Source organism: Lacerta agilis, chromosome 15 (assembly GCF_009819535.1).
Source record: "Lacerta agilis isolate rLacAgi1 chromosome 15, rLacAgi1.pri, whole genome shotgun sequence".
Classification (NCBI taxonomy): domain Eukaryota; kingdom Metazoa; phylum Chordata; class Lepidosauria; order Squamata; family Lacertidae; genus Lacerta; species Lacerta agilis.
Window position 1 is genome coordinate 42,119,054 of NC_046326.1, and position 253,632 is coordinate 42,372,685.

General features: G+C 49.3%; 4 protein-coding genes across 4 annotated transcripts in view; 2 read left to right on the forward strand and 2 right to left on the reverse strand.

Annotated features, from left to right (window-relative positions):
* Window positions 1-43,332: 43,332 nt before the first annotated feature.
* NUFIP2 (nuclear FMR1 interacting protein 2) lies at window positions 43,333-62,079 on the forward strand. The gene is made up of 4 exons (XM_033172164.1): window positions 43,333-44,093; window positions 54,130-55,848; window positions 60,422-60,454; window positions 61,926-62,079. Exons 1-4 carry the CDS (start codon window positions 43,832-43,834, stop codon window positions 61,976-61,978), a joined length of 2,067 nt encoding a protein of 688 aa, XP_033028055.1. The 5' UTR covers window positions 43,333-43,831; the 3' UTR covers window positions 61,979-62,079.
* Window positions 62,080-70,462: 8,383 nt separating this feature from the next.
* Window positions 70,463-78,517, reverse strand: CRYBA1 (crystallin beta A1). The gene is made up of 6 exons (XM_033171486.1): window positions 78,404-78,517; window positions 77,236-77,300; window positions 75,754-75,872; window positions 72,582-72,723; window positions 71,377-71,519; window positions 70,463-70,674 (listed from the first exon to the last, which is right to left on the reverse strand). The coding sequence occupies exons 1-6, from the start codon at window positions 78,432-78,434 to the stop codon at window positions 70,527-70,529; spliced, it is 648 nt and encodes a 215-aa protein (XP_033027377.1). The 5' UTR covers window positions 78,435-78,517; the 3' UTR covers window positions 70,463-70,526.
* A 5,728-nt stretch (window positions 78,518-84,245) lies between these two features.
* Window positions 84,246-225,390, forward strand: MYO18A (myosin XVIIIA). Its single transcript, XM_033171487.1, is given in 46 exon segments — window positions 84,246-84,330; window positions 94,599-95,692; window positions 139,243-139,330; window positions 140,664-140,773; window positions 140,877-141,053; window positions 142,807-143,017; window positions 145,068-145,210; window positions 145,751-145,851; window positions 146,890-146,953; window positions 148,002-148,146; window positions 150,117-150,128; window positions 152,065-152,238; window positions 153,875-153,965; window positions 156,091-156,283; window positions 157,806-157,892; window positions 163,120-163,261; window positions 164,570-164,729; window positions 166,068-166,254; window positions 167,035-167,272; window positions 174,397-174,506; window positions 175,222-175,287; window positions 177,177-177,305; window positions 179,375-179,518; window positions 181,073-181,162; window positions 181,704-181,823; window positions 183,249-183,360; window positions 184,059-184,186; window positions 185,476-185,630; window positions 190,404-190,527; window positions 191,340-191,540; window positions 194,120-194,230; window positions 197,525-197,629; window positions 197,744-197,776; window positions 197,778-197,846; window positions 197,848-197,892; window positions 198,951-199,064; window positions 200,098-200,214; window positions 201,000-201,083; window positions 201,206-201,343; window positions 204,698-204,776; window positions 204,779-204,882; window positions 207,691-207,830; window positions 209,118-209,162; window positions 214,190-214,312; window positions 223,868-223,952; window positions 223,955-225,390. Coding segments are annotated over 45 exon segments (6,156 nt in total). The 5' UTR covers window positions 84,246-84,330; window positions 94,599-94,690; the 3' UTR covers window positions 224,015-225,390.
* Window positions 225,391-236,463: 11,073 nt separating this feature from the next.
* Window positions 236,464-253,632, reverse strand: part of PIPOX (pipecolic acid and sarcosine oxidase) — a 43,522-nt gene continuing 26,353 nt past the window's right edge. The window contains 17 exon segments of the mRNA XM_033172601.1: window positions 236,464-237,190; window positions 238,051-238,107; window positions 238,110-238,125; window positions 239,916-240,007; window positions 240,010-240,067; window positions 241,018-241,034; window positions 241,037-241,169; window positions 241,273-241,448; window positions 242,246-242,274; window positions 242,276-242,316; window positions 242,318-242,389; window positions 242,391-242,454; window positions 245,014-245,050; window positions 245,053-245,093; window positions 245,095-245,159; window positions 246,074-246,120; window positions 246,123-246,300. Coding sequence (XP_033028492.1) covers window positions 237,048-237,190; window positions 238,051-238,107; window positions 238,110-238,125; window positions 239,916-240,007; window positions 240,010-240,067; window positions 241,018-241,034; window positions 241,037-241,169; window positions 241,273-241,448; window positions 242,246-242,274; window positions 242,276-242,316; window positions 242,318-242,389; window positions 242,391-242,454; window positions 245,014-245,050; window positions 245,053-245,093; window positions 245,095-245,159; window positions 246,074-246,120; window positions 246,123-246,300 — 1,266 coding nt within the window. The 3' untranslated portion in view covers window positions 236,464-237,047.

Below are 253,632 nucleotides of genomic sequence, written 5' to 3' on the forward strand. Positions count from 1 at the left end.
CTTTAAGGGTCACACATGGAAGTCCAAGGTGCATTTGCTAGCATCTCTATGAAGGATCTGCAGCAGTAGGGCTGGAAAGCCAGAGGGGGAATTGATGAGTTGCTGTCAGTCAAAGCAGACAATCTTGGGCTAGGGATCAATGGTTTGACTCTGCCCAAGTGGCACACATCCACTTTTCAATGCATGCTGCTTCTCCCAAAATAACAGCAAATTAGAACAGTACTTGCATAGATCAGCCATGCCTAGATCTACCCAGATGGATTACACAATTAAAACTTATACGCAACTAGATCTTCAACACTGTAACTATATTCCCAGTACCACATCGGATCAGCAAACCTTGTTTCTATAGCAATGGAGGCAGAAATGTAGAAACTGTGCAGTCAAATCTGACAGATCTTTAAGACCTTCGTCTCTACCCACCCCTTCATATGCATATTCACATTCTTGTTAGCCAAACATAAAAAAGATAATGTCAGAACCCATTTCAAGAGGAATTAACCCCATGATTTCATATATAATTGGGGAGGGGAGATTCCAAACAGAAAATAATTGCTAATTCTTCAAGGGCAGCAACCGAACTCCTACAATGGTCTTTACAGCAATTTCCAAACCCAGCCAATATTGTAAGTGTCTAGAAACCACCACACCACCCTATTAGTCTATCCCTACCTAAAGCCTTCTCCCTGGCTTTTTAAGTTATTGGGCCGGGGTGGAGAAATTCAGGTCCCTGAGGGCCAAAAGCAGCCCTCCATACCTCCCCCCTGCCTCAGGACTCTCTGCAGGCCCTGCTTCACACCCTGCTTGAGTGTTTCTTGCTGGAGATGTGTTACTGAACTCTGACAGCACCCTCTTGCTTGCCTGGATGGAAGACAGAGATGGGTGTGCAATTTGTGTGTGTAGAAACTAGCCTGCTGTTCCAAGGCTGAAAATTTATATTTGTTGCTCCGCCCACTCGTCTTTGGCCCCGCCCACCACTGGCATGCGGTCCTGGGAAGGCTCCCCAGGAGGGACTGCGGCCCTCAGACTGAAAAGGGGCCCCACCTCTGAACAAGGCCTTTAAGGGAAGGTAGCGACTGATTGAGCTGGGTACAAGCTCCCCTCTGATGTTTCCCTTTCAAGCTCAGTTTTGTACACGATCCAGATCAGGTCTCCGGAGCAGGTGGGGTGAGGGCTACTGGAACTGTGCCTCCCCTTCCACCTGTGGCCGAATAACAAGGCTGATTGTGGAAAGGAACACACTGCACACAGCCAAAAGAATTAGGTGCAAGCTAGCCAGGCCCCATGGAAAGCATGCTATCTGTCGCATTCCTCACATAGGAGGGAAAAGCCCAACAATGCTACAACTTAATCCTCACTCTGAAGAAGGAATTTAAGATTATAGAACACTTTTTTTTTTGCATTTACAGTCCATTTCTAAAACAAACAATAAACAAAAGCATCAAGCAGAAGAAAGGGTGGGGTGAGGAGCTGATAAGTGACAGCACACTCCGTATTACTGGGAGAAATTCTTCCTGGCTCAAAAAGTAATGAGGTCATATTCCATCTTTAAGCAGCACTGGGTCCTGACAAAAAAGACATTGTTCAGGATGCAAATGCTGCAATCCCACAAATGCCCTTCTGCTGCCCCCTACCCTGCTCGTATCTCTTCATGTTAACCAGAGAGAAGAGGGCTTCACACACCTGCCTCTGGGCAAGGCTATGCACTCTCAGGGTAAGGAGACCTACGGATGAGAGGTGGCATCCACGGCCTGCTCCCATCCACAACCACCACCGCGATGTGGATGAGCTCTGAGCCACCAAGAGACAGTGCAGCAACAAGCTTCCAATGCTAGCCAACACTAGCTGCAGCTGCTGTTCAAGCAGAGTCCTCCCAAGACACAGTCCATTCACCTATGGAGGAAACAACCACTTTGTGGCCTTACAAAAGGTCCCCTAAAATGTACGGTATGCACGTTTGACTCAGCTGCAGGAGGGTAATCTACTATTCTGGTCACTCAGTTTATGACTGATCCAGTGCCTTTGTGTAAAGCTTAAAAACGGATCCGCCAACTCTCCATCTCTCATTTGAAATTCCCAGTTCCAAAGGGAAATGCTCCAGGCAGCTGACATCACCAAAGCCAATTTCACAATAAAAACGTGTGGGGGGACGGGGGGGGACGACACATTCAGAAAGGAAACAACAAAACGGAAGCAAACACACAGAAAATTAAACTGACAAATACAACAAAAAGTATTCACTAAGCAGCAGGTAAAAAAGTTTTTTTTTTTTTAAAAAAAAAAAAAAAGGTCGTGGAACTGAATGGAGCTCAAAAATTTTTCCAGCAAAAGGAATTCCACATCCTGAGTAACACCAGCCACACCCTCAAGGGCAGTGGAGGCTGGTCCATTAGGTTGACAAGGACCCCCCCCACCTGCCTTCTTACTCAGAGGGTCCAGAAGGTGGCACTGCCCACCAGCCGCCTCCTCAGCCTCAGTGTTGCCCTTATGCATCTGGGGGGGGGGGGAGAGAAAGCTGGAAGGGGGAGGGGGGACAGGACTCTGCTTGTCATTGGCTTTGGCAACACCTACTATTGGTCTCCCTGCCCAATCATACCAGCCACTGCGACCCAATGGTGCCTCAGAAGTTGGCAGAATGCGCAACAAAAGGGCCTCAACAGGTTATCAAAATTGACAGGCAGTTTCAAATGGAAGAAATGGTCCTTGACATATCATGTCCCTAGCAGGGGCAGAGAAGTAAGTTTCCTTTGTTGCCATGGCTGCGTTTTAGCCAGGGGTCGGCTGGTCCACTGTCCCTCAGACCTTGTGGGGGGCCGGACTATTTTTGGGGGTGGGGGGGTGGGGGAATGAACGAATTCCTATGCCCCACAAATAACCCAGAGATGCATTTTAAATAAAGCACACATTCTACTCATGTAAAAACACGCTGATTCCCGGAACTTCCATGGGCTGGATTTAGAAGGCGATTGGGCCGGATCCAGCCCCCAGGTCTTAGTTTGCCTACTCATGTTTTAGCTCATCTTGGGTCAAGGTCACCACAAGGTTTTCTTCTGTGATTCCAGACACCTTCATCTGAATCTCTGCCATCAGCTGCCCAGAAACCAGGAAGCAAATATGACTTTAACCAGGGGCGTCAAGGATCATATCCCCAATCCCAACCCAATAAAACCCAGTACTTAATACTTCGTAATTTAATTATTACATTTCACTCCATTTACCATGAAACAGCAAGCACCTGTTTCATATTGGACCAAGAAATATTTTTGAGGGCAGGTGAGTGGGTGGGTTCACAGAATAAAGCCATATTAAACTTTTCATGACAAAGAAAGAGGGAGTAACTGCTAAGAGTCTGTGGCTTTAGCCATTATGCTATTTTATGACCAATGGTTTTTTGATTAATGTGCAAGCTCTTTTTCTAGCTGCTGTTAGAAATATCCCTGCCGACTCCTGAAGGGTTGCTTAAGAGTTTGGCCTAGCAAGGCCATCACCTTTCATGTCCTCCCCGTGGCACCGCTGCCTTTAATAGGGCATCTGGCGTACCATGAGAACGCTAAACAATGAAGCTTTTGCTGTAAATTGTGGGAGAATTTAGGGATCCCACCAAACGATTGAATGAACTGGATCCCCTTGTGCACAGTAAGAAAAGAAGAATATTTCCTTTAGGTTGGGGAGGGTGTCATGCTGCAGATCCCCAAACATTAAATTGATATTCTGCACAAACATTTTAGGACTGGTTGTCATTTTGAGTAACACAAGTTTTCACAGTTCTGTCGTACGCTAGTTTCATTTCTTTGACAGTTAAATCTAATAACACCAAAATCTCCTGACCTCTTTGAGGCATCAGTGCAGCTTACCAGTTTTGATTTTTATTTAACTTATTAAGAAAGCTCTTGCTGTCTGGTCTACTTTCTGCTAAAGGAAGCTGGTATGTCATAAGATTACGTTGTTAAAAAGTAATATACAGCTTGGATGATATAACTAACTGTGGTCATATAATTCTTTTCAAAATGGGATACTTTTAGTCCACATGCTCTGGAGCTACCCTAAGATATCAATGCCCTTACTACATCTCCAACATTTATTATGAGGATGAAGCCCCAGTTTTAGATGCTTGGAGACTAGTGGGTCCTGAGCATCATTTTCTGTTGAATTAGCCTACTTTCCTCCCTCCCTTCCTCCCTTTGATTAAAAAGGGAAAGATTGGTGGGATGAGGGATTTTGGGGGGCTTTCCATGGGGGGAGGATGGAGGGGAGAAGATTTAGCTAGCTACCTTATGCTAAAATGGGAAGTTGGGTACTGTGTGATAATGGTGCGAAGGGTGTTTATCAGTAAGCGGTGCAAGCAAATGCATGCCTACTCATAAACAATCCCTACTGAATTTAATCAGACACAATGCAACACTTAAATCCAATCAAAGAAGGCAGCCGGACTCAAAATGGAGAGTAAGCATAAAACTGGCCACCATCATTTAACTTAATTCTACAGAAAGCTCAAACAGACTACTCTCAGGCTTTGGCAAAACACACACACAGAACACACACCCTAATTGGAGAGATTACATCAAGGAATCCTATGTGTCCTTCCTGTAGCTTCCCAGAGAACGTTATTCCAAAGTAAAATAAATATTCTGAAGGAAAAGACAAAAGTTATTGTAGAGAGCCTGACGTCTCTCAATAGACTCCATTGCCTTACCAGACCTTGGGCTGCTTCCTTCAGCGCCAATTGCGCGGCGGGCCGGAGGGTGGGGGAGCACGCGCCCACACGCTATTTCCGGCGCACTTTTGGGTTGACGGAGCACCGGAAATAGCTTGTGCATGTGTGCACGGGCCTCCACAGACCCGGAAGTGTGCTGGAAATGATGCTTGCGCATGCGCACAAGCTATTTCGGTCACTCCGCTGACCCGAAAGTGGGCAGCCGCGCTGCGCTGGTAAGAACTGAATAGATTGAGGTTTCCACAATGGACTCCTAAATGAAGTTGTCATCTTTTAATCCCCCAAAGTGCTCTGCCCAGGAAGGACTATGGCCTGTGCTAGAAGAGGAGAAGCCTTGGGGGCCTTATAGGCTTGCACAACACAAACTTTTACCCACCTTGATAAAGATGCTGTCTCAACCTTTCTGCCTGCATTTATTGTGTTCTGACAGGTTACAAATAATGACACATCTGTCCTAAAAGGCACCAGCTTGGAGCTGAAAGTCCCAACTGTCCAAACATCTCACCTGCTTCCCCTTCTTCAGAATAAGGAGAGTGACCATGAAACATGGAAATCCAGGTTTGGCAAATGGACAATCTTAAGCCCCCCCCCCCTCCACAAATTCCAATACTCTGCCTGTTACAGTGAAAGTGAGAAAGGCAACAGAGAATTGACCAAGCAAATTGGCTTAAAAGCTGGATTAGTTACAGTGTGAAGGGGCACATTTAAATACCAGAAGGAAATCTGTGGCCTGGGGTGGGGAGGAGCATCCCATCTCCCCTAAGCACAATGCACATGGATGCATGCATGAGTGTAGTCACCCTGGCGTAGCAGAGTATTGGGTTTAAAACAACTCAGGCTTTCTCACTAAATAACAAACCAATCCAGATTGTGCCACTGGGAGGACAAGTTGGATCTGCAACAAAACACTGCAGTGTGTCAAGAGCAGCAAGGACAGTTCTTGCCCCCCTCAACCCCCATCTCTCCTCCAGGGTACTTCTCTTAAGCTGTCAGGGACTTCAGCAGGCTAATTCCCTTAACTTCCCTGCCCCCATCTCTAACCTCCCGCAAGTTGCCACCTCGCCATTCAGAGAAGCCTATTTCATATTTTGAGGTTTGGGGAAAGCACAGAAAGAGAGGCCTGCTGAACAATTTCTTGATACGTCTGCTGTGTCCGAAGACAAAGAGCCCATTATTAGAGTGCCAAAGTAACAGACCAAAGGTCAAAGATGTGCTTGTTGAGTGCCTTGTTATTTCCTGGCTTCATGGAGGAGCCTCAGATTGGCATCCATAATCAATATATCCTGCTGCTCTGCCACTGAGGTCCCCCCACTTTTGGCTAAAGATTTGCCCACCCACTAGGTCAAGGAAGCAACAAGGTAAGACGATTCTCATGGCAATAACCAGATGCAGGAAACCTTTGGCTCTGCAGGTGTTACTGAATTACAACTCCCATCATCCCTGCCCACTGTTTTCTGCTATCAAATGACAGAAGGAAGAAAGCCCATGGGCAGGGCCCTGATATCTGAAATAATGGATCCCTAAAGAAGGGTGACTTATGATCTTGGTTGACCTCTTGTGTTGAATTCTGTTGATCAAGGTCATCAGTCTAAATTCACTGTCTGGAGGCAGAATTATCTGGTGCACCATTGAGTACAGAATCACCCCCAGGTGTTATATTAATTGGATTGGTTGGGAAAGGTGGGGGGGGGGAGACTGTTCCATTTGACCAGGAGACAGCTTCTAGTGCTGGACTTTAATTTCCCACTGAGCTATGAAACTCATTGGGTCACCTTCAGCCAGTCACCATCTCTCAGTCTAACCTACCTCATAGGGTTGTTTTTAACATAAAATGGGAAGAGGAAGAATCATGTATGCCACCTTGAGCTCCTTGGAGGAAAGAAGTGATACAGATGTAACAAATACCATATATACTTGAGTATAAGCCTAGTTTTTCAGCACACTTTTTGTGCTTTAAAAGCTGCCCTCGGCTTATACTCAAGTCAACCATTCCTTAAGAAGTGTACAAGAACGGTGGTTCTTTACTCTCCCCAGGCAGCTTGTTGCATTCCTGAACTGCTCACATAAATGCAAACTTTAGAACCCAGAAGGCAGAAAGCCTATCAGTTAAGGAAGTATTAAAACCCCACAGGTGCTCACTTTCCCTGGCTCCTGCTTAAACAGGACAGGATCCCAGCCTTCTCTGTATAACACAAGGGAACATTGCGCTGTGAGTTAAACCACAGAGCCCTAGGGCTTGCTGATCAGAAGAATGGCGGTTTGAAACCCTGCGACGGGGTGAGCTCCACAGCAGCAAAGGAGGAAGAGGAAGGAGCAGCCCAAATGGCTGCTTTGGGTTGCTCGTTCCTCCTCTACCACAGTGGCAAAGGTGAACCGGCTTATACTTGAGTCAATAAGCTTTCCCACATTTTTGTAGGGAAATTAGGTGCCTCGGCTTATATTTGGGTCGACTTATACTCGAGTATATACGGTAATAATAATAATAATAATAATAATAGTGAGGTGATTTACTTATAGACATGCTAGATACGGCACTTTCACACCAAGCAATTTCAAGTGGCATGTGGTAAAGACAGGAAGCAAATATCATCTGTAGGGCACTTGATCTGCATGCAGATTGTGCCATGTTCCATCTCTAGGTAGGGCTGGGAAGAGCCCTGTCTGATTTTCTCCATCAGTCAACATTTGTAAGTCACCATGGGTGAAGTGGAGAGCTCTAAAAGGTAAAACCTGATAGCAAGAATGCACTGAGACAAAGCAAGGAAACCTCTAATGCAATATTCTCATGGGCATAGTGAAATAAGCATCTCTTCATGCCATGAAAACCACCCAATAGTACCATTGTGGAGGAGGGCAGACCTCTATGTCACAGGAAGGTACCTGCACATTCTCCTTGAGGACTAAAGCTTTGCTGTACACCACAACTCTCTCATCTAGTGGGACTGTCTATACAATCCAAGACTAAAATAATCCTAAAATGTTCCGGAAGGTAAGAAAGTTGATTTTCCTATGTGATTTTTATTATTATATGGCAATCTGTATGTAACAAATTGTATCCAGCTATCATTTCACACGCTAGCAAGGTTATGCTTAAAATTCTACAAGGCAGGCTTAAGCAGTATGTGGACTGAGAACTCCCAGAAGTGCAAGCTGGATTTCGAAGGGGCAGAGGAACCATAGACCAAATTGCGAACATGCACTGGATTATGGAGAAAGCTAGAGAGTTCCAGAAAAACATCTACTTCTGTTTCATTGACTACGCAAAAGCATTTGACTGTGTCGACCACAGCAAACTATGGCAAGTTCTTAAAGAAATGGGAGTGCCAGATCACCTCATTTGTCTCCTGAGAAATCTCTATGTGGGACAAGAAGCTACAGTTAGAACTGGATATGGAAAAACTGATTGGTTGGTTCAAAATTGGGAAAGGTGTATGACAAGGTTGTATATTGTCTCCCTGCTTATTTAACTTATATGCAGAATTCATCATGCGAAAGGCTGGACTGGATGAATCCCAAATCGGAATTAAGATTGCCGGAAGAAATATCAACAACCTCAGATATGCTGATGACCCATCATTGATGGCAGAAAGTGAGGAGGAATTAAAGAACCTTTTAATAAGGGTGAAAGAGGAGAGTGCAAAATATGGTCTGAAGCTCAACATAAAAAAAAACCTAAGATCATGGCCACTGGTCCCATCACCTACTGGCAAATAGAAGGGGAAGAAATGGAGGCAGTGAGAGATTTTACTTTCTTGGGTTCCATGATCACTGCAGATAGTGACAGCAGTCACGAAATTAGAAGGCGCCTGCTTCTTGGGAGAAAAGCAATGACAAACCTAGACAGCATCTTAAAAAGCAGACACATCACCTTGCCGATAAAGGTCCGTATAGTTAAAGCTATGGTTTTCACAGTAGTAATGTATGGAAGTGGAGCTGGACCATCAAGAAGGCTGATCGCCGAAGAATTGATGCTTTTGAATTATGGTGCTGGAGGAGACTCCTGAGAGTCCCATGGACTGCAAGAAGATCAAACCCATCCATTCTCAAAGAAATCAGCCCTGAGTGCTCACTAGAAGGACAGATCCTGAAGTTGAGGCTCCAGTACTTTGGCCACCTCATGAGAAGAGAAGACTCCCTAGAAAAGACCCTGATGTTGGGAAAGATGGAGGGCACAAGGAGAAGGGGACGACAGAGGATGAGATGGTTGGACAGTGTTCTCGAAGCGACTAGCATGAGTTTGGCCAAACTGTGGGAGGCAGTGAAAGATAGGCGTGCCTGGCGTGCTCTGGTCCTTGGTCACGAAGAGTCGGACACGACTGAACGACTGAACAACAATCCAGCTAAATTCTATTTAGAGAAAATCCCATGAAATTAAGGGGGCTATGGTTGAAATTATTCTACATGACTTGCACAGGCCCTCTGATTTCAACAGGTCTACTCTGAATATAAGTATTGATAAAATCCAGTATGTTTAGGGTTATGACTATACAATTCTATGTCAAGATTCCTGCATTGCAGGGTATTGGACTACAATTGTATGATTCTACCTCAATAAATCTGTGGATTTCTTAAATGCAATTCAAATGTATTATTGTCTTTAGAGTCAATCCACTTATAAAAAGCAGAAAGACATCATACCTGCAAAGTAGAAACACGCCTATATAATTGTTGTCACCATGTAACAATATTGCCAATAATTAGTGTGTCAAATGAATAAATCTTCTCTTCAAATTCTCTCATACATAAAAATAAGCCACTTCCAGGCCCATGAAAGATCCCCATTGCAAAACACTTAATTTGCTGGTATAACTTCTCGTTAAATGAGTCCTAACTGCTGTTAGGAGAAGAATATATGTTGGGCGGTTCTGATTTGCATTGCATTTGTTGAAAGCCTCCATTGGTGGGACGCTGGTGTGTAAGAAGGAGAAGCCAATGTACATGGTGACTATACATTCTGCATCTGAAGTGGGTACAAGGAAGACCCCAAGCTATTGCATACAAACTTGTCTTTTGCGGTGCACAGTTGTCTGCTTCCAAAATTACAAAACAGAAGTCCTCACTACAACGGCCATGTCTGGAGACAAAACTCCACTACTGTATGTGTTTTATTAGGAGATGCAGTTTCTCACCAGCCAACTGCTGTGTTATTTTAATTTGAAGGTAAGCTACTTGTGTGTCCCTTACAAATGTTTAAGGTTTATTTCATGGTTTGTAGTACACGAGGGTTCCTTAAGGATCTGGTGAAGGTGAGCATACGTTCTGAGATCTTTTGATAAAGGGCAGTATATAAATTGAATAAATAATAATAATAATAATCACTGAGAAGAAACACTGGAACTTATCAGGAATTACACATGTATAACATTGGCACCTTATAGTCTTTTGAATAATTCTTGCAGGGGAAGATACCACACAACACTTCCTGCTGAGACATCTGACAAAGGCAGACAGGATCGAGTGTGATGTTCCTGGAGGCCAACTTTGTTAACAGGCTGCCTTCTATGGGCCTGAGAGGCATATAATCCACCCCTGGAATGGTACCTGAGGCAATCTGGAGAAAATACAATTAAAGGTTTAGCACATGTGCCAATGCTATCACAATAAAGGGAGTGTTTGCACATAACTGCAATCTCCTCTTGTGTGCATGGACTCCTATCACATGACTTTTACACCTAATTTCTGGTTGGCAGGAGCAAGAACTTCTGAAAATAAAATATCCACTAAGCCTTAAAGATATAAAAGGAAAAATTACAACGTTAAAATCTCATGTGAAGTTGCTGAATAATAGAGCATAAATTATTTGAAGATTTTTGTGCTGGTTTCTAACTTTGTTTAAACCTTCTTTGGGGTTATTGGAGGGTCATTCAGATCCCCAAACTTCCCTTCTCACAACTTTCTAGTCAGAAGCACTGCTAGCTGGGTTTTTGAAACAATTTCACTCAGGACAAAACTGAGGACATCATGTTAAATGAAACTACAATGCTTTTTTTTTAATGCTTGTCCAAAGTTAAGGACACTGTTTGGGATTTTGCAGCATTCCCCCACAAACACACACCTACCCCCTCAAAAGGGCCTGGGAGGAAAGGGATTTTCTGTTATGCTGCATGAGGTTACTTACAATTCCACAGAGTGCATGAGACAGAGATTAAAATTATCCTCTAAACACACCATTAAATTCTTCCTGAATGGCTTTCAGCTGACAGTGAGAATTATTATCTCTTTTATGAATAGAGAGGCAAACTGAGAGTTTCACCAAGTTTTTTCCTTTCACTGTTACCTATTATAATGATGCCTGAAAGCAGAATTAAATTGAAAATATGCTTGAAGGCACGCCATAGCCTCTATCCATGTCAAATGACGAAGCGAGGCCATGAATCAGCAAATTAAGGTTTGAGTGCAAAAGCCACAATGAACTTTGCTGGCTCAGGGAGGACTTCCCTGTGTGAATTTGCACTGCAACAAACAACAACTTCTTCAGTTCTTTGACTCTGAAGACAGTCCACATTGAGGATGCAAATCAAGGGCATTTGGAAGAGAGAAATCCATCTACAAGGTGCAGAATTAAAAGTTGTCCCTATTACTCAGCCACAAAGCAGTGAGCATTTCACACCTCTCTGAAGACATTTATGCATCCTCCATTTGATTTCATGGGCCAACAGTCACCTCATAGCACCATCCTGCAATACTGTGTTTTCTTGAAAGCTAGTTCCTCTGCATTCAAAAGGCACTTATTACCTATGAAGTTCACTGACAATTGCAAGCGAAATATTGTTAAGTGTTGCAATTTGTGCCAAAAAGGTCTATGCAGCTTTTCACCTCTATTAGACTTCTGCTATTCCTCACTCATGGAATTCAGTATCACAGGTGGTGTTTGGATTTCAGTCCTGTCCCTCTACATTTCAGGAGAAAATAAAAATACAATCCATCCTCATAGCAATGCCAATGGCAAAACATGCATGTTTTTCAACAGAGCTGGACTGGACCTCTCAGGTTTCTCTCTCACAGATATACAGACTCATGACTGAAGTGTTTAGGAAGTGTCTGTAAAAGGCAGCAGCATTCAGAAGGTAGAATCTTTGTGGCTTGTAAGCTTGGTTGGCAAATAGCCCCTCCTTTGAACTTACCTCACACTAACACAACACTGCACATTAGTCTTCAAAAGCTGCTGGCCTGCAAAAAAAAATGTTATTAGCCCAGCTGGAGGCTGGCAGAAAAGGGACAGGGAATTTTACTGCATTTCAATGCTGAGTGTCTAGGAAAGGGCTCGTCTCTTCTGGCAGGAGGGGGAGGACACTTTCTTCCACAACATCTTTCAGCAGCTAAAAAGGAGCAAATCTATGGAAGGCGTTCTGTGAGCAGCTGTATGAGACAGAGTGTCAGCTACCTCCCCCTGAGGTCATGCCACTTAAGCTTCAGAACCTCCAAGAGAACTTTAAAGGGCAGTAAATGTGAACTTCACTGGAGCAATTGGTGAAGCATTAGAAGTGGTGTCATCTTAAACCTGAGGCACCAAAATAGCAATGAACAAGTAAGGGCTCTTTGCAGGGCCTCTAATGCTAAGGATGGCCATTCATCGTGCCTGTCTCATTCAGGGTGACACACAAGAGATGCTGGTTCCTCTGGGTATCCAGGGCCTGTTCAGCAGAGCAACAAAGTAAGAGTCAGCTCCTGTGTAAGAGTTATTTTGGCTAATGAAAAGGCTGCAGAGCACACTGAAAAGATTTCTGCATCCAGACAGACATCTTCTAAAGCTATCAGAAGAAAATAACTGATGTGTCACGCAGCTAGCTCTGTTTAACAAACACTTAAACTTTGCAAAGTCTCCTTTAGAAAACCTCTTTTTAAAAACCTCTTCAAGGAGGTTATTGTTGTAATTTATTAAATTTATATAACGCCCTATAACTGCAGGTCTCAGAGCGATTCACTGGATAAAGATATAAAACCACAAAACACATAATCAAAATAAAAACAACCCAATAACCCCTCAACACATTTTGAAAGGGCGTAAGATGTCAATCAGCCAAAGGCCTGGTTAAAGAGGAACATTTTTGCCTAGTGCCTAAAGGTGTATAATGAAGGTGCCAGGTGAACCTCCCTGGAAGAGTATCCCAGAGTCAGGGAGCCACTGCAGAGAAGGCCTGTTCTCGTGTTGCCACCCTCCAGACCTCTTGAGGAGGAGGCACACAAAGAAGGGCCTCAGAGGATGGTATCAGGGTTCGGGTAGGTTCATATGGAAAGAGGTGGTTCTTTTGAGCACTTTGAATTGGTTATGGAAACTAATTGGTAGTGAAGTCAGATGAGGATCGATGTAATATACTCAAACCATCTTGTTCCAGTGAGCAACCTAGCCACTGAATTCTGCTCTAGCTGAAGTTTCCAAACCGTCTTCAGAGGCAGCCCTACGTATAATGCACTACAGTAATCTAACCTTGAGGTTACCAGAGCATGGTTTACTTGTGCATCATAATGATCAAATGTGAGAGGAGACATGGGGCAACAATGGATTTGCACTTTTAACTTTGAGGGGTGGGGGTAGATGGGAGACCCAATCTAAGCAACAACCACCACACACTGAGAAGTCAGGATGCAGAGACAAATTGTGTCCTATGTATCTGGTGCAGCCTGTTTTTGGCATATCAGCCTTCAAGTCACTTGAGTGGCAGCACACAACTGCAGTCATATTTACTCAAAAGTAAACACTATTGATTCTCCTCCTTTGTTGCCTGTTTGTTCCTGACCTGCTCTCTTGGGCTGACTCCCCTGGTTCTTGATGCTGACTTGCTGCTCCAGTCCTTCCCGTCAGCCCTGAATATCCTGCTTGCATCTGACCATGCTTCAGTACCTATCCTGCTGGACGGGCTCCAACTAAGGCTTCCTAGTACAAATCTAACCATGGCAGGCCTGCCTACCCCTTGGTATCTGGAAGTTGAAATCTATGGAATGCTGTCAGGGTATGGCACTGAACAAGACGGCCCAGATCACACAGCCCTCAAAGGCTAGGGTGTCCAGAGAGCAGCCAATCTAATAAAACACCTACAACATCTATCACCTACAACAAATGTGAATGACACACACAACAGATTTAGGGGGGCAGCTTCATGTGCAAGCACCTCTCAGATTAGCTAAAACTAAAGTGTACCAGAAAACAAGCTATTATTGATTTGGAACAAAGTGGAACACTGCTTGAGCACCAAAGTAATGGGATAATTAAAACGAATGAACCTTGGGAAGGTAACACCAAAAGCTGCTTGAATTCTGACATCTCAGAGAGATAGCAGAAGAAGAAGAAGAAGAAGAAGAGTTTGGATTTGATATCCCGCTTTTCACTACCCGAAGGAGTCTCAAAGCGGCTAACATTCTCCTTTCCCTTCCTCCCCCACAACAAACACTCTGTGAGGTGAGTGGGGCTGAGAGACTTCAAAGAAGTGTGACTAGCCCAAGGTCACCCAGCAGCTGCATGTGGAGGAGTGCAGACACGAACCCGGTTCCCCAGATTACGAGTCTGCCGCTCTTAACCACTACACCAAACTGGCTCTCTCAAGGGTGAGGAAATTCATTCTGCACCTCAAATCTTTCATAGCAGCATAGTCTTAAACTGAGTCAGACTACTGGTCCATCTAGCCCAGCATTGTCTACACTGACTGGCAGTGCGTCTCCAGGGTAACTAGCAGGAGTCTCTCCCAACCCTACCTAGAGATGCCAGGAATTGAACCTGGGGGGCTTTGCATGCAAAGCAAATATCCCAAAGCCTATTTGATTTGCCATGCTAAGTCACATACAAGATATAAATCCCTCAAACAGGAGAGAAAAGATGAACTAATGAGATTTTCATTCATGGCAGTGTTCAAAAGGTAATTCATGGCAAATTCCCTTGAGAAAACAGATCAAGCCAGTCAAAAAAAGCAGAAAGGAAAAACAACTAGAACTTGAAGATCAAGCACATTTAAAAATCAAGCGACATTGTAAAATCAGTATTTTTGACAATTGGTGGTGGGAAAGCTCAAGAAAGAAAAGTTATAAACATGTCCATGTTTTCTTTAAGCATCTAGGATGTGGAAAGATGTTTGGAAACTGGTTTACACAAAAAAATTTGATTTTTTTAAAAGCAGAATTGTGTGATCAGAAATACTAAATTCTGCCAAACATACTTAGCAAACCAAGGAAATCATGCTGTTACTTTTCATAATTCTGGATGCGGAGTTTGCCTTACGTTGCCATGGCATTTTCTTTGCTTCCTAATCCCAGATTCTAAGCCTCTGTGGACTGAACGAGCCAAACTACTACAGCTTTACATGTTTCTGAAATGTACCACTCTGTTCAGACTACAACTCCCACAAGAGAGAAAAAGCAACTGGTCCTGCTTCACCGGGCCAGTATGACTCCAACATTTATCCCTCCAACCCTCACATGATTGAAGAGAACAACTTGTTAACCAACATGTGGAGAAAAGATGAGTAAAAACAAACACACATAGCCATTGTTCTTCCAGCCTAATGGAAGGCATGCATCCCTAGCAAGGTCCAGGAATCAACGTCCTCCTCTCTCCCTGCATTTCAATAAATTTCAAGAGGGCAAAAACACAATCTATCAGATAGATATTTCAACTAATGCTATTTGGCTAAATTTCAAAGAAACAGATTTTTCTTATAATGTATCAGCTGCAGGTTCACACAGAACTACTTTTGTACACTCCAATAGAGGCTTTGGGCTTATTTTTCTTGAATGCACACACAGCAAGTTCTTTGTGACCTAATGTTAAATTGGAGCAGAGGGTTAACACCTCAGCCCAAATTAACTGGGAAGGATCACAAAGGAAGGTGGTTTTAAGGTACCAGTACTTCTCACTTCCAAGCGCTCCAGTCCTTGTTTTGCAAATACTGTGGTACCTCGGTTTTCAAACGTCTCCGTTGACGAACATTTCGGTTTTCGAACACCGTAAACCCAGAAGTAAATGCTTCGGTTTTCGAACACGCCTTGGAAGTCAAACATGCTATGCGGCTTCTGTAGTTTTCCATATTGAGTTTCCGGTTTTCAGGTGTTTTGGAACTCGAACAGTCTTCCGGAATGGATTACATTTGAAAACCAAGGTACCACTGTATGCTTCTCTTCTCAGTCAAGAGGCACAAACTGAAAAATGGGAGGAGTCAACTGCAGGTATAGGGAATGCTTTTATTCCCTACCCATCTCCACCTTGACCCAAGATCCCTTTACAATGGATCTTGGGGACAGACAAAAGTGGTTTGCACTACTTATTTCCAAGAAAGAGCCAGTAGAACATAGGAAGAAAACAAAAATGTTTCATTGGGTGTAAAGATTAAAAATTAGCCACCCTGGAAGTGTTTTGTTAAACCAAGACTTCAGTATTTAGCTGTGCTCATTAGAACTAAACAGCTATTATGCAAGTTGATTACTCAGCACCACAAGCAGCTTAGCATCTCATCTGAGCCCAACAGAGTAAGACAAGTGAGAAGTGGATGGAGAATAGTTCTGACTACAGAAATGCTACCATTTCTCTGCAAATGTACCTAAATTTGCTTTTTCAACTAAGTCTAACTGAGTGGTAACGGTAAAGGGACCCCTGACCATTAACAGGTGGGTAGCCGTGCTGGTCTGCCATAGTCGAAACAAAATAGAAAATTCTTTCCAGTAGCACCTTAGAGACCAACTGAGTTTGTTCTTGGTATGAGCTTTCGTGTGCATGCACACTTCTTCAGATACACACGAAAGCTCATACCAAGAACAAACTCAGTTGGTCTCTAAGGTGCTACTGGAAAGAATTTTCTATTTTGTTTCGACCCTGACCATTAGGTCCAGTCGCAGGTGACTCTGGGGTTGCAGCGCTCATCTCGCTTTACTGATAGCTGGTACTTATTGGGACAGGAAAGACAATGACAGCCAGAGCCAACTAATTCTAACTCTCCACCCTCCTCCCTGCTGAATTCTAAGAGGATGACAAAGTGGAGGAAGCTCACAGCCAGTGCCATCAGTAAGAAGGAAAGCAGGTGAGGGCAGGCTGGGTGAGGTTGGTGGATCAGAGCCCAATTTGCCCTGACAGACCAGCCTCCACTGGTCTTGCTTTCCCAAGGAAATTGCCAAGGGCTTCATTTTCCTCTAGTACATCTTTTCAGTGCTTCTCATAGATTCTGAATCAGTACTGGAGAATTCCAGTCCCAAAAAGTCATGATAGCAGCAGTGACCTTGGAACACAGCCCTCTCTCTGCAAATTTACACTCACTCTTAGAAGCATCTTTCCTTGTATCTGGCCCCCTCAAACTTGCACACAATGACTCACACATTTTGTTTATTTGCAATGATACATGCATGCAAAGAGAAAAAAGACTCTCAGTAAAATTTCAGTTAAAGCATTTGCCTGTCTAGAATGTAGCTGGGTGGCAGGCTTATAAGCAGCCACTTACATCATCAAGAGACCAAACTAGAAGGATTTTAGAAATCTGAACAGTTTCTTATCCTCCTTTCAAGCAGATGATGTGATTAGCAGAGATGTCTGTTTGTTTGTTTGTTTGTTTGTTTGTTTGTTTGTTTGTTTTAAAAAAGCATGTCCCACTGAAGGTTCTCAAGCTTTCTACCTTCAGAGACACCTATGTACATGTGTCTGGTCTGCCATGACATTCTTGTGCATTGCAACAGATTCTGGAAGAGCAAACAGTTTCCACAGGTCCACCAGCTAGTTTTGTTGGGCCTCATCATTACCCTGAACCAACTTGAGCATGTATCTCAGTGCCTACCCAATACAATGTGCCCTGCAGCTAAAACGCTGGAGGGGAATAGAAGTAGGGCTGGAGAAACCGTCTTGATAACAGTAGACTGCCTTCTCACAGTTCTGTGAAACAGTTTGGCTGCCACTGCACTAACGTATTATCCAAAGCAATCAGGCAACACCTTATACATCCAGCAGTGTAATGCATCTTGAAGCGAAACAGGTGTGGCCCCTAGGCGCTCTAGTCCTACAACAAAAAACCACAAATATGTATGAAATGATCAGATGCTTCTCTGCCCAATATCAGGAAATAGCTGACCTGAAAACCAAATGCCAAGTGAACTCAAAGCTTCTTATCAATTAAACACAGTAAGTAAATAGGCATGCCAGGTGTACAGTCTAGCACCTCTAACAAGGAAACAGTCCGCAAGCCCAGAGCTCCCTAGCACTGGTATAGAAAGAGAGATTCTTAAGGCAATTTACCCCATGCCAGACAATAAATTAGATATCATCATATAAACAATCAGGATGGGACCAACAGTTCAGAAGTCTTCAAGCCCCAGCCAGCTGATACAATCATTCCATCAGGAATGAAAGCAGTGGCTCAAGTGTGGGGAGACTGGCCCGATTATTATCTCCCCCACCCTTTGTAGGCAAAGTTCCAAAGAAGGGTGGAACTGCCCACCTGTCAATCACAATCACAACGTCACAATCATGATAGATGGCCTCATTTGCCCACAAGGGTCTTCAGATGCTATCTTGCCCTGCACTTTGAAAGGGGCATCACAGGCACCACTGATGACTGGTGCCTGCAAACTCCCTTTCAACCAAGCCTTGCCTTTACCTGCCCCACACCTGATATCAGAAAGTAATCCAGAATGAAGCAGGCCACTAGAAGGGGAGGCAAAGGCCATCAGTAGCAGACAGATGAAGCAGAGAAGTCATGACACATGAGAGAGGCACTCTGATACAGACAACTTATTGTCCATGGCTAACCTTTTAGGCCTGAGGGCCATATTCACATGTGGCCTACTCTCTGGGAACTGAATGCTTACTGGTACACTCTTGCATGCCAGCACACACACACAAGCAGGCAGCTACGCTGCATGCAGATCATCTGAGAAAAGACAGGGAAGGGGCACTTAGCTTCCCTGTTGGGGTGCTAAGCTACACCCATCCAAGCACTATGTCTTCTTTTTTCATTTTGCCACTGTTGCTAAAATTGGTTGGTTCTTGAAGGAGGGAGCACTGGATTATAGATGCAGGAAGCTTTTTTCCAAGTTGTCACGTGTATGCCTTTGTATATATACTCATATGGGTTCAGAGAATTCTTTTTGTAAACAGCAGAACCAAAAGGCCACAAAATAAAAGGTGTGCCATACACCTGGCTAGACAAACTGGTAGAGCAGCAGGATGGCAGCAAACGTCTGCCCACTTTGAAGGGTCCAAAACAAAGAGGCAGGCTGAGGCTTTGATGGAACAAGATTCATTAAGTTCAGTGAAGGTAAGATAGAAGTTGTAGGTTACACCAAGACATACACAATCCTGAGGCTGAAGGTTCCGGCCTAATTAACACACAAAATCCACATGAGCAGTTAAAATATTAGAGGAAATTTGAACATTTATAATGTGCTGAACAAGCAAACAGCCAAGCTCAAAGTCATTCAGCCAGAATACTAGCCTTGCAATATCTTCAGGTAATACGCTCTCACAGCATTGTGACGAAACAAGACTACCTCATTCTGCACATCATGTGCTACTGTAACAAATATATCTCTGGGAGTTATAAAGGCGGGGTCAGTTGAAAAACCACAAGACAGAAAAAATAGCAAATCCCAAAACTTCAGAACTTAATGGGGTTTCCCCATTTGACTCTTAAGCATTTTTTTAAAGGAGACTATTTCCTGCACTTTCAACAACGTTTAACTCTTCACACAAGATTCTACAAGGTATGTTTCTTGAGAATGGCTGTCATGTGATTGAGGTGAAATGCCTTGTAATATTTATATACACCATGTACACAGGTATGCAATGAGTACAATGATCTGTAAGAAGAGTAACATATACTGTATTGTCTTGCACACCCTCATCTCTTATCTTCATAATTTTTCCCTCACATACCTGCATCACAGGAAGAAGTATGTAAGGAGATATATGAGTGGCTTAAAGGTAAAGGGACCCCTGACTGTTAGGCCCAGTCGTGGACAACTCGGGGGTTGCAGCGCCCGTCTCGCTTTACTGGCCGAGGGAGCCGGCGTACAGCTTCCGGGTCATGTGGCCAGCATGACTAAGCCACTTCTGGCGAACCAGAGCAGCGCGTGGAAATGCCATTTACCTTCCCGCTGGAGTGGTACCTATTTATCTACTTGCACTTTGAAATGCTTTTGAACTGCTAGGTTGGCAGGAGCTGGGACCGAGCAATGAGAGCTCATCTGGTCGCGGGGATTTGAACCGCTGACCTTCCGATCGGCAAGCCCTAGGCTCAGTGGTTTAGACCACAGCGCCACCCATGTTATGTTAGCATTATGTAAACGAGCCTGGATGGATTCTCTCCTCACTGTTTTCCTGGCAGATCATAGTTTGCAACTTCACTCAAACTGGCAAACTATGGTTTGGATTTGGAAGAAGGAGAGAATTGCCATGAAAGTGAAGAGGGAGAGCACAAGTCCAAGGATTAGGCACAGTGCACTGACTCCTATGCATTTAACATTATTTTGGTTTAAAAGTAACAGCTTCTAAAATGCCAACGCAGAAAATGTCTGGATCATTATTTTAAAGGGAAAGGGGATGATTATGATGTTTTGTAAGAACGAAAAGACATAAATGTTCCCATTTTATTTTTTTTAAGTCTACCTTAGATGTTACAAAGTTCAGAAAACACCTGTTTGCTACATGCAAAAAAATAATTTTGATGGTCCATGTTTTTTAAAAAAGCACCCACTAACCTCTGCACTTAGACCCGTTTATTGTTTCTAAAGAAACAGTGCCCTTAAACCCATGATTCAGAATGAGTATTTCTTTGACTTGATGTCTCAGTATGACACAATAAGATGGTGATGATAATAATTAAAAATAATAAAAGTCTCTAAAGTGTAGAACAGAAAAATATACAAGAAAATGCAATAAAACCAATATAAATCACAACGCAAGAGGCCTAGAAAAACACCTTCACAAGCTAGAGGATTAAGAGGTGCTCTCAGCAATCCCACATACCAGAAACCTAAGCACAGAATGATAAATACTAAAAATAAGAAAGCTTATTTCACCGCCACCCCATTCTATCTATTCAGGGGTTCAGAAGCGAACAAATAATCCATGTAAACTGTCAAAATCGTCTCTAAACCAAGAAAGATAGAAGTAGGAACACTTACAATACCCATTCCTTCCACGAAGAGTCCAGCACTGCACCCCATGCTTTCTAGGCAGGTGCAATCCATCAAAAGCTTGGCATAAAAAGGAAGTGGCCCCCGGCATACCAACAACATATGAACGTATTTTGAGAAAATATATGGATGTAACACAGAGGCACATCAGCTTGAATTAGTACTGTACAAATGTTGCAAAGAATTTGACCTGGAAGGTCAAACCCATTGTCAGCCATGCTTGTCCTTGGGCACAAGCAGCTGGGAAATAGTAAAAAGATGCATTGTATTTAAATGGGGTGATGTCTGAAGTTATAAGCATCCATTTCTTCTGTGAAAAAAACAAGCGTATAGCAGCCTACAGTACTGTAGAAATATCAATGGTAAGAAATCTACCGGTACATCTCTATGGATTACATCCTAGTTTCCTACTGCGTGGATTCAAGTTCCATATGCAATGATGAGCTACATTCTAGAGCAGTCTTGTTGACATGTTACTACATTAATGGTCTAAACAAAACACCTATTCACCTTGAGACAATTCTTACTAGCCACAAATGGCCGGCCAGGCAAGTTGCCACTTGCAAGTCTGAAATGCAGCACACAACAAGACTGAAAATATTTTTGCCCACTTTTAACCCAAATAAGCATCTGAGGACCCATTTCTTAATCTTTTGCCATATATTTGCATGGTGGTAATGCTGCTATGGATCAGGCTGTGACCCGCTAGTGGGTCCCAACCCACCAGCTGAAGACCAATGTTTTAAAGTATTGCATTTAGTCAGAAGAAAGGAAGCATACATAATATAGACAGCATTAATGCCAGAAAGTATGTGGCACATTTACAAGTAACATTAGCCAAGAATGAAAGGAACAGTTCTGCTCAATTTTCTCAACTGAAACCTCAGCCGCTGCCCCCCAAATAAACCACATATAAGGTACGCTCTGTCATGATAAACAGAAAATACCTTCCTCTTGGCTACAGAAATAACCTCATGAAGACCCAAGGCTTCAAAAATGACCTCATGAAGATCTGAGGCTTAAGTTATGGTATTTATCAACATAGTGAAGTGATGAATATATTACTCACATGACAAAACAATTTTAATTTCACTCAGTTCCTTGTACCACACCCCTCACTAAGATGCCAGAGTACTTATATGTATTGGTATCCACCAAAGAATATTTTCAACCATCTTGCCAAATAGCAATGAGTAAGATAGTCAAACAAGGTATCACAAAGGAACGAAAACTCATAAGTCCTGACACTTAGATCCCAAAAGATAACTGGATGCACTGAAATGATTGTTTTGCTGCTGGGCACAGCAATTACTAAAGAGAATCAACACAAGGCCTTTTTAATATAGGTCACAGCCATCAATTAGCAGCCTGGGCAGCATGAAAAAAAGCCTTTTCCACACTACACACTCATTTCTCTTACAGGTGGGTAGCCGTGTTGGTCAGCCATAGTCGAAACAAAATAGAAAATTCTTTCCAGTAGCACCTTAGAGACCAACTGAGTTTGTTCTTGGTATGAGCTTTCGTGTGCATGCACACTTCTTCAGATACACTGAAACAGAAGTCACCAGATCCTTAAATATAGTGAGGGAGTGGGGAGGGGTATTACTCAGAAGGGTGGTGGGTATGGGTGATCAGCTGATAGGTGTGGAAAACCATTTCTCTTGTCACTCTGAAAGAAGCATGTTTCCAGCAAAAATGAGCAGGCCAGTTAAAAGGAAGACATGAAATAAATATTGCATTCATTTCCACATTTTTTTAAAGCTTCCATCCAGGGTCTTCACTAGGATGTGATCAGGCCAAATCAATGACAAGTGGCCCCACTGACTGCCATCCCCACCACAGGTCACTGGGGGAAAGGGTGTCAGGCTGGCCCTGTTATTGGTTAAGAGAAGAGGAAGCAAGCCTTCCAAAGGAGGTGCCATCATGCCTCCTGATGCTCCACCTCTAAGGGTACAACACAATTTCCAGGGCTGTGTATGTGGAAAGAGAAATACTTCTGCAGCACCACAGGCATCCAAAAAGGGGAGGATATTTCTGGCTCCCCCAGAAGGGTACTGGAACAGGCCTCCAATGGTATATGGACACAACTGGGAAATGCGGGCTACAAGCTGCTTCTCTTTCCTTTTGTGGGGTGGGTGCAGCTTTCCACTCCCCTATCCTGTCCAGGCCATCATATCAACCAGGAAATGCTGGTGTACTTGTGCACCCAGTCTTGGGACAAAAAAAGTGGGCTGAGGGAATACAGTCACATACCACCCAGAAGAACATAGCTAAAAATAGGCAGGTGGTTCTGCTGTCTTCTGCTTGGCTCCCAGGGCACAAAGAAAGGCCCCTGAGCCATAACTGAAGGGGCAACACTTTGCAAATCCTGGCACAGCCTCCCAGGAGCTAAGAACCCCCCCCCCCAAAGCAGACCCATTCTATGAGTTACACTACAAAAGGAGACATGTCCCTCTTTAACCCCCTCTGAGCCAGGCCTGTGATTTGTCTTCTACACTCTCAGAGCTGGGAAGTGGTCCCACACTTGGAAAGGTCACAAAACTGGTAACTATCCACTACATATCTAACACTGAAAACAAACAAACCCTGCAATAACAAATCTCACTTTTAATCACAGCCACTTTTTAATCACAATAAATTAAATATTACATTCCTGGAGAAAGAATATCACAATTTATCCACTAGCAGCCCTTCCTCTTCACCCCCCCCCTCCTTGAAGCACAAGCAATTCCATTCTGCCTTCCTGTCACCTGTTCCAACCATGCAGAGAATACATCTCTAAGCAATTAACCCACAATATTGTTCCTTTGACCTCTATAAGGAATATAGCAATCTTGGGTGCTGCCCTCCCTTCTTGCAGAACTGCACCCCACCCCCCGGAACACCAATCAACCACAGTGGACTTCCTGTGATATCTCCCCCTGCTATTCAACTCTATTGCTTTTGTAACATTTTCTATAATAGGAAGATGGGATATTGTTTTATCGGCCTTTATTAGCATAAGGGGAAGGTGGGATATCATATTTTAAATAAATAACAAAGGAAACATTGATGTGCAGCCCCAATACACCCAATACTGCTCACACCCACCCATACCCCCCAAAAGTATCATGTGAATGACTAAATGATGTCCTAATCATCTCCTGTTCCCCAATAAAGATGCCCTCCTCTTCCGCCCCATATCACATTCAGATCCTTTTCCTTAGTAGGCACAACACTTTCCAAAGCCCCGACTGCCCACCCGCAATATAAAGACACCACAACCCTGTGTTATGTTGTGGGGGTGGGAGAGAATTCCCCTCTATAGAAAACAATCCCTTCACATTATATTCAGATTTTCCCCGTTGAGAAAAGGCAACTCCTCATCCCCCATTGACACCCCCCCACCAAAGACAAAAGAAAGATACACCTTTATGTTAGTTATTTTATAAAGGAAGAGAGAGGTCCAACCCCCAACAGAGGTATTACACCTGTTCTGATCCCCTCCCCACTCTTGAGGACAGTTATCTCCTATTCCTGACTCTCCCATTTAAAAGCATCCACGCCTCCTTGCCTCCTTGTTATTCTGCAAGGGAGATGACAAACCCCTTCCCCCTTGTATATATCCTGATTCTTCCCCAGTAGAGAAAGACACCTCCTAAGCCGCTGGTGTCCCCCAGGTGCCATCGAGTTGTATCTATATATTCATATCAATTTCTACACACACACATGAGTATTTGCCTATTATATGTAATATATACACACACACACAATATCCATACATACATTGTCTCCAGTGCCCCCAAAACGTATCTCTGAAGAAGACTATGTATGTGTACGGAGAGAAAGAGTATACAGTATAACTATACACGACACACACACACACACACACACATATATATATATATATATACACACACACAGAGAGAGAGAGTGTATATGTATACATATACAGTACACATAAACACACAGGCTTGCACAGAGATACAAACCTATACACAGACACACATTCGGAAGCCATACTCCCATGTACATTTGAAAGGGGGAGGGGGAGAAGACCGCCCCCCCGAAGATGTCGACCCCTCCCCCCAGGTGTGTGTCCCCTCCCCCCAAAAAGGCCACTGCTTTTTGGGAGGAGGGGAGAGTTGTCTTCTCTTAACCCTTTCCACACCCCCTCCACGACCCGAGGAGGCCCCGCCCCAAGCAGGATTCTGATTCTGCCGCCGCCGCCGCCCTCGTCCTCCTCCCGCTGCTGGAACCGGCCCTTCTCCGCGGAGCGCAGCCGCTCACCCTTCAGGTCCTCCGTGGCCGATGTAGCCGCCGCCGCCGCCGCCAAGGCCCCTCGCCCGGCCTGCGCCCGCCCAGTCCGCTCCGGTGCGGGGAGGGCCGAAGGGAGGCGGGGAGGGCGGGCCGGGCCGGGCCAGAGGCCGCCGGCGCTCCTCGCTGCCCTCCGCGGGCGGGGCCGCGCGCGCCTCCCTCACGGGCGACGGGGAGGAGGATGGTGACGACGAAGGCGACACCCCTCGCACCCCACCCCCGAGGACAACCGCCACCAGCACCGGCCTCCCCTGTTCGGACTCCCCAGTCTCAGTCGCCTCAGCCGCCGCCGCCGCTTTCTCCTCCTCCGCCGCCGCCGCCCGCCCTTCCTCGTCCGCCTCAGCCACTGCCTCAGCAGCCCACCGGGCTCCCTCTCGCGAGACTTGGGCCCGGGCTCGAGCTCGGCGGCGAGAACCAGAACGGGACCATTCTCGTCATCGGCGCTCGCGGACTGACTGGGAGACGCGGTGATTGGCAGGAGGGAGGGAGGGAGGAGCCAGAGGAGGAGGCGGAGACGGCGAATGGGCGGGCCGGGGAAAGAGATGGAATGCGCGTGCGCATAAGGACGGAAAAAGCGAGAGGGTGGGACTATTAAAAAGCGAGAGGGTGGGACTAATAGAAAAAAAAAAAGACGTCAACTGCTTTTTATCTTCCTCACAACCCCCCCCCCCCCCCACGGCTTGGTAAAGGAGGGCGGTAGGGAAAGAGAAGGGTACGAGCGCGCATGCGCACAAGGGGACAATAAAGCGAAGGCGTACCAGACGGGGAATCGCGTTAGAAGAAGAGGGGGAAAGGAGCGTACCAAACTCTGGGAAACGGAGGGGGGTTAGGAAAGAGAGAAAAGGAAAGTGGACCGTACCAAGGGGAATGGAGGGAAAGGAAAGGGAGTGTTTCAATAGCAAAATAAAGATGGGGAGCGGGGGGAGTGTCAAAAGTGCGTTCTTGGGGGGGGGAAGTGGAGCGTACTATGTGGGAGCAGGACAATGTAGGAGAAGGGTTCATGGGGGGGGGGAGGTTGGAGAGGGAACTTGGGGTGTACCAAGGAGACCGAATAATTGGGGGGGAGTTGGGTGTGTACCAAAGGGAAAATAGAGGAAAGTGTCCCAAATAGCGGGAGGGAGTGTACCATGGGGGGGAATCGCGGGGGAAGCGAAAAGGAAAACGGAGTGTACCAAGGAGATCAATTCATGGGGGTGTTTGAAGAAAAACAAAAACCACATGGGGTTTCTCTTTCCAATGAGCCCCCCCAAAAAAGAAAGGACTGTGGGTGTTATACTCTGGTAGGGATGAGGAGAGGCCTTGGGATTTGTGGGGGGCTGGGCAGGGGAGGTGGACTCCTCGCGGGGGTGACCCCACTTTATCCTGACAACAACCCTGCGAGGTAGGTTGGGCTGATAAGTAGCAACTGACCTCAGGTCACCCTGTCAGCTTCCAAGCCTGGCAGAAAGAGCCTGGGCCCAATCCACCGGCTGGCTAGCAAAAGAGCAGCTGCTCCAATGCTCCCAAGTCAGACCACGGGCCCACCTAGCCTGGTACTGCCTGCTCTGGCTGGTAGCAGCAGCTCCCCAGAGCGCCTGGCAGTTTGCCTTTCCCAGGCCTGCCTGGAGATGCTGTCTGCGATTGAAGCAGCTGCTCTAACCACTGAGCAGAGACCCCCCCCCCTTCTCTGTCCTGTCTATGAGATTGTGGGCCTTCAGGCAGGGCCTGTCTTACATTTCAATACATGTACAGCATTTCATAAAATCTAGTGCTTTATAAACATTGCATTATATTACCAGTTGTTGCTAGTGTTACTATTCATAACAATATGTTTTTTTTTTAATAAGAATTTATTGATTTTACAACAACAAATAAAACACCAACATTAACCCATCCCCTAACTGAAAATAGACAAATACATATACACCAATAATTCTTCTTCTTGTGTCATAACAAAAAAAATCTTGGTCGAATCTTGGCACAGACTTCCCCTGCCTTTCACCCTCGGTTCTAATACCAAATATTACTTTAATAACTTCATATACTAAAAATAAATCTAATTCCAACAAAAATCAATCATTTTATAACTTCCTGTTAATTCCACACAAAATTCTAATTCTTAACACATTATTCTCAAATATAAATCATCACAAATATCTTCTTTCACTATAACTGCTGTTAATAACAAAATTTAAATATCTCTTCTCTTAATCAAAAGCTTAAAGTCTTAACACACCGGTTTCAGGTTACCACAATATACCATTTTTCCTCTTTTCCCTTAATACAGTTCAGCCTATCCCCCTTCTGTCCATTTTCTTTGATCGTATTGCTCCAGAACCGCTCCTCGAGGTGTCTTCTTTTCTTGCATATCCACAGATCCAAACAAAATCCAAAACAATCCTTGCATAGAGCATCAGGGTATACATATCTTCTTCTTCCAGCTTCTCCGGTTCTTCATAACATTCTTCTTTAATTCCCGTCCTGGGTCTGCCACCCCCAAAGGACGTTTCATTTTTCCGGAGCCGCCAGATCATTCCACTCTGGTCTTCGGTCATCCCCTTCAGTTCCATGCCAAGGCTTTCTTCCAATGCTGCCATTTCCTGAATAGTTTCCTCTGTGGGGTACATCTTTTCTGACATATCCCGGTTCAAAATCTGCAGTTTTCGGTTGAGCAGTTCCAGTCCCAAAATAGTAATCCTTTGTTCATCACTCATCTCACAGTTCATAGCCAACTCAAAGACAAAACCCAACATGTCAGAAGCGGGCACAGGTGTCAAATTACAGTTTCGATTTCCAGGGTTCTCCGTCTTAATACCAGTAACTTTCCACTCAGTCAAAGTCTTTCACGGCCATTTTCCCTGTGTCCAGGGTGTAAGACTCACAAATTTTAAAAAGAGATATTCTCCACAAGCTTATTCCCCAGAGGGAGATCAAAAAAGCCTCACTTGTCAAAATCCAAATACTTTGTAATCATCGCTGTAACAGCAGTCTCTCAAACTAGTTACTTTCTAACCCCCGAAGGGAGGGAGGCAGACTTCCTTTGCGAGTATCTCCCGGGTCATTAAAAAAGTACAAAAGCAAAGTCCAATCGAGTACTCACGACCACCGGATTTCTTTTTAGTTCCAGACTTGACAGGTAGAACATTGACGCTCGTCGCAGGGGTGACCGCCGCTCCGCGTCTCGGTTGGGGCATTTCCCCTATAGCCCGGCTCCGTGGTCCCTTCACCCCCACTCCCCCTTTACAGGAGGAGCGAGGGAAGGGTTCAGAGCCATAATGGGCACAGCCGGGGAGCCCGGGGTGCAGGACGCTCTTCCCGCACCCCACCGGAGCCCCGCTTTGCGGTGGCGGGGCTCCAACCCCCGAGACGGACTGGGTCGCCTCGCAGCCGAGGCAACCCACGACCGCTCCACGATGGTGTCGCCGCCGGAAGTCCCCTATTCATAACAATATGTTTATTTAGAAAAAATATATATAATCTAGGGCGATAAAAGCTTTACCTCAAATGGTATAAAATATTCAGCTGAAATAGGCAGTAATATAGGAAGCTGCCTTATACAGAGTATTGCCAACAGTGACTGGCAGGAATTTTCCAGAGTTTCAGGGAAGGTATTCCTGGAGATGCTGTTGGGAACTGAACCCGGGACCTCCTGCCCTGCCATTGAGCTACGGCCCCTTCCCAAATAGAAGATGAAAGCAGTAGAAGAAGAGAAGAAGAGTTTGGATTTGATATCCCGCTTTTCACTACCCGAAGGAGTCTCAAAGCGGCTAACATTCTCCTTTCCCTTCCTCCCCCACAACAAACACTCTGTGAGGTGAGTGGGGCTGAGAGACTTCAAAGAGTTGTTTTTATTATAATGCATATCTCTGCCAACTTTCTCTTAGCGGCTAAAAACCAAGAAGTTCTTCTACAGGATCAGCTCTGCGTAGGCACCAGGTGCTTGTGGGAGGCAGTTCCTTGCTCCTGCAATCTGCAAAGGACCAGTAAATGCATCAGAAGCTGGCTGGCTGACTCCCCAGGCCGTGTTGATGTGGCTCGGTGGCTTATCAGGGAAGGCACACGTGTTCACATCAAGCCACGTTGCCGGGTGTTTTGTAGAGACAAGCACACACAGGGCCCTCCTTGTGCCTCCAGTAGAGGCTTGGGCCTCGCTCTTAAAATGCACAGATGCACCGCAGACGTCAGAGGGAGGCTTGTGCGCCGAGAGATTTCCTTGCAAATCAGGCAGGGTTTGGTTGTCTCCAAAGGGTTCAGCTAGGACATGGTAAAAAATAGCCCCGTGAGCTTAACCGTGATTATTGGCTAGTAAATCCCATTTATTTCTGGGAGATTGACTTTCAGGTAACGGGTGACCAAATATGTCAGTTTCAGCTTTTCTCATTATTCCACGCATAAGCTCAGTTATTTGCATTTCCACATCTGTTGGAAAATTTAAGAAAATGTGGCCCTCCAGACCTCTCTCTCTGGCCCTTGGAACTCTCCCTAGGTCACTCCCTTTTCTGAGCCACCCTCTCCTCCCCAGCCTAGCTTCATACCCCTCACGTGAGAGTTGGAAACAGGTCTGATTCTGCCTCTTTGCCTGTCTGGATAGAGGACAGGGAAGGGGAGCCTGTACAATGTCCAACTAGGACCTGGAAGTGGCCAAGGTTCAAATCCTCCCACTCAGCCATGAAACTCAATGGGTGCAACCTTGGGGGCCAGTTACTGCCTCTCAGTGTAGCCTACAGGGTTGTTGTTGTGAGGATTAAATGGGGGGTGGGAGGAGCAGAACCAGGGACACCAACGGATTGATATATATATGGGTGGGTGTGGCTATCTGCTGTCTGCTGTACATATGAAGCATATGTACATGACGCATATGTACAAAGTCAACATTTGCATTTCTCTGCCCACTTTGCCTCTAGCCCCTCCCACTGCTGGCATGCTGCCCCTGGGTGATTGCCCAGAAGGGGATGCTGCCGGTCAGTGCAGGTGCTGCTGAGCCAGCTGGACCCAATGGTCTGGCTCGTGAGGCAGCACCCGAAGATCTTGGCAGAGCCCAGACTCCATTCCCCCTTTTCTCTTTTTCTGTCTGGCTCAGACTGCTCTCTCTCCCCTTCATTTGCCTCCTAGCAAGCTACCTGGGTGACATCATCCCCATCCTGGCGTGGTGGGAAGGGAGGAGGAGAAAGAGAAAGGCAGGCAGGCTCTCCTGCAAAAAGCAGCTATGGCATTTCCAGACAAAGGCCTGGCCATTTACCTGTGATTTCTGCAACAAAGGATGCTCTCTGTCCAACCTGGCCAAGGGCATTACATCAGCTCTAAGAGAAGGGGAGATGTGGAGCTGCAGGGCGGAGCTGAGAAACCTGCAACCTTTGGCTCCTCTTCCCGTTTGAAATCTTTTCCATTCCAACTTTGGAGCAGAGAAGGAATGCCTGAGCTTGCTTTTTTCCTCTTCCCTCCCAATCCTTTTTCCTTTTTCGTTGTGTCTTTTATATCATGGGGGAGGAATACTTGTCCTTCCGGCCTGGAATACTTGTCCAACAGGAGATGCTTAGAATGGAAGCATTTTACAACAGATTACAAACACGCACAAGAATAGATAAACAGACACACACACACACACACACACACACACACACACACATATTGTGCTGTTGGATGAGTTAGGAAAATTGAAACATGGATTCTTTATTCTTTCTTTAGAATATGGTGTGCTTCGCAGAAATGAAACCTGAATCCTGAAATATTGCTCAGGAGGGGAAGTTAATGTATATATGAATGTATGTTTGCAATTATACTTTAATCAATAAAAACACGCATGTACAGTGAGAGCCAGGGAACCTATTGCCCCTGCCCCTGTTTTATTAGCAATATTTATTTGTTTGTTTGTTTGTTTGTTTTGTAGTCAATCAAATTGTGGCAGCCGTGCCCAGGCCGGCTGTCAGTCTTACCACGTGGGGAGAGATTCCAACCCCGGAAAGGGCAGCTGAAACCCTGCTGTGTCTCCTAGTCTCTGTTTCTAGATGATTTTTTTCCCCTTCCACTGATACTGCAGGAAAATGAGTCACCGGTTCTCGATGCCTGAGCTGCGCTGATCTTAGGTAGCTGCAGCGAGTAAAGCCTTGAGAGCTGTGGGGCCGACTGACACAGCGCCCAGAGTGGAGGACCCCTCCACGTGCCTCTGATCCTGTCCACCCATGACACATTGAGAAAATCACCTCTGCCTTCCTCCTTTGTAACCTCTTTTTAGCAACCTGGACCCGGAGTCCATGCAGCTCAGTATTGCCTACACTGACTGGCAGCTGCTCTCCCGAGTTTCAGGCAGGGGATTCTCCCAGCCCTACCTGTGGACTCAGCCTGGCAACTTCCGAAGGCAACACTGGGGCTCTGTTGCCAAGCTCTAGCCCTTCTCCCCCAAAAAGATGGCAAGGTTCTAGTCCTCATGCTGACGAGTAAAGGGTTGCTTTAAACAGGAAAATAGGAAACTGCTTCATGTTGACTCAGATGATTGGTCCATCTAGTTCAGTACACCAACTGGCAGCTGTGGCTCTCCAGGGCTTCAGGCAGGGTTCTCTCCTAGACCCCATCTGGAAATGAAGGTGATTGAACCTGGGACCTTCTGCATGCAGAACGTATGCTCTTCCCCCTTCACTGAAAAGCAAGTAAGACTCTAGTCCGCATGACTCCCATATTCCTCTCGCAGAACTACCATTCCTTGTTGTTGTTGTTTAGTCGTGTCCGACTCTTCGTGACCCCATGGACCAGAGCACGCCAGGTACTCCTGTCTTCCACTGCCTCCCGCAGTTTGGCCAACTCATGCCAGTCGCTTCGAGAACACTGTCCAACCATCTTGTCCTCTGTCGTCCCCTTCTCCTTGTGCCCTCCATCTTTCCCAACATTAGGGTCTTTTCCAGGGAGTCTTCTCTTCTCATGAGGTGGCCAAAGTACTGGAGCCTCAACTTCAGGATCTGTCCTTCTAGTGAGCACTCAGGGCTGATTTCTTTGAGAATGGATAGGTTTGATCTTCTTGCAGTCCATGGGACTCTCAAGAGTGTCCTCCAGCACCAGAATTCAAAAGCATCAATTCTTCGGCGATCAACCTTCTTTATGGTCCAGCTCCACTTCCATACATTACTACTGGGAAAACCATAGCTTTAACTATACGGACCTTTGTCGGCAAGGTGATGTCTTTGCTTTTTAAGCTGCTGTCTAGGTTTGTCATTGCTTTTCTCCTAAGAAGCAGGCGTCTTTTAATTTCGTGACTGCTGTCACCATCTGCAGTGATCATGAAACCCAAGAAAGTGAAATCTCTCACTGCCTCCATTTCTTCCCCTTCTATTTGCCAGGAGGTGATGGGACCAGTGGCCATGATCTTAGTTTTTTTTTTTTATGTTGAGCTTCAGACCATATTTTGCGCTCTCCTCTTTCACCCTCATTAAAAGGTTCTTTAATTCCTCCTCACTTTCTGCCATCAAGGTTGGCTCATCAGCATATCTGAGGTTGTTGATATTTCTTCCGGCAATCTTAATTCCGATTTGGGATTCATCCAGTCCAGCCTTTCGCATGATGAATTCTGCATATAAGTTAAATAAGCAGGGAGACAATATACAGCCTTGTCGTACTCCTTTCCCAATTTTGAACCAATCAGTTGTTCCATATCCAGTTCTAGCTGTAGCTTCTTGTCCCACATAGAGATTTCTCAGGAGACGGATGAGGTGATCCGGCACTCCCATTTCTTTAAGAACTTGCCATTCCTAGAGTGGCTTAGCTATCAGTCCTGCTTCCCAAGGGACTCTGGGAACTGTAGCTCTGCAAAGAGCAGCTCTCAGCACCCTGAATAAACTATACTTCCTAGGATTCTCTGGGGGGAGGAGCCACAGCCGCTTACAGCAGAATGATGCTCCTTTAAATGCACAGTGCAGATGGGGCTTTAGATTATTTGGCCTGATCCCCTTTCTCTGTGGTCTCCATTTGTTCTGCTTCCCCAGTCTCTTTCTGTCTCCTCCTCCTCCTCCAGAGAGACACACATTTTTCCTGCTGGCACTCAGCCGGATGTAGCACCAAAGAACAGCCTGGTGCCTTGTTTCCAAGAGAACAAGGAACCTCATCTGAAGAGACCTGAGGGGGATTGGCAGGCAGAGGCGAGAGCAGCCAATGCTCTTGAGGGATTCTAGCAAAGCTAGCAAGCAACCTTAGCTTCCTGAGGATATTGGGAGGCTGGAGCATCCTTCTCAAAAGGCTGGCGAAATCTGGTTTGTGAGAGGCTTCCTTCCCTGGGTGTAGCTCCCATTCAACCTGTAAAGGTAACTGGACCGTTGGGTCCAGTTGCAGATGACTCGGGTTGCGGCGCTCATCTCGCTTTACTGGCCGAGGGAGCCGGCGTACAGCTTCCAGGTCACGTGGCCAGCATGACTAAGCCTGGCGAACCAGAGCAGCGCACGGAAATGCCATTTACCTTCCCGCTGGGGCGGTACCTATTTATCTACTTGCACGTTTGACGTGCTTTCACACTGCTAGGTTGGCAGGAGCTAGGACCAGGCAACAGGAGCTCACCCCATCGTGGGGATTCGAACCGACGACCTTCTGATTAGCTAGCCCTAGGTTCTGTGATTTAACCCACAGCGCCACCCACGTCCCTGTACATCTGTGCAAATGTGAAACAGCAGGAACAGTCTCCATTGCCAGCTGACAAACAGATTTGATTGAATGCTTTATTTCCCTGAGATTGATGGTTTCAGACTGGGTCATCTAGAAATCCCCCCCACCCTTCTTCCAATGAATGAATTATTTTTTTCATCACAGATATAAATGACTTTCCAAAAGTTTGATTCTACCTCTTGACAACAATCTGCACTCTCTTGACCTGACACTGGGTTAGATTTAATATATATTTGTATGTATCTCATCATATCTGGTGTTTATTTTTGGTTATTTGCTCTGGTTTTATGTGGTTTTGCTTGCATTCCTTTTAGTGAGGCAACTATCTTACACTTTGGAACTCCCTGCCTATTGACTCCACCTGCACTGGACTCATTTCAGTGCTTGCTATAAACACTGTGGTTTAGGCAAGCCTGCCCAGATATTTAGAAAGTTGATGCAAGTTTTAATCTATTTTTAAACCCATTGTTGTTGTTGTTTTAATTTTTTGAAAGTCTTAAATTATAATTGTGAAGGGGGGAAAAGGAGATGGAATGATGATTTATGCAATATAAATATAAAGAGGTTTAAGAGGATAAGGAAAACAGAAGAATGAAATGAGAAACAAATAGTGTGTTGGGAGGCTGGTGGAAGTCTTTATTTCATTTAACATGATAATGTAGAGAAGATTAGGGCATTGAGAAGAAATATATGGTAGTCTAGTCAAGTCTTCTTGTGCTGTATCGGTTGTTGTTGTTTTTTCTCCTTTCTTTCTTTTTTCTATTTTTCTTCTTTTTGTGTTTTCTTTTTTTTTTCTTTTTGACTATTGCATTAATGTGTTATATTGTGTTATGTTGATAGTTTATGAAGTGATTATCAATAAAGTTTCTATTTTAAAATATATATATAATTGTTAATTCTTCTTATTTGTAATTTTGCTGTTTAGATTCAAAAGCAGCTTAAATTAAGAAAACAAAAACCCATCCAATTCACAATGTATTGACAATGCATCTATGCATTGCAGAGAAGCGGACACGGGGCAATGGATTCAAACTACAAGAAAGAAGATTCCACCTAAACATTAGGAAGAACTTCCTGACAGTAAGAGCTGTTTGACAGTGGAATTTGCTGCCAAGGAGTGTGGTGGAGTCTCCTTCTTTGGAGGTCTTTATGCGGAGGCTTGACAGCCATCTGTCAGGAATGCTTTGATGGTGTTTCCTGCTTGGCAGGGGGTTGGACTGGGTGGCCCTTGGGGTCTCTTCCAACTCTATCATTCTATGATTCTATGGATGCTCTTGGGCCGACAGCCTGAGCCACTGTGGCTTCCTGGACATCACAAATCCGGTCCCTGAAACTACCAGTTTTGTTGTGTGGTTGTGCCCTCTGGAGGTGACAAGAAGAACTGCTGAATATGAGAACTGAACACTAATTATTCTGCCAAAGCGAACCCAAGTGAAGTAGGAGAAGGTGGGGAGGGGAGATGCCACAACGAACCATGATCCTTCAAATAAAAAATTGTTGGTTTTTTTCCAAGAGGAACATGAGAACCCGACTCCCCCTTAACAAACATTTCCCCTCCTCCCCCAGATCACAGAATCCCACGGGAAAAGGTTATTCCAAAGTAGGAGTCCTGCATTTGATGTTCTGTTGTGCATGTGATGAAAGGATACGGTGTCTCTCTAAAACTGTCCTGGTCTCTCGAGCTAAAGCTGTACACGAACCACACTCTGGTAGCCTCACATTTAGACTAGTGGAGACAGAGCAAAGCCATTGTGGCTTGCAGCTGTTGATAGGCTTAAAGATAAAGGGACCCCTGACCGTTAGGTCCAGTCGTGTCCGACTCTGGGGTTGCGGTGCTCATCTTGCGTTACTGGCCGAGGGAGCCGGCGTACAGCTTCCGGGTCTTGTGGCCAGCATGACAAAGCCGCTTCTGGCGAACCAGAGCAGCACCCGGAAATGCCCTTTACCTTCCCGCTGGAGTGGTACCTATTTATCTACTTGCACTTTGATGTGCTTTCGAACTGCTAGGTGGGCAGGAGCAGGGACCGAGCAACGGGAGCTCACCTCGTCGCAGGGATTCGAACCGCCGACCTTCTGATGAGCAAGCCCTAGGCTCAGTGGTTTAGAACACAGCGCCACCCGTGTCCCTGTGGGTAGGCTTACCTTCCATCAATTTGCCCAGTCCTCTTTGAAAGCCAGCACTGCCTCCTGCAGCAGTGAGTTCCAAAGTTGTGCTGCGTGAACAAGTCCTCTTTAAAAAATAAATAAAAAATCTCTACCGAATCTTCCCCATTCAGCTTCCTTGGATGCCCGAGAGTTCTAGAGCAGTGTTTTTCAACCTTTTTTGGGCAAAGGCACACTTGTTTCATGAAAAAAATCACGAGGCACACCACCATTAGAAAATGTTAAAAAATTTAACTCTGTGCCTATATTGACTATATATAAAGTAATTTTTCAATTTTTCCCACGGCACACCAGGCAGCATCTCGTGGCACACTAGTGTGCCACGGAACAGTGGTTGAAAAACACTGTTCTAGAGTTATGAGAAAGAAAGAAAACGTCTCTCTACCTGCTTTCTCACGCCATGCATCCTTTTCTACACTTGTCATCTCTTACTCGCATTTCCTCTAAACTCAAGACCTGCAAACATGTGGACAGTGGCCTAATGTTTATGCATCCTCAGCTTCTGAGGTGTGTAAACCCTTTGCAGGAGTGCTTCATACAGCGATAAGTTTGGAGAGCACATCCTCATTAAGAGGGGGAAAACAAAACACAAGGCCTGTGTGGTGGTGTGGTCAAGAGCAGTAGACTTGTAATCTGGTGAACCGGGTTCGTGTCTCCGCTCCTCCACATGCAGCTGCTGGGTGACCTTGGGCTAGTCACACTTCTCTGAAGTCTCTCAGCCCCACTCACCTCACAGAGTGTTTGTTGTGGGGGAGGAAGAAGGGAAAGGAGAATGTGAGCCGCTTTGAGACTCCTCCGGGTAGTGATAAAGCGGGATATCAAATCCAAACTCTTCTTCTTCTTGCAACGCAAAGGAAGAAGCCTCTTTTGAACATCACACACACACACACAAACCTAGATCATCTCATGCCTTCGCTAGCCTTCACTGGTTCCTGTCTTCTGTGGGAATGTTCTTCAGCAAGAAAGAGGGACCTGAGCTGCCGTACCAATCGCCTGCCATAACAGGATTTAGTGGTTTCCAGAGAGATTGCTCCGTGACGCTGGAGGAATGCAGCTGACCCAATTGGAGTTCCTGCCTGGCCAGGCTCCGGTGAACATGACCCCCCCACCCCAACTCTGCCCTACACACACACACACACAAATTTATTATTTTACTGAAGAATCTCAGAATCCCCCAAGGGCCATCTGGTCCAACATCCCGCACTGCAGGAGTCACAGCTAAAGAAACCCCAACGGCCGCCTGTCCAAGCTCTGTTGAAAAATGTGCAATGAAGGAGAGTCCACCACACAGAAGATGAAGATGCAATAGGGAGCAAGCTTGTTTCCTCCTGCCCCAGAGGGTAGGACCCGATCCAGTGGATTCAAGTTGCAAGGAAGGAGATTCCGACTCAACATCAGGAAGAACTTTCTGGCGGCAAGAGGTGTTCCACAGTGGAACGGAGTCCCTCAGTGTGGTGTAGTGGTTAAGAGTGGTAGACTTGTAATCTGGTGAACCGGGTTCGCGTCTCCACTCCTCCACATGCAGCTGCTGGGTGACCTTGGGGCTAGTCACACTTCTCTGAAGTCTCTCAGCCCCACTCACCCCACAGAGTGTTGGTTGTGGGGGAGGAAGGTAAAGGAGAATCTTAGCCGCTTTGAGACTCCTTTTGGGTAGTGATAAAGCGGGATATCAAATCCAAACTCCTCCTCTTCTTCTTCTTCTTCCTCTTCTTCGGAGATTGTGGAGTCACCTTCCTTGGAGGTTTCTAAGCAGAGGTTGGATGGCCATGGAAGCCCCTCTGTGAGAAGGAACTGATATTAAATAAACATTTATATACACCGTACTTTTCCATGTATAAGACTAGGTTATTTTCTTATGCTAAAAAGTGGGGGTCGTCTTATACAGTGCATGGATAGTGCAGAGGGTGGACGTTTGATTGGTTGCTGCTGCGGCCGTTAGTGGCTATTGGGCGTGTTTATTGGACGGTGCGTCAAGGGCTGGTGTTGATAGGCTGACGCTGCGGCAATTGGGCGGGCGATTGGCAGCATCTGCCAGCAAGGCGACAGACGAGAGGCTGATTTTCCGCTGCGTGCGGGTGAGCGACTTTTGGCAACCCCCCCTAAAAAAGCTCAACAAATCCCCCCATTTTCTTAAATTTGAGTCCCCAGAAATAGGGGGTGTCTTATGCATGGGAGAGTCTTATACACAGAAAAATATGGTATATTTTCTGTGGTTTCCAGCAACTGCTATTCAAAAGCATCGCTGCCTCTGACTGTGGATGCAGAGCAGAGCCATCCTGGCTAGGAGCCATCCATAGCCTATCCCTCCTCCATTAATTTGTCAATGTGCTGTGTGAAGAAGCATTTTCTTTGTCTGTCCTGATAAGATCTTTAAAAGGAGCCCCTTTTACCGCAGCAGATTGGTCATCCTTGACTCAGCAGGGCTGAGATGGTTGTATTAAGAACAGATAGCAGAGATATTTTCGCTTTCGTATGCGAATTAACACGTACAGCGATTTTAAACCAGTCGTTTTAAGCCACAAGTCCATGACACCGAACTTCCTTGGCCTGGATTGCAATTCCGTTGACTCATCTTGTATTTACAAAGTGAGCCCTAAAAGTCTAGCACTCCAAGAGATAAAAAGTATACATCTATGACTCTGCAGACTGCAAAATGGATAAAGAATCCAGTTCAATGAATCAGCAATTTGGGGCAGCCTGAAAAGTGTTTTTTTATAGTTTGAAATATCTGCCTCAATAAAATACGAGAGAGATGACAAAGATAAACATTTGTTGTTGTTCAGTCGTGTCCGCCTCTTCGTGACCCCCTGGACCAGAGCACGCCAGGCACGCCTATCCTTCACTGCCTCTCGCAGTTTGGCCAAACTCATGTTAGTAGCTTCGAGAACACTGTCCAACCATCTCATCCTCTGCCATCCCCTTCTCCTTGTGCCCTCCATCTTTCCCAACATCAGGGTCTTTTCTAGGGAGTCTTCTCTTCTCATGAGGTGGCCAAAATACTGGAGCCTCAATTTCAGGATCTGTCCTTCTAGTGAGCACTCAGGGCTGATTTCTTTAAGAATGGATAGGTTTGATCTTCTTGCAGTCCATGGTAAACATAATGTTATGTAAAAAGGTAAAGGTACCCCTGACCGTTAGGTCCAATCGCGGATGACTCTGGGGTTGTGGCGCTCATCTCACTTCTTGATTATAAAAAATTTGCGAAGAGAAAACAAATAATGGAAAATATTCAGTGCAGACCGAAGGAAGCACTCACCCAGTTCAAAAGAGAAAAATGAAATGGGACAGATGAATGGTAATGAGATGCAAAAAGTACAATCAGCAATCAATCCCTGGGAACTTTAAATGTTTGTGAAATATCGGTAGGCCCAACAAGTCTTCAAAGCAGCAGATGGGTGAAAAATGGGCCAGCATTGCTTAAGTGATTTCTTCAAAACACTTTTAGTGGGACAGTAAGCCATCGTATCTATTCGGACCCGACAAGTAATGCCAAATACCTCAACTTCTACATGTAATATCTAAAAGGGGAGTTCCTTAAATAATGCTATTTTGCTGATCTGCAAAGATATGCAAGTTTAATGAGTTAAATAACTGATGGAAACTCGCAACCTGGCAAGCAATTGTGTACATGTCGGCTGAGGGGTAAGAGCAGGACTTATTCCTGGGCATGTCTTCTTCTTTGGCGATCCCTCGTAGCCGAGTAAGATTGTCTTCCATAAACACGGTTATGTATATGATTGTAGCCCTAAATAAATACAATTGCTGTCCTAAGTGTAGATCATTGTAGTCCTAAATAGGTTTGGAAGAAATTAAATATGGAGAAGGGCTTTTAAATATATAGACAAACTCCTTCAACAGCAGAATGTCGTCTAGAAATTGTTAAGAACTCCCATCAGCACCAGTCAATACAGTCATGTTTAATTTTGTCTTAATAGCAGACTGGTAATTCCACATTTTACTTATTCAATACTCAGTGGAGGGTGTTGTACAAAATACATGTTTAACAAAATGTATATATAGCGCTTACTAAAACAGAAGACCTCGGAGCTATTTACAAGACAGTGCTGCATATTCATTTAAAATACCAATAAAAAAACAAAGGTTTAGAAAATTAAAATATAAATCCAGCAATTCTGTTGAACTTTTAAAATATTAATGTAAAATCAGAACTGCAAACAAGAAAAAAATGTAATCAAAGTTCCAAAGCAGAGGTTGTATTTTCCAAATGAATAGCAAGCATATTGGTATTTTGAAGAAAAATGAAAGCGGCAAAACACAAAGTGAACAGCCAAATCTTGCAATTCCATGGTGGAAGAGAGTTTTGTATATATTTGAATCTGACACGTAAGGAATGAAATCCTACCCAGTGGTGTAGGCATGTTCTGGATCTTAGGCCTACTAAAATCACATGCCTTGGCAGGCTTGCTGGGAAAAAATGTTTATAGCAGGTGCAGCAAAGAATTTATTGAAGGTGCCTTACGAATATCAATGGGCAGGGAGTTCCAAAGGTGAGGTTTGGTTCTCTCTCTCCCCCCCCCCCAGCAAAAGAGTATTTTGTGTTATTACATGTTGTGTTCTTATATATTTATTATTGCTTGCCACCTTGTGTGAAATGTTTCACAAGGCTGGATAGAAACTGATGAAATAAACATGAAAACAAATGGATAAATTGCATATTTCCTCAATCGATTGAGATCAACATGTGGCCTTCCCCCGGGGACCCCATCCCGTTCCCTCGTTTTATATGTTTGCCAAAGTTTATTAGGCTTGCCATACTCTAGGAAAATTCCTGACACGTCCTGGTTTTTGGGTGTGAAAATGGCATCAGGGTCAGGGGGGAATTCTGCCCAATCGCAAACAGCTCCCAAAGTTTAAAATCACTATTTTTTTGGGAGGGGGGGAGGTTTCTCCCCCCCCAAAAAAAGCTTAACAAATTTGGGGTGAAACAACTTTGCAGGTGTCAGGAATTTTACTTTTAGAAAAATGGCAACCCTAACTTTATATTACTGGTCGAAACAACAACATAGCTCAGTTGGTTAGAGCATGGTGCTGCTGATAACACCAAGGTTTCAGGTTCAATCCTCGTATGGGACAGCTGCGTATTCCTGCATTGCAGGGGGTTGGACTAGATGATCCTCGGGTCCCTTCCAGCTCTACAATTCTACGGTTCCATGATCAATGCTAAGTCTGCCTCGGTGACCATTCCTTCTCCATATCCATTCCAGGCTTTCTTTGCAGCTGGTATTAACTTCAGTTGGAAATCTACCCCGTCTTACGTCAAAGGGCATAAACTGTTTTTAATATAATGTTGCAACTCGCCCTGGGACATTAAGACGGAGGGCGGGCAATTAATCAATTAATAATTCGCAGCTCCCATTATTGTTTCCTGGGGGCCTTCCTGCACCTCCTCTTCTGCTTTTCCCAAAGCAGCATTTCTTGTGTGGTTAAGCGTGCCTGCGCGCGCGCGCGTGTGAATCTATAAAGAACGCCGGGGGGGGGGGGAGCGGCGGCTTGGATGATCCACGTGTCTTCCCGGGAAGTGTCGCTCCTTCCTGATCCCAGCTCCGGTAGTGAGGTCATCGCCCGGATTTAGGGCATGAGACCATCCATTGCCAAGACTGGCAAAAGGTTGGTGGCTTGGGGGGAGGGGGGGGCTCAGAACAAGTCACTCCTAGGATGGCAAGAGGGAGGGAAGCGCCCCCTGCCGCCCAAATCTGCGCTTGCGAAGTTTGGCGCGTCCCTGTTGGAAACGTGCAAACACTGCATCTCTATATATTTCCGCTTTTCCTCGCGCGTAAACGACGCGCATTTTAAACCCGCCTGCGCCTCTTTGCGCAGCGATCGCAAGAAAATAGAGAGGGAATAAAATAGGAAGGCAAGGGCTGTGCCCAACTGAGTAGACCCATTGAAATCAATGGCGCATAACAGGCACGTGCATTCATTCCGATGGGTCTACTCCGAGCAGGGCTCGCATTAGCTACAACTAGCACAAGGAAAGGACGCACGGCGCTTTCTAAGCTCACCCTGGCAGCAAAAAAGGGAAGAGAGTATTCAGCTGATTTTTTTTTCTTGGAAAGGGGGAGGGGTAAAAACAAGTCCAGTAAACCTGGGCACCCATTTTCATGGTGCAACGGTCCTTTACCCACGCTTCCCTGGGATTCAAGCCCCCCGGAACTCAATAGGGGCTGATTTCGAAGTCGGCTCACCTAAACTTTGGGCTCTTAGGCCTGCCTGACCCGAGATCAGTGGGGTTTACTCCCGGGTAAGGAGACACACAATGCACACGTGACGGGGCCTGAATGCGTGCTGAATTCTGCCTAGTCTGCAGGCATACACACAGTCGAAGAGCCAGCGGTCAGTGTCGGACGAGGCCCGGGAGAGACCAGGGTTCAAATCCCTCTCTGCCATGAAGCTCCCAGGATGACCTTGGGGGGCAGTCACTGCCCGGCCCTCAGCCTGACCTACTCACAGGGTTGTTGTGGGGAGTAATTGGGGGGAAAACCCAAGTGACCTCCAAAGGGATAGAAGTGCAATAGATAAATACAAATAATTAAATTATACATCACGTACACACACACACGTATGTATATACCTAAGTTATTTAAACTGTTTTAATTATTTGGGTTTTACTTGTAACCCGCCCTGGGACCTTAGGGTGTAGGTTGGGTAATTAATAATGATAATGATGATAATAATAATAATAATAATAATAATAATAATAATAATAATGTAAGTCGCTTGGAGACGTTATTAGATAACAAGTGACCGGTAAAGACCATGTAATAATAAAATTAATAACAACAACAGCAGCAGCAGCAGCAGCAGCATACATACATACATGTACACACACAGCCACATCAGGATAATGTCCTTTTCCCATTCTGGAATAAATATGTGTGGGTGCCTGGATATATATATATAGAGAGAGAGAGAGGAAGGAAATGGACAAAACCCTGATCATGACCACAGAGGATTGCAAAACAGACCCGGATCCCTTTTCCTCTCAGGATCGTCTTGGGTTTCCTTGTTTTGGTCAACTTTATAATATTCTTTCCTGCTCCTCCTTGCAGACCCAAGCCGCGCCGCGTCCATCCCGGCAGCCAGCAAAGCCCCGAAAGCTCCAGAAAGGGGCGGCCGGCAGGAGCGCGCGCGCGCGCGGGTGGCGCCCCGTCCGCTCCCAGCTTTCCACGTCTCCCTTCCTGGGGCTGGGAGGAGGCGGGCGGAGGGGGTGGGGAAGTCGGAGGGGGCGGAGAAAACCCAGGCCGGGTCCGGGAGCGCGCGCAGCGGCGGCGGCGGGGCTGCGTGCGAAAGCGCCTTTTGCTAAGCGAGAGCCGGATCGAGGGGAGCCGCCGCCGACGGCTTGCCGGGGAAGAAAGAGGCGAGACTCGAAATTGCTGACGTTGGATTTGGCCGGCCTTCCAGAGAAAGCAGCCCGGGAAGCCCAGGGGAGAAAAAAACCTCGGGAAGGAGGAGGACCCCCCAGCCTGTGCCAAGAATGATGGTGCTGGAAGGAGGAGGGAGTTTTGCACTTGGGAAGTAATACCGGAGGAGAAGAAGGGGGCGCAAAAAACCAAAGGGGGGGGTCTGGCTAGGGCGGGGCCAGCGAGGCCCGGAAGCTTTTTGATTGCTGGAGATCGGTTGTCAGTCTGCTCGGATCCCCCCCACCCCCCCCCAGCTCTCTTTCCAGGCCGGGAGCGGAGCGGTAGACGGGCTGGGTGGCTTGGCTGTTGCGCGCCGCGCTCCCCCCGCCGGGCTGTGGGCAGGGGCGTCCGGGAAGCGAGCGAGCGAGCCAGCCGAGAGAGACTCCCCTTTTCCCGGACGGTGCAGCCAACGAAGGGAGGATCCGGAGAGAGGGGGCCCCCAGAAGGATCGGGGGTGGGGGGAGAGCCAGCCGCCACCGCCGCCGCCATCATCATCCGGAGGCCCCGTGGCTTTTCAATGGAGGAGCAGCCCGGCCACCAGCCACCGCAGCAGCAGCAGCAGCAGCAGCCGCCTCACCACCACCACCAGCACCACCACCACCATTACTACTACTACAACCACAACCACCACCAGCACCACCACCAGCACCTGGCCGAGGGCAGCTCGCCCGCCAAGGCCCCGCCGAAGGCGCCTTTGCAAGCCCCCAAGCATGAGCCCAAGCACGGCGCCGGAGGAGGAGCAGGAGGCCAACAGCCCGACGCGCCCAGGAAGAAAGCAGGTCGGCGGCCCAGGGCGCGCGCAAAAAGCCGGCGAGGGGTGGAGAGGGCGGCGCCGCCGGTCGGGGCGCTCTAGCGGGCGGGGGCGCACATATTGGGGCTGGGGAGGGTCAAAGCATGCGGGGGGGGGCTTTGAGGGGGGCAAACGGCTTGACCTCAGAGTTATTTTTTGGGGGGGGGAGGAGATCCCTGCTGCAGGTCTCCGGGTGTCTTGCGCGCTTTGGAGAGGCCGACGGGGACCCCCTTGCTAGGAGGGAGGAAAGCGCTTTCTGGATATAGGATTTTAGCTGGCTGGTTTTTTCGGGGGCAGAAGTAGATGGGGGTCTGGGTCTGGGCATTTTTTTGGGGGGGGGAGCCAGACCCCGGTGTTTCCATGCTGCCTCGCCACCCCAGACCTTGAGCGGGGTCGGTTTCCCCACAGCTTGTTCTTTGGGGACAAGAATAAAAATAGGCTATCAGGAAGGTTTTGGAAGGGGAGATTCCCACTGGATCCCGGCCAGAACCAGGATGGTGGTGGGATTCGTGGCTTCTCGTTTTTTGGGAGGAAAAAAAATCAGATCCCGGATCAGAATCGGGAAGGCAGTCGAGAGGGCCTTTATTTGCTTTCACTTTTTAACCGGGTACACTCGGACCTTCACAACCTGAAATGTGGGAGCTGTTTTGGAGATGGAGAGAGAGAGAAAAAATCAGATTATTTCTGGTGGCGGGCGCATTTCGTGCCGCAGTCACAAAATTACACCCTTTGGGGGGAGATGAGGGAAATAAATACCTGGGACCCCCAGTCAGAGCCAGGAGCGACCCTTAGTTAATGTATGGGAAGGGGTTTGGGGCGACTAAGAAGGGCTGGGGTCCCTCTGCTGGTTCCCAAATACCTCTTACTTTGCCTGGGGACGGGGATGGAGGTGGGGGGCTGGGGATATGTGAACCATGAGTTGGGGGGCTGGCAATGATGGCGTGTGTATTGGGGGGGGGGGCTTAAATGTGTACTTTGGGGGGGGAGGCCGAGGCTGGCCTCGCTTAGGCCCGAGCGCGGTGCTTTTCCTCTCCTGGGGGAGAAGAGGGGTCTGGCTTTGGAGCGGGGGTCCTGGGCCGGGCAAGAGGCGGCGGCGGCAGCGGAAGGCAGAGACCCGGCTCGGCCGCCCAGGCCTCCTCCCTCCTGCCGGCCTTTTCGGAGGGCCGGGAGGGACCCCCTGCTCTCGAGGCCTGGCAGCCGGCGAGGCCGCCTCCTTCCCGGGCCTTCTCCTCCTCCTCCGCCGGGGCCTTCGCCGCCATGTTGGGCGGGAGGCGAGCCGCCGAGACCGCCACCGCCCTGGCCTGGCTCGGGCCTAGACGGGCCCCGGCCGGCTCCGCGCCATTGTCCGCCCCGGACGGATGCTGGGGGTTTGGGGGGGATGTCTGGGGGCAACAAGGGGGCTTGGGGTGGGGGCGCGGGATGGAGGAAGGGGGCTCCCTTTTGGGGAGACGGGGGTGGGTTGTGTTTTTGGGGGCGCAAGCAGACCGGGAAACCTGCGAAGGACAGGCAGGGTTTTTTTTTGGGGGGGGGGGCTTTGTTAAGATGATGGTTGGAATTCTTGCCTCCGCCTCCCCTGCAAGGGATTTGGGGTCGTGTGTTCGGTTCACCCGGATTTGCCCTCCTAACAGCCCTGCCAGGTAGGCTAGCTAGAGGAAGAAGAGGTGATTGCTCCCAAGGTCACCGGCTTAGCGTGGGGGTGGTGGGTGTTTTTTGAACCCCCTGCGCTTTTAACCGGCAACAGCTCGCTTTCTTCTAATTAGCAACAACTTCTCCCTAATAATGATCTCGGTCATGCAAGCGGAAGGGAGCTCCAAAGGTCATCTGGTTCAGCCTTGGCTAACGTGGTTGGGGCTGATGGGAGTTGTAGTCCAGAACACCGGGGGGGGGGGCACCAGGGTGGCAAAGCCTAAGCAAAGGGGAGCCCACCACCTCCCAAGATGGATTTGGTCCATTGTTGTTACTGCCCTACTCATAGGAGCTTAGGGGTTCTTACTCGCTGTATTTGCAAGGGTGTGTGTGTGTGAGAGAGAGAGATTGGCTTCTTGGCTGATTCGAACCCAGGTCTCCTAGACCTAGTGTGCCGCTTGAGCCACAGTGCCACAAGGGCTTCTGTTGTGGAAGTGTCTGGGAAGATTTGTGTGGGTACAGACCCCCCAAATGTATAGCAAGGACTTGAACTGAGGGTGCCATGGGGAGAGAGGCAGATCTTGGACAGAGATGGCCCTCCCCATTCCACCCACCTCCCCAAATGCTGGGAACTGTGGTCTGTTAATAATGTTGGGGGTTGTAATTCTGGGAAGGATCTCTTAGCGCAGTGTTTTTCAATCACTGTTCCGCGGCACACTAGTGTGCCGTGGGAAAAATTGAAAAATTACTTTATATATAGTCAATATAGGCACAGAGTTAAATTTTTTAACATTTTCTAATGGTGGTGTGCCTCGTGATTTTTTTCATGAAACAAGTGTGCCTTTGCCCAAAAAAGGTTGAAAAACACTGTCTTAGCGGTCCTCGGCACCCTTAACAAACTACAGTTCCCAGGATTCTTTGGGTGGAATCTATGGCTGTCAAACTGTACTTTAAGTATAAGGTCTGGATGTGACCCTTAAGCAGGTCCAAGGGATGCCTCTTCCTGAAATGTTTTGAGCACTAACGGGTGCCTTGAAGAGTGGACAGTTCTGGGCCAGATCAGAGGAGTTTGTGGCCCCCTGGAAGTCGCTGGGCTTCCTATAGCCAGTGTGCAAATGGTTCGGGGATGGTGGAGTCGTGATCTAGCAACATCTGGAAGTCTCCAGGTCCCCCTTAGATCAGGCATGTCCAACAGGTAGACCGCGATCTACTGGTAGATCATGGGGGTGTACCCGGTAGATCACCACCTCCCAGGTCGATCCCCCCCCCCAAAAAAAAGCTCAAGAAGTTTGGCTTCCTGAAAAAGCTCAACAACTCTGGTCCATCCTTCGGTGACAATGGGCAGATCACTGCCAGTTTTTTTAAATACAGTGAGTAGATCGCAGTCTCTTGGAAGTTGGACGTCCCTGCCCTAGATGAACTTCCTTGTAGGGCAGCTTTCTTCAGCACTTCCCATAGTATTTTTGTATAAAAACATGAATGCTTAAGAAACAAACCCAACCCTCAGTTATGTCCCTCAAGCCAATACAATGTGGGGCTTTTCCTATTAAAATCATTTTGGGGAGGATGTTGGCCAGATTTTGCGTGGTCCAGATCGTTACCCTGCAATTGGCAAAAAAACCTGAATGAAACCTCCCTGCGTTCTCTTCATGCGCATTATAAGTGACCAATTCTGAAATAGTGAGCCCCCAGACATGTGCATGGTGGTCCAGGAACCATCAACTCTCCCTCCGCCCCCCTTAATGATCCATTAAAACCTTCCTTTCATGGATAGGAAGGTGTGAGGACACTGATGTGCCTGTTCTGTAGAAAACTCTCCCCATCCTGTCTCTCCAAATAAATCTTCAGTAAGTGGACAGAAGAGGTCTTGTGGGGGAAATCTTTTGATTCGATTCCTCTCTTTCAGGTTGTTTTAGTCAGGAACCAGCGGGTACTCGAACACACAGATGGGTATTTGTATGAAATAGTAATAATACAAATAGTAACAGAAATTTATATATTGTTTATAGGTGAGTAACTCTTCACATGGTTCACGGTAACAGTATTTAAAGGCGGCAGGTCAGGCAGAAGCAAAATTTTGTGCCCCAAATTTTTGCAGCAGTGAAGCTAATTTGACCTGAAGGTTTGCTTAAAAAGCCAGGCCTGCTAGCCTGTTTTCCACAGTAAAATGTTAACAGCAGGATGATGCTCCAAAGACTCGGTGCTGCAGTTGAAAAGGCCCTGTCTCACCTTAGTACAGGTGTGGGGAACCTTTGGCCTTTCTGATGTTTCTGGGCCATGGCTCCCCTTATCCCTGACCGTTGGCACTGCTGGCTGTGGGGGATGATGGGAGTTGTAGTCCAGCATCAAGTGGAAGGCCGCAGGTTTGTCATCCCAAGGCCTTCACAGGTTGAAGGCAATGTAGGTTAAAAACAGGGGTCAGCAACCTTTTTCAGCCGTGGGCCGGTCCACCGTCCCTCAGTCCATGTGGTGGGCCGGACTAGATTTTTTTGGGGGGGAAATGAACGAATTCCTATGCCCCACAAATAACCCAGAGATGCATTTTAAATAAAAGGACACCTTCTACTCATGTAAAAACACACTGATTCCCAGACCGTCCGCGGGCCGGATTGAGAAGGCGATTGGGCCGCATCTGGCCCCCGGGCCTTAGGTTGCCTACCCCTGGTTAAAAAGATGCAATAACATATTATTTCATCCTGGAAAGTTCTGGGAAGCTCAAAAGCTTGTGCATCCCAACAGAGGGTCCACCAGAGATCATGGATCTTATTCATGGCATTCGTAACGTTAGTATTTATTTACTGGGTGCGGTTCTGGTCGCCTCACCTCAAAAAGGATATTGTAGAGTTGGAAGCGGTTCAGAAAAGGGCAGCCAAAGTGATCCCGGAGATAAGAGCGAGAGACTCCTAGGAGGAAAGGTTGCAGCGTTTGGGGCTTTTCAGTTTAGGAGTGACATGATAGAAGTTTATATGATTATTATGCCCAGCATGGAGAAAGTGGATAGGGAAAGGTTTGTCTCCGCCCCTCGTGACACTGAAATCCGTGGACATCCAATGAAGCTGATTTAGATTTAGGACGGATAAAAGAAAGTTCTTCTTCACGCAGCGCAGCGTCAAAGCTATGGAACAGGAGGCAGGGATGGCCACCGACCTAGAGGACTTCAAAAGACCATTAGACAAATTCACGGAGGAGGAGAGGGCTGTCGAAGGCTGCCGGCCATGGTTGCTTGGCGCTGTCTCCACGGTCAGAGGCAGCAATGCTTCTGGATGCCGGTCGCTGGAGACCACAGGAGGGGAAAGAAGTGCCCTTGTTCTCCGGCCCTGTTTGTGGGTTTCCCACAATGGGCATCTGGTTGGCCCCAGTGAGAACAGGATGCTGGTTGAGATGGGCCATTGGCCTGATCCAGCAGGCTCTTTCTTCTTCTGTTCTTACTCAATTTATATCACACCATTCCTCCCAAAGGAGTCCAAGGTGGCTGGCTATTATTAATATTATTATTATTATTTAAATACTATTTTCCTTTGAGAATAGCTACCTGTGAGGCACCCCTAAGCCATTTACAGTACTTTCATCTTTTCTAAATGCAAAAGACACCCTCCCCAGGCCTCTTGACCTTTGTAATGTTGCATCAGTATTGGAGCTGGTCTTCTCCAGTACAAACACCTGCCGTTCGCCCTGCACACACCACAGATTCCCCCTCCATTGCGTTGGCATGGCCTGATCTCCCACACTGCCGTTGTGGCCACGCAACTGCTGCATTTGGGGCTTGAAGTCTCTCCCCCCCCCTCCACTGGACTCTCAACATCCGTGAATGCAGAGTCACGCCTGGTACCCTTCGCTTTGCATGAAAGGAGAGGGTGCTGCCATGGCTCCAAGTCATGGATGCACCCCTGGCTTTCAATCTGGGTTCTGGGGCTCACCAGAGGTGGCCAGTATCCCCCGCAGCAGAAATGGCTCATGAGCAGTCCTGAAAGCCAGTGTGTGTCCTCTCCAGACAGCTGGGCCGCACCCTCGGTTTAGTGGGGAAACTCCCCATTGTTTGGATTGCACCCCGCAGGATGCGCCCTAGAATCATTTGCAGCGCGCCAAGATTCGTAGCAGGTCTTTGGTTTCCGAAATGCAGAAGTGGTTCCCGTTCTCTAAAGTTTGAAAACCACCTCAACGATGTGGTGAAAAGATTGGTGTATTTTTCCCTGTGAGATCCTTGGAATGTTTGAGGGCTCGCAGCAGCCAGCAGGGCCAGTGGTCACGGACGGAGGTAGTTATGAGTCCAGTGGCATTTGGAAAAAGGCCATAGCTCAGGGCTGGAGCATTTCTTTTGCATGTAGGAGGTCCCAGATGCAGTCCTTGGTATCTTCAGGTCAGACTGGGTGGGAATGAATCCTTTCTGAAGCTGGAGAGCTGCTGCCAGCCAGTGTAGACAGTACCAAGCTAGATGGACTCTGCATAAGGCAGTTTCCTTTTTGAATCCTTGATCCAGAACCATCAGGTCTGGAAACTTGCAACGATGCTATGCCCATGTGCCTTCTCTTTCTCTCTAAACGTTTCTAAAGAACAGCAGTGGCAGAATAAATATTCACGGAAAGAAAAGACCCAATGCCAGCCGAGTCTCTGCTCTGTGGAAACTGCTGGTGCCCTGGCCTAATCCACTTAAAGCTGGAGTTGGGAGCAGCCTCTGCTGCTAGGAGGTGTTTTGTCCCCTCTCTTAGTCTATAGTTCACTTGGGACGGTGGTGAACTGGGGCCAGTTTGCATCATCAACTTGTCTCTCTGTCTCCTATATTAACAGTGGCACCCCAGGTTACAGATGCTTCAGGTTACAGACGCTTCAGGTTACAGACTCCGCTAACCCGGAAATAACACTTCAGGTTAAGAACTTTGCTTCAGGATGAGAACAGAAATCGTGCTCCGGCGGCACAGCAGCAGCGGGTGGCCCCATTAGCTAAAGTGGTACCTCGGGTTAAGAACAGTTTCAGGTTAAGAACGGACCTCCAGAACAAATTAAGTTCTTAACCCGAGGTACGACTGTATAAGGCAATAGCTACATGCAGAAAATTAAATGTCAGCTGCTTGACGGTGGAACGGACTCCCTTGGAAGTTGGCGGGTTCTCCTTCCTGGGATTTGTTCAAGTAGAGGTTTGGTGGCTTTAGTTGAGATATCTGCATGGCAGGGGATTGGACTAGATCAGGGGCCAGCAACCTTTTCCAGCCGTGGGCCGGTCCAACGTCCCTCAGACCTTGTGGGGGGCCGGACTATATTTTGGGGAAAAAATAATGAACGAATTCCTATGCCCCACAAATAACCCAGAGATGCATTTTAAATAAAAGCACACATTCTACTCATGTAAAAACACGCTGAGTCCTGAGAAGGCGATTGGGCCACATCCGGCTCCCAGGCCTCAGGTTGCCTACCCCTGGACTAGATGGACGTTGGGATCCTTTCAAACTACAATTACCACAGAGATCATGGAATCGTAGAGTTGGAAGGGATCCCGAGGGTCATCTAGTCCAACCCCCTGCAATGCAGGAATCCCTTGCGCAACATGGGGCTCAAACCCACAACCCTGAGATTAAGAGTCTCCTGCTCTTACCAGCTGAACTGAAATAAGGGCTTGTCGGGTGGTTCCAGTTTCCCTTGTGCCTTCGCGTGGTAGTTTTATGTGCGAAGGAATTGGAGGGCATAGGGCAAGGCCCAGGGGCCAGATCCGGACCAATCACCTTCTGAATCCGGCCTGCGGACGGTCCGGGAATCGGCGTGTTTTTACATGAGTAGAATGTGTCCTTTTATTTAAAATGCATCTCTGGGATATTTGTGGGGCATAGGAATTCGTTCATTTTTTTTCTTCAAAATATAGTCCGGCCCCCCACAAGGTCTGAGGGACGGTGGACCGGCCCCCTGCTGAAAAAGGTTGCATAGGGGCATAGCTCAGGGGTAGAGACCACCCGTCTGGCAACCGGAAGGCTCTAGGTTCCATCCCTCAGTGCTGAGCCACCTCCACCCAGGGACTGACTCTGCGTAAGAAAGCTCCCTGCATAAGCCTGAGGTCTCCTGGGCCTGGGCTGTGGCTCAGCTGTGGAGCGTCTGTTTTGAATTCACGAGGTCCTAGGTGCACGCAGGAACACAGGAAGCTGCCTTGATCTGAGTACACAGCTCAGCGCCCCCAGCTCAGCGCTCCGACTGGCCATGGCTTTCAGGGTTTCAGGCAGAGAGTCTCCCCCCCCCAGCCCTGCCTGGGATGGAGAATTTTTTGTCTGGGAGCATCAGGGCCACGTCTCAGCACCAAAAGTTCCCCATTTCCATCAGGTGGTTTGCGGAAGGGTTGGGAGGTTTTTGGCATTGTGCTTGGCGCAGCAGAGTTGTGCTCCCACCTTGTGGGGGGGGAATAGGTGGGGGGAATTTCTTGAGTCATAGTGACTTTCGGAGCAGGCAGACGTTTCCCACTCACTCCGGAACTCAGCATAACACGGAAGTTCTGCCCCCGAGTTCTCTGCAGTCCACGGGGAATCTGTGGGTCCCATTGCCAGAAGGCTGGAGATGCAACACCCCCCCCCAAAAAAAAACCCACTTAAAAACAAGCATTTAAAACCATTAATAAAATTAACAATAAGCTAAAATACACGAAGGCGTTCCACGTTTCTGGGTACGCTTGCCTGAATGAGCATGTTTGGGGCAGTTGCTGAAAAGTACAGCGAAGGCGCCTGCCTGGTGTCAAGTGGCAGGGAGTTCCAAAGTGTAGGGGCGGCCACACTAATCCTTACAAATGTGAAATGGGGATTATGCGGCACCCGTGAGAGGGGCCGCTTCTGCAGATTGAAGCTGTCAAGTGGGCTTATATGGGGCAAGGAGATCTCTGGTCCCAAGCTGGCAAGGGCGTTGTCTGCTAATAGTAACGCCTTGAACCTGGCCTGGCAGCAGGTGGGCAAGCAGTGCGGATTTCTGAGCACATGCTGCGTCAGGGGTCTCACATCTGTCAGCAACTGTGCTGCAGCATTCTGCATTGACTGCTGCTTCCAGATCGGGCGCAAGGGAAGCCCCACATAGAGTGCCTTGCGGTAGTCCAGACTTGAACTCCCCAGGGCCTTTACTACTGTGAATCTCTTTGGTCTGGCGCATCGACATTGTGTAAGTCTGTTGAGGTCCGTGCTCCTATTGTATGCCTCCCCCCCCCCCCGTGCAGATAAAAATGAATAAATAACGGACTTACCTGGGTGATGAGCACATGGATTGGAGTGCTTGGTATTTTAACAGGAGCAGAAGCAACTTTCAGCTCTTTCGTGTGTAAAAGTTTGGTGTTTTTTTTTAAGAGCAGGGGAGGTTTGCGTGGTGTAGCAGTTATTGTCTGTCTAGGATCTCAGTGGGTGACCCTGGGCTACAGCCGCTGCCTCTCTGCCTAGCCTGCTTCGCAGGGTTGTTGTGGAGATTAGAGGAGGAGAGGGAGAACCACAGATACTACCTTGCCTCAAAGAAAAAGGTGAAATAGAAGTGCAATTAATCAATTGCTTGATTATTTTTTTGTGGTAACCCACCCTGGCACCTTAGGGTGGAGGGCAGGCAATATATCGTTCTGTACCCAGATATTCTTGAATACACACACAAATAATAATAACAACAGGCGCCGGCAAGGTTATCCGGCCGTGGGCCTGCGCAGAAGTGATTTTTGGCATCTGCGCATGCACAGATGCCGTTTCGCCACTCAGCGAGTCCCCAGTTTAGTGCAGCTCGCGGGGGACTTGCCGAGTGGGCGGCTTGGTGACCGGGCGGCTCGTGGGCCGATTAAATGGCCTTTGTCCAGCCCATTGGCCGGAGGTTGCCGACGCCTGACCCAACCAGTTTACAGCCTGTGTTAAAACTCAGATATATAATCTGATCACCAAATAGCACGTTAAACCTAGGTTACGGTTCCAGTAATGGAATGTCTAGGTGCCAGTTTATTCACGGTGGAAGTATTATTGTTAATAATAATTTCATTTCTATACCGCTTTATATTTTTTGAGCTTAGGATTGAAGTTGTTCAGCTTTTTCAGGATTTTACCCCAGAGTTGTAGAGCTTTTTTTAGGTGGGCCGGATTAGGAAACAGTCTGGAATAAAACGAAATCAGGCTTCTGGGGCAGTATTTAAGATCCTTCTCTAAGGGACATTTTGCTTTACTCAGTTTCTAACCTGGCATCCAGGGATCTTCAGTTGGACCCACGCCAGTCACAAAACGCACCTGGTCCCTGGCTAATTTCTGGCCCTGCTTACAGCAAGTGTCCACTTGCGGGCGACGACTGGTGAGCCTCCAGGCGCAGAGGCAGTCTACCCCAAATGTCCCAGTTGCTGGCGGGCAAGAAGGCAGTCACGGTGGGATATGAACGCAGCACAACTTCTGACCTTAACGCTCCTGCCTTTCTTTTCCTCCTAGGCTACGGTGAGCTGAACGGCAGCGTCGGAGAACGGGAGTCCCCCCCAAAGAGCTTGAACGGGGGCGATGCTGCGGCTGGCCCCATTTCCCGGGTCCCCAACGGCAGCCAGATCCCCGGGGACCCCGCCCTGGCGCTCAAGCAGACCGTGAAGGGGGGCGGTGCCTATGGGAAGCTGGGGCTGAAGCCCAAGAGCTTTGTCCCCAAGGGGGCCGCAGACAGGAAGCCGGAGAAATGCTTTGAGGGCCGGTCCCCCGACAAGGCCGAGGCCCTTTGTATCCCCAACGGCATGGTCTCCTCGGGCTACATCGCCAACGGCTACGTCGCCAGGGGGGCCGACAACGATGGCAGCGGCTCGGAGAGCAGCTACACCACCCCCAAGAAGCGGAAGGGGCGCCGAAACAGTGCCAAGGGGTGCGAGGCACTCAACCTGGCGCAGGCCACGCCGCACGAACCCTCGGCCGGCACCGTGGCCTCCAAGCAGGAGCCCGAGGGCGGGGAGGCGAAGGCGGGGGGCCGCGTGGACGCCCCCAAGCCAGCTTGGAAGTGCGAGGCCGGGGGCTTGGGGGCCGGGCGCGGGAAGCCGGGCGACGTGCCGCCGCGGAAGAACTCGGACGGGAAGGCTGGCGCCGCGGGCAAGAAGTTTGAGGAGCGGCCGAAGGGCAAGCACGTGCCGGCAGCCTCCTCCAAGGAGGACTCCTGGACGCTCTTCAAGCCTCCCCCCGTCTTCCCGGTGGACAACAGCAGCGCCAAGATCGTCCCCAAGATCAGCTACGCCAGCAAAGTCAAGGAGAACCTCAACAAGACCTCTGCGCAGAGCGCCCCCTCCCCGACCCTCTCCTCGTCCTCGTCTTCGTCTTCGTCCTCCTCCCTGTGTTCGTCGTCCGCCACGGAAGCCCAGGCGCAGCCCCCCGGCCGCCTCTCGCAGGTCCCCATGTCCGCCATGAAATCCGTCACCTCGGCCGGCTTCTCCAACGGGCCGGTGTTGGCGGGGGCCGACCGGGGGCCCCAGCCCCTCCTCGTGCCCGGCGGAGTCCCCTCGGCCTCTGAGGCGGGGCCCCTGGACGCGGCGGGCCTCGGGGTCGCCCCGGCAGAGCCCCCGCCACCCAAATCCAGCCTGTTCATCTACCCGTCGAATATGCAAGCCGTTCTCCTCAACGCCGCCGTGCAGGCCGAGACGCCGCCGCCACCCCCTCAGGCCAGCCAGAAGAGCCTGGGCGACATTTTCCAGAACCAGTGGGGGTTGTCGTTCATCAACGAGCCCAGCGCCGGCCCGGAGGCGGGCGCCAGGAAGCCGGCAGGCCCCCAGGCCGCGGAGGTGACATTTCAGGGGGAGGGCCCGGTCGCCCTGGCGTCCCCAGGGGCCGAGGCGGCTCCCCCGGGGCCTGACCCGCCTGCCTTCCCCAAGGCCTACGAGCTGGACAAGCGGACTAGCCTGCAGCTCCCTGGCAGGATCCTGAAACTGGGGGCCGCGGGCGAGGCGGCTGGCGGCAACGGCGGCTCCCTCTCAGAGCCCCTTCGGCCCGGTGGGCAGTGCCAGGCCGAAGCGGGCGGCACCTTTGTTTTCCTCTCCAAGGACTGCCACGTAGAGAGGCGCCTGGCCTCGCCCACGAACCATTTGTTAGTTTCCGCCAAAGAACTGAGGTGCCAGGGTGGCCTAGGAAGGAAAGAGAGTTGGGGTGATTTTGACCTGAGGGCGGCCGTTCTATATCACACTCAAGGTAAATCTATGTCCTCCTCGTTGTCGTCCTGCTTCAGCTTCCGGTTCTGCCCCACCCCCCCTTGGCATAATGGATTTAGTGTGGGTTTGGGGAACGATTTTTATTTTAAATCATACTCTTTGGACAAAAACGGGGTCCCAGAGCGGCTTGCAGACCATTAACAGAGGAAAAAAGTAAAGTTTTTTTAAAAAGGCCTTTTACAATCTCAAAGGGCGCAGCACGAAAGGAAAATGGGCTGGGAGGGAGGAGGAAAGAAACAAACCTCACTTGGTTTTGGGGTGCTCTCTGCCAGGGGAAAATAATTGAAGCGGGCCAGGGCGGGTGTTGTGGTGAGAAGCAGCCGTGCGGTTGTCAGAAGATAAATTGTTTTATAGATTATGTGTCTGTTTGGAGTGTTAGAGGGGCCCAGCATTGGCGACTGTCCTGGGTCTTCATTACAGCATCATTAATATGCCTATTTATTCATTTTTTTAATTTCCTCCCCTGCCCCTTAGAGATCCAACACTGTCCCCCCCCCCCGATTCTCCTGCCCCATGCCATTCTGACACCTGCAGCCTAAGGATGTGAGGAACACCTGTTCCTTTCCTATCCAGGTGTTGCGTTACGTTGTCAGTTCTTTATAGGCTGCCGTGCAGCCATAAAAGACCCCCCCCCCCCAGGACGGCTCAGTGAAAATCGTGCTGTAGCTTGCACTGTTTCACAACAACGCGTCCGTTGTCCCATCGCAGCGAAAACGTTAAGAGAGGGAGACTATAAGTACTTAAGACTGCAGGGGCTCCTCCTTTTCTAGGTCCCCTTGCAAAAGAAAAAAAAGTGAAAATAAGGGTTGCTGTGTTTTGTGGCAGCCACAAGGACACGCAGGAGCAACGGTGATTTCCAGGAGGCAGAACGCACCAATGGTGGGAGCTGCTTTGGTGCCCAAGTGCTGGTGTGGGGAAAATCAACTTCTTAAATTTTTTTTTAAAGGGGGTGCAGGACAAGCCTCAGTAGTGTATGGGGGGGGAGAAGTGGCACTTTGCTAAGGGACCCCCCTCAGCCGTGGAGGTGGCCTCGCTGCTTTCTTATGGTGGCCTCTGCCAACCTGACAACATTCTGGGTGTTTTTGACTACAACTCCCATCAGCGCCACCTGGAAGGAGGGTTTTTTTTGGGGGGGGGTTGGGGAGAGCCCTGCTTTCCCTTGATGCCTGCTTGGGCATCTTCAGATGTCATCTTCCTTTAAGATTAGGGAGGGGGAGCCTGTGGCAGCCCCTCCAGGAGCTGCCAGACTACAACTCCCATCTTTCCCAAATGTGATTTGGAGTCCCAGCACCTGGGGGGGCATGCAGGTTCCCCACCCCTGATGTCGCCCAGTACCAGATGGGGGCGCTTCTGGGAAGCTTGTTAGCGGGGCAAAGATGTCAATCGTCTTTTTGAACTGCAGCAGCTGGTACCATAAGGTAGACTGTGTCCAGACGTGGAGGTTCTCTTCTCAGGCAGCAGAAACAGGCAAGGCTTACTTAGAATCGTAGCCTTGTGGAATTGGGAGGGACCGTGAGGGGCATGTAGCGCATTGCAGGAATCTCAGCACAAGGCCCCCCATCCAATTCGAAACCATATCAGACCCTGCTTGGCTTTGCAGATGTGCTAGCAGGTTTATGGCTGCACCACTAACCATTTTTGCAGATCAGGGGCTGTAGGGGAGGGGAACCAGAGGTGGCAACCCCCCTCCAGATGTTTCTGGTCTCCTGGCTCCTTATTATCATCATCCCTGGCTTCACTGGCTGCTGGGAGTTGGAGTCCTGTCAACATCTGGGATAATGGAAGCCGTTGGGGGAACAGAAGAGAGTTTGGGTCACTGTGACTCCTGCATTGCAGGGGGTTGGGCTAGATGACCCCAGGGGACCCCCTTCCAACTCTTACCATTCTGTGAATGGGTCTAAGCTAAGCACGTCCCCTCTTTTCCAAACTGCGTAGTGATATGTTTTTTAATGAATATCTGACACACGCAAAAAAAAAAGGAGGCGGGTATTTATAGCAACACTCGAGATGGTTCAGAGGGACGGGGAGAGGTTTGTGCGCGGAGCAGCTTCTGCCAGCCCTTGACATTAAGAGAAGGGCCTCAGCCCGACGTCAGAGCGCTCGCTTTGAAGGTCCCGGGTTCAACACCCCCCCCCCACGTAGTCTCCAGGTGGGCAACGACTCCTGTGTGTCAACAATGCTGAGCCAGATGTGCCGGGGTGGGGCAGGCTCTGTTTCAGGCAGCTCCCTTGGTTCCTCCGAGACGCCACTGTAGCACCTGCCGCCTGGGTCCTTCCCAAGGCGATGCTTTTCGAATGCATCCGCCAGGAAGCACCACGCCTGGGGTTGGCAGGGGCTGCAAGAGCTGAAGGGCGTTGTGTCTCTACCGTCCTGTTGGGCAGAGGGAGCTGCCCTGTAGAGGAGGAGGAGGAGGAGGAGGAGAAGGCTTCCTCTCCAAATCTCAGACAGCGCAGGCTGCTACTATTTTAACAGGCTGGTCAAAAATAAGACCAGAGCACTCCTCTTTTGCTGAGTGGTGTTTTGGTGCCTCCAAGAGGCAAGATCTCCGAGGTGATCGCTCTCTTGTTGACTCTGACCGGCAGCAGCTTTCCAAAGATCCCCTTTGCTCCTTGATGGATTGAGAAACAAAAGCGGAGAGGTGTCCAGGGGGTCGAGCCGGGGCTCTTCTGCAGGCAAAGCATAGAATCCTAGAATTGTAGAGTGGGAAGGGACCCCCAGGGGCCATCTAGTCCAACCCCCTGCAATGCAGGAATCTCAGCTGAAGCATCCAGGACAGATGGCCATCCAACCTCTGCTTAAAAACCCCCAAGGAAGAGAAGGCCAGCCCCCCACTCCTGGGAATCGGTTCCACTGTCAAAACGGCTCTTTCTGTCAGAAAGTCCTTGCAGCCCCGAAGCCAGGGAATTTCTATCTGTCCAGTTCCTGCTAATGGATCTGCAGCCCCACAGCAGCTGTGGGGTGTGTGTGTGGCTTGTTGCATCTCACGGCTGTTTTCTGACCGGTTGTGGGATGCAGTTGGCAAGGGAAGCCAGGCGTCCTCCGCCCTCTGCGGTTCCTTTTCCAGGAGGCCGGCTGACCTCACGGCAGTCACGGGCTGCTGCCGGCCCGCCGTGAGTGCCAGTTTCCTTGGAGAGGCGCTTTTGCACTCGGGTCTTGCTTGCAAGGTTTCCCGTTACAGCTGTGCTTCTCAAGCTCCGGTCCCCAGCCGTTGCTAGACTACAACTCCCATCCTCCCTAGCTAGCAGGGATGATGGGAGTTGTAGTCCTGCGACATTGGGAGTGCCGGCCATTCCCCATCCCTGAATCCTGAAATCCCTACATTGAAGGGGGTTGGACTAGATGAGCCGTGAGCCTTCACAAATCTGCTGTTCTATGATTCTCTGTCCTTGTTGGACATCAGTAGATGCCAGTTGCCAGGAATCCCAAGTGGAGAGAGAGAGGCTGTTGTGCTCCGATCCTGCTTGTAGGCTTCCCCTGGAGATACCTGATTGTCCGTTGTGAGATCAGGGGGCCGGGCTGGATAGAGCCCTCTTTGGCCTGACGCAGCAGCCAGGCCCTCTTCCCAAGTTCTCTCCTGCTAATCTGGGGGAAACAGAAAGTGTGGGGTGGAGAGCTTTCCGCTCTCCTGATACTCTTCCAGGGGCCAGCTTTGGCCGCAGTCGGGGATGTGGTGGCAGCTGCAGTCCAGCGGCACCCAGAGGCTGCTGAGGTTCACCCTCTGCCACTCACAGGTTGTGGCACAAATGGGGCAGCTGCTCCGAGCTGCTCCCCAGAAGGGCTGGAGTGAACCTGGCTGGAGGCTCCGTGGCCTGATCCAGCACCACATCCCCTGTTTCTTACACCCGGGCCAGGAAGTTAGCAGGTGTGGGCGGTTCAGCCAGTAGATTGCAATTCATTCAACGCCTCTTTTTCTTTCTTGAAGCCTCTAGTCCTCAAGGTTCCAGAGAGACTTGGGAAAGGGCGTTGGTGTGTCCTTTTCTCACCATGCCTGCATATTCCTGCATGGCAGGGGGTGGCACAACTAGGTGATCCACAGGGCCCCCTCCGACTGATGATTATGTGAGGCAACCTGGCGCTCTCTGGCTCCGGCTGGACTCCCAGCACCCATAACCTCTGGCCATGCCAGCTGGCGGGAGCTGGGAGCCCCAAGATGGGCGGAGGGCAGCGGGTTGGCATTGTCAGGGCGCTGTGTGTGTGTTTTGTTGTTCATTGGTTCTCCTCGTGGGGTTTCTTTTTGCTGGAAAAGAGGGGTGCCAGTTTTGCAGAGATGCAGATTGCAGAATTGGGGTCTTCTCCCTCCTCCCCACCCCCTTTATCATTCTTGTGTGTTTTTAACTTTTTAGATAGCAACCCTCCAGGACAAACCAGAAAGGCTTTAAGTGTAGCTAAATTAAAGTGGGTGCCTGGGCGGAGGGAGGGGCGTCGCAGGAATCTTCTTGAAATTGGAGGGGGGGGTGTTGTTTGGAGAAACATCCCTTTGTTGAATGCCCCGCACACATCCGAATCTGAAATACTAAACTTTTCCCTCCTCTCCCCCCCCCCTCTCTCCGCAGAAATGGAAACAATTTGTAATTTGAGAAAGCAAGGTAAGAATCTCGGACGGCCACAACATCTGCTTTGCCTCTGCCCCACTGCGAAGGAAGGGCCGGTTAATTTATTTTGTGTAGGGGGAGTTGTGTGGAAGGTTGGCTGCTTGCGGTGGGGGGGACTGCGGCCTTCCAGCACGACCAGTGGGCAGCAATGCTGGAGGGCCACTCCATTAAAAAAACCCCACTATAATTTACCCTCAACAACAGCCCTGCGATGTAGATCAGGCCGAGACCATTGGGGCGCTCAGAGGGCTTCCTTCCTTGTATAAATTTGAACCCAAGGATGATGGGTTTTTTTTCCAAGAGGGACAGAGACCCCGCCACAAACCAGTGTTTGGGAATCCTCCTTCGGGGAGGCTTCATTGTTTAGCTGGTTTAAAGTAATTTTAATTTCCTGTGGGAAGGACCCTGGTGGCTTAATGTCAGGAGTGGGGAGCCTTTGTCCCTCCAGATGTTGCTGAACTGCAGCTCGCCTCATCCCTGCGCATTGGGGATGCTGGCTGGGGCTGATAGGAGCCGGAAGTTCAGTAACATCTGGAGGGTGAAGGTTTCCACCCATCAGCTTAATATGCAGCAGGAGGGAGAAAACCAGGTGTTCTGCCTTGATATCTTCGTTTTCATGAAATTTATATACTGCTTGATTATAAGCATTACATATATAAAACATTAGATGCTTTATTTAAAAAAAGCAAAGAGGTTTGCAAAAATAATAATATAACAAAATGATCAATCAAAGCCATTAAAAGCAATCATTTGAAACACAGAAAATGATTAAAATCAGGACTCTGCTGTACAGCTGCTAATAAAACGTTCTAGGTGTGTTGTAAAAAAATAAAGTAGTAGTAAAAGCGCATTATACAAATGTGACACCGGATGGCGAAGGTGAGCTATGCCAAATTCAATGTATTTTTCAAAACATTTTTTTAAAAAAGCATTTTCGCAGCGTTTTTTATACCATATTGGTCCAAATATAAGCTGCACCTTTTTTTCCAGATTCCGATCGTGAAAAGTTAAAAGTGCGGCTTATATTTGCGACCTTACGGTATCGCTGCTAAAGCAGCTGCCCACGAGGGCTGTTGGGGGCGCGGGACAACGGCGCCCGTCGTGACCACGGCTCCCAAGCCCCCCCCGAGCCACCATAAGGAAGGGGGAAGGGGAGGCCACCGGCAAAGCAGAAAAATAATCAATAAAGATTAAATTGCCAAAAAAAGAAAACTACACATGTCAACATGTCTGGACAGGCTTGCCTGCAGAAAAATGCTTTCAGCTGGCGTCAGAAAGAGCATACGGGGAGGTGCCTACCTGATATCAATTGGCAGGGAGTTCCAAAGAACGATTTCCTATAAATGCGGAAAGGGCCACCAATGTTTGTGCCGGTTCCACATATCTAAGTGGGCGTAGGTGGGGAAGGGGACCACGCGGGTTGACCTGACTTCACACTCGCCGTGTTTCTCTCCCCTTTCTCCAGACCCCAAAAGGATAATCACTTACGACGAAGCCATGGATCACCCCGACCAATGATAGGATCCGGGAGGTGCTGCTGACTCTCTCGCCGCCGCTGTTGCCTCTCTGCCGCGAGCCTCGCAGCTCCCCACACATCCAGGAGGGCAGGTGGCGGTGGCGGCAGTCTTGGCGCTTGTTCTGGCGCGGCGGAAAAGGAACTAGAATCGCAGGATAATATATACAAATCTATATATATATATATATAAATCTATATATATATATAAATATATATAAATCTATATATATATTAGTTATTTTAAAACAAATTGAAAACAGGGGCCTGCGGGCACGACGAGACTTTTCACGTGGAATTGGCAGAGACTCGCGTTATGGGATTATTTAAACTTCGGTTCTGAGTCCTCTCCACCGCCCTCCCCCCTTTAAAAAGAAAGAAAGAAAAGACTCCTTCTTTTTTCTCCCGAAACCGGACAAGGATTCTTAACGGGTAGAGACTCTGCCCCCCCCCGGGGGGGGCACAGTTCTGGACATCTGCAGGAGAGGGGGGGGGCCCTCCAGCCGTTTTTCCGCCAGGATCCTGCAATCGCCGACGACACACTAAGTCTCCGGGAAGCCGGGACCCCCCCACCCCCGACCTCCCTCCAGACACGCTGTTTCCCTCCCTCCGTTGCTTTTGGTTTTACTGGAATCCTGAAACCGAAAACTGCAAGGTCACTTGGGGAGGGGGCTCGGAGCACTGGAGGGTTATCTCTTCCCCCCCCTTGTCAAAGTGAAGGTGTGATGTGGAGGGAAAATCGGTCTTAAAGCCCCTGCGTCCCCCGTCCCCCCCGCTCTCCTTCCAGGGGAAACCAAAAAAAGATGCTATCACTACAGTCATGTCATCCGCACACACCTGACGTTTCAGTTACGCTGGGGGGTGGGTGGGAGTGGGGGAGCGTGTCATCTTTGACGGCCACCGTCCAAAACTTTACAGATCGCCAGGAGAGGTTTTTTTTTAAAATTTTTTATTTTAAAGAAGCGGTTCAGGGGTTTGGGTTTTTGAGGGGAGAGGGAACGAAGGCAGGGGGGGGGGTTTAGAATTGCCGTCCCTGCAGCCTGGCACCGTATCCCCAGGAAGAAGCCAACGAAGCAATTTGTTCAGCCTATAATAGGTACTCTCTTGAGTTTTCCTCCCCTGGATGATCCTTTTCATTTTTTTTCTGTTCTCCACCAGCCCTCTGTCGCAAAGCTGGAAATGTAAGGAAATCGTGATTTCTCTCCCCCCCCCCCCAATCCTTTGCTAACTTTCTAAATAACGCTGGGGTGTGTGTGTGTGTGTGTGTGTGTACACATACGTTACAACTCCTACCTGGGAATTCGTTTTTTCTAAAAGGAAAAAAAACAAAACCACCAGGCCTTTCGCCTTACCTTTTCCAATTTCTCCCCCTGCCCCCCCCAGCTCATTTCCCTCAGGCAATTAATGGTTTTTTTTTTTAATGGTCTGACATTGAGAGGCCTGTTCTAATGGATTTCCGCTGTCTGTATTTTTTTTTAAAAAAAATTTTAATTTTGATCTGGGCTTTGCTTCTGCTTCCCCCCCCCCCCGCTTTTCACCGCAAGAGCAGCAATGGAAAGAGGTTGCAAGTCTGGCGTCGAAAGCTCTAATAAAGTCATTATTATTTTTTTCCTTTCGCAGAAATCCAAATTTGGGGGCTGGGGCTGGCAAGGGGGCAAGCTGTGGAGTTTGGCAAGGCGGTCGCGCTGTGATTTTTTTGGGGGGAGGCGCCAATGGGCAGGACCCCCCCCCTTTATGCGAAAGGGTTTGCCCCGAAACAGATCAATTCCTGGGTGCCCTGTCTGCTCTTCTGAGAATTCCCCAGAGTGGACTCAACAAAGATCTGTTGGTTGTGGGGCATCTTGCTTCAGTGTGGCCCATTTTTTTGGTGGGGGGGGGATAGGTGTTGAGGAGGGGGGCACACCCCAGCCAGCCCCCTGCCCTGCGCAGACCTCTACTGCCTCTCCTTAAAACTGCTGGTGGTGTGTGTCCTTTTAAAATGCCTTTTAAGAAAGAGGGGAAACCCCAACTCGGATGCTTCTGTTGCAAGTTGCTCTTGGCCAAAAAAAGTAAAAGAAATCTTAAAGTGAAGCCCTTTTTCAAAGGATGCTAGCTTTTTTTTCTCCCCCCAAAAAACAATTTTCGCTCCAAATCCTGATGGGAGTTTTGTCCAGTTTCCAGCCCAAGTTGGTGTGTTGCTGCCTGGTGGTTTTCCTCTGGTGGCTCTGATCGGTCTCGTAAGATGTCCGGGGGGGGGGTGTCCTCTTATTTGTGGGTGCCGTGTTCCTGCCTCCTCCCCAAACTCCCCCCCCAGCCCCCTTAAACCTTCCCATTTTTTGAGGGGGGTTCTCTTCGCAAGGTTCTCGACATTCTTTAATTTGAGCTGTTACTAAATAATAAGAATTCAGTCTCTCCCTCCTCAGTTTTATTTAAGTGTAAAGACTTAGGTGAGCCATGAGTTGAGCCGTGAGTTGAGCTCCCCCAGTGTGGGGAGCCTTCAGTCCTCCAAGTGTTGCTGAACTACAACTCCCATCAGCCCCAGACGGCATGGCCAGGGATGTTGGGAGCCGTAGTTCAGCAATGCTCAGAGGGACAGAAGCCCATTCCTCCTGATGGCAGCACACGGAAGGGATGTTTTTAATGCACGGACCAGTCTTCTGCCAACCTGGTGCCTTCCAGATGTGCTGCGCTACAGCTCCCGTGCTAGACTGATGCGAGAGGTAGTCTGGAACATCTGGAGAAGCTGGTGTGGAGTAAGTAACAAGAGCATTCTTGGGCTGGCCTACAGATTCCACCCTCCCTGTCCATCAGCTGTGCTTTCTGGGGGCTGATGGGAGTTGTAGTTCAGCAACCACTGCAGATCTGAAAGTTCTCCACAGTCGTGCCGTAATCCAAATAACAGACAAAATGCGTGCAAGTGTGACTCGCCGCTTCTTCCTCTGAATACAGACCACCATCTTTAATGGGGGGCACGAGAGTCAAGGTTTTAGTGTCTTTTTCAACACACATGGCCCCCAGGATGGAACTGCAACCCTCTTCTTAGCTGCAGAGGAGAGAATTCACGTGATATCTCTCTGCTGGCAAGATGGCTTTGTGTGATGTGCCTGGAGGGGGAGGAAGGTGTCTATACTCCCACCCCCCCATTTTCTCTAAACCCCCTTCTCTCTGGTTGTCAGTATTTGGGGGAAAGGGGTGGGAATAGGACAGGATGTGGCCTTGCTGGAAGAGAATGGATTTATCTATTGGACATTACGCTGGAAATATTTTGATCGGGGAGAACAAATTCCTCGACGCTGTGGGGCTCAGGTGTTGTGTTTGCATCGCAGCCGGACGCTCCTACAGAGATGATAAAAATGTACAAAGGAAGCTGTCGAGATGCCATTCCCTTGGCTAACCTGTAGAATTTTTTTAAAATAAATAAATAAACAGAAATTGAAACTACTTGCACCAATAAGTTTCTAGCTACCAGCAAGAGTTCTCCAGCTCTCGTTTGTGGCTCCGTTGATCTGCTTTGCCTGCAGCCAGCTCTCCACCCCCCAATATGTGCAAGTAAATGGGAGAGCACTTTTACTGATGCGAAAGGTGTTAGTGGGGGAAACCCCAGACCTCTCTGGGCTGCATTGCTTCAGCCTCGGAATTTGGTCTGTTCAGAGGCTTGTCGGGTCGGGAAATTGAAAGGGCAAAAGGCTGGGCACTTGACAGATGCTGGTGGGTGAATAGCAGCTGAGCAGTGACCAGGATGGGGCTGAATGGACCACTTTCTAAACCAGAAGTGTGCATGCACACGAAAGCTCATACCAAGAACAAACTTAGTTGGTTTCTAAGGTGCTACTTAGAGCACTGGGGGGGGGGTATGGAGCCCCCCCCCCATGACACTGCTTTTGCACCGAGAGCTACCAAAGATGCTGAACTTTAAAAACAAAACAAAACTGCTCTCAAAATGCATTTAACGGCCACTGCTTTTGCCCGAGACCCTTGGAAACTGCTAGCTTATTGCAAAGGTATCAAAGGAACTTGGAAGTTCCCTAGCTCCTATTGACAAGGCCACATTTCCCAGGCTTCCCACGGAGCTGTCAGTTTTACACAGTTTTTGAGCCTCGTATGTCCTTAAGCAGTGCCACCTCCTATGAAGACCTTTGCAACCCTGGGTGCCCCCACATGAAGGCCTCTTTGGAAAGTGTAAAATATTTCCTGTTTTCCCATAGCCAAATGCAACGAACCAGTCTAGCCTTGAATGGAGATGCAGACGCACCCTATTGTGGTCACTCTTGGTTTCTTTGCTGTTGCCAACCCAACATTTTAAAAGTATTATTGGTGGGGGTGGGTGGGGGCAGAGGAGTAGCATTGGAAATACTTGTTGCAATTCATTCACCAGTATTGCTTCCCATGCTTGGATTAAGATAATTTGTTATTTTTCTTGCATTGTGACAATTAACATGTGGTTGTTACCCTGCTCTCTTCTAGCAGAGTTCCACATCTGGCCAGGGGTTGTTTCTGGGGCATCAGTCTTGTCGCTGATAAGGGGAATCTCTGTCAATCCAGGATACTGGCAGGGCTCCCGTCCTCCCTGACCACTGGCCATGCTGGCTTCTGAGGCTAATAGCACCTGCTGCTGACCAATAACATGCTGGGTGGAGATTGATTGATTGATCGAACGAACTGCATTTTAGTTCCAGGGTCTCTTGAGGTGTCTTTTCTGGACTCCCCCAAATTCCTGAAGCTTCTGGGCTGGCTTCAGAGTCCAGGCTGGTGGAGCCCAAACCCTTTCCGGAGCTGGCAAGTGTTTTTAAAAATGAATAATGGGAAAGAATGTTGGATGTGATCTCTGCACCCTCCAGGTTTCTGACCCTCACCCTCCAATACACAAATCTGGGGTGTGTGTGTGGCACTCCACTGATCTGTATTTGTTCTTTGCCTGCCTGCTCATTCTGTCGTCCTTGTAAAAGAACTGTATTTTTTAGTTCTTTCATTGGCACCCCCACTTCATGTCAGTAGTCCTCAAGCTTTGTAGGGGCATCTGATGCCCCTTTGCAGAGTCTCCAGAGTATTTTTCTTCGCCACTGGGATTTGTTTGCACACGGATTTAAATCCAAGAAGGTGGTGGCTTTCTTAACCGACATGAGTTATCTCCCTCCTTCTTGTGTTTCGGGGCAAGAAACACAGCATCCTGTATAATGAGAAAACATGTTTCAGAATCCAGGAGATGTAGGTTTACATCTCTGTCTGCTTGCTGTAGAGTGGTGTCCCATCTAAATTAAACATCTAATATAGTGTCCGAGCCCATCTTTCCGTGCAGGCTTTTAATTCAGTTGGAGGAAAACACACTTTGCATTTGAAATGAAACCTAGAGAGACGCTAATTGCTTGCATCCTTGACATCATGATCCACGGCATAATTTTGGTTTTCTCTTTCCTGGGTGGGGTGGGGAATGCTTTTGTGCTTGAGTCCTCTCCTTGCAGTCTTCCCACAGGCACCTGGTTGGCCACTGTGAGAACAGGATGCTGGACCAGCAGGCACTTCCTAATGGATGCATACAGAGTCTCTCTCTCTGTGTATGTGGAACACCTTTGCATGCATCGATGATTATTATTCCAATGCAGGGGTCAGCAAACTTTTTCAGCAGGGGGCCGGTCCACTCTCCCTCAGACCTTGTGGGGGGCTGGACTATATTTTGAAAAGAAAAAAAAAAAACACCGAATTCCTATGCCCCACAAATAACCCAGAGATTCTACTCATGTAAAAACATGCTGATTCCCGGACCATCCACAGGCCGCATTTAGAAGGTGATTGGGCCGCATCCAGCCTCCGGGCCTTAGTTTGGGGACCCCTGTTCCAATGGCTTTTGCACACTTGCTTGTCGCCAAATCTCCATTTGGTGGGTGCCGTAGAGGTTGGATTCTTAAAAGCGGGCAAAATAAAACGGCACCATTTCTGGGAAATTCTTTCCTTCCCCACCAGCTGATCTGCTGCACATCTCTGCTAGTTCCATGGGACTCTCTAGCAAAGCATGTCTTAAGGATTGCAAGTTCAGGGTGCCTCTGAGAAGCAGGTGTTTCTGTGTTGTGTGTTGAAGTGTTAAAGGGGGCGTTCTCTTGTGTTCCGATGAATCATTTTCTGGTGGCCTCTCTCCCGTGTGATTTATAAATCCTGATGTTTGGGTAGCTCCCCAACCTATCTCACAGCTGCTGTGTTATGCCTCTTGTCTGCTGAGGTGCCTGCCCTCCCCCCGAACTTCCTTCCTGTCCTTCAAGGCCCATTTAAATGTACAGCTCCAAATCTTATCTTTTAAGTTTTGTCCTTGACCGCTGTTGGTGAGCTGCCTTAAGTCCCTCTGCCCTTCATGGAGAGGGAGGGGAAACGCAAACCATTTTAGAATCTGCAAACGCTCATAGTTCAGTGTCTTAATCTTTTATGTATGAGATTGGGGGGGGGAGGGTGTTTGAATTCTGGGAAGCTTGACGCCACCTTGGCCCTCAATATTTTGCACGGATCTCTTGCCCTATTGACCGCAGACCTATTCTGCAAAGTGCCGAGTGAAGAGTAAGTGGAAGTGCCGGGGACTGCCTTTTTGAAGAGTGTTTGCATCTTCTGCAGTGACCCTCTCAGTCTCCTTCCTGTTTCATCTCCCCCACTCCGCCCCAGAAACGGGGTCTTTGCAGTCTTGGGTCCAACACTTGCCTGGTTCGCTTCAGAGTCAGGGGGCCCTGACTTGTTGCTTCATTTCTTTCCCATTGAACCACAAACCTTATTAATATAAATCTGAGATGTCACAGCACTGGCACGCAATGACTGCTCTCACTCCCAGCTTTCCCGCTTGGCCATTTTGCAGTGGAGCAAGACCTTGGGGGGCTTTATTTTGCTTCTGCCCCAGAACATGAGACCACTTGACCTGAAAAATACCACCCAGTCGTCCTTGGCAAAGAACTGGGTCAAAAAGCGAGGCGGGGCGGTCTGGGCTAGACTATGTGTGTGAGATACTCCCTGTTCTTCAAGAGGAAAAAATCCACCTGCTTAGAGCTCTCTTATTCCATAACACCAAGACTGGAGAGACATTTTGCCGTTTCCCCTCCCCTTCTCTCCAAATGTTTCACGGTGGATAGGAATGGGCTGTGTGCCCAGCTGCAAAAAGGGCACTTCTTCTCAGACTGGAGGAACTGGTGGGTTTTGTTTGGGGGGGGGGGGTTGCAGTGGGGGTGACAGACCCAGAACCAGCCAAATTTCACCAGTCCATCAATCAGCCTCCATGCAGTTGCTCAGGCTAGGTCAGTTTTGTCACTCACGGAAGCAAAATCTCAGCTTCCCCCTCCCTCCCTTTAAAAAAAAATGCTATTCCACAACAGTCCTTAAAACTTTCCCACCCACTAAAAAGAATCTATTTTATATTTTAATGAAGAAAACTAAAAATGGAGAGAGATGGTTGTAGAACAAAATAAATTAAGAGATGCTACATGATGTAAAATGTTCAATAAAAAAAATCAAGTTTCCACGTGTCTGTTGTTTTTCAGTTATGGTTTTCCAACCAGTTCTGTTCTTGGTGATAATTTCACCATTCGGGTGGTGATGTTGGAGGTAATAAGGTTGAATTTCTGTTTTCAGGAGAATGGCTGGCTGATGATGCTGTGGTGATCTTTGCAAACAAGGCAGTATCTCGTTGGGGTGGGGGGAAACATTTTGCCTCCTAGCTCTGCTCTAGAGCTGCTTCCTGCCGCCTCCTCCCTTCCACCCCATAGTCATTCTCCAGATGTTGCTGGACTCCCACCTTCCCGTACAGCCATGGCAGTCCCAACATCTGGAGCTGCATAGGTTCTTCACACCTGGCTTAAGTGGCTCCGGTTAGTTTCTGAACACCACCTAAGGGTGACTGTGTGTAGCCACCCCCCCCCCGGCAGTTGGCAAAATCTACACTCAAGAGATCCTCAGGTGTATTGTCTGAAATAAGCTGCACATCTGTATAGAATGCCGGAATGGATGCCGGATTCAGCTTCACAAGACTCCCACCTTCCATGTGTGTGTTTTTAAACTGCCCAAGTTTCTAGCCCTCAATACTGTAATTGAGAATATGCACTGGTGGGTGGGTGGAGCCTACTGTTGTCCCAAGGCAGAGAGGGAGGTGCTTATTTTTTAAGGTTTCCAAAACATGATTTGACTGCACCTTTCGATCACAGAAAATGTAAATCATACAAAATCACTCCTGCTTTGAGCACAAGCCTGGCTTTTATTTTTAAGCATGCAGGGAACATTAGGCTGCCGTCTTTCTGCCTGCCCACGGTGCCCTGTGCACCTTGCGCAAACACGTTGACACCAGAGCATGTACAAAGTGCTTCCTGCTTCACACACACACATTTCCTTCCCAGGTGTTTCCTTCCTCTTTGTGGCAGCAAAGAAGATGCTGGAGAGGATTCCCCCAGCCCAAGAGGACCAAGGGGGAACAAAGAGAGAGAGAGAGAGAGGTTTAAGCACCTGTGTGGGGAACTGGGGTGAAAAGGGGAGTCCTCCCTTCTGCGCTGGCAACTTGCAGCCCTGATGCTCTGCTCCAGGGTGTGTGGGTGTGTGTGCACGCACTTGCCTTCAGGCCTACTGCTGGATGCGTCGGACTGACTGGATCTGGAAGGTCTGGGCGTGAGAGCCCCACTCCCGCCAGTGCTTGTAGTCTCCGCCGTGGTGGTCGGACTCTAGGATGTACTGGTAGCCGCGGTAGCCGGGGTACTGGTAGCAAACCCACCTGCAGAGGAGGAGTTGTGGAGAGATACAAAAGCTCAGTTGCCCAGTTGGGGCCAAGAAGACCTGTCCAGGGAGCACAGCTAACCCCCCAGATCCTTTGACTGTAGAGTTGGAAGGGATCCCCCCAGGTCATCCAGCCTAACCCCTTGAAATGCAGGAATCAGCAACCAGGTGTGTGTGTGTGTGTGTGTGTGTGTCCCAGTTGCAAATTCCTGGTAGGTGCGGAAAGTGCTGTTTGCCTCCTTGTTTCTAGGGCGGTTTGGTTAGGCCAGGGGTTGTCAACTTGGTCCCTACTGCACACTAGTGGGCGTTTCAGGATTCTTGGTGGGCGGTAGGGGGTTCTACGGCACAAGTTGAATCCTCCTTCCATCGAGCCCTGGTGGGCGGCAAGGAAATTTTACCATCAAGAAAGATGCATTAGTGGGCGGTAGGTATAAAAAGGTTAACTAACTACCCCGGGTTAGGCCATCTTGGCAAATCTGGGGCAGAGGCGCCAGCTCTCCTTAATATTAAGGGGGTCATGTTGCACGCGCATGACGTCACACTCGTCTCCTGGCAGTGTGCAGGACAGTGCTCCCTTCCGCGATGCCGCGTCCTCAACATTGACACCTTGGCCCCCTGGAGTTGTCATGCTCGCGTGGCACTCTTCCCTGGCCTTACGTCTTGGCTCAGAAGCCGTCTCATGCCACGGTCCCCCACTTACGCGCCACAGTGGATCTTCATGGAGCCCACTTCGCTGTTGCTCCAGCCCATGGCCTGCAGGGAAGGGTAGTCGTCATGGACCTCCCACGGCTGCCCCATGAAGTTCTCCTTTTCATAAAGGGTGATCTTGGACTCCTTGTGGCTCTGGGGGGGGGGGGTGGAGGAAAGAGCAAAGCAGCCGTCTTTTCAGTGAACACCTGTGCAAAATTCAGGATGCCAACTTCGCGCTGCCACCATAAAGGTAGGGATGTTCCCATGACTTCAACACACAGAGCTCAAGGGGCCTGACATACGAGACAATAATAATATTGGGGTAAGATGCCATCTGTGTGTGACACTGTGCCAGGCAGGGGCTGCCCTCTATTCTCTCCCAGTCCTCTTAGCCTGTCTGCCTAAAAGCTGTTGATACACCTCTTCCGCAGCAGTTTTAATTTAACTTGAAAAGCTATGATGCTGCAATTCCTAACCCTGGGGGGGGGGGGTCCAAAGAGGGCTGGCCTTAAGAAGAAGAAGAGTTTGGATTTGATATCCCGCTTTATCACTACCCGAAGGAGTCTCAAAGCGGCTCACATTCTCCTTTCCCCTCCTCCCCCACAACAAACACTCTGTGAGGTGAGTGGGGCTGAGAGACTTCAAAGAAGTGTGACTAGCCCAAGGTCACCCAGCAGCTGCATGTGGAGGAGCGGAGACGCGAACCCGGTTCCCCAGATAACGAGTCTACCGTCCTTTTCACCTCTACAGCAAGAAGTAAAAACGACTCCAGTTTTACCCTTTTGCAGAATTTCAGCAGCTTGCTTAAATATTTTTTACAATATTAAGCAGTTTATAAATGATAATGATGATGAATCTTATTTGTACCCTGCCCATCTAAACTAAATTAACAAACTTAACTCACACCTCCCCACATACCCCAATCTCTGGACTGGAGGTGGTATTATTATTATTATTATTATTATTATTATTATTATTATTATTTTATTTTATTTCATTTTTAAAAAACCTCCCAAGAATCTTATTTATTTATGCTAAAGAAGAACTCTGTGAAGCTTGAAAATTTGCATGCGGCTCAAAAAGGAGTTCTGTGAAACCCGGACGCCTGCCTCCTGAACCGGGAAAGCTGGTTCTTTCTCCAGAGAGCTCTCGTTTTAACAGGCCTGCGATTGTGGTCCTTGAATAATGCCACGCGGCAAAGGCAATGAGACTCACTGCAGAGGAGATGGGGCGGAAGGACATCAGCCGCTCCACGTGGTAGGCATTGCTGCCGCTCCAGGCCTCCCAGCGGGGATACTCTCCGCGCTCCAGGACAAACTGCTGCCCGCAGAAGTTGGTGTGCTCATAGCCAAACCAGCTGCAGAGAGAAAGTAGGAGGCGCTCAGCAAGAAGCCGTGGCCACATCACACATCTTCCCCGGATTAAAAGAGGGGCTTTTCTCACTCCCCACCCTCCTTGACACCAACTGGGCACAGCACAAAGGCCCTCCATGGTCCTGAGAAAACCCCTTAATCCTGATGTTATTTTATTCTTCGGTAGATTTGCAAAAAGAAAAACACACAGCCATAAATACATTTTAGAAAGGGGCAAGATTAGAGGTGGACACTTAGGAATTCAGAAACACAAAGCATTTTTTAAAAATTAACAAAACCAAGGCTCCTTGCACTCCACCCTTCTTCCTGCCCAGGGCGTCCTGCCCTCTGCTGACCCCTCACAGCAAGTCACACGGGGCTGGGCCTCGGTGGTGGTGGTGGCAGCCTCTTCTTCTACTCCTTGCCTGCTCTCCAGCAGCTGCTGTGAGCTGCCCAAGGGAGGAGGCAGCCATGGAGAGGCAACAGGATGCTTCCTCACAGCCAAAACTGCCACCACTCAGGACAAGCGTCGGCACATCGTACTCCCCGAGCTCAGCACTGGCGGTGCTGGAGGGGAAAAGGAGACATTCTGGGATCAAATCAGAAGCTGGGATGGCGTTGTACTTCCGGGACTGTCCCTGGGAAATCAGGACAGTCAGAGGGTATGTATCACATGCCCTCGTTTTATCCCACTGGCGGAGAGGCCAGTCTGCCCCACAGCAGGATGGCTGAGCGACGGGCCCTCAAAGAAGTAATAATCCAGTTCTCGTTATTCAGCCTAAATATAGCCTTGTGGGTAGCCCCGGACTGGTCTGATTCTGGGGCTGGGTTCTTGACCTGCCCCAGTCAGCTATGCATGAGCCTCTTGTGTAAAGGGAGGTTTCTCAATACCTTCCTTTGGCCTGGGAATCCCCAACTTGGTCACCTCAAGGGACCTCCCTGGCAACAGCTGGGATATTTTAACTGTCCCTTTTAAGACGGCGGCTTTTCACTGCTTTGTTTGTGTGTGTTTCTGTCACAGGATCCCCCTTAGATGCCGTTTTCCATTTCATGCACTTCCTGACAACCTGTTGATGAAGCATCTGCCCTGCAGGGACATTATTTTCATTATATTTTTAATTGAAATTCCAATCAGCAACAGCACACAAGACAAGAGAGGATGGCAGGGGAGACAAGAGCAAAAGGGAGGTGCATCTGGAGTTTTCTCTAGGAACGCTGATTCATTAAGAGTGCACAAAGCATGGACCCTGTGGGCTGGAGAAAAGGGCAACCCCATGTTTTCAGAAGGACTTTAGACAGCCTATATTGCAGCAGTACGGACAAGGTGACTTGTGATGGAACAACAGTCCAACAGTCTATATTTTATTAGCCTCAATACGGCCCAATGGATGTGCTTTCAGGAGCTGCTTGCGCCAGGGCCAGCCCAAGACATTTGGTCACTTGAGGCAAACCAGAGAATGCTGCCTCCCCCCTTCCAGGGAAGAAGAGACGGGTGGAAATCTACATTGGGAACAAGGTAGGGAATCAAATCAACCATAGCTGATGGCAGCTGTGGGAATCAAAGGCCCTGAGGGCAGCCCCCACCATTTTCTTCCCATGGGTGGGGGGAGACAAGCAGCAGCAGCAGAAGAGTTTGGATTTGATATCCTGCTTTATCACTACCCTGAGGAGTCTCAAAGCGGCTAACCTTCTCCTTTCCCTTCCTCCCCCACAACAAACACTCTGTGAGTTGAGTGGGGCTGAGAGACTTCAGAGAGAAGTGTGACCAGCCCAAGGTCACCCAGCAGCTGCATGTGGAGGAGCGGAGACCTGAATCCTGTTGACCAGATTACGAGACTACCGGTCTTAACCACTACACCACACTGGCTCCCATTCCCCCAGCACCTCCTATTCTCCCAGAAGCCCCATTTGGGGAGGGGGCTGCCAAGGAGCATGCAGTATGCATTGCTGTCACCACAGCAGCAGCAGCAGTAGTAGTGGGCAAAACATTCCTTGGAGGCTAGATCTGCTGCCTCTATGAACCCTGCCGCCTCCCCTTGCCTCATGGGTGGGCTGGCCCTGGCTTACACCGTTTCAACCCTTGCACTCCTTCAAGCAAGTTATGCATTCTGGCATAATATCCCATGTGATTTTTTTAAAAAATACGGTATATTAAATGTATAATGAGATTAACATAATATTCTAACGAGAGAGAGAGAGAGAGAGAGAGAGAGAGAGAGAAAGAAAGAAAGAAAGAAAGTGAGCAGGGTCAGGTAAGGAGATGAAAGATATAAATAAACACATAAAGGAAACTTGCGCAAAAGAGGCAACACCACAGTGCTCCAGGAAATTCCAGGGAAATCAGATGCTACGTTGGCTATTTAATAGACATTTATTCTGATTTGTTTGCAGGGAAGCCAAAGCGTCCACCCCACGCTTTCCAGTGCATTTCCTGATCATTTTCCTTATTTCAAAAAAGAGAAGGGGGGAAGATCCATTTTTATGGGGGGGGAGCCAGTTTATTGCCACAGGGCCTCATAATCAGCTCTAATTACATGACCCCCAATTTGCCAGCAGGTGGCTGGATCCACAACAGCCTGGAAGCACCCTTTTGTGTTGTTTAAGATGCCTTGGAAACTTCACCCTTGGCGTACGTGGCTCAGGGAACCACCTTTGTCAAAACAAACCAAGGATACATTTCTTGCAGGCTGTGGGCTCTGGAGGAGGGCCTTTATGGGTTCAGGTGGGCTGGGTGGTTTTGGAACATCTGACTGAGAACAGGAGGACACTTGCTATGGGGGCCCGTGTGACCCACAGTGGTGGGAGGAAGCTACCTCCACAACAGGACTGGGGTGACCACCCGTGGGGGTGGATCCTGGAACCCATGATGGCTGCAGTGCTTCTGAATACAGTTGCTGCACACCGCAGGAGGGGAGAGGGCTCTCTTTGAGACTCAGATGAGCCATTGGCCTGATGCGGCAGGCTCTTTCTTCTTGTCTTCTTCTTCTTAACCCTGACTTCTTGCTTCTGGAAGCCCCACTAGCCCCTGTACTCACGCGCCACTTTCCACCTTGAGCGAGCGCACGTTGTCGAAGCTGCACTCCACGATGTTGGGGCAGGAGGTGGCGAACTCCATCCGTTTGCCCTGGAAGTTCTCCTGATCGTAGGCAGTGATCTGCAAGAGAGCGACAGCGTCAGGCGGGGCAGCAGGGCGAGGGGGAAAGTTGAAGCACCTGCTTTTGCTGCCCTTGAAAGACACCCCGTTCCAGCTTCTCTCTGCCTCATAGGAGGGCCGGCTTGAATATCTCTCTTCCACACTCTCTCTTTCCTCTGGTTGAAAATGACCCCTAGGCCAGGAATGGGGAGTCTCAGGCCTGGGGATCAAATGTGGCCCTCCAGGCCTTTCTGGCTGGCCCTCAGAACTTTCCCCAGGTCATGCCTCCTCACTAGCCACACCCCTCCCTCCAGGCCACGCCCCTCCTTCAGTGTTTTTGCCTGGCTAGAAATTATTCTTGCTTGATGGGATGGAAGAGGGTTTGTGGGAGGAAAGGGTTATTGTTTTGTTCCTGTTCTTGTTTTTCTTATGTATTTTGTGTTCTCATTTTGTGTTTTTATGTTGTCAGTTTTAATAAACTTTATAAATAAATATTAAAATAGAAAACAGAGGGATGGGTGTGTTAATGTGTGTAGGAGCTAGCCTACTGTACTAATTTACACCCTTTGCTCTGCCTGTCCACCACAGGCATAGAATCATAGAACTGTGGAGCTGCAAGGGACCCTGAGGGTCATCTAGTCCAACCCCCTGCAATGCAGGAATCTGGTGCCCCCCAGTAGCCGGGCTGGCTCTAGACATTTGGCCACCTGAGGCAAAGGACAAGGTGGCGTCCTCCCCCAAGGCATCTACAGAAGCCTATTGATCTGGCAGCTGAATCTTACTCTGACACTGGGGAAAGGAAAGCATTTCCCACTGTACCTGAGGGCAGCAGGCTAGTGAAGGGGGTTCAAGGCAGGCATCATGGCACTCTCACAGCTCCGTCTCCTCCCCGCCCCTCAGCATCTTCCGCCTGAGGCCGCTACCTCACTCTGCCTCATCATAGGGCTGGCCCTACCCAGTAGGGGTTGTGCCCCTTGGCCTGAAAAAGGTCCCTGCCTCTAATCTAATCCACAGATCATGTCCCAGCATGCCAGCCCCACTCGACCGGTGTCAGGATGCCATTTTAATCACCCACAATGCCCCTGAAGTAGCATCACCCCAGGGTACTGTAAAATGGTGGCTTGGTTCCTAGCCACTTAGATTGCTGCCTGTCGCTGGAACCATTGGGACCAGATATGCCCACGAGGAGCAGGAGGCCAGGAGGGCACCAAGCTGCCCCTTTGCCAAGGCCCCTTCAAACTTAAAGCCAATCCTGGGCATGAAAGCATAATCCACAGAATTGTAGAGCTGGAAGGGTCCAACCCCCTGCAATAAATCTGCTAGTGTTTGCATTGCCACAGGAGTCTTTGTGGTTCTCTGCTGCATTTTAACCACCGGGACATACCTTCCACGTGCCCACCTGGGCCGGTTGGGGGTTTATCTGTGCCATCTTGGCTCCGTGGCTGAGTTCTAAGGGAAAGAAAAAACAGGGGGAAGCATCAAACTTCTCTCAAAATCTGCATAGGTGCCCATTTTGACAGCAAGGTCCCTTCAGGTTCGTCTTTGCTGCAGACACAAGTGCTTCCAGGAGAGGGCAGTGTCTGGCAGATGCGGGGCCCCAAACCCACAATGTAGATTTCTAAGCCCCAAAAGCAAATTTAGGAGGCTCCCACCCACGTCACCTGCAATGAACAGAGGTGCAAGTTTCTCCGGTTTGTGACTGGATGGCTTTTCCTGTCTCTCCCCTCAGCTTGTGTTCCAAAATGGGACAGTGGTGCAGACAGGCATGGACTCATCTGTCAGTTTTAGATTCTAATTTCTGATTAGATTTCTAATTTCATTTATTTTTTTAAAGTTCTTGTGAAATCCATCAGTTTAGTGCCAATTTTTCCAAATATACATTCTTGCATGCAGTTTTGCCTGACAGGCACATTTTTTTGCAAGTGATTTCCCATATCATTTTAATACGTTGATTTCATTAATATATGCATTTTTTAATGCACATTTCCCCATAGACATTATTCAGTTGGAGAACAGCATCACAAAATTCAGAGATGTGCAAATCTCAAAGAATGGCTGCGTTTCGATTTGCGTATTTTTTCGCAAAGTTAAGAAGTAGGTCAGTTCACCTACAAAAATGCACAAAGTAGGGCAGTGGAGGTGCAAATTATTATTACTAGCTACCTCTATCCTCAGTTGAGAGCCAGCATGGTGTAGTGATTAGAGTGTCAGACTCGGAGCTGGGAGAACAGGATTCAAATCCCCACTGGGCCAGTCCACTGCCTCTCTCAACCTAAGCTACCTCACAGGGTTGTTGTGAGGAAAAAATGGGGTGGGGGAAAATCACATACACCACCTTGAGCTCTTAGGAGAGGTGGGACAGCAATGCAATGCAATGCAAACAGGTTGTCCAAGACCTGCCATTTTCCTCCAGTTTGATTGGGGCGGGGGGTTCAATTTAAGAGACAGCCAGCTGGGAGGATTTCTTTCCGAACAGGGGTCTCGGTCTTGATGAATAAAGTCCAGATGGGGGAGAGAATTTGGGGGAGGGTTTTTTCTCTGGAGTGACTCACCTCGCTCGCTGAATGGTGACAGTTCCTCCATGGGCCGCCCTGCTGCCTGGACCACCCCTGTTTGTTTATATAGGGCCAGCGTCCCGATAGGCACCGGGCAAGCTTTGAGCTGCGGTCAGCACGATGCATTCTCTGCCACTGAGCCTCCCTTGATCCCCAGAGATTTCAACGGCTCGCTTCCACCATCCAAGTTGCATTCTTGGCTGAGGGCGCATCCAATTGCCCATCACCCACCCAGGGCGGGGGCCGCCTGCAGGAATGCCTGGCTAGTGTCTGGGGGAAATGAGAAGGGGCGCTTCTTAGCACAGCACCCACCTATGGAACTCCCTCCCACAGGAGGGAGTGATGGCCAACCTAGATAGCTTTAAAGGAAGATTGGACAAAGTCATAGAGCAGACGGTTATTGATGGGTACTAGCCGCAGAAGCTATGCTCTGACTCCACGTGAATACCAGCTGCTGGAAACTCCAGGACGGGAGAGGGGTCTTGTGCTCGGATCCTACTTGCAGGCTTCTCATTAGAGCACCTGGTTGGCCCCTGTGAGAAAAGGATGCTGGATTAGACGGGCAGTTGTTCTGATCCAGAATGTTTGTAGAGTGGGATCCTGTACTTAATGCCACATTCTGCATTTTCTGAATTATGCCAGTTGTACCCAGACCCCTATAGGCTGTTCTGCTCTCTCATGTCCCCCTTCAACGCAACTTGGCCACTAACAAGGGGCACTAGCTAAAGAAGACAGCTAGGGATCTTATACAGCAAGCCCACAAATTACATGGAGGTTACGTTTCGGGGATCATGTCTAAGGTCAAAATTACTTATAGTCAAAACCCATTGGCTTCAATGGCGGGTGGGACTGCCAAAGTCATTTTTCCTGGAACCCCACCCTGTTTTAAAAACTTTATTTTTTTGCCATATATATAAAGCACGAATGCACACAAGTTAAATGCACATAAGTTGAGGGCTTACTGTACCCACACCCCAGGGCGAGAGCTGCAATAGCATTGGGCTAGGATCTGAAAAAGGGACGCGGGTGGCGCTGTGGGTTAAACCACAGAGCCTAGGGCTTGCTGATCAGAAGGTCGGCGGTTTGGATCCCCGCGACGGGGTGAGCTCCCGATGCTCCTGCCCACCTAGCAGTTCAAAAGCACATCAAAGTGCAAGTAGATAAATAGGTACCGTTCCAGCGGGAAGGTAAACGGCGTTTCCGTGCGCTGCTCTGGTTCGTCAGAAGTGGTTTTGTCATGTTGGCCACATGATCCGGAAGCTGTATGCCAGCACCCTTGGCCAGTAACGCCAGGTGAGCGCCGCAACCCCAGTCAGACCCGACTGGACCTAATGGTCAGGGGTCCCTTTACCTTTACCTAGGATCTGAAAAAGGAGCAAATAGTTTTGAGTTTTGGAGCTTGTTGGCATGAAACAAGAGATGCTGTTGCTTTTGAGCAGCAACAGGGAACCTGCAGATCCGGAGAGAAATGTGGCCCTGCAGGCCTTTCTGTCTGGCCCTTGGGAATCTTCCCAGGCCACACCCCCTCTCTCCAGGCCACACCCTTCATCAGTCCTCATTTGCACCCTCCTTGAGTGCTTCAATGAGTTAATGAGTCACTGAGCTCTGGTAATGCCTCCTGCTTGTCTGGATAGAGGGCAAAGAGGCGTGCTTGAGTGCAGGTGCAGAAATTAGCCTGCTGTTAAATTTGCATTCATTGCTCTGGCCCTGCTCAGCACTGGTATGTGGCCCCTTAGAAAGGAAATGTGGCCCCTGGGCTGAAAAAGTTCACTCACCCCTGCTGCTTTTGAGGGAGTGATGGTTCTTTAGGATGACCATGGCTTTTCACTTTTCTTGCACCGCACCCCCCAGATATTGTGAAAGACGCACAAGATTCTGTGTTTCTGTCTCCCAGGCTAGGGCTGTAGCCCTTCTGTCCAGGAACCTTGAAACAGTTAAGTCTGGCCAATCTCTCAGGATGCCGGGGAGAGGGGTCACTTATTTTCTAGGGGCAGCATGCTGGCTTCTTCCTGCCCCTCTGGGAAGCAGGCAGGTGGGCCTAGCGCCCGGCCCATGGCTTCCGCTCAGAGGGATTGCCAGTGGCGGCCCACAAGCTGCCACCTCAGCACTCTGCCTGGCGTCTGAGCGAGCGCTTTTGTTTTTTGGCAAATGAGCAATAGAGAATTGAACAAAAGGCGCCCTGCCTCTCCCCACCTCCTTGGCCTGGACCCAGCGGGAGGCTTAATGGAGGGACTCCGGAGCTGCAGTTTGAGATGAGCCTGTCTAAGGGAGGGTGAAGGGGATGAAGCATCATAGACAGTGTTGGGAGCCATTGTGGAAGCATCGGGTGCCCCTCCTGATAGCCAGCTCCGAATTTCATTGCCAACCCTTCACTCAAAATGGTTTACAAAAAGAGCAAAATAAAAATTTCACTTGAGAAAAAGAGCAATAATTCAATATACACAGTTAAAATAACAACAGACTGAAAACCAAATTAACTCACATCAATGGTCACCTGCTAAAACCACCACATCCCAGGATTTGATTCCTCACATGACGCCCACTGCTGGTTTGTGGCCCCTGACAGATTGCTGGCTGTCAAGGGAATGTGGTCTTGGCGGAAGAAAAAGGATCGTCCACTCCTGGAGTAGACTACAGCACCTAAGTTACAATATACTATGAACACCCTTGGGCACCTGCTCAGAGCAGTGCAATAAAGGAACACCCCAAAGAGCAAAACCCGCCAAGAGTCTTGTGGCACCCTAAAGACTAACAGTTTTACTGCTCATGGCCTAGCGTCCACATCGTCAGATCAACCAACAGGAATCTGAAAGACTCTTTAAAAGAAGCATCGATTTTGGTGGGGAAAGTTGAACTCTGGAAAAAGAGAACCTAAATGTTCTGCCCACTGGATGTTCAAAGGAATAGCAGCCCAGTCCTAACCACGTTTACTCAGAGCTAACTCTACTGAATATGCGCAGCAGGTAAGCAGGGTTAGACTTGCAGCCTTATGTAATCTAAGCATGAGACTCAGCAGAATGTGAGCACTCTTCATTCATCCCATCCTGGTGTTCCAAAACAAAGGTGGGTGTGCCTTTTGAAGCAGAGTCCACTAGAGGGCAGAAAAGTTGTTCAAATAATCATTTAAAAAGGAGAAAAGAAATCTCCCTATTATTTTAATTGAACTTGGCATCCAATAAAGAAAACAGGTCAATATGCTTTGCTATGTGGAGCAACCGTTGAAAAGTGCTCTGTGCACTTACAATTGTTTTCCGTTTGCGTGGAAAGAGAGGAGTCTATTTATTGCATTATCTGTCATGAAAATCTGTTACCTGTAAAGCAAAAGAAAGAAAAGTGTTTGGAAAGCACAAGTGGTCCAGCATGCAGAAGTCACAAGTTTTGCTTTGCCGAGAGAGTCCCCTATTGAAGTGAGTGCTTTGTCAGGAGTCTGGGCATGCCACCCTCAACGCCGGCCCTGATCCAAATCCCTGCATGGGGCACAGTCAGAAAGCCTTATCGAATGAAGTGCAGCTGGGGTCTCCCTTAACAAAATGGCATGATGGGGAATGTCTGCTAGAGATTAAAAGGTTTTGTTCCTAACTGATGCAGAATACTCTGCTATCAAGTCCCTATCACACTATATATTTCTATATTAAAATGGCCTCATATACAACAGAACCCTTGTAAACAATAGGATGCATAATGGTTGGCAACTCTGTTTCATCAATACAGGCAGTCTGCATCTGCATCTGCAACAACAACAAAGCCCTGATAACTGAGAGCGAAACACCAGTTCATAGATTCTCTCTGTAAACAAATGTATACCTGGCCAGTTACTATGTTTTGTACAATGATAGACCTGTTATAGTAACTCAGTATAAAGCCGACAGTAGAGCAGGACGCAAGAGGGGGGCTGCAACAAAATGTTGCAGCGTATCATCATCTTTTAGCGGGAGGACTGCTTCTGGTCAGGGTCCCAGCCAGCTGTTTCCCCCAAGCAGGGCATCCTACCCTCTCTCCCCACTCCCCATTTCTGTTTTCTCCCCTGAAATGATACTCACGAGTTTGTTAAGGGTGCTGGGAAATACGGTTCCCGTGATTCTTTGTGGGAAGGTGTGTGCTTCAAACGCTTGGTGCATACCTGTTGCATCCTCATTTCTGTGAGCACAGAAGCACCAAGTTCACTGTTAGCGAAACTCCCCCAAATAAAACTGCTGCTAGAAATACGATGCAAAAAGAATTGGGGGGCAAAAATGGGGGGGGGGAGAGCAGGGCTGCCCCTTTGACCGAAGAAACACGAGTGGATTTGAATAGCTTAATCTGTGCAAGTGTTCGTGGGGATATAATTTGCGTGTGCCCAATGAAGTGTGCCTAGGATTGCAGTTTTAGTTGATTAAAGAGATGCCCCTAATGAATTGAGCAACAGGCTTCACAAAATGTTGATTGGTTTTTAATTATAGTGCTGAGAAATGCATGGGTGGCAGGCACCCTGTTGGGAAAAAAAAGCATTCCTTCTCCGCCCTCGCCCAGGAGGGAATATTTCTTCTGAGATGGCGCCTGCTGTTAACATTCATTCTTATTGTGCCATCCATGTCTCTGCCTCAAGGAACTTACAATCTGGAGACAGGGAGAAATACTCCCTCCGCCCTCTGGACCTTGTGTAAATGCATGCAGATATAACCGATGCATTAAACCTCGTGCAATAGATGGATTAACATCACTTTAAACACTTGTCCTCGTGTGTGTGTGTGTGTGAGCAGCCATTTTGTGATGGCGCCCACAACACTTTTTATATAAGGATAAAAGAACTGGCACATCTTTGGTTTTTTTTTAATCAAAAAGGGTATTGATTACCAGCAATTGAGAGTCATGCTTACTGGGAAGTAAGCCTCATCCGGTGTCCTCACTGCCTGCCTTTTCCTCTAAGGGAAGCTAATAATAATAATAATAATAATAATAATAATAATAATAAACAATAACAAATATGTTGCCTGAGGGAGAAGTCCTTCAGGGTGCCAAATGGGGCTTGCTTTTGCGAGGGTAATAATAACAATGTAATTAATAATGCTAATAACTCATGAGTAAGTCCCACTAATTAATAATAACTCAAAAGTTAAGTCCCAGCCGTCCTTGACCCTGACTAGCTTTCCCCTCACAGAAGCTCAGTGTCCATCAGGGGACCTACTCCTGAGCAAGTGGTCCCACTTACTTGCGAGTAGGCCCCATTAGATGCCCTGACTTTCCCCCTCAAGAGAACATTTTGTCGTGGTTGTTGTTGTTGGGAACGTTATCATGGCCACCATTAAGAGCTTCTCTGAGGGGAAAGTCAGTCAGTCAGACAGGCAAAAGGGGCTTCCTAATAGGAATAACCCCCCGACGGACGCGGCCTACTCGGAAGCAGGCCCCTTGAGAGAGACCGACTCCCTTTCCCCTCAGAAAGAGCATTTCCTTTACTGTTTGTTTCCCCCCCGAGGAAGAAGCCCTTGCAAGTTGTGCCGCCTTCTCACCATTACCGCCCCCAGCGCTTGCATGGAAGCGAAGGGACCCCTTCATTTCAATGGGAGGTCTACTCGGAGTAGGACTTGGCGGGCCAGCAGCACCCATTAATCCCCTCTGGATCTGCGCGTGAGGGGAGGGCGGCGGCCCTGCTCAGAGCTCGCCACGAAGCCGCTGAGAGAGAGGGGGCGGTCTACTCTGAGTAGGGCCTCCCCGCCGCCCCACCTGCCTCTTCCCCGCCTCGCCCCTCCGAGCTGGAGGGAGAAGGCCGGCCTCTTCCTTCCCGCCCCTCCTCCTCAGCGCCCGCCCCGTCCTCCTGCTCCTCCTGCTGGCGGGCTGGGCTCGCTCGATGCCGGCCCGGGAGCGGCCGCAGGAGGCGGAGGCAGCGAGCAGCCGGGGCCGAAGCAGAGGCCGGGCCGGGCCTCGCCATCCAGCCGCGCTGCCACCCGGTGAGCGAGGGAGGCGACGGGCCGGGGCCGGGCGGGGGGCCCCGGAGGATGGAGCGGGGGGACGCCGCCATCGCTGCCTGTGGGAGAGGGGCGGACGACGGCGAGGAGGACAAGAAGCGCCGCGGCCGCCGCCTCCTCCTCCTCGGTGTGGATGTCGCGGGTTGGGGTTGGGGTTGGGAGAAGGCGTGTGGCGCCGTGCAAGCGCCGCTCGTGTGAAGGGAGCGACGCGTGCAGCAGCGGGATAACGCGTGTTCCCTTCCGGGTTGTATCCGGCTGACTTTCCCTCAGGGGAGGCTTTCCCTCTTGGGTTGGGATGAATGGGCCTGTGTCAGTCGAGGCCCCCCTTGATTCCCACGGGTCGCCTTCTCAGAGGAGACCCATTGAGATCCACGGGCCTGCGCTTAGTCAGGGTGCTCCTTCACCGGGGTTCTCCTCCGAGGAGATCCACCGGGATTCACGGGCCCCGTGTTGCTCGTGGTGCCCGTGGTAACTTCACTCGGCTCAGCGGAGGTCTCCTGAGAGGCACTCAATGGGCCTAAGTTTGCCTTCATTTCAGCAAGGAATAAGGTTGGGTGCAGCCCATTCACACGAGTTTGCGTGTGCTCTTTTATACACACAAACTGAGGCACGCAAATGTAGTTCTCATTGAATTTGGGAATTCCTGAATTTAGGAGAGGAGTGTGTCCAGGGTTTAAAGATGCCTTGGGAATGTGCTAGGGTGGTGGTGGTGGTTGTTTTTGAAGCCAGGGGTGTGTTGTGTGTGTGTGTCACTCAGCCTACAGGTGTGATTGCATGTCCACACAGGTGGGAGGAGGCAGGTCGTGGGTTTAAAGGTGCTTTTGCGCAAAGGGTGTGTGCATTCACACACAGCACATACTGATGCCACCTGTGGCAAAAGATGTGCCTCTAATAGCTTCCTCCGAGTTCAGCTCCCCTCTTCCCCCCCCCTATAAAGTGGCCTAGGTGTGTTGGGTGCATAGTCCTCTCTGCCTGTGACAAGCAGGTATTGGGCAATGTGTGCATGAATGGTATAACACGGGTAGCAGAAGTCACGGTCTTTGTGTTTCTTTCCCTCATTTGCATGTGTTTGCATGTTCTTTACATGCACATTCATATGGGCGTGAGCAGGAGGCAGGTCCTAGGTGTGTTTGTGCGAAAGGATGCATGGAGGGTGTGTGTGTGTGTGTGAGGTTTGTTTATGGTCTAGTATCCCTCAAATATGCATTCTCTGTGTACCTGTCAAAATATGTACCTTTCTTGTATGCACACGCACATGTGATTCCTCCCTCCAGCTTTGAACTGACCTAGGTGAGTTGCAATGTGCAGTTCTTTGCAGGTGAGAAGCACCTCCTGGGTTTAAATGTGGTGTGTGTGTGTGTATGATGATCTTGGGGTGGACCAAACCTTGTGCTCTTCAAATAGCCAGATCCTCCAGTGTTGTGTTAAAGTGATAGTCTTTGTCTCTCTTACACAGCAAGGAGGTGTCAAAAATATCTCTTGCCTCCATCCCTTGGCTTTGTCCCTATTTCCAGGCATTTGAATTGGCCTAGGTTGTGCTGTGAGCATGTCCTGCGAAGGTAGGTGTGTGTGCATGAGAATGTTATATGGAGAGGGAATATCTAATGCTTTTTCTATCCACAGTAAACACCCATTTGGGTGTGATTTGGAAGGCAAGCCATGGGTTTTAAAGTGTATTGATGTGTGAGATACAGACAAGGAAGGGCTTGGCTGTCTTGCTCGCGTGCACAGAATTGTAATTTGTGCGTGTTAAATATGACAGCTTGGACATTTAATACACACCTCTTTACCCCGGCCTTTGACACCTGGGAGATATATATTTTAGGACCCACTTTTTTCTTTTGATCCTGTTTGATCTGTTTTAATACTGTATTTTTAAATTGCTGTAACCTGCCCTAGTGAAGGGTGGGGAAGAAATCTAATTAATAATAAAAAACTGATATGAGGAGGGAAATGGTGTTTGTGCGTGGACACCATACCTTGAGAGTTCGTGGTGTATGCATGTCGGTCACACCCACAAGGTTTTGGTGGTGGTTTTGTGTGTGTCTACGGTGTAACACTTCTCCCCAATCTGATGTGTGACACATTCCAGGTTTGCAGAGGTTGGATATCTGTGGTTGGGTGTGCATAGCTGTTTTTTTAGGTAGTGGGTATAGTGGTGGCTGGAGAATCATTGTGTGCACGTGTATGTGAAGAATTAGGGTTGTTTCCTCCACACACCCCCACCCCTTATCCAGGGTGGGCTGGCATTAACTCTTTGCTAGGATTGCAGTTTTTGTTTCTTAAAACAGCTGTATGCCAAGCAGCCATTCCGCAAGTGAATATTTTCTGGCTAAGCAGTAGCAGTGAATGGGGTGCAGCTTTGCTCTGATGTATGCACAATCTGTGGTTGCCTGGCTTTCTGGGGGATCTGTGCATCTGTCCTGGTATTCGAGGGAGGGGCTGTAGTTCAATGGTGGATCATATGCTTTGCATGCATTAGGTCTCAGGTTCAACACCTGGTGGCATCTTCAGTAGGGCTGGGAGCAACCCCTTTCTAAAACCCCAGAGAACTGCTGTCAGTCAGTGTCAACAATACTGAGTTAAACAGATTAATGTTCTGGTTCGGCATAAGACTGTTTCCTAAGTTCCTGTGATCCTGTCCTGTCCCGTCCAGCATTCTTGCTGTGTCTTAGCCCTGCAGCTTGAAGAGTGCTTCCTTGGCTGTTAAGATTGGCAGAGGGTGAATACAGTGGTACCTCTGGTTACATATTTAATTCGTTCCGGAGGTCCGTTCTTAACCTGAAACTGTTCTTAACCAGAGGTACCACTTTAGCTAATGGGACCTGCCGCTGCGCCGCCAGAGCACAATTTCTGTTCTTATCCTGAAGCAAAGTTCTTAACCTGAAGCGTTATTTCTGGGTTAGCGGAGTATGTAACCTGAAGCGTTATGTAACCCGAGGTACCACTGTATATGAAAACACAGTGCCCCACTTTAAAGTCTTGGATCTATTTCTAATAATCCATACTGATATAAAAGAAAGGAGGATATATACCAGTAATAAAATAATTGGCAAAATATAAGGTTTAGCGGTAATGGAAAGCAGTAATGAAATGGTTTAATTAAATAACCCAAGAGGATGACAAGTAGAAGTCAAAGATTTGGATAGGATTGAGTGTTGAATGTATGTATGCTGGTTTGTTTTGTTTGATTTATTTGCTTTTGTTAGAGTGTTTGTTAGAAGTATTTGGTTGTTTATGATTTGTTTTGTTTTGTTTTGTCATGTTTCTCATTAGTTAAGATTGGAATTTTTATTTGCTTGTTTTTTATTCGTATGTTTTCACATAATTTTCAATAAAGATTATGGGGGGGGGGAAACAATTGGCAGAGGGGGGCCTTCTTGCTCTTTCCACTGCTCTCAGAGGTTCAGGGGGGCAGCTGGGAGAGAGCACTCTCTGTGTCAGCCCTCAAGCTGTGGAATTCCCTCCCCACAGAGTTGCCACTGACACCTTAATTGTACAACTTCCACCAGTTGTTTTATATGAGTTTTAATCTTGCGTTTCTATTGTTGTAACCCACCATTGGACCTTATGATGAAGACTGAGTAAGAAATGAAGTAAATTATAATGATGGTAATAAATTTTAACTATTATTGGTACTTCCTTTAAAGAACAGCAGCTGCTTGGCACGTCTGTGGGCGCAACAGTTGGGGAAACATCATAGTCTTAAGGTTTGCTGTGAGGCATTTAGCCCAAACCTGGACAGGGTTTTTGAGGTGTAATTAGGATAGTTTCCAGGGGAATTGCAGATGTCAGCTTTCCTCAGTGTACCTGCACTTGGTGCTGGTCCTTTGACTGTGGCTTGCCCTCCTGCTCTGTCCAAGACAGGAGGCAGTAAAAGGCCTTGCTTTGTCTTGTATTAGCATTAACAACACCTTTGCAAGGACCAGGCTGTGTCACCTGTCACTTCAGAAGAAGACACCCCAAGCATCTTACCAACTGCTTCGCATGGGAAGAACGTGGGGGCATATGAAGACCCCTGCTGGATGAGGCCAGTGGCCCATCCAGCCCAGCATCCTCTTCTCTTAGTGGTCAGTCAGGTGCCCATACGGGAAGCTCACAGACAGGACCTGAGCACAACAGCAGTGCTCTCTCCCAATTGTGATTCCCAGCAACTGGTCTGGGAAGCATTACTGCCTCTCTTTCACAGTATACCAAGGCAGACTATTGGTCCATCTTGCTCAGTACATCTCTCACACACCGACTGACAGCAGCTCTCCTGGGTTTCAGGCAGCAGTTTCAGAAGCCTTCTGCATGCAGAGCAGTTGATCTGCCACTGAACTATGGCCATATTATCCTCTCAAGAGTGTAAATTCTTAAATCTGAGCTTTTCAGGGGAGACAAAGGTGACATTTGGAGGAGTATATTCAGCATGGATATGGTGCCAGGGTTCCCTGCTGCATGCATCTATTGTTATTAATATTCTTATTACTATTATTTTATTTACTGTATTTATATCTCACCTTTTCCCCGGACCGGGAATCAAAGTGGCTTACACAAATTAAAATGACACCTCTTTCCTGTGATGTATTAAGGAGCTCTTTTGGTGATAATATTTATACATTTTGCAAGGCAAACCTGGTGAGTATTTGTATAAGGTGAGACTGTAAGATGCATGTGTTCGCAGGAGTGAATTTGTGGCCTTCACTTCCTTGCAGTTTTTCCATGCATGCTTAAAATATTTAAGGCCAAATAGCAACAAGGAAGGCGGTAAAAGGCCCATGCCTGCCTCCCTTTATGGAGGAGTTACACTGATAACATTCATGTGCATAAAGCACAATGGGCCTCTGGACGGTGAAATTCTGGAAGGTGTTTTTTTACTTCCTCTACTGTGCTGTTTGCGTTTTATAAACAGGACTGCATAAAATAATGCAAGAGGATTACATTCAGCAAATATACATGAGGTTATTGCAATTCATCTTTATTTATCTTAGGAGGGGCTGTGGGAGAGAACGCCTGCTTTGTATGCACCAGGTTCTAGGTTCGATCCCTGGCATCTCTGATTTAAAAAATAACAATCCAGTAACAACTGATGGAAAAGACCCTGTCTCTCTGCCTGACATCCCAGAGAGCTGCTGCCAGTCAGAGCACATAGCTCCTTATACAGTCTCACCTGGTATAAGGTACCTTCCGTGTTATGTTTGATTTATATCCTACCCTGCTGCTTCAAGGCAGCTGGCAATTTAGCAACTGAGGCTATTTTAGAGTTGCTTGGTTCTGGCTTCTGAAGGTACAAAGAACGATACTTTCTGGGGTGGGCGGAGAAAACATATGGAGAAAATAGAGTCCTGCTTCTGTAATGTTCACACAGACAGTTTAGAGAGGAGTACATAACCCTGTTTCTTCCTTCCTCTGCCAGACTCCTTTCTGTATGAATGCAATGGGAGCTGGAGAGCATTACACCAGTCAGTGGTGTAGTGGTTAGAGTGCTGGACGAGGTCCTGGGAGGCCAAAGTTCAAATCACCCTACTGGGTGTGATCCTGGGCCAGTTGCTGTCTCCCTCAGCCTGGCCTATCTCACAAGGTTGTGAGGGTTAAACGAGCGGAGGGAGAGCCATGTACAGCACCTTGAGCTCCCTTCCGATAAATAAATAAATAGAAAGACTTTTCAAGCAGGCCAGTTAAACAGAAGCAGCTGCTCACGTGAGCGAGGCGCCACTTGGGCTGCAACATTGAGCCATCTTACAGAACACCCTGTGCCCATCTATACAACAAAATCTATCACTTGTTAGAAATGTAACTTCATGGGCTTAACCGATGCCAGGTAAAGAAAGTCAAGTTGGGTTCTCCTTTTATAAAAGCCTGGTCATGAAAAGTAAGCAGCAGAGTTGGAGGAGTTGACCAAACCACTTCTTCCCTCCCCTGTCGCAAGACATGCAGGCGCGCCTTTGGTGGGGTAGGTTCTGGGCATCATCTGAGGTGATACGTTGGTACACTGCCTGAGCGTTAACCTTTATACAGCTGTGGTTTTAGGAGTTTTCTTTGTGCTCCTTTGAGCTGACTTAACCTCTTCTGCTCCTGCTGCGTCACAACATACCTTGCATGCTTGTTCATCAAGTGGGTGTGACCTGGACTCCCGAATCAGGGAAAGCGAGTTCTAGCCGTGGGGCGTGTGGAATGTGGGTTTCTCCTGCTCTCGCTGGCAGAGCTTGTCTCAGCCATTTATTTTCTCCTGTGCAACCTCAGCCAGGCATAGCATTTTCTCAAGGAGCTTCCCTGGCTTTGCCAGAGCAGGTATTGCTCCTTCAGGCCTGGGCATATAACAGCATGTTAAGTAATGTGCACAGACCATGAATTTAAAGCACATTTAATGCACATCCCAAAGAATCTTGGGAACTCTAGATTTAACGGTGTTGGGAACTGTAGCTCTGTAAGGGGTGAAACTACAGTTCCCAGGGTTCTTTGAGGGGCACAGTAATCTGCTTTAAAGGTACTAGTGTGTACAGCCAAGGTACACAGACCTTGGACTGGCCTCCCTGGAGAGGGTGGAGTCCTCCCGGTGTGTAAATACTAGTAAATCCTCCAGCTTTTCTCACCTGCCTGGAGGTCTGGCATCCTTCACTTCCTGAAGGTCGCCTCTCAGTGGGTTAGCTTTGCTTTTGCTCCAGGGACGATTTTGGGTTTTGCTGATGAGCCAGAACCAAATTACATGGCTTTTTGAAGACACTGCGGGTTTCTAATGAGCCCTGTTTGTGAGGTGCTGTCTTACCTCTTGAGCCGGTCACACTGTGTGTATGTGCCAAGCTCATAGCTGTCAAGTTTCAGATTTGAAAATAAGGGATCACCAGTCTCACCTATCCCGGGGACAGTCACATGTCAGTGGTGGGCGGAGCCAGAAGCAAAAGTGGGCAGAGCAGCAATGTAAACTCCAAGCGAGCTCGGGCAAAGAGGAGGGCAGCCAGCAAAGAGGAGGGCAGCCATGTGCTCCGTGCAATGGAGCCCCATCGTCTTCTTGTCTGATCCCATCAAAACAGGACAGGAAGCAGTAGCTGCTCAAAGGCAGCCAGGCTCCGCCCACCAGCTAACCCTATTGGCTGGCTGAGGGGCTCGGCGGCAACGGATAGGGGCTGATGCAGGGGGAGGAATACACCCCCCTGTAAGCACGGGAAACGGCTCCCACTTGTTTTGAGGGCTGAGGCTTTTCTCTCCAAGTAGGCGAGGTCTTCCCACCCAGTCCCTGCCCAACAGGGGAGGAGCTGCTTCCATTAAAAACGGGAAATTTAAGGGAAATAAAAAATAAGGGAGAGCAGCGGGAAACTGCTTGAAATAAGGGAGAATCCCGGGGAAAACGGGATACTTGACAGCACTGGCCAAGCTATGTACGGGTGTGTTGCTCTGCATGCTGTTAGGAGGTCCCAGCGTCCAGGAAGGAGACCTTGGATCTGTTATGTTGCTGTTTTGGGGTGAGGGAGAGGAGGAACATGCAAGTAAACCTGCAATAAGCATTGCAAAAGCCCTGCTGAGCTGAATCAAAGTTCTGCTGGCCCAGCCTTGTGCTTGTTGATAGTGGCCTTACACAGGGCTGGCCCTACCATTAGGAGCAGATCTTGGGGCAGAAAGGGATCACCACCACCAACCCTCCTTGATCAGGCTTCTCTGTTGGAGGTAGAGTTGTGTGCTAAAATACACTCAAGAATATGATTCAGCTGCTGCCGCCAGTGGAATGGGGTGGAGGTGGTGCCATCTTAACCTTCCCTCAGGAAACATGCCTTATAGCCAAGTCAGACCAGTGGGCCACCTAGCTAAGTCTTGTCTACCCTGACTGGCAGGGGCTCTCCATGTCTTCAGGCAAGCGGTCTCTCCCAGCCCTACCCAGCCTGTGACCTTCTGCACTCAAAGCAGATATTCCACTATGAGCTGCAGCCCTTTCCCTAAAAATACAGATCCTAGTCTTCTTGGTTCTGAATAAAGGGCTGATTTAAATACAGTAAAAACACAGGAAGCTGCCATATATTGAGTCAGACAATTTGGTCCATCTAGTTCAGTATTATTTACACTGATGGGCAGCAGTTCTCTAGGGCAGTGTTTTTCAACCTTTTTTGGGCAAAGGCACACTTGTTTCATGAAAAAAATCATGAGGCACACCACCATTAGAAAATGTTAAAAAATTTAACTCTGTGCCTATATTGACTATATATAAAGTAATTTTTCAATTTTCCCCACGGCACACCAGGCAACAACTCGCGGCACACTAGTGTGCCGCGGAACAGTGGTTGAAAAACACTGCTCTAGGGTCTCACATGTATCTCACCCAGCCCTACTTGGAGATGTTGCCAAGGAATGGACCTGGGACCTCCTGCACTCTGCTACTGAGCTACAACCCTTTTCAGTGGGTTTACTCTGAGTGGAACAGCACTGGGCTCCTCTTTCCCTGTAACAATTGTGCCCTAGTTTTAATGGCTACATTGAGGAACTTGGCTACAGTACTGTATTTTCTGTGACATTAGGGTTGGAGTCTTACCATTAAAATTGAAACATAATTTATCCAAGTTTCTCAAGTCTGCGACTCCTTATCTGTATGCTGGTTTAGAAGCAATTTATACTTGTTGTGTGGATGTAGCTTGAGGGGTGCCCATGGGCGTAGCCAACGGGGAGCAGGGGGGGGGGGCAGCTGCCACCCCTGGATCAAGTAAAACAATAAAAATATTTAACTGACCAATCATGTCAGTTCTGCCCCCCCCCCAATCCTAACCCCCCAAATCCTGGCTACACCCATGGGGGTGCAGCTCTGAGATGGAAATGCTCATGCATGGCATCTCTTGAACAATCTGGGGTTTTAATTCAATTGAATGGTTATAGATGAGATTCACAGGAGACTTTCGAACCTGTCTTAAATGCTTCTTCTTAAGGGTCTCTGGTCTCGAACTAGAGATGTGAAGGCCTGGGGAAAAAAACCAGGGATAACCCTCAGTTTTTTCCTCCACCCCCCCCCATCTTTACATCTGTACAATCAAGCCTGTCTGGGAGGGAAAGAATACCAGCAGGGGGCTGGGATGTTAGTTCTGTCTCCTCTTCCTAGCAGGAGGTTGCATAGCTGCAAAAATGCTGCTGCAACAGATGTGACCATTCTCTTCCTCCCACTCCACCCCAACTGAAAAGTTCATGTGCTATAGAACATGTCCCGCAGGGAGCGTCACCATAGCCCTGACCACTTCGGCTCAGGGTGCATTTGGGCAAAGGAGCTCCCAAGCTCTGCCGGAGAAATGCAGAGGCGCCTGACCCCTAGATAACTCCAGGCTGGCAGGGCTTTCCCTTGGCCTCCGAAGGGCCTCTTTTTCCTCAACAAGGGCCTTTGTGAGCATGCGGTAACTCCTGAGAATGGCCTGCTTTGAGCAGAGCCCCAAACCCACCCACAAAACACTCTTGGCTTTTAGAGCTATTTAATAAGGGCAGAATGACCCTTGACAACTGGGAAAATCCTCTTTTTTAAAACATCCGGGTGTTCTGCTGAAATAGCTTATAAACCACGTCCTTAAACTGTGAAGGTTCTCTTGAATATTACACACCTACCCACACCCACCAGTGTGTGTGGCATCATAAATGGGATAGGATGGCTGGATTGTTAATGCTGGATGGGGTAGAGAAATCAATTCTTAGCTAGCTGTAAAGCCCTCTGGGCAGCTTTGGGCAAGTTACTGTCTTGGCCCACCTCACAGGGTGGTTCTGAGCACAAAGTACCACTCTTTTCAGAGGAAGGGAGGGATGACAGCAGCAACTCAGAAGTTTGAGGGGTGTGTGTGACCCAGGAGAAGACTTTCTCTGTGGCAGCCCATAAGTTGTGGAATTCCCTCTCCACAGAGGTCTGTTTGGCTTCTTCACAACTTTCAACAAATGCTGACACCTCTTCACCCTGATCTTTGAACACCTGAGATGTGTGTTTTCAGGGCCCACCCTATTCCTGTGTTTGTGATCTGAATTACAGATTACATAATTATTTCTGAATTTTTAATTATTGTAACCCACCATGGGATGTGCTGGTGAGCAGTGCCTAATAAATTTAATAGCAATAATGATAACAGTAACAATTGATGGTCTAACATTGAATCGACAGCTTTGCCTAGCTGCCAAAATTGTATCTGATGTTCCATGTGTGTTTCATCCATCAATTAGAGCATTGTGCGCTTTAATATTCTCCTAAAAAGATCTATGTTAATAGCACAAAAATATCTTTTAATATAGTTTTTAACACACATTTTTGTGTTTTTTCACAGGGACGCTGGCAGGATCAAGAATTTGGAGCCGTTGGCTGTCAGATCCTGGCTGTTGTTGAACCTGGGGCACCTCCCAGGGTTAATCTCCCATCATGTTTCACCTGATGAAAAAGGACAGAGATGGGTCCCGAAGGGAGAAGAAAGAGAAGAAGGAGAAGAAGGAGCGGATGTCAGCTGCCGAGCTGAAGAGCCTGGAGGAGATGAGTATGCGCCGGGGCTTTTTCAACCTCAACCGCTCCTCCAAGAGGGACGCAAAGAACCGGCTGGAGATCTCCAACCCCATCCCCATCAAGGTGGCCAGCGGCTCTGACCTTCAGCTGACTGACATTGACTCAGACAGCAACCGGGGGAGCGTGATCCTTGATTCTGGTCATCTCAGCACGGCCAGCTCCAGCGACGACCTCAAGGTGGATGATGGCAACTTCAAGGGTTCCGTGCTGCAGCGGGCAGCCAAGTTCGGCTCTCTGGCCAAGCAGAACTCGCAGATGATCGTCAAGAGGTTCTCCTTCTCGCAGAAGAGCCGCGATGAAAGCACCTCAGAGACATCCACCCCTTCCGAGCACTCGGCTGCCCCTTCCCCGCAGGTGGAGATGCGGACACTTGAGATGCAGCTGGCCAAGCAAGCCGTACCACCTGGGCCCCCGCGTGTCCCTTCCGCCTCACGGACCAGGCTGCCCGAGGTGGTCAGCAAGCGGTTCCCCGCTGAGCTGAAGCTCCCCGTGGTGGTTCCCCCTCAGCCCCCTGTGCCCAGGCAACTGGAGCTGCAGCGGCGCAACACCGGCGACTTTGGCTTCTCGCTGCGCCGCACCACCATGCTGGACAGGGCTGCTGACGGGCAGGTGTACAGGCGGGTAGTGCACTTCGCTGAACCGGGTGCCGGGACCAAAGACCTGGCCCTTGGCTTGGTGCCAGGCGACCGGCTGGTGGAGATCAATGGGCGCAACGTGGAAAACAAGTCCCGGGATGAGATTGTGGAGATGATCCGGCAGTCGGGGGAGACAGTACGCCTGAAAGTGCAGCCCATCCTAGAGCTGAGTGAGCTGAGCCACTGCTGGCTGAGGAGCGGGGAGGGCGTTCACCAAGCAGCCTTTGATGTAAGTAGCTGCTCCACTTTGGGGCACAGGTAGAGTGTGTGCACTCACAGTGGTGGCACACGAGGGCATTCTTGGCAGCATCCCATGTCTTGTCTACCTGACGCAGGTACCTTCACACTGTGCATAGTTAAACTATGGAATTCACCGCTGCAATATGTGCTGATGGCCACCAACTTGGATGCCTTTAAAAAGGAAATAAGATAAATCCATGAAGGATATGCCTGAGTGGCTGCTTGCCAGGATGGGTTTGCTCTGTCCCTAGTGTTGGAAGCACTGTGCCTCTGAAAACATAAGTGGGGAGAGTTGCTCTTGTGCTCAGGTTTTGCTTCTGGGCTTCCTGTAATGGGCATCTGGTTGGCCACTGTGAGAACAGGATGCTGTACTAGAGGGGCTCCCTTTGGCCTGATCCAGCAGCCAGGGTCTCTTCTGATGTTCTTATGTTAATGGGGTTTGTGCTGTCATTGGTGTCTGGTGCAGTATGGTCATGATCATAGACTCAAGCCACAGATTGGCTGTTGTGGTTGTGACCCCGTTGCTTATTTTGTGTGGAAGAGGAAGGGGCATGTGGTGCTTATATTAATGCTATAGGGCATGCAGAGAAGCAAAATTTCTCTTCTGGGTGGTTAGAGGAATATGGGATAGGTTAGGAGATAAATGTATCTTTCTTCCAAGTATCACAAAGGATGGTGATGGTGGTTGGGAGGAAATAATAATTTATCATTTAATAATACACATTTTCACAGTACTTTTCAAGTGTTCAATTCATAATCCTGTGACCCATATCTCTGCTGTAGGGAACATTTTGCTGTGGTTTAAATTGGGATCTTCCCAGCTTCTGATCTTGACCCAGTGTGTGTGTGTGTGTGTGTGTGTGTGCGTGCACACGCACGCACACACACACACACACACTTTGTGGATCTTCTGATATATTTTAAAGGCTGAGGATGCTTCAGGAATGTTTTCGTAGGCAAAAGTGGAAATGGCCCTGGAACATTAGTTCTATCTGAAACAGTTATTGTGCAGATGAAATTATTGGTGTTTTAAGAATACTTGTGGCAGAAGATGAGGGCCAAGCCCAGATTGTTGTGTGACTTTCCCCACCAGACGGTGTGTACCTATCCTTCTGCTTATAGCTTTGAGTTTGCACCTAGGGTGGTGATGGCAGCGGAGAACATAACATTAATTTCGTGTGTTTGCACTTTCTGTTCTACACATCAACTACAGTTTGTGCAATTTGGGGACATCGCTTGTTCATTCAGACATTAATATTTATTTTTCTCTTTGTGGCAAATGACCTTCAAGGTACATCTTTTTCTGCTTGAGCCAATCTACCCTTTAAGGTATTAAGTTTAACTTACTGCTACAGGTTTTGTTCTGTTATCGCTGCTTTACAAAATGGGGGTGGTGACTGTGGTCCTGCTGTTGCTGTGTTGATCCTTCCTGTGAACTCAGTTGCCCCTAGTGAGCATTGCCCCACTGAGGGATTATTGGTGTATGTGTATGAGAGAGAGAGAGAGAGAAGTTGTGGGGCAAGGATCTTTTATAACTAGCAATAAAGACTTTAAGAGTACCTGTGAAGAGGGATTAGGAGAAGCATAATGGGCAGGTGACCCATATTCTCTTGGCTGCTTGCAGAAACCTCTGTTAGTGACTTTGAGCTGGCTTGAGTGGTGTGTGTGTGTTTGTACCAATGGGGTCATTTTAAATCTCATCAAAACCCCTGAAGGCCCCTGCGAGAGTTAAGTCTGCCGCATGGCGCAGAGAAGCTCATTGCATTCCCTCCTCCCTTGTAGAAATAAATGCAGCCTGTCTCCAAACGGAAGGGAAACACATGGTGTTTACAGCTCTCAAGTCAAGTGTGCAGTTGGGGCTGCTAAAAATTGGATGCCCGGTAAGCTGCCAATCGGGCTGATGGCCCAGGTGGTGGCAGGAAGTGTTATGAGAATATGAGGCGTAAGTGGAAACTGGCAGGGCCTCTGAAGTCTCCTTAAGAGTGGAGGAAGCCTTCCCTGAGATCAGTCAGAGTGGAGGAGGCCAGATGTGCCTGGGGCACAGCTGCAGGTGCTGGGCAAGCAGCCTGGGTCATCATGGTAGCCCTATGCGCCCTCCACTCCCCCCCTCCCCGAGTGCAGTTCTGGGTGCTTATGTTGGAAGATTCAGGACAGATAAAAAAAGGTAATTCTTGACACATTTCTTGGAACTCTCTCCAAATGGTGGTGATGTCCACCAACCTGGATGGCTTTTAAGGCTGGGCGACATCTGAATTTCAACATCACCGTATATCACCAGTGAAATATCACAATATATATCTGCGGTGGTGGAGGGCGTTGCCGGGCCTCCCTGCAGGGGCAGAGGGTCCCCCTGTACCTCCCCACATCTTTCCCAACACCAGGGTCTTTTCCAGGGAGTCTTCTCTTCTCATGAGGTGGCCAAAGTACATAAACACCACCAGAAAATAAAAACAAAAACTCTTCCCCTTTTTTCTAAAAGAAAGAAGAAAGAGGTGCTTTCTAGTTCTTTGTTTGCGTTCTTTGTTTACTTTGCCGCTGGATCCTTGATTGCTGTTCACCAGTATATTGCCTTGTTGAAACACTTATCACGATGTTATTTCAATACCGGTATTCGGTGGTATGGCAATTTATTGCACAGCCCTAATGGCTTTAAAAGAGAATTGGGACACATTCATGGAGGAGATGGCTGTCAATGGCTGCTATCCACAATGGCTATGCTCTTCCTGCATGGTTGGAAGCAGCAGTGCTTCTGAATACCAGTTGCTAGAATCAGCAGGAGGGGAGAGGGCTCTTGTGCTCAAATCCTGCTTGCGGGTTTCCCATGGGGGCATCTGGGTGGCCACAGTGAGAAGAGGATGCTGGACTAGATGAACCACTGGCCTGATCCAGCAGACACTTCTGATCTTCGTATGTTATCTTTTTATTCTGGAACTGTGTGTTCACATGCAGATGTGGAATGCAGTATCCTGCGAATGTGTTGTCTATTAATGAAATAATAATAATTACTAGCCACTCTTGAGGCTTCTTTAGGTGCCACTTCAGCTTGTTCACTACCAGGAGAGCATCAAGCTGTCTGGCTGCTGCTGGGAGTTCTCTCAGAAGAGGGTGCCTGCATGAGAACGTCTTCCAACAGATCTGGATATACGAGCTGCTCACCTCCTTGTTATTACATGCCAGCGTCTATGCAGCTGCTATGTTTCTTCATTTTCCTTGTAGAAGTTGAGAGCTAATAGGGATAAATAGGTAGCTAAATAGAGAGAAGAGAACATGAAGCTCTTGGGGCATTAGGCCTGGATTCCTGCTTCCTCCCCTTCATGAAACAGAAGTGCAAACCAGGATCGCGAATAAGCTAACAGCAGAGCTCTGAGACTGCCCTGGATCAACCAGGGAAGATGTTGAAAGCAAATCCCGGAAGTGTGAATGCAAAGTTCAGAATACAGCACCAAGCATTTCAGTAGGTTTACGTCAGCTTCTCTTTCAGTCAGTTGGCTGTTCCCCACAAGGCCCCAGTTAACTGCATTTCCCCCCTTGCTACAGAATCTTGCGAAGGGCTCTTTTAGCTTAAAGTTGTAGACGGGCACTTTCCTGCTTGCCTATGGTGGGTAGGAATGGCTTCCAAGCAACCAGTCTAAAAAACTTTGAAAAAGTTGATGTTTCTTCTCTGACATCACATGGCCGACGTAAACAGCTGTGGAAAGGTAGGCAGGCTAGTAAAAAAATAAACAGGTAGTGGACTAGTGTCTTTTGCAGACCTGTTTTCATTATAAGTCCTCTTACACCTCTTTAGCAGCCATGGCTTCCTTCAAAGAATCCTGGGAGCAGTAGTTTACTAAGAGTGCTGGGGGTTGTCACTCGGTGAGGGTCTCCTGACACCTCTCAGCATCCTTAACAAACTACAGTTCCCAGCATTCTCTGAGGGATGCCATGACCATTAGTGGTATAAAAGTGCTCTAAATGTATGTTTGGGGGTGACGTGCATCTCCCTTAGTAGGTAGGTCACAGTCTGCATCAGGCCTGCCTCTTCCCTCCAAGCCCTTTCAGACTCCCATCAGCTTTCTCTTGGCTTTGTTGTGGCTATGGGAGCCCCAGTTACCGCTGCTAAGATTTCCCATACCTCATGTAAGCTCATGTAATGAGTAGCATAGGGAGCATTGTAAAGGAACCAGTCAGTCATGTTAAGATCATTATAGAGCCAAATTGTTTGTATGAACATGCCCTTGTTGTCTGGAAACAAATTGAGTGTTGACTTTAGCTCCCAAAGGGCTCCTTGGCTTTCTCCTGTCTCGAGGGAGAAAAAGCTGTGAAGTCCAAGTTCCTTCCTTTTTAAGACTGTGCTCTTCCTCTCCTTCCTTCTCCCTAGACCCTTTCCCTACAAGCTGTTCCCTGATTCTGTGTTTGAGGGATCCCAGCACGGGAAAAGTACATGTGGAAGGAGCCGGCAGTTCCTTGCTGGGCTTGTCGTGCTAATGCTTGAGCTTGTTTCTCTGCACAGGGCTCTGGGGAACTAAATTAATTTGGAGTTGGGTGAACACGTTAGGTGCCTGCAGAGCATTTCAAAAGGCTTATGGAGAAGTTTTAAGAAAAGGATATAATTGCTCCTCCCTCGCCTCCCCTTTCCTTGGTGCTTTTATGGGTTATTGTTGTTTAATTTCTTATTTTATCTGTTATGTTTGTTTAATAGTGGAGCAAGACTTTATTTTGATGTGTTTATTAATGGGGTTGTTAATTTTGTTTTTTTTAAAAAAGAATTTATTGGTATTTTCCATAACAAATAATACCATCACCCACCCACATTTATACAAAACAAAAACAAACATAACCACGATTCTTCTTCTTTTTTACACACATACAGAAAAAAATTCTAGTTTTGAATCTTTACAGTTGACTTCCCCTGCCTTCTCTCCTTCGGTTCCCAAACCAAATTCTATTTTAATAACTTCATCTCTCAAAAAATTGAATTCATTTCAAAAAGAAATTCAAATCTAGACAATCATCTTAAATGAATAAATCATCTTAATCCATAATAATTAATAACATAACTTTATATCTTAACAAATTATTCTTATATCAGATCTAAGCTATTCTTCTTTCCCTTAAACTGCTGCTAATTACAAAAAAGTTCAAAATATCCCTTTTCTTGTTAAAAATTAAAATAAAACTTAATGTCTTAACCCTCCGATTTTAGATTACCATAACAAAGCATTAATATTCTGCACTTAACACACTTCACCCTATCCCCCCTCTATCCAATGTCCTTCTCCATCTTTCACCGGAACCACTCCTCAAATTGTCCTCTTTTCTTGTACGTCCACAGAACCAGACACAGTCCCCAACAGTCCTTGCATCGAGCATCAGGATACACTGTTCATCTTCTTTCGGCTTCTCCCATTCAATGCTGCATTCTTCTTCTATTTGTAAATATCTTAATTTCTTGCCCTTCGCTCCCGAGCTCTCACCTCGGGGGCTGGATATAACATTCCTCGCCGTCCCCGGGCTGCCACCACCGAAGGACGTTTCTTTTTCCGGGAGTCGCCATGCCGTCTCTCTCAGTTTTTCAATCATCTCCTTCAGCTCTTTGCCAAGGCTCTCTTCCATAGTATCGAATACCTGAAAGGTCTCCTGTGGGAAGTAGATTTTTCTGGGGTTGTTAATTTTGATTTAGTTCAGTACTGGTTATGTGTTAAGCTTATGTTATTTGTAAGACTGAATTTATCCAAAGTTTGTTGAATTTTTTTCTTGATTTATATTTTTTGTAACCCCCCTCCCTCCTTGTGTATTTTAATAAGTTAGTGTTTTCTGTGAGTTGCTTTGCACACTGTTTTATTGTGGGAAAAGTGACATTTTCTTTATCTGCACTTTTTAAATAAAATACTATATAAATTGAAGAAAGGCAGGGTGTGAATTGAATAGATTAGTGAACAGTTTCCCCTAACGCTTCTCCTTGCCTCAGCAGTTGTAAGCAAACATAATAACTCTAGTTAGGGGGTGGCTGCTGTTGTGGGCAGCAGAAGGTATGTACGTATTGGGGGGGGAGGGCCAATAGCTCAGTCGAAGAGCACCTGCTTTGCTTGCAGAAGGTACCAGGTTCAATCCCTGGCATCTCCAGGGAGGGATGGGAGAGATTCCAGACTAAAACCCTGGAGAGCTGCTGCCAGCCAGTGTCGGCAACACTGAGCTAGATGGGCCAATGATCCAATAAAGCGTAAGGCAGCTTCCTGTGTATATTTGTGTGTTTGTGTATTTAGAGTATGTGTATGAGAAAGAGATAGAAAATTGATTCCTGCTTGGTGTCATGTGAGTGGCACCTGAGCTTCTTGTGGTCAGTGGTACTTAATGCAGTTGGGAGTCTTGAATCTCAAAGGCCCCAGGAAAAGCCAGAGAGAGAGAGAGAGAGATGAAATGTGAATTTCCTTCCTCCTGTGTCCAGAAGGGCAGCATTTTATACCAATGTTATATATTTGATGTTAGCCTCCCTGAGCCCGACTTCAGCCGGGGAGGGCGGGATATAAATAAAAGTTTATTATTATTATTATTATTATTATTATTATTATTATTATTATTCCTTCCATGCAGAACATGTGCATGTGCTTTACAGATTGGGGATGCTGGGCAGTTCTGGTGGCTCTGCTCCCAACTCTTGCTCCTTTTTTCTGGAACATGGTAGGCTGATGGTGAACAGCACCTGCCTTTATTGAGATGATGATGAGGTCAGCCACTGTGAAACAATGTCCAGCACTCGTGAGCATGACAGCCAGCCGCCCACCCCACCCCTCCTCCGCTAACAAAGCAGCTCTGCAGAGGACACAGGCGCTGCTTGTGTGGAGGGATGGAGGAGGAGCAGGAATGCTCTGCACCAGAGGGCAATGCAGCCTCCCAAGGATGGGCATGCCTGCCCCCTCCTCCCTCCCTCTCCCCACCCCACTCCATTACCTTCCAGCTCACTGAAGCACTGCTGCATAACTGCAGGCAACAGGCGTCCCTTTGTCCTGGCCATGGGCAGCCACCCTGAAAGAGGGCTCTTTGTAGTTTTTCCATCTCATCATCTTATTGACCCCATTGACACAATGGTTGGGATCCTCCAGTAAGTGAACAGCTCTGTAGTGAACCGTCATGGACTATGCCACTTCAGAGTACAGGTGAAGGTGTCACTCCCCCCCCCCCCATTTTATAAAAATCTCTGCAAATAACAAACGTGTTAGGATCAGGCCCAACTCACTCTTTCTCCCTGCTTGTGGGAAGGCCACACACGCCATACATTGAAAGCACCATCGAAGAGTCTTGGGAACTATAGTTCGTCAAGCATGCTGGGAATTGTAGTTCTGAGGGGTAAATTACAGTTCCCAGAATTATTTTGGGGGCAGGGCGGAAAGCCATGCGCTTTCAATATATGGCGTGGATATGAACAAAGTTGTTGGAAGGGAGTGGACCGTCCTTCATTGGAGGTTTCTATACAGAAGTTGAATGGCCATCTGGCAGGGATTCTTTAGCAGTGATTCCTGCGTTGCAGGGGGTGAGACTAGATGACCATTGGGATCCCTTCCAACTCTACAATTCTGTGATTCTAATTACTTTTTTTTAACCATTGGAAGATTTGGAAATGCCTTACCTATAGGCATCTGTTTGGGAATTATGCACTGCTCTCTCTGTTCATTTATCTAACTTTATGGGTGCTTGGGATCTGATCAGCCGTGTGTGTATGTGGTTTCATATCCTGATTGGAACTATCCTTCTGGGCCCATGGAGTGTGTGGAAGAGGCCTCACCATTGCCTCTTGTTGGGTGCAGTTCTTCAGGAGATCTTGCTTCCCCTCTTGGCAAAAGAACCGTGCCCTCGAATAAGTGGCAAGGAGCAGTGAGGCGGAAGCATTGCCAGTGCTTGGGTTGCTTACTCACAGTCTGGATGGCTGGTTTGTCAAGGGTGAGTTGGAGCTGAGCAATGACTTCCTGGCCCTAGTCCAGCTGTCTTTTCCCTCCATGAATTAGCAATTAGCTGCCCTGCCTAATGATGTGAAAGGAGCCTCCTGCCCTGGGGGGCAGATTAGGAAGCTTCCTCCAGCCAGTGTTAAAGGAGTGAAGGCGCTCCAGTGACTCTGCCTTAATCAAAAACACTGAAATATTTTAAATGGGCTGTTTAAAAATAGGGATGTAAGAAGGCAGCGATTTCTGATCATCATAATCAGCACTGCTTCCATTATGCTGCAGTTTGGTTTCCACCAAATGCAGCATCTTTCGTCTCACTGTCCACTATTTAAAGCAAGTTACACCAGCCTGATCCAACATCCAGGCTTTTCTGATGCTCTTACAACTTTCTGCCAGCTGTTGGCCTAATGATATGTAGTGGTGAAACCTGAGTTTGCCTCCTTTTTCTCTTCTCTCATATTCACTCTGTTACTGGCTTCCAGTTTCCTTGATAGGCCTCTGTCTTCTCTCTCTGCCAGTATCCACTTCCTGACTGCTTTGAGTAGTGGAGCAGTGTGCAAATACATATATTTTATAGCGCTCTCCTCCTCCTTTTGCATAGCTGGTTCTTTGCTTATTCATATTGATTTGGAGGGTGTATTTTTAATATATTGTGGGCAGTCTTGTCAGCATTCACTCTGTGGTATGCTTCCAGCCCCCACCCTCCTTTTCTATTATTTTATCCTGTGCAGGGCCTAGATTTCTCAGTTTTTGTAATATGATGAAAAGGTATTTCTAGTCAATGCTGTTTTAGCATTGTGCGTATTCTCACCCCTCATACCAATCTGCTTATTTGGGGGAAAGTTTAGGTTATTTGGGTTAAGTTATAGGTTATTTGGTAGAGCCCCTGATTTACGTGCAGAATGTTCTGGGTTCAACCCTAGCACTTCCAGGCAGGACAGGGAAAAACCACTTGCTGAAACCCTGGAGTTGTACATGTTTGGGCTCCTGATGTAAGCCCATGGGCACCATAGTGCCTTCAGACCCCTCCCTCTGCTGAGGCCCTCTGTCCTCCCAATTTATTTTTTTTCTAAACTGAGGATTTTTTATGGGCATGGAGTATTTTGGTTGGGTGTGTGTGCCCCGTGCTTTATTTTCCTGTGTCTTAATTGTTTTGGGATGCGCATAGGTGTTTTGCCTCTTTGAAGGAGTAGGGTCTCAAGCATCACATGATTTCCTTCTGCGAAATGGTTTTTTTTTGGTGGTGCCTGTGACATATTCTTAAATTTTCAGATCAAGATCTTCAAGGGTAGACAGTACTGGTTTTGATGGACCAGCTTTTTGATTTGGTAGCTTGCTCCTTTGCTCCTTATTCTGCTTTGACTTGACTGTGCCAGCTGTGACTCCACAGGCTCTTGTCTTCAGCCTGATATCCAATAAAGAGATCAAGTAATTGCAATGGCTGAGGTCAATCAAAGTGGTTGCCCTGGTTCCCTCCCTCCCCTGTAAACATCCACCTGCCAGCAGGTAGCCACCACCTGTCCTCTGCTTTGCCTAATGGGCTCTGACTACTTATACTTCCATCCTGCTCCTCCCTGCCTTTCGGACCCTGTTTTTACATCTTGTTCAGAAAGGATTTTGAATATAAAGAGCTTTGAGGCGGCAAGTCTCTTTATTTCTCCTTCGCTTCATTGAGGGGCCCTTGTTGGCTTCCTCCTCCCTCTTTCTCCTTCTGTTGCTCTTACCCCACAAGAATTATGGCAGCTTAGGTTGGAAGCTTTTAATTTTTCCTTCAACTTGGGAACCTTGCATGTAAAGCTAGGGGAATCATAGCTGGAATATGGCTGAGCTGCTGTAGGCTTGGCCCTAAGTACATTTGACCCTCTTCTGTCGTCCTGCTTGCATTCTGGAGATCAAAGAAGCAATGGTAGACTCTGTGGACAAACCGCTTGCTGCTTTTGCTGCTGGAGAAGTTGAGCTTGTGCTTGGGACTCCTCCTGGACGTGGAAGCACTTTCTGTTACAGTGGCAGGTGTGTGGCAGCGGTATGCTTGGATGCCCGGCTGCACCGCCTTGCCACAAATGTGGAACGACTTGCCAAAGAGTTTGAGGCACAGGGGACACGCCTTTCGGCCCTCGAAGGGCAGATGGCTGCCCTGGAAGATACATCGGAGAGGCTTTCGTGTACCGAGCGGGAGAGCCGTCGCCAAATTGGTGACCTCGAGACTTAACAGCAATGGAAAGGTATGGACATCTTGCAACCAAGAGATGGCCAAGGGGAAGCGAGGTCCTTGCTGGGGTGAGGATTTCTCCTTTTCCCGTCACTGAAGAATTGTGATAAAATATCCTAGGCTGAGTTATGGCTGCGCTGGTGTGAGAGTCTGGAGAATCCATCTTTTCTACATTGAGAGACTTGCTTGCATCCAATGCCACCACCACCCCGGCCCCAATTGCAGACAACCAAGGAATGGAACTTTCTTTTAGTGCTTGCCGTATTCCATCGTCAGCGGTGCAATATCTGGACTATACAATGCAGAGGGTTTTGTTTATGAAGGGATGCCGCCCTCATTCCAGTTCAGTGAGCTAGACTGCCTCCCCAAGAAGATGAAGAAAGTCCTTTGCTCTCTGTTTATTTTTGGAGCGGTGCTCCTTGGCTTCTGCCCCTACACATTTGAAAGTTCAGGTCTTGGAAGCAGAATAAATTATGCAGATGTTCACACGAACAAATGTACTTGATGGCATAATTCATTCTGGGAGTAGAATTTGGGTGATGTCTTCTCCCCTTCCTTCCTTAATGCACAGCCTTTGCCTAGATGGAGGAGGAGGAGGAGGAGGAAGAGAGGGAGTTTCCTCCTACTGGAATGTCTGCACAGAGCAGTCTGTGCCCCTGGTTTGATATTTAAGTGTGGAACTAGAACAGCCAGGAGGCAGTGACTGTAGAGTGTGTCAGCCATGTGTGGGGATGTGGGTCAAGGAAGTAGTCAAGTTCAAAACCCCGGGGGGCAGTCTTTAGAAACACAGGAACTGGGAAAAGAAAAACCATAGCCAGGGCAAAGGAAAGCAAGTCGGTAGGCTGAGAATGGGATAGTCCACAGAATTGTCTGGAGCATGGCCTGACCTGATCTGAGACAGGCCAGGCTGTATAATATCTTGATTTATTATTTTGTTTATTGTGTTTCTATCACACTTTTTTCTTCAAGGAGCTCAAGGTGGCATACTTGGTTCTCCCCCTCTTCATTTAAACCCTACAACAAACCTGCGAGGTAGGTTAGGCTGAAAGTGAGGGACTGGCTCCCAGTGTCACACCCAGTGAGCTTCATGACTGAGTGTGTGTCCCATGTTCCAGTTTTAGGAAGTGCCCTGTGCAGTTCTGCACTGATGAAGACTTGTCAAATGAAGGTACTGTCTACAAGCAAACCAGCCACTCCCCCCCACCCCCCAGTTGTATGATAAACTCATCCTCTAAGGGAGAGGCTTCCCTTGCCTGTGCGGGGGGGGGGGGGGCAGGGAGTGAGCGTAGATCTGTGTCTTGGGAAATCAGGACAGAGTTGAAGGTGCATGGTTTTGACAGGTAATAAATTGGTCTGACTTAAGAGATCCTCTGTCAGCCTGGATTCTCTTGGGGGTGGGGTTGAAGGGAGGGAGCAGGTGCTGTCGTAATGCTTTCTGAGGGGTCTTGAAGGACCACAGGCCCTTCACCTTCGAGGTGCAGATGGTGTGTGTGTGTGTGTGTGTGTGTGTGTGTTTCTCCCCCAGGTCCAGCTCAGCAGCTTGGAATGTTTCCGGTCCTGATTTAAATAAAAAAAAAAATTATCCTCTCTCTGCTTTCTAAAACAGGAAATGATATACATATTTTGGGTCATTTCTTTGGAACCAGTTCCCCCTCTGTTTTTTCCTCCTTGCGCTAAGGAAATATGCCCCCCCCCCGTGTGTGGAGATGAATAGTTCAGGTTTTCTGCCTCCTGGATTTAAAACTCTGGTGAGAGGAGAGGTTGCTGTGGATTGAAGGCATTGGCTCTCCGCCTTAGTCTGTCATTCTGGGGTGTGTGTGTGTGTGTGTGTGCCATTATTTGAAGGTCCACAATCCATTTGTAGGGGGGAAAGATAAAAATGGTACTTGATCATTGCTAACATCTGTGGTTCTATGAAGACTAGAAACATTTACCCATAAATTAAATGCAGGCAGTTGTGAAGCAAAGGCAGGAACAAAAGGGAAAGGCCAACCGGCTGCTGTAATTGTCCAGTAGGGAAAGTGCAGAGATGCCCCCTCCCAGCTTTTCAGATTTGCAGGAAAGCAAAGCAGGGCATTAGGACTTCCCTTGCTTTTTCAGTCATAGCCACTGTGTCTCGGCAACCACCGAGGGCCCTGAAAGGCGGGTCTTCACTGAGCAGACCTTTTTACATTTGCCTGCCCTTAGGAATGCTACCCCTACTGATTTGTCTAGCAAAAGGAGGGAGTTGTAGAAAGCACATGTGTTGCATACAGATGGTTCAGTCACCGGGTAGCAGGTGATGGGGAAGACTGCTGCCTGCCTGAGAGCATGGTAGGAAATATTGAGTTGGATAGATAAATTGGGTGACCTGGTGAATATAGGCCACCCCCTGTATTCCTATGCCAAAGAGCCCTTGTGGGTCTCTTGAGAATCCCTGGACACCACAGAAGACGGTTGGACATAGTGTATCGTCAATTCATATGGGACTATAGGCTTGGGGTGTCAAGAATTCTGATGGAAACAGGAACAAAAATTGTGCATGTTCACTTATTTGTCCCATTGGCAGAATGGAAACCAGTCCACCGAATATGATTTATATTCACTGTTCTGGTTCAATGATATGTAATTGATTATCTCTCCCCCCCCCCATTTGCATTGCATTTCCTTTGCTTTGAAATGAATGGTGTGGAATAATGTGAAAAGAATAATGTAGTTTTTTGGCAGAGGATGAACTGTAGTGGAATGGAAGCAGTGCTGTGTGTGATGAGTACAGGAACAGAAAGTGGTGCCTCCTCACACCCCTGCTTTAGACCACTGTCTTATTCTGCTTGGACTTACATCACATCACACATCACACCCAACTCTTATTTTGCAGGCTGTTTTTCAGGGATGTTTGCCTGCCGTTACTGATCTTCTCATTGATAAACTTCTGAGAAATCCTATGCTTCCCTAGAATACAGCTGGAACACCACTGTGTTCTGCTTCTGTGTTTTTCCTTATCTCTCTGTAAGTTTAAGTTCTAGCTATTCCCTCTTCCCCACCAAAAAAGAAGGTGGTGGGTCCTCAGAGCTATGGGCCAAGGAGAAGGATGCCTGCTCACCTCTTGGGCTTTCGTTTGTAGCAAATGGTTTCCATGCATTTCGAATTGGAGCTGATGAATTTCAGCAGATGGGGAATTTGTATCAATGGTAATTGCAGTGGATTTGTTTACTCTTGCAGCACACATTGGCTGTTTAACCTTTGTACCTCAGAGATGACTGTGGTCTGCTGGTTTTGGGTGAAACACAGTTCATGCAAGATAACGCAGTGGCTGTGTGGCTCTGCTATGCAAGGGGGAGGGAGCAGAATTGTCATTTTTCATCTCCTCAAAGGCTGAGGGTGGGTGTCAGTTTAAAAGGGATCAGAAAAACAAAGGAAACTGCTTTATACCAATTCAGTATAAGGCCATCTATTGGTATTGGTCCATCTAGCCTATCATTGTCTACTCTGACTGGCAGTGTCTCTTCATAGGTTCTTCTCATCACCTGGCAAAGGTTGTAGCCCAGTGGTATACAGCATGTGCTTTTTATGCAAGAGGTCCCAGGTTCAATCCCCAGTGGCATCTCCAAATAGGACTCGGAAAGATTCCCAGCCTGAAAACCTGGAGAACCATTGCTGCTAGTCAGCGTCGACAGTCCTGAGCTAAATGGACCGATGACCTGACAGTTTCGTATTTTTGTATGCTACCTGATTGTTCCCAAGATTGAAATTGGGACCTTCTGCATCAAAGCAGGTGGCTTGTCACTGAGATATGTATCCAATTTTGTAGACAAAATTCTACAAAGCATAGCAATGGCTAAACATTTGTCAGCCAAAATGTACAACCAGTTCTGCCTCCTGTACCTTAACAACAACAACATTTTATTATTTGTACCCTGCCCATCTGAAATGGGTTGCTCCAGCCACTCTGAGAGGCTTCCAACATATACAAAAACATAATAAAACATTAAACGTTAAAAACTTCCCTTAACAGTGTTGCCTTCAGATGTCTTCTAAAGGTGGTATAGTTACTTATCTCCTTAACATCTGATGGGAGGGCGTTCCACAGGGTGGGTGCCACCACCGAGAAGGTCCTAGGCCCGGTTCCTTGTAACTTCTCACTTCTCGCTCTCAGTGTCTGGGCTGAACGATGTGGGTGGAGGTGCTCCTTCAGGTATATAGGGCCTGGGCCATTTAGGGGTTTAAAGGTCAGCACCAACACTTAGAATTGTGCTTGGAAATGTACTGGGAGCCATTGTAGGTCTTTCAGGACTGGTGTTATATGGTCCTGGCAGCTGCTGCCATTACCTCTTTCTACGTCTAGTCTCTGCAGTGCATGAATAGGAGCAGTTAACTGATCAGTCTTTTTATTGCATAGCCAATGGCTGTTGGAAACACCAAACTGTTTCAAAATGTGATAAAACATGACAATAAAGGGAGAAAGAAGAAGGCTGCTGTGGATTACCTATTTTTACATAAAAACATAGAAACAAAATACTGTACACAGAGAAATATAACCTTAACCATTGCCACCACCTTGGTGGACATAAAAAATACATTCAAAGAGTCTACAAAAATCATACCTGCAGACTCTACACACAGAGAGCAGCATTTGAAATAATTGCTGTTATCAGGGGTTACATAACGTAGATTTCAGTTTAAACCTGTGAAAGCCATTTACTTGCTCAGAGATAGATTTTATGTGGGTGATTTTAGAGTGGGTAACAAAACAAATAACGGGGAAGGTCTTCCACCACTTTCAGACCACATACAAAGTCTGTCTTGGGGGAAGTTAAAAATAATGGTAGTTTGCTACACTGTTCTTTGGATTCCTGCAGATTGAGCTTCTGCATCAGTCTTTGAGGCAACCCAATTTCTACACAGTGCCGGGGCAAACCTGTACTAATGTGACCCATTGATTTCACTAGGGATAGTCGACCAAAGCAAGAATGTATTTGCACCATATGGTCTAGAATCTTGCTTTGAAAATAAAATAAAACTTAATTCTGTGCCCAGCTTTTCTGTGTTCCGGTGGAACTTCAATATACACTCAGTCTCTTGAATATAGTACAAGTACTGTAGGCTGCTACTAGGCTAGGGGTGAGCAAAATAGTCCACTGGCTGAGGGCCACCTTGTGGCTGTTTGTGTGGCTTCCCAGATCCACCCAGATTGCTGCTGTGGCAGACTAGAACTCTGGATTAAATGGACTTTAGTCTGATCCAGCAAATACTTTGAGCAAGAATGCATGCTTAACCCAGGTTAGTTTGTTGCTGTTGTGCTATCAGTGTGTCTGCCCCTTAATACAAGAGGAGAGACCCCTGCCCTGAGGAGCTTGCAATCCAACATTCAGCGTGGGGACAACAGAGGTAAACAAGGCAAGGATATGTGATGTGCCAGTCATATGTACTTGGTAACTGGCTTAAATGTCAAGGGGTTCTTAGTTTGTAGATTTGAGAGGTGTTGGTGGACAGCGGGGCCCAAGTAACACTCCACTGCTGACACACACACAGAGCACCGCAAGCCTTTCAGGCAGCCTGCCTTAGTTCTAGGGTGCTGGACCTGTCCCAGGCTGTGGAAGTTTGTGCTTGGGGATGAGTTTTGTTGCAAGGGATTTGCAAAGGCAGGAAACTGCCTCTGGGCTCAGACTGAAAATCTCTCTCTGCAGACTCTCAAGAGGAGGAATGAGTGGAATCTGCTGGCAGAGTGCAAAACCCTCCAGCTGCCAACAAGCCAGATGTTTGCAGGGGGGCTGCGTGGAAGGAACCAGATTCCTGAGGCTCAGCATGGCAGCTGAGGGGGCTGCGATTGCTCTCCAGACGCCGCTTTCTCCAGCCTCCCTTCGACAATCAGTCCAGTCCACCCCCTTGTAGGAATGCTTTTGCTGCGAACCTTTCTTTAAGCAAAACATGAAATCTTCGGGGCTTGCAGGAGGCAGATATGTGGGTCAGAGCCAGGATGTCCCTGGGGTTTAGGGGCATGTCTCTAGGGATGTGGCCAGAGCCTAGGAGCAGCAAGGAGTTCTCTGGCTGTGCTTCTGTTATCTACTGAGACTCTTTGATACAGGAATCCCATAGCTCAGTAGTAGAGCACATACTTCTGCACCCCAGGAGATATTGGGCTGGCACAGAGCCCCTTCTCGGCCTGAAAGCTTGGAGGGTCACTGCTAGCCAGCAGGCTAAGCACAGCAGTTGGCTGACTCACTGGCAGGAAGCTTATGTTCACGGGGTCCCCTAAAGGCTGGCCCTGTTATTTCCATGCCTCTCTGCTTCCTGGCTGATGTCTTGTCTGCTTCTGGACATCATTAGCTGTGTTGGAGGTTTTGTGCCCACACTGTACATTTAAATCACAGAACTTTCCCCCAAAGAATCTTGGGAACTGCCGCTTAGCTGTGCATAAGAGCTACAATTCCCAGCACCTTTAACAAACTACAGTTCCCGGGCTTCTTTGGGTCGTGCCATGTGCTTTAAATGTTTGGTATGTAGGTAGCCTTAACCTCTTACTGCCCCCTGCCCCTGCCTGCTGGTCGGATGCAATAAGGGAGGGACATGATGATTGTGAATGAGTGTGTTTATGGGTGTTGCTGTTGTGTGTTTCCTACTGGAACATACTGCTTCTCACTTGACCAGAAGTCGCTCTGTGAGGGATAAGCTACAGACCACAAGGTTACTTTGAGGGAAGCCATGTGCTTTCAATGCGGACATGTCCCAGTAACACTCGGGAAGTGTTGCAGAAGAACTAAGAAAGCAAAATTGCTTGAGTTTGATCCAGTATAAATCCACCACTAACACACTATTGTTGTGTCAATGATACCTTGTAGGAAACACCAATCTGGAGGGTCCTCCTGTCTGTCTCTGCTGCAATGGGAAATTAGGCCAAGCCCCCTCAGCGTTGAAGGATAGGAAGGTTCTTTTGCACATGGCTTTGTTCCTAGTAGATAAGATAGTTTCTAATACACACAACTTGATATACAGTTGATATACAGTTGTAAAATTAAGAGAATTAAGAAATAAAAATGAGGAATAGAACAGTAATATTAGGGGGGAAAGAACAGAAATTTGACAGAAATTTAAACTAATGTGAATAAATTACAAGAAAATATATTGTCCGCTACTCTTATTGTTCCAGAATTGTATAAACATGCACCACCTTTCTATACATTTGTTTTGGGGGTCTTCTGTTGAAAGTTTGCTTTATCCAAACCTGTTTTGGCCAGACTTCGCAGCGAGAAGTGGAACCTTTTTCGGGCTGCTTTCAATGATCTTGAAAATGGCTATTCCTAGTAGCTTAGGCTAAAGCTTTTACATGTACTGTCTGTGGTGTGGATGTGACCTTGGTCAGAGTGCTCTTTTTCTCAGAAGCAGCTCCTGGCCTGGGAATATGGTGTGTTTACTGTTTTTCCTTGCCTTGGAGAGGGTGGGCGGGCGAGTGGTGCAAAAGGAGAGGAGCAATAGCAATTTGGCCTCCACCTCAGTGGCCGTATGTGTACAGTAGCACAGAAGCAAAAGTGTTCCTCTGGTGAATTTGAGGGGAGGGTGGGCTGCTTTGGCTGCACGGAGGGGCGAGTGGTGTGCCACTTCTGGCATTGGAAAGGGGCTTTCATCCCATTTCCCTGGCAGATGCTGTCCTTACAAATCACCTTCTGGGGAATTAGATTGTCTGGGCCATTTTTTCTTTCAGTAGCAAGTACATGGCAGGCAAGTGCCATCTGCCTGATGTGCTCCCTGATGCGAGAACTGTCTAAATTTTCCATTATGTGTAGTTGTTGTGACTGTGTGCGGGTGGGGGTTGGGAGATTGATCCTGCCTCAGCTGACCTTGCCTCTTTCTCTCTCTCAAAAATCAACTGAGCTGTTTTTCTATTGAGCTCTTGGTCCCCCGCAGCTCTCTAAAACAGTCACAGGAAAGTGGCTGCAGTTGTAAGCACTGCAGTTCAGAGGGGCAGATCTGAGCATGCTGTGCAGTCTGGGAGGCTTGGGGCATGCTGGGAGATGTAGTCCGCCCTTATCTCCACCTTCTGTTTTATAGCCACACCTGCTCCTCTTGAAACAAGCAGGTAAGACAAGGAAAGAGTGGCTGCCAGGTGACAAGATCGTTGCTTGTGGTAATTGACCACGTAATGAGCTCTCCCTAAGGTCCTTGCATCTGTTTCCACACACAGCTAATTATTATTGTCTGCATGTTCTGGAGGTACTTTGAGCATGAAATCTTTGCACTCCTGTTACCTGGGAGGAGGATGAAGCTACCTGAAGGTGGTGAGGAATGTTGAAAAGTTCTCAGAAAGGGGATTGTTTCTGTGACTGTTTCCACTGTACAAGATCAAGAAGGTCGCATCTTCATGGGCGGGCTGGAATAGTGCTCTTTCTCACTGACCTGGCAGCTTTCTCATTTGAGCTTCTTTGCTGGACAGATGGTTCTTTGCAGGCAGCGCCTGGTGCTGTTTCAAGGCTGCCTCCAGGTCTCCTTTCTTGGCTGGTGATAGAAGCTTCTCCTCCTTCGCAAAGGCAGATTACTCCTCTCCTTTGCAGGATACTAGGAGGGGTTTTTGGGCAGAAAATGTGCTAATGTATCCAGCACAGTAGCTGCTGTGGCCTGCAGCCCAAGGAGCTTGTGCTGGTTCTGCCAGAAACCTATCAGGCTTGGGACACACACACACACACACACACACACACACACACACACACACACACACACTAAGCAGCCTCACTCCCCCCTCCAAACTTTTGCTTTGGGCATCTCCTGGTCACATCAACTTCTGGTTGCTTGAGTGAAGTTGTTCAATTTTCAAACATTTCTTTCTTGGATATTTCTACTTTTGGTGGCTGTGGGCTGGGTTTTTTTTTTAAGCTGCCTATTCCCCGTCAAAGGGGTCCACTGAAGGTGGGGAGAGATCAGGAGGCCAACAGGTCTCCACTGGGAGGGTGTTCCATAATTTTGGAGCCACTACCAAGAAGGCTTTGTCTCTCATGTCGTTCTGCCTGATCCCATGTAGGTTTGGGAAAGAAAGACCAAAGGAGACTTAAATCAGCCTGCCAGGCTTTTGAGATTCCTGTTCTTATTGTTGCTGCTACCTCTGTCTGTGGTTTGTTGTTGTTGTTGTTCAGTCATTTAGTCATGTCTGACTCTTCGTGCCCCCATGGACCAGAGCACGCCAGGCTTTCACTGCCTCCCGCAGTTTGGCCAAACTCATGCCAGTCGCTTCGAGAACACTGTCCCACCATCTCGTCCTCGGTCGCCCCCTTCTCCTTGTGCCCTCCATCTTCCCCAACATCAGGGACTTTTCCAGGGAGTCTTCTCTTCTCATGAGGTGGCCAAAGTACTGTCTGTGGTTACCCATAATTTACCCTTTGGGTTCCCTGGAGTGGAGAGAAAGTTAATTTATCCCAGGGCTGGAGCCTGCTGGCCATCTTTTGAGTGCTGGGAATTGTAGCTCCACAAGGGGTAAACCACTGTTCCTAGGATTATGTGTTTGTATGTTTATGTGTGTGTATGTGTGTTTGTGTTTCTGTTTGTGTGTTCTTCAAATGTGCTTTAAATGTATGGAATGTATGACGCCTAAGATTGCCTTCCCCAAATGTCTTTCTTCCTGTGGTGTCAGTCCTTGGCATTTGGCCTGGGTGGAGCAGAGCGGATCTGTCTCCCCTTCTCTGACTCCAGTCCACTCCCCAGAGGCTCCTCAAAGAGCCTGTGTTTGTGGAGTGAATCCGCAGCAGGAGAGCAGGAAGCAGGAGGCTGTCCTCTTTTTGGATCTTGCTGTGTACCATTTCCTCTATAGATGAACAATTTTAGGCTGGAATGTGAGACAAACAGGAAAGTTTGATTATGCTGATGAGTCCCTGGGCTGCTGGCTTTGGGGAGACACTCTGGAGCCAGACATGTTCATAGTATCTGATGATTAGTTCTCCCCTGCCACCCTACCCCCCCCATTCTCCTTTGGAAGTGCTTGTGATCAGGATGGCAATGTCAAGATGTGTTGCAGCTGGAAGGAGTGGAGGGTCACAAGGAACCGGATGAGCACAGGAAGCCAAGAAAAAGGCTATGTCAGAAATAGGTTACGTCAGAGCTGGATTCCTTGGGGGCAATGGGAACTTGGAGTGGGTAGCTTTCAGTGGAGCTGAGCTCCCCTGCAGTTCAGCATCATAACTTAAGTACCCCTACCTCTTCCCCCCTCTTTATTCTCCCCGTGGCATCCCTTTGTGGCCTATTCGTGGTGCTTGGAGGGGATTTAAAAGGAAGCTTTCTTTAACCATACTTGTATCTTGCCCAGTACATCGGGGCCATCCTGTTTTGTCCTCATCACAACTCTTTGGAAGTTGTCTTATACTGCCAGGATATTGGTCAACCTAGATCAGTATTGTCCACACTGTCTGGCAGTGGCTCTCCAGGTTTTCAGAGGAGAAGTCTCTCCCAGCCCTGCCTGGAGACACCTTGGAGTTTGAGCCTGGGACCTTTTGCATGTAAAGCAGAGACCACTGAGCTGTGATAGTTTCCCCCATTGTTTTTGAGAGAGTGAGAGTGTTCTACCAAGTAAACTTCATGGCTAAGCAAGGATTTGAATCCTGAGCTCCTCCTCTGAATGCAACACACTTGCCTGCTACATCACACTGGGTTAATGAAGTCGTCTGGATCCATGACCAAAACCTGTTTCTCCGCTTCTAGGAGCCAACCTGCAAAAGCAGGTTCACTGACTGTGTTTGGACAATCACATCTCCATGGATTTGCATCTTGCCTTGTTCCCAAACTGTTAACCATCATTTCCTGGTTTGGGCAAAACGGCAACTGTAGTTAACAAAAGGATTTCTGGCTTTCTGGAGCAAATAGCCTATGTGCACAGCCAAAAGGCTTGTTCCCCTTTGAGCTTATTAATATCGCCTGTGATTGGATTGAATAGGCAGGCCCTTTTGGTTGTCCAGGAAGAATGGGGACATGTGTGGCTCCTCAGACATCTTTAAGAGAAGATTAGAGAATTTTATTAAGAGTGAGGCTTCAGGGGCTACTAGCCAAGGTGGCTATGCTCTGCCTCCATGGTTCTGAATGTATGCTTCTGAAGACCAGTTTCTGGAAACATCAGGAGGGGAGAGTTGTTGTTGCACTTGGATCCTGCTTGCAGACTTCCCATTGGGCATGTGGTTGGCCATGTTGAAAATGGGACAAAATGCCAGCAGGGCTCTTCTTATCTTCCTAGAGGTTGCTGGACTATGACTCTCATCATCCCAGACAACTGGTCATGCTGACTGTTGAGGCTGATGGGAGTTGGATTTCAGCCACTCCTGGGGTATGATGCACCCCCTATCCCTGACTCTTTGGTCTTGCTACTTCCTGTGATTCCCCAGAAAGCTGCATTTATGGCTTCTACGTTGTTGTTTTTTTTTTTTTTGAACGGTTAACCCACAAGATGTACCAGACTCCTTTTGCCTGTTCAAGTGTTTCTATTTAAGATTCCTCTGCTCTTTCTGTCTCCACAAGGTGGCAGCAGCAGCATATAGCAAGTTTTTTCCTGGTCTCATGTAAGTGAGAGATGAATTTGTTAAGCCACTTCTCCACATTCCGTGGGTGTGGTGGGTGTGATGGTAATCGGTTTGCTTTTATTACGTATTTTGTGTTCTCGTTTTGTATTTTTGTGTTGTGAACTGCACTGTGATCTTGAGATGAAGGGCAGTATACACATTTAATAAATAAAAACAAGCAGGAATCGTAGAATTGTCGACTTTGAAGGGATCCTAAGGGTCATCTAGTCCAACCCCCTGCAATGCATGAATTACAGCTAAGAGGAGGGTTCCGAAAGCAGTGTTTGAAAAGGGGGGGTGCAAGTACCTTGGTAGTACTTCAGCAGCCCGATTTGCCATCAGTTAGCCAGCCATTTGCCCAGTCAAGGGGTGGGCAGATGGAAAGATGTCTTCCCCTTAATGTAGGGCTTCCCTCAGGCAGTGAAGCAATGCTTCTGTGTGCCCATTTGCTTTCTAGCAGCTTTCCTAGTCTGATGTTATGCACTTAAGGGTGGATCTATCTCCAAGGCACTTTGCTTCTGCAGGTTCACAGAGCAGCACATCCTCTCTGGATGTGGAAGCTAAGCTGGGGCTGGGGTGTGGGGAGGAGGGTGCTTCAGCTTGGCTTTGAGAATACACAAGAGCAGCAAGCTGAACTGCTGAATGACTCTTTCTTCTCTCTTTCCCTCCTGCCCCCCTCAGCCCCTCTGCCCTGGCATCCTTCCTCGATTTCTGAGGGCCTATTTATAGCACGTTCTGTCAGCAGTTAGCACGCGCAGAGCTCTTGGAGTGGAGGGGTTCTCCCTGCCAAGAGTAATGTGACTTTATACAGGCCTCTTGTAGAGACCCGTGGGTGGGGGGCGGGCAGTGGCAACAATATGGGGCAGCCTGTCTAGTTATTGTATGAAAAAAGAGAGGGAGAGGGAGTGCTAGCAAATGAAGTGAAAATTTCAGAATGTTAAAAGATACGCCTTCCTGATCTACCCAAATGTCCCTCTGGTTCAGCAGTTGACCAGGTGCCCCACATAGGAAGCTCAGAAACAGGGTGTGAAGGCAAAAGCCGCCCTTTGTTGTCTGTACTCAAAGGTGTACTGTCCCTGAATGTGGAGGTTCCATTTAACTATCCTGGTTAATATCCCCAGGAGAATTTGTTTTGTCTTTTTTTAAATAACAACTAGAACAACAACAACAACAACATTTCATTTAAGAAAGGCTTTAAGAACATATAGCATAGGCATGTCCAACAGGTAGATCACTGGACGCCTGCGGTAGATCACTAGTAGATCATTGGCTCCCCCCAAAGAAGCTGAACAACTGTGGCTCCCCTAAAAAAACTCAACATTTTACCTCCTCCCTGAAAAAACTCAACAACTTTGACCTGAACCCCCCCCAAAGGGGGTAGATCACTGCCATTTTTTAACCCTGTGAGTAGATCTCAATCTCTTGGGAGTTGGCCACCCCTGATTAGCAGATCCTCCCCCCGTTCATTTATAAGAACATCAGAAGAGTCTGGCTGCTGGATCAGACCATGTCTTCCAACATCCTTTTCTCCCAGTGGCCAGCCAGATGCCCCAGTGGCAAGCAGGAAATGAGTGCAGCAGGAACTCTTCTCTTGTGGTTCCCAGCAGCTGGTATTAAGAGGCATTTACTGCTTCCTACACTAGAGTCTGCCACACATAGACTTTGTGGCTAGCAGACACTCGCCAAGTCAGGTTCATGGAGGACAAAACTTACCTGTGGCTACTAGCCATAATGCTTGGCTTCTGTGTTCAGGATCAGGGACTGCATTCCTCTGAATATCAGCCCCTGGGGATCCCCCTTCTGGCCCTCATGTCCTGCTTGTGGCCACTATGAGAAGCAAGATGGTGGAGTAGCTGGACCCCTGGTCTGATCTGGCAGGGCTTTTCTTAACGTTCTTGAATCCCACTAAAGGAAATTCTTTTCAGCACCACTCTAAGCCTAATCATAGATTTGTACAGTTGGAGGGGACCCTGAGGGTCATCTAGACCTACCCCATGCAATGCAGGAAACTCTGCTAAAGCATCCATGACAGTTTGGTGCTGTTGAGCTTGGCTCGTATGTATGCTCAACAGAACCTGCCTTGAGTGGGAAGTAGGAGCTCACAGGGCTCTCCTCCTCTGTTTCCCCCTGCCACATCCAGGCTATGCGACTTATGCAGCATCAACATTGCCTTCTGATGCTCCCAGGGAGTGCCATAGAAAAGACCATTGTGAGTCCACCTTTTTGGCGTGTGCCATGTCTTTCAAAACACTCCCCCCTTCCTTCCTCCCCAGTCAAGTGGGAGGAATCCCTTGATTTTGTTCCTATTTCTGGCTCTGCTGTGTTGGTTGCCATGGAAATGGCTGTGCGTAGCTTTGTAGCAGCACCTACTGTTCTATAAAAGTTTGAGCCAGCGTGCCACCTAGTCTAACCCCTTGCTTCAAGGCTGAATGTTGTGTGATTAAAACATCTTTGGCAGTCTCTTCCCTGGCTCTTTCCCCCCCTCCCTCCTTGATGCATTGACAGTTCAAACAGGGCTTGGAAATTGTTGCCTGGAGGCAAGTGGTGTGATTGTTGCCTCTCTGAATATTATGGTCTTCTTCAATCCACAGGGTGCAAACAAAAGGCTATCTTTCCCCAAAGACAATGTAGAATGTAAAGAAATGCTCATGATCAAGAGCCCCCACATGGTGGAAGGAAACATAGCCACATGCATATGAAATATTGAGAATACATGAAATATTGAGAGTACAACTATATTGGGTTTGCTGAAAGGAAGAATACTCCTAATTGTTGCCCAGAGGCAAGTGGCTTTGTAGTTCCCTCTCTGAATTTATTGGGTTCTCCTTCAACCTGCAGGGTGCAAACCAAGGGCTATGTGTGTGGCTCTGTTTGCATCCCACTGAAAGGAAGCAATAACCCCATGCATATAAAATTTAAGGAAATATTGGGGTAGTTAAGCCGTGCAGCAGGAAGGATCTTATTCCTAAACAATTAATTCCAAAATAAACTCTGAAAAGTATGGATATGTGAATAACTTTTGTGTGTGTGTGCGTGTGTGTGTGTGCTATGAATTGAATGTACCAATCAAAGCTTGACTATCGTTCAGATTTCTCAATTTTCTGAATTTTGTGATGGAGTTTTCAGCTATGATGATGATACCATAATGGTGTGGAGAAAGTGGGTAGGAAAAATATTTTATTCTGCTCTCATAACACTATGCTTTGTGAACATCCAATGAAGCCGGATGTTGGAAGATTCAAGACAGTTAAAATAAAGTACTTCTTCATGCAACACATAGTTAAAGTTTGGAACTCGTTCCCTCAGGAGGCAGTGGTGGCCACCAACCTAGATGGCTTTAAAAGAGGGTTAGACAAAGGATAATGCTATCAGTGCCTGTGTTCTCCCTCCAGTGTCGGAGGCAGTATGCCTCACAAACACCAGAATACATATGGCAATGGGGCGGTTGAGTTTGGGTCCTGTTTGTGGACTTCCCATTGTGGCATATGGTTGACCACTGTGAGAACAGGATGCTAAACTTAGGTGGCCCACTGGCCTCATCCAGGAGAGCTCTTCTTATGTTTTTACTTTGAAAGAAAATAGGTTTTGAAGCTTGGGTTTTGTGAGAAAACATGAATTTTCATGTGGTTTTTTTTTTTTTGTTATGCTAAGATTATTGTGAAAATGCCATAGAACAGGCTTGCAAAATGAACACTTTTGAAACTAACAGTACGGAAACAGACCGACACGCCCTCTCCTAGTGGCAAGCACAGTGCAAATAATGTACCTACGATGGCTGCCTCTGGTTATTAACCAACTCTCTTTTTGTGTTTTTGGTGAAGGTTGATTTTCTGTGTTTCTTGATTGGTTGTTGTTCTTCTCCACCTGAAGTTTGTGCACAAAGTCAGGTACAGTTCTCTTTGGCCTTGCACATAGCACCCCCCCCCCCATAAGGAGGAGACCTCCTGAGCGCTGGTTTCCTGCCGTGCAGGAGCACCAACGGTTCATGTGCCAGACACCCACATCACTTCCTCTCCCCGGTATATGATGAGACTGCTTCTCCTCTCTCCTTCCTCCCCCCCTCCCTTGCCAAATGTGGCTTCGCCGATGAGAGACTGTAAAAGCCCTGCTTGTTCAAGGCAGAGACCAGGGGGCAGCTGGACATCAGCAAGCCAGCTTCTACCACCACCAGTGCCCCCCTTTCTCCCAGGCCTGCCTCGCATTCTTGGCTATTTTTAGGCAGACAGTATCAGCTCAGCTGTCCCTCTGCCTCTGGCCGTTGCGCTTGGGAAGTGACACTTGGCTTACCTATCGCGTTTCGCTCAGTCTTTTCCAACGGAAGCCCTGCCAGGGCGCCCGCACTGCTGCTGCCTCTCTCACTGGGCCTCCGGCCTCCCCCAATTTTCGGTAAGGTGGCAACCCTCCTCTTCCTCATTATGTGCCTTGCTTTATGGTGGTGAACATTTGGAAGAGAGGTGGCTGGTGTTTTTAAGGGGGCGGGTGGGCTTTACTTGGGCTCTTCCAAATCTACAAAGCAGGCCTCCATTGTTACCCTATTTATAGTTGCTTCTGAGCAGGGGGCTGGAGACCTGCTCTGCTGAGGTTTCCCAGTCATTGATACTGTACTGGAGAGTGACTTGGTTTCTGCCACTCTCCCCCTTTGTCCCCCTAAAAAAATCCCTAGAAAGTATTCAGTGTGGCAAGTCTGGGGGTGTGAGCCCCCCCTTTCCCTCATGGCCAGTTCCATTGCTCTATATGTTGTGTGGGGAGTGTGATTTACCGGTAGTGGTGGGAAAGCTAACCAGCCTGGGAGAGTCTAACCTCAACTCGCTTATAACTTCTAGTAAAGCCTCTAAACCGATTTCGTTTCTCGTTCCCACCCTGGTGGGACTCTTCTCTTGCAAAGGCCTGGAGTGACTGTTTGGGTCCTTCCCTAGAGGGTCTGTTGTGCTGATTAGGGCTCAGCCTCTTGAGTGAAAGACGAGACTGAGTGTAGACTGGATGAGGCAGTTACGTCTCAATGTGAGTGTTGTGGTGCCTTTCCTGGGGAGTGATTAGTGTGCCCTGAGCTGCTGTTCGTAGTGATAGACAGAGCTGTGTGCATGCTGCCCTTCCACAGTCATGCCCTATGATCCCTCAGTGTGGAATTCTGTAGACTTGAGAATTGCAGCTTCCTTTTTAATTAATTTTTTTGGGGGGGGCAGGTTTCTTGCCCTAACGAGTCACCAAGAAAAAGTTGAAAATGGCTGGGCAGAGAGTCCGGTGAAGTTGGAATGTGGGAGATTCAGTGCTTTACTTTACTTGAGAGCTTATGGAAAGCTTTGCTCCCATCTTTCCATTAACCCCTTGGATAGGTTGTGTTACAATGCCAAATGCTGTTTGGGGCGAGGTAAGCCAGCGTCTGACTTGGGGCCTGTCATTGAGGCCATTTAAGCAAAGGCTGGGTTATTCAGCCAGCCAGCCAGCTGCAGGCACCTGACACAGAGTCAGCATCTCAGAATAACTGCTGAGCAAAGGGCTCTTTCTGTCTGGAAGTGAGGTGCAAAGGACAGCCTGCAGTAGGTGAGAAAAAGCAAATAAGAGGCAACTTGATCAAAGTGTATGAAATTATCCATGGTATGGAGAATGTGGATAGGGAACAAATTTTCTCCCTTTCTCATAACCGTAGAACTTGGGGACATCCAAGGAAACTGAACGTTGGAGGATTCAGGATAGACAAAAGAAAGGGCTTACTCACCCTGTGCTTAGTTAAACTATGGAATTTTCTCCTGCAAGACACTTGGATGGTTTTAAAAGACACATTAATGGAGGATAAGGCTATCGAGGGGTCCCAACCCTGATGGCTGTCCTTTGAATGCCACTTACTGGAAACCAGAGGAAGGGAGAGTTGCTTTTGTGCTCAGGTCCTCCTGACAGGCTTCCCTTTGGGGCATCTGATTGGCCACTTTGAGAGCAGGACGCTCCAGTACATGAGCCACTGAGATGATCCAGCAGGTTTTTAGAATCTGGAAGGGACCCTGAGGATCATCTAGTTCAACCTCCTGCAATGCAGGAATCTCAGCTAAAGCATCCATGACAGATGTCCATCCAAAAAACAAAAACAAACAAACCTCCAAGGAAGGAGAGTTGAACAGCTCTTACCACCAGAAAGTTATTCCTGACTTGAATCCAGTGGTTCGTGTCCTACCCTCTGGAGCAGGAGGAAACAAGCTTTCTTCTTCTTCCATGTGACAGCCCTTTTGACATTTGAAGATGGCTATCCTATCTGCTCTCACTCTCCTCTTTTTCAGGCCAAACATCCCCAACTCCCTCAAACTCTTCTTATATTATACGTCTCTGGGTTTCAGAAGCTGGGGGTGATGTGCCAGGAGCTGGTTTCCTTGCTGGTTTTCTATAGTTCTCACTCTCCTGAGGAGAGGGAATGGCTTCTTTACTTGCAGTGTGATCTGGGCCTTTGTACATGCTAAGCTGGTGGCAGTGGCCTTTGTTCCTGGGGGCCTTGTCCTGCTCATTTCAAGTCAGGCCACCCAGTACGTTTGCAAGGTGGTGGAGAGAGAAGTCCATAAAATGAGCTTTAGCACAGGGATTCCTCCATAGCCCAAGCTTCCCCACTGATGGATGGAGAAGCCAAGCCATGCGCCCTCCCAATGGAATAGAGGAGAGGCTGTTCGAGCCATTCTCATCTAATAACTTGACTTGGGAACAGACTGGCTTGTTTGACTGATGTCCTGCTCAGTGCTTGGTCTGCCCAGGGTTAGTTAATTGCATTTGATTGTGAATTTCTTCTGAGTGCCTTATATTGAGGCAGAAAGTGAGAATTACCTGTAAATATTTTCTGATCAATTAAATAAACATTGTAAATAGTCCAACAAAAGTGACTAGTCTGAATATCATCATTTTTCACTAGATTGCAACCCCCACATACCCTAGTAGCCTCTCTCTCCACACTGGCCTCAGAGGAGGCGATGTGTGCCCTACCCATGTTGATAATTCCATTTATAAAATTATATTATCCCTTGGTGACTGTCCTGGCCTTCTGTGGCAATGAGTCCATCAGGTATGTGGTATTGTGAGAGCAGGTTCCCTTTCGTGTCTGTCATAAGCCTTGCCTGCTGTCAGTTTCAACGGGCGCTGGTGATGCTCTATAACCAGAGAGTGAGTGATTGTGCCCCGTTTGTATCCATCCCTTGCACAAATGTCTTAGGAGCCTTGGTACTTGTCTGCTAAGCCTTTGGGGCCACTGCAGTGAGAAGATGATCTCACTCTTGGCTCCCCTAAGACAGCTTTAGATCTGTAGCAAATCCCTTCTCCCTTCAGTGGAAAAGGAGGTTCAACGCTGCTGGAGTTGTAGCCTGGGTGGTTTCTGAGACATGGCAGCTGGTGTGAAGGCTGAGGTTGCCACTTCACCCCTTTCCCCTCACATTTACAAGTTTGTGCTTCTCTGTCTGTAATAAAGGAACCCAGGTCACATTGTGTGGGCTCAGCCAGTTGTTTCCATTTCAATCCTGGACTTCCAGCTCATGAAACAGTTATAGGATCCGCAGAGGTCACCTGTTAAACAGAGGTTGATATGATCTCCCTTCTACTACTGCGCCCCCTTGCAAAGGCTGCAACACCTGCATGGAGGATTCTGCCTGTGAATCGCAAGCTGCTGTCGAACCTTTTGCAAATGTGATTGGGTTAGCCAAAGAAGGCTGCCTCTCCTTTAATCGAAAAGGAGAATTAAGACAAGCAGAAAGGAATAACCCACACGGCCTGTATCTTGATGCATTTCAAGTGCTGTTCAGTTAACTTAGAAGTCCCTAAGAAGTGACATCTGAAATTATAGCTGGGGACAATACTGGTGATGGGTTAATAATGGCAGGTGAGGTGTGTGTGTGTGTGTGGGGAGCTTTAATTAAAGGCTGGTTCAGAAGGGAAGGCACAAGGAGCTAAGGCAATGTTGTCAGATCAAGTGTTTCTACACTGGAAGAAGGTAGGAGGTCACTGCATTTAAAAGGGTCTGCGGAAGTCACTATCCCAGGACTGTAGCATCACACTGCCTGTAAAGCAAATGCTTATTTTGGGTGGGGTGGAATTACCTGAAAAATTATTGAGGGTGAGTAGCATTTAATTTTCAGCACCCGAGGTTAAGAGAATGGGAATTTGGAGGCATGATTACTTAGGAATCCTTTGCCCCAGGTTTCCCCTTGTTGTGGTTCCTCGGTCCGTCTTGCCTGGGACCCAGAGGGCTCCCCCCTCCCCCTCCCCATTCTGCAGACTCTTAACCTCTACCACCTTTTTCTCTCCCAGTCAGGGGTTTAGGTTCTCCAGCGTGGCAGCCATGGCCTTTTCATCACGATTTGCATTCTGGGAGCAGAAGGGAAGTCTCTTTGCTATTGTGGTTCTTGGCCTTCCCTGCCTCCCTTCTCTCCCTCCCCACCCCCTTGCTCTCCTAATACTGGGCACTTTGCACATGAGTCGCAGCAGCACATTGAAAAGGGGACCTGGTTGTGCTTGTTCCTGGCATAGGAGGGAGTTGGCTTCGGAGCAGTCTAGGCCCTGTTAGAAATTTGGCAGGAATGCCAGTGGTCAGTCCTAGGCCCCGTCTTGGCTTGCATGAAGAGCAGAGGTCCCTGGGGAGAATCCGTCCTCCTCCTTGCCATTTCTCAGAGACTCCAAATGGACTGAACAAACTGGCAGCCACTCCCTCCAAGCCCTTTGCATACCAACTGTGTGGAATAATCTGCCTGTGAAATAACTTGTGTGCTACTAACGCCACTGTATATTGGAGCCTTTGCCAACCCGGTGCCCTTGAGATGTTTTGGACTACATTGTGCTGGCTGGGGCTGATGGGAGTTGTAGTCCAAAACATCTGGAGGGTACCAGTTGGCAGAGGCTAATATATTGAAAGTACTATGTGATCCTGAGTGCTGTTACTGTAAACCTGGGTTTGACCTCAGTGTGGCGCTCTTAATATAACAGATCCTGCCATCTGTTGACTCATATTTCCACACCTACTTTATAGCTCTATTTCTGAGCATTTTGGGGACCTTCAGCATCGTCACAAGAGGTAACAGGCACATTTACAGGGGGCTCTGGATGCTGTTTTTATAAGCTTTCAAGTGCTTGAGTCCCACAAGGAATGAGAAGCCCCCAATAAGCCCAGGTTTGCAGTAACAGTGTGCCCCCCTCTTCCTTCCCGCCCCATCCTCCCCTTGCACCAATGCATGGCTTGTGTGGTTTGAGAGCCAATGGAACCAGCACCTCCCTGCACACAGTGATGTTAAAATGCACTTTTGACTGACAGGTTACTGTGATATCTTCACAATCCAGGTTTGGAGTAATGTGTCATTGTGTTACCAACCTATCTACCTGTTTGGTGGGAGTGTATCACATTGTAGCCTTGCTGCCAGAGTTTCTGTTCCAAGTTTGCTGTTCTGTGTTCACTGGGATTCAAGGTTGCTAGATTGTAGATGTTGAGAAAATAGCAAAAGTGTGTAAATCTTGTGATGCCAGGTTTCTCCTGTTCATGGTGGTTCCCAGTTGCTGTTGCCTCCTCCCTCTTGAGGCACCCCACCCACCATTGCTCTTGCTTTGATCCTCATGGAATATGTGTTGTCCTCTTCTATGTCCTGTAGAGATTAACTTTTTACCAACTTGTGTAAACATTCCTGGCTTAGAACATAGCAAGGCCACTCTTTTTCTCAATTCAAATAAAAGCTTTTTTTTTTTTTTGAGGGGGCGGTATTTATTTATTGAAATATTTATATACCACTCTTTCATAAGATATATTGAGGCAGTATGCAACCTACAGACTACAGTAAAACTACCGGTAGTAAAAGTATCCATTAAAATGTAATTGAAAATATTAGTAGATATTTCCTGGTGAAAAAGAGACCCTGCATCAAAATGTCATACAGTGGGACCTCGGTTTATGAACTTAATCCGTTCCTGAAGTCCGTTCTTAAACCAAATCCGTTCTTAAACCGAGGCACGATTTTCCCAATGAGGCCTCCTGCCGCCAGTGCCCTTCCACTGTTCGGCTTCCGTTCGTTGTTGTTCAGTCGTGTCCGACTCTTCGTGACCCGGACACGACTGAACAACTGAACAACAACAAACAGAAACCGAACGGTGGAAGGGCTTCCATTCATAGACCGAGGTAAAGTTTGCAACCGGAACACTACTTCCGGTTTTGTGGAGTTCGTAAACCGAATAGTTCGTAAACAGGACTGTTCGTAAACCGAGGCACCACTGTATTTCATAAGAAAAAACAGAATAGATATGAATTGTGGCTAAGGTTGTGGCTGTACGCTGCTTCCCAACCCAGTAGTAAGAGTCTACTAGATGCAGAGTTGATGGGAGTCTGTACACAGCCTTTCTCCAGCATGGGCTTTCTACCCAGTAGCAGCTTCACACAAGGTCCATTGGGAGCATCCTGACCATGTCAGTGCTTGTGAAAAGTTACCATCATACTTGTGATGAGGACTGCCCGGAATGTGCTAGTGGAAAAGTGTGTGTGTGTGCGCGTGCACACTTTTCAACTGTTTGTCCTGGCGTGAATGAAATATTTCCTTATCTGTATTTGACTTCCTCAGGTGAAGGATGAAGACAAACCCTTAGTGGCGAAAAAAAACGAGAGAGAGGACGGGGCTGTAAGTCCGTCTGGGTTTGAGCATTGGAGGGGGGGGGGTATTTGCTTGGGCTAACTTCTAGGCCAGGACAAGTTTGTGTGTGACGTGGGTCTTGTCCCTTTCTCTTGTGTGCAGTCTCCATGGTGTGTTGTAGGGCCCAGGGAAGCACAACATGTTTTTTTGTGGGACCCTAGAGCTATAAGCGCGAGAGGAGGCCGGCAGATTATCTTCACGTTTTGTGTTGGGACTAGGGATGGAGAGGAGGGAATTCTATTCAGTTCTCATTTAAAGGTGAACTTAACTAAATTTGCCTCATCTGAAACATTACCATAAGTGGAAATGCAGCAATCCTTTGAAATTTGCACGTCTCTGAATTTTGCAATGAAATTCTCCAGCCAAGGAATGTGTACAAAAATGCTTACGAGAGAGCATAGATTACATACATACAGGCCAACAGCCCCCACCCCCAGATTAACAACAACAACAAAAAACCCCACTTACCAAATATGTTGTGTTAGGGGGCCTTCGTAAAAATGTGTATATTAGGCAAAATTAAATATGAACATGTGTATATTGAGAGGTGTTTACACTGAAACGCTAATGAATTTCCATGAGCACTTTTAAAAATAAAAAAGCACCTTGCAAACTGTTACGGAAAAGTGGTGAACTGAATTTAAGATTGCGAGAAAGAGAAATCAAAACTGACAGATTTTTCCATTCTTAGTTGGGAAGCAAAGTGGGTTGCGCCAACACTGTTGCCATTATTTTATTCTATTTTCTCCTGTGGGCACAGGGATTTTTTAGGTGGGGTGGTGGGGTAGGAGAGAGTTGCAGAGAAAGAGAAACATGCACATGCATGGTGAAAAACCGTGCCTTTGTGGCATGTGGAGGGTAAAAGGTGAGTCCTGGGTCTGATAAGCACTATGAAGACCAGCACATTTTCAGTCTTATTTATTTCTATTTCATAAAATTTATATACTGCTCGATGGCAGGAAAAACCTCAAAGCAGTAGTGCTTGCCATGGGGCAGAACAACACTCCCTCTGAGCCCATGGGATGTAGAAAGCAAGTGACTCCTCCAGGTTCCTGCCTGGCCTTGTTGTTGATGCTGACGAGAGACTCCTAATGGAGCCCATTTGCAAAGCTACCTCTCTCTGCCTCCCCTGTGCCCAGTCATGTGGTGGGACCTGCCAGTTCCCAGAGAACCACTCCCCTGTGTGTGCGTTTTAAGCTGGGTCTTTGTTAGGCTGACCACTTGGTGCGGCTTGAAAGCTATCGCTGTGGGAAGGTGCCCCCTGCCCAACTCTGGCCTAGTTCTAGGATAATGGATGGTGGCAGGGACAAAGAAGGAGGGATCCTTCTGTAGCCATCCAGGCTGGAAACCTACCCCTCTGGGACAGGCTTGTACTGTAGATAGTTTCAGGCCCTTTAGGCTTCTCTCCCACCTCCCAGCTTTTTCCAGTCTTCTTCCTGTCTTTTTATTCCTTGAGCTGCCCCCCCCCCCGCAATCACCACAGCTCTTCTTTTAGTGGTGGGCCTCAGTTTTTTTTACACAACTATGATTATTTGGTGCCCAGAGCATCTCTGCTATTCCGTTTGTAGCTGAGTACTTCTGCCCAGAGGAACCCCTGTTTAAACACTCTGCTGTTGGCGAAGTTCATTAGTTTGTGCTTCATTTGCATCCTGCTTTTCCTCCCAAGGAAGCCAGGGTAGTACATGGTTCTCCCCCATTCACACATTTTGTGCTTGCAACAGCCACCCTGTGAGCTCTGTGGCTGAATTAGAGATTTGAACTTAATTTTTATTGATCCTAGGATGAACCCTTTGGTTGCTTTTCAGCCTGCTCTTATCTTATCAGGTATGTGGTGCTGTCTCAGCCCAGGATACTGGTAGGGAGGAATAGAATAATAGAGTCATAGAATTGTAGAACCAGAAGGGAACCCAAGGGTCATCTAGTCCAGCCCCCTGCAATGCAGGAATCACAACTAAAGAATCCCTGACATATGTGCCATCAACATTTAGCCTGGAATAGCTAGGAGAAATGTGAGTGGCTGGGCAGAAGTTTCTCAGACCCTCTCTCGTCTAGACCTCCAAAACTTTTGTGAGTCCCCCAGTTCAAACCATTGGAAATGGTTTCAGGAGCTTATCTGTTTTGATCGATATTCAGGGCTCTGAATATATGAAAAGCCCCAGAAAGGTCACAGCTCAGTGGTGGAGCAACTGCCTTGCACACGGAAGCTCCCAAGTTCAATCCCTGGCATCTTCAGGTAGGAACGTCGGCTGCCTGAGAATTCTAAAGAGATCTGCTGCCAGTCAGTGTATATGATACTGAGCTAGATGGACCAATGATTTGGCATGGTATAAGGCAGCTCCATACGTTCCTAATATGCTCCTGTCCTGCTTGTTAAGAACATTGGCGTTGTTGTTTTTTGTTTTAAAATATTCAAGTTACAGAACTTAAATTACAGAGTGTTTGGTGTGGGGGAGAGAGCAAAGCCTTTTGTGATGGCCCCCTTAGCTACCATCTATAAAAGGCCAAAAGGGAGGAATGATTTGACTAAAATTAAGGGAGTGAGAATGGGACTTGTGAACTCAAGTGTCCAATTCCTACCCCCCCCCCCATTGATGCTCCAATTTAAGGATGTGGAGCAGAAGCAGAACTAATTACTCAGAACAGCAAAAATGCAGAATTAAATTGCACATAAATAAAGCAAACCATGCACATTTGCTTAACTTGCACGTTTTACACAGGTCATGGCACTTAGCTTTGCAGAATTTGGGTTACCTTTGGTATAGAATTTTGCAGAGTCCTGCTCGTAGCCTCCTTACCCCAGGTCTTTCTGTGCCCTGGTCAATAACCTCTTCTCATTTCAGTGTTCCAAAGTGGCACCATGGCTCAGAAGGCGAGCTGGAACTTTTTAATGACGGCAGCCACCCTGCCTCCACTCCCCCCAGCAAGCCTTTTGCCGTAGCGGTTGAAGCTTCTCTTGGCCTTGGGCCATCCACCCTAGGTCTGGTGCCCAGTGACCATTAGCTGTGCTGCTTGCCACCTCCTTTTCCATTAGCTGCTCCTGAAGACAGACCCAGAAGCTTCCCCTTGCTCAGCTGCCCTGCTTTTCTTCTTTGTTCTAAAGCAAAGAGCCAGCTGCTCGGCTTTGCCTATTGGTGTCTTCCCTCTTTCTCTTTCTCTTCGTCCTGTACCCTGGCAGCCTTCCCCTTCTGCTGCTGCTGCTGCTGCAGCTCTCCTTTCTCATCTTCGGGCTGCTGAGTTTTGCCTTCGCCCCCTCGGCAGAGGCCAGGAGCTCGTCCAAGAACGACAACACCCGCGCTGTTCAGGAGAGTACAGAATTGATGCAGTGGCTGCTTTTTGGCTTGAAAGAAATCTCTTTAAGGAAGGGCATCTGGAGGGGAACAGTCTTGACTGGCGCCTTCCCTGCTGCTTTTTTAAAAAATGGCACCCTTTTCCTGATCCACTTCTCTTTTTAGGCTGGGGCCTGAAGGGTAGGGTTTCCCCTCCGCCCACAGCCCCCAAGGTGAGTTTATCCCGGGAAGCTGCCTCCTTGTATTTTTGTCTCCATCCAGTCTCGCTGCAGAGCTTTGGTCTATGCTGCCGCTACACCGGGGGTTGAGATGAGTCTGCAAAGTGTGGATGGATGCTTTACAAAAAAGACTTGTGGGCAGAGGGCTCTGCAGGGGAATCAGTTATTTTCTCATTCCTGGGAATGCCCTTTGGAAGTAATCTTTCCTCTAGAACAGGGTTTCCCAAACTTGGGTCGCCAGCTGTTTTTGGACCACAACTCCCATCATCCTTAGCTAACAGGGCCAGTGGTCAGGGATGATGGGGATTGTGGTCCAAAACCAGCTGGAGACCAAAGTTTGGGAGACCTTGCTCTAGAACATAGGAAGCTAGTCTAAGAAGGTTGGTCTATGCTGACTGACCGCAGTTCTCCAGGCAGGGAACTCTTCTAGATGCCTAGAGATGCCACTGGGGATTGAAAATGGGACCTTCTACATGCAAAGCAGATGCTCTACCACTGAGCTACGGAAGCTCAGCTTTTATCCTTGGTGGGCCTAACCCTGCTGCCTTCCCCCAAACCTCTGAGGTTGGAGCAAAAAAACTCGGAGAGCTAGCATAGGAAGGGGCTTGACTCTTCCATACATAGTGTCCATGCATTTTTTCCATATAATTTTGTGTATAATTTGTCAGGGTTTTCCTTAATGCACGAATGGCTTGGACATAAGTGGGCCCTCTGTATACCAGAGGCGATGCTACACAAGCGAAGATGAGTTGGGTTGTAGCCACTCAATTCTGTGTATAAATCTGTTTGCAGTAAATTCCTCTTCCGTTCCTTTTGGCGGCATGTTTGTTTTGCTTCCAGAACCCCACCTGTGCCCTCTTCCTCCAGCCCAACCATTTGCTTATTTGCAGCTGTTCGTTGTGATTAGCACTCTCTTCTGCCCACTCCACCCCGCAATCACACAAACTTTTCCTGGCCTTTTTGCATGTCAGAAGCCAAACTAACCCTCTGGATGGGCAGGGCTGTCCCTGCTGTTGGGAAGCAACCAGGGATCCCATTGGATTCTCTGCTTGGGAAATCTGGGGGAGGCAGCGTCTTCCTTTTTGTGTGAATGCAATCCCTTGAGTGGGGAGGAGGAGTGGAAGGGCTGGACTTGGTCCCTCCAACACAGCGCCTGGCTGGTTGCTGCTGCCTTACCATGGCATTGTTTGGGGGCCTGCTCTCCTCACAACATCTTAATGTATCTGCAACTATAGTTGGATGTCCAGAGTGCAGGAAAGGAAGACCCCCGGAACCCCCGCAGCCCAGAGCCCCCAGAACGCCCTGGGAGGGTGAAGAGCCCAGAGCCCCCAGAGCGGCCTGGGAGGGTGAAGAGCCCAGAGCCGCTGCTCAACGGGGACACCCAGCATTCCTGCCCTCCTGGCCAAGCCATGAACGGCCTCGAGGGGTCCCAAGGAGCTGGCTCATCGACTCAGCCCGAGCCACCTGCTGACGATGCCCAGGGCCTCTCCCGCAAGAGAGTGGTGAGGGTGGTGCGGAAGGTGGTGCGGAAAGTGCTTCCTGGGGAGGATCCTGGGGGCTCCAAGGAGCCGGGACGAGATGTCAAGTCCACGGAGCCAAGCAAGAAGGAGGAGAAGCCTCCTGCAAAGGTCCAGCCCCCGCCTGCAAGGGTGCTTTCTCCAGGGCCTGCAAGGGTGCTGTCTCCATCCCCTCGGCCACCCTCTTCCTTGAAGTCTGAGCCCAAGGAGGCAGCTCCCAAGGATGACCTCTCGGTGGGGCTCAAGAGCCTGATGTCGAGAGGCAGGACCAGAGAGCATCGGCCCCGTGCCAAACTGCCAGAGAAGAAAGAGGAGGAGAAGAAGCCCCCAGAGAAGACAAAGACCCCGCCTCTTGCGGAAGGGAAGGCCACGGACACAAAGGGAAATCAGGAGCCAAAGGGGCCTCCTGCGGCTCCAGCGAAGCTGGCAATACAGAAAGCCACCACTGGGAATAAGGTACTAGTGCATGAGCACTGCAGCTTGGCGGGCGCACGAGGCCAGCATCTGAGCATGTGCAGAGTGCCTTTGTGTTCCTCACCTTGGCAGGGCGGGCAATGAACTTTGGCTGACAGTCTGGAGGGGGTCCTCAATGCATGGAGTGTGCTGCTAGTCCTGCCACAGCAGGCAGGGCTCTTCTTTCTCTCGGGGAGTGTGTTGTGCTTTCAATTTACCCCCCCCCCCCCCGGGTAGCTCCAGGCAGTAGCTATGAGACTCTTTGCCTTCATTTCAAGCACACATGAAACTCATTTCTATCTCTTAGAGTTGCAAAGATGAGCCTGAACATGTGCAGGTGATTCCAGGTAGAAATTCAAAAACTGGAGGACAGCCGAGTAGGGTTTGTAAGCTGTCTGTGGAGGGTCTTTAATAGTTTCTTCCCCTCGGGGGAAATCTAAGCAGATTAAATCAGAGTGTATAAATATCAGTATCCAGGTTGCAAAATTTGGGTTGAAAAGTGGATCTTTCCAGCATTTTAAAGCTGTAGTGCTTTTTCCATTCATTGTGGAGACAGGAGTGGAGAAGCCATAGTATGGCTGTGTTCTGCCTCCACAGTTGAAGGCATTAATATCAATTTTGCTGGAAACCACAGGAGGGGAGAGTGCTTGAATCCTGGAGTGCAGGTTTCCCACTGGGGCATCAGGTTGACCACTGTGAGAACAGGATGCTGGACTAGATGGGCCACCGGCCTGATCCACCATCAACACCCCCTGCTAAATTTAACCCTATAATGAACATTTGAATTAAATGTGTTAAGTGAAGATGGGCCCAGAGTGACTCCATGCCTTTATTTTTTTGTTTGTTTAACAAAATTTATATACCGCCTGATTGTAAATAGAACCTCTAAGCAATTTACAAAAATCCCACTTGTAATGCCTGTCTTCAATCTAGCCTGAACTTCATTGTATCCACTTAACTCATAAGGGGTGTGTGCATCCATGTGACTCATAAGTTTTGTGTGTGTGTGTGTGTGTGTGTGTAAAAGCATGCATCACTGGGTTCCTTAAATGCAGTTATGACCTCTGTCATCTAGACTCCTTCCAAGGAGAAGCCCCAAACAGCAAAGCCAGCAGAAAAGTCTCCGCCTTCCCTGAGTCCTGGAGAGGGAACCATTCATCAGGTGTGTCTTGAGCTGGAGGTGCATGCAGTGCCCCCCCATGCATTGGTGTTGCTGTTGTGCCTTTGCTGAAGGCCTGTGTTCTTGGGGGCAGGGAGGAACCTGGGGAGGGGGGGCAGTGTGTTTATGCAAAGTTTGTTTATGTGTGTTTATGCAAAGTATCTGTTGACCAAAGAGGCTCACCACACAGATGTCTGTTACCACATGGGGTAGGGATGCGCAGAATTCAAGCTTGCGGGATCAGCTTCCTCCTTTTACTAGGACTCTGCGATCCACCAACTGGAGCCAGGTGCAAAAAAGCTCCTAGCCTAGCAATTTGTTTTTGAGTACCACCACAACTCAACTCACAGCGCTTCTGAACAAAAATCATTTCCAGGCTACCCTGATATTCTTTTCTTTCCTATCATTTTGGGTTTCTTGGTAGAATAATGCAGGAAAAGAAGCGAAAAGGACACCAAGGACTCAGGCCAAAATAACGATTTGATAGATATACATAATTCAAGTCTCTTGTAAGTTTAATTCCTTGAGCTTTGTGATACAAATGAAATGACAACGCCAGGACGAGGCCTTGTTTTGGTATTCTTCCTCAGCTATTAGTGTCTTAGAGTTTTCAGGTCAAAGTGTACCAATTACCGTATTTTGAGCACATGATTTTGGCATTCAAAGGCTTTCCTGTTTGTGTTCAGAGGGTTTTGGTGATCAGAGTGTTGTACTCTCACCCCATGCAGCATGAACCTAACTTGGGCAAATGGTACCTGATTCTCAGCACTCTAAAATATGGCCTCTGGGCTGGCAGGAGGAGGTTTGAAGGATAGGGTATATATTCTCGTAAGCCAGACACTGGATTGGTCAGGTGGCTTAGAGAAGCTCTAATGAGCAGCTAAGGTGGCATGGTCCATTTCTGCTTGTACTCTTCCAGTGTTGGCCCACCCAGGGAAAGCCATCTCCTGGCCGCAGCTGCCTCTTAGGGTTGCCAGCTTTTGGTTTCAAAAACTCCCTGGAGAATGAGGGGCAGAACCTGGCTGGCTTTGGGATTGTGGCCACTAGCCCCCAAACCCAGAATAAACAACTAACTGCCTTCATTACATATTTTTAGGTGCTAGACAAAAACTTTCTTCTTCTCCCAGGCCTTTGGCTAATTAAACAATTTATGGCCCCTTAAAAAGTGTATGTCATTCTTCCCCTCCTTCTTGAATCCCCACAACAATCCTGTGAGGTAGGTTAGGCTGAGAGGCAGTGTCTGGCTCCCAAGGTCAACCAGGGATCTTCATGATCGAATGGGGGATTTGAACTCTGTTCTCTACCAGGTCCTGGTCCAACACTCTTAGCCACTACTGACATGAGTAGCAGTTGGCAAGACAGCTCCACCTAGAGTGTCCAGTTTTGCCATGATGCTTAGGTTCCAGTGGTCCTGCCTTGCTGATCTCCAGGACTGTTGGCAAAGTGAGCATGCCTGGTCCCTGCCACTGCTGGTGGCAAAACCCTTCTCCGGAGGCCACCGAAGACTTGCTGAGGGTTCTGCTGCCTCTGTCTTTCCTTGTTGCTGCTGTTCTCAGTGGGTGCTTGTGGGTGAGACACCCTTCTCCTCTTCGCTGCCTGTCCCTTGACCTTACAGCTTACCTCTCTCTCTCTCTGTGTCTCTCTTTTTCTCTCCTCTCTCGCCTTTGCTGGGTTAGCCGGAGCCTGCGACTACCACGGCTGCACTCCCCCAGGTACTGTACCCCAGCGCACCGGAGGACCCCCTTCTATCTCCCGTCTGCCTCTGGGTTGATGTGTGTGCTCGCGCCACGTGCTGGAGTGTAAGGCTTTATTCACCTCTTGGCATCCGGCCTGGGCCTCCCCTTTCCATCATGCTAGACAAGAGAGAGAGATGGCTTGTTTGCACACGGCTGGGCGGGCATTGGGGAGGGAGGGAGAGGGCAGCGGGGTGGGGCAGGGGTGGAAGCCTCCATGTCACATGCCAAAGCTATTGCTGGCATCATGTGAAGTGGGGCCGCTTCTCTCGGAAGGGGCAAAAGGCCGCCTCCTTTCAGCATCCAAAAGCGACACTGTCCGGATCCTTCCCCTTCCCCTGACGGATCAATCCAGGCCCCAGCTGAGAGCCCTGGTGAGTTGCTTTACTGTGGAAATGGGACAGAGAGCTCTGGGTGGCACAAGTGAGGGTTGTGGAAATGGGGGGGGGGAGCCCAGCTGTTATTCTGCAGGGTAAGGAAGAAAAAAAACCCCAGGGATCAGTAATCAGTCTGGCCTGGCCTGAATGTCAGTGGGTGGGTGGGGAAGACTCATTCTCAACTTGATGATTGTTTCTTAGCCCCCAAGAGTCATTAGCAACAACCTCTCTGTACTTTCACGCTGCCTGCTGTTCGTGTTACCCTGCCAGCGGCACATGTAGGCAGCGCTTCTGCAGAGTAGCCCATGGGTCCCTGCCCCAAGGAGCTTACCAAACTACCTTTCAATGGAAAGGGAGACAAACAAAAGAGGAAAGGCCAGCAGGGAGGAAAATTGCATACAGGTGGACTATTTGGGGGGTGGGTGAGGACCAAAGGGGAAGAGCAGAAACCAGGACCATGCAGGTGAGCTGGAAGGCTCAGCGTTCTGTTTTCCATGTACCTCTGGGCACTCACAAGCAGAATACAAAGGCAAGGGACACCCTGTGTTGTTTCTTTTCAGGATCTGGCACTGAAGGGCGGGTGGCAGCAGCATCCAGTGGATTCAAACATGGGGCTTCCATTTTAACCATAGTGACTAACCAAAGTTGGGGGAAGGCTTGTAGCTCTCTGGTGCAGAGTGCCCACTTTTTTATGCAGAAGCCAGCATCTCCAGGTAGGGCTGAGAGACGCCCTACCTGAAGTCCTGGTGAGAGGCTGCCACCAGGTAATACTGAGCTAGATAGGCCAGGGGGTCAGACTCAGTATAAGGCAGCTTTCTGTGCATGGCCTGTGTCTCGGAATCCACACTCAGTCTCCCGTCTGACTACTGGGATGTTACAAAGGTGCACGCATTTGATCCATTGGGGGTGGGGGGTGGCACTCTTGCACTTGGGGGCAGCTATCCCTGAGGGTTTGGAAGGCTGGCTCAGGATGGAGCAAGCTGCGACCTTCATTGCTGCAATGACTTCTCCTCTCTCCACGCCTTAGTTTCCCTTTTCTCATGGTAGGGCTAATAGCATGACAGATGGGGAGACTACAGAGTAAGGTGTTCCCTTTTTGTGGGGGGTGGAGGTAGTATGGTGCTGCTGATTTCCCCCACCCACCCTGATCTCGCCTGGAAGCGGGCACCCAGAGAGAGATTAACCTGGCCCACATTGCTTCCCTTCCTGTCAGCTCCCACAGGCTCAGGCGGACGATGCCTCAGCAGCTGCTTTTGGGTTGGCCTCTGCTGTCTCTCGGCCGCAGGTTTGGCTGCTCCATTCACAACTCTTGTTGCTTGTGGGCGTCTGTGGCTTGCAGCTTGCGGGAGGGGAAGGGTTGTGCTTGGCGTGGGCGAAGAAAGCTGCCTTGGATTTGTGTGTGGTTCCATGAAAGGGATTTCTTTTTCTGAGTCCGTCCTCCATAGTTGGTCTCTGGATCAAGGGAAGCCATTATAGATATAATGATGTACCTTTCCAGGGATTGTGGGTGAGACACGTGTGGTCATCCTCATCCTTCTCATCCTCATCCCTATCTCCATTCTTGCACTAGCCCCGTAAAGCAGGTTGAAAGAGCCCACCCAGTGAACTTTCAAGTTTTTCTGGGATTTGAACAGGTGACCCTATTCTGCTTTGCTACCACAACAGAATTAATTCTTGGGTGGTTTCTCCTACCCAACCCCACACATCGAGATGACCCTCCAGTTGTTGCTTCCCCAACTCTCCCAGCTGCAAGGGCCTGTGACCATAGGCCAGCCTTTCCCCAACCTGGTTCCCTCCTGTTGTTGCTGAAGTACAACTCTCTTCATCCCTGGCCTTTGGCTTGCTGGGGCTGATGGGAGTTGTGCTTCTGCAGAACCTGGAAAGCCAAAGGTTCCCCATGTAAAGGGCCCCTGGTTTACTCCGTCCATTTCAAGCTGGGGTTTTTTGCATGCTCCATTCACTGTTCTCATCGCCTTGTTCTGTTTGTACCTCTGGAATTATGATTGTGTGTGTGTGTGTGTGTCGGTTTTGGGGGGCAGTGCTGCATGCTGCATGCTCTTTGCTCTTTTCGTGGAGCTGCCTTGCTCGGGAGGCTGCACATTTAACCACTCTGGAGGTTGAACCCAGCCGGCCTGATCAGAGTTGAGCTTTGGTAGTGGTGATGGTGACGGTTCTGGTTGTGACACCTCTGAGGGAGGGGGATTCTTGTGGGTTCTGTGCATCAGGCAGGAGAGCAAGTGGGCCTGTGCAAAGTGCAAGATATGAGCAGGGAAGTTCTGTGAGGAAGGCTGTGCACGCACCATACATTTAAAGCACACAGCTTCCCTAAAGGATCCTGGGAGCTGTAGTCCTGTGACAGGTAAACTTCATTTCCCAGGATTCCTTGGGGGAAGCTGTGCTCTTTAAATGTACAGTATGTATGCTGCCTAAATGGAGCTGGGCTGAAGTGGGCAGAAACCCCCCACCTCCCTGTTCTGTCTGAGGGGCTGTGTAGTGACTCCAGTTGTTTCTTGTCCACCCACCTCCCCATCCCCACAGGCCAAGACGGAGGAACAAATTGCAGCCGAGGAGGCCTGGTATGAGACGGATAAAGTGTGGCTGGTCCACAAGGATGGCTTCTCCTTAGGTAAGTGGGGGTCAGTCGTGCAGGTGGTGGGGTTCCTTTTCATGACTTGGGCTCAACCTTCCAGAGAGGCTTCCTGTCCCCAGCTACCCTCAGTTCCCACCAGTAATGTGGGGCTGGGATGAGGTGTTCGTTGAAGGGGCCGTGTGCTGGAGGATAATATAAATAGCACAGAGAGGAACGAAGGGAAATTCTATTTCAAAACAGTAGAACTGTGGGTTGCTGTTTGATGAAAGCAGCAGGTAACTGAAGGGGGAGAAGGGGAAGTAAGTAAGTGTGTGTTTGTGTGTGTGTGTGTGTGTGCGCGCACACACACACACACACACACACACACACACACAAAAACAAAACCCGGTACAAATGGACCTTCTAAGTTCATTGCCTCTGGATATTTTGATGGCTACTAGCTTGGGAAATTGAGTGGGCTGGGGGGAAGTGGGTTGCAAAGTGGAGGAATAATTTTCATCCCCCTCTCAAAATACTCATGGACATCCAAGGAAGCTAAATGTTGGAAGATTCAGGACAGATTTTTTGAAATGTCATTCTTCACGCTGCTGTTGTTGGCATGCGTCTGTTTCGGGAGACAATGGAGGAGTTCTCCTTTGGGGGTGAAGTCAAACGGTTGGAATGTTACAGCGCCTGCTGTGGCTGTAGAGACCGGTGCGGGAGAGGCATGTTTTGTTGCAGCTGGGGCAGATGAAGGCATCCGGTGGTGCTGCTACAGATGCACCAGGGTGTTTCTTCTCTCTGTGCTCCTCCCAGGGGTCACTCCTCCTCTGGTCACTGCTGTGGATGCAGGAGCTGGCTGTCTCCAGGCGCTGTGACTTTCTGCAAGGGATCCCCACACAGTGTTGTCGACCTTCATGTCATGTTTGCCTCCATGCCAGTTCATAGTTGAACTATGGAACTTGCTCCCACAGAGACAGAGATGGCCACCAACCCGGATGGCTTCAAAAGAGGATAGACGAATTCATGGAGGCTCTAGAGATTATCAGTGGTTACCAGCCACAAGGGCTGCACTCTGCTTCTAGGGTCAGAGGCAGCAATGCTTCTGAATGCCAGTTTCTGGAGACTGCAGGAAATGAGAGTGCTCTTGTGCTCGGATACTGCTTGCAGGTTTCCCACGGGCACCTGGTTGACCACTGTGAGAACAGGATGCTGGACTAGATGGGCCATTGGCCTGATCCAGCAGCGCACACCTTACGTCCTTGAAAGCATTTTGTGTTTGGTTGGGCCACTAGGTGGCAGCATCACATTACCTCTGAGGTTTCCCTCCGTGTGTGTTGTGTCTCTTTCGTACAACTGACCCTTGCGTCCTGCTTCCCTGTCCACACAGCAAGCCAGCTGAAGACTGATGCTGCCGGCCTTCTGCCCGAGGGGAAAGTCAAGGTGAAACTGGACTACGATGGAGCTCAGCTCGAGGTGGATGAAGATGACGTGGAAAAGGTAGGCGTGGAGGCTGCGCCAGCTGCGTCTCACCTGCAGCCAAAGCTGGATTGACTCCTCATCCTGCCCAGGTTAACCCCGTTCCCTCTCTCTCTCTGCCCAGGCCAACCCGCCGTCGTGCGACCGCGTGGAGGACCTGGCCAGCCTTGTGTATCTCAATGAGTCGAGCGTCCTGCACACGCTCCGCCAGCGCTATGGCGGGAACCTCATTCACACCTACGCTGGGCCCAACATGGTGGTCATCAACCCTCTCAGCTCTCCATCCATGTACTCCGAGAAGGTGAGTGTTGCGGCCGGGTAGGATGGAGCGGGTTGGAGCAGCAGGCGCTCATTCATTCATTTGTTTGCTTGTTCCTCACTTCGTTTGTATGCTGCTTTCCCAAGAGGAACGAATCCTGCTCAGAGCAGTTTACAACAAATAAAAGAGGAATGTATCCCAGAACTGACCATTTGCAAGAACAATTTAATAATAAATAACATAGTGAAACAGCAGTGTGGTAGCAAATATAACAACATACAGGGGGGGAAACACATTTCAGGACTATAAATATAACAAGATTGCATTAACCACACAATACTTCCTGGCTGTGGCAGAAATAACAAGGGAGCGTGACAGTTTTACTTTGGTTCTAGAAACACCCTCCCCCTTGGTGGGTCTCTCATAGTCCCTCTCCTGCTACAACTTGCAAGGCTTCCAGAAGTAGGGAGTGGGGTAGCTGTAAATGCTCCCTCCCATCTTGTTCCTCATTGTTGGGGCTGGCCATGACTTTGGATATTCCCTTTGGGAGAGGAGAGGGGACAAAGGTCATCAATGTCCCCCCAATGGAGACGATTGAAGGCTCAAAGTGCCCCTGTTAAAGCCACTCTTTGCTCCCCTGTTATTTACTTAGAAAATGCATAAACTGCTTAGGAACTTAGGAAGCTTTCTTATGCTGAGTCAGACCATTGGTCCATCTAGCTAATTTTTGTCAATACTGACTGGCAGAGGCTTTCCAGGAAGGGCACCTTTCCCAGCCCATACTTGAATGTGGGACCTTCTGCATGCAAAGCAGCTGCTCTTCCACTGAGCTACAGCCCTTCACTTGATTAAAAACTTTTTAGAAATAAAAAGTTCTCCAAGCGGTGTACGAATAAGATAGGAGAACACAGCTGAAACCTCTAGTGAATTAAAAACATGTGAAATAGTTAGCATTGAAACAAATATGCATAGAACCATCAACAAAGGCAAAATCAGTAGAACCTTTAAAACAGATGTGAGTAACTTAATGGCTTTCTGAAGCAAAACACTGTAATGAGAGTGCCTGTCTGATGTCAATAGGCAAGGAGTTCCAAAGTGCAGGGGCTGCCCCACAAATTGATTGACTCCTCACAGATGTATTGAGGAGAATCTTCCCTGCAATGCGTCACTCATGCTGTTTGTTTGTCTGTGTGTACTGAAATTTATAGAGCACATTTTTATTGGAAGCTCAAAGAATAGAGATTTAAAAATCGACATCAGGTTAGTATTGATCAATAGACCAGATTGATAACATGGCACGATAGCAGCACAGCTGGGTAGCATCCCTAAATCTATCATTTATTTCTTATTTAGATTTACACCCCCACTCTTGAGGTACATTATCTGGGGTGGGCGGGGCTGGCGGCGATGACTTACAATAAACCTTTAAAACCACAATTGCCATATGTAGCGAACATCATATATTTTAGGATGTATATCCTTGTTTCATAAGCAGCTTTGAGTTTATTATTTTTTGTTAAAGTGACTAATAAGAACAGAAGACCCCCCCCCCTCTTTTAACTGGTCATGCTGTTGGGGACTGAACCTGGGACCTTCTGCTTCCAAACAGATGCTCTATCACTGAGCTACAGCCCCCCCCCTCTCTCTCACATGCTCTCTCTCCTTCTCTCTGGGGCTCCTGTTTCCCAGTTCCAGAAGCCATGCCTGCTTTAATCTTCCTAGAATTGCCCTTCCTCTCCCCCTTGCCCTTTTCCTGCCTCTCTGATGCCACACTTAATGCTGCCGCTTCCTCTAGGTGATGCACATGTTCAAGGGCTGCCGCAAGGAGGACACCTCCCCCCACATCTACGCCGTGGCCCAGGCCGCCTACCGGAACATGCTCATGAGCCGCCAGGACCAGTCCATCATTCTGCTGGGGAGCAGCAGCAGTGGAAAGACCACCAATTGCCAGCACCTGGTCCAGTACTTGGCCACAGTTGCTGGCAGCTCCGGGAAGGTCTTCTCAGGTGGGTGTGTGGCCAGCAGTGGCCTCGGCTCCTTCTAGAGGCCCTTGGGGGGTGGGTGGAGGCAGTCCTTGGGAAAGCAGGTTAAAATGAAGTCATTCCTATTGAAAGGATGTTCAAGGGAAGCCATGGCGCCAAATAGCAAGGCGCACACCGAGCTTTCGTCCTGCTTCTTTTCTTCCTTTAACAAAATAAATGTCTTTATTGGAATTTAACAATTATTTTTATTAGCAAATAAAATAAAATAAACCAAGAGTGAAGAAATGCAATGTTACAGCAGGTTGAAAGCAGCATATCATGAAGCTTACTGTTCCAAAACATTATGAGAGATGCCAATTTTTCCATAAATCTGTTAGGCTGGTTCCTATGTATTCTTTTGTGATGTTAACTTAATCATAGATCAAATTTCCTCAGTCCATTCGGATATAGAAGGAGATGTGCTCCCCTCCCTCCATTTAGCTATGACAGTTTTAGCAGCAGTTCTAAGGTTAACAGGATTTTCCAAAGTAACATACTGTATTTTAGATAACCAAGTAGAAATACTAGGATGTACAATGTCCTAACATAACAGAGATATTGGCTTGAACAGATTTTAAGACTTTATATTTGAGGCCAATTGATTTTTGTGTGTGTGTAAAGCAAACAAGTGAACAATATACAAAATAAACAGGAACAAATGTGGTACACTAACCAAAGGAAAACATAGCTCCAGCATTCCAACTAAAACGCAAGAGAGTTGGAAGTCATTTTACAGGCTCACGATAAATAGCACATTACAAGCCTCCTGTGCTGTTTTTGTTTGTTTGTTTGTTCCAAGTCAGTGATGCTTGGGAATTGTGAACAGCCACATAGATTTTTGAGAGGCGGGTGGAAGAATCTTGACTCCATTGTTGGGTCACATACATTATAAGAGGGTATACCACATCCCTTCAAATCCCCCCCTTCCTGTTTTTAAGGGGAGGCCCTTCAAGGACACTGAACTCATTATCCAACCATGGTCCATCTGACTCAGCATTTTCTGTGCCGACTTACAGTAGCTCTTTAGGAATTCAGGCAGAATCCTTCCCTGCCCTACCCGGAGGTGCATATTGTTTTATTTTTACACCGATTTGAGCAATACTGAAGACTACAACTCCCATCATCCCTAACTACAACTAGAGACCCAAGTTTGAGAAACACTGGGCAGGCTTCCCATTGGGTCAACTGGTTGGCCACTGTGAGAAGAGGATGCTGGGCTAGGTGCAACAGCCAGGCTCTTCTTATTGCAGATGGAGGAAGAAGGAGGTGGACTTTGCAGATCCCGCAGAGAACCTCAGAAGAGCCTCGCAGCTGGATCAGGCCTAGTGGCCCATCTAGTTGACCATCTTCTTCTCACAGTGGCCAACCAGATGCCTGTACGGGAGTCTCTTGCAAAGCTGAGCTGAGCTGGTGTAATGGAAGAGGCAAGCGGATCCTGAACTGACATGCCCTGAGGGGCTACCTAAGTCTCTCTTTCCTATCCCTGTCCCTCCACTCTCAAAACACACATTTGAATCCTGCTGCAACCACCCTCAGCTTACTCTTTGTTGGAGAAGTGCTGACCCCAGTTGTTGTTCTCTGATTTACTGGTTGCTGCGTGTTGCCGTAGCGCCCTTTTTAGCCTGTCTCTTCAACCTCCAGCAGCCAGGATTCTGTCTTTTCTCTCTGACTTGACAGCTCCTCTTAAATCTGACCATATTCCTTTCTGGATGGATGGTGCCTGATGGACACTGTCGGCACTGCATTTCACAGGGATGCTAACTATCTGACACTTGAAATGTCCCTTGCTTTGAGTTGAGTAACTTGCATGGCACAGGGCCACACAGTCGGGGGGGGGGGCAAATCTGCTAAGGGGTGATGCAGTCAGGTAAGGGGTCCCTCTTGGCCCCTTGAGATGATGACCGGTCTATTGGGGTTGTGGGGGTAGGGTGCACACACATGCTTGCCGGTTCATCAACACGTATGTGAGCGTGCCCCCCCCCCACGCACAACAATGGCCTGCCTCTGCATGCTTTCCCTTCCTTTGCCTTGGCAGCGGAGAAGTGGCAAGCACTGTACACCATCCTGGAGGCCTTTGGCAACAGCGGCACGAGCCTCAACGCCAATGCCACCCGCTTCTCACAGATAATCTCGCTGGACTTCGACCAGGCTGGGCAGGTGGCCTCTGCCTCCGTGCAGGTGAGAGGGTGTCTCTCTCTCTCTGTGTGTGTTGCACGCATACTATGCCTTTGAGCTATCATCCTTCCCTCAAAAATAAGGTGAAATTCCAGCCCTCATGGTGTTAAATTAAAGGCTGGTTTAAATAGGAACATAGGAAACTTCCTTCTGGAGGCAGACCATTGGCACATCTAGCTCATTATTGTCTGACTGACAGGCAGCTGTGATCCAGGGTTTCATGTGGGGGGGGGCATTTCTCAGCCCTATGTGGAGTTGCTATTGGGCATTGAACCTGGGGCCTTCTGCATGCAAAACAGGTGCGTTGCCACTAGGTTTGCAAGTGGTGGGGGCTTGTAGGCCATGCTCTCACGGCTGTGACAAATTAAGGTTCCATCCTGATGGTCCTGAGCCCCACAAAATTAGCCAGAAGTGGGAGTATGAGCGAAGGTGGGGTGGGGTGGGGTAGGAGCTGGGCTTCTGCAGGAAGTTCTTGGGGCCAAAGTGGGAACCCTCTGGCCTTGTACCGAGCAAACCTTTTCTCTCTCTGATTGCATCCCTCAGACAATGCTGCTGGAGAAACTCAGGGTTGCCAAGCGCCCCGCGAATGAGGCCACCTTCAACGTGTTCTACTACTTGCTGGCCTGTTCGGACAGTGCCCTCCGGTAAGGAGGCTGCTGCAGCTCCCAACCCAAGGGACCAGCACCTGCCTGGTTGCATGTGTCGCAATGTCCTCCTGGCTTAGGGCTTGGGGTTCTCAAAATGGGTTGGAAGGAAGGAAGCAAGCAAGCTAGCTTTTTCAAAGGTGGCTTTGAAGATTACTTGGAACCTTCAACTGGTCTGAAATGCAGGGCCCAGATTACTGGCTGGGATTGCCTTGGGAACTGGAGGCCAGCAATGCTTCTGAATAGCAGTTGCTGGAAGCCACTGGAGGGGAGAGGGCTCTTGCACTCAAATCTTGGTATCTGGTTGGGTCACTGTAAGAAGATGATGCTGGACTAGGTAGGTCATTGACTTGATCCAGTAGGCTCTTCTTAGGTGTGTCTGGACTCTTCCTGTGTTGCTTTCCTGCTGTCCAAAATTGTCATGAGAATGTCCTTCGAGGTGAGGCAAGCCTCACAGCTCTGCCTTGGGAGGGTTTGTCAGCCTCTTTAGATCTGTTTTGGATATATTCAAATGCCTCTGTGCATATAAGTAAGTAAGTAAGGTCTCTCCCCACTGATTAACCACAGCCCAGCCAGCCCTGAAGTGAGGGGGCAGGACAGTGCAGACCAGGGGCCTTGATGTCCCTAGTGGTTTTAGGAATTCTGTGTTGCTTCTGGCAAGTGTCGCTTCTGGCAAATGTAGCCTTTGCTTTTGCTTTAAAAATATTTTTATTTATGTGCAAAAACTACAACATCACATAAGAAAAGAAAAATGAGGACAATTCAAACCCTTTATGTCTTGGGTGTTTTGGGATAAAACATGGACATGATAATCTTGTAGTTATTGGCTGGGGTAATAATGTGCAAATCACCTCAATTTCTAAGCATCCTGTGGAGGCAGCTGAACATAAATAAAAATCCACAGGGCTCCTGCAAACCAAGGCAGCCCCTGTTTTAGTGCAAGGGGTGGGCTGGGGGAGGACAAAGTGGGCCTTTCTGAATTGGGGTGCCGCCTCCAGCACTCTCTCTTGACTCTGTCCTCTTCCCCTCCACCCCCAGGACAGAGCTTCATTTCAACCACTTGGCAGAAAACAGCGTCTTTGGGATTGTGCCTCTGTCAAAGGTAAGGTGGCTCAGTCGTAGAAGGCATGGAACTAGAGTCAGACCATCTGGCTCAATATTGTCCACATTGACTGGCAGCAACGACTCTCCAGGATTTCAGGCAGGAGTCTCTTGCAACCCTGCATGGAGGCCACCGGGGATTGAGCCTGGGACCTTCTGCTTGCAAGACAGATGTTCTACCACTGAGCTGCGCGGGTTGCTGGCTAGTGACTAGGCGAGGCTCACAGTATTGTTATTAGTATGCAAAGCCCTCAACGCTTTGTGACCACTTTGCAACCACTTTGCTTGAAAGATCACCTCCTCCCATATGTGCCCTCTTTTGACTGCTTCGACCTGTGGGGCTGACATTGCATCACATAATGTTCATTCTGCCCTCGCAAGAAATCAGTCCTTTAGCATGGCGGCCCCAACACTTCGGATCTCTGCACTGTGCTGTTTTCAGTGCCTGCTAAAAGCTTCATTGTTCCCAGCAAGTCTGCTGAGGCCTTTAATTTTAGCATGTAATCTTGAGGATGCGATTTTAGCAAGTATAAGTGTTTTATAATGACTAGTTTTCTTTTGTCTTTATGTAAATTGGTTTTCATTGGTATCTTCAGCGACTGTTCATTGTAAACTGCTTGGAGGTATTTTCTTCTAGTAAGCGGTACATAAATTTTGTTAAGTAAAAACAATCCTGCTGTGTGAAAGCTCTGGTTGATTAGCTTTGCGGGACAAAGCAGAAAAGTAACCTACCACCAAGAGCTTTTACCCTTGTTCCTGAGGTCTTGCATGCAGATTTTTAATTAAAAGCTGTGTGGGGTCCCTGTTCTTGCTTCCCTGCTCACTCTCTCACCATAAGAGGCAAGGGCATGTGTGTGCTTGTGTCCTGAGCAGGCTACCTGTGGGCCTGTGGATCTTGGCCGTTGTGCCACGTAAGCCAGCACAGGGAACTACCCCACGTTGTCCTACTGCAGATGCCATTCATTGAGCAATTATAAACAGGCTCCCCATTTTTTAGTGCAGGCCAATTGACTGTGTGTTTTGTTTTATTTATTTCCTGTTGGCTGCAGCCGGAGGAGAAGCAGAAGGCCGCCCAGCAGTTCAGCAAGCTCCAGGCAGCCATGAAAGTGATGGGCATCTCCAGTGATGAGCAGAAAGCCTTCTGGCTTGTCCTGGGGGCCGTTTATCACTTGGGGGCTGCAGGAGCCACCAAAGGTAATGGGCCAAGCTCGTCGAGAGCTGCCTTGCTTGGGTGCTAGGAGTGGCTTCGTTGCTGCTGAGTTGGGCTTGGGGTTACCTTTAGGACACAGGGATGGGAAAACCTTCACCCCCTCTGGGCCAGACTTGACCCCTATGAGGTTGTTTCTTACCGAATTAACATTTATTTTATTATCAATACCGCATTTATATCCCACCTCTTCCTCCAAGGAGCTCAAGGTTGTCCCCATGCTTCTCCACCTCTCCCTTTTATCCTCACAACAGCCTTGTGAGGTAGGTTTGGCTGATAGTGAATGGCCCGTGCCTTCATGGCTGAACAATATGTGATCTCAGACGTGGAGCGGGTAGAGACACAGCTGCAGAAAGGATTGAAGCAATCCTGCTTTCTGCAGTCTCTCCCCTCACCCCTTTGACAAGTGGGCAGGGCGACCCACTTGTCAATCACCTGACGTCAAAATGAAGAACAGGCAGGATGAAGTTTGAATGGAAGAGCTTCAGACAGCGGAGGAAGAGCCAGGTGAAGCCAGGCTGTCATCAGGGTTGCTGGACTGGACCTTGCTCCCTCTCTGACCCTCTGACCTCCATTGCGGGAATTGCTGCTTGACAGCTAATCGTTGAGGGAGCGGAGCAACCAGGCAGAGCTCGTCTGTCTTCAAGTTGATAACTGCTCTGAAAGTGGGTGGCTGGGAAATTCCTTTGCGACATCAGAAGCACTGGCCTGCACCATCTGTAAAAGTGTGCAGAACCGCATGGACTATCCCTCTCCCTACCACACATCAGCCCCAAAGAAGAGAGGGTTCATTCGGATTCAGTGCCTCCAAATCTGCCCCACTGCTCTGGAAACAGAAATTGGTACCTCATGTTTTCTGCAGTCACACTCAGACATAACCAGGAGAGGGCAGTCCATCACAGGGCTCAGCGCTGCAGCTACTGCCATGTGCACTTTGGGCAACGTGTGTGTGTGTGTGTGTGTGTGTGTGTGTGTGTGTGTGTGTTGTGTGTCTAGTGTTTTGCAGCGGCTGGCTTGCTGCTAACACCTGTGCTTTGTGTGTGTTTGTGATTTAATCTATTCCCTGAGCGATGAGTGAGTTGGTTGCTTGGAGCTGTCAGCATCTCTGCTTTAGATGTAGCCCCTTCTTTCAGGCAGGGTTGCCATGGCGGTGGCGGGCAGCCCACATCTCTCATCCCTGAGTTTTAGATCACCTGTGATTATCCTTCAGTGGCAGCGAGATCTCTGCTTGTCACATGGCATTAGGAAGGAACCGTGGCCCATTTTTCTTTTTCAATCTTTCCTTGCTATATTAAAATCCTGAGCAGGTCTTAGGCCCTTGCTCTGAAACATAAGAAGCTGTCCTGTGCTCCATCTACCAAAATGTTTGACTGACAGCAGCTCTCCAGCTTTTCAGGTAGGGAGTGTCTCCCACCCTACCTGGAGATGTTGGGGATCGAACCCTCAACCTTCTGCATGCCAAGCAGATGCTGTATCCATGAGAGAAGTTTGCTTCCTTAGGAACATAGGAAGCTGCCTTCTACTGAGTCAGGCTAGCTGAGTATTGTCTGCACTGTCTGGCAGCAGTGGCTCCCCAGGGTTTCAGGGAGATGCTGTTGGGGGATTGAACCTGCAACCTTCTGCAAGCGAAGCAGCTGCTTTATACCCCTGAGCTATGTCCCTTCCCCCAGTCCTGCCTCCACTCCACTGACACCTGGAACTGTGCTCCTTCCCATCTAGCTGGTGGGGACAAACTCTGATATGCACCCCAGAAATCTGGGACCCCTTCTGCAATTAGCTTTAACTCCACAACTTTGGGATGGGGTTTTTTTTTGTCTCATGAAAGAGTGTGTGTGTGTGTGTGTGTGCACGCACGTCCCACCTGATGTCTCTGCAGGAACCTTTTTATGTCAAAGCTGTGTTCTAACTCCCCTCTCTTTGTGTTTGCATGGTGCATGCTGCTCCCTTTGCAATGCAGACGGCGACGAAGGTAAAGCCCCCTTTCCTTGCGCCCCCCCCAATGAAATCCACCTCCCCTCTGCCCTTTCTCCTCCTCCTCCTCATCCCCCTCCACCCACATTCTTCCATACCCATGTTTGGTGCCTTCTGGTGCACAGGGCTGGTTAGCTCCCCCCTGGTGAGCTCGCTGCCCCGGAGCCTCTTTAGAGGTGGGCTGCCAGGGTGGCCCTGGGAGTTCGCCCTCTTCCTCTGTGCCATGGTCATGGGGGCAGGGGGTGGGCGGGCTGTCTGTACATAGGAAGCTGCTTTATAGAGAGACTAACTGCATTAGCCCATGCGGTTCAGTGCTCTCCACACTGACTGGCAGGGGGTCTTTTCCAGCCCTACCTGGAGATGCCATTGGGGAATGAAACAGGTACTCTGCCACTGAACTATGGCACTTTCCCTAAAAAAACATAAGGACCCAAGAAGCTGCCTCATACCGAATCAGGTCGCTAGGTGTCTCACCTTGCTTGATATTGCCTGCACTGACTGGCAGCAGCGCTCCAGGGTTTCAGGCAGGCAGTCTTCCCCAGACCTGCCTGCAGATGCCCTAGGGGGACCTCCTGCATGCATCATGGAGCTGGTGGCCAGTCCTTCCCATCTTCACCTCAAACCAGCTACAGTGCCCCTCCCTCCCTTCCCCACATCACGTGTGAAGCAGTTTTGCACGGGAGGGTCTAGAAACTTGAATGCTTGGCATCATTTACTGTGGACCTCTGCATGTGGCTATCATTGACACCCCTCCCCCCCCGAAAAAAACTTGTATTGTCTTCTGTCCCTTCTGCTTTGCATCAAAATGTGCTGAACCAGGCCTGTCCTGCACAGTCTCACCTTTTTAATTCCAACTTCTGAGCAGCACCTGGTCCTTCATGACACCCTGTGCAAAGGAGAAACAATCCCTTCCCCCCCGGAAATCTATGGGTGGGCACCCCCACCCCAACTGAAACCTTTGAAGATGTGCCCCTCCCTCCATGGCCCCAGGAAGGCCCACTGTTAAGAGTGGGAGGGGTTCACTTACTGTTAGGAATACAGGAAGCTGCCTTACACTTGAGTCCATCTAGCTCAGTATCGTCTGCACTGACTGGCAGCAATGGCTTTGCAGGGTTTCAGGCAGAGTGTCCCTCCTAACTCTACCAGGAGATGCCACTGAGGGTTGAACCGGGACCCTCTGCCACTGAGCTATGTTTCTTGATGGGCGGGTGGGGGAGCTGGGTGGCTGTCACCAGCAGGTGATGTTTCTGGTTGTTCCCCCACCTCCCACCCCCCAGTTCTGGCAAGGCGGAGAGAGGGCTGCCTTTCTGCTATTCTCTCCACAGCCCCTTCTTCCCTGGCTTCCCTCCTGCAATGGCTCACTGCCATGCTTAGCCTGGCAAGAAGCATTAAGCTGTTGACCTCCAATCTCCCCTCATCAGGCTCCTAAATACATTTTCATTATGTCTCTCTCTCTTTGCCCCCTCACATATCTTTCGCCCCCCTCCCTTCCCCAGCAACTTCTTGCTTTTTAATTCTGTACAATGTGAACAATGACAAGGCCAAGCAGTGGGTCATGCCATGCCGAACCCTGATAAAGTGTGATCCCTCACCTAATGAATTTTATTCCTTTTCCACTGTTCATGTGTGGAGAATCAGAGGCTTGTGTTGTCCCCGGCAGGCCCCCCCTCTCCCCTCCACTCCTGGACTCCTCCTTCCACATTGCAAGTGGGGCCTGGAGCTCTCTGTTGACAAGGGGAAGGATGAGTGCTGACTTGCATATGGTGCTGTGCCTTATTTGTGGAAAGAGCCCTTGGGTCCTTTCCAGAAATGTCTCCTCTTTCCCACCCCCGCTGGGCCAGCACAAGGGAGCCTCTTTGCTTCTCTTGACTCAGACCTGATGCTCTCCCTCTCCCTCTGTCTCTCTGTCTCCCTCCCTCTGTCTCTCTTTTCAGCTGGGAGGAAGCAGTTTGCTCGCCACGAGTGGGCCCAGAAAGCAGCCTACCTGCTGGGCTGCACACTGGAAGAGCTCTCCTCATCCATCTTCAAGCATCAGCCCAAAGGGACCCTGCAAAGATCCACCTCCTTCCGCCAGGGGCCGGAGGAATCTGCCTTGGCAGATGGCTCAGGTAAGTTGAACCTGCAAGGGTCAGAAGCCTCAGAAGTAGAGCATTGCGGGGCCGTCAGTCCTTCCTATCCCTCATATATGTGCACTCACACAAATGTTAGTCACATCCATTAATTTCCGTGGGTCTGTTGCTCTTGGCATCCGTCTGTCTAGGGAGGCAACGGAAGTGTGTGCCTTTGGGGCGAAATCAAACCGCTGGAGAATCACAGCACCTGCTGTGGCTGCAGAGACCGGGAACTTGTAACTGCGGCCTCCTGCATTGTTTTTGCTGCGTTTGCAGCCCCCAAGTGACCTCCCCGGGGCTGTATGGAGGTCCTGAGCTGCCCAGACAAGACCCCTCCTCAGCCTCACTGCTGTGGTCCAAAGGAAAGCAGAGCAAGACATTTCCATCAACTCCAGGAGTTGCTGGAAGGAGGCGTACAAGGCGCCATCCAACCGTCTTAGGGACTTCAATATGGATCCATGGAGGGTTTACTCCTGAGCCTTTTCTTCTCCCAAGGATATCCTGCAAGGCAGTGGAGGTTTAGGATCAGAGTTTTCCTTCTCCTAAATGGGCTCCCTTCCCAGGTGGATGAGCCCCATCCGCCTCCCACCCCCCATTTTCAATTACAGCATGTGCAGAAATCACCTGCTTGACTGTTGGACCCACAGTTGGTCTCATCCGCTCATTCCACTGGATTCAATGGGTGTGCTCTAATTAACATTGGATACAACGCACACTCTCTTATTTTAATAAATTTTCATCTATGCAACCCATGCTTTCTTATTTTAATAAATTTCCTTCTATGTAACACTGGCACAGAAAAGTACAGCGTCCCAAAATGATTAAAGAGAGGCATTTAAAAAGGGATTTCGTTGATTGGGGTAGATACACATCAAAGGATTTTTAAATGTGCTTTTAATAAACAGAGGTCAGGTCTAATTGACAGTAATAATTAGAATCTATCCATTATTATGTCACAATAGTAGCAGAGGATTGAGGATTAAATTTCTGGATATATTTTCACTTATCACACAAGGTATTGTTTTGGGGGGAGGAATTAAAAACAAAAGAACATGAGAAGAGCCTGGCTGCTGGATGAGGCCAGCCTCCTGTTCTCAGAGAGTGGTCATCCAGGTGCCCCAGTGGGAAACCTGTAAAAGCAGGGCTGGAGCGCAAGAGCCACACTCTCCCCTCCTGTGGTTTCCAGCAACTGGCATTCAGAGGCGTATTGCTGCAGACAGTGGAGAGAGAACGTAGCCGTCTGGGTTAGCCTTATCGGCAGCCTGATCCTCCTCCATGAATTCATCTCATCCTCTTTTAAAGCCATTTATATTGTGGGCCGTTGCTGTCTCCTGTGGCAGGGAGTTCCATAGTTCAAAAGAAGTCCTTTCTTTTAACTGCCCTGAATCTTCCAGCATTCAGCTTCATTGAACGAGTTCCAGTGTGTTTTAAAAAAATAAAAATCAATAAACAATTATTCAAAAATTACAATGGCAGCTTTGTCCTTCTGCCATAATATCATAAAATGAGTTCTAGTGTTATGAGAGAGAGAGAGAGAGAGAGAGAAGCTTTGTTGTATCCACTTTCTCTGTAGCATGCATCATTTTCTCCTTTCCTCCTCACTGGTGGTGTCTCTTGTCTCTCGCTCCCCCAGGCCCAAAGACGACTGCTCTGGAGTGCTTGGAGGCCCTCGCCTCAGGCCTGTACTCTGAACTCTTCACGCTGCTCATCTCACTCCTCAACAGGTATAGAAGTGCCAGCGGTGGGTCTTTCTAGGGACGGGGGAGACAGAGGATTCAGCTTGCTTTTAGAGGCGGACCCAGCAAACCTGCACCTTCCAAAACAATGCGTGGATCAGAACGCAGCCATCTTTTGAAACGTGGCCGTTCTCCATGCTTTGCAGTGCAAATTCTGGCTCCGTGGGAGACCGCCTACCTGCCTTGCATGCAGAGAGTCCCAGGTTCTGTCCCTAGTGCCATCTCCAGATGGAGCTGAGAAAGATCCTTGCCTTGGAGAGCTGCTTCCAGTCAGTGTAGGCAATGCTGAGTTAGATGGACCCTTGGTCTGACTCAGTTTCAGGCAGCTTCCTGAAGAGAAACCAGAGTACACAGTGTAAAGCAGCTTCCTGTGTTCCTTTGTGTACAAAAATGCACATGCTAGCTTGGGGCCAGTTGTCAGGGCTTGAGCCAGGCGTAGGTCAGCAACAAAAGCAATAGATCACTCCAGGCCAGAGCATTTAAACGTTTATTCAAGAAAAGAAGCCACAGCTCAGGCCTAGTGGTCTTGGCAACGCTTTCCAGGAGGTCTTGCCCTGATGGAACAGTTGCAAGGGCTGAAGGTCCCTTTCTTCCCAATGCCCACTAGTGCCTGCTTTAAACATTTTTGTTTACACAATGCCTGTCCAGACTATGTTGTCATATCATCTGGTTTTTAGCTTATAGTTGATTTTTTTTTATTTTTTAATAGTTTTAAAAATAGTTGTTGTAAACTGTTTTTTTATAGATAGTTTTATTGTTCTTTAAATGGTTTTGAGATACCCTTTTCCTTTACCGTCAAGCGGCATATAAATGTTGTGAAATGAAAAAATGAAAAAATGCACACGTAAGTGAAAAGAACACTCAGAAACACATTACATGAGGGGGGATGGCTTTGCAAAAGCGTGAACGTTAAGGGAAGCTGCAGACAGAAATGTGTGTGTTAGGAGAAACCCGCACTAAAATGCTTGATGACTTTTCATGGGGCCCTTAAATAAATTGCAAACCAATGTGGAGAACAGAACATTAGGCTGTAAAAAAAAGGATAAACCGAAATGGTCAGATTCACCCATCCCTAGCTTCACCCACGTTAAAAAAAACCTCCTCTTTCTTTCCCCCTCCTGTTGGCTAATCCTTAGCAAGCTCCATCAATGCACCTGACCTTTCCAGACCCCAAGTGCATTAGCTGAGCTAACGAGGAGAGGAAAAGCTTCCCCCCCCTCCTAACAGAACTTCTCTATCCCTGCTTTGCAAGGCTGCTTCTGTGGAGCCGAGGGCAGCAGGGCCCTCTGTTCCTTGGGCTGGCCCAGCTAGCCAGCATTACATGGCCACCAAGTTGAATCCTGGAATTGTAGAGCTGCAAGAGACTCAAAGGGTCATCCATCCATCCATTCCTTTCATAAACAATAGTTGGAAGATATACAGAAAGTTAAAATACTAAAACAGGTTAGAACGCACATTAACTTTCTGAGCACCTGGACAGGCTTGTCAAAACAGGAATGTTCTTAGCAGGCACTGCAAAGAGTACAGCGAAGGCGCTTACTTGACATCGATAGGCAGGGAATTGCAAAGCGTAGGTGCTGCAATCGGGTTCTTAAAAATGCAGAACAGGTATTGTCTGGCACCTGTAGCAGTGATAGTTTCGCTGATCAAAGCAGTGGAGTGGGTATGTGCAGGGTAAGCTGGTCCCCAGTTATGGGTTTTATATAGTAATAGTAGCACTTTGAACTTTTGGCACGGTAGCAGATCAGCAACCAGTGCAGATCTCTAAGCAACCCCAGAAATCACAGAATTGGGGTGGCTTCCTTTTCTTGCCAAGGCAGCAGAGCTGCCTCCCTAGAGTAGGTCACAGCTGCATATGGAAAAGCAAAGACTGAATTAGGAGTCCCTGCAAAGGGAGCACTTCTTTCTCTGGGGCTAATCTGTTAAGAGTCCTTCTGGATCAGACCAGTGCTTTAAATGTATGGCACGTTTGCAGCCATACTGCTGGCCAGTCCAGAGCTGTGGAGACCAGTGCTAACCCCTGCATTTTGAATACTTGTGGGCTTAAAGCCCTCTCCACCCTGCAGGAAAAAGAATCCTCTAACCCCACTTCCCCCCCCCTTTGTCTGCCGAGGGCCCTCAAGTCCAGCCAGCGGTCCTTGTGTTCCATGATGATTGTGGACACCCCCGGCTTCCAGAACCCCGAGATGGCTGGCCAGAGCCGCGGGGCCACCTTCGAAGAGCTGTGCCACAACTATGCCCAGGAGCGACTGCAGACCCTCTTCCACGAGCGCACTTTTGTGCAGGAGCTGGAGAGATACAAGGAGGTATTGTCTGGTTTGGGGGAAAGGGGCTCGTAGCTCCCACCCCCGTCCCTAAAGCTAAAGCAGCAGGCAGTGCCTGAGTCAGTTCTCAGGTGGAAAGGGTACTGTTCCGAGATACCCCCCTGTCTGTCATCTGGCTTAATCCCTTTTCTGCGTCACCTTCTAATTGAGACCCTAATTCAGCTGCTGATTGAAACCAACAAGGGAGGAGGCTCATTTTAGATCCCCCCTCTTATTAACCCTAATCAGTAGCATCTGATCTGCCACCTCCCAGGAGCAGGGGTTTTCATGAGTTGCCTCCCTCCCTCTTGCCCCCTTGAGGTCGGATGGCTGTCTGTCAGAAATTCTTTAGCTGTGACTGCTGCATTGCAGGGGGTTGGATAAGATAATTTCGGGGGGGGGGGAGTTCCCACCCAACTCTACAATTTTTTGATACTGTGACTCCTCTCCCATCCCCTCAACCAGGTGTGGGAAGCCTGTGGCACTCCAGGTGTAGCTGAACTACAACTCCCATCAGCCCCAGCAAGGGATGATGGGAGCTGTGGTTCAGCAGCCTCTGGAGGGCCAATGTTTCCCCACACATTTTCTTAAACCTTTGGCCTGCATTGACGCAGTAGAATGCTTTCTGCATCTGGCTGCAAAACCTCAACCCTGCACCCTTCTCTTCTGTGGTGACGTTGCCACCATCATGCCTGGGGTGCAGGATGCAGCCGTTCTCCCAAATTTGTGCACTGCAATAGAACATCTAGCACAGCACAAGGAGTGGACAAAATCAGAAATGCCACCCTGCAGGGGAGACTAGCCAGTTGCATTTCTGAGACCCAGGAAATATTGCAGTCTGTACATGACCTTTTTTTACACAGGCAAAACCAAACTGTTGCGGGTTTGTTGTTGTTATTATTCTGGGCCCCTGAGCTGTCCTTTCAGACACCTGGACTAAATCCGGAGCTTGTTTGAGTGGGATGGTTTGGGGTTGGTGATGGTGGGGAGATCAGGGTTGATGTCTCTTAAAGTTTCTCTTGGCTGTCCTTCAGAATCAGGAACTTCCTTTTAATTTAATTGTTTAAAAACATTTATGCAGGATGCCAGGTGCTGTTGCTGCTGGAGAAGCCCTGCATTGCGCACAGGGTGGCTGGCTGGGGCCCCCGATATTGACAACCCCCTCCTCCAACCACACAAGGAGATTTCTTCTCTGCCCTGCCCACAGTGCATGGATTGCCAGTCTGGCACCAGCTCTTTAGGCAACAGCATTTGGTGGGGGGTGGGAGAAGGGGTGGTGTTCACACACCACAGGGCTATCCAGGGAACCCCCTGCTGTGTGTGTGACTTTGCCCCCATAGATTCTGTTCCAACTAATGCACTGACCACTTCTCTCCACACCCACCAACCCCTCCCCTCCTCTTTCTTTTTTCTTTCTTTCTTTCTTTCTTTCTTTCTTTCTTTCTCTGTCTCTGATTGCCTTTTTAACTGTAATCTGTAGCCCCACGGGCCACTAATCACGCCTCCTCTGTCCGTCCTTCTCTAGGAAAACATAGACCTTTCCTTAGATGCCTTAGAGCCTAATACATCTGGGTCTATAGCCACAGTAGACCAAGCGTCCCACCAGGCACTGGTAAGCTGCATGTGAGGGCTCTTCACGGGGGATGGCTGCCACCCCTGCCGCTGCCGCCGCTGCCCGTTCCTGCTCCATCCCTCCTCCTGCCCCCTCTCCCTGCATCTGCTCCTCTGCCTGCCCTCAAACAGGGCAGCTGCTTGGCTGCAGGTTGTTCTTTTTTGTAATGCTACTGGGCGGGGCGGATGCATGCAGCTGGTGGGGTACAAGACAACTTCATGCCTGACGTCTGAGCAACAGAGGCGCTGTCTCTCATAACACAGCCAGCCAGTAAGTGTGTGTGTGAGAGAGAGCTCTTTCTCTCTTTTTTTGCTCAATTTTGGACTGGGATATGTCACTTGCAAGCATGCCTCTCAGACCCGGGGTGTGTAAAAGGCAAGGCTTGGGCAGTCTGGGCACAGCTTCAGGGAAACCCGGGGGAGAAACAAATCGAAGCATGTGAGTGTGGGCAAGGCGGACGAGAAGATTTAGATCAGTTCCACACCGTTTTAAAGCACCCCATCGCAAGAATCCTGGAAACTGTAGTTTGCAAAGGATGCTAGGAATTGTTGCTCTGCAAGGACTAAACTGCTTGGAGGCAAACGCTTCTGAACGCCAGTTGCTGGAAGCCGCAGGAGGGGAGAGTGCTCCTGCACTTGGGTCTCGCTTGCAGGTTTCCTTCAGGCACCTGGTTGGTCAGTGTGAGAGCAGGACACTGGACTTGATGGGGCATGAGCCTGATCCACCAGGCTGCACTTACATTCTTACTACAGTTCCCAGAATTCCACGTGCTTTCAATGTGTGGTATGAACGTGGCCTTATCCTCAAGGCCGGAAGGAACTTGTGCCAGTCTGACCGGCTTGACAGTGGGATGCAGGTGGTTTCTGCTGGTTGGTTTGGAGGCTTCCAATGGGTTCCTTTGCAGCCTGTGGCTAAAGAAACCAAGCCTTGCCTTGCTGGGTCAGACCAAAGCCCTGTCTAGTCCTGCCTCCTGGACACGAAAGCTGCCAGGGCATCCAGGAGCTGGGCATGGTGGCAACAACCCTCCAGCGTTCCTTTCACCCTGCATATTTCCTGCACGGGGACACTGCATAGCTTTCTTGAGACCTTGACCCGTGATCTTGGCTCCCCTAACTTGAGCCTTCTGGAGCCATCATTCTGCTATAACACCCTTTCCTGCAGCTTCTCAGCTTGCAGCATACACACATTCTCTGGGTTTCAACCAGGAGTGGTGGTTGAAGTGGCTGGTCCTGCTTATGGAGTTGGACTAGGTGGGTTTTGGTCACCTTCTAGGGTGCTTCACTCCTGGTGACTCCAGAGGTCTGCTTGCAAGGCTTTGCCCAGTAGGGACAACCAGGTCATTCCATGGACACTTCAGTGCCTTCCCCAGCATGGATCCAAGCCCTCATTTTCCCTGCTGTTAGCCAAGGGGTGCTGTGCCCAGAGCATGTTGGAGAGGGAAGGATGTGGGGGTGGGTTGCATTTCAAACCTCCTAGCCTGACAGCTGCCACTGAGGGAACCGGCTTCCTGACTGGGAGCTACAACCTTGGCAGAGCATTTATCCTTCCAATTAGCCAACGCTAACGAGGAGAAAGCGCTGGCTCCAGGTAGGGAGACGGCTGTCAGGGTTAGTTAGGGCTTTGCTCTGATCTAGGCAGATCTGACTGATGAACGGGGCTATGGACTCTGTGTGTGTGTTTGTGTGAGAGAGGGGGGGGCTGGGGAGTTGCAGCGCAGGCGTCATGCATGGGGGGGATGAATTTCACAGTGGAATGGGTGCGAGAGGTGCAGAACCTACCCCATTGCTCCCCCTGCTCCACTTACCCTCTGCAACTTGTCTCCCCAAGTCCATTTCTCAGCAGCCAAGCTCCTGTGACTGAAAGCAACTTGGGTGTGGGGCAAAAGCATTTAAGGAGAATGGGTGTGTGTGTGTGTGTGTGTGTGTGTAGCAAGTGGCACACGAGGGGAGGGCCTCCCTGCTTTCAGTGAGAGGGCGTGGGGAAGCATCCCCCCCTTATGTGATTGGAACACTGAGGCGTCTGATTTGGGGCCATGGGCATCTGCCTTATGCAAGGTCAGGCTGTTAGTCTAGCCCAGCATTGTCCGCTTTGACTGGCAGCAGCTCCCCAGTGCCTTCTGCTTGGGTCCTTTTAATGCGACGTCTCAGGGTTTGAACCTGGTGCCTTTTGCAGCTGCTCTCCTGCGGAGCTTTGAAACCCCCCTCTCCTGGCGTCAGGGTGTGGTACTGGCCTTTAGGATGGACTCAATGGACCCCCTTTGGCCTGATCCAGCAGGCTCCTCGTGGGCTCTTGCGAATTTTGCTTTGGTTTTATTTGAAATTGGTATCCTGCTTTTCACCATGTAGGTGTCAAAGCAGCTTACAACAATAAAACATAGCCAGTGCAATGGGACTTAGAGCTCAGCAATGTCTGCAGGGTCTCCCTCCCTCTCAAGTGACCTGAGGAGGGAGCTTTGTCGGGTGGGGAGCAGCGGAAGCGAAGGAAGCCGCTGTTGCTCTCCCGTTTGTCCCGTGCGCCCATAATTTTCCTTTTCCGTTTGCATCTGGGCCAATAAAGGAGTAGGGAGGTGGCGAGGCTTGAAAGTCCCTGCTGCTGCTTGTCATCCTAATGGAGGGGCCTGTTAGCACACAGCAGTGCGGCTGATGAATTTCGTCAGTTTGTGCCGCATTAGGAGGCAGGGAGGGACGTCCCCCCCCCCACCCCCTTCACTTATCCTCTTGCCCGTGATTTACTCGCAAACAAAGGCGCTTTCCACACATGCAAAAGGTGGGGCTGCTTTTGAAACCACTCCACCATGACTCTCCCAGGAGGGCTAGGGTCACGGACCCACCTTCCTTCTCCCCCAGCTCAGATCCTTATTATTATTATTTCCAAATTGATTTCCTACCATTCTTGGTCCCTAAGCACTCCTGGCAAGCTCGATAGATACATTTTTTTAAATAAATAAATCATTAAGTTGAAAACACACAAACCCTGCTGCTTGCAAATCACTGAACACTAAAATTATTGAAAACGGCAACAGTGATATTGGCAATTGAAACAGATCAGCGTGAGACGATCTGGAAGAGGGACGGCCTCTCCTTGCTGTGGGCGGGGATGAAAGAGCCCAACTTGCAGCAATAAAACTTGACAACGGAGCTGCACAGGGTCCCCCGTCAAAGCCACCCGGGCCCAGTCCAATCCCCAGTGGCATCTCCTGGTAGGGCTGAGTTGATGCCAGTCATTGTAGACAAAGCCAAGCAAGGTGGAGCCATGGCCTGGCTCAGTATGAGGCAGCTTCCTCTGCTCCTGCTTCAGCCAGCCCTTCATCTGACTTCGTTTTAGAGGAGGGACGCCAGCGTCTCTGGCAAGGCTCCTGCTTTGCATGCAGCAGATCCCAGGTTCAATCCTCGTCATCTCTAGCTGGGTCCGGGAATGTCCCCATTCTGAAACCTTGGAGAGCCACTGCCAGTCAGTGTAGACAGCAGTGAGCTGGATGGACCAATGGTCTGACTCAGTATACATCAGCTTCCTATGTTCCCAAGGGATTCCTGGGCCTGGCTCAGGAATAGTATCCTGTTTTATAGGCCAGGAGCAGGCAAGGGAGAGAGAGCTACTGCAGATTGCCCAGAGGCTAACTAGTACGTCCTGACCTGTCCTCTGCCCACGCCTGCTTTAAGGCCCTCTCTCCCCACCCTCCCCGTCCCTCTTAGAGATGAAATATAAGCAATGCAGGGCATGACAACTCTGTGCCTCCTCAAACCAAAAGTCCTGCTGGTTCCTCTGCCAGCACCTGGGATTTCACTAAGAACTGCCCATTCCTCCCTCCCTCCCTCCCTCCACCCGCCAGTCTTAACTCATCAGCCACGGAGGCGAGAGATCTCTCCGCCTCTCCCCTTTCAATTAAAAACCAAAGCATCTTGGGATGCCGAGGTCCATGCCTGGCTCAGAAATTCCACGCTTGTGCATTGCAATTCCCAGGAGGGCCGTCCTGAATTGCCATTGCCAGCTCCTGTTCGAAGATTCTCCCCACCCACCCACCCCTTCTTAGAAACGAAATCAGAATGCATGGATTTTCTTAATTTGGATGTGATGCTTTGCCATCTAGATTCTGCTTTAGGAACTGAAATAGACAGATAAAAGAAAGTCCTTCGTGCAGCACGTAGTCAAGCTATGCTACTCGCTGCAACGGGGGGGGGGCAGTGATGGCCCCCAACTTGGATGGCTTTGAAAGAGGACCCCACAGATTCTTGGAGGGGAACAGTATCAATGGCTACTAGCCATGATGGCTATGCTCTGCCTCCACGAATGGAGACAGCAATGCTTCTGAATACCAGTTGTTGGAAACTACAGGAGTGAAGAGCGGTCTTGCACTCGGGTCCTGCTTGCTGGCTTCCCTCTGGGTGGCCACTGTGAGAACAAGGTGCTGGAGCAGGTGGTCCCCCTTTGGCCTGATCCAGCAGGCTCTTCTTATGAACATAGGAAGTTACCTTATGCTAAATCAGAGCACCAGTCCTTCTAGCTCAGTAGTATCGACTATGTCTCTCCAGGGTTTCAGGCAGGGGGACATTTCCACCCACCACGGGTTGAACCTGGGATCCTGCATGCCAAGCAGGGTCCCCCTCTCACTAAGCTATGGCCCTTCCCCTTTTCTCCTGAGTTTGGCAACTTCAGGTACCAAGGGTGGCAGCTGCTGCAGCACTGAAGCCTGTGTGTGTGTGTGTGTGTTGAGAGCAGCTGCTCCTCCAATTGCTCCCTGCTGAGTTGCGGGGAGTAATTTTGCTGCTTAATCCTCCAGATTGAATTTCTACCGAGTAAACGTCTTGTGCTGGAACATTTTACTAGACAATGTGTGTTTCTCCTGTCTCTGGTATTAAGTATTGATTCTTCCTGGGCAAAGTATTTGTTTTTAAAGCTGGAGCCGAGCACAAGGCTGCCCCCGCCTGCCCCCGGCTTTCACCACTTCATTGCTCCTAGGGCTGGGCTTTCCCAGGCAGGCTTGTGGCGATGTGTGCTGCCTACGCAGAGGGAGGAGGATACCCAGGGTGTGTGTGTGTGTGTGTGCGTGCGCGTGCATGGCTAGCAGTACGCAGTGCTGCCCCCAGGAACGGGGCAGCCCCTCTCAGGCAAGATGCTCCCCCCCCCCGCCCCCATGCCTCCCTCCCTGTCCCACCACACCCAGCTTTCTTGGTGGAGGTTACAGACCCCAATAACACAGCGGGGGGTCTTGGGCGGCTCCTACCTGCAGGTCCGCTCCCTGGCCCGGACCGACGAGGCCCGTGGCCTGCTGTGGTTGCTGGAGGAGGAGTCGCTGCAGCCTGGAGGCAACGAGGACACTTTGCTGGAGCGGCTGTTCACCTACTATGGCCCACAGGACGGAGACAAGAAAGGTAAGGCGCAAGGAGGGCTGGCCTTAGCTGTGATTCTTGCATCGCAGGGGGTTGGACTAGATGACCCTTGGAGTCCCTTCCAACTCTACAACGTTATGACTCTATGAAAAATAATTTAAAACAAGGGCTGTAAAGGGATAAAATTCTGCTATCTCAGGAAATGCCTTCTTCCATATGAGCACCCCCCACCCACCTTCAAAAGTAGGAAGATTCAGGACAGGCAAAACAAAGTCCTCCTCCTTGCACTGCACAGTCGAACTGTGGAACGTGCTCCTCCCAGGAGGCATCGGTGGCCACCATCCTAGATGGCTTTAGGAGAGGATGGGGCAAATTCATGGCGGAGGAGAAGGCTCTCAGTGGCTGCTAGCCAGGAGGGCTCTGCTCGGCCTCTACAGCTGGAGGCAGCCATGCTTCTGAATCCCAGTTGCTTGAAACCACAGGAGGGGAGAGTGTGGCTCTTGGGCTCAGGTCCTGCTTGTGGGTTTCCTATTGGGACAACTGATTCGCCCCTGTGAGAAGAGGATGCTGAGCTAGATGGCCCATGGGCCTGACCCAGCAGACTCTGCTTAGGTACTTGAAGAGCTTCTCATGGCCATCTGCCTGTTTTATTTTGGAGCCCCTCCAGGTGCCCCTTTTATCGTGCATTCATGATTATTTGTTCTCTTGCTGGCATCAAAGCAGTTCTATGCCATCCCGTTTATAATACTCTTTGCTCCTGTGAACCGTAGACTTGGAAAGCTTTGGGATGGACATACTGCTTTGTTTCAGCCCTGTAACTTCCTGCTGAAATACTGCAAGTTTTAATTCACAAATGTGCTGCTTTATTTTTCACTGTCAGCTTTTGACGCTCTGTAGTTGTGCAAATGCCCCTCTAGGCAGCAATTACGCCGTCACATTGGGGAAGCATCGCAGAACAACTAACAAAGAGGAATGATGTGCGGACGGCCCAGTATAAATCCACCGCTACTGCCCTGTTATTGCAACATTGCCATGCAATTTGTTTTAAAACTGGTTTTTATGCCATGTTGTAAATTGTTGTCACCCCACCCTGGGACCTTAGGGTGAAGGGTGGGTAATAAATCAAATGAATAATAATGCAGAGGGAACCCACAAAAAAACCACCACCAACCACCACCTAGTCTGAAGCAGGCACCCTTAAGCCTACATTTAGTGCAGGGCGTTGGGTAGAACCCTCTCTTAGTCCCGGACCTACAGCAGTGTCTGATTTTGGGCATATCCAGGCAGAGGCCAGATGTGAGTGAGGAGCAGCCTGCTTCACAGTTTGTGCCTTGCCTTCTCTCTTTGCAGGGCACAACCCGCTGCTCCGAAGCAGTAGGCCACGGCACTTCTTCCTGGGGCACAGCTATGGCACCAACTGGGTGGAATATGACACCACAGGCTGGCTGAACTATGTCAGGCAGAATCCTGCATCCCAGAACACCTTGACTCTCCTGCAGGAGTCTCAGAAGTAAGTTGCAAGCACATTATCTTCTCTCTCTCTCTCTCCCTCCTTTGCTCTCTCTGTGTCACCCCTCCTCTCCCTTCCTCCTTCCCTCCTCTTACCCTTAAAAAAATACATTATAGTTTTTATTAAATATTTTATTGGTTTACAAAAGTCTGTGCATTGTCTCATTTTTCAGCTTGTAAAGTCTTTTCTACAGATCAGTTACATTTGTTATGAGACATTAGTGCTTTCTCTCTCCTCCCCAAATCAGGTGTGAAAGGGTTGCAGTTACGGAAAAGCCAAGCCCCTGTTTTATTTAACACACCTGTCCACTGGGGATGCAGGATGCTGTATGCCTGTGCCTCTTAGGAACATAGGAAAGTGCACTTGATCCATCCAGTTCAGTATTGTCCTGACCGGTTAGAGTTGGGGTTAGGGGTTAGGTTTAGGCAGCAGCTCTCCTGAATTTCAGGTAGGGCTCTCTGCCAATTCTCCCTGGAGACTCCTTGGATTGAACCTGGGACCTTACGCTTACAGTGCAGGGGCTCTGCCGCTGAGCTGTGGCCTTATCCTAAAAATAAAGCAAGGTGTTGTCATGCTGATGAATACAGTGGTATCTCCGGTTGCTGACGGGATCCGTTCCGGAGCTCCGGTCGGATCCCGAGGTTTCCGCAACCGGAGGGACCGCTTCTGCGCATGCAGCGAAACTCAGAAACATACTTTCGGGTTTGCTGAATTCGCATCCTGAAGGATATGCAACCGGAGGTGTGCATAGCCAGAGGTACCACTGTATAGGAAGCTGCCCTTTGCTGAATCGTTTACTTTGGTCTATTTGGCTCAGTATTGTCCACACTGACTGACAGCGACTGGGTTTCAGGTAGGGAGTCTGTCCCAGTCTAAGAAGAAGTGCTTGTTTCATTCATCTTCGCATGTCTGTATATGTGTTTAACCCAAGGCTACCAGATTTTTTTTCAATGAATCCGGCGACACTTTTCAACTTCCTACTAAATAGATGGATTTTGTCAGGGGGCTGATTTGTAAATCCGGGGACTGTCCCTGGGAAATGGGGACGTCTGGTGACCTTAGTTTAACCCCACTCTGGTATCTTCATGAAGATGCTGGCCCCCAGCTACTCTTGCCCCTCTCTTTCCCCAGAGCAGGTCTTATTTCCCTTTCCTTTCCTCACCTAACCTGAAGCAGGGCTGTCCCTGATTATCTAGTGCTCCCTCTGCTGGTTGGTGCAGCCTGGAGTCGCTTTCCCCAAAGCAGCTTCATCCCAACGGCCTTGAAGAGAGTTGCGCCGCTAGCTGCTGCTGCTTTTGGCTCCGTGGTGTTGATTCCCTCTCCTGCCCTCTTCCTCAGGAAAATAATCAGCAGCCTCTTCGCAGGCCGAGCTGGGACAGGAATGGTGCTGTCCGGGTCCATCGCTGGCCTGGAAGGAGGCTCTCAGCTGGCTTTGCGCAGGGCCACAAGCATGCGGAAGACCTTCACCACGGGCGTGGCAGCCGTGAAGAAGAAGTCGGTCTGCATCCAGATCAAGCTGCAAGTGGTGAGTCCCCATAGCTGGCCCTGTGGCTGAGCAGGTGCCTTTCTGTGTGTGCCCAGAAGGAAGCACTGCGGGGGTTTTTAGTGTCGCCCAGTACTGAGCTGGCCTTGGAGACGCTGAGAGAATGAAGACGAGCCTTTTCGGGAGAGGCTGGCGTGGATCACTTCTTCCCTGCAGGGCCTGCTTGCCTCAGTATCTGACCCCCCCGCTTGTTCTGAGGCAGCCCAGTGCCATGGAAGCATCTGTTCCTAGGAGGGGACTCAGTAGCTGCATTGGCAGAGGAGATGTCCCTTTCCTGGTGCAAGATCAAAAGGGCCTTTCCTCTGCCTTTGCAAACACCTGTGATTGTCATTTATTTACTTACTTAGAGCATTGGTATCCTGCTCTTCAGCCAAAATGGCTCCCAGAGCAGCTTACATGCAGCCAGATAAAACAAGACTGTCCCTGTCCCTGCAGGCTTACAGTCTAAAAAGCATGACACACAAGGGGAAAGAGGAAGTTTGCTGCAATGGGTGCTTCTGGGCGACAGTAGAGGGAGAGGAGGACTGGTGGAGCTGGCCTGTTACAGCAGAGCTGATGCAGTTGCCCCCTTACTGGTTGACTGAGTTTGGCATGATTGCCACCTGATCTGCCACATCAGATCAGGCTACTCGGAGCACACACAAGCACACTCACGGCCCTCTGCAGATCCCTTTAGCTGGATCCTGGGGTCTGCAGAGAGGGCTGATCCATCCCATCCCAGATGCCCTCAACTAATTCCCCATCTTCCCCCCTTCCCTTCAGGACGCGCTGATCGACACCCTCAAGAAGTCCAAGCTCCACTTTGTGCACTGCTTCCTGCCCAAGGCGGACAGCTGGAGCGGGGACTCCAGAGGGCTATGCACGCGGAGAGTGAGCACCAGCGAGCTGGACCTGCATGGGGAGCACTGCGAGGCTGGCCTCATGCAGCTGGACATACCCCTGCTGAGGGCCCAGATCCGGGGCTCCCGGCTCCTCGATGCCCTTCGGATGTACCGCCAAGGTTGGTAACCCCCCCTCCTCGGAGCAGTTGTGTTGTGATCACCTGCGGGCATGTGCTGTGGAAGGCGTCGCTCTGCCCCCGCCTGTAATGAAGTCCCTGGGTTGTATCCAATGGCGTGCTAAGTGAGCATCCCACCAGGGCAAGGAGGAGGGGGGTGGCGACCATGCACTGCCTCCATAGTCTGAAGCAGCGATGTTTCTGAACACCAGTCCCTGGAAAAGGCAGACAGGGAGAGGGCTCTTGTGCTTGAATCCTGCTTGAGGGTTTCTGATTGGGGCATCTGACTGGCCACTGTGAGAACAGGATGCTGGGCTAGGTGGGGCAGTGGCCTGATCCAGCAGGCAGGCTCTGCTTTTGTTCTAAGGTTCAACTTGTGCCACAGGATTGCCCCCTTTCTCCTCTCTGCCATGTCCCCCCTAAATCTCTTCTAGAGGCTTTCCCTACTCTCTGGGGCTGTTTGGGGAGGGTGCAGGGCATACAGGGGAGAAGGGGAGCCCCATTGCACAAGTGGAAATTCTTGTGAGTTCCACCCCCTGCTATGAGGCTGGATATCCTGAAAAAACATCCTGCTGGGGCTGCAGGGTAGTTCATTCATCTGTGGGAGATTTGAAGGCACAGTAGGCCACATGCTCATGTGTTGGGGTTAGAAAGGTAGAAGGAGAATACCTGGGCCTCACCTGAAAGTTCTCCACTTCCAACATTCAGTTGGAGTTGTCCCCTGAGAAGCACTTGGAAATCTGTGGATCTTCTCCTTCTTCCATCTGACTCAACCCTCGCTGTTGCAGCTTCTTCCTCTTATTAGTCAGGGATCATGTAGTAAACCGGATGATGCTCCATAGCCAATCAGATTTGCACAATTGAGGGCAGGTGAGGGCAATGCAAATAAATGTGTGATTTGCAATGATTGCAGGGAAGCAGAACTGTTCTTTGGCACCTGGAAAAGAAATGCTTTTGCAAACCTGTGGCCCTGACAAACACGCCTTTCCTTGCCTCTGAACTGTGGCCAGTAGTCCATTCCTCCTGCCTCCCTGCTCCTCAAACCACAAGTGGCAGCTTCCGTCCATATCCCCCTCCGCCCCTGCTCCTTGGGAAGACTCCAGAACAAGCGCCTTCCTGTACTCAGCCTTCCGAAAGATGTGCGGGGGAATTGGTGTTTATTATTTCAAAACCAGGTTGTTAGTGCTCTGAAGCAAGATCAATGTTTGTGTGCAGCGCCCAAGATCAATGGCATGGTGGGGGAGGGGAGGGGGCCGTGCTGCTCTGGTCGATGGTGCTGATGATTAATTAAGACCTGAAGAATCAACATCGCTATCTCTGCCCATAAATTTAATTGCAATCCGTATACAGTCAATAAGCTGAATCCATTCTAGTTCCCTCTGCCTGCGGGTGGGGTGGGGTGGGAGTGTAGGTGGGCACGTGCCGCGCCCCAAGCCGGGAGGAGGGGGGAAGCAGTGTGGATGGACCCCTTTTCAACAAGGAGGGACTCGCTGTGCAGGGGAGGAGGGGTGGGGAGCTATGGGGCAGCCCCCCGCTTCCATTGCAGGCTTTCCTCAGAGGGCCTGGTGCAAACGCAATGAGGGGCTTAACCGTCATTCTTTCAGCCCTACGGACCCTCTTGGGTGCTGAGATCTGCGGAAGGGTATTTTCTTCATGCTCAGAGGCTTGGAGGGGGGTGGCCCAGGGCCTTTTCTGTGGTGGCTTCTCAGCTGTGGGACTTGATAAGGAGTCAGCAACCTTTTTCAGCCGTGGGCCGGTCCACTGTCGCTCAGACCATGTGGTGGGCCGGACTATATTTTGAAAAAAATAATAATGAACAAATTTCTATGCCCCACAAATAACCCAGAGATGCATTTTAAATAAAAGGGCACATTCTACTCATGTAAAAACACACTGATTCCCAGACCATCTGTGGGCCGGATTGAGAAGGCGATTGGGCCGTATCTGGCGCACGGGCCTTAGGTTGCTTACCCCTGGGCTTGATCCTCACAGAAGTGCACCTGACACCACTGTGCAGCTTCCGGAGGTTGCTGAAGAGATTTACCCTGACTTTTGACACCTGTGGTGCATGGTTTTAGGACCCATCTTATCTTTATAATTGTAAATTGTTTGTAATTGCTTTTAATACTGTGTTTTAACACTGTATCCTGCCCAGGGGCCTTACGGTGAAGGACAGGTCATTAATGTGATAATAATCATCATCATAGCAATAACAGCAACAACCCTGGGACCTTCCGGATGTCTTTCAAAATGGTGCACTCAGGATGGTATTCATGACGGTATCGGGGCACTTATCCACTATCCCGCTTTCAGTAGTGTTTGTGCCTGCAGGCGGTTTGGGGCACCCATACTGCTTTATTGCCAATCCACACTCACCCTGTACCTTCCTCCTGGAATCCTGTAACATTTAATGCCCAAAATGCACCGGCTTATTTTCTGTTGCGCCATAGTTGTGTGAGCGTCCCTCCAGATGCCAATAGCACTGGAGAAACATTGCAGAGCTACTAATAAAGCAGAATGCGGAAGGCACACCCACCACTATTGACACTTTTATTGTGTCAGTGACGTGTTGCAGAATCTCCCTGCAGAGCCTCTACCAGCCTGGGGTGTAGCTCCTGTCTGTCTGCTTCAATGAGAGATCAGGCCATAACTCATTCCCCACTCCACCATGAGTTGAAGGGAGATTTTTTTTGGGGGTGGGAAGGAATCTTTGCACATAGCTTTTTCTTTTTTAAAAAAAATATTGTTATTAAATATTTTCTTGATTTACAAAGTAGTGCAATGTCTCTCTCGTATTTTTCCATATAACATTTTTACAAATCAGTTTTTGTTGTTGAGACATTAGGAAGAAAAGGGGGAGAGAGGTGGGTGGGATGGGGAGATAGGTGGGGTGGGGTGACGATGTTTCTTTTTTACTTGCTATGAGTAGGGTTTGGTGTCAGCGTTGTTTGTGTAGGTTCTCTGTTGTTCACTTGTGCTCCTTTGGCGGTGGTTGGCGTGGGGTGTGATTGTTCATTTGTGGTTGGCTGTGGTGATCTTTGGTTTCCTGTGTGAGTGGGGTTGGTGGGTGTTCTGGGTCAGGTTAGCCATATTGATTTGTATGCTGTCGGTAGATTTTTGTCATTGTCTTGTTGGGCTGTGTGTGTGATGAAGGGGAACCATACCGGGGTGAAGGTGTCTTCTTCTGTTTGTCCCTGTGTCAGTTTCAGCTTACTGGTTAGTTTTTCTAGTAGGGCTGTTTCCCATACTACTTGGTACCATTGGTCCATGTTTACTCCTGACAGGTCTTTCCAGTGTCTGGTTATGATGTTTCTGGATGCTGAGAGTAGATGGGTTATGAGTTCTTTGTGTTGTAAGTGGACATTATTGTCTTTGCACATAGCTTTGACAATATACAGTGGTACCTTGGTTTACAAACTTAATCTGTTCTGGAAGTCCGTTCTTAAACTGAAACTGTTCTTAAACCGAGGCGCGCTTTCCCTAATGAGGCCTTCCACCGCCGGTGCCCTTCCACCATTCGGATTCCGTTCTTAGACCAAGGTAAAGTTCGCAAACCGGGACACTACTTCCAATTTTGCAGAGTTAAGTAAACCGAATAGTTCGTAAACAGGGCTGTTCTTAAACCAAGGTACCAGTGTAGTTTTAAAACATCTGCAGTAGCACAACCGGGCACCTTCCTCTGCCAGAGCTGCAACAGAACAAGTCTCTCCTGTATGGGCTTCTACAGCTGCAGCAGGTGCTATAACCTTCCAACAGTTTCTCTTCACTCCTCCATTGCCTCCCAAGGCAGACAAAGGCCAACCAACTGTGTGCTGACAAAGACTAGGAAGAGATGGCAACGGGCATCTAATCCAGCCTCCCGTATTCTCAGTGACAGGACCACCAAAAAAGCTACAGGGAAGTAGCAGGGGAGGCTGATCCATTTGGGCAATTGGGGCATTCAACCCTAAGCTACCCCCAGCCCCATCTGCCTTAAAACCAACCCAGAAGATGGAACTGCTTGTCAACTTCCTCCTCCCCAGTCTCAGGATTAGCCCTTGTAGAAGTCAACAGGGAGGTTGGGGACAAAACTAGCATGAGTTGTCCCTGCCTCTCGCCCCACCTGTCCCAATGGGCACCAGCCGCCCCTGGTCCTTGGCTTAGGGGAGCAGCAAATTCTTTGTACCCAGAAGGCCCCTTGGCTTTATAAAAGGACCAGGCTACAAGTGACGGAGAAGCCCCCTCTCTGCCTAAGCTCCCCCAGAGAGACGCTGCCGGTCAGAGTAGGCAATACAGGGCTTAGACGAACACGTCTGGCCTAGTGTAAGGCAGCTTCCCATTGCTCTTCCCTCCCTGCTTCTGGGGAACCGTCTGTTTCTCTTGCGCACTCGAGCTTTTATCTCCGCTGGAGATCCGAGCCCTAATCCGGTGTTTAGACTCTTAACTGCGAAATGAGAAGTTAGCTGAGGTGCTGCCTGCGAATGTCGTTCTGTTTCTAAATAGGCTCTGCACCCCTGGACGGTTGCCTCCTGCAAGTCTCAGTTTTGGGGGTGTTGCTTGTCATCAAACGCCGCCGCACCTTGCGAGCTAAAGCTTATCCTCCCCCCCCCCATCCCAGAGAGCTGCTGCACAACCAAAGATGGCAATTGACACGCTGAGCGCCGTCTTATAGCGAGGCCTTTGGGGAGGGGTGGGTCGTTCTCCTGCTCTGTGTCTCAAATGACTCCCTGGCTGATCTCAGTATGCCAGCCAACTTTTTCCGTGCCAGGGGGAGCCTCCTCTCCCTCCTCGTGGCCATATTTGGAATTTGAGTGTGGGGCGGACCAATCCTCCGTCAGTCTACTGATTTTGGGTTGAATGGGAGCTCCAGAGAAGTTAGCTAGCAAAGGCTGGGTCACCTAATCCCTTCCCTCGTGTCGGTGTGCGTCTGTGTTTTACCCTCGGCGTTTGGTGCTGTCAGAGGCACATATATTCCTTGTTAAATGTGGAGACGTGCATTCTGGTTTGCACTGTAGGCTGCCGTGTATTTACTAAAGCCGCAGAATCATGGAATTGTGGAGTTGGGAGGGGAACTCCGAGGGTCGTCTACTCCAACCCCCTGCAGTGCAGAAGAGTTTGGGTGATGCCTGTTTTCTCCTCTGCACATCCCTCTCTCTTTCTCTGTGTATACTAGAATAACAGAAGTGTCGAGTTGGAAGGGACCTCACCTAGTATAACCCCCCTACAATGCAGAAATCGCAACCTGAAAACCCCAGACAGGTGGCCATCTGACCTCTGTTCAAAAATCTCCAATGAGTCATAGAATTGTAGAGCTGGGAGGGCAACTCCAGGGGTCATCTAGTCCAACCCCATGCAGTGCAGGGGTAATAGTTTAAAATTCCTGAACAGATGGCCACCTCCAGTGAAGGAGAGCCCACCACTTTCCAAGGGAGCCTGTTCCACTCTCGGACGGCTCTTGCCATCGGGAAATTCCTCCTACATTTCAGTTGGAATCTCCTTTAAAAATGTAAGAACCTCCTGGATCAGGCCCATCTAGTGGAGCCTCCTCCTCTCACAGCGGCCAACCAGATGCCTGTGGTCAACCCTCACATGAGCCCCCTCCCCTCCCGCGATCTCCAGCAACCGGCGTTTGGAAGCATCATTGCCTCTAGCTGTGGAGGCAGCGCATCGCCATCATGGCTAGTAGCCATTGATAATTTGAGTCCCGTCAGTTCGGGGCGCACCCTCTGGAGCAGCAGAAAACAAGCTTGCTGCGTCTTCCATGTGACAGCCCTTAAGATATTTGAAAAGTCTTTTTTCAAAAAGCCGCAGGAGAATGTTTTCGGCAGAAAATCCCCGTGGCTTTGTTTTCTTGCGTTGTGCTGAAGTTGTAGTTCCTTTTGTGCATCTTCATGAAAGATTGGGGGGGGGTTGTTGTTTCCTGTTGATATGGTTATTAGCAGGGCGACAACATTTAACCTTTTTTTTTAAGTGTTGGCTTTTCTGTATTTCTAATTTTGTGATGTTTTAAGGCTTTTTTTTAAAAAAAGAAGAAGCTGGTGGTATGTATCAGAGTCTTTGAAAAAGCCACGAGAGAATCTTTTGGCAGAGAATTCCTGTTGCTTCTTTTCATGTTTGTGCTTGAAAAATAAAACTTATAATTGGGCAGTAGATGGCATGCAAATATCTCCAAAGGGAGCCCAGAGAGAAAATTCAGAACAAAATAGTAATATATTACAGACAGCAGTTAAAACCAGCAGAATAAAAACTTCATAAAACAATTGGCCATAAAACCTGGATAAATAAAGATGTATTGATGTGTTCTAAGATGATGCCGGCTGTGACACACAAACAGAATATTATTCTGTGCTTCAGAGAAATTGATATTTTTAAAACCTGTATGTACTTTTAAAACTTGTATGATTAACCTACAGCCATGAATTCGTATAGTGGGGCCTCTATGTACAGAAGCAGTTTACCTTAGTCTACTAGGGATGCGGGTGGCGCTGTGGGTTAAACCACAGAGCCTTGGGCTTGCCGATCAGAAGGTCGGCGGTTTGAATCCCTGTGACGGGGTGAGCTCCCATTGTTTGGTCCCAGCTCCTGCCAACCTAGCAGTTTGAAAGCACGTTAAAGTGCAAGTAGATGAATAGGTACCGCTCTGGCAGGAAGGTAAACGGCATTTCCGTGCGCTGCTCTGGTTCGCCAGAAGCGGCTTAGTCATGACCCGGAAGCTGTACGCCGGCTCCCTCCGCCAGTAAAGCGAGATGAGCGCCGCAACCCCAGAGTCCTCCGCATCTAGACCTAATGGTCAGGGGTCCCTTTATTCTTCACCTTTACTAGGTATTAGATGCAAACAGCAAGCTCACGCTGTCATCTTGGTCATCTGTTTGTGAGCATCTGTCTTCTTCCTACTGTGAATTTCTCTAATCTTCTTTTAATGCCATCCCAGTTGGTGGCCGTCACTGCCTTCTGTGGGAGGGAGTTCCATAGGTTAACAATGCACTACCGGGGGGGGGGGGGACGTTTATTTTGTCTAGTCCCGAATCTTCACCCATTCCGCTCCACTGGATGACCCTGAGTTCTAGTATCGTTTCCCCTGCGCTCCGTGCTCTTCTGCCCATTCCAGCCATGCTCCATTAACGCCCCTCTCTGCTTCTGTGCCACAGGCTATCCTGACCACATGGTCTTTGCAGAGTTCCGGCGGCGCTTTGACATCCTGGCCCCTCACCTGACCAAGAAGCACGGGCGCAATTACATCGTCACAGACGAGAGGCGGGTATGTATGTAGGCTATTGAGGCGGAGAAGTGGGGGGTGGGAGGGTGGGGGCGGCTGCATGTGCAATGGACAGTCAGGAAACGGGCCCAGAACTCTTTGGGCACTAATAGGGTCCTGTGCTGCCTGTCTAGGGGTGGGGAGCAGCGCAGCTACGTTGGAAGCTGCCTTCAAGAAAACACTTGAAACACCAATATACATTCCAAATAGATGCCCAGGAAAAGTTCCCTTTAAGATCATAATGCCTCTTGGTCCACACATGTTCCCACTGCTCTGTCTGTATATTATAACATTTTTTGCCCATTTAATAAGTTTTTTTTAAAGAGCAACATACAAATTTTACGAAATTATTAATATTAATGAAATTTGTATACTGCCCTTCACCCGTAGATTTCAGGACAGTTCACAACATAAAAATAGAAGATAAAAACACAAAATTCATAATGGAAACAAGAACAAAACCCAAACAGGAAACTGTCTTATATAAAACCAGACTGTTAGGCTATCCAGACCAGTGTTGTCTACACTGATCGGCAGAGCCCCCCCCCCACTGGGTTTTGGTTAGCAGCCTCTGCCAACCACACCTGGAGCTGCCCTTGAACTGCATGGAAAGCTGGCATTCTGCAGCTGGTCTCCAGTTATTGGCTACACTTCCCAGCATGCCCTCTGCTAATATGGTTGCTGGTGCTTGATGCGCCTCCCCCCCCTTCTTTCCTAGGCTGTGGAGGAGCTCCTGGAGTCGCTGGAACTGGAGAAGAGCAGCTTCCACATGGGCTTGAGCCGGGTAAGACCAACCTGTGCACTTTCAGGGCGGGGCCTCTCTCTTCACTTGGGGGGAGGGGGCTGGGGAAGGGTCTGTGGCCAGGCTGTGTCCCCTCCAGGTGGGAGGATTGGGAAGGGGTGTCCGGAGAAATCCGATCTGTGTGGGCAAAGGCACACTTATTTGCAAGGCCCTAGAATCAGTTGATGCTCAGAGCCTGCAGAGAAGTGGCTGGAACAAGACTTAAGGGCTGAGTCAGAAGGAATGGTCGCCCCTCGGTGTGTTGGAGCATGACTTTGTCAGACTACTCCATGTTCTGGTAACTTCCAGGCTAGACTACTGCAACATACTCTATGTGGGGCTGCCCTTGAAGATGACTTGTAAACTTCAGTTTGTCCAAAATGCAGCAAGCGTCTGGCAGTGCCTTTGCCCTCAGAAGCTTGGCTGCTGGTGGCTCAGGGGGAGAGGGCCTTCTCTGTGGCAGCCCCTAAGCTGTGGAACGCCCTCCTCACAGAGGTGCATCTGGCACCTTCCTTATACAGCTTTCGGCAAATCCTGAATGCGCACCTCTTTCCCCTGGCATTTGACACATGAGGTGTATGTTTTTAGGACTCATCTTATTTGAATGGTTGCAAGTTGCAGTAAATTGTTTTCAATATTGTTTTTTCGTGCTGTTAAAAAAAAACCCAGGACCTTACAGTGAAGGACGCATAATAAATAAATAAATAAATGATTGGGCCTAGAAACATTTATCTTTTTTGCAAACAGAAATGCAGATGGTTGGGAACTACATTCTCTGCCTTCCCCCTCTGCACCCTTCTAGAATATGCACAGTCTGGCATGACTTGCCCTTAGGACCGAGCTGTGTGTGTGTGTGTGTGTGTGTGTGTGTGTGTCTTGGTACCTCGCTGGACAGGAGCCACCAGTGTCACAGGGCAGAGGATGCAGCTGCTTCAGTGCCAGTTTCTGGGCTGCTTTTGGTTCATCTCTTTCTCCTGCAACTCGGTCAGAGCCGTGCCACTACCGGCTGCCTCACCGCTGGCTAATGCGAGGGGACAGACTTGCCCGGCGTGGGAGGGGAGGAGGAAGCGAAGGTTTGTCACAACAATTCGGCACGCTCCGGGAGCCTGTGGATTCAAAGTGAGCGGAGGGCAGGCTTGGCTGAGCTGGGCTGCTCGCACTTCCCTGCCTTCCTTCCCCACCCCCTTTCGAAAGTTCCAAAGTGAAATGAGCCCCTGGTGGTGCTCAGAGCAGAGGCTGGGCAGCTCACTGGGTGGTTCGCTCCCAAATCCCCCTCAACAAAAGCAAGGAGGGCTGCAGAACTTGCAGGATCTGTGGCTACACTCTGCCTCCATGGTCAGAGGCAGTGATGCCTCTGAATACTCAATACTGGTCATTGGGAGCCACAGGAGGGGGGTAATTCTCCCCTGCCCTCCTTAAAATATATATATATATTTGTGGAATTCTTTCAATATATAACAACATACAGATATACAATTAAATATCCTACCCTAACCCAGAGCATACACAATAACAACCAAATAATGTAAGTTCTTCTTCCATGGAGAGTGTTGTTGTGCTTAGTTCCTGCTTGTGAGTTTCTCATTAAGGGCATCTGGTTGGCCACTGTGAGAACAGGATGCTGGACCAGATGGGCCCAGTGGCCAACAGTCCACCTAGCTCAGCATTGTCTGCCCAGATTGGCAGCAGTGGCTCTCTGGCCTTCCAGGCAGTGATCTCTTGCAGCCCAACCTGGAGATGCCAGTGGGACTCGAACCTGGGACCTTCTTCTACTACTGCTGCAGCTCTTCCCCTAAAAATAAAGATTCTAGGCCTCATGGTTTTGAATGGGGCGCTGTGAATTAACCTTCCCACTTTCTCCCCCCGTCTTCTCTCCCACCCCCCTCGAAAAGGTGTTTTTCCGGGCAGGGACACTGCCCAAGCTGGAGGAGCAGCGGGACAAGCAGATGAGCAGGAACTTCACGCTTTTCCAGGCAGCCTGTCGGGGCTTCCTTGCACGCCAGCAGTTCAAGAAGAGAAAGGTATTCTGGGGGCGGGGGCAGGGGGAGCCTTTAGAAGTCCAGGAGGGGGGATGGAGGAAGGGGAATTAGTGTCAGCCTGCCTCCATGTCTCTGTCTTTTATATGCACACATACACACTCACTCACTCACTCCCCCCATCCCGCCCTTGCCACCCCTCTTGCGTTTACGTCTCATGTTGGCGGCCTCCTTGCTTGGCCTAAAATGGGCAGCTGTGCCTCCCACAGGCACTGGGCAGAGGCCCAGGATTGCAAGCTCTGCACAGAGCACAGCTGGGAACTCCCCAAGTTTGGGGAAGAGGGATCTTTAATCCTCTAGCAGGTATGGAGTCTGTCTGTCTCTCTCTGTGCATTTTTATATCTGTGTGTGTATGTTTGTGGAGGGAGACGTAGAGACATCTCCATGACATTTGGGGGTGGCTGTGAGGGTCCCCTCCATCCCTAGGAGAGGATGAGGAGGGCAAGTCTACCTTCCTCCAGGCATGGGAAGGGAGTCCTGGGGGTGGGGAAGGAATCTGACAGGGGCTCTAGAACAGAGGGACAAGTTTGTCTCTCTCCGTTGGGTTGGGATGGTGTGGAGCGTAGGAACATCAGAAGCTGCCTTAGGCTGAATCACACCCATGTGTTCATCTAGTTCAGGATTGCCTCCACTGACTGGTAGCTGTGGCTGTCTGGGCTTTCATGCAGGAAGGAGGTTCCTAGCCCCCCACCCCCACCCCGAAGATGCTGCCAGGAATTGCACCTGGGACCTTCTGCATATAGAGCAGGTGGCTCTACCACTTGGCTGCAGCCCTTCCCCTAAAAAAAAAAAAAAGATTCCAGTCCTCATGGTTCTGAATAAAGAGCTGATTTAAATGTGAAGCTGCCATAATCGTGCTTTCAGCTTCATCTAGCTCAGTGTTGTCTACACTGACTGGCAGCAGCTCTCCAGAGTTTCAGGCAGAGAGTCTTTCCCCCCAGGGTTGAACCAGGGACCTTCTGCACGCAAAGCAAGCAGCTCCGCGACCGAGATTTCCTGTTTTGCTTGGGGGTGGGGGTGGGCGGCGGAGCTCTTTGCAGCGGCAGGGCGGGCAGAGGCCGTTAGCGTGCAGATTAAAGAGCTGTGTCAGCTCCTCCGCTTATTACCGAGTGCATAAACGAGACGGCCAAGCGGGCCCAATGTTTTCGGCAAGATTAGGCTTTATGGCTGGGGTTGGGGGGGGGTGGCTGCTTTGCTAGCGGGAAACAGTAATAAAGGAGACGGAATGATGACTAATTTTAAGATGGGAAAGTGTAACTCCCTTTCTTGCCTGCAGATTCTCTTCTCTCCCTCTCTGACTCTCCCTGACATCTCTCTTGCAGAAGAGTTCAGGAGCACCCCACATGCACCCTCGCCTTAGGCTTTCAATTTGTTTTGTATCTTATTGCATTTTGTATCCCACCTCTTTCTCCAAGGAGCTCTAGGTGGCATGCACAGTTCTCCCAGTTGGAGCCAGTGTGGTGTAGTGGTTAAGAGCGGTAGACTCATAATCTGGGGAACTAGGTTCGGGTCTCCGCTCCTCCACATGCAGCTGCTGGGTGACCTTGGGCTGGTCACACTTCTCTGAAGTCTCTCAGCCCCACTCACCTCACAGAGTGTTTCTTGTGGGGGAGCAAGGGAAGGGAGAATGTGAGCCGCTTTGAGACTCCTTTGGGTAGTGATAAAGTGGGATATCAAATCCAAACTTCTTCTTCTTCTTCTTCTTCTTCTTCTTCTTCTTCTTCTTCTTCTTCTTCTTCTTCTTCTTCTTCTTCTTCCCCACTCCTCTTTTAATCCCCACAACAACCCTGCGAGGTAGGTGAGGTTGAGGGAGGCAGGAACTGGTCCAGGGGCAAATCCAGTGGCCAAGTGGGGATTTAAACTCTGGTCTCCCAGGCCCTAGTCTGATGCTCTAACCACTGCACCACACTGATCCACAGGCCAAGGCCTCCCATTGGGGAAGTGTGTGTGTGTGTGTGTGTGGGGGGTTTTCTACTGCTGTTTCCAGGGGGGTTGTCTTGACCAGGTGTCCTCCTCTTCCTCCTCCTCTTCTCCCCCCCCCCCAAATTATTCAGATCCAAGACCTGGCCATCCGCTGCGTGCAGAAGAACATCAAGAAGAACAAGGGGGTGAAGAACTGGCCCTGGTGGAAACTCTTCACCACCGTCAGGCCTCTCATCGAAGTTCAGCTCACAGAGGACCAGATCAGGGGCAAAGATGTGCGTATGATCTCGGGGTGGTGGGGGGGGGGCAGCCTTATGCTGAGTCCGGTGATTGGTCCACTTGGCTTAGTGTTGCCTACACTGACTGGCAGAAGCTCTCCAAGCTTTCAGGGAGGACTGTTATTGTTATTACATTTATATCCCACCTTGCCTCCCAGGGGTTTATTGTCTGGCATCGTGTCCACATGCAAGACTTGCTTTTGCCGACACCAGGGGTGGACAAGCCTTTTTAGCCCGCCCTCCGCATCCAAAAGCAGGCCATTTTTTAACAGGTGGGCGGGGCCACCTGTATGATGCCCGGTGATTCAAATTTCAAGCCTGGGAGCAAGCACAGGCTTATCTCTGATCTTGGCGCTGTCCAGCACTGAGATCAGGATAAGCTTCTCCTGCTGCCGCTGCCTTTTACCATCAAAGGAAACAGAGATTAATCTCCAGTCTTAGCTCTGTGTTGTTTAGCTCCAAGTGTTGCGTCTAATGCTAGTCCTACTCAGAGTAGACCTGAAGGTAATAGACACAGCTGAAGCTCATTACTTGCAGTGGGTCTACTCTGAGTAGAGCTTAGTTGGCTGCAGTGCTGAGATTGGAGAGAAGAGTCCCCCTTATCTCTAATCTCGGTCAGGGATAATGGCTCTCTGTACCTGACATCCTGTGACATCCAGGTGACTTGACAGATGGGTGTGCCTGGAATGACCTCTTGGGCCAGATTCAGAGGCTTGGAGGTTCCCTAACCCTGACCTGCGTAGGAGCAATTATCTTGCCTGCCAAAAGTGGGCAGAGCACCAGAAGTGTCTGAGGTCTTCCCTACTTGCAAGGTATTTTAACTGGAGGATCATTGCAGCAGGGACTTCTTTTTTCAACTCCACATTAGAGCTGCTAAAACATCACCAAATAGTGTGCAAGCTTCTGAGTCCTCCTCCAGAACTCTTAATCCCAGGCTAGTTAGTAAACAAATCAAAGGAGCGGGGTGAGGAAGGAAGTTGTCTAGTGGTGAAGCCACCAGCCTGCGTCTTGTGAGAGCCTTGAGGGAGGAGGCAGCAGACACTCAGGTGAGGCTTAGATGGTGCAGGGCAGGTTTCAGGTTGCCCCAAGGCCTTTTGGGAGGGAGAAACACACAGAGGCTCATTTCCCTGTCTGGAGATTAAAGAAACAATTGGCCTGTTGCTCAGGTCTGTCTCTATCCTTGGATGAAACACACAGGCTTCCCAGAGTCTCAGGGAAGGGTCTTTCCCCCACCTGCTCCCTGATCCTTTTTAATTGGCGTCCTTCTGCATGCCGTTCTGCGTCTGAATCGGAAACGTTTTAAATATACTTTAATGGTTCCGTCTTTTGTGTGTTTGCCTCCCTGGACTTAGTTGGCAGGGCAGGTGGGATATAAATTCAAACAATACTTCTGAAGATGGTCATAATAACAATCACGGATCCAAGCAGGTCTTCCTCTCTTGATTAACGCTGCGGCTCCAAATCCCAAGGCAGGGACTCTTGGGACTTGGTAGCTGCTCCTGCTGCTGGAGGACAGCCTTTGGCCTGACCTTGCCTTTGCCTTCTGAACAGGAGGAAATCCAGCAGCTGAAGAGCCGGCTGGAGAAGGTGGAGAAGGAGAGGAACGAACTGCGACTCAGCAGCGACCGCCTGGAGAGCAAGGTGAGGTGGTTCCCGGGACCCCCCAGCTCTCGTCTCTTAAACGTGCCTTCAGTTCCAGCCCCGGAAGCGTGTGCTAGGAGCTGCACGGAAGCAGGGTGTAGGGCAGGAGGATCTAGGATCCTTAGAGCCAAGTCGGGAGCTGCACGCAGCAACCCAGGACTTAGTGCAGCAGGATCCAGCCTTTGCAGACACACCTTTAACCCAGACAGGCAGCCGGAGAGCCATTTCTTTGTTGGTTTGTTTATACCACGTATTTGCAGGGTGGTGGTGATGGGGGTACTGCTGCAGTTACTGTCGTGACCTACTTTAGATCAGGTCATGCCCCAGCAGGGATGGGGGGGGGGGGAGAGGGGAAGAAATTCAAATAATTTTGCATTTCAAAGTGAACCTACCCTAATCCAAATTTTCCAGTGCTGGTCTCCAGCCAAGGAATGTGCGCTAGAAAAGCATAAACTAGTGTAAAGTGTCCATTAAAAGGGCACATATTAGTGGAATTAGTGTGCAAAATCCCATCCCTGCCACCTACTTCCCCCATCTCCAGATCTCGGAGCTGAGCTCAGAACTGACCGACGAGAGGAACACGGGAGAATCCGCTTCCCAGCTCCTGGACGCTGAGACGGCAGAGCGGCTGCGAGCAGAGAAGGACATGAAAGATCTGCAGGTCAGCCAAGTGGGGCAGAGTCCAGGGAGGGGGGCAGGCTTAAGCAAGTGTCCCTCAGTCCCAAGCCAATCTAGCCACCCCAAAGAAAGACTCCATGGTTGTCATTCAGCTTCCTGTGCCAGATCAGTTGGGTTCCTGCGTGGCACTGAAGCCGCATTTGCACCATACATTTAAGTCAATATCATGCTACTTTAAACAGTCTTGGCTTCCCCCCCCCAAGAATTTGGGGGTGTGTAGTTTAAGGGTGCTGAGAGTTGTTAGGAGACCCCCTGTTCCCTTTCCCGGAGCTACATTTCCCAGAGTTCCCTGTGAAGTGGGATTGGTTGCTAAGCCATACTGGAAACTGTAGCTCCAAGAAGGAAGTGGAGGGTGTTCTAATAACTCTCAGCACCCTCAACAAACTACAGCTCCCAGAATTCTTTGGGTGAAGCCATGACGGTTTAAAGTGGTATGATAGGGCTTTAAATGTATATTGGGTGGGTGAGGCCTAATTCTATGAGCACATGTCTCCCTGCCCTTTGACAGAAGTTTCCAAAGGTGGCTTCTGGAGATGATAATAATGTACTTTCCCAAAGGGATAATTTAATAACAAAAGAGCCATCAAAAGCAGCATAGAAATGGCTTTACAAACCTGGCAGAATAAACAAAATAAAACACAGAGGACTTTGCTTCCCCCCCCCCCCCAGAGATCAGCCCTGGGGTGCCAGCTCAGCCTTCTTCTGAATGCTGCCTCTGGGTTTGGTTCTGCTTGACGTTTCTCCTCCCTCTGGAAAGCAGTGGTGGTCCTGAGCGCACAGGAGATTTGAGCGTTTGACCTCTGCGCAGGGGAGGTCCCTGAGGTGAACTCATTGGGTGAACGCAGACATAGCAATAAATAGGAAACAAATCCCCACAAGAAAGCAGCCTTGGGCTTCTGCCTGCTTGCTGAAGCTGCCAGCCTCCAGCTGCTGCAAACTCCCACCATGTGTCCCCAAAGTATCTGAAGCCCACTTTGCAGCAACGCAGAGCAGGGCTGTCAGTGCGGCTGCCTCCCTTCTGGGGAACAGGATCCATGTCGAGACACGACAGGCGCCCACAATCTGAACTCTCCAGAAACCATTGCAGGCATTTTTGCTCCGACAAGCTTTCTCAGCTGGATGTCTCCCTGCCTTAAGGTGTTCACTTTGTTCCCCTTTAAAAACTATTTTTAGCTATTTTTTATTATAATCATTTGTGAATTGCCTTAGCATGGATGTAAAAAGCAGTTGAATAATGCAGTAATAATGTTTGGGGCCCATCTGATCTCAGCCCTGCCTTTGGCCACCTGTCCTCCTCCTGCACAGTAGCATCTCAGCGGGATCTGCCCCACTGGTGAAGTGGGGTCAGGGCAGCAGCCTTGCCGGCCCCTTGTCTGTTCTGAAGTGGCTTGCCTCTTCCGCCTTCCAGGCCAAGTATGATGCTCTTAAGAAGCAGATGGACTCCATGGAGATGGAGGTGATGGAGGCCCGTCTCATCCGGGCCGCTGAGCTCAACGGCGAGATGGACGACGATGACTCAGGTGGGCCACCCTAAAAAACATTCACATTCCCTGCTCCTTGTCTTGGCTGTGTCCAGATCCCCCATTCTCTGTCCATTCCCCAGTCCTTACTCAGGTTCTTTCTATTGAATTTATATGCCGCCCTATACCTGCAGGTCTCAGGGCGGTTCACAGAATAAATTCAGAATATAAAACCACAAAATACATAATCCTATTTGGCAGTAGCCTGAATTATGCAAAACAGACAGATTTCAGATAACTCAAGCCTTGGTCTCATGTTTAAAGTTAAGTTACTAGTCCTCATGGTTTGGAGAGGCTGGTCTGGAAACGTAAGTGTTTAGATTTGACAGATTAATAGAGGACAAGGCTGTCAGTGGCGACTTGCCATGATGGCTCTGTTCTGTCACCTCCATCAGAGGCATTATGCCTCTGAATGCCAGTTGCTGTGAGTCGCAGGGGGACAGAGTGATCTTGTGCTTGGGTCCTGCATCTGGTTGGCACTAGACTAGAGGATCCATTGGCCTGATCCAGCCGGACTCGTCTGATGTCCTTACGTTTTCATTTCTGAACCCAACCCATCTGCCACCAAGTTCTTGCTCCACAAAGTGAAACTTGTAGTCGCCTGTGTCTGTGGCTCAGGGAGAAGGATGAGTTTTTTCCTCCCAGCTCATCCTTGGCCGCCTAACCTCGGTTCCATCTCTGCCTCCTTCTCCTTGCAGGTGGCGAGTGGCGCCTGAAGTACGAGCGCGCCGTCCGCGAGATCGATTTCACCAAGAAGCGCCTGCAGCAGGAGTTTGAGGACAAGCTGGAGGTGGAGCAGCAGGGCAAGAGGCAGCTGGAGCGACGGGTGAGTTTTCTCTCTCTCTCCTCCTCCCTCTCCCTTCAGCACACCTTGATGCGCTGGCCACCGGGCAGCCCCTTCCTCTGTGCTGCCAAACCACACACCCCCTCTCAATTTCCCAGGACGCCTTGCTCTTCCCACCCTTTTCTGCCACAACTTGTGACTATTTGGCTGGAGCTGTGTGCTCTTGCGAGGTCCTTTGTCCGGTCGTCCGTTTCATTTAAGTTTTTAAAAGCACCCTCCACTGTTTTGCGTTGCCGCCTCTGCTTTTATGGGCATGGTGTGTCGGCTGCTGGCACAGTGTAGCAACTTAGCTGCCGTTGCACAACGAGTCCCACAACCCTCCCTTCTTTCCTCCTAAAATGGGGGGGGGGGGTGATTTCTGGCCAGACTTGGGTACCACGTAGGGAAGAAGGAAACAGGCTGACCATTGCAGTGGCCTGTGTCATGTGGCCCGTGATGCTATCTTGATTCTCCTGGGAACGGTTTGCTCTGTGAACACACTGGGAGATCCACTTGCTGTCTGGTAGTGGCACATATTAAATCTTTTGTGAGAGAGAAAGTGAGAGGGAGAGAGAGAGAGATTGGATTGGAGAGGGTTTTTGGGGTCAGGGGATTGTGTGGGGAGGGGCAGAAATTTGGGCTAGGCCAATCGTCCAGTACCCTCCAAACCCACCCATGGCTATGCTCTGCCTCTATGGTTGGATTTATTTATTTATTTTTATTGAATTCATATACTGCCCTGTACCCGCAGGTCTTGAGGCGGTTCACAGAATAAAATCAGAATATGAAACCACAAAATAGATAATCAAAATAAAAACAACAACCCAATAACACCCCCCAACCCCAACACCCCCCCCACATTTTAAAAGGGCATAGGAGGCAGCAATGCTCCTGTATACCACTTGATGGAAGCTGCAGGAGTGGGAGAGAGCTCTTGTGCTTGGGTCCTGCTTGCTGGCTTCCCATAAAGGGCATCTGATCAGCCAATGTGAAAACAGGATACTGGACTAGATGGGCCTTCTTTGGCCTGACTCAGCAGCTAGTCTCTTCTTAAGGAGATGTGTTGTGATAGCAGAGCCTCCATGCCCAGGCACAGTCTACCTCTGAATACCAGCTGATGGGGAACAGCAACGGGAGAGGGGCTGCTGCGCTCAGGCCCTGCTTGTGGACTTCCCTCTGGGGCATCTGGTTGGCAACTGTGAGAAAGGGACACTGGACTAGATGGGCCATTGGCCTGACCCAGCAGCCAGGCTTTTCTCCCAGGTCCTCTGACGGCCCTCTTCCCTTCACAGCTGACCGACTTGCAAGCGGACAGCGAGGAGAGCCAGCGTGCCCTGCAGACGCTGAAGAAGAAGTGCCAGCGGCTGACGGCTGAGCTGCAGGACACCAAGCTGCACTTGGAAGGCCAGCAAGGCCGCAATCACGAGCTGGAGAAGAAGCAGCGCAGGTGAGGGGCGGGTGGCGGGGAGGGCCTTGAGCCAGTCGCTGGGCAGGAGTCTTGTAAGGGAGGCTTACCAGATCCCCAAGGCCTGCTGACTGCAGCAGGGGGCGGAAGAGCAGCCCAGTGGTGCTGATGGCGGGGTCCGTTGCAGAACGCTGCCAATTCCCAGTTGCACCTTCCCAGCTGCAGACTGTGGTGGCCTCCATGTGCAAAATACAGATCTAGTCTTAGCACAAATCAGGAATTCCAGCAGGGGAAGGGGCTTTGGGTGTGGGAGGCCTCTTTTTGCTTTGTTTGCTTATTTGGAATGTTTCTCACATCCGTCACTATGACACTCAAAACAGTATGCAGTGCTGGGGGGGGGGGGAGAGTCCCAAGGTGGTCTCCCCCCTCCAGGCACTGACTGGGCCCAGACCTTCAGCAAGGTGGCGTCATCATCTGACCTGAGAACGTGTCCAGGGACCTATTGTGAAACAATCTGGGAGTCAGAAACCCATGTTTCATCTACAGTGGTACCTCGGGTTGCAGACATGATCTATTCTGGGGTGCCGTTCTCACCCTGAAAAGTCAGCAAAACTTCCAGGTTTGCCACGTTCATAATGTGAAAAAACGCAACCTGCAGTGGATGTAACCAGAGGTATGACCGTACTTCAGGTCATTTTATTTGTTTGTTTATTCTCCAAGGAGCTCAAGGTGGTGTACACACTTCTCCCCCCCCCCCCATTTTAGTCTCACAACAACCTTGTGAAGTAGGCTAGGCTGAGAGATAGTGACTGGCCCAAAGTCACCCAGTGGGGTTTACGCCCAAGGGAAGGTTTGAACCCTGGTCCCTCAGGTCCTTGTTCAGGATTCTAACCACTGCACCACATTGCCTCTTCCATCCAGCTGATCCGCCAATAGAGCCCAGTTGACTTTCTGTTCAGTCTGGTTCTGTAGGAACACATTTCTCACGTCCCCTTGTAGCATCTGCCTTGGAGTGTGTTGGTGCGAGCGCAGCTCAGCAATGCAGCCCAGGAAGTCCAGTCCTAGGTCCATTCACCCCAGCCCAGTGATGTGTAATTTTAATTATTGGATGGAATTCAGCATTGTGCTAATTTGACCGTCAAGAACATAAGAAGAACCTGCTGGATCAGGCCAGTGGCCCACCTAGTCCAGTATCCTGTCCTCCAGTGTGGGCAACCTGCAAGCAGGACCTGAGCATCAGAGCAATCTCCCTGTGGTTTCTAGCAACTGGTGGTCAGAGGCGTGGCTGCCTACCCAGCCATGGAGGCAGAGCAGAGCCACCCAGAGCCTTTGATGGCCCTCTCCTCCTCCACGAAATGGTCTAATCCTCTTTTAAAGCTGTCGTCTAAGTTGGTGACCATCGCTGCCTCCTTTACGAGTGAGTTCCACAGTTTAACTATGTGGAGGTTTCTCTGCTCCTTCCCCAGGAGAAACTGTTTGCTGCAAATCCAGGTAGTGCCATCTAATGATGAGCAATTAAGGAACTGAGAAGTTGTCTGGAGAGCCGTTAGCATCAGAGCCAGGACTGTGCCCTCCATCCCTCCGCCCTCTCCTTTCCTCACCGTCTCCTCTCCCATTACGAGACTCCGCTCACTTTTTTTCCTCTCCTAAGGAAAAAAAATGTTATTAAGCAGTGGAGACGCTTTCATCTCATTATGGTAATGATCACACGGCAGAAAGAGAGAGGAAGAAAAGAGAGAGACCCAGCGAGTGAGAGAATCAACCTAATTAATTTCAATTTCCGAAGAGCAGAGCCCGCGTTAATGCCGCTATTTATTACTCGGCGCGAAGAAGAATGGGGATTAGTTGACTGGACGTTTAACATGGGTCACGAAATAAATGGGCGGGCGACACTGATGTTTTGCCACGGAGCCAAGGATAGAAATTGGAGAGGAGCTTGTGCCGGCTCCGCTGTGGCTTTCTCTCGCCCTGCAAGAGAGGGTCCTTGAGGCCTCCGGTGATGTAGGGCAGGGCCCCTGGGTGGCTCTAGTCAGTGGGGTTCACACACCCCGTGGGGTTCATCTGAAGCCCCACATACCAGGCATTTGAGTTTGGCTAACTGTTGCATGGCTGACAGAGGGAATAAAAGAGTTCTGCTGCCTCAGGCCAAGGCTCCACATCGTCCAGCATTCTGGGTTCCAGCTGGGGCTAGCCCCGGGAAGCCCACAAGTGGGGCAGGAGAGGCAACAGGTCCTCTTCTGGTCTTTACCTCCAGCATCTATGGTGATGCTGCTTTTTGTTTTAAGGCCACTTTCTAGCCCAACTTACCCTGTGTTATCTTCACAACAACCCTACAAGGTTGTTAGCTGGGGACAGTCTCTCTCCCTGTCCCTCCCTGTCCGAGCGGGGATTTGAACTCAAGCCTTCCCTGATTTGATCTGTAACTGCTGCGCCACCCATAAACATCAGAAGAGTCCTGATGGATGAGGCCCGGAATCCTGTGGTCTGCTAGATTTCCCAGGGGGAAGCCTGAAAGCAGGACCTGAGCACAACAGCGCCTTCCCCACTTGAGATTCTCAGCAGAAATGTTGCTTCCAAAAGTGGGGGGAGAGCACAGCCATTGTGGCTAGTATCCACCCATATCCTTAGCCTCCTTCGTGAGGCTCAGGTCCCGCTTTGGTACTTTCCTTTGGGGCATGTGGCTGGCCACTGTGAGAACAGGATCCTAGGCTAGCTGGGCCCCAGACGCAGCAGGAACGCTGAACGCTGTGTGTGCATGTGCGTGCTTGGTAGCCCTCCTTTCCTGTGCAGACTTTCATCTTCATTGACTTTTCTGCTCACTGTCTCTCTGCCAGCAAGCCCTTAACCCCACCTTCCCACACACCTTGCATCCTCCACACCTCTCTTAATTCCCCCCCCCCCAGCTCCCCGACAATAACAGGCAGGATCTTTCGATTAGCAATTCAGGGAAGGCACCGGGGAGGATTCTCTGCAATTTGCTCCCTGCTTTGCGGCTCTTCTGGTGGAAATTAAAGGCTTGTAAACAGAGGAGTTGAGAGGCCCCCAGCTGAGAGCAGGTTTAAAGCAGAGAGGGGTGGGGGGGAGGCTCTTGGCAGGGGACCCAGCTAGCGGGTGGCAGGCGGGTGGCAGGCGGGTGGCAGGCGGAAGCTTCAAGAGGGAGGTAGGGGGGCGGGAAGGAGGCGAAACGAGCTCCTCATGGCCGTGCCGGGGCTCTGTGTACGCATTTCAAAACAGCGAGGTGGGAGCAGGCTTGCCTCCAGAGCCACCCATCAGTCAGGTCTTCCGCCATGCAGTCAGTTCAATAGCAAGTGCAGAATTCAGCTTTTATGAGGAAACCCTTTAATTCCCCCCCTTTCTTTTTATTGAGCTAACCTCATTAACAACACACACACATACCAGGCTGGTACAATCAAAGTAAAAGTCCGAGTATGCTTTTAAACATGGGATAAAACCCAATCCTGTGGGGTGAATCTTAGAGAGTGATAATATCAAACGTTAATGAATCAACCAAATCCATTGATAAGCAGAGGGAGATGATGGACTGTGTTCTTCCCTATTGACATATGTAATAAAAGCATAGCAAACCTCTGCAATTTTATTTTATTTTTTCAACATTTTCCCCTGGAAGCGCATAGCTTGTGGGTTGCGCTTTCCCTAATAAAGCAAGTTCCCACACTTCGGAATACCAGAAATAAACACTGGCTCTGTTCAGCTCTCTCCAGAAACAAGCCATTGTGGTTCTAGCACCCACAAAAAAATGGAAGTATTAGCAATTCATTAAAAACAACTTTTAAAAAAAAGCAAAATTACTGCTTTTCCGGCTGCTGGGATAAGGTCAGATGCAGGTGAGCAGCTCCCAATGAAGTCGAGGAGGAGTTTAAAGGAGAAAAACCAAACCGACGTTCTCAGTTTATGGATTGGGCCCGAATGAGCTTCTTTCGGCAAGGGCCCTGCTTCAAGGACAGGCGCCGTCATGCTCCCGATTTACGAACATAAGAAGGGGCTGCTGGATCATGCCAGTGGCCCTTCTAGTCCAGCATCTTGTTCTCACCAGGAAACCTGCAAGCAGGACCTGAGCATCCCAGCGATCTCCCTTCCTGCGGTTTCCAGCAACCGGTATTCAGAAGCAGCAGATAGCCACTCTTCTTCATGAACTTGTCTAATCCTCTTTTAAAGGCATCTAAGTTGTTGGCCCTCACTGTTTCCTGTGGAGGGGAGTTCCATAGTTTAATGTTAATAGTTGTGATGTTCTTGGGAGCAGGATGGAGCCCAGGGGCCTCCCAGCCTCTTTCCCTTACCTAGTAGTGCCAGTTCCCAGCTGGACCTCAGTATAGAGTGCCGAGGCTCTTCCATGTCCTGCCACCATCTGAGCCACAGTTTGTGGGAATGTGGAGCAAGACCTTCACTGGCGCACAGGCCCTGGAAGTCTTGCTTAAACTCTGCCCTCCCGTCCTTCAGAAAACACCACCACAATTGTTCTGTTGAATTAGACATGCTCTTGTTTTTGCCTTGTCTGCGGAGTTTTCTTAATGGTGCTGCTGTGTTGCTTTTAGTGAAGCTGTTGTTGGTTCTTAATTTCAGTTTATTGTTCATGTTTTTAAAAAAATTACATTTGAGAGCTGCTTCGACGGACACCGCCCCCCTCCACAGCAACATATACATATTTATATTAAATTAAACGTGCAGCAGATGTTGTTGCACTAAGGAAGGAAGGAAGGCAGCTGTTGCTGCAGCCCAGGTGGCAGAGGGAGCAGGCTAGATATCCTCAGCCAGCAGAACACAGATGAGTTGCGCATGTGTCTCTCTCACCCACAGGTTTGACAGCGAGCTCTCACAGGCCCACGAAGAGGCCCATCGCGAGAAGTTGGGCCGGGAGAAGCTGGGGCGCGAGAAGGACATGCTCATCGCCGAGGTGTTCAGCCTTAAGCAGCAGCTTGAGGTGGGTGCTCTGTCCTGCAGCGTTGAAAACTGAACCCCCCCCCCCAAAGGAAATGAGGACCTAGCTTTGCATGCATAAGGTCCCAGATTCAGTCACGGAATCATAGACTTGTAGAGTTGGAAGGGTTGTCTAGTCCAATCCCCAGCAATGCAGGAATCTCAGCTAAGGCAGCCTGGACAAATTGTCCTACTACCTCTGCTTAAAACCCCCCAACGAAGGAGAGTCCACCCCCTGCAGGGGAAACCCATTGCAGTGTCGGAAAGTTCTTCCTAATGTTTAGCCGGAATCTCCTTTCTTGTCCCATGAGTCCCCAACAGTGCTTCCTAGCAGGGCTGGAAGAGCCACTGAAGCCCAGAGAGCCACTGCTGGTCAGTGTCACCAGTCCTGAGTATGATGGAAGAATGGTCTGTTTTGGGGAATGGCTGCACCTCAGCAGCGCAACATCTTCCTTGTTTGTGGGAAGCCCAAGGTCCCATTCCCGACGTCTCTGGGAATGACGGGAAGCCAGTCTACAGATGATACCAAGCTAGATGGACCAATGGTCCCACTGTATGAGTCAACTTCCTGTGTTCCCAGGGAAAGCTGGGAAAGGGCCTTGCTGGAGCTCTCCCTCAGCTGTGTGGCTTCTGGTGCCTTCAGCCCAGCAAGGGTCCTCCCCTAAGCTGTGTGCTCTGAAGGAAAACTCTCCCTCCACCTCCACTTTCACCCGACAGCCTTCCATGGGATCAAGAGCAGCAACATCTGGGGCTGCTTGGGGCTTTTGAGCCTCCCTACGGCACACTTAAACATTCCCCACTTCCCTCCCTTCCCAGGAGAAGGAGTCCAGCATCACCAGCGTCACCCAGAAGGTGGAGTCCCTGGAGGCCGAGCTGCAGGACCTCTCCTCCCAGGAGTCCAAGGATGAGGCGTCTCTGGCCAAGGTCCGGAAGCAGCTCCGGGACCTGGAGGCCAAGGCCAAAGACCAGGAGGAGGAGCTGGACGAGCAGGCAGGCACCATCCAGATGCTGGAGCAGGTAAGGCCTGGTCCGGGCGGGGCCTCCTCCTCCTCCTCCTCCTCTCTCTCTGCCGGCTCTGGCTCTGCCGGTTTTCTGGGTGTGCCGGTTTCACAGGGGCGTGTGGGCCGTCCCATCCTCTTCCCTTCACACACCTGAGTTGCTGCTGCTGCTGCCGCCGTGATTCTCCTCCTGCTGCGGCTCCAGTTCGGCTGGTTGGAGCCTAGGCAGCCGGCCCCGGGAGAGGGAGAGGCGCCTGCCCTTGCGACTCTGGAAGGTGCCGACAGGCAGGCAGACGCAGCAATGCAGGCTGCGGAGGCAGCGGCGGCAAGGCGAGTAAGTAATTGCCTTTCAGAGCCATTGATCCTGAGGGGCTGCTGTGCTCCCCAAGCTCCGGCCTGGCTTGCAGCTCAGTGCCCGGCTGCCTCCCAGTGTGGCCTTGCCCCAGCGTGAGCCGAGCAGAGGGAGAAAGATGGCAGCAAAACAAGCCCGATCAATGCGAGAGCCAACAGCAGCCTTTCTGCCTCTTGATTGGCGGCGGCGGCGGCGGCTGGTGGGCCTTTCATTCCCACCAGCTAAATGAAAGAGCTTTTAAAGTGGGATAGAGTACAGGTGGTGCTGATGGGACTGGCGAGGTTGCGCCGAGCTACTTGAGATAACTCTCTCTCTAGAAAGAGTGTATACAGGTGAAACTCGAAAAATTAGAATGCCGTGGAAAAGTTCATTTCTTTCAGTAATTCAACTTAAAAGGTGAGACTAATATATGAGATAGACGCATGACATGCAAAGCGAGATATGTCAAGCCTCTATTTGTTATAATTGTGATGATTATGGTGTACAGCTGATGAGAACCCCAAATTAACAATTTCAGCTTTGGGGTTTTCATCGGCTGTACGCCATAATCATCACAATTATAACAAATAAAGGCTGGACATATCTCGCTTTGCATGTCATGAGTCTATCTCCTATATTAAACTCCAGTAGCTAATGAAAACAATTGCGTACATAAATAGACTTTTCCACGATACAGTGGTACCTCTGGTTACGTACTTAATTCTTTCCAGAGGTCCGCCCTTAACCTGAAACTCTTCTTAACCTGAAGCACCACTTTAGCTAATGGGACCTCGCACTGCTGCTGCACTGCCAGAGCACGCTTTCTGTTCTTATCCTGAAACAAAGTTCTTAACCTGAAGCGTGTGTTCTAATTTTTCGAGTTTCACCTGTATATCACAGGGTGGGGGGTGGATGGCAAGGGGGCTGGTGAGCAGGGTGAGCACATAGAATCATAGGATTGTCGAGTTGGAAAAGGATCCTGAGGGTCATCTATTCTGATCCCCCTGCAATCAGGAATCACAGCTCAAGAATTCCTGGGAAGTGGCCGTCCAGCCTGTTTAAAAGCCTCTGTGCACCATCTTCCAAGGGAGTCCATTCTACTGTTGACCAGCTCTTACCTTTGGATAGTTTTTCCTCCTTGCTTGTAATTTGAATCCATTGCTTGAGGTCCTCACCTCTAGAGCAGCGGAAAATGAGCTTGCTCCATCTTCCCTGTGACAGCGTTTTACTAGGGGCTGGGCCCCTGCTCACTCCATTCATCAACTACCCCTGCCATTCCCCACTGCATTAACACCCTAGAGCAGGATTTTCCAAATTTGGGTCTTCAGCTGCTACAATTCCCATCATCCCTGGCCGCTGGTCCTGCTAGCTAGGGATGATGGGAATTGTAGTCCAGTAGCAGCTGGAGACCCAAGTTTGGGAAACCCTGCCCTAGAGCTTTCTCTTTTCTTTATGCAAATCCAGGATTGCCATGGGGCAATTTTCCTAATCGGGGCGCATGATGACAGCCTTGCATTTTTATGTATATAGGAAAATATACATATTGATGACTGAAAATGACAAAGGCAAAGGCCGGCAATTAGCTTTCCAGCAGGGCCAAGTGGAGATGTGTGGAAGGGTCTCTGCCTCCCCTGCTTACTGCATGGGCAGTGGGCTGGGGTCATGTCCCCCCAAACTGAAGCATAGAATTGTAGAGTTGGAAAGGATCACTAGGGTCATCTAGTCCAGCCCCCTGTAATGCAAGAATTTTTGGGCTAACATGGGGCTCGAACCCCTGACGCTGAGAGTCTCATGCTCTACTGGCTGAGTTTTCCCAGCAGTCCTGTATTCACTATTATTTCTATTTATTATACTTACATATCCCCCTTTCCTCCAAACACTTCAACTTCTAACAGCAGAGGACTTAAGACTGAACTTGGAAATCTATTTGAGATCTGGCAGGGACCCCACAAAGGGTTTGCAAGTTCTTGAGCCTTTGCTGCTAGTGTAGCTCTGCCTTTGACCTCTGGACCCAAAGGACTTGGCTCCTGGTCTGTTCAGGGTGCTAGTCCCTGGTGTGTGTTGGGCTGTGTGTGAAGCAGCATGGCTCAGTGACCAGGGAGATAATGGATGGGTGGGTGGGGAATGTGAGCAGGTTAGGCAGTGCGATGTCCCTTGTCCCTTTGCTCTGCCTGCTTTGCCATGGAGCCTTCCTGGCCTGTGTAAAGAGAGGGGCAAAGACTGAGCCTTCCTCCTTTGGGCGTCTCATCGGTTCCTTCTCCCTTCAGGCAAAACTCCGGTTGGAGATGGAGATGGAGAGGCTGCGGCAGACACACTCCAAGGAAGTGGAGAGCCGTGATGAGGAGGTGGAGGAGATCAGGCAGTCCTGCCAGAAGAAGGTGAGAAAGGCTGTGGGTGGATTCACAAGCCCTTTAGGAGCCAGAGAACCCTGGCTTGTATCCCAATACAGTTCTCTCATTTTGTGTGTGTGTGTGTGTGTGTGTGTGTGTAGACACACACACACACACACACACAGAGAGAGAGAGAGAGAGAGAGAGAGAGAGAGAGAGTAAAATCATACTGTATTCAGAACTCAAAAACATCAGTCCCTACCAACGGCAGCCATTGACCCTCCACCCACCCCTTCCCCAGAGAGTTTAATGTCATCCACACATCAAAAGCATATTCATAGTACTTGGTTACAGCAGGAACAGTCAGATTAAAGTAAAGTAGAAAGGATTTTGGGCTTGTGAGCAATGAAGTAGGATGCGTACAAGGTGCTAGAAGTTGAAATAGGGCACTCTAAAGCACTTCCTTGATGCCTTGGTGATCCAGGCATTAAAAAATGCTGCAGACAGACAAGTGTCTGCTAAAAGCAAAAGATAAAAGAGATTCAAGACATACACTGGCCAAGTGTCAGACTTGTATTGGGTTGGAATTCGGTTATTACCACCTTGTCTATTCACACATTCAGTAAAGGAGTTACCAACTCATTTTTAATATGACAGGGCCCATTAAACCAATGGACCCAAATTAGCCACCGACCATTGTTTTCAGTGGGTAGGAGTAGCACTGGATACAAGTCCCTGGGTTGCTGAGGCTTTTCCGTGAGACTTACCTTACCCCTATAAGTAACAGGGGCACTTGCTGCCATGTGAAGCCCCTTCTGGGTGTCCTCTGGGCCCTGCTTCTTCCTCATCACAGCAAGGCCTTGAAATGAAACATGCTGCTTCCTGGGAGCTGCAGGGGATCAGCCTCTGTTCCCAATTAGCAGGGCAGGAGCCCAAGCTCCAGGGCGGCTGGCAGCAGGAAGTGACTGTGGCGCAAGGCCTTTCCCCCTCCCGTTTCCTGGTTCTGCCTTCCTGCTACATACCAGGCAGCTGTTTAACATCCCCACCCTATTCGCCTTAGAACAAGGCACACACAGATGAAAAACATTAGAACATAAATGCAGCACTTTGCATGTATATAGCACTGCATTTTGCACATATATAAACCATCTCAGCGATCCTTAAGAACAATCTGGTCAGTGTAATTATCCTTGGCTGCAGAGAACTGTGATGGGAGGAAGAGGTTGGGATGCCCTGGAGGAAGCATTTCAATTGGGGACTTCCTGGCTGAGAGTCAATGTGCATCTCTCGTTCTCTCTGAAAATTAATAAATCATGAAATTTCACACTCGGCGGACAAGTCAATACCGGGCAGCATTCAGCTCCTGAGGGAGGCATAAAACGAGGATGTTTGCAGAATTATTCCATTTGAGTGTGTTATGGCTGTTTTCCTGAAGCCAGGGAGGCCATTAAGGTCTTTGGGGGAATGCCCCTCGTTCAAGAGGTCCCTTCTCACCACCCCATCAGCTCTGATCCTACCCTCTTCAAGAAGCTACGTAGGTATGGATTTTGCCTTCAGGTCATCAGCAAGGCTGAGTTTTTCAATTCATTTAGCTAAGCCTTTCTGCCTGACTTGGGAGTTGAGAGAGGACAGAGACAGAGACCTCAGTTTGGAAAACCAAGCTGTGAGCCAGGGAGCCCCTCAGCTGAAACCCTTTCCTCCTGAAATCCCGGAGAGCCGCTGTCAGTCATTTTTACCGATTGATTGATTGATTGATTGATTGATTTTAAACACACACACACCTGGTAACTTAGCAGACACTGTTTTGGTGCCAGGTAAAGATTTAACCTCTTTCCCCAGGTCTTTGGTGGACTGAGATGATCTAGTCTTAGTGGTTTTTATGGGGTGTTGTAGGGGGAACAAGGTCTTATTGTCTATACCACACCCACCTGTCGGTCGCTTGTCAGATCGAGCACTCACTGCTGTGATTGGAGATAAGGTGTCTCTTCTTTCCAATTGTAGGGTTGTAACCAGCTAAGTTCTACTCAGAGTAGATACACGGAAATGAATGAACCTAATTAACCTAATGGCCATTAACTTCAAGAGGTCTACTGTTGCATACCACCCACAATGTTTCATATGATCCATTTCTTTCTTTTTCACTATGGTGTAATGTGTTTATGCTTTTAAATGTCAGTGGCTCAGAGAGGAACAAGTGACTAATAACTTAATAAATAACAATAAAGTACTAGGAGGCTGCTGAATAAGCTGAAGCAAAATTTGAATCTGGGCCAGGCTGTGGAGCTGGTTTCCATGCTGCGGTTCTGTCTGGAACACGCAAAGCATGAATAGTTTGCAGAGAAGTGGCTTGGACCACATGCAGAGTGCATTTATTTCACCCTTGAAATATCTGGGAGGAGAGGTCCATGCTTTCAGAAAGGTTGCAACCTAGGCAGGCTGGGGTCTCCTACTCCCCCCCCCACTTTTTTAGATCCAAAATGCTAATGATGGTTGAAAAGGGCTCAGGCCTCTGTGCGGCTTTGATTGATAGTTTTTTGCCCATCCGGTCCTCCTGCCTTTGGTCTCTCTGTCCAGCCAAATCCTTCCTGGCCCTGACCAGTGTGATCAGTCACTCTTCCCCCACAGCGTGATTTCCTCTCTGCCTACGCTGATCCCATTAGCCGAGTGACACAGCCCTGGCCGGCACGAACCTGCAATTATCTAAATGAACATTTTCCTGAGCCCGCTCCTCTTGAGAGCCTGCTGCAGGCAAGCAGCTCTTAGTCATGGCAGCTGGGGAAATTGTTTGGCCTCCTCTCCAGGGGGTGGTCTGCTTCCCACAAGGCTGGGGCCCAGGGTCACTAAGGGCCCCCTCCCCCTTGGCTGTGAGGGGGCCTCCCTTCGTAATGCTGCTGCCCACTGTCTTTCCATCCATCCATTCATACACCAAGGAATTACAAATTCTGAAATGTTTTGAACTTTTGTGTTCATGTGACATTCCGTTCCCTGTTTGGAGGCCATATGTATACCTCTGAAAACCAGGTGCTGAGGACATGGAAGCAGTACTTGTTCCACCTTGCTGTGCTTTTTTTAAGCTTCCAAGAGGAATACAAGTCACACCTGTGCTCTAAAGTGTCGTGATAGCACTTTTAAACCATCCTGGCTTCCCCCAAAGAATTCTGGGAGCTGTAGTTTGTTAAGGCTGCTGGGAGTCATTAGGAAGGCCCCCTGTTCCTCCCTTGGAGAGCTACACAGAGCTGGAAATGACCCCCAGGCTACCAGCAGCAGCAGCAGCAGCAGCCTCCCCAGATCCACCAAGAAAGACCCCCTCAGAACCCTCTGCTTGCTTTGTGAACCCCACAGCTGAAGCAGATGGAGATGCAGCTGGAGGAGGAGTACGAGGAGAAGCAGAAGGTGCTGCGGGAGAAGAGGGACCTGGAAGGGAAACTGTCGGCTGTCAGCGACCAGGTATGGGACAATGGCAGGAAAGGGGGAAGAGAGGGTGGGCGAGGGCTGCTGGAGGAGAACCACCTCTCTCCCTTTCCCCTTCACACTCTCCTCTTCCTCCCTGCAACCCTCCAGGTCAGCCAGCGGGACTTTGAGACGGAGAAGCGGCCTGCGCAAGGATCTGAAGCGTACCAAGGCCCTCCTGTCCGACGCTCAGGTCATGCTTGACCACCTGAAGACACAATGCGCCCAGCAAGCGGGAGATTGCACAGCTGAAGAACCAGGTGCTGGGAGAGGGGCTGGGAATGGGGGTGGCATGGGGGGAGCAGGTTAGAGAAATGAATGAAACTTATCGGGAGGGTAGACAATAGACAGTAGGCGCAGACTGAGCTGGATGGAATCAACAGTTCCCGTGCAACTGTTGGCCCTGCAGAGGTTTTCATCATTCTCCACTCAGACCGGCTCTTATTTATTATTTATTTCATAAAATTTATATATTGCTTTAGGAAAAAACTAGATGCGGTTCACAAAAACAGATAAAATAATTATCGCAAAAAAATTCAGCTGTAATTTAAAACATACGGAAAGTTGAAACCACAGTATAATTGACTAAAACGAAATAAAACTCCTACAAGTTTTCTGACATCTGGCACAAGGCCACACTTGGTTTTTGCAGTGTCCCTGCAAGGAAGGCTTTTTCGTTTTTTAGTGCCTGGGAAGAACTCAAAACACTGCCACCTCAAGAGGCAGAACTGGGCCTGGACAACCCAGTGGGAATAATATCACTGTTTTATTATTAAGTGTATTGATATCCTTTTCTCCTAAGTTGGGATTCAAGGCAGCTTACAATATTTAGAAGCACCAGTTATAAAATACAAAGTAATAGAAACAAGCTAGTAAAAACTGTAATTAGGATACATCAGGAAATGCTTAGGGCCAGCAGTCAAAATACACTTTGCCCTGATGGGAGCCCAGTGGCCAGCCTCCTCTGCAACTTAGTTTTCAAAGACCTGCCTAAAAGGAAGGTCTTAGCTTGCCAGCAGAAGGTTAGCAAGGAGGGAGCCAGTCTGAACTCATTTGGGAGGGAATTCCACAATAGGGGAGCAGCCACAGGAAAGGCTCCTTGTCTCTTGTGTCACTACCAGCCATGTCTCTCTCGTTCGTGGGACCGAGAGAAGGTACTCCCCTGGGGATCTTAGCACCCAGGCAAGCTCCTAGAGGAAGATACACTCATTCAGGGCCCAAGCCGTATAGCAGAGAGATTGTGGTGGAAGGCTGACAGGCGAGGTTTGGGAGTGAGTAGCGGTTGTCCTAATTGTCGCTATGGGGGCTCTTGCTGCAGTTGGAGGAGTCAGAGTTCACGTGTGCAGCTGCTGTCAAGGCTCGCAAGTCCATGGAGGTGGAGATCGAGGACCTGCACCTGCAGATAGATGACCTATCCAAGGCCAAGGGAGCGGTAAGCACCCCAAACCATCACCACTTCCCACTAATTTAAATCATCCTTCGTACTATGCAGTCTGGCACATCAGTGGTCTCTGATCATTGACACCTTTATTTCTTCATATAATGTTCCCTATTCTACCTTTCCCCCACCCAACTTGGATGCTCAGAAGTACAAAAACTGCCTGGAGGTTTGTGTGTGGTTTCTTGGGGATGGCACGGGCACTAGCCAATCAATGCCAAGCACAGCTGGGTTCCCCATCCACCTTGCAGACCCAGTTTTCAGAGCTTGGCCCCTGGGGAGGTGAAGCTGCCTTTTGGATTGAATCATAGAATCCTAGAGTTGGAAGAGACCACAAGGGCCATCCAGTCCAACCCCCTGCCAAGCAGGAAACACCACCCAAGCATTCCTGACAGATGGCTGTCAAGCCTCTGCTTAAAGACCTCCAAAGAAGGAGAGTCCACCACACTCCTTGGCAGCAAATCCCACTGCCAAACAGCTCTCACTGTCAGGAAGTTCTTCCTAATGTTTAGGTGGAATCTTCTTTCTTGTAGTTTGAATCCATTGCCCCGTGTCCGCTTCTCTGGAGCAGCAGAAAACAACCTTTCACCCTCCTCTATATGACATCCTTTTATATATTTGAACATGGCTATCATATCACCCCTTAACCTTCTCTTCTCCAGGCTAAACATACCCAGCTCCCTAAGCTGTTCCTCATAAGGCATTGTTTCCAGGCCTTTGACCATTTTGGTTGCCCTCTTCTGAACTGAGCAAGGGCACTTCCAGCCCAACCTCATTGCTCTCGGGATGTTACCATCTGCCTTCATTGTCATCTCCTCCAAAGCTGGTCTGCAAGAGACCATGCTGCTGCCTCCCCAGCAACTGAGGGCAGAGAGAGGTGTGTGCACCTGCCTTCACTTGCCGGCCTTTGAGTTAAGAGAGTTCCCAACTCTGGTTTGCGGGATCCTTCTAGCAGGGAATGAAACCTTAGGAATCCTTAGACACCAGCTCATCCTTCACTCCTGAACTTCTCCTGCCCCCCCCCCAGCTGGAAGAGCAGATGAGCCGTTTGCAGCGGGAGAAGAACGAGGTGCAGAGCCGCCTGGAAGAGGATCAGGAGGACATGAACGAGCTCATGAAGAAGCACAAGGCGGCTGTCGCTCAGGTGAGCCCCTCCCCCACCACTGCCCCAGTTTTGCAGATGCTTTCACTGCATCCTCTCTGCCCACCCCACCCTGAAACCCCCTCCCCTAACCATCACCTCAGAGAGATTCACAGGAGTTTGATTGTAACTCCTGCAAACAGAAGTCAGGGTTGCTAAACGTTATAGGAACAAATTATAGGAACAACTGTTTAGACATTGTTACGGGTAGGTAGCCGTGTTGGTCTGCCATAGTCAAAACAAAATAAAAATGAAAAAAATTCCTTCCAGTAGCACCTTAGAGACCAACTAAGTTTGTTCTTGGTATGAGCTTTCGTGTGCATGCACAGGTATCTGAAGAAGTGTGCATGCACACAAAAGCTCATACCAAGAACAAACTTAGTTGGGCTCTAAGGTGCTGCTGGAAGGAATTTTTTTATTTTTATTTTGTTTTGTTTAGAAATTGGCGACTGAGTTTTGATTTCCCTCTTCCCTCCCTGTCCCTTTTACCTTGCATATTGTGGTTTTTTGTTTTTCTTTTAAGTTTGTAAAACTTAAGGGTAGGGACTGCCCTATTTTGATTGTATTGTTTGTTTGTTATGTCTAGCCAAAGGCATTGCAAAATGCACAAAACAGAATAAAATATATTATTACACAGCTAAAATAATTATTAGCTAGGGATGATAAGTTAAATTCTTCAGTGGATTTGGCAGGAGACTCTTTACAGAATATCAGGGAGGTGGTGGTGGTGGGAATCTCTGGGACTCAGCTTTGCCAGCACTGGCTTCTAAATCCTCTGTTCTCTCCAGGCCTCCCGGGACCTGGCCCAGATCAATGACCTTCAGTCGCAGCTGGAGGAAGCCCACAAAGAGAAGCAGGAGCTCCAGGAGAAGGTAGGCACTGGTGTGTGTGTGTGTGTGTGTGTGTTGGGGGGAAGTCAGCTGCCCCTCTTGCTCTTCACCCCACACAGGGCTGTGCTTCCCTGAGTAACAGCCCCTTCCTTCTTCATTTCCAGCTACAAGGCCTCCAGAGCCAGCTGGAGTTTGTCGAGCAGTCCATGGTAGACAAGTCCCTGGTCAGCAGGCAGGAGGCCAAGATCCGTGAGTTGGAGACGCGGCTGGAGTTCGAGAGGACGCAAGTGAAGCGCCTCGAGGTGAGGAATCTGGAGCTGGGGCGAGGGTTTTCTATAGCTGGGAGGCACACGGAGGAGCATCCTTAGCAGCAGGGTTTGCTTCGTGTGGTGGAGTTCGTCGTAGGCGACCGGGGTCCTGGGCTAGCAGACCCCAGGAAGCGAAATATCTCCCCATGGCAGCTCAGACCTGGCTCCAACAGGTTTGCTTCTTGCTGGGCTCTCATTCCCTCCGATGGCGCTGGGGCAAAGCTGAGTGGGCTGCACTCTCTCTTGGAGTCAGATTAACTGGAACAGAGTCTTGTGTTTTGAGCTGCTTCTGAAAGTGGGAAGAAGCGCTTAAAAGTCCATGCAGAACTTTAAAATCACATCAGGTAGATTCCAAGGGAGTCTTTAGAGCAGGGGTCAGCAAACTTTTTCAGCAGGGGGCCAGTCCACTGTCCCTCAGACCTTGTGGGGGGCCAGACTATATTTTGGAACAAAAATATGAACGAATTCCTATGCCCCACAAATAACCCAGAGATGCATTTTAAATAAAAGCACACATATGAACGAATTCCTATGCCCCACAAATAACCCAGAGATGCATTTTAAATAAAAGCACACATACTACTCATGTAAAAACACGCTGATTCCTGGACCGTCCACGGGTCGGATTTAGAAGGCGATTGGACCGCATCCGGCCCCCGGGCCTTAGTTTGGGGACCTTTGCTTTAGAGAGTCTCCAGTCACCTTGGTCCTTTCTGGATGCCTTGCTCAATTCCCCTTCCTTCCATCTCCCCCCCCCCACCCCCAATCCGGAGCTGTGCTCATTCCTCAGGCTAGGATGTGGTGCCTTGCGCTACGTTGTTTGGGCTAAAGTGCAAAACCACCAAGAACAAGACATACATCTCCTGCAACTACTTGTGGAGAGGGGGGTGCGCCCAGCGTGCAAATTGCCACGTCTCCCCCTTTTAAAATGCAAGAAAGCAGAGCCCTGCTCTTTCCCCAGTGGAGTATTTTAAAAGGAAAGCATTGATTTCTACAGGCACAGAACTCTCCACAGCTGCCGTGGTGTGTACATATGTGTGCCTCCCTCTGGTTCCCGTGTGAGAAATGCCTGCCCCCTAACTCACGCCTCTTCCTCCTCGGTCTTTGATGAGTGAAAAACTTGTCCCCCCTCCCCCTATTGGCTCAGTTGCTGTGATGTCACAGCATGTGCACAGGCATTCTAATGCCTTGAGGTGGGAGGGGGCCATTTTCAGGGAAGCAGATTGGCTGGGGTGGGTGGGAACCTGTGCGAGACAAAAGGGCAGCAGAAAGAATGGTGGGAGGTGCAAAATCCCAAGCATCTGTGGGCTGCAAGAGAGCAGAGAGAGCGAAAGGGAGAGATGTGTTTGGTCTGTGAATTACAAATAAGCAGTCTCCTGCTGTCCTCTTCCCCCATAGCCCTGGCCTCAGCCGGCAAGTAAATCTCCTGCTCCTGCCCCCTACGTCCTTGGCCCTACAAATGCCACCTTGGGGAGGCTGGTCTCTGTCTCTCTGCTTCTGCTTGCACCTGTTAAGTGCCCTGCTTGATATTCTACCGCCGCAGCTCCTTTTCCCGCCGAGGGAGCTGAGAAGCTTTAGAGTTCCCTCTTAATATTTCTGTACCATTATTCGCTTCCCCCTTCTCTTCCTCCCCTCTCCACACCCCCTCCCCCCCCCAGCCCCATAAATATGCAGGGGACGGCACTCGGCTGCCTTGAAAGGATGGAATCTATTTTTCTCCCTACATTACATGCTGTAATTACTTCACACAAAGTTAAATCTATTTTTCCAATTCACCAAAGCCCCCCTGATTATTCTACCCACGCCTGGGGAAAAAAGTTTCTCTCTCCTTCTCTCTCTCTCTCTCTCTCTCTCTCTCTCTCTGGCGCAACTCCTCAGCCGCCCCCCTGCTCTTTCCTCCGCTCTCTCCCTCCCCCTCGAGCCAGTTCTCCCTCCCACCCCCCCTCATGTAAATTCATAGTGCCGGGTTCGTTTGTTCCATTAGTGCTCGGCGGGGAGCGATTGGGCAACGCTTATTCCTGAGCTCCGGCCCCGGTAATTGCCGCTGTCTGCTGCCATTATGTGCAGCAGATGAATATTGATGCACCAGCCCTTGCACGTCGCTGCCGTCTCATCTTCACCTGCCGTGGAGCGGGGAGACGGTGGGGGGTACCTTCACCCCTTCTCAAGGGTGGAGAGGTCAGGGAGGTGCCTCGTTTCAACTTGTTTTGGTGCTGTCCTGATACCAGCCTCCAGCGAACTATAAGAACATAAGGAGAACCTGCTGGATCAGGCCAAACGGGACCCATATAGTCCAGCTTTCTCTTCTCTTAGTGGCAATGCAGGTGTCTGTTATGGGAAACCGGCAAGCAGAGCATGAGCGCAAGAGCTCTCTTCCCCCCAGTGGCTTCCAGCCGCTGGTATTCAGGAGCATCGCAGCCTCCAAAGGTGGAGGCAGAGCTTAGGCACTGTGGCTAGTGGCCATCGATAGCCCTCTCCTCCATGAATCTGTCCATTTCCCAGGCCATCCAAGCTGGTGGCCATCACTGCCTCCTGTGGGAGCAGGTTCCATAGTTCAACCATGCACTGTGTGAAGGACTATATCCTACCTGCATCTGAATACCAGTTTCTGTGAATCACAGGTAGAGTCCTCTTGTGCTTGGGTCTTGCTCATGGGCTCCACACTGGAGCATCTGGTTGGCCAAGAGGCTGGAGTAGATTGGCCCCCCCATTGGCATGATCCAGCAGGACTCTTGTAAATGGAGTAGTCTTATCTTGCTCTATGAACGGGCTGGTTACTGGTTACTGGTCACGATGGTTATTTTCTTCCTCCGCTGCTGGAGGCATTAATGCCTCTGAATACCAGTTTCTGGGAATCGCAGGTAGAGTGCTCTTGTGCTCGGGTCTTGCTCGTGGGCTTCTCATTGGGGCATCTGGCTGGCCACTCTGAGAACAGAGTTCTGGACTCTGGACCCCCCATTGGCCTGATCCAACAGGTCTGTTCTGAGGTTCTTATAAAGGATTAGACAAATCCACATAGGGAAATAAGGTTATCACTGGCTGCTGGCCAGCAGGGCTGTGTTCTGCCTTCTCCGTCATCAGGTGCCATTAATGCCTCTCAATTCTGGGGAGAGCGCTGCTGTTGTGCTCAGGTCTGCCTTGTGGGCTTCCCATTGCGGGCATCTGGTTGGCCACTGGGAGAACAGGAGGCTGGACTAGATGGTCCCTCTTTGGCCTGATCTAGCTGAGACCCCAAAGAGCTGCTGTCAGTCAGCATAGACAACACTGGGCTGAATGTCCCCAGTAGCCTAACCTGGTATAAAAGACCACCTTCTAAATCCCTCTTTCTCCCCTTGCTCACCCTCCCAGAGCTTGGCCACCCGCCTGAAGGAGAACATGGAGAAGCTGACGGAGGAGCGCGACCAGCGCACGGCAGCTGAGAACAGGGAGAGGAGCAGAACAAGCGGTTGCAGCGCCAGCTGCGGGACACCAAGGAGGAGATGGCTGAGCTGGCGAAGAAGGAGGCAGAGGCCAGCCGCAAGAAGCACGAACTGGTATGGAGGGGGGAGCGTGTGTGTGGCTTTTTTGGGAGGTCCGCCTTGCCCATTTCATTGCCGGAACAGAGTTACGGAGTAGTAGGGGTAGAAGGTACCCTAAGGGGACATCTAACCCCAACACCCTGCAATGCAGGAATCACAGCTAAAGGATCCCTGGCAGGTGCCCATCTTTCCTCTCCTTAAAACCATTCCATGAAGGAGAGTCTGCTACCTTCCAAGTGAGTTCATTGCACTAGGGAACGGTTCTCACCATCAGAAAGTCCTTCCTAATGTTAAGTCAGAATCTCCTTTCTTGCCATTTGAATCCACTAGTTTGGGTCCTTCTCTCTGGAGCAGCAGAAAACAAGCTTGCTCCATCTTCCATGTGACGAACCTTTAGATATTTGAAGATGGCTATCCTATCACCTCTCAGTCTTCTCCAGGTCTAAACAGACCCACCTCCCTCTACTGTTCCCCATAAGGCTTGCTTTCCAGGCGCTTCATCATCTTGGTCACCCTCCTCCGCACACCTTCCAGCTTGTCAATATCCTCCTTAAACAGAAGTATATTTAACTTATATGCAGAATTATATTAACTTATATGCAGAATTTATCATGCGAAAGGCTGGACTGGATGAATCCCCAACCGGAATTAAGATAGCCGGAAAAAATATCAACAACCTCAGATATGCTGATGATACTACCTTGATGGCAGAAAGTGAGGAAGAATTAAAGAACCTTTTAATGAGGGTGAAAGAAGAGAGCGCAAAATATGGTCTGAAGCTCAACATCAAAAAAAACTAAGATCATGGCCACTGGTCCCATCACCTCCTGGCAAATAGAAGGGGAAGAAATGGAGGCAGTGAGAGATTTCACTTTCTTGGGTTCCATGATCACTGCAGATGGTGACAGCAGTCACGAAATTAGAAGCGCCTGCTTCTTGGGAGGGAAAAGCAATGACAAACCTAGACAGCATCTTAAAAAGCAAAGAACATCACCTTGCCGACAAAGGTCCGTATAGTTAAAGCTATGGTTTCCAGTAGTAATGTACGGAAGTGAGAGCTGGACCATAAAGAAGGCTGATCGCCGTAGAATTGTGCTTTTGAATTCTGGTGCTGGAGGAGACTCTTGAGAGTCCCATGGACTGCAAGAAGATCAAACCTATCCATTCTCAAAGAAATCAGCCCTGAGTACTCACTGAAGGGCAGATCCTGAAGTTGAGGCTCCAGTACTTTGGCCACCTCATGAGAAGAGAAGACTCCCTAGAAAGACCTGATGTTGGGAAAGATGGAGGGCACAAGGAGAAGTGGACGACAGAGGATGAGATGGTTGGACAGTGTTCTTGAAGCTACTAACATGAGTTTGGCCAAACTGCGAGAAGGGCAGTGAAGGATAGGCGTGCCTGGCGTACTCTGGTCCATGGGTCACGAAGAGTCGGACACGACTGAACGACTGAACAACAACAACATCCTCTCACCTCTCAGTCTTCTCCAGGCTAAACAACCCACCTCCCTCTACTGTTCCCCATAAGGCTTGCTTTCCAGGCGCTTCATCATCTTGGTCACCCTCCTCTGCACACCTTCCAGCTTGTCAATATCCTCCTTAAACAGAAGTGGGCCCTCGGCTGCTCTACACCTGGTGCAGCCCCCTCCATTCATTAGACCACTCTTGGCTTCTCAAGGCTCTCCATGAACCCTCTTCCTGTTCCACCCAGTCTCTCAAAGGCAGGTTTTTCACCACCCTCCCTCTCCTTCCCTCCCTCTCCTTCCTTCCCTCCCTGCTCTGTGTATTTTTATTCTAGCTAGCACCCCCAGCGAAGCCCACCAATCAGAGCCAAATGCAAAGTAGTTGTAGGGGAGGTGGGGCAGAGCCAGGTGCAAACTGGAGGGTCTGGGCTGGAGCCGAGCCCTTCCACCGTCCCCCCAACTGGGCTAAGCCGTCTACGCAAGTGCAAATTTATGTCCAAGTTAATTGCAGGGTTAAGAATTTCCAGCAGTGTTTTGAGAACCAGAAATGAACTCGCAGGCGTTCCATCTAAAAGAGAAGCCTCTCCTGGTTCCTCCACCTCCTTCCAGCCTTTCCTAGCTTTCTTCATTTTGGCAGGCTAATTTAGGAGTGGGAAGGAAAAACACACCGTTGTTGTTAAATGGTTGGGAATCAGAAATCCTTGATATAAAAAGGACCTCCTTCACCCACCGCATAGTTAAACTGTGGAACTCCCGTCCTCAGGAGGCAGTGATGGCCACCCACTTGAATGGCCTCAAGAGGGGATTGGACAGATTCATGGAGGGGGAGAGGGCTATCAATGGCTCCTAGCCATGATGTCTCTGCCCTGCCTCCACAGTTGGAGGCATCAGTGCTTCTGAATACCAGTTGCTGGAAACAGCAGGAGGGGAGAGTTGCTCTTGCCTTTGCTTGCAGGGTTCCCATAGACATCTGGTCACTGTGAGAACAGGAGGCTGGACTAGATAGGCCATGGGCTGTTCTTATGTTCTTGGAGAACTATTGCAGAGATCTAACAGTTTCTTTCTCCACCCCCTGTTCTTGGGTGCACACTTGGTTAGGGCAAGACCCTTGGCTTCACCATTGCTCCGTGCAAACTGACGGAGCCCCACCCTGCTGGGTCACCCCTGCAGGAGCACTTGTTAGTGATGGGCAAGAGGTTTGCCTCCCTCCGCTACTACTTGTACAGACCAGAGAGCTGGGTTACCAGCAGCAGCAGCAGCAGCATGGACCACTTGCATGTGTGGGGAGAACGGCACAGCGGGATCTGAAAGGTCCCTGTCACGCTCCCAGAGTCATTCTCACTTCTCTCCTCCTTTTCCAGGAGATGGACCTGGAGAGCTTAGAAGCTGCGAACCAGAGCTTGCAGTCAGACCTGAAGCTGGCCTTCAAGCGGATCGGTGACCTGCAGGCTGCCATCGAGGACGAGATGGAGAGTGACGAGAACGAGGAACTCATCAACAGGTAGGCGATGGGCGGGGACTGGGGGGCAACCAAATGAGCTCTCCTTCTAGGCTTTGCTGCGTAACCCTCGCTTGGCATAAGAGCATTAAGCAAAATCCTCTTGCCAGGGTGGGGAACCTGCAGGTGTCATGCAACTCCTGCCTTTCTAGGCCATTGGCTGTGCTGGCTGCTGGGAGCTGAAGTCCAGCCCCAGCAGGGGGGGGGGGCATGTTCCCCACCATGGGCCTAAGGCCTTCCCCCTAGCATGGTGTCCTCCAAAGAGGAGGCCAGGCAGTTGCCTCTGGGAAGCTCCCAAGCAGGGCGTGATGGCAGTGGACAGCCAGAGGTAGACTGCCCTTGGACACAGAGGCTCTGTGTAACTATTATCACCAATGGTTGTGGAATAAGCCCATCTTCCGAACACCTTTCAAGCCATGTTTTATGTTATTGGGAAACATAAAATACAGTAGTGGGTAATTATTATAACTTGGGCAACCTTTTTTAAAGGAGAAAAGAAAAGAAGCATAGGGTTGTATCCAACTAGGTTGTACTCAGAGTAGACCCCTTGAAATTAATGGGCCCAAGTTAGCCATGCCCATTAATTTCACTAGGTCTACACTGCATTGGATGCAACCCATATCATGTTACTGAGCCAATATAACTTGTTTTCCATGGGCCTGCTCTTCAGGAGGGCTGGCATTGGCTACAACTGGGTATTTTCAGCCCTGCTCATTGCGCCCTTGCAGTTCCCATCAAAAACTATTGCAGAGAGCAGTTGAAAGAGATGGGCATGTTTAGCCTGCAGAAGAGGGGAGTGAGAGGAGGTATGGGGGCCATCTTCAAATATCTAAGGGTCTGCCACGTGGAAGATGGAGCAAGATTGTTTTCTGCTGCTCCCAAGGGGAGGACCCAAACCAATGGGCTCAAATGACAAGAAATGAGATTCCGACTAACCATCAGGAATAACTTTCTGGCGTTAAGAGCTGTTTTACAGTGGAATGGTCTACCTCAAAAGGGGGTGGACTCTCCTTCATTGAAGGCTTTCAAACAGAGGCTGCGTGTCAGGAAGTCTTTAGCTGTGATTCCTGCATTGCAGGAGGTTGGCCTGGACGTCCCTCAGGTCCCTTTCAACTCTACGATTCTATGAACGAGTCCCCCTGTCACGCTCTTCTCTCCCCAGCTTCGCTTCTCGTTTTTGGTTGCCCATCTTCCCTTCTCCCTCGTCCTTGTCCCACCTTCCTGTGGTGTTTTTTGCCTGTTTTCTCCCTCTCCCTCTCCCATTCCCCCGCCCCCCGCCCCGTTCTCCAGTTTGCAGGACATGGTGACAAAGTTCCAGAAACGCAGGAATAAGCTGTGAGGATGAGTTTCTCTCCCTTGGTTTCTAGTAACCCTTTTGTTACTCCTAACCTCAAGCATGCCACGGAGGGAGGAGGTGGGGGGGCCACAGGGCCTTCCCCCACCCCCCAATGTAGTTGCATGCCCCCCTTCCTTGCGTGCGCATTGGCCTGGTATGCTCTAACTCTGTGTTTGCTGTGTCCCAAATGGGAAACTAATCGTAGGGTTGGAGGGGAGGGATTTGTGTGTGAAGAAGGGGTTGCTGAGTCGAGCCTTGTTTGGTTTCTGATCCTGGAGGGGGAGAGTATTGTTTGTTTGTTTATATCCTGCCTTCTTCCCAGAGCCAGGCTAACCCCCCCCCCAAGAGATAAAGTAAGATTCTAGTCCTCAGGGCTGATCCAGCCAATAGGCAGCATGATGCCACTGCCCCAGGCAGCAGAAGCTCCCAAGTCAATCACCCAGAGAAGCAGTTCTCTCATCAGTGCTGATTTGGGGTGAGATCGTGGCCATTTTGGGCAAGATCTTGCCTGAAATCCCCTGAGTGCAAGGCGGCAGAACAGGTCACACTGATTCTGACAGCCCTCATTCTGAAAAGAAGGGTTGATTTAAACAGGAGCAAAGGAAGCTGTCATAATTTTGCATAGCCAGATCCATCTAGCTCAGTTTTGTCTACACTGACTGGCAGCAGCCCTCCAGGGTTTCACGCAGCAGGTCTTCTTTCTCCCAGCCCTACATGGAGATGCCAGTGAGGGACCTTCAGCATGCAAAGCAGATGCTCTGTACCGCAGAGGTGCAGCCCTCCTCCAATTCTTTCCTTCAGTTCTCCCTCCCAGTTCTTTTGTTGGATCACCTGTTGTTGGTGAATTCTGGTGATTCTCCCAGTGGGCACATCTGTCCACGTGGCCCCCCTGTGGGCAGTGGGTGCATTGAGGATCCAGCACACCAGCTCAACTGGCTTTACACACACAGCATTTTTGAGCAAACACTTCAAAATGGTTGTGTGTGGGGGGGCACTGCAAAGTCTTTGCAGGCAGACCGGTTGCATAGAAGGGCATTGGCTGTGACCCCCACGTTGGGTGGTTCCACTGGGTGTGAGGGTGAGATAGTCCTGAGAGAACCTCAGAAGAGCCTGCTGGTCTAACATCCTGTTCTCACAGTGGCCAACCAGGTGCCCCCATGGCAAACCCTCCAAGCACAAGAGCCCTCTCCCCTCCCGGGGTTTCCAGCAACTGGTATTCAGAAGTGTGGCTGCCTCCAACCGTGGAGGTATGAGATTGGTGCTGGCACTGTAGGAAAGCGCAGCCTTGTGGAGAATCGTGTGCTAAATGGGTGGGTGGGCTTCTTCACCCTTCTTTTTGAATCATTGCTTTACTGCCTCGCTCTAGGTGCTTGGGAAGTGTGGGCGGGGGGGGGGGGCAGAGATGTCCACCGGGAAGACGCTTTTGAGCACCCAGAGTTTTTGATACCTGGAATAACTGCTCATCATAAGATGAATTCCAACAACCTGGACAACATTCTGCGTGCCCCCCGCCCCCCGTGACTGCCCTCTGAGCCCAGGATCCTGGCTCTCCTGCTGCAATGGCTGTGATGGCAGAGCCTCTTTCTCCCCCGAGCCGAAGATGGGCTTGGCTGTGGTTGTGGCAGGATCTATACGGGCTAATGATAAATGTAATCTTGTGTAGCAGTGATAGAGGGCCGCTAGAGCCTTGTTGTCACACACAATTAATGTCCCCCACAGTTCAGTCTGCGTTTGTTCGTTCCCCGGTGATTTAGATCCCAGTTAACTAATGGAACGCCAGCCTGGACATAAATTGCCTTTGACGGGAGGTTTAATTCCAACAATTTAAAATCTCAGCTGCCCCCCTGAGTTTGTTTACGGGGCTCCTTAGATTTCTTTGTGGTTTTTTTTTTTCTCCCAAGCAAACAAAACAAACCCCAAAACACCCTGTCTCCTGGCATTTATTCCCAGAGATGGAGATGTTAGGTTAATCAAGGGGACCTCGTTGCTTTGAATTTAACAAGGAAGATTCGGATTCAGGAGAGGGGCTTGCCCATTGCTATGCGCTTCCCTCCCGGATGGAGGAAATGAAGAATAGCGTTCATTTTTAAGTTCGCATTAGATATCCATTAAGTGGAGGAGATGTAGAGGCTGTTCCTGCAAAGTTTCCTGGGGGTGGGGGGGAAGGGCCGGGGTGTTCCCCCACGGTCGTTCCACTTAGCTCCCTGAAAAACCAGGCAAAGAGTTATTGAGCCCAGCGAGGTGGGAATGAGAAATAACACCCCGATCTGCTCGTAAACGCACTTGTTATTGCCGTAATCCTAATGAAAGCGGTAAACAGCCCCTGTATTAGAGGAGAGATTATACGGGGACAGCTCTAAACGTGTAGGAATAGTTCCTGTCCCACCCCCACCCCCACCCCTTAAAAAAAAACCACGCACAACTGTGCTTTTCGGTGCTCGAGGCAATCAATACACTTATGGACGCTGCCTATAAATTTAGAGACTTTAAGCCGGATGGGGGCTGCATTTACGTGCACATATAAATCAGCCCTCGCTACCCTGTGGTGGAGGGGGGGCGGTGTTTCAGTTCGCTTGGGGCCATAAATCTTTGCCCAGCTGAGTAGCTGCCGTGCAGGGCCCGCTAAACTCCCAGTTTACCAGGGGACAGCGGAGTGTAGCTCTTCTCCACCATTGCCTTAATCTGATGCTCTTGGCAGAGGAGGAGGTGGAGGGCTGTAAGAAAGGAAGCCTTGCTCCCTTTCCTGTCCCCAGCAGCTCTGCAATATCCCCCTTTCCCCCCCTCTTAACATCTGCCTGCTGTCTCTACCATCTATTATCTTTGCAGGCCCATAATTCAGCTGGCGATGGGCAGGGGGTGGGGTGGAGATTGATGCCAGGAGTCTGGGCTGGGCTGGACGGAGAGGAAATGTGTTTTGAGGTGGTCCCCCCCTTTCTTTTAATGAGCTGAACTCATCGTATTGGCAGAGGAATGAGCCTTTGACTCTTTGCATTAGCCAACTCTTGGGGGATTTGAAGGTTTAATGGGCCTGCCCCTCAGGTGTACCTCACCTTGAGGGGTCTCTCTCTCTCTCTCTCTCTCTCTCTCTCTCTCTCTCTCTCTCTCTCTCTCTCTCTCACTCACTGTTTTGTAGATCCTTCCCTTTTGTCCCCTCTACACTCTACAACACCCTCAATTTTCCCCTACACAGTCCCGTTCTGAGCCTCCCCTGTGGGAAATATCACTATGATATGAATGAGAAGGGGTGGTGGTGGTGGTGGAGATGGCTTCTTTATACCAGCTCATCCGATACGGCTTCTTTTCCTCCAGACAGGCTAATTTTTCTGCTGGGAATCTCTGGCCCTGTAGGGATCCTGCGGGGTGTGTGTGTGTGCTCCTTGAAAATGCAAACAGAAATTTCTTAGCCTCCTCAACAAACTCCAGGAATGGAGAAGGGAGAAGCTAAATAGAAACACACTCCTTTAACTTCTGTGTGGTTGGAGGCTGCAGTGGGGTGAGAGAGACCTTGCGGAAGATGGGTTTGGGGTGTGTGTGGATTTGACTGGGGGGGAGGAGAAAGGGGTGCCGCTGTCAGGTAGCCTGAGGTCTTCCAGGGTTGGCTGGTTGGTTTATTTTACTGCATTTATACCCCATGTTTTCCTACAAAGAGCTCGTGATGGTGTACCTAGTTCTCTCGCCACTCATATACCCCACAACAACCCTGTGAGGTAGGTTAGGCTGAGAGAGGCAGCGACTGGCCCAAGGTCACACCAGTGAGCTTCATGGACCGAGTGGGGGATTCAAACCCCAGTCTCCCAGTATTGAGTGTCGGAGTCCGACACTCAGTAACAGCTATACCACATTGGATGTCAGAGAAAGAGTCCCCTGGCTGGGAATGAAATCCAGGGTGTGGAGGTGAAAGTGGCAGATCCTAAGCACTAAGCCAGTAGGTAGGAAGAGCTGTGCTTCCCTGCCTGCCTGAGCACCATTGTGGGTCTCCTGGGTGCACAGCTCTAAGCAGATCCTCAGAGGCAGGAGCATATTGTGAGAATCGGGAATGACATCATGGCTCACAAAAATAAGTTGAAGCTGACGGTTGAAGACCCTTGAAGGCAGCTCGGCAGTTACCCACAGAGAGGCTCAAGAGGCTGTTGGCTGTCTCCTGCTCCGCAGGGTAGGGTGATGGATCTGAGCATAGCACAGACTTCTCTGTCTCTGTCTCTCTCCAGCTCTCCAGGCCAGCGGGCATGCAACGTTCTGGTTTAAAATACATTTCAGGGATGGAGAATGGCGCAGGCACACAAACCTCACCACCCTCTCTCCCATGCCCCTGACACTTGTCCACGTTGGGTGCTTTCCAGGTGCAGCTTTGTTTAAGCTGCTGGAGACAGCAGTTCTTCCTCCCCCAGAGAGTCAAAGGTGCATCAGAAGCAGGATTTGGCCTCTGAAATCTGGAGGGGAAAGACTATCCTGCACACTCCTTCTGCCTTCACCTCTGGCGAAGAAGGCCCTGTAGGATTTTGGGTTGTTTTGAAAACCTTCTTGACCGAGGGCTGAATGTTGTGTATATGCAGACCACAGGGAGGCGAAGCCTGTATCCAGCCACATCCAGCTCCCCTCACCATAAGAGAGCCTGGCTGCTGGATCAAGCCAGAGGGGGCCCTTCCAATCCAGCATCCGGTTCTCACAGGGGCCAACCAGGTGCCTCTTTGGGGAAGCCCACAAGCAGGATTCGAGCACAAGAGCAATTCTCCCCACTTACGATTCCCAGCATTTACTGCTTCTACAGTGGAGTTAATCTTTCTCTCTGGCCTTGGACAAGGTCAGAAGGATGTTCCGAGGATTTTTAAACCCCAGTCTGTTCATCAGCATGTGCCATCCTGTTCTAATCAAGGTGAGGTTGGGAGGTGGGTCCCTCCTCCTCAACTGCCAATTAACTCTTCTTGGCTGGCCCTCCTAAGTACCTTTCTGTGCATGTCGAATATGATCCAGGCGCCTGCCCTGGGAAGGACAAGTTCTGATGCAGCCCTTTTTCCTCCTGTTCCAGTGAGGGCGACTCGGACGTCGATTCTGAGCTTGAGGACCGTGTGGATGGTGTCAAATCATGGCTGTCCAAGAACAAGGGGTCTTCGAAGACGGTCTCTGAGGACGGCAGCCTGAAGAGCAGCAGGTTAGCATTATGGGGCCCTGGAGGATCCCCTCCCCAGCCTCCATTCCTCCTCCTCCTCCTCCTTTTACCCACCTCCTCGCCACTGGAATCAAGTTGGTGCAATGCAGCCTGGAGGGAGGGCAGTTCCCAGCATCCACTTTCTGTCTGCATATGGGGCCTTCTTCTGGGAAAGGATTCTTGCAGGTGGGTTCCCAGGAAGAGAATCTCTGTCTCTGTCCAGAGACTCCAGACAATGAGTGAGGAGCTGGGATCCCAAACTACAGTTAGCTGTGGCTGATGGAATGGATCCCCTAGGTCTTCCCCTGGGCCACTATTGTGCCCCCTGGAGCTTGGCCAGACACCTCGTGAATCTTCACACACACACACACACACACACACATTTTCCTTGCAGGCATTCTCAAGCCCCACTTTCCTTGGGAGGGGTGACCGTCATCCCAAGGGGTGCAGTGCCTTCCTTCCCCTGCACCCATCTCTCTTGGGGAGAATGCCAAGTAGGCCAGGAAGGGGGCCCTGCTGGGGGCATAAGAACATAGGAAGGGCCCTGCTGGTTCTGGCCATCCAGTCCAGCCTTCTGTTCTCACAGAGACCCACCAGATTCCCCAGTGGGAAACCCACAAGCATACATACATGCATAATTTTATGTGTATGCCACCTTCCCACAGTTTCAAACCATGCTCACGGCAGCTTATAACATGGGGAAAAACACATGACTGCAACATACCAAAAGTAGTGAAAACAAAATAAAACATTAAAAAATACATAACCATATGGAACAGTTTCTGCATAAATCACAAGAAGATCTAAAATAAAGTTTTTTTAAAAAAAAACCTCAACAGCAACCCAAGAGTCCATTCAGCAGCCTCCGCTTTTGTAGCTGGAGTCAGTCGGGGGGCCTCCCAAGCCAGATGGAAAAAGGCCTTCAGGAAAGAAGGGAGCGTGTCATCCTGGACTCTCAGCACAAGAGCACTCTCCCCTCCTGTGGTGTTCAGAAATAGTGCTGCCTCTAGCTGTAGTGACCAGGGCCAGAGGGGTCTCTGCAGCCTTGGCCACGAGCCCTTCAACCCTCAAGAGCCCTGAACCCTCAAGAGCAGAAAGTGAAGGCAATCCTCTCCCCACCACCCTGTCCTCCTTGTTCCGCCTCCATTCCACAAGCTCAGGCTACCAGAAGGGGGTCAGCGGCTACCTGCCTGTTGGCTCCTGAAGAGGGTGCCTTGCTGGAGCGGCCCAGCCAGCCACTCGCCAGCCCTCTCCCTCTCCCTCCCCTTCTTCTCCTGTTCAGAGTCTTTGGAAGTGACCAGGAACCAGACGGGCTATTTATAGGACACCTGTTGCCATGGCAACCAGCCGCACTGAGCCGAGGCAGCCTGATGCTGATGGCTGGCGCGGGCTGAGGGAGGGTGCCTGCCTGCCTGCCTGCCTGCCTGCGGGTGTTACAAGGGCCTTTTGTGTTCCCCTGAAGTGGCAGGGGAGGCAATGATCCCTCTCTGGGGTGGGGTGGGGGTTGAGAAGTCCCTCCCTGACCCCCCTCCCCATGCCCGCAGCTGAGCGGGTGCAGAAAGGGTGGCAGCAGCAGCAGCGCTAGTGGACCTTGCCCACCCCAATCCCAGCGCACTCCTCAAGCGAGCGCCTGCTGAGCGGGAATTGGGTTGGGTGTTTGCTTCAAAGCCATTTCTCACTTGGGGGATTCAACCACCCTGCCCCCCCACCAATGCACACCCCTCCCCTCCCCTTTCCTTCCTTCCCCCAAAGCCACCCACACGTGCCATGTGCCAAGCAGAGGAAGATCTGAGGCACACTCTTAATTGGTTTAATTTATTCTTCGGCATGGATGTAAAACATTTTGTTATGGAAGATAATGCCCCCTTTTTGCCAATGCTGGGAATCAATTGTTACGTGCCGCCAGCGTTTTTCAGGTAGTTGACAACAAAATTAATTGAAATCAATAGCGGCTTTTTTTCTGGGGGAGGGGGAGGGGGGAAGCAATGGTGTAGAACAATGCCTTAATTTGCATGATGCTTTCCTGTGAAAGTTAATTCTTTCGTAGACACAGTGTTGGGCTGTTTCCTTTCTGGATCTTCTTTCTCCCTTTCCCCCTCCCACATGCGCACTCAACCTCTCCCACTCTCTCCTCCTCCCCCCCCTCTCTCTTACACACACGCACCCCTACCCTTGAATTTACTGCCTCTCTCTTTCTGTGCTCTCCCTTCCACTTTCCACCTGCCCGTCAGAACCGCCCTGAACTCAGTTGCTAAAGAGGGCAAGGAGGCTGATGAGAGGCCCGCCTCCGTCATGAGCTCCCTAAGCTACAGGAAGCGGGGCAACCTCAAGGACTCCATCGGGGGCAAAGGGGACGAGGAGACCCTTTTCTCCACCCTGAGCGAGCGCCCGGACTCCCCCACCCGCTCCTTCCGCAAGGCCAAGCGCAACTCGGGGGCCGGGGGCCTGGATGACAGCAGCTCCGTCGCCTCGTGGAAGAAGCCCACCAGAGTGGTGGACGACCTGGACGAGAGGGGCTCCGTCCCTCCCAGCCCTTCTCTGAAGCCAGCAGCCAGCTCTGCCATAAGGGGCTGGAGAAACGCTGGTCCATCTCGGCCGCGGAGTTCGACAAGACCTCAGTTCTGTCCGCTCCCATGAGTCATGGCGGGGCCTCCTGGGGCGGCCTGGATTCCCGGGAGCAGGATGCCAGGTCATCTCTCAGCTTCGCGCTCTCCAGCCCAGGCAGTTTGCGGCGGAGCACCTCCCGTCTGGACGACCTCAGCCCTTCCTACAGCCGCCCGGGCTCCCGCCTCTCCATGGGCCACTCCCAGCTGGACGACGCAGCCAGCATTGCCCCCAGTGACTCCTTCTCCCTCTACAGCCAGCACTCCCTTTCCCGCAGCCTCTCTGTGCCCCCACGGCCTCGCAGCTCTGCCGCAGATGAGCTGCAGGCAGAGGACCCCAACATCCGGCCCGTCAGCCACCGCAGCTACCTGGACCCAGACCTGGAGGCGGCCATCAATGAAGTGCTGAGCTACAAGCCTGTCAAGTTCAAGCGTTCCAGCCTGGATCCTGACTCGGATGACGACGACAGGAAGAGTATGCGGAGCACCAAGAGTGCCGTCCTGGCGGAGCACTCGGCCGAGCACCCGGCCAGCAGCCTGCGCAGGTCAGCCTCGGCCTTGGATTTCTCCAGGCCTCGTGGCACAAAGGGCAAGGGGAGGAGGAGAAGCTCCAGTGAGTCCTCTTCCTCCTCCTCCTCGTCCTCTTCCCCGGAGCGGCAGCGGAAGAGCTCAAAGAAGCGCTCCAAGAAGTCCAAGAAGAAGTCGAAGAAGAAGAAGAAGAAGCAGCGCTCGCGCTCGGGGTCCTCAGAATCATCTTCCAGCGGCTCGTCGGGCTCTACTGTCTCTTATCGCAGCAACTCCAGTGTCAAGAAGGGCCCCAAGCGGGGAGGCCCAGGCTCCGAAGGGGAGGATGTTTCCAGGGAGGGCCCCGGGGCCGGGAAGTCCAGCAAGCAGCTCAAGAAGGAGGAGAAGCAGCACAAGAAGGAAGTGGACAGCCTGATGATGAAGTACCTGTATCGTCCAGAGAGCGACTAAGGCAGGTGGCATGGAGGCAGTTGTGTGCCAGGTGTGAGCACGGCGTTCCTGACTAACCTCTAACCAGGGGGAGGGGGCGGGAGGCCCTCCAGGCTGGATTTGAGCCTTATCCTGGATCAGCGGCAGCTCAGCTTACCCAACCGGAAGGATGTCCAGGTTCTTCTTCCCTGCATGCTGACAGTGGATGGACGGCATGGGTCGACTTAGCCTCGGAGTGTGCATGTGTTTGGTGTGTCTCCCCAGTCACTAACCTCATCCTTTTCAGGGCGGATCCTGACTCCTGTGCACTGGGCTTCTGGGTCCTCCCTGCTCAGTCAAGGGGGCGGCACCTAACCTGCTTGGCACAGGGTAGTAGTGGGGAAATCGTTTGTTTCATTTCAAGTTATGCATCGCTTCCTATAAAACATCTCCAGGAATTCAACAATAACGGAGAGGGGGATAGTTTCCATTGCACTAGCCGAAATCCTTAAAGCTAACATAGCGGGCACATTTGGATGCAGCCCAACGAAAACAATTTCACATATTTTATTTAAGACATTTGTATAACGCTTAATCGCTTGTGTTTCTCAGCGGCGTACGTAAAAAAAAAAAAAAAAGACAAACTGGATAAATTGAAACGGTGAAATAGAAATCTACGATAAAACCGAGGGCTATCTTGAAAAGGCTGCCAGAACGAGGAAGCCTCAGCCGTGCGCCTGAAGTTCTGCAGGGAGGGTTGTCTGTCTAATCTGACTGAGTTGAGAGAGGGCTTCCACAGGCTTGAACGCACTGATGGTAAAAAGCGATTAGAACAATTTCATATATAAAAAACAATTTCAAGTCCAATACAGATAACGGGCTGGGAAGAAGAGAAGAAGAAGAAGAAGAAGAAGAAGAAGAAGAAGAAGAAGAAGAAGAAGAAGAAGAAGAAGAAGAAGAAGAAGAAGTATATCTCCCTTTATTGAGAAAGGGAGGTCTTCAGATGACATGGCCTGCCTGATGTTGAAGCCAAGCTCCTCTTTGTGGTTGGAGCACGGCTTCCTGCTGTCAATGGTGGCCTGGCTGTTCCTGCCATGCAGAGGTTCTCGGCATCATTGGTGGGAGTTATTATTATTATTATTCCAGTGGTACCCTGGGTTACGTACGCAATCCGTTCCGGGTCCTGGTGCATAACGCGGGCGCATGTATCACGAACGCACAAAACCCCTGGAAGAAGTGCAAGTTGAGCGCTTCTGCACATCCGGGGGTTGCGCACACTCCAGAAACACTTCCGTGTTGTGGGCGTTTGCAACTCGAACATCCGCAACACGGGGTGTGCGTAACCCAGGGTACCACTGTATTATTATTATTCCTTGACAGGCCTCAAGGCAGCTTACAGATAAAAACAAGAATTACTAAAAACATAGAAAAAAATATCATTAAAAAACAATTAATCATTGATAGAATTAAAACTATATGCACACATAAAATATACATACAGGTGCACCTCTGCAGGGAGGCAGTTCCACAGCTTTGGGGCTGCCACAGAGAAGGCCTCCTCCCTCTGGGCCACCACACCCCCAGCCACTGAGGGTGGAGGAACTACCAATCTCAGCACCCGAGAAAGTTTGTAGGGAGGGAGGCGATCTTTCAGCTATTTGGGTGTATGTATATCTAAATCAGTTTCCCCTTGGCCCAGTCAAAGATCAAGCCTCCATCCAATAAATGCAGCCCTTTTCTGGGCGGACCCAGTTCCAGGTTGGAATCCAACTTGAGTTTTGGGTGTACGTGTTTCTCCTGTCTGAATGGACTATTCAGGGTCAGGTGAGCAAGCCCTCCTGATTGCCACCAGGGCAGTTCTGCGGAACCAAACAAAACCCTGCCAGCCCTGGACCACCGCTTGCCCCAGCACTTTTCCCACCCTCCAAAACCCAAGGTGCCCTTCACGCCTGCAGTGTGTGCCACCATGCACAGGTGCCAGGCTCTGTCCAGCTCTGGAAGGCCATCATTGTGCAGGCCTGACCTGGAGGATTCTCCCCCCCCCCACTGCCTGCATCCTCACAAGCAGTATTCTCCTCATCTTCTCCCCAGTTCTCCCCCTCCTCCCGGCCACTGCTGGCTTGGTTTTATTTTGGCGTGTGGCACAGGAGATGCCAGGGTGCGTCTACCTTGGCCAGAGAGAAGAGAGTTCCCAGAGGGGGGCGGGATGGAGAGCCATAAGAAAGCCATGTCTCTCTCAGAGTGTCACGGCTGCTCTGAAGGCTTGAACATCTCCTGATGAGGCTGCGCTTGGCAGCTGCGCACGCCCAGGTTGGGAGCCTTTGTTTGCCCACTTCGAAGATGTGACAAGGGAGAGGCGGCTGTGTGTGTGTTTGCCTCTGCAGCGAGCATTTCGAAGGGAAGCAATGGCAGCGAAAGCAAGATTGTGTGCGCGTCCTTCTCCCCCCCCCCCCCGCCGCCAATCCCTAACAAAAATTTATTTGTGTATTAAATGGTTTCCGACAGCTTTGAATGGGAGAATTATCTCAAAAAGAGAGACCTCATTTTCTCTCTTTTATTTCCTTCTCCCCGCCCCCGCCCCCCGCACTTTTTTTTTTTTTTAAAGACAATTTCTCTTTAAAATGTTCAATTACTATTGCAGCCTCCCGCAGCTGGGGGAATGTTGTGCTTTAGATTTCTTAATGCACTTAACGCTCCAGCTGCCATAACAAGAAATGGAGCTGGGAGGGGCAGGATTGGGTTCGGGTGCGTGAGTAAGAGAGGGAGGCGAGGGGGGGTGGAGAAGGAAAGAGAAGAAGGAAGAAAATGTGTCTCTTTTTCCTCTAAGCAACTGTGCAAACAGGGTGTGGAATCACTGAGAGCTGGAAGGAGGGACAAGGGAGGTCCTTTAGTGAGTCTGTAATGCACAGACTTCTTTTCTCTCCCCCGCAACCCATCTTAAGCACACACACTCCCTGTTTTCTGTCATCACTCCTGCAACTTTCACACAGTTTGGCCAGGTGTGTGTTTGCGAGAACAGCAAGAGATTCGGCGGATGTGCCCGACACTGTGTGCATTGTGGGAAAGAAACCTGTGTTGTTGTTTTTTAAAAAAAATCAATCCAGGTTTTCATCCTGAGAAAGAAGGGTATCAAAAGTCTGCGAAGCACGTCCCCCTCCCTCCCCCAAGGCGTTCTGGAGTGTCAAATAGTTTTATGGGTTTTATGGATTCCTTTTACGGCTTGGCCTGTTGCTCTTTTCCCGTCCTCGGCTCACAGAGATGCTTCCCTGTCTCTAGTGTGGTGGAATGGGACTTGATTCCTTTCACAGCTGAATTGCTCCGATTCGCACTCCACAAAACACAAACCGAAACGGCAACCGTCCTTTGAAGTTCGCCTGATTTTTTCCTATCTGAATTTTTCCATGTCATTCTCCAGTGCAAAAAAAAAAAAAATGCATTTACTGGGGTTAAAGTGTCTGTAGAAATGCATAAATTAGTGAAAATAACATACCAAAAAAATGCTTTACAGTAATGAATGTCGCTTGCAAAAGTGTATTAGGCAGGATTATTATTTATTATTTATCTGTAACATATGTTGCTTGATTGTAAACAAGAAACAACAGAACAGCCACCTCAAAGCTGTTTGCAATTAGGATTGCATACGAAATATGTCTGCGTTAGGAGAAATTTGAAGTAAAAGGCTGCCGAGTTTTCGCGAGGACTTTTACACACACACACACACACACACACACACACACAAATTATATATTGGCAGTGACCATTTTGCAGTGACCTGCAACACAACCCCTGCGTTTGCAAACTGACATAGAAAGGTGGAGAACTGAACTTAAAGATTGGGAAAGATGAGGGATTTGAGAGGAAGGGAAATGGACAGCTTCCGCCCGTCCTTCGTCTCCAGGCCATTTGGGCTTATTTAATTTAATAATTTATTGCGTTTATATCCCTCCACCCCCTGGGAATTCCAGGTGTGCATGGCTCTCCCTCATTTAATCCCGACAGCATCCCAGTGAGGTGGGTTACGATGGGAGGCAGGTCACACCTAGCGGGGGCTCCGTGGCCAAGCGGGGAATTCGAACCCTGGTCTCTCCCAGATCCTAGTCCAGTGCTCCAACTGCTGCACCGGCGCTGCCTCTCCCTTACATTGTGCAGGCGTCTGTTTGGGCTCCTCCTCGGTTGGAGAGCCGTCGCAGCTGGTTCTCCCTCCCTCCGGTCTGGATGAGCCTGAAACCTAATGAGGATGAAGAGATCTGAATCGGATTCCCAGAGCTGTAGAGGAAACAGCTGGATCCGCTCGGATCCTGAATTGATTTCAGCTGCCCGACTTCCAGCAAATCCTCGCAAGACTCAAGTGCTGCATTTCCCATTCGCATGTTTGGATTTTAAATTTGTGTCGTGCCCACAGTGGCGTCTCCTAACGGAAGACAGAAATGCTGTTTCAGACGCAACTTAACTAATTTGTGTGGAGTGGGGGGGGGGCAAGCAAGGCTCAGTTGCAAGGCTCCCACCGCATAGCTCCCCTCCAGCAAATCTTCGTGCCGGGAGGGAATTTCCAAATGGCTCCGCGTAATGAGCGAGTTTGCGAGGTTATTTCTTTCCTCTTCCCCCCCCCTTTCCCCGAGCGTGGCTTGCAACAGATAGGGGTGAAATTTCCAACAAATGCCTGATTTGCTACAGATTATTTGCTTAGCTCTGCTAACTAGGGGGAGAGTAAATCACTGCAGAATGCCCTGGAAGTGTCTGGGAGAGAGAGGAGAGGAAAAAATATAAAATAAAAATGAATAATGAGCTCTCGTGAAAGTGAGCTGCTGGCTTAACAGTTTGCCGAGGCAAGCAGAGACCCAGAGGAGTGTGGGGGCCCCATCTATGAGCTGGGAAGAGAACCCCTGAATGCCCCACCTTGAGGAAAAAGCTCTATTTTAAATCAAGCTCTGCTTTTTGCAACCTCCCGTTCCTGAGAGAAGCCTTCCTCCAGCCAGCTCTGGCAGAGGGCACATGAGCCTACTCATGTCCCATAATCGCACCATCCAAGCCCCCAATTTCGTAATGAGCACAGGATCCAGTCTTCTGAATATCAGCACCCTTTCCCCCTTCTTTTTAAAAGAAGCCTCCTTTTTCTAGTCCCTAATACAGTGTGAGATCCTTGATGAGATTTCAGGCCAAGTGGAGGCAGGGGTTGGGAGGCGGCACTGGAATGCCAGTAGTAAATCGCAGGAGCTTCATGTCTTGCCCCTTTAGCTTGCAGCGGCAGGATAAATTGTGTGCAGCAGGCAGCAGTTCATTGGCGAACCCACAAGTTATGTGCGTTGCAGGAACCTGCCTTTCTGGGCGCAGGATATGGGTTCTGAACTGCCGTCCTCTCCTGCCCTGGTTAGGCCAGAGCACTCAGAGCTGGCTTGGAAAGTAGAACTTGGACCAGGGCTTGGGGATGCTGGAGGCTTCTGGTGGAAATTGCTTATTCGTTCCATGCCCGGAACAGAAATCAATCCAGCAAATGCGATTGGGATTCACTACTGTTGTCACTTTTAGTCCACAAACGATATGTAATAGATCACACTCCTCCCCCCAATTTGCATTGTGTTTCTTTGCATTGAAAGGAATGGGGGCGGGGAGCATTGCAACAACCAAATTGGCGTAATTTCATCACAGCGTGACTGATCATGTGGCAAAACTGAGTTGCTTCCGGCCTTGTTTTGTAGGATGCAGCTGATGTGTGTGCGTCAGCCAGCATTATAGGGCACAGCAGTGGCCTTCCTGGGGGGTGGGGGGGGGTGGGCAGAAGCCGAGCGGTGAACAAAGGGCATTTTTTTTACAACTGATACTAATCATTAGGCCTCTTGCTGCTACTTGTGCATGTGTGTGAACAGATGGTATTAGAAGCTGGGGGAAAGGCAAGCTTTAGGGTGTCGGTCTGACATGGGCAGGTGACCAGCTTTGAAAACGCAAGCTGCTGATCCTCCGCTTCACTCAGAACAGGCCTCTGCCTCGGTTTTTGACCTTGTCCTCTTGTTTCCCCCTCCCACAGCCCCCCCGGCTATCGGAAATCATTCACCTACGACAAGTCAGACGAGGAGCGAGACACTTTTGACGGCGCCCACAGGTCCAAGCACTCTCCCGGAGCTACCTGAGTGACAGCGACTCGGAGAGCAAGCCGGCAGAGACCACAGCGTAGCCCCAGGCAGGAGCAGGGCAGGCGGGCAGGCAGGCCGTGCGTCTCCCGACCCTCTCGCTCTGTGGTTGGGCATGCCGGGCGCAAACGGGGGGCCTCTCTTCAGCACCAGCCTCCAGCCAGCGCGCTTCCAGGTAGTCTCTTGCCCCTGCCGCCAGCTTGGGGGTGCCGCACGACCATCGTCCTCTTGCATGGGAGAGAAAGGCAAGGACTCTTGAGAGGCCACTTGTTCCTTGCGGCGAAGAGGTGGGCTGGGGGTGGGCGGCCTGGCCACCTTGCTCAGCTGCAGGGAGCCCCACCCCCCACCCGCCACTGCAGCCGGGCTGACCTGCGTGTGGGCCAGAGGGATTTTGCGCTCCTGCCAAGCTTGCCTCCGGTGGCCCCATTTGTGGCTGCAGGACTGTTCCGCGGACAGCAGAGGATGCCAGCCTCCTCCTCGCTTCCTCTGTGTGCGTGCATGAAGGTGTTGGCGGGGGAGCCCTTCTCAACACAGTGCCTGCCCATCTTACATTATAATTTAAATCCATTCTGACCTTTGTGTGATGTCCAAAGAAATGAGAAACACCCCCCCTTTTATTCGAAACGTTTTTTAGAAAAATAGTTGAGCCGAAAAACACAGATGCACTCTCTGTCTTCTGCCTCCCAACCACGGGAGTAAAACCCACCCGCCCTCTAGCTCAAGTCTTTTGAGCACGCACAGCTCATGCCTTGCATGCTGGCACACAAAGCCACGTCATTTCCATGCCCGCATTTTCTTGGGGGGTGGGCACAGGGTGGTGGTTGTTCTGCCACACCTTCTGAGCACCCCTGAGAGGCTCCCTACCTCCAGGAATGCTTTTGTTTTTAAAAGAAAGAGCGGAATGTATCCTCTCTGCCTTCTGCCGTCTCCAACCACACACGCTGTCTTTGCGCAGGAGGTCACAGGTCCCACCCCTTCTGGTAACCAAAATGGCTCAATCGTCCGTCCCCCCCCCCTCCGGCTTGATCCATATTTTATCGCTCATTTTTCACTGCTGTTGGTCCTCCGGCAGACTTCCAAAGGAGCCTCTTTGCATTTTAGCTTCCCCAAACACCCTTTGCTTCCCTGGCCAGGAGCCCCCACTGCCCCCCCAGCCCCAACACTCACCTATAACCCTTGCTAAGTTATACACAAGACTGGACTCTTTGTGGGTGGGGGGGGGGTGGAGAGCTGGGGGCGTCCCACACTGCCAAGCTCCTCTCTCTCTTGTCTGGGTTTGGTTTCTATTATTACTATTTTTTGCACTACTTCAGTTGTGCGTTTGATTTTTTTCTAATTTTATTTTTGGTTCCCTTCCCCTCCCTCGTCTGTCGACTTTAAATAAAATAAATGTCATTTATGGGTAGTGTAAACTCCTCTGGCCGTGGGTGTCTTCTCTGAGTGTGTCAGTGGTGGACTCTCCTTCACCTGAGGATTTTAAACAGAGGTTGGATGGCCCTCTGTCAGGGATTCTTCAGCTGAAATTCCTGCATGGTGGGGGGTTGGACTAGATGGCCCTTGGGGATCCCTTCCACCTTTACAATTCTGTGATTCTGTGGTCCTGGCCAAGGGAAGGGGTGGGGGAGATACGCTTCCCCATATAATGGAGCCATAATTCTGCAAAAAAAAAAAAAAACCCACCAACCTCTATGGTTTGAAGCACACTTTATTCTTATGCTGCACAAAAGATTTATTTCTAGAGTGTGGAAACATAAAGATCATCCGCATTCACAGGAGCCCACCTCCCTGTGTCTTCCTCTCTGTGTGAGTCCCTGATCTGGGCATTCCTCTAGTCCACGAAGAGACAGGTCTAGCACACTTGCCTCCCGTAGAGACGCAGCAGGGAGCTTCCTTTTCAACTGCAGGTAATTCTTCCCTTTGTGTCCACTTTAGAAGTGACAACAATTCAGAGGTGAGTGGAATTGGGGGTGGACGGGTGGACGGGAGTTCACTCTTTTTTGCTTTTGGATGAGAAACTGCCTCATTCGCACTTTCTAAAAGAACGATCCAAGAACTGGAATGCAGACCTTGATTGAAATTCGCTCTTCTCTGAATTTTGCGATGCAGTTTTCCAGCCAGCTAATGTTTGCAAAAATCATTGGGGGAGAAAGTGTGCCTCACAGTGCACTTTCTGTCACAATAACACGAACAAATGCATTATATTAGAGAAAATTGCACACAAAAATGTTTATTTCCTGGATAGGCAAACTAAGGCCCATTCGCCTTCTAAATCCGGCCCACGGACAGTCCTGGAATCAGCATGTTTTTACATGAGTAGAATGTGTCCTTTTATTTAAAATGCATCTCTGGGTTATTTGTGGGGCATAGAATTCGTTCATTTCCTCCAAAAAATATAGTCCGGTCCCCCACAAGGTCGAGGGACGGTGGACCGGCCCCCTGCTGAAAAAGTTTGCTGACCCCTGGTTTATTTGAAGAAAATGCAGACGAATTTTCATGCATGTTTAAATCCACAGAAGCTGTGGAAATGTGCAGAACTGAATTTTGGATCAGAAAATAATAATAATGAAGAACAGAGTTCCATAGCCAGTTATTCGCCTGTCCTTGGCAGCAACGGACTTAGAAGAGAATGTTGTAAATCTGCTGTGTATTAAATCTGGCATATTAACTTCAAAAAACTTTTTTTTAAAATAGACACCTGTAAATGGTGTAGTGCTGGTTCAAAACACTCCCACCCCATTTCACAGCAACAAGTGCTGAAGCATTGCCCCTTCCCCTATGCTGCTGTGAATCACAACCGTTGTGGTGCAGGAGTTAAGAGTGTGGGAGAGATCAGGGTTCAAATCCCCACTAGGGCAACCTTGGGCCAGTCACTGCCTTGCAGGCTGACCTACCTCACAGGGTGGTTGTGAGGATACAGTGGGGAAGGGAACGGTGCACGCCACCTTGAGCTCCTTCGAGGAAAGGTGGTGTATGAATGCAATAAATACTAAATCAGCCTCCGCCAGCATGGCAAGTGCTCAGGAGGTCATGGGAGATGGACCCCAACAACATCTGGAGGGCTGCTGGGTTCTCAGCCCTGCATTAATAGAACCTGCAAGGCAGAGGTGGTGACCACTCTGGGGGCAATACTGTCACACTGTTGGGAGAAGACGTCTGTCATAATAATATAATAATAATATAATATAATAATAATAAGTTGTTATTTATATTATTATTTCTACCCTGCCCATCTAGCTGGGTTTCCCAGGCCACTCTGGGCAGCTTCCAGCAAAATATTAAAATACAATAAACTTTAAGAACATAAGCAGAGCCTGCTGGATCAGGTCCATGGCCCACCTAGTTCATAATCCTACTCTTACAGTAGCCAACCAGATGCCCCAATGGAAAACCCACAAGCAGGATCTGAGCACAAGAGCAACTCTCCCTCTTCTGTGGTTTCCAGCAGCTGGGATTCAGAAGCATCACTGCCTGCAGCTTTGGAGGCAGAGCCCAGCCCAGCCATCCAGACTGGCAGCCATCAATTACCCTCTCCTCCTAAAGGCGTGTCTCTTAAAGCCACCCAGGATGGGGACCATCACTGCCTCCTGTTTTAGACAGTTCATAGACTTTCGTTCTATGGTGCTGCATCCTGTGTTCCAAAGGTTGAATCAGGAGTCAGCGTTGGCACAAATCCTGTCTTGCATTTGGGACTGGAACTTGAGTGTAGAGGGGAGTTCGCTTTGGGCGCCGAGGCTGCATTGGGCATGCATCATACCCTCAACGTGGTGAGCAAATCACACTAACCCCGTGTGGCAGATTCCTGCCTTCAGCGGCCTCCCTTTCGTTTTCGGATCATGGGCAATTTTTGACTTGAGCAACCTGGAATGCGCCCTGGCTTTTTCTCTTAGGCCTCTCAGATGCCGTCAGCACCAGCTGCTGTCCACGTTTGTCACCTCCAGTGACCGCTGGGTTCCTTTCACCAGAAGCGTGACCGCCTGCTTAGGGAATGAACAGAATCCCTTAGAAGAGCGTGGCAACAACCTTTGCAGACAATGAAGCCGAACGCTGGAAGATTTAAGGACCGAGAAAAAGAAAGGACTTCTTTAAACCATGGAACTCCCTCCCACTAGATGCAGCGATGACCACCAACTGAGATGGCTTTGAAGGACGACTAGACAAATGGATGGAGGAGCATCAGGCTACTAGCCAGGAGGGTTCCGCTCTGTCTCTGCGGTTGGAGGCAGCGCTTCTGGATCCCGGTTGCTCTGTGGTTTCCCACAGGCATCTGGTTGGCCACTGTGGTGGAGGAGGCCCTCTTTGGCCTCATGAAGCACCTAGAGATTATGGGGCCTCTGAGCCTTACAACAGAGAAAGTCAAGGGGATTGGGTGAGGGAGGGTCCACTTCACCTCCAGCTAACTGGGTGGTTCTACCCACAATATTCTAAGCCATTACGGTAAATGGATCAGCACCCTATGGATGCAGTCCAAAAATGCTAATCAATTTTATTTTCCATATTTTAAAAAAAGTGGTTGTGCTATGCCGAACATAACTATACTTATGCCCCATCCAGCACAGCTGTTGTTGTCTGAAGACTCGGAGGACATGCCATGAAGCTGGAAATGAGAAGAATCAGGACAGATAGAAGAAAGGACTTAACGCAGTGCAGAGTGAAACTGGACTAGATGGGCCATGGGTCTGATCCAGCAGACTCTTCTTTTGTCCTTCTGTATTGGCTGGGAATGACGGGAGTAGTTCGAAATGGAGCATGCCCAGTTGGGGAGGCTGCTTTTAGATGTTTGAAAAGGGTGTGTGTGTGTTGTGTGCACACACATGCAAAGCAGGAACAGAGAGCCATTGCTTGCTCCAGCACCTGTGGCTCCCCAGCTATTGTTAGACTACAACTCCCATCATCCCTGGCCATTGGCTGCACCATGTTGGGAGTTGCAGTCCAGCATCTGGAGGACCTAATCAGTGCGAATTTTGCCGCTCCTTCCCTTTTCTCCTGCTCTGCTAAGTAGGACTCTATCCAATGGATTCAAGTTACAAGAAAGGATATCCCAGCTGAAAATCAGGAAGAGCTTTCTGACAGTGGAACACACTCCCTCTGGAGGTGTGGACTCTCCTTCCTTGGAGGTTTTTAAGCAGAGATTGAATGGCCCTCTGTCAGGGATCCTTTAGTTGAGATTCCTGCATGGCAGCAGGGGGCTGGACTGGATAACCCTCAGGATAACTTCCAACTCTGCAGCTCTATGATTCCAGCTAATTTGCAACCAGCAATGTGGAGCCAGTTCTTCCACAGCCTTCTTCCTTTCTCAGCTGGGCCATGATGGTAGAAAGGGCCTGCAAGAGTTTGGGAGGGGAGTGCAAGAGCGAGGAGCCAATCTAGGCCACAAATCCTGGCTTGTTTGGAACAGATGGTGCGGGCCGAGTGCGCTGGCGCCATGGGCTTCCCCCACCTGTCTTTGCTGCGCAGTGTAATCCCCTCCAGAGCGACAGAGGCACAGATAACATGTTTGCGACTGAGATGCATCCTCCTCAAAGCCCCGTCCTGGCAAGGGCCTCCCAGGGAAGACGTTCCAAGGTGCCAAGATGACGTTTGCTGAGCGAGAAGGAGGCTGGGTGCACGGGAAGCGGCTGGTGGAGGGGAAGAGAACCTGTGGTCCTCGCCATCTAGTTGGGACTCCCATCTCCCAGAAGCTAGCATGTTCAGGGATGTTGGGAGTTGTAGTTTGACAATAGCTGGTGGCTGTAGCTTCTGCACACCTGATACAGAGCAACTGTGGCGCATGCTGCCTCTGAGCATGTGTGCAATGCCTTCCCCGTTTGTACAGAGCACCCCCTGTTCCATCTGTCTCTGGATAGGTCAAGTGGGGGGAACCTCAGACCCAGGGGCCAAATCCGGCCCTTCAGACCTCGCCATCCGGCCCTCACGTCTCTTCCCCTTGCTGACCCACCTCTGTGCCTCTCCTTGAGCGCTTGTGCCTCTGTGGAACATGTCCTTGAAAACTGTGATGGTGCTTGATCCTTGCTTTGATGGAGAGCAGTGTGTGTGTCTGTTGAAATCTCTGGCTTCCGGGTGGTTGGGAAATAGCTCAGCCCACCGAGGCTCAGAGTCACGTCCGTTGCTCTGCCCACTGTTGGGATGTGGCCCCTGGAAGCTGCTCTTCAGTAAATGCGGCCCTCGGGCTGGAAAATGTTCCCACCCCTGGGGCTAGGGGAGGCTCTGTGCGGGAGGAGGCAGCTGGTGGCTGCAAACCACCGCAGGACTTAGTAGTAGTAAATTTCTTCCGGCCATTGGCCCATATCAAAACAAAACATCCTCCCTTCTGACCTCCGTATTTTACTGGTCTGTTTTTATGGTTTATACTGTTTTATCTGGTGCTTAGGTTTTAATTTTATTTTATTTTTACTTGCTTAATTAAGTGTAGTTTAAGTTTTAAATTTCAGTCATAGGTCCTCAAGGGGCTTGTTTTTAAACTCTAGTTTTAAGTTTTTCTTGTCCTCCGTTTCGTGAGCGTCTCGGCCCAACGGTAATGAAGAAGAAAACTTTCAAAGTTGTGACCGCTTTTCATCTTTATCTTCCCTGCATGTACTCCCTGTTTTACTGTTTTACAACCTCAGCTAATGAACTGAAGTGAGACTCTTACCAACCTGATTGTAAATAATCAAATAATGGTGACGACCCGGAGTGGCCGTAAAACTTCAGGCTTCCCTAGGAGTAACCGAAGACCTCTCTCTAAAAGGTTACTTTAAAGGAAGTGCAATCCAAATCCTCTTGGCTCCACCGCAGGACTTGATTTGCAAGCCCAGCCCGTTTTGCCGCCTCATGTGAAGCCACTTCAGGCCAGGGGCACTGATTTCCAAGTGGAGCCCTTTTCACCTTCCGATTCAAAGCTTCGCTCGGAGCTAGAATTCATCAGCCTTTTTATTAGCATGTTTTAACGGGGGCTGGAGAAGCTCTTCCCTCTCTGTTGGAGGGAAGAGCACCACTTGCCTGCCTGCTGGACTGCAAGGCCTGTCCTCCCTGACCACTAGGCATGCTGGCTACCAGTTCTGTTGATGGTTCAGGCAGCACCTGAAGGGCCACATAGCCCCCCCCCAGCCCTGATCTGCAGCAAATACACAAAAGCCAGCTTCATTCACATATTGGCCCAGCCGCAACACGTGAGTTTTTGCCACAGAGTCTATAACCAGCAGGGGGCGCCGTGGCCCAGCCCATCGCTTGATGGGTGTTTACCTGCGTGCCTGATACACCTGTTTCTTTGTGAAACCCTGTTTGCTGCCTTCACTCTCAAAAGTGGCCCACCTCGCTTGGGTCCATTAACTTCAAGGAGTAGAGCTTTATTTAAATATTTTTGAAAACGCACTTTAGTTTGAAAGCAAACATCAAGGCCCAAAGTTACCTTGATGGTTAAAAAAAAAAGCATCAGACAAACATCGCTTAAACATAAATAAATCCACAAATACCGTTTGGTTGAAAGAAAATCACATTTCAAAGGACTGTCTAAATGGCACAGTTTTTAAAAGGGGATGTCTAAAAGGAGGCTGCAATGATTTCTGCCAAACTTCCACTGGCAGGGAGTTCCACAGGGCAGGGACCGCCACACTAAAGGCTTGCGGGGCTGTGTGAGGAATCTCCAGAAGTACCCCATCAGAGGATCTTAGTGATCAAGGTGGAGAATAAGGGATTGGGAGGTCCTGTTGGTACTTTGGGCCCAGGTTAGAATAACAGAACTGTGTAGAGTTGGAAGGGACCCTGAGGGTCATCCAGTCCAGCCCCCTGCAATGCAGGAATCACCGCTGAAGAATCCCTGGCAGGTGCCCATCCAACCTCTGCTTAAAATCCTCCAGCGAAGGAGAGTTGTTTAGGGCTCTGTGAATGAACGGCAGGATTTCGAACCTGGCCTGGATGCAGCCCTTGTGGTTTTTTTTAAGGTAGTGTGTTCTTTTAAAAAAGAAATTTGATGCCATTTGCGCTTTAAAAAGAAAAAAGAAAAAATCATAATGTGTTGAGAAGGGGGGGGGCTGTTAGACTGGCTTTGGGAGGGAGGGAGCCGTTTTCCTCCTCACGTTTGTGGCATCTCCCCAAATTACTCCCGGCTGCTGGCAGAAATGGCGGTTGCTCCGGAGACCTTGGCACAGCGATTTTCTAATTGAAAAAATCCAATGTTTTGAGATCGGGATTTAAAAAAACAAAACAATAAAAAGCCCCTTCCTCCAGGCTGATTGCTCCTCAGCCAACCAATGAGCTCTTTAAAAATGTTCACTCCCCGACTCCCAAGAAAAAGCCTAGGAGAGGATTCTTTTTTTTCCCTTTCTGCACAAATGCAGCCCCGTCGAAGCATCGGGCCGGCTCTGCCGTGAAGTTACGTGACCCCTGCCCCAGGCATATCCAGGGTCCTGTTCGGGTCCTGGGCCCTTGAATCACAATCTATGTCTCTCTTCTTCAAAAGGGTGAAATTGGGGTCTGCTGTGTTGGGGTGGGAACAGCTTGAGGTACCCTCTCCCCAAATGGTGAAAGGTGGGCGTAAGAGAACTCTGGTGGCTCTCACAACAGGGCTGGGGGCATTTTTTAGCCTGAGGGGTGTGTTCCCTCCTAGGTGAACTCCTGAGGGGGCCAGATACCAGGTGGAGCTGGAGTCAAAAGTGGGAGGAGCAGGGGGTTGGGCTAAATGACCCCTTGGGACCCCCTCCGCTCTACAATTCCAGCTGCACACCACTCTCTGGCCTCCATTCAGGCAAGCAGGAGGTATTGTCAGAGCTCACGGGTGCATTTCCAGCCTGGGGAGGGTCTGAAACAGGGCCAGGGTGGCATGGCCCGGGGAGAGATCCGGGGGCCATGGAGAAGTCTCGAGGGCCGCATTTGGCCTCAGGACCTAAGGAGGACCCTTTGCTCTGCTCTATCCCATTGAGTGTCCCATTTCGCCTTGGAAGGGGGCAAAGGTTTTCCGGGGAGCGGGGGCAGAGAGGGGACTCTCCTCTCGCTTCGCTCAGCGCTGCCGCGATGCAGGGTACAATTTTATGCAAATGAGCGGCTCCTTTGCATTCCATAACTTTCAATAATTAATGAGAACAGCTCGAGGGCTCAGATTCTCTTCTCCTCATCTGCATTTATTAAGGTCTATAAATGATTCAAGTTCACCCCCACCCCCCCAAGCCCTCGGACACAGATCACTCTCCCTCCTACCTCCGGAAAAAGAAAAAGAAAAACCTCCTGGAGATATTTGTGTGTGCGACTGAAGTATTCATTTTGCTTTGAGGGTGGGATTGAAGAACAGAAACAGACTTTGTGGCCATCAGTTTGGTCCTATGGGCTAGAGAAAAGGTACACACCCCAAAATCCTGTAAGCGCTCTCTCTCTCTCTCTCCTCTCCCTCCCACCCTCTTCTCTCCTCTCCTCTCTCCTCCTCTCTCTCTCTCCTCTCTCTCTCTCCTCTCTCCTCTCCTCCTCTCCTCTCTCTTAGCTGAGCACCAACTGTCCCATTTTCCCCTAATTGTTGCTACAGATGAAAATTTGGCAGCAGATTAACATCGTGCAAAACCCTCTCCTTTTCCCACTTCTGTGAGAAATCACAACAGGCTCCTCTAATGATTTGGGGACTCTTGTTTTTTTTAAAAAATAAAAATCTTCGGGACTGAACAGGAATCACTGCTTTTCTGGAAAATGTTGCTTTTGAGAACACGCTGTGGGAGGAAACGAATGAGATGCTAACACCCCATCAAAACACTTGGGTTTTTTTGGGGGGGAGGGTGATTCTCTCCTTTCAACAGTCCCCCCAACCAACCCAAATAGCAATTTCCAGATTTCCCCATTAAATTTGGCTTTAGATGGAATCCAGATCCTGTATCTCCTTGGACCCTTTAACTCCTTGAGGTGGCCCAGCGGACTCTCTTCCGGGGCTGTCCCAAATAAATGGAATAAATTGTGTTGCACCCCACTCCAGTCTGAGTGGTGGGAGACCAGGGGTTCCAGGCACATAGCCGGGGTTTGCCTTAGAATGCAGGTCAGCTCAGTCTGCAGAGCATGGCATTCTTAATCTCAGGGTCATGAGTCGAGCTCCACATTGGGCGAAAGATTCCTGCACTTCAGGGGGGGATAGATGACACTCAGGGGCCCTTCCAATTCGACAGTAGTATGATTCGCTGCTGTAGTGCCATAGGATATATGGTTTCATATATGCACGATAGAACTGAGCATAAGATGGAGGGGCTCACAGCATTCGCACGCCCAAAGATCTTGCTTCTCCACGATTCACAGTTTTTGGATCCGGAATGGAGCAAGCAGGTCTCTGTGTCTCCAGATTCCAGCTTGCTTGCAGCTCAGCTCACACACAACTTTCTGGCCACTCTCCTACCTAGAAGTAGGCCAGCCTCCTCCTTTTGGGATGTTGATGAGCGAACTTAACTACTGGCCAAAGCCATTACCTTTAGAAAGGAACTGGTTTGGCGGGTTTCTGTAGCTTCCTCTGCTAGAGTCTAACCCATGGGTAGGCAACCTAAGGCCCGGGGGCCAGATCCGACCCAATCGCCTTTTCAATCCGGCCCACGGACGATCCGGGAATCAGCATGTTTTTACATGAGCAGAATGTCCCTTTTATTTAAAATGCATCTCTGGGTTACTTGTGGGGCATAGGAATTCGTTCCTTCCCCCCCCCCCAAAAAAAATATAGTCCGGCCCCCCACAAGGTCTGAGGGACAGTGCACCGGCCCCCTGCTGAAAAAGTTTGCTGACCCCTGGTCTAACCCTTACTGGATACTGGACCACAGGCCTGACTACTGAGCTCATAAACCCAGCTTAAGTGTGTGCTCATAGCTTTGTGGATAAGGAGACACTTTGTCGGATGTAAGGAGGCAGCTTGGGTCAAAGGGGTGTGTGTGTGACAGAGAGTGTGCGAAGGAGAGGGGTGTGTGTGTGGGTGTGTGTGGTGTAAAAGAGAGAGCGAGCACATGTGAGGACATACAGTCATCCTTACATTGCACAAACCTGTTTACCTGCCTTTGCAGCACACACCGGGTTGCGCAGCGAGTGTGCAAGGATGCGCAGCAATTGTGCGGTTTTTCTAAGACTTCTCAGCTCCCCCCCGCCCCCCGAGTCAATTTTGCCAAGGCACTTGAGAGGGGAGAAGCTCCCCCCGCCCCTCTGGCCCGGGGCCATAATGTCTGCTGGTGGCAATCTGCCTCTATTAAGCTAAGCTATCTGATGATAATAAAATGGCACATTTAACTTTAAAACATTTCGCTTGACTCTGAGAAGTGTGTGTGTGGAGGGGGTGGGGGCGGAGAGCGGCTTCTTAGCCCACGAGGCTTCATCTCTTTCCATCTCTTTCTTTTCTTTTAAATGAATCAGAATGTGAAATCGCTTCTCTTTTAAGAGTTTATTGTTCGGCTGTGAGTGGCACTAATGTGGCAGGGACTTTGGGGCGAGGGAAAATCCCTATTCTCAGTCCATCTGTTATAAGGAGAGTTTGGCTGAACATATAAAGCGCCTGCAGGATCAGGCCAAAGGGGGGGGGCTTATCTAGTCCAGTACCCCATATTCACAGTGGCCAACCAGATACCCCCAAAAGAAGCCCGCAAATGGGACCTGGGCTTCTTAGTGAGGAGTTGGGTAGAATCCTGTCTGCATCTTTGACTTGACATCTCCGTTAATAGGGACTAGTGACTTGGCTGGTTTTTAAAAGATGAAAACTGGACATTCATGGAGTTAGATTAATGTAAGACAAAGTCCAGGGATGCGGGTGGCGCTGTGGGTTAAACCACAGAGCCTTGCGATCGGAAGGTTGGCGTTCGAATCCCTGCGACGGGTGAGCTCCCGTTGCTTGTCCCTGCTCCTGCCACCTAGTTTGAAAGCACGTCAAAGTGCAAGTAGATAAATAGGTACCGCTCTGGCGGGAAGGTAATGGCGTTTCCATGCACTGCTCTGGTTTGCCAGAAGCGGCTTAGTCATGCTGGCCACATGACCCGGAAGCTGTACGCCTCCCTCGGCCAGTAAAGCGAGATGAGCGCTGCAACCCCAGAGTCGTCCGGACTGGACCTAACGGTCAGGGGTCCCTTACCCTTTTAAGACAAAGTCCAAGGCCAACATAACAAGGAATAGTACCATGAGAGAAAACCTCCAGGGTCCTTTGTGGTCCTTGTTCTTTGCAGATGAAGCTGGTGTCAAACACACACACACACCAGTGTTTATTGCAGGGGATGCCAACACAAAGGAGAGAGATCTGCTCATGTGCAAAATCCCAGACTCTTCCCATGTGGGGCAGCCTTGTTGGGATGTGGGTCTTGGTGACCACTCCAAATCCCTTTCCAGTTTGTGATACTTCTGCTGTTGTTCATTTCCATCAACCAGTTGGTAGAGTATTCATTCTGACTCGTTTGTGGGGAAGTTAAGAGGATGCGCCCTGCATTCAAAGCACATTACTCCCCCCCCCGGAATCCTGGGAAATGTAGTTTGCCCCTTGCGGAGCTACAGTTCCCGGCACCCGTTGCAAAGCACAGTTGCCACGACCCCAACTTTTGCTGCGCTACCTGGAATTGCAGCTGCGTAATAGAATCCCACCTAAAAATAGCGTTAGTCTTGAAGTGCCCGTATCCATCAACCCCACAGTTATCTTTCTTCCCTAAAGACCAGAGCTGGAGAATAAAACGAGGAGTTGAAAATTGCTCCTTCAATGCTGTCTAAGAACATGTATCTTCGTGAGGGATTCCCCCCACCTAAATCCGAGGAGTAGGTGAAAAAAGGAAAGGCAAAAATAGAAACCACAAATTTTGTTTTCAACAGAACGCAAGCATGTTATTTGGACAGAAACTGTCTCTATAGTTAAAAGCTTCAGTACTTTCCACATATCTGGCCAATGAGTTAAACTTTATTACACTGAAAATACTGAACTCTTCCAACAGCCTTGTGATTATTTGCTAATGCCGTGGATTTTCTCTTGCGTTAAAGAAAAAGGGGGAAATAAACGGCAAGCTTTCACTCATTCAAAAAGAAATTATTTCTTAGGAGTTGTTCACATACACACAGCCGGCCAGGTTTCCTGAGTTTTCTAATTTCTCAGTTGGAAGATGAGGAAGGGGCATACATTTCTTCCCACCCCTATCAATTTGGGGGTTTACAGGGGGCATTAAGCTGGGATGAGAAGCGGCTGATCTGAAACGGGACCAGGTCGTAAGAGGGCTCCTCGCCCAAGCTCAGCTGGCAAAGGATCTTCCCAACGACGGGGGCGAACTTGAACCCGTGACCTGCGGAAGAGAGCGAAGTGAGAACAGATGCAGACACCCAGCTGCTGCAGTCACAACGCCAAGCAAGATAGACCAACCGTCGAACCCTGTTTGCCAGCTTCTTGTGGATCGGGGCTCCACATCTGCCTTGCATGCAGAACGTGGCAGGTTCAATCCAGACAGCGTCTCCAGGCAAGACTGGGACAGACTCCCTGCATGAAACCCTGGAGAGCAGTTGCGGCCAGCCAGTGAAGGGGTGATAACTGAGCTGGGCAGACTGAAGCTCTGACTCAGTATAGAGCAGACTGCTATGTTCCTTCCCCGTTTGGATTTTTGTTATGTCTAAGAACATAAGAACTGCCCCGTGGTCTCCGGAGGAAGGGCAGTATGCAAATTTGATAAATAAATAAATGAATGACATAATAAATGCAAAGGGCCATGGCCCTGTCTAGTCCAGCATCCTGTTTCACAGTCTTCTATCACTTTGTCCAGTCCTCTTAAAGCCATCAGGTTGGTGCTCATTGCTGCCTCCTGTGGCAAGGAGTCCCATAGTTTAAAAGAAGCCTCCTTTCCTCTGTCCCGAATCTTCCAACATCCAGCATCATCAGGTGCCCTTGAGTTCTTGCGTTACCAGAGAAAGAGAGAAGCTTTTCTCGGTCCACTTTCTTCAGGCCCTGCGTAGTTTTAAACTCTTCTATCCTGTCGCAACTTGCTTGCTTTTTCTCCAAGTTAAAATGTCCCAAATAGAAAGCTGCCTTATACTGAATCAAACCATTGGGCCATTTAGCTCAGTGCTGTCTACACTGACTGGCAGCAGCTCCCCAGGGTTTCAGGCAGAGCATCTCTCTGTGCCAGGCACCTTCTTGGCCCTCTGCCCTTACCTGAAAATCCTGCCCCGATGGCGATATTTCTAAAACGCGGGTGGCAATCTAACACAAGTCCTCATCTGGGGTGTTCTGAGGAGGGTGTTGGTGATGAGAAAGGAAAGAAAAATCAGTCTATGTTAAGACATACATACATACAACCTTACCATTCCTGGCTGGGAGCTCTCAGATCCAGTTAGGATGATGCTTTAGCTAAGATTCCTGCCTTGCAGGGGGTTGGACTAGATGACTCTTGGGGTCCCTTCCAACTCTATGATTTGATGAATTAGCTGGTGGAAAGTGCAGCCATCAGGCATAGGAGAGCCTCCTTGCCAAAAGATGCTGCCTCTCCAAACTTCCCCATCTGCTCTTTCCAGCCCCGGGTCCTTCTCCCCATCTGCCTCCACTCCAGATCAGGTTGCCAACTTTTTAGGAGCGGAAACGTGGCTCTGCTCCTCCTCTTCAGAAACAAAAGAGGGGAGCTTTGCACATCACATCTTTCCGGGCCAGAATAAAAAGCTCCCATCTGTTTAAATTTCCTGTGTTGGGCTGCTGCTACATGCTTCGGAGCAGAGCCAGAGGGGAAAGTTGGCAACCCTGCCTCTCCTCGTGGCCCCCCCCCTCCCAGCCTGCTTTGTCTAGCTGGAGTTTTAGATTGGATCCTCAGCTTCTCGCTGAAATCTCTCCCTCCCTGGTCTCCCAGCTTCTGTGAATAATGACCCCCTACCAAATGTAATTGGATTACCCCCATTTCTATTCCTGGCAAAACTCCAGCCAACATAAGGATTGTGAGTATCATTTAATCCAGATTCCTCCGGGACACTTAATGGTCCAGCATGATGGATTGCTTTGTCCCCAATGCCTGCCACTCCAAGGTAGACTGCCCCTTGACTATGGAGGCTCCATCTCTCAAGGGGGGATAATAGCTCCTGATAGCCCTTGCTTTTGTGGGTTTTTTCTGTTTCCATTTTGAAAAGCTCTCTGGGCCTCTGGCAATCACTCTGAAGCGAGGGCCGTGAGTTTAATTATACATCATTTGAAGAAGTGCTTCTATCACCGGTCCTGGATGATCCTCCTGCCAATCAATTTTCATACGGCGATCCGAGAATGATGGGGGGAGAGAGAGAAATGTCCGCTTATCTTGATTGTTTTTATCAGTGGCACCACAGGCAGAAATCCAACAGGTGAAGCCTCCCTCCATTGCAACACCTCTCCTTTTTTTTAACACACCAGTGTGAGGTGTCTCTCTAGAAATCTACAACCTCCACCGCGTTCAGGAAATAATTCAGCTCAAGATGCTTGACCAGGGAGGGGAGTTGATAGAAGGAGGACATGTGGACCCTTGCTAAAACAGCTGCGCTGTCTGCCCATCTACTACCAATCAGGTTTTGAGGTTATTGCATTAATTTACAAAACCCTGATCAACTTAGGTCCAAGACACCTCAGGGGCCTCCTGAATCCTTTTATCCCAATTTGATCCCTGCAGGAACGTTGTTGGCCATCCATGGAGTGGTGAGGCTCGGTTGACCACAATGAGAAACCGAGCCTTTATTGGTGTCAGTACAGTCGTGCGGAACTCTCTGCCACTGGAAATTCAGCAGGCATCATCCTTGCCAACATTTAAATCCTGCTGGAAACCACCAGCCTGTGCAGACCATTAATAACCTCTTTTCACAGTGGTTAACTGACGTCTGCTTTTAACAATTTTAACGCCTGGTCTTGTGTGGTTTTATGTTTTCATTTCTGCAAACTGCTTTGTTTTGCTTTTTAATCACGCAGGGCATACTCATTTTTATAATAATAATAATAATAAAATAAATGAATAAACTCCTTGGTTGTTGAATCGGCTGTTGCTGGGTAGTGGAGCTTCTGATGCTGCTTACCGTATACATGCAGCGCTCCTGAACGGCTGGTTCGGGTTCAAGCCCTGGCAGATACTTGCTCACAAAATCCTGCAGGATGCGGAGGTCAGGAGAGGAAGAGCCTGGCTGGTCGGGGGGTCGGGGTCCACGGGGGTGCCGTAATGGTAGCAGACCTGTGGAAGGCAGGAGGGGGAGAGCCAGGCTGCAGGTCCACAGGGCAGCAGTCAGGAAGTGCCAGGTTCGATTCCAGCATCTCCAGTTAGGGCTGAGGAAGACCCCTGCCTGGAATCCTGGAGAGCTGCTGCCAGTCAGTGCGGGGCAGCCCTTAGCTAGATGGCGAGTCAGCCAATGGTCTCTCTCGTTTTAAGGTAGCTACAGAGGTAAGACTCAGCTGGGGCAGAAATTCAATCCAGTTCACATTGAAAGGAGAACTTTCCTAATTCACACTTTCCAGAACAATGCACGGATCTTCCTACCTGCTGCTCCAGGACCCAAACCAATGGATTCAAATGGCAGGAAAGACATTTCTGGCTTTGATCTAACTTATTTCATACAATTTATATACCGCTTGATTGTAGAAAAATGCCTTAGAGCTGCTAAACATCAGGAAGAACTTTCTGGTGGCAAGAAGAGCTGTTTGACAGTGGAACGGACTAGCCGGGATAAGGGTGGGCTCTCCTTCCTTGAAAGGTTTTATACAGAGGCCAGATCACCATCTGCCAGGCATTGTTTAGCTGAGATTCCTGGGGTTGGACTAGATGACCCTTGGGGATCCCTTCAAACTCTACAGCTCTTGGATTCTATGGAAACAGCAGCCATCCTTCGAAATCCACACTTGAGTTTTGCAGTGCAGTTTTCCAGTCAAGGAGCGTAAACTGAGGGACGCGTGCTATTTTGAGAACTGCTCTGATATCTTCGGGTGAAGAGTGGTCTATAAATTTAATAAATAATGAGACAATAATCTTCTAGAGTGTGCATGAGGGAAATCTGCACGGAAATGCCAACCTTCAGAAGCAAAGACACGGCAAACTGATGCGGAAATGGGGAGAAATGGAAAGTTTTCTGTCTTTCTGTCCCTGATCTCGCCTCCTTCTCCAACCGCCACCCAGCCCCTGCCTCTCACCTTGACAAGACCCGGTACTCGCCAGCCGGCAACCCATAGATGTCTCGCTTCTCCCCGTTCAGGTTGACCCCGATGAAGCAAGGCAGCTTCTCCAGGAGGCCTGGGGGGCTCCCAGCTCTTGCCCTCCAGTAGCAGACAGTGATACGTAGAGGCTGGAGGGAGGAGGGAACCACAACATAGAAATGGGCTTCTGTGCCATCTGCCTTCTTTCTGCCCGGCGTGTGGGGGGGGACAAGTCTGGGGCCTGCCGCTTACCTGGAGAGGCAGTTGCAGCCCCAATGGGGCCAGGAGGCGGCTGGCCCAAGCTCCTGCTGTCACTACGAGGTGTTTGGCACGATACTCCCCTTGGCTGGTGGTCACGGTGGTCACGGCCCCAGGGAGGATCCTGAGGACCTTCTCCCCATCACGGATGGTCCCTCCATTGCGTTGAACTGGTCCTAGAGAGGAAAGTGGGGAGAGCAGTCATTTGGGGGGGAGGTATTTGGGTCAGGGTCTGCCCCTCTACCCTCCCGCCACTGATAAGAGTGTGTGGCTTGTCTCTGGACCCTGCCACTGAGGTTGTGTGGTCTTTGCCCCCCGCCACCCAAAAGAAAAAGGATGCGGGTGGCGCTGTGGGTTAAACCACAGAACCTAAGGCTTGCCGAGCAGAAGGTCGGCGGTTCAAATCCCCGTGACGGGGTGCGCTCCCATTGTTCGGTCCCAGCTCCTGCCAACCTACATTTCGAAAAGCACACAGTGCAAGTAGATAAATAGGTACCACTCGGTGGGAAGGTAAATGGCTTTTCTGTGCACTGCTCTGGTTTGCCAGAGTGGCTTAGTTCATGCTGGTCACATGACCCCGAAGCTGTACGCCGACTCCCGTGGCCAGTAAAAGCGAGATGAGCGCCGCAACCCAGAGTCGTGCCGCGACTGGACCTAATGGTCAGGGGTCCCTTTAACCCTTTACCTTTACCCAAAGAAAAGGTTTTCCACCTCTTGGCTTTGTGTGAAGTAAAGAAGACAGGCCCCTGCCTGCAAGGAGCTTACAGTCAAGAGTTCTGGGTGATGAGGAAGCAAACGAGCAAAGGGAGAATGTGGGAGGCAAGAGCGAAAACAAAAAGAATGGGGATAAATCCTCTCTCTCATCGCTCTACTCATCGTCTCCTCTCATCATCCATTGCCTCGCTCATCTCACTCTCTCTCTCATCTCGCTCCATCTCTCTCATCCTCCACACCCTTGTTACCTGGCCAGCTTTTACTGCCTTGTCAGCAACAAGATCCGGCGTGGTGATCGCACACAGCCATCTCTCTGCCATGTGGGGTGGATTCCTGGGAATCTCTGGGCCAAGCTATCTGCTGTTAATGCTTCACTGGGGATGTGGTTGCGCTGCATGAGCGTGCCAGTACCTTTGAAAAGCAGGGTTGTCCTTGTGCCCCAGAACCAGCATTGGCGTCTGCCTGGAAGGAGGACAGGGTGGGTTTGCAGTTGAGGGCTGCTGGAGTGACCTTGGAGGAGCCTGGCTTTCAGCAGGTGGGGGGGGGGAAGAAGCTTATGGGTTAGGCTCCTTTAATTGTGGAGTTGAAAAGGAACCCCAAGGGCCTCTAGACCAACCCAGGAATCACAGCTAAGGAATCCCTGGCAGGTGGCCATCCAAGCTCTGGAGTCCACTGCCAAACAACCTCTTACTGTCAGAAAGGTCTTCTAAGGTTTAGTTGGGATCTCCTTTCTTGACATTTGAGTCCATCAGTTCGGGTCTTACTCTCTGGAGCAGTACAAAACAAACTTGCTCCATCTCCCATCGAACAGCCCTTGAGATATTTGAAGAGGCTCTCCTATCTCTTCTCAGTCTCCTCTTTCCCAGGCTAAACATACCCAGCTCCTTCAACTGTTCCTCATCAGGCTTGGTTACCAGGCCCTTGATCGTCTTTGTGGCCCTCCTCAGCACACCTTCCAGCTTGTCGACATCCTTCTTAAACTGTGGCGCCCAGAACTGGACACAGGACTTCAGGTGTGGTCTGACCAAGACAGACTAGAGTGGCACTTTGCTTCCTTCAATCTGGAGACTAGACTTCTCTTGATGCAGCCTAGAATCAGCAAGAGCTGAAGACCATCTGAGGTCACCCACCAAGGCTGGTGAGGAGGAATGTGGCCTGGGGAGTGGCCTGAGGTCAGGATACAGAGGTCTGGGGGGGGGGTTGCATTTGGTCCCCTGGGCCCAGGGGTTCCATGCTCCAGCATCAAAACACAATGGGAAAGGTTCTGTCCCACAGTTGCTGCCAGTCAGAACAGGCGACAACTGGCCAAGTTGAACCAACTCCTGAAACTGCTCATGGGGGCAGCTTCCTAAGAGTCGTTGCCAGCTGGTCCTCACAAACAGAGCTGGCGTCAGGGAGTCAGATGCCAGCCTTCCCTGGGCTTGTCGCTAACAGATGGATGGGTCTATACGCCTGACCCTGGCGAAATGAAAAATCATTTAGACGTGCATTTCCTTAATGGCGCTTCCTTTATAGAGTCACATAAATTACGGGGGGAATATTATGTCTTGGCTCTCGGTGGGGCAGGGAGCGTGTCGGGGGGGGGGAAGGAAGGAGGTGGAGGGAGGGATCTAGAGTCCAGGTCTGGGTGGGGGGAAGAAAACATGCTACTTTTGGAGAGAGGGGGTATAGCTCAGTGGCAGAGCATCTGCTTTGCATGCAGAGTTCCCCGCTTCAATGCCCCACGGCGTCTCCAGGTAGATCTAGGGAAGACCCCCTGCACGAATTGCGGAGAGCTGCTGCCAGTCAGTACTGACAATACTGAACTAGAAGGACCGATGGGCTGTCTCAGAATAAGGCATGAGAGTCATGAGGACTAGAACCTTGTGTTGTTTTAAGGTGAAGCAGTGGTGTTCAGCACCCCAGTGGTACTTGTGGACTTGGGCTTGGAGAGAGACCCCCTGCCAGAAACCCCCTGCCGGAGCACCTCCTTCCAGTCATGTAGTTAGTAGACTTGTCCTGAGTGAGATGGACCCAGGGGTCTGACTCGGTAGGAAACAGATTCCTATGTTCCCATGTTGACCATTTATCATGAGGACTAAGATCAAGGCAGAGTCCTCTGTTCCAACCAATTTGCTGATGAATCACTTCCAACAAGGACCTTTGACAGTGCAATAAAAAAAAAGTATCAAGCAATTGCATATTTGGAATCAACAAGGAAAATGCCATATCTATAGAGAGTTGAAACAGTTCCATATAAAAAAATAATTACTGTAGAATGTCCGCATGTGTAATATTGCACGCCATGCAGTCTCTGAACAGTGCAAGATTTTGGGGTTCCAAGGGTTGTGAATCCTTTTGGGAATGCGGCACAGCGGAGCCTGTGGTGTCTTTAGGCTATATGGTTCATTGGCACAACCTGACCCTGCGACGGAAGGCTTCACAGCATAACACCCCAAAAGGGGTCTCGCTTCTCCCACAGCCATAGCCTTGGATTCAAATCAAACCTCATGCTCTGCCTCTCCAGTTTTCCAGCTCGCTGCTTTACTGCCAACTCACTCTCTGGTTTGTGTTCCTTCTAACTAACTGCAAACTGGGGAGCCCCCCCCCCCCGATTTGGCATCTGGCACAGAGCCCCCTGTCCTTTGCTCTCTTAATGTCCTATCACCCAGGTGATCACCTGAACACAGAGAGGTGGCCTGACTTGATGAGCTTTTAACACTTGCTGGGTTCAGGAATTTAGGTACACCCAGGAATACCCACGCCACACTTAAAAGGCCGTGCCTGCTCCTTCGGCAATGCTTGTGAGGAACCAGCTTATCACTCTGCTGTGATTCCTGCCCTGCAGGGGGTTGGGACTGGATGACCCTTGGGGGGACCCTTCCAACTCCACAATTCTATGAATACACAACAAAGACATATGTGCATATAATTAGATACCATTTCAAATACGTTTGAAGCACAACAACAAAGGGACCCCACTATCCCCTCCTCACAAGAGCACCCCCCATTGCCCCCCATTTTTGCCTGGAGGTGCCTCACCTGTGGAGTTTGGTGCCTGCCTCTTCCTCCAGCTCTGCCAGAGGCGATAGGCCTCTCCCATCATGGCCGTGTAACGTCCTTGGGTAGACGCTGCGGATGATTCGGCTCTGTCCATGGGAGCTCCCTCGAGTGTGGGGCAGGGGGAACTTGTAGGGCAAGAGAAAGAGAAGGAGGCAGCCTGAACCCCCAATAGTCTGACTCAGTAGATGGCAGCTTCCGGCGTGTCCAGTAGAAGGGGGTCTGTTTTATTCTGTTACAGCTGATGTACTCTCATTTTACATATGTAAGGCTGGCTTGAAGGACTTTTTATTTACAAAGGTGGGGTGTAAAAGTTATAAAATATATAAATCAGGGTGTGGGGATGCATTGAAGCAGCAAGTGAGCAAGTGAAAGGACTCTGAAAAAAAATCTTCCTCTTTCCTCCCCCCACCACCAGTTTTTGACACCACCACCATTGAGGAGGAGGAATGATGGAGCCATGGAGCTGGAACACAGCATTATTCCCCTGGCACCCGGGGCCATGGGGAGCTGAACTCGTGGGCCATGGAATTGGTGCCAGAGGAACTCACACAGGTGGCACCTGTTGTTCCCAGAGACAGGGAACCTAGAATTCTCAGACGTCGAAAGACCACAACCCTCCTCATCCCTGACCATTGGTCATGCTGGCTGGGAGTGGGTGCTGACTGGAGCCAGAATCCAACCACATCTGGGCTTGACAGGGTCCTCCGTCCCAGCGTTATGAAGCCGCATGATTCCCACCTTCCCTTGGGAAACATACACACAGGGACAAATAATTAAAGACATAAATCAGAGAAAGCCGGGAGCTGTTTCCACTGAGAAGAGTCTCGCTGCTAGCCGGTCATGTGGAACAATACTGAGCCAAATGGACCTGTGGTTTGACTGGCTTAGGGGGCATCTTCCTCGAGTGCCTGGTATTGTACAATGAGGGGTGGGGGCAGCCCATGTGGGATAAAATGCCTCCACCCCCCCGGTCTTTAGGATGGTGGGAGCATTTCCAGAGGGGTTTGTGGGTGCCTTTTTGCAGAGGGGGCAAGCATACCTGCTCCAGCAAGAGGGTCTTCTGCCCCCTCTTCGCCAAGTGGTAGCGGCAAGAGTGCCCTGGATCCCTGCTCCCACCACGATGGCGTCGTAGAAGCGGCTGGGGCCAGCTGTCTCTGGGTGGCCATGGTCGATTTTTCCTCCCGGACTGGGCTTTGATCCTGCTGTGGTGGAGCTGAGCCAGGGGGCAGGGCCACAGACAAAGTCAGAGTCCCAACTTGGACGCCGCTGCAGCAACGACAGAGGAAAGCTGTTTTATACGGAGTGGGGCTTGTTGGCCCAGCTGGCACAGTACTTCTACACGGACCGGCAGAAAGCTCTCTGGGGTTTACATGCCCCACCTGGGGGTCTGGACCTGGGAGATTCTGCATGCAAAGCTCTATAACCAGGGGTCCCCAAACTAAGGCCGGATGCAGCCCAATCACCTCCTAAATCCGCCCACGGACGGTCTGGGAATCAGCGTGTTTTTACATGAGTAGAATGTGTCCCTTTTATTTAAAATGCATCTCTGGGTTATTGTGGGGCCTGCCTGGTGTGTTTTACATGATAGAATGTGTGCTTTTATTTAAAATGCAGCTCTGGGTTATTTTTTGAGCATAGAATTTGTTCTTTTTTTTTTTTCAAAATATAGTTCGGCCCCCCACAAGGTCTGAGGGACAATGAACTGGCCCCCTGCTCTATAACCACTGAGCTGCAGTGCCGCCCCTGAAAATAAAAAAAGGTTCCAGTCCTCATGGAGGAGTACAAGACTCTTAATTTCAGATTTGGCGACTTGAGGCCCCAAGTTGGGTAAAGGTTCCTGCATTGCAGGGGGTTGGACTAGATGACCCCCGTGGTTCCTTCCAACTCTACGATTCTGTGATTCTATGACTTAAGGGCTGCTTTAAACAGGGACACAGAAAGCTGCTTTTAACTGAGTTAGACTATTGGGCCATCAAGTTCAGTAATGTCTACACTGATGGCAGCTTAGACAGCTTTAAAAGGAGCATGAGGCAAAGTTACGGGAGGGGGGCAAAATCTATCGGTGGCCTACTGGTCATGACAGCTAGACCGAACCTCCAGGAGCACAGGCAGTCTATCTCTGAGTATAAATTGCTGGGGAACCAAAAGGCGGTCAGGGCTGGTGGCTGTGTGCCTTACTTGTGGGCAGACAAATCTGGTCAGGTTTGTTTGTTTCTCTTGAGTTTCTTATTTTCCCAGTCTTACGTTTGGTCTGTGCATTGTCACACACACACACATTCTCCTAATACAGAATTATGGAATTGTACTGTTGGGAGGGACACCCAAGGCTCATCTATCCCAACCCCTGCAAAGCGGAATCACAAGCTAAAGAATCCCTGACAGGTGGCCTCCAACCTCTGTTTACAACCTCCAGTTTATATTCATTTCACTACGCATTTTTTGAGTGAGGAACTGAATTGCAGAGTTCAGAGTGCGAGTTCTGAAGGGATTGCTGCGTTCCAGCTTGTGTAGTGCATTAAGGATGCGCTCCAAACTGAATTTCTCCCCGCCACATCCCTACCCAGTGGGCTTCCCATTGGGGTTGGCTGCTTTGGCAAAACAGGTTTGCTGGCTTGATCCTGCGGGGGCGCTTCAGATGTTCCCTGGACCAGACAGAAGCAAACAGCCCCGCGCTGTGGATCCCAGACTTGCTGGCACAGCAAAAGCATCATCAAGATCTCGGAGTCAGGCAGGTGGGCGATACCCCAAGGAACTGCCTGGAGTGAGATGATGGATTAGGGCCCTCCTCTCTCTCCACCTGCGCCTTTTGACTGTCAGCTCTCCTCCCCGTGGTCCAGCTGCTCCATCTGTAATATCTCAGTCCTGCTCTGGGGACTGGCTTATTATTTTTTCCTTGTGCGTTTGTACCAACCAGGCCTGCCAAGCAGAGCACACCGGGCACCAAGCGGCCGCCTTGGCAGCCGGTCTGTTGCAGCAAACTAGGCCAAGCGAGACGCAGACCCCCCCCCCCGGCCCGAGTTAAGTTGGCGCACAAATCCTGGAGTCCAGGAGGGAGGTTTAACTTGTACTGATTTATTTATTTCCTATAACTTAGACATCGCTTGATTGCTTAAAAAAAAAAAAAAAAAGTCTCAAAAGCGGTTTAATGAAAGGGAGAAGAACTATAAAGTTACCAGCAAGGAGAATTAATGGCAATTTAAGTCTTGCAAAGAGTTAAAATACAAGAAGCTGAAAATAGCTTAAAAACTCTCACCAGCTTTCTAAACATCTGGGCAGTCTCGACTAAACGATAACATTCCCAGCAGCTGCTGAAAAGAGGACAGAGGAAGTGTCTTCCTGGCGTCAATAGGCAGGGAGTTCCAAAGTGCAGTGCCTGGAGACAGATTCAGGCTTGGCTGCTTGTGAAATCGCCCTTCCCAAAAGACGGCTTGGTGGCTGCAACAGAGGCTTCCTTGGGCACAGCAATGTAAGAAGGTGCCTGGTCCATCTGGTTCAGTATTGCCTGCACAAGACTGTCAGCGCCTCTCTGGGGGTTTCAGCAATTTCCCAGGCCTGCCTGGAGATGCTGCCGAGGATTGAATCTGGGACCTTCTGCATCCAAAGCTGGCTTCTACAATATGTAAGATTCTAGTCCTCATGATTTGGATAAAGGGCTGAATGGAATAGAAACATAGGAAGACAGCCCACTGGTCCATCTAGCCCAGTACTGGCCCTTTACACTGACTGGCAGCAATGGCCTCTCCCAAAGGTTTCAGGTGGGATATTTTCCCGCAGCCCTACTGCTGATGCCATTGGGGTTTGAACCTTGGACCTGCTGCAAGCCAAGCAGACTCTCCGCCAGAGTTACAGTCCTGTACAAGGCTTCTTGCCACCCCTGGCATCTGGAGTGCTGAAACAGCAGCCTGCCAATTGCTGGGGACTCTGGGAAATGTAGTTTTCAGGGCACTTTATTGATGCACAAAGAAGTCTGATACCTGTCCTAAGCATTCAAGCATTCAGTTCACAAAATTGAGCCAGGCTGTAGAACGAGGAATTGTATTGGTGCAGGGATTTGCCCTGCTTGGGTGCTGGATGTCATTGGCTAAATGGTGACATACAATCATAGAACTGTAGAGCTGGAAGGGGCCCCCCAAGAGTCATACTGTCCACCCCCTGCAATGCAGGAATCACAGCTAAAGAATCCACTGGCAGGAGGCCCGCCCGACCTCTGCTTAAAGGAGGCTCCAGAAAGGAAATGTGTGGCTATAGGTACCACTTTTCAGCCAACATGATTTGTAGAAGTAAAATGATATTGCAGGTGGACCGCAGAACTGTCTCCTTCCCACAGGGCTTTGGGCCTCTTGAAGCATGCCACATATTAGAAACCCCTTTCCCAGTGCCTGCTGGTTTTGGGAAAAAAAATAATATCCCATTTTCCTCCTTCAGAAAGCGCTAACTTTATTAGTACAATAAAAACAATCAATTTAATCCTCGATGGATTTGATGCTTATGTTAATTACACACAAAAAAAATTAGCTAACTGATATTGTGAAACATAAAAATGCTAGAGGGTAATTATTGTAGCTTTTAATTATAGCAGGTAAGCTTTCCTTCTTTCTTTTAAAGCAAAATTAGGGTTGTATTAAATCTACTCAGAGTAGACCCTCTGCAATGAATGGCCCTAAATTACTCAAGTCCATTAATTTCCATTGGACTCCTCCGAGTAGGGCTAACGTCAGTTGCAACCCATATAGTTTTATTTAATAAGTATAAACATACAATTCAGCAACATAAAACAGACATACAGAATCCCTCTACCTCCCTGAAATAAAATAGAGATAATCTTCTATTGTACTTCCCCTCACACTCCAACCACTAAATTTCACCAGCTTTAATCCACATGAGCAGTATCATCAATTAGACCAGCAAATCGATTCCAGGTATTCCTGATTCTCTTCCGACATACATGGATACTAAGCTCCGATTATTTAGCACTTCTAAATACCTTTTCTGATTCCTCAACATAGTTGTCAATTTAAATCGGATTTAGCTGCTCCCGGCTTTCTCTGATTTATGTCTAATTTATTTGGTCCTTGTGTATGTTTCCCAAGGGAAGGAGAATCAAGCAGCTTCATTAACGCTGGGACTGGAGACTCTGTCACGCTCCAGATGTGGTTGGATTCCGGCTCCCGTCAGCACCCACTCCCAGCCAGCATGACCAATGGTCAGGGATGGTGAGGGTTGTGGTCTTACGACATCTGAGAATTCTAGGTTCCCTGTCCCACTTTAAAGCTATCTGTCTCTGGAACACCAGGTGCCATATGCGTGAATTCCTCTGGCGCCAACTGCCATGGCCCCCAGGTTCAGCTCCCATGGCCCCCGGGTGCCAGGGGAATTAATGCTGTGTCCAGCTCCTGTGGCTCCCATCATCCCTCCTCCTCAATGGTGGTGGTGTCAAATAAAGCTTACATATTAAAATTAAAACAAAATAGAAAATTCTTTCCAGTAGCACCTTAGAGACCAACTGAGTTTGTTCTTGGTATGAGCTTTCGTGTGCATGCACACTTCTTCAGATACACACGAAAGCTCATACCAAGAACAAACTCAGTTGGTCTCTAAGGTGCTACTGGAAAGAATTTTCTATTTTGTTTCGACTATGGCAGACCAACACGGCTGTTGTTGTTGTTCAGTCGTTCAGTCGTGTCCGACTCTTCGTGACTCCATGGACCAGAGCACGCCAGGCACGCCTATCCTTCACTGCCTCCCGCAGTTTGGCCAAACTCATGCCAGTCGCTTCGAGAACACTGTCCAACCATCTCATCCTCTGTTGTCCCCTTCTCCTTGTGCCCTCCATCTTTCCCAACATCAGGGTCTTTTCTAGGAGTCTTCTCTTCTCATGAGGTGGCCAAAGTACTGGAGCCTCAACTTCAGGATCTGTCCTTCCAGTGAGCACTCAGGGCTGATTTCTTTGAGAATTGATAGGTTTGATCTTCTTGCAGTCCATGGGACTCTCAAGAGTCTCCTCCAGCACCATAATTCAAAAGCATCAATTCTTCGGCGATCAGCCTTCTTGATGGTCCAGCTCTCACTTCCGTACACCAACACGGCTACCTACCTGTAATATTAAAATTAGACTACATCTGCTGTAACAGAATAAAACAGACCTCCTCCTGGGCTGCAGTTGAGAAAGGGTTTAGAAATGGGCACCCACAATTATCCAGGGATGGCACGAGTCCCCTATGAAGAACAGTTGCAGCATTTGGGACTTTTTAGTTTGGAGAAAAGGAGAGTAAGAGAAGTATGCCAGGCGTGAGGAAAGTCAATAGAGAAAAGTTATTCTCCCCCTCTCCTGACACTGGAACTCATGGACATGCAATGGAGCTGAACCCTGGAAGATTTCGGATACATTAAAATAAAGTCCTCCTTCACGCAGCGCAGAGTTAAACTATGGAACTCATTCCCACAGGAGGCAGGGATGGCCACCCACTTGGATGTCTTTAGAAGAGGAGCGATTGAAAAAAATCCGTGGAGGAAAAGGCTGTGAATGGCTACTGGCCCTGATGGCTCTGCCTCTGCAGTCGGAGGCAGCAAAGCTGCAGAATGCCAGTTGCTGGAAACTGCGGGAGCGAGTAGCTGCTCTTGTGCTGAGGTCCTGCTCAGTGCTGGATTTACGTATAAGCTAAACAGGCCACAGCTTAGGGCCCCACTCTCTTGGCCCCACGCAAAAAAAAATAAAAAAAATCACTATTAATATATTTCTTCATTGTATTTCAATTCAACAACTACTTTGATAAAATGCATATTTTGTTATGTGCAAATGGCTTTAGATACCTATTAGGTCCATAAATTACCATATAGCATCCGTTTCAGTATATCTGAAGAAGTGTGCATGCACACGAAAGCTCATACCAAGAACAAACTGAGTTGGTCTCTAAGGTGCTACTGGAAGGAATTTTTTATTCTATTTTGTTTTGACTATGGCAGACCAACACGGCTACCTACCTGTAACTGCATATAGCATCTATTCAACACAGACAAACAGCGACATTTTTTTTTGTTGACCAAGGACAGCTGGACATAGAAAGGGCCCCATTCTCTTTCAGTAGCTTAGGGCCCCATCAAACCTAAATCCGGCCCTGGTCCTGCTTGCTGGTTTCCTGTAGGGGCACCTGGTTGGCCACTGTGAGAAGAAGGATGCTGGACTAGATGGGCTATGGGCCTGATCCAGCATGGCTCTTTTTATGTTCTTAAACATAAGCCAGCGTGGTGTAGTGGTTAAGAGCGGCAGACTCGTAATCTGGGGAACCGGGTTCGCGTCTCCGCTCCTCCACATGCAGCTGCTGGGTGACCTTGGGCTAGTCACACTTCTTTGAAGTCTCTCAGCCCCACTCACCTCACAGAGTGTTTGTTGTGGGGGAGGAAGGGAAAGGAGATTGTGAGCCGCTTTGAGACAAAATGGTCAAAGGCCTGGAAACGATGCCCTATGAGGAACGGCTTAGGGAGCTGGGTATGTTTAGCCTGCAAAAGAGAAGGTTAAGGGGTGATATGATAGCCATGTTCAAATATATAAAAGGATGTCATATAGAGGAGGGAGAAAGGGACACAGAGCAATGGATTCAAACTACAAGAAAGAAGATTCCACCTAAACATTAGGAAGAACTTCCTGACAGTGAGAGCTGTTCGGCAGTGGAATTTGCTGCCAAGGAGTGTGGTGGAGTCTCCTTCTTTGGAGGTCTTTAAGCAGAGGCTTGACAGCCATCTGTCAGGAATGCTTTGGTGGTGTTTCCTGCTTGGCAGGGGGTTGGACTGGATGGCCCTTGGGGTCTCTTCCAACTCTATGATTCTATGATTCTATGACTCTATGATTCCTTCAGGTAGTGATAAAGCGGGATATCAAATCCAAACTCTTCTTCTTCTTCTTCTTCTTCTTCTTCTTCTTCTTCTTCTTCTTCTTCTTCTTCTTCTTCTTCTTGGCGGCAGTGTGGTGTAGTGGTTAAGAGTGGTAGACTTGTAATCTGGGGAACCGGGTTCGCGTCTCCGCTCCTCCACATGCAGCTGCTGGGTGACCTTGGGCTAGTCACACTTCTCTGAAGTCTCTCGGCCCCACTCACTTCACAGAGTGTTTGTTGTGGGGGAGTTTGTTGTCGGGTAGTGAAAAGTGGGATATCAAATCCAAACTCCTCCTCCTCCTCCTCCTCCTCCTCCTCCTCCTCCTCTTCTTCTTCTTCTTCTTCTTCTTCTTCTTCTTCTTCTTCTTCTTCTTCTTCTTCTTCACCGTTCCCTTATACAAATCCACAGCAACCTGCTCTCACCGATTTGTGAAAAGTGCAAAACCGCCCACTCTGCAGTCTGGCTGTTGACCTCCTCCTTCCCTCTCGCAGGACCAGCTCTGTCCCTTTCACCCAGACCTTTCTCCAAGATGAACTTGTCAGACCAAAATCGGAGGACCAACTTTGACGGCCTGACAGCTGTAAGCCTCTGGCGCTGTGTCCTTGCATTAACTTTGATGCTCTACCGTACGCTGGGAACAAGATGCTTCTCATCTCATTTTTTTAAAAAATGGAAATATAAATGATGCTTGGAGGAAATAGAGCAGCAGGCCTTTCCTTCTGCAAAGGG

Bases quoted from the DNA above. Each gene is read 5' to 3' on its own strand.
- NUFIP2 (XM_033172164.1), top strand. From the start codon at position 43,832: ATGGAGGAGCAGCCCGGCCACCAGCCACCGCAGCAGCAGCAGCAGCAG. The intron at 44,094-54,129 runs GTCGGCGGCCCA...TTTTCCTCCTAG, and splicing joins CGCGCCCAGGAAGAAAGCAG to GCTACGGTGAGCTGAACGGC. The intron at 55,849-60,421 runs GTAAATCTATGT...CTCTCTCCGCAG, and splicing joins CGTTCTATATCACACTCAAG to AAATGGAAACAATTTGTAAT.
- CRYBA1 (XM_033171486.1), bottom strand. From the start codon at position 78,434: ATGGAGGAACTGTCACCATTCAGCGAGCGAG. The intron at 77,301-78,403 runs GTGAGTCACTCC...TCTTTCCCTTAG, and splicing joins GTCACCATTCAGCGAGCGAG to AACTCAGCCACGGAGCCAAG. The intron at 75,873-77,235 runs GTATGTCCCGGT...GCTCTCTTGCAG, and splicing joins CCCAGGTGGGCACGTGGAAG to ATCACTGCCTACGATCAGGA.